A 249,248-nucleotide genomic window follows, 5' to 3' on the forward strand; every position below is an offset into this window, starting at 1 on the left:
CTGAGCTCCACATGGAACCACAGGGAAATCACTCTTGGCCTTTCAGTGCTTGGGCCATGGAAGAGGCATCTACAGCAGAGGACAGGTCTATTCCTGGAAAAAAGAAGGATGCTTTGGGATCTAACAAGGGCACAGTGCAACCAAATTAATCCCACAAACAAAGCTCTGCATCAGTAGCTTCCCCCAAATGCAGAAAGCAGCCCTGGGAAAAGCAGGGGCATGAGCCACAATGTCCCAATATAACCATCAAAAGCCTCATCAGGATGCACATCCCAAACAGCATGGACTGACCTGGGGTGTCCAGCCAGCTCAGCCTCTGAATTCCTATGCAAACATCACTGCAGGTCTCCAGTGGGAATTGCAGCTGGAGATGTAATCCAGCAACAGGCAGCTGGAGGGAAGCAGATTTCCATCGAAAGCACACAAGGTCAGAATTGCAGAGGCAGCAAAAGCTGTGAACAACCTGAAACTCTGCTTAGGCCAAGGATATTTACATCTCATTGGGGATCAGCAGCACGGACAGGCCAGCATGTTCAGACCTCAGGAACACTGACTCAGGAATTTCTGGCATGTTAAAGTATCTCATCTGGAGCAGTTTTTTGTCTGTTTTCTTGCTTTTGAACCATCTTTTCAGGCTCCTCTGTGCAGCTGAATGGACCAGGCATTTTTCTTGCATGAAATTCTGCACATGCACTGCTCCTGCAGACATTCACACAAGTGAGGGCATTAAGAAAAAGCACCAGAGATTGTGGCCAACAGCCCAGATTATCTGTATCTCTGGTGTATTTTTCTGAATTAGTTGCTATGGTAAATTTTTTATTAATTGATTTTGTTACTTTGGTCCCTAAGCTTTCCTTTCCTGAACCAGGATCACCTTGTGCAAGATGCAGTGCAACAAAAATACAGTTTATTGTGCAAAGAGATGGATTTCAACTACAATTTTAAGCTGTTTTTCGAGTTTGCACCAAACTTGAGGGGCTGGAGTGGAGCCAGAGAAGAGCAACGAGGCTGGAGAAGGGAGTGGAGCACAAGTGCTATGGGGAGAGGCTGAGGGAGCTGGGGGTGTTTAGCCTGGAGAAGAGGAGGCTCAGAGGTGACCTCAGCACTGTGTGGAACTCCCTGAAGGGAAGTTCTGGCCAGGTGGGGGTTGGTCTCTTCTCCCAGGCACTCAGCAATAGGACAAGAGGGCACAATGGGCTCAAGCTCTGCCAGGGGAAATTGAAGTTGGAGATGAGAAAAAACTTCTTTGCAGAGAGAGTGCTCAGGCATTGGAATGGGCTGCCCAGAGAGGGGGTGGATTCCCCATCCCTGGAGGGTTTTCAACTGAGCTTGGCCGTGGCACTGAGTGCCATGATCTGGTAAAGGGACTGGAGTTGGACCAAGGGTTGGACTTGATGATCTGGGAGGTCTTTTCCAACCCAATCCATTCTATGATTCTGTGATTCTGTTTCAAACCTTTGACTCTTGGAGAGGCGAGTGATACAGAAGTAGGATCAGCATCCTAAAAGGCACATCTGAAGGATGTTTGGCAACATATCCATGCAAGGCCAGGTTGGAAGAGACTTGAAGCAACTTGGTCTAGTGAAAAGCATCCCTGCCCATGGCAGGAACCAGATGATCCACAAGGTCCCATCCAACCCAAACCATTCTGGAATTCTATGGGCAATCCCCCATCCCTTCTTCCCCCCATTCCTGTATCCCTTTACATCAGTGGGTGAGCAGAGGGGAGGTCTGTAGCTGGGACAGCTGCATCCATCACTGCGGGAAATCCTGTGGAGAGAAGGGACCATGTCTGGGAGAGGAAGGAAGGCAGGGGAAACAGGGCTGTCAGGATTCAAAACAAGTATCTTGTGCCAACCCCATCCCAGGTCCCATGATGCTCATGTTCCCACCAGGATTTGGCTCAGGGCCTGACCCCATTTTGGATGTTGTTTAAAAATATATGTATTTATTCATTTGCTTTAGAGCTCCCTTCTGTGGTTATCCCTTTCCTCTTCCCTTACTCCTGCCACTCTCCCTCCCATCACTGCACTGAGCTTGTGTTCTCTGACTGTGTGGTTTGACTGATGAACCCCAAAAGCCACCCAAGACATGACCCTCCAGAGATGCTTCCTCTGGGAAGTGGTCCCAGCAGCAACCTGCCAGAGTTCAAGTGGTTGGACAACGCTCTCAAGGACATGGTGGGATTTTTGGAGTTGTCCTGTTCAAGACCAGGATCTGGACTCAATGTGGGTCCTTCCAGCTCAGGGTATTGTGTGATTCTACAATCTACACAAGGATGGCAAAGTCACCTCTTTTACCTCCTCATCTCCCACACAAGCCATCCTGGGAGCTCCTCCTGCTCCCATATCCCTCAAAAAAGAGGCAACAAGAGTCTTTTCTGACCTCCCCAGCACTGCACAACCTCCAAACAGCTGCATGTCCAAGCAGTAGATTCAAGTCGAGAACTCCCTGAAGATGGAGCTGAAGTAAGGGGAGAAGGTGCCAAACCCACAACCCTCAAATGGCACAATTTTCCCAAACACTGGATCTCACATTTTACATCTACCACAGCTCCTCCTTCCAGACAATCCCCAGGAATCTATCTGGATGACTGGAGTTAGGGGGTTGCCCCCATCTCCACCCCTCCTTGAAGGGCCACACGAAAGACTTGGGGCCCAGAGAGGAGCTTTAAAGCAGAGTTTTAAATACAGGTTTCCAAAGCCTCAAGGAGTGCACACAGAGCCCTTTTCCAGCAAGAAAACCTGCCCCTGACCTTTGCTGAAGGTAGAGGGAGGGAGAAGGGGAACATCCATGGATATGCTCCCAACCCCATGCTCCAGTCCCCATGGAAAAGCCCATCACGGTGCTTGTGGGTCCAGAGACTTCTCCTCCACATTAGCACTCCTGTGCTTCTGGATACAGCCACTAGAGGATGGCAATGTCCCAGGCCACCCGCCACACGCTGGGAATTATTGAATCCAGTCTTGGAAAACAGCTGTACAAGGCACCCCATCAGCGCCGGGGGCTGCCAAAAATACCCATCCCAAGTCACCCCAGAAGAAATCACAAGCTGGAAATCCTCAGCCCTCAGCTCTGCTTCACATCCCAAGCAAAAGCAGCCCCTTCAGAGACCAGAAATTGGGATTTACAGGGGATCAGCCCCCATGTGTTCCCTGGTCCCCTCAGGACACGGGTGGGTGGGTATTTTGCTGAGTTACCTGGTGCATTTCCAGATGTTACTGCCTTCCCTCCTCCCTTGTTTTTGTGACCACAGGATGGTCAGAGCCACATAATCAGAGAGTCCCTGCCACCTCCATGGTTTTCTGGTGTCCACCATCAATGGTTTAACCAGAGCAAGGACCCTCTGGGCTCTCCATGGGGCCATAATTTCCAGCAGAAAGCGGGAGCCTGATCAGCTGAGGAGATGGAGATAGCCCAGCACCTCCAACCCATCACCCCCTCAGGACACTTCCAGGGAATTTTCAAGGCAAATGACTGGAAATTACAAATGCCAAAGTAAAAGCCCAATTATGCCAAAAATATCCTGTCTGAGCCACAGCTTGAAGGAATATTCTGCCTAATGAGGAAGCATAACAGGCAAGCTGAGCTGCAGAATGAGACGAGCTTTGAAGGAAGGACTATCTGGGGAATAAAACATCATTAGTTCTATCAAAATAAGGTCTCAGTTATGAGTGTGATGAGACCTGGGGCTGTGTGTGCCTTGTCCATGGGTGTGCATCACCCTGCTGAGGACACAGAGTGGGTGATCCTCAGTGATCCACTGGGAACACACATCCTCACTCCCCTGGGATTGAATCCTGCCCAGAGGGGCAAGTGTTCTCTGAGCAGGAAAGAAAATCCTCATTTCCTCATGGGTTTGAGTAAAGCAACCAGGACACCAGGAAGAAATAATTATCTCAATATGCAAATTGATCCCAGTATGCAAATTAATAGAATTTGCTCCTGTTTCTTTACAGGGAATACTGGCAGCAGTGGTGGCATTTTCTCCCAGCTGAGGTCACCTCTGGCTTTCCCCTTCCCTCCTGCCAAGACAGACCCAGCTATGCTGAGGCATCCCAGCCAGCCTGGTGGATCTGCTGGGCTGGTCCCAGTACACCAAGGTCTCTCTTGGACTGAGGAGCCCAAAATGGGACATGGACTCCAGACATGGCCTTGCAGTGATCCCACATCCTGCTCTGCAGATGTGACATCTGCCTCTGCTGAACGTCAGGGGCGTCTTGTTGGCCTCATTCTCCATCCTGCCAAATGGATGCCCTGCTCCCCAGTTTAGTGTTATCCACAAAATGCAAAGACCCACTGTTAGTTCTGGGAATCCCTCCCAAAAATGTTAGAGGCTGCAGGGAGAAAAGGAATAAAGCTCCTTTAAGTGCCCCTTTGTTTTGGCCGTTTGTACCAGCTCTTGGGTGATTTAGGGAGCCAGAGGGGCACAGGGATACCTCACCCTTTCCAGAATGTATCCCAGCCCTGGGGAGGGGGACCCAGTGGCACAGAATCTCCCCAGAGCATCCCTGAAACACTTTTCCACTGCTCATTAAAGGCTTTGATGACAATGCTTTGATGCCAAGCAGTTCTATAACACCTGGGGGTGTCCAGGGCTTCGTGCTGCATGAAGGGCAGGAGTGGAAATAGATCCCCCAAATTCCAGCTCTCTGCTCCCTGCCTCCCTCCCTGCAGCCATGGCAGTGGCCTCCAGCCTGGCACAGGCACAGGATGGAGCTGTTGGCCCTTGGGAAGAGGTGATTCCCCTCCATGGGAAGCAGAAGCACTGCTGGTCTCCCACCCTGTGGTGCCTTTCAGAGGGGTCCCCAGCTTGATGTTCCCTGCCACCCTCACATGGATCATCCAATTGAGCATCCAGACCCCTTTTTTGTCTCCAGTGGGAATTTCCACATGGCAGCTCAGCATTCTCCACCCAAACAGAGTTATAAAAAGATACAGCAAGACCTGAGGCTCATCCAGCAAATTCCTCCAGTGTGAAGGGTAGGTTTTCACCAGGGACTGGGCTGAAGTTTCAGAGCTGCAGCCAAGTCCAGCTGAGTCAAAGCTCCCTACCCATTTGCCAGCTGGATGTGATCTGCCCCAGATTTATGGGGAAGGCATCCAGCCAGAGGCATAGGAAGCACTGCCCAGGTCAAGTGCTCCTCACCCAGGCACAAAACAAGGCATCAGTTACGTGAATGGAGTCAGCAACCTCCTCTGATGGACCAGCTGTCCCCATAGATTGTAAATAATCCCAAGATGCTCAGCTCAAAAATACCTGCCCCATGGAAAAGCCAGTTGTTGGAAGGGCACTGTGAGCTCTCCTGGCTCTGCCTGGGGCTGGTGGGACAGAGAGTGAAGAGCATCTTCTGGGGTCCCCCAAGGAGGGTGGCTCTGCTGCACACCCAGGCCCAGGGTAGGCTTTGGCCTTTTGGTCGCTCAAGCCACTGCCCAACACCAGCCTGAAAAATCTGAGGACACCTCCCAAGATTTTTGGGTCCAGCTGGTGGCACTCACCTCTCCCAAGGCCTCAGGACAACTTTGTGTTGAGCTGCAGGTCTGTCAGCCCTGCTCTGCAGAGGTAATAATCCTCTCCAGCCCAAGACAAAGCTCTGACCTTGAGTCCTCCAATTTTTGAGGAGCTGCAATGTTTTCCAGATCTTCCCACTCTCTTTTCCCCATGTAATGATGTCCCACATATTTCCCATGGGAGCTGCTGATCTTTTCTCCTCTATTCCCAAGGGCAACATGAAAAAACCATCACTTGGTGCTCTGAGAAGGGCAACATCACAAAGGTGGGAGTCCCCAGGGGGAACAGGTCACCCCAGTGGGCTGTGCCTCCGTTTCCCTGGATATCAGAAGAGGATTAGTTCACTTCCAGGATGTCATGAGGCTCAGGAATAAACAATGCTGGGGCAGGAACAAGCATCAAGGAGGCAGCAGCTTATCTGGGCTGTCCCCAGGACTGCCCAGGAAGAGGAGATCTGGTGAGGCATCACCTCCCCAGTTAGCCAGGTGACAGGCAGGGACAGTCACAGGTGTGAACACGTGGTGTGTCGGCTTTCCCTGTGCCCCAAAATTACTCCAGTTGCTGAGTCCTGGTTCTTCCCATCTCCCCATTTATCAGGAGAGTAAACATGGAGAGGGTTTATGGGGAAAGACCCAATGCCACACCTTCCCTTTGAGTCCTGCCACCAGAGTAGGAGAGCAGGTGAAGCTCTTTCTCAGAACATCCATTGTGGAAGGTGCTTCTGACCTGGGATTTTTCCTGATGGAGAGGTGTTTGAGGAGGATTTTGTTGCAGAGCAGGGCAAACACCATCACCATCTGCCCCCATTCCTGTCACTGGAGCCCCGAGCCAACCCAGGAGCAAGAAATCCCCTTCAAGGGTTTTCATCCAAATTTTCTACCTGGGGAAACTGAGGCACAGGGATACAGCTGGGCAAGAGGGCTCCTAAATGTTGTTCCTCTGAGACCACTGGAGGATTTTGGGGTGCAGGATCTTGTACCTTCTCACACTTTCTTGTCCAGCTTGTGTGGGGTGATCTATTTAGTTCCTGGAGAACCACTTTAATTACAGCTCCAGTGGAAGATCCCACCACTTGCTCCTCAGCCACAGCCTCTTCTGCCTAATTCAAGTGTCATAAGGAGTTAACTTTCTGCTGTTAGAGGCTTGGGAGTTCTCCTGGGATCGTTTTCCCCAGGGTGATGAGGTATCTGGGTTACTCTGCCCAGGCTCAGATGGCAAACCCAGGGCTGACACTTCCCACCTGCTCAGCCACGAAAATATCTGAGTCCCTCTGTGACACCCATGCCAACTTCCCAAAAAGACATCTGCTCCCCTCTGTGGTTGCCAGGGCTGGAGAAGCTTTGCAGGAGCACCACAGTTGTTGTCTGCAGGTGCTTTAGGAAGTCCCTTCTCACCCCAGTTTGGTGCAAGGGTGGTAATGGCATAGGGGGCTACAAGCCCTCATTGGTGGGTAAAGACAGACCCAGAAGCTCAGCTTGGATGGTTGGGGTGAGCATCTCATCATCCTGCTGCCAGCACAGCACCGTTTTTTCCACATGTTTGGTGTCTCTGTCCAGTGTTGAGGTTCAGAAAGAGGAAAAAAAACTATTAGACTGAGATTGGCTCAAGTGCTTAGAGCCTGATGCTAATAATGTCAGTGTTGTGGGTTCAGTCTCTGGATGGGCCATTCATTTAAGAGTTGGACTTGATGATCCTTGTGGGACCCTTCCAACTCAGAATAGTCTGTGATTCTGTAAATGAATTCTCTGACTCAGCAAGTTCTTGTAAACCACAAAGCTGTGAGAAAGGCCAAGACCTCGGCCAAAAATCCCTCTGAAGGGAGGATCAGAGAAGAGCCCTTTCGTGTGACTGCTGATGTGCTCAGCACTTCCCTCTCCCTGCTCTCCCAGCCAAGCTCAGCTGCTCCAGGGAAGGCTTGGCTGGCTCCCTGTGTTTACATCCCTGTGGGATGGTATCAGGAGTGCAGGCTCTGCTCGTACTTGCAGGAGGTAAATCCACATTTGGTGCAAAGGGTGGGGACTTTCCTCCCTCCCAACTTAAAGACAACTTCAGAGGAGCTGCCTCAGCTTCTGCAGCTCCTTAGAGCACAAGGAGAGCAGGCATTAGATACCACTTCCATGGATTCTTCAGATGTGGAAGAGGCAAGTGAGGCAACCTCTCTGGCCTGGGGCCAGTGGTCGCCAAGAGAACAGGGCGCAGAGGCTCCATGGGATTTATTTTCCTTGTTTTATTTTGTTGTTGTTTTTTTTTAATTTAGATAGAAATTAAACCAGTAACACACACTTACTACCTAAAGTTGACTCTGTGCACTACCTGAAGCAGAAGAGTGTGTTGGGTCCCAAATTCACCATCCTCAGTTCCAAAAGGGTTAAGTCATTAGAAGAGCTCTGGTCATCCCATCTGCAGGATGTTGCAGTGTTGGCTCTTCACACCCAGAGATCCTTGATGTTGTCCATCACATGAGCTCCCATTTGAAACCTCTGAGATTACAGAATCATGGAATGGTTTGGGTTGGAAGGAACCTTAAAACAAGATCTCTATTTCCACAAAAAAAAAAATCCAAAAAGCAAATTTCATTCAAACCACACAAAATTGGTCCATCCACCCTACAACTAAATCCATGTGTTAGAGGGAAGCAGCTGCTGCTGGTGAGGTGGGACTTGCCTTCCATTCCCAACAAAGCTGCTCAGAAGGGTGTAAAATCCCTGAAACTGCTGAGTCCTGGGGAGATGCCAGCAGCAGATCACAGGAGTTGTGAACTTCACCTCCTTCAAAGTGTGCCCCAAAAATATGCCTGGGATGGATCCCACCTGCAAACTCCAAGCACTTCTGGACAGGCTGTACCTGCAGCAAAAACCCAGCTAAAGGGCTGGCAGAGCTCTGGGGTGAGACAGTGAGTGTGTGTGTGACCGTCTGAGCCTGCAGGGGACAGCTTGGACCCATTCCCAGTTTGGAGCATTCCTGTCTCTTTATGGCTGATGTTCTCCAGATGTTTTGTATTGCAGGCTCATGTGGAAACCCACTGGCCCCAGGGCTGAATCCTGCTCAGCCCTTCATGTTACACCCGGCAGAGAGGAGGAGGAGGGGGATTTTACATCAGTCTATCCAAACCATTTATTATATTTTAAGCATAAAGCAGCCCTGGGATGCACCACAGCTGCCCAAAAGTGCCTATTCCTGTGCCTACAGTTCCTTCTGAACTCTTTTTCCCAAGAAAACACCCACAAGTGATCACCCTGTCTCCACAAGCCCATCAAGGGCTGTTAAACAGAAAGATAGGGATACAACCTCTGGCTCATGAAGTCCCGAGGCAGCAAATTTCCGGAAACTGAGAGAAGATAATGTGAAAAGCATTCCCCTGGCTTGGCCTTCACCTTACATTCCTGCAGAGCAGCTCTCCTCAGTCCCAGCCACTGGCTGGATACCAGCAGAGATGGGCCATGGCTCCAAGCCAGAGGAGCTCTCAGCCCACCATGCATGTGTGTCCCTTGTCCATACTGTCCGTTTTCAGTGGATTTTGTAGAACCCGAGGACCCAGCTGTTTTCACTCCCTGCCTGTGTCTTCCATGGGTGGGATGATGTGTCAGTCCATTCCTAAAGGAATAAGGGGGAATTCGATTTCCCTCCTTCAACTCTTGGCTCTGGTTTGGTCCCTGTAATGACAGTTGTGGTGTCCCATCACCAACAGGGACATGAGTGTGGCAGCACTAATGCAGCAGGACATCACATTCCTGGGCTCCAGCCACAGTGCAGCCAGTGCTTACGATGTCCTGGAAAAACTGGTTTGACCTCCCTTTAGGAAACTTCCTCATTTACTATTAATAGAGCTTTAAATCTTTTCCCAAAGATACCCCTCCTTTGTGCTTCTCCCTCCTCATCCACCCATGGTCCATACATGAGAGAGCAAGAGCAACCTGCTCATCACTGGGGCTGCATCCACCTGAGCCCACATTTCCATTTGCCACCCACCCTCTGCTCTTCCCTGCAGGCCCATCCTTGTGCTCCTGCCAGGACAAAGGCACTCATCCTCAAGGTGGGTCTTTTTCCCAGAGAGGGAGAGTGCAGGCAGAGCCTGTTGGTGTTTAACAGGGTGAGGAAGAGTCTGGCTGACTGACAGGAATTCCCAACTGCTTCCTTGCATCTTGGGAAACCACCTGCATTCACCAGCAAACAGTCCGTGCTCCAGCAGAAGCCACTTGACAAGTTTTCCTCAGCTCTCCATCCTAATAGCACTGAGCCCAGCTCCAGGCTGTTCCAGACACCCCTACCTGCCAAGGGCTGGACATTCCCAGCAGGATCAGTCCCTGCTTGTGGCTCTGAGTCCCACAGCTGTGTCTCCCCCAGCTGAACCTTTCAGCAATGCCCAGTGATGTCCAGGTTGTTCATTTTCCCCTGGGGCATTTTTGGCATGGTCTGGGGCAGGAGCAGGAGGATGAGGATGGACTCACACAGATGCAGGTTGTGCCATCTACAAGCATCTGAAAACTGACTCCAACTCAATTTACTTCCCAGCATGGATACAGTGACTGCCTGAACTTCCTATTTGGGCTGGCAGGATCCTGTGCTGCAGCCAAACACATCCCAGAGAGGAAGAGCCACAGGGTTTTGGTTGCCACCCAGGAGCAGTACCTGCTCTGCTCGCTCAGCAGGGTGTGATGCTCAGAGCAGGATCACGGGGTGGGTGCAAGGACCAGAGAGGGAGGAGTGTCACCCTTGGGCAAGCCCTGCCAAAGCAGTGTTGTTCCTTGACTCACAAAGCCATTAATGAGTCAAAGCTCCTGGATAATCTCTGCTGCTACAAGGAAGAGGAAGAGTCTGTGCTGTGCCACCCATCCCACCCCAGCCTGGGCAGGGGCAGAATCAAAGTGCTGCTGACACTGTGGACGGGTGGAGGAGAGGCCTGAGGAAGCAGCTCTGCAGCCCAAGCGTGGAGCAACACAGGTGCTACCGGCTGAGCAATACCACCACAGCAGGGATGGAGCGAGGGAGGTTCCCCACATCCCGCTTTGGAGGCAGGGGTGGGATGGGCACACTCTGATATTTATAGGATCATAGAATCATTGAAGTTGGAAAAGCCCTCTAAGGTCACTGAGTCCAACCATTAACCCACAAGGGTCATTGGCTGGCCATGCTCCCTCTTGGATTGTCTGGCAAGGCCACTCCAGAGACCTTGAGGAAAAGGAGGGAGAAGGGGAGTCAAGGAATGGGGAGACCAAGCAGTAAGAGTGGATGAAGAAGTTGAAAAAAAGGAAGAGTGAAGTGGATTTTTTCCAGTAAAGGAGCTGGAGGAGGATGCTTGGGTTGTGAAGGTGTCCAGGTCCTGGCAGTGCTATGCCGTGGGCTCTGGGACCAGAGAAAAGGGGATGGTCTGCAGGAGCCCATCTCTTCCTTTGCCCACCAGGTCTCACATCCACAACAACTGCATGATTGGCTTGGTCAGACTGGTGAGGCTGGAGGTTCCCTTGACCACCAGAGGATATGGGGACAGATCAGAGAATCGTGGAGTCATTAAGGCTGGAAAAGCCCTCTGAGAGCATCAGTCCAGCTTTTCCCCCAGCACTGCCGGGCCACCACTGACCCATGTCCCCAAGTGCCACATCCACATGGCTTTGAAATCCCTCCAGGGATGGGGACTCCACCACTGCCCTGGGAAGCTGTGCCAGGGATGAACAACCCTTTCCAGGAAGAAATTTTCCCTAATATCGAAACTAAACCACCTCTGGCACAACTTGAGGCCATTTCCTCTTGTCCTTTCTTGTTCCCTGGAAGCAGAGTCCAACCCCCCTCAGCTCCTCCCTCCTGTCAGGGAGTTGAAGAGAGCGAGAGGGTCCCCCCTGAGCTCCTTTTCTCCAGGCTGAGCCCCCCCAGGTCCCTCAGCTGCTCCTGCTGCTCCAGCCCCTTCCTCAGCTTTGTGTCCCTTCTCTGGACATACTCCAGCTCCTCAATGTCTTTCTCATCATGAGAATTGAACCCACAATTGAACCCAGCCAAGCAACTGATTATCAGCTTCCAGAGGGTATAAAAGTGCAGGTGCCTCCTTGGGTCACCCTGCTTGCTCTTCTGTTGTGACCACGCTGGTTCCATCAGGACCCATGGAGCAGTCCATGGAATTCCTTGCACCGATGGACGTAGTTCTAACTCACCACAGTGAACCCAAAACTCTGCCACCACCTGCAAGCACAGGTGAAATAACACCAGGAAAGAGATCATCTCTGTCCTATAGCCATGATCCACCCAAGACAGCCTCAGAGGAGCAGAAGATCCTGACAGGATGTGGGAAGTAGTGAGTCAGGACTTCTGCCACCACTCCAGCCTCCACTCACTTCCCAGGGACACAGAGGTCCCACCCCTGTGATTGTCACCTCAGCTGACAGCAGACCTGCTGTGGCATTCATCGTCCAGCATCACCACATAGGAATTGAGGGGAGAAAGGAGATGTCTTCCACCATCCCCATGGGACAGACACACCCTCCTTTATCACCCCATTCCGTAAGGTCCAGGCATGCAGCTGGGCTGGATTGAAAATGCCTTCACTCATCCAGTAGGAAAAACTGGATCTTCCCATACATACCATGGAGTGTTATCAGCAGGAACACATGGAGCAGGAAGAAAGCGAGCAGTGTAGTTCTCTCCGTGGGCAGGGTGGGAATCAGGGCTTGCAGACACATCCCCACATCCTCAATGGTCTGGGTTTGTGTGCCCCTGTCCCACATCCTCCCACTGCCAGCCCACAGGCAGGACATGCCCACCCAACCCTCTCCGTTCCACCAAGGGGACTTCCTTGGCCTCATCCCCACACAGGCAGCACTGCTTCCCAAAGGGAAACAGAGGCAGGGAGGGTGGTGCATCACAGGAGCTGTTTTCTGTAGTGGGCAGCAGATCCAGGAGTCCTGTGCCACCACCAAGTCCCGATGAACACCGTGCATTGCCCATGTCCAGAGGCAGAAGGTCCCTACCTATGAGACTGGTTTGGGGTGGGGTACTTTTCTCTCTTCCAGGGAAAAGGTTGATGAGAGGCTGGAAATGAGACAGTGATGTGCACTCACGGCCCAGACCCCTCCCCGCCATGCCCTGGGCTGGTCCCACAGCATGGGCAGAAGGACAGGGGGGATCTGCCCCTCTGTACCCTCAGGTGAGCCCTCAAACCTCCCAGAGCTGCCCCAGCCCTGGGCAACAACAGTCCAAGGTCGTGGAGCTGCTGCAGCGAGTGCAGAAGAGGCCCCGGAGATGCTGCAGGGCTGGAACCCCTCTGGGCTGGAGCCAGGCTGGGAGAGCTGGGGGGGTCACCTGGAGAAGAGAAGGCTCCAGGGACACCTGAGAGCCCCTGGCAGGGCCTGAAGGGGCTCCAGGAGAGCTGGAGAGGGACTGGGGACAAGGCCTGGAGGGACAGGGCAAGGGGAATGGCTTCACACGGATCAGGACAGGGTTGGATTAGATTTTAGGACAAAATTCTTCCCTGTGATGGTGGGGAGACCCTGGCACAGGTTGGGCAGTGAAGCTGTGGCTGCCCCATCCCTGGGAGTGTCCAAGGCCAGGTTGGACGGGACTTGGAGCAACTTGGGATAAGTGGAAGTTGCTCATGGCAGGGAGGTTGGAATGAGATGATCATTTTAAAGGTCCCTTCCCACCCAAACAATTCCATGACTCTATCTGTGCCAAGGACAAGCTGCATGCCAGCCTTCAGCGCTTCCCATCGGCGCCGGGCTCTGTCCGGGTGCCCAAGGCTGCCCAGCGTGGGAGGAACGGCAGAACTTGATCTCCGAGTGCATTTGCTTCCCAAATTCACTTCGTCAGCTGCCGGCAGCGGATCCCCGCGGGGCCCCGCTCCACAGTCCCTTCCCAATCCCAGGACTTCCGGCTACAGGCATGTTCAGGCAAATCCTTCCCATGCGGAGCGGGGATTCCCACAGCGGGAATAAGGCTTCACCCAGAGAAAACATCCAACAAATCGGCTCCCTGCCTCATCGCTCAGGAATCCCGAGGTCAGGGAGGGCCGGCCAGCCCTTCCACGGCGCCGCGTCAGACCGGGACCGCGGGATGCTCATCCCAGTGTCCCTGCTGTCACAGCGAGGGATGCGCATCCCAATGTCCCTGCTGTCACAGCGCGGGTTGCTCATCCCAGTGTCCATGCTGTCACACTGAGGGATGCGCATCCCAGTGTCCATGCTGACACAGCGAGGGATGCGCATCCCAGTGTCCCTGCTGTCACAGCGCGGGATGCTCATCCCAATGTCCCTGCTGTCACAGCCAGGGATGCGCATCCCAATGTCCCTGCTGTCACAGCCAGGGATGCTCATCCCAATGTCCCTGCTGTCACAGTGCCCGGGACCACGGGATGCTCATCCCAGTGTCCCTGCTGTCACAGCGCGGGATGCGCATCCCAATGTCCCTACTGTCCCAGCGCAGGATGCTCATCCCAGTGTCCCTCCTGTCCCAGCGCAGGATGCTCATCCCAATGTCCCTGCAGTCACAGCGCGGCATGCGCATCCCAGTGTCCCTACTGTCCCAGCGCAGGATGCTCATCCCAATGTCCCTGCTGTCACAGCGAGGGATGCTCATCCCAATGTCCCTGCTGTCACAGCGCCCGGGACCGACGCGTCCAGCCCTCCTGAGGCAGAGCCTGGGAAGGGAAGGAGCGGGAAGAAGGAGGGATCAGCTTCCCTTGCACGCTGGGAACATCCTCGGAGCAGCGGGAGCTCGTCCCGACGGGTGACGCTGGCTGGGTCACATCCCAGCTCTAGCGGTGATGTCACTTCTCCCGCAAGTGATGTCGTGTCCATGGGAGGGGGACAGGGATGGGGACAGCCGGCTGAGTGCAGGTGCTGGCAGGGATAAGCAGAGAGGAACAGTGCCCGCACACTCCCCCAGTGCCACCTCCTGTCCCCTCTGCGTCACCCCTCACGCCACCCTGTCCCCACTGCCACCATCCCCCATCATCTGCCTTGTCAGCGCCACCACCCCGCCCCTGCTGCCATGCCCTGCCCCCATCTGCACCCACTGCCACCCCTGTCCTGTCCGCGCTGCCACCTCATGTCCCCAGTGTCATCTCCTGTCCCCACCGCCCTTGTTCCCACGGTCACCCCGTGTCCCCACATCAGCCCCGTCCCCAGTGCCGCCCTGTCCCCAGTGCCACCTCCCGTACCCATAGTCCCCTCCAGTCCCCAAAACATCATCCCCCCGCCACCAGTGCCACCCTCTGTCCAGTGTCACTGCATGTCCCCAGTGCCTTTGTCACCTCTCCCGGCCCCATCCCGTCCCTCTGTCACCCCGTTTCACCCCCTGTCACTTCCCCCTGTTCCCCTGTGTCACCTCCTGCTCTGTCACCTCCCCCTGTTCCCTCCGTCCCCCCGTGTCACCCCCCTCCCCTGCCACCTGTCCGTGTCCCATCCCGTCCCCCTCTGTCACCCGTGACACCCAGTCCTGTCACCCCCCTCTACCATCACCTCCCCCTGTTCCCCGGGTCCCTCCATCACTCTGTCATTCCCGTCCCCTGTCACCTGTCCCATCCCGTCCCCCTGTGTCATCCCCGTCCCCTGCCACCTATTCCTGTGCCATCCTGTCCCCTTGTCCCCTCTGCCATCTCCTACCCTGTCCTCTGCCCCTGTCCCATCCCGTCCCTGTCTCCCCGTGCCATCTCCTACCCTGTCCACCCATGTCACCCCCTCCCTGTCACCTCCCCTTGTCCCCCCCTTGTCTCCCGTGCCCCCCCCCGTCCCTTGGCCCCGCCCCTCCCCGTGCCGTTACCGAGTCCGCGCATGCGCAGCGGCTGCGGCGAGGCCGTGCCCGGCTCCGGGCGGGGCGGGGCGAGGCGGGGCGGGGCGGCTCCATCCGGGTCCTGCCCGGGCCGGGCGGTGCGGGCGGCGCGAGCCCCGGCGGGACAGCGCGGCGGCGGCGGGTGAGTGCGGGGGGAGGGAGCCCCCTGGGGGGCCGGAGGACGGGACCCCGCCGGGCACCGCCGAGGCACCCCTCTGGGGTGGGACCCCTCCCTGTGCCTCGTTCTGTGGGGAAGGGACCCTTCTCCATCCTCCCTGTGAGGTCCCTGTGCCTTGTTCTGGTGGCAAAGGGCACCTCCTTTCTTCCCTTTCTGGGCAGGACCCTCTCCCTGTGCCCCCCTCTGGGGAGCAGCGTCCCTTCTCCATCCCCGCTGTGGGGCGGAACCTCTCCCTGCGCCGTGCTCTGTGCGGGAGGGTCCCTTCTCCATCCTCTCCTTGGGCCAGACCCTTTCCCTGTGCCTTGTTCTGTAGGGAAGGGACCCTCTCCAGCCCCTCCGCGGGACTGGGACCCTTCCAGTGCCGTGTTCTGTAGGGCTGGGCCCCTTCTCCGGCGCCCCTGTGGGTCTGGGGCCTCTCCCTGTGCCTTGTTCTGTGGGGAAGGGCACCTTCTCTGTCCCCGCTTTGGGCACATCCCTCTCTCTGTTCCTCTGTGGGACGGGGCTCCTCCTCCATCTCGCTGTGGCGTGGGACCTCTCCCTGAGCCTTCTTCTGTGGGGCTGGGACCTTTCCCTGAGCTTTGTTCTGTGGGGCTGGGACCCCTCTGGACCCCTATGGGGCTGGATCTCTCCCTGAGCCTTGTTCTGTGGGGCTGGGGCCTCTCCCTGAGCCTTGTTCTGTGGGGCTGGGACCCCTCCCTATACCTTGTTCTGCGGGGAAAGGCCCCTCTTCCATACGCTCTTCGGGCAGGACCCTCTGCCTGTGCCTTGTTCCTTGAGGCTGCGGTGTGTCCCAGTGCCTTGTTCTGTGGCGAGGGACCCTCCTCCGTCCTCTCCATGGGGCTGGGACCCCTCCCTGTGCCCTGTTCTGTGGGTCAGGGCTCCTGCTCCGTTCTCCTGTGGGGCAGGGGCACCCCGTCCTCAGCAAGGGGTCAGGCTGCCCTCCCTCTCTGCCCCACAGTCCCATGGGGCAGGGACCTCCACAGCGCAATGGAGCTGCCTCCCATGTCCCTGCAGATCCCTCAGGGTGTCTGGGCTGTGCCTTTGGAGAGCCATAAGGTCCCCCCTGTGGGGCAGAGGGGACAGCCCAGAGCAGGGGACAGCGGAGGCTGGGCCGTGCCCTGGGAACCTCATCACTGGGGCTGAGGTGACACAAAGGGACAGGGACATCCCTCCCCCCCCCAGTGCCCATCCTGCCTGTACCCCCTGGATGATGGGGAGCTCCTGGGGGTCCGCAGGTCACCTCTGCTCCTGGTACCAGCTGTCTGGGAATCAGACACGTCCCTTTTGCTTTTCCGGGGGCCGACACAGGACGCTGCGGGTTTCTTCAGCTAAAAAAAAAAAAAAAGCCACGCAGAAATGGGAAAAGCTGCTTTTTTGGAGTTACACAGGGGCTGCTGTTCCTGCCGTGCCGGCACGTCCGTGCCCTGCCAGCACCCGCCGCTTTGGCAGGGGACGTGCGTGGGTCGCCGGGGACGGAAAGGCGACGGGTAAAAATGCACCTCCTGCGGTTTTGTGTGATATTTGTTTAGTTCAGCCCGTCTTTGTCTGAGCTCGGGCTCACGGGGGAGGGCACACACGGAGCTGGTCACCCCCACGAGCGGCGCCGGCTCCGTGGGATGTGCCAGCCTGTGTGTCTGGGGGTTGCTTCCCCCCCTCCCCTGCACACCTTTGGCAGGAGGTTTGGATGACATCTTGCTCTGGCACGCTCCTCGCCTTTGATCTCCAGTTTCCTTCCATGGATAACGTGTTCGGCAACACGCGAGCCCGGCTCCGCAGCTGCCGGGGAGGGCGATGCGCTGCCTCCTCGTCCCGGTTTTCCCCAGCTGGCTCCTGCCTACAGCTCCCGGCTTTCCTTTGTCTCGGGTGCCGCCAGGACGGGATCTCACAGCCCCGGGATGCTCTGAACGGAGCAAAGCCGAGCACAACCCCCTCCCAATCCCTTTGTTTCCAGGCGTTTGCGGGCTCAGCTGGTTTTACGAGGCGTTTTGTGTGCAGATAAACCGACTATTCCATGTCTTTTTTTTGTTCTTGTTCTGAGTTATTTTGGGTGATTTAGTTTGCAGGGAACATCTCCCAGCTGCAGGCTGTGCCGGAGGGATGCAGCAGCTTCCTAGAAGGGGGTGAATTCGCTGGAATTGTAACTGGAGCATCTTGGAGTGTCCTCCGGTGCCGTCCTTGGGTGAGCAGAACCATAAGGTCTCAGCAGCACACTAAAATCTGGGATCACCAGCCCTTTTCCTGGAGAACTTTGACCCTGATTTGCATGACTGGGGTTTTGGGGACGGTGAGGACAGAGGAGGGTGAACAAAACCTAGGTCAAGGCTCAGCCCTGATAGCTGAAATCAGGCTTTATTTTTTTATCCTTGACTTGATAGAAAGCAAAATACAAGTTTTATATTATTATTATCATCATCATTATTGTTTAAGTTCCTATTTCTGTTTCATTTCCCTCAGGTGTTGGGTTTGATAGCAAAACCATCACCTGGATTTGAGTGCTTTTTTTTTATGACAGGTGTACACAGAGCACCTTGAGCGTGTCAAACAGTCCCTGAGTAAATCAGGGTGTTTGCTCTATTACTTTATTCATACAGGTTCGATGCTCCAGCTGATGCATCTGAAGTGCTGTGCCATCTGGAGCAAAAATTAAACACTAATTTGGCCTCTGGCCCAGAAAAATAACAACCCTGTGCCCCGCTAATAATGGGCTATGGAAGGATAGAGCCCCTGACTGAACTGCTTGGGGGCAATGTGGAAGGAGCCCAAAATGCACTAATTGAGGTATTTAAAACATATTAAAAAAGGGAAAATAGTGCTTCCAGCTCTGCGTGTGGGAAGCAGGCAGGAGGGATGATGTGATCCTGTTACCAAGTCAGGGGGCTGATGCCCACAGGTGACATCCTGGTCCTGAGTGGGTGGAGGCGCTGCTGGAGGTGAGTGTGGTGGTGCTCTCCTGCATCTCCCTGTCTTGCTGCTGAAGGAAATCCTCTCCACAACCTCCCAGAGCTCTGCTGCACCACCCGCTCAGCTCACTTTGTGAATTTTGTCTCTGTTCCCTGGTAAATGTTTACGCCAAAGCTGTCACATCCTGGGGATGGATTCCTTCTCTTTTCCAGCTGGGTTGAACACTCCAGGTCTGCTGGTTGAGTCACTGGTGTGGTCGTTTGGTCAAAGGCTGTCTCAGATTTGAAGGAACAGGATGTGGAAGAGGGTCAGCTGTGCTGAGGCCTCTGTGTGTGTGGCCCAGGAGTCTCAGATCCACTTGCTCCAGGTGTGACTGGAGATATCTGTGATGGACACCTTGGGGTCAGCATGCTCTGGATGTTCTGGGATCTGTTGGACCTTCAAATGAGGAAGACTGTGCCAAATGGAAATAAGGGGATGACTGCTGGTTGCTGCCACTGTTCTTGGCTGGAGGCTGGTCCTGGCCATGTGCTGGGGGAAAGGCAGGTGATGGGGAAGAGGAAGATGAGAGTTCCAAGGTGAAGAAGCAGCAGAGCTGCTCTAGACTGAGACTGAACTGATTCTACCCAAGAAGGACTGATCTCCAGTGTTCTCCTGGACTAAATGATGTGTGGGATGATAGAACACCTGGCTTTGCTGAGAGGGCTTTTGTGCTTATGGACCATCTCTCCAGTTGTTTCCCCTTGGGTCACCCCTTGCAGCGACCTCCTGTCGCCTCCAGTTTGACTTGTGTGTCAGAAGATGTGAGTGATTCATTCACAGCCATAAAACACCACGTGGATGTGGAAAAGGTGGAAAGAGGCATGGCTGGTGCTCACGTTCTTCACTCCCACCGTCACCACCTGGAACCTTCTGCCTTGGGACGACATTGCTGAGACAGGGTCCTCTCCCACTGGATCAGACTCCCGCTGCACTATAAACCCAAGCAGCCCCATCCCTAGGGCCATGGCAGGGGGTACAGAGCCTTCTGGGGATCCTCAGCCACGCTGGAACATTGCTGGAAGCCTGGAGGGCATTTGAAGCTCCCCTGGTCCCTGCAGTGGTTGGTGTGGCCGAGCTGGGTTTGTTTATTTTTGTTTCCTGCAATCATTGCTCATAAAGCTGAGTGTTGTTGACACAAGATAAGATCAGCCGGCTCAGACGTCCCTCCCCTGTCCCTGTTGCCCTGGAACCGCTCCGACTTCGGCTGGGAGCGGCTGTGCTGCCCATGTCCCCACCCCGACTCGCTGACAGGGCTCTGAAGTGGCATCAGTGATGATGAGACGCGGGGTTTATCTGCAAGTGAGCCCAGTCATCACCTGAGCCCGGTGGGTGCTGCTTGCTTTGCTGAGAAATGCCAGTGACCCCATGGAAAACGTGCTCCAGGAGAGGATCCAAACCCACGTGGTTTCTCCACAGCTGTGGGTGGTGGTTTCCTTCCTGATTTGAGGAAAAGAAAAGCCTCTGCATCTCCATGGGCAGCAAATGGTTCCTCCATCCCGGGATGCAGCAGGGATGGAGCTGCATCACTTTTGGATATGTTGCCCCCCGGAACAATAACACAGGTCATCCAATGTGTTATTTTTCTACCTGTCTGGCATGTTTAAATGCCACCAAAGGGCAAAACCAAACCTAAACAGTTCCAACCACGTGTGGAGGGCTCCCATGTCCTGCTCACAGATGAATGCAGTGCTGGAGGGATGGTGAGGGGAGGCGAGCCCAGTCCGGCCTCGGTGCTCCAAGAGAAGCAAAAAGCCCCAATAGCAACGCATGGATGGGCAGGAGGAGCTCATGGACCAGATTAGCTGCAAACAGCTACCTCAGCATAGCCAAAGGCTGCCAGGTCTTGGTTTGCTGTGATGGTGGAGCTAATGCTGGATCAGCCAGTGGAAAAAGCAGGAGAGATGCTGAGAAGCAGGAAGAGTGAGGGCTGGGCTATGGGAAGCTTGGGCAGGAAAGTTCTGCTTTTTTCTGCTCCAACTCTGGGACTGTAAATGTGAGAAGCAAACAGGAAAGACTTCTCCAGGTTTAGTTTGGCTTTTTTTTCAGTTGTGTGTGGGTTTACATGACACCAAGGCTGCTGGCAGCAGGTGAGATACTCCTGGCTCCAAGACGAGAAGGATCTCTGTGGCAGATAATCCAGTCTGAGGGATGGTGTACCATCCATATCCTTTGGTCTGCCTTGTCCATGGAGGCAGGGGATGGAGATCCGTGTGCAGCACAGACACGAGGGTTATCAATATACTGGAAAACATGGAAGCAACTGAGAATGGTCACATAGGAATTGGGACTTCTCCCTCCCAAAAGATGTTGGAATTGATAACCCAGTTGAAGTGCATCTACACCAATGCCCCCAGCGTGGGCTTTGAAAGGAGGAGCTGGAAGCCACTGTGCATCAGGAAAGCTGTGACACAGTTGCTGTCACAGAGATACATGGGATGACTCATGCAACTGGATTGCTGCACTGGATGGGCATATTTTCCATCATTTACCAGCATCCCTAGCTATCTGGGAAGGTTCCAGTTGATTGGAAGTGAGCAGATGTGACAGCTACAAGAAGGGCTGGAAGGAGGATTTGGGGAACTACAGGGCTGTCAGTCCAGTGACAGGAGCAGATCACCCTGAGCCATCACACAGCACGTACAGGACAAGCACGGAATTAGGCACAGCCAGCCTGGATTTGGGATAGGCAGGTCCTGCCTGACCAACCTGATCTATGACAAGGTGACCTGCTTGGTGGATGAGGGAGAGGCTGTGGGTGTGTCTGCCTGGACTTTGGTAAAGCTTTGACACTTCTTCATGGAGAGGGTTGTCCAGCCCTGGCACAGCTGCCGAGGGCAGTGGTGGAGTCCCATCCCTGGAAGGGATTTAAAAGCCGTGTGGACGTGGCACTTGGGGACATGGGTTAGTTAGTGGCGGCCTTTGCAGTGCTGGGCTAGCAGTTGGATGGCCTTAGAGGGCTTTTCCAACCTGACCGATTCCATAATTCTGTGATTTTATTATCCCTTCGGAGGATTAATCTCGCCGCTAATGCAGCTTTGCACTTACAAAGCGCCTTAGAGGAAACGGCGCCAGGAGAGTGTTTGAAGAGAGAAACTGAAAGTGCTGAGCAGGAGGCAGCTGCCCTCCCGAGCCCAGCCGTCGCACTATCGCTCTCCCTGCCTGTGGAATAGCAGTGGGTTTCGGTTTCCCAGGTTCTTGGCTTATAGGAGTATTTCGGAGGAAATACAAGAGCTCCGTAGCCGTGCAGCTTCTCACACTCGGAAGTAGAGGGTGTGTCAGCTCTCCGGTCGGTCCGTTTGAATCCAGGAGCAGCAGCCCGGCAGGTAAGAAAGTGGGAGAAGCCAAATGATCCATCAGAACTGGGTGGGAGGGAGCGCAGCGTCCCACCTGGCAACTTCCAGCCACAACAAATCCTCCCGACCGTCGTGCCTCTCCCCGCCACCGAGCTCTCGGAATTAAATCGCCGGCGTATCGTAAGGATCGAATTAAACTTCTCTCCACGCAGAGCTTTGTCTCGAGCAGGCAAATATTTCCGCGGCGCTTTAACGACTCTCGTTTTCCCATTGTTCCCTATAAAAACCCGTCGCCAGGCTGGGCTTCCCCCGGGGCGATTTCCTGGCTCTGTTCTAAACGCAGCTGCGAGGTTGGGGTTTTTCTTTCGCTTTTCGGCTCACGCTTTTCACTCTCTTGGCGTGCGAGATAAAAGACGAGGCTTTTGGAGGCTGTGACGGTGGTGGCCGTCCAAAGTGGGATGGGATTGTGCAGCGTTGAGTGGTTTTGTGGCTCAGTAAATCGGGATGGGCTGGCTGGAGCCCGTCTGCTGGAGCTCGTGTGGTTGGATGTCTTGTCAGCTGAGCCTTTCACCCCGCTCTCGGTTGGCGTTCACACCGAAACACCGTCACCATTGTGCTGAGCATTGTTTGGGGGCGGCTCTTTGGGAGTGAAAGTGGGAAAAATGAGTAATTTCCTCGGCTGCTGCTTTGCCTGGGGGGTGCAGAGTTGTGTCCTTCTGACCACCCTCGAGGCTTCCCCCTTGTGTCTTCCTCCTCCTCCCATCTCCTGCAGCGTCTTCGCCGTGCAGCAGGAGAGACGAGTCAGGGAGGTGATGGGAAAGCGCTGGGATGTGTTGCAGCCAGGTGAGAGGGATGGGGCTGGAGACAAGCCCAGTGTCAGGTGGTTTATTCCAGCTTTGGGTGCCAAAGCTGGGAGCTGAGTGTTGCAGGGAGTTCGGAGCTCGGCTTCATGAGGATGGCAAGTGTCTTCCCAAAGCCAAGCGAGTATTTGTCTGTGCCTAAGGACTAAAAGTTATATACTATCCATAAAAATGGGCTGGAGAAAAAGGATTCTGCTGCTGTCCCATCAGGTACCTCCACGAGGAGCGTTTTTAAGACAAGCTGATGGAATTGAGTCCTGGTTTACACTGAGGTTGGAACTTGAATCTCTTCAGGTTTCTTTTTTGATGGAGTTTTAGAGAGGAAAGAAGGAAGCACTTACAGAAGTTTTGTTTCTTTCTTAGAAAACTTCTGTTTTCTAACAAAAGTGGCTTTTCGTCACCAGAATCCCCTGAATCCTTTCTGTCTTCTTTAGGTTTGATTTATCTCAGCTGTTGATATTCTGAGCCAGAACATCCAACTTAGGAGCAACCCAGGTTGCACATTGCCTGCTTCATCTAAACCAATAAATTTATTCTTCAGTATTATGAATTACTTGTTCTGAGGGTAGCAGCAGATCCCAGACGAGTTCCGCAAGGATGCTGTGTTATATTTTCCCACCTTATTAACCCAAGTCCTTGCCACCAAGTGGATGAAGGTTGCTGCCAAGCTGGGCACAACTTGGGTTTTATATGAAATACTCTACTTTCTTCTCAGAAATTTGCCCTCTCTTTTTCTTACTATTAAAGTAATATTTTCCTAAGCCAGTGCAGAACAAGCCAGGGCTCTGGGTTGGATTTCTTTTGAAGCTTGAGCATCATTTCCATAAGAGTTGGACCCCAAAGATGGGTCATGGTGCCCTGGCAGGTTGTTTGCCCAGGATGGGATCCTGCCTTGGGGCTACTGTGGATGGGCTGACAAAGCTTGCCTTGGATACCCACATCACTCCAGACAACCCTCAGAGACACTGTGCTGGAAATTCCCTTTTCCCACCCCAAAACTGGTGCGGATTTCTCCGTGAGGCCTCACTGTGTGGTGGAAGTCTCAGCGAGCTGCTCCCCACTTTGTTTACATCTGGTAGAAAACTTCTTAAATTTCCTGGCCAGGGAGTAATTCTAATCCCTTTCAATGAGATCAACGGATTAGTGTCTCAGATGCTTATAAAATTGTGAGGATTAGCCAAGGCTCCCCCTCTTTTCTTTCTATGCCACATAACATCATCACCACGTTTTAAAAGGGGAATCTCAATGCTGTTACCAAGCCCTGGACTAATTTTTAGGAGCTTTTGTGAATCAAAGTGTTTAAGCCCCAGTGTCTTCATCCTCTGCCTCGCTCCCTCTGGACTTTTGTGCAATATTAGGGTGTTTTTCTGTTTTTTTCCAGCGTCCCTGGCACCGAACCGCGGTAGTCGTTGGGCAGATACGTTGGGTTTGCGTGGCTTGGCTGCGTTACAGCGCCCGTGCGGGTAAGTGGGGAGCTGAGCCCGGAGTTTTCCTTGGTGGAGACTTGCAAAATCACATCTTGAGAGGATCAGATCCCCAAAACAATGTTCTTTCATGAGGTTGCCCCTTATTTCAAAGGATTCAGGCTTTTGTGGTCCATCCCCAGAGGGGAACGGCGCTTCTGGGTTGACGGGATGCTCTCACCCCGGTGTTGGAATGATGGGAGCAGGATGAAACTCCACACACCCACATTCCTGCATCCTCTTAATTGCACCCTGTGCTTTAATTGGGAGTGATCCCTAACCTGCTCAAAAGGAGGGAGGGTTTGGTTCAAACCCTGTTGCTCAGTGCCTTTCCCCTCCAGGTGTTTTTTAAACGCCTTTCCTCCCAGCTCGATGGCTGTGCGGTCGCTTGACCTGTGTGAGCAAAGTGATCCCGAGCTGTCGAGTGGTAGGAGCTCCGAGCCAGGAATTCCTGGCCCCGGCCCAGTATAGTTTCAGAGGCAAGCTTTTAAATATATACAAAGACAAGCTCATAATTTCCACTCTACTAATGAGGCCACGGCACTTTCATTGAAATGTGCCAATAGGCGCCGCGGTGGTATTTTAGCAGCCTTGTACTGTGAATCCAAATGTGATTTAACATGGCAGCCCCCACGGAGCAGAGGAAAACTGGCCTCTCTTGCTGAATTTCAATGATGCTGCTCCCAAAAATCCCCTCAGTGGTGGGACCTTTCCTTGTGTTTCGTCTCAGTGCAGCTTTTCCCCCTCAGACCCCACCATTTCGGTGGAGATGGACAAGGGCAGCAAAGTGTATAATGATATTATAGGAAGGTGAGGTCTTTAAATTAAGACTGGGTTTAAAAGATGTGTGGCAAGGCAGTGATTTAATATCCAGGCTGGCCAGAAATATCATTAAATCATAGTAAAAAACGAAACGTGAGGGCTCCCAGACATCATGTTCGCTCTTGACCTTTAAAAAGCCACTTGAAGCTGCCAGCCTGCTGGTTGCTAAGCCTTCCCTTTAGTGCCACTCATATATTTTCCCTTTTAGAAGGCTGTTCAGCACTCAGGAATTTGTAGAGATCTGACATTAAACTCTTACACGCCTGAGATTCCCACTGGTGTTTTTAGCTTTGTAGCCTTGAAGCTTTTCGATAATATTTATCAGGTTTTGTTCAGTCGGCTGCAAGAAAAATGGAGATTTTGAGTAACTGAAAAGTTGTTTGGTTTGTTTTGGGGTTTTTTTGTTAACCATCAGCAACACAGCTGTAAATTGGGGTTCTGTGTATTGAAGGCTCAACTTAGGAGTACTTGGTGTGGGAGTAGGTGGTGTTGAAAATTCACACCTGGCTGTCCATCACCTCCTGGTTACAATTCCCAGGGTATGGGTATACCTGGAGTTTAGAATCATGGAATGGTTTGAGTTGGAAGGGACCTTAAAGACCATCTTGTTCCACCCCCAGCCATGGGCAGGGACACCTTCCACCAGCCCAGGGTGCTCCAAGCCCTGTCCAACCTGGCCAGGGACACTCCCAGGGATCTTACACAGCTTCTCTGCCCAGCCTGTTCCAGTGCTAAGGTCCCTTGACTTTATGCATCCCACCAAGGTCAGGCCACGGTTTTGGGAGAACAGGGAAGGACAATATCCCATGGCATCACTCTCAGTGATGAGACTGACAGAGAAGCACATGTTGGGTTTGTGAATGTTTCTCTCCAAGCACCTCCCTTGACTATGCAAGTCTGGCAGTGGAAAAGTTCCATTCTCCATTTCCAGCTAAATTTTGGGGTGTTTCCCATCCTTGCCGCCACCTTTCTTATGGAAGTCCTGCAGAAGTGAGGCAGTTTGTGTCTTGTATCCATATAACTCCCAGGAGGTTTTTATTTGGACTCAAACATTGCAAAACTCTCCTGGTCTCTCAGCAATGGAGAAGGAATGGTAAAAAAATACTCTTCTAAGTCCCTGTACTTGGATTGAAACCAGGGAAGGACAGGCTGACTGTACAGCTCATTTTTTGGAAGTATGAGGAAAAGTTGCAAACAGCAGTGACGTGGCATTAGTGTGAATTCCCATCAGGCTGAATTTTGGGATGGTTTGGGTTTTCCCAAAGGCTTTTTTGGGCTTTCAGCATTGTAAAATACAAACTGACTGGATCAGTGTGGGCTCTGGGGAATGGCTGCTCTGTGGGATTTGTTTAGTGGCTTTTTTCCGGTATCCAGTCACCAACTTTGTCACTCTTCTGCATCCAGCTCCTTCTTCTCCTGAATTTTTGCCACAAATATAAATGGGGCAATTAACAGAGTCCACAGAGAACATTCCTGAGGACTGAAATCCAGGATCCAGGAGCAGACAGCAGCAGCATAAAGAGGAATTCTTCCCTCCCTGGCCTCATGCTGTTTTTTCCACCACAAGGCTTTACAGCCATCTGGATGCCCTTTCCGATTATGCCCCCCCTCCCAAAAATCCATAACCTAGCAACCTTATTTAATGTAAACGAGAGCATTTTGCCTTCCTACTTCCCAATTTGTGCTTGGCTCCTGAGACTGCCTCTATGGGGTGGCAGCTGTGATCCCATTGCTGGTGCAGGGTGCCTGTCTCCAGCAGGATTTTGTAGGATTATTGATCCCTGGCTGTTGCACTTACGGTTTTTCCCCTTAAAGGGGCTCAGGAAACATAGGGGAAAAGGGTTTCAGGAAGTTGTTTAGTCCATCTGCTTCTTGATACACAGGAGTGGAAAGGGCAAGTTGCTCTTTGGCTCCGCAAAAAGCAATTGGCTTTGGTTCAGCCGGAAGAGGACTTGATCAAAGTGGGATTTTTGTCTTCCAGATGTGATATTTTGGGAGTCCCCATTGCTTCCCCCAGCTCTGTGTCATCACCCAGGAATTTTCAAATTCCCTGGAGCGTTTTACGCCAGTTTCTCTGCTCTGACCCTTCAGCTGCGTAGGCTGAGTGTTTCTCATGGAGTTTCCAGCTTGTTTCCCCCAAGGAACCTGTTAATTGGGGAAAACTGCAAACGAGGAAAAGCAGCCACAAATGGAGGTGGAAGATTTTTCCCACAAAATTAAGCACTAGGGGCAGGGGAACTGCAAGGTGTGGTCTGACACTGCTCACCCCCATGGTCATGTCTGTGCTCTCATTGCTCTCTTTGAGCTAAAATGCACTTAAATTTAATTATGTGTGTTACTAAACTTTTTAGCAGCTGAGCTGAGTGGTGCAGGGTGATGCTGCTCCATCAGAGGCAGGGATGGGATCCCATTGCCATCAGTCCTTACAGGGAACCAGAGGCTGCTGCCTTCTCCTTTCATCCTGTGAGTACCAGCAGGGCTGGGGGCAGGAGGAGGCAGCGGCACATCGTTTCCCACCACACTTTCAGAGGAAGAGTGAGCTCAGCGGGTCATGATGTTGGAGCTGCATGCCGGGAAAAGGGGGAAAAAAGTAATTACAAATCCCCGGGGCCAAAGGGGAAAAATTCCTCAAGTGTTATTTCATCTCCAAGCAGTGAGTTGAGCCATCCTTGGGCAGCCTGTGTGCGCCTTTCTGAGGAAGGACCTGCTGGCTCCACTTCAGACCCTCCTGAGAAGTGATTTCCAGCTCTCACTCCTGAGGGGAGCCCAAGCAGGGCTGTCCTCCAAACTCTGCTTCCCCCTCCTCCAGACCGGATTAAAAAGCGCTATTGATTTTTACTTTTTTTTTTCTGTTTATTTTTGCCTGTTTTCCTGGAACTTGCAAAATCAATCCTGAGCAAACCTCTGGTTTGCCTTTCCAACAGTGCTGGGAGAAGACTTTACATTGGGTGATGGGAGCTTCAGCTGCCCCATTTCTGCACGTCTCTCTGCCAGTGGCCGTGAAAACATTTTCCCAGTTAAAGGTTCTCTTCAGTCTTAAAGTTCTGGGATTATTTGTGTGTTAAACTGTCCGGAATCAAAAGGATTTGCTGGAAATTACAGTGGTACCAGTTGTGCTGCTGGGTGTTTCTTTCCCTGTTCTTTTCCAGTGGCTGATTGCTTTGAGAGACTGTCACATCTCTCTGTGTCCCCTGCCCAAAGGCAGAGGAGAGGGTTAAGGTTTTGTGTTTGGTGTCGGTCAGCCGGGGAATGCAGCCAGGAAATATCCTGATCCCCGTTCAAAAAAAGCATCAGATCCACTCTTGGGGAGGAGGGATCAAAGGTCCGAAGTGCTTTCTGGCTGGAGGTCAGTTTGGTTTCTTGGTTGTCCAGGCCCACAACAAAACCCCACCAACCATCCCCCAAACCCACTCACAGCCAAAATGGGTGAAACAAGCAGGTTTTGTTCTGTATGACACCTAAAAATTCTTTTTGTTGCTGCTGGTGGTGCAGCATCGCCCTGGCTGAGCTTTGCTGGATCTCCATACAACTCTCCCTGTGGTGTGAGGGACTTGTTGAGATGCTCCCCCTTCCCAGCACGTTAATCCCACTAACTAATGCTGGCAAGCCCTGTGCCATCACTCACGCCCCACCTCCACTCACTGCCAGGATTTTGGAATGAAGGATGTGGGTCAGGTTTGATGCTCAGAGCTGGCACTGGATGCAGCACCAACCCCACAGTGGCATCAGCCCTATAAAATTGCAGCATGCCAAGAGTTTTTGTTTCCCTGCACTCCTAGTCCTGTTGTTCCCTGGTTTGGGACAGCAAAGGCCGTCGCTCCCAGCTGGAGCATTGGCATTCCCCTCCCTCCATCCCAGGCAAAGGCAGCGCAGCCGTGTTGGCACTTCTGGGGCGACAGCGATGCTGGTGTGGGGCTGGCCCTGCAGCTGCCTCTGATTTTCCCAGCGCTGCAGATCCTGGCGCTGGACCAGCTCCAAAGATGGAGCTGAAGGAAATTCCTTCCAGCTGCTTGAGGTCAGGGCTTCACTTTGCTTTTGGGGTTCACGAGGGGGATTTTTTTGCCTGCAAGTTAAACGCAGGCATCTCTGGCTGCTCCTTCTTAACACCTGGAAAAATCCTTTACTCTTAACTATTACCCTGTTAGTCATAGCCATTAAGTAACCTTCCTGTTGTGGAATCATTCCATGGAAGAATACCCCGCTTTGCAGCACAACTTGGGTTGTTTCAGAAAGCTCTTGTCAGCTGCTCCCAGTTTAACTTTCAACCGAGTTAATAACGCTTTTGGTTAAACCTGTCTGAAACACGTTGCGAAACGCCTTTGAAACTCGAGACGCCGTTCACGCCCGCTTGAAATCTGTCCCATCGATAAAGTATTTCAGCTTGGAGTTTGGCCATGGCTTAGCATTCGCTTCTCCCTGAAATTCGTGATTTCCAACCTGCCTGTGTCTGGCTCTCCTGTGTTTTCAAAGCTCAGTGTTTCCTGGAGATGGGTTGGCCCCGCCAGCCTGGCCAGTGGGATGCTGCACGGGCTCAGGCTGCCAGTTTCATCCAGTTTCCCCAGTTAATGGTAGAGGAGATTCAGTTTGAGTTTGCTTTGAATCCCTATGGAGGAAGTTGTTTTTCTTGAAAACAAGTTATGTGCTTCTAAAAATGGGGTTTTATTTACAACTGCAGAGGCAGGAGCCACCCCTTCACTCAGTGCATGGGTGTATTTAGGTATGATAATGCAGAGCACCTCTCTGACCCCTCTGTGCACTGATGTTATAAATAAATAATAATAAAATCTGAAAAAAAAGGGGCAAGCAGCTCCTTTTAATAAGTAAAACCCCGAGAAGGACTGGTCAGTTCAAATCCATGTGGCAAAGCAGCAGGAAAGCCAAAATCCACAGTGTTCAGCCCGTGGCATCACCTAGAATGGCATACCTGGTGTCACCCCTGCTCGGGGCCAGGGCTCTGCCTCGCTCCCCTCCTCCCTGCCTCAGTTTCTCTACCTGTGAGAAGATAATTGTCTCCTTTATTAGTCCCTCTGCGATCCACTGTGGAAAGCTCTGGGTAAGAGGTTGGCCCCACGCATTAAGTGCTCACTGTGGTTCTAATGGGGATTAATTTGGCGACGTGGCTTCTGCAGGTTTGCCTTTAACAGCCCAAGGTGTAATCAAAGGGCTGCGACGCCGCCGAGCTCACGCTGACCTGTAACACTCCCTCCCTGAATGCTCGATAGCCCATTAACCAGAACTTGGCTTTTAATTAAAGCTCTGGTTTGTCCTCATTGAAGAAACTCGGACGTGCTTGTCCCCACGTGGCTGAGTCAGTGAAGGGTGTGAGGAGGGAGACGTGCAGCTCAGGTTGTTCTGTGTTGTGGCATTGCCATCTCTGGCTCTCTGCATCTCAGTACACTTGTTCCTTTGTTCCTTGTTTTGCTCTATATGCTATAGAATCATGGAATCATGGAATGATTTGGGTTGGATGGGGCCATGAAGACCATCTACTTCCAACTACCCTACCATAGGCAGGGACACCTTCCACTGTCCCACATTGCTCCAATCACCATCCACCCTGACCTTGAGCATTTTCAGGGGTGAGGCAGCCACAGCTTCTCTGCCCAACCTGTGCCAGGGACCCCCTTTCCTACATGAAGCTTGTGCCCCCCATTCTGGGGGATGCAGGGACCTGCTGGGGCTGTGGGTGCCCCACAAGCATCATCTCCTCACTCCGAGATGCCTTGGCCATAGAGAGAGCAACAGGGAGGCTTTTGTTCTGCACCAGAAACTTTCATCCTTCTTTATGACTCCTTTTTTATTTCTTTTGGCTGCGCTCTCGCAAATCTGAAGCAGATTAAAATACAGTTCCTCCCCCCCCACTCCCCTTAAAAAAACCCAACTCCAAAGCTTGGCTGCTTGGAATCATCAGATTTCACTGGAGTCTTTTAAATTTAACAGTTTCCTGGATCCTGGGCACGATAACTGATTTTCCCCCTTTAACCTCCGTGATTTTTGTCATAACATTTCTCAGCTGTTGCAGCAGGAGGGAGGGAGGACCAGGGCAGCTGAGAAGGTTATTTCATGTGGGGGGTGGATGAATCTGGTGTGGGACTTGCTGGACTTGAAAGGTTGTTCTGGGAGGCTGAGCCCCCACGGCATGGCTGGCAGGTAGGTCATGGCTGCATTGGTGACATCCTTTTTGGACAAAATACTTGGAAATCTATTGCATTGGAAGAAGAGAGTAGGATGCTGGGGGTGGGTCAGAGCTCCGTTTCTGTCAACCACTTGTTTTCTAAGGGCTATGATGGTTTTGGGGACTGGTGCAAGAACAGCACAGCTCAGGTGCATTCAGCTGTGAGGAATTTTTCTGGATGGTTGGGATTTGCTGCCCTAAATGCTGCCTGGATGCTCCTTACCCACCGTCTCTGCCCTGGAATTTCTTCATGGAATTGCTGAGCTGAAAACTCTGGCTCTGGTCAGAAGAGCATCTCAAGTTAAAGGAGTTGTAAAGGAAAGAAAAATAATAATCCGGTGCTGATTGGTTTTATTGCCTCTTCTCCAAGAGTGTTCTGTCCTTCCTTACAAGAAAACACCCAGAACTTTCCCAGATGGAGGACGTTTCCCTTGGGTGGTTGAGGAGCTGGAGGCAGCCAACCTTGGCCAATGCTGGTGATTATCAGCCCAAGGGCGAGGTGGGGCAGCCGGAGCCTCGTCCTCCAGCCGACACATCCTCGTGCTGTGAGCGTGACCGAGGGGAGTCCCTGAACCGTCTAAAAATCCCTTTGACCCAGCAAATGGTGCGGGGCTGGAAACCAAACCCAGCCTTGCTCTGACGCCGAGCTGCGCATTAACTCTGCCGGAGCCGGGAACAAAGGTTTGGGGGGCTGGTTTGGGCTTTTTTTTAATTTATTTGCAAAGCAAACCAGCTCAGCTGAGCGGAACAGGCGACGGTGGAGGAGCGTGAGCTGCCGGGTGGTTGCTGGGCTATAAAATCCCATCTCCACCGGCGCTGGCAGGGGGATGTGCCGGCTCTCCGAGCTCTTGCAGCGTTTCCATGTTGGCCGGGAGAGGTTTTGAACATGCGTGTTGGTCTCTGGAGGCTTTAATCAAATCCAGGCTTTACCAGAAATTGCCTCAAAACTTCCAGCGAGCTGAGGAGACTGAAAGCAGCCTGAGCAAGGAGGCTCCCGGGCGGGTGCTCAGCTGGTGGGAATGCTGCATTCAGTGAGGGGATAGAGCCAGTGGGGCAGCCGGGATGAAAGGTGAGTCTGCTCCGGGAGTATCCCGTGGGAAGACAGAGGAAAGCTCAAAGTGTTCAGCAAAACACTTAAGAGGAAAAAGAGATTCAGGATTGAGGATGCTGCTTGAAGGGACATTCAGAGGATGATTTTGCTTGATTTTGGAGTGTCGCTCCGTGGCACATTTGGGCTCAGATCCCGAGGTTTCGTCGTTGTCTTCTCATGCCGTTCAGAACGAGGAGCTGTGCAATTACTGCGCCATCGAAAACTCCCTGCTCCAGGGGAGGGTTTTGTTATCCCTCCGTGATTTTATTTGGGAAACAGGCTTCAGACTGCAGGTACTTTCCTTGCTTGTTGTCAAACTTCCTCGCATGCTTCGTCCAGCCCTCTCCCGTGGGCAGGAGGGAAAACAAGGTGTATTTTTTAACTTCCTTTTCTGAGCTGGGGGCGGGGGAACTCTGTGCCTGGCCAGTGACGGTTGTGCTCATCCGAGGGTGAATGGCTCAGAGAGTGATGGAAAGATAAGAAATAATAAATAAGTGCAATTAAAATCCTGGGGCAGGTGATACACCGGAGTCGTTATCCCAGGCAGCTGCTCAGGGTTTAATTGGGGCTCTCCAAGGGGAGGGAAGTTTTGGTCGCACGTCCCAGACGTGGTACGTGACAATCAAAATTGCAGCGTCTTCCTCTTGGCCGTCGGGTACCTTGGGGATTTCCTGGGGGGGTTGTGCTGAGGAATAAAGCTGAAACCTCTGAAAGTGCCCTGAAACCACCAAACCTGGATCTCACATGGGAAAACAAACCAAGCTTGTTTTACAGACTCCACAGTCTCCCTGTGATTTCTCTCAGAGGTGTTGCTGTATGGCCTGGGAAGGTCCTTGTCCTGTCCCTTCTGCTGGCAGTGCACTGGGATGCTGGGCTCTGTGCATGCTCAGTAGTTTGGGAGGAGGGAATTCTATGGAATGAGGTCTTGGAAATCACTGGAAGAGAAGGGAAGGAAAATCTGCCTTGCTCCAGGGCTTTCTGGCTGCTCTCAGTGTTTTTACCTGATTACTGAGGGGTTTGAGGGACACTGGCTGCAGCTGGGGCTGCTTGGATGCAATTCCTGGTGCAGTGTTTAACTTGAAGGGTGTAAGGAAAATAGCTGGAGGAGAAGCTCACAGCAGGAGAAGAAAAATCCCAGCCTCAGCTGATCCAGCCCTGCTTTGTTTTCAGGGTTACCAAGCTGGGGGCAAGGATGGCTTCACCTCGGAGGGGGATGAGTGAGAAGGCATCTCCTTCCCCCTCTGCCTCCCTTTGGAGGGACTGCTGGTCTCCAAAGTGCATTCCAAAAGGGCTTAACGTCCATGTGTTTTCTCCCTGTCTCCACAGCCTACCCATGAGCTCGGACTTCCAGCATTACAGTTTCAGGATGCCGAACATCGGGTTCCAGAACCTTCCTCTCAACATATACATCGTGGTTTTCGGCACAGCCATCTTCGTCTTCATCCTCAGTTTGCTCTTCTGTTGCTACTTGATCAGGTAAGGGAGTGTTTCCCAGGAGCTTTCCTGGTTCTGAGCCTGCCACCGATCCCTCCATCCCAAAAAGAGGGTGGCATCATCTTACCTTCCCATGAACCTGATGTCCCACAGGGCGGTCCCATTATATCCACTTAAAAAATGGGATATACACTTTGCTAAAACAGGCGTGGAATCATGGCTGGCTTCTCAAAAAGCCTGGAAAGGGATGTTTTATGGTACCTGCTTTCTGCTTAATGTTTCAACACGTTTCCCTCTGTAATGAGTAACTCGTGTCCCGTGTGCTTAAGGAATGTTTAATACCTGCTCCGTTGGTTATTGGACACAAATTGCTCCTTCAACAGCACAGTTTGGAGATTAATGATGCAGAGTTGATGTGTTAATCTGAGCGATGGGGAGCGGGACAGGAGGGCCAAAGGTTGTTCCAGTTTGGGGCTTATTTTAATTATTTTATGGGCCATTGGGGAGATTGTTGGGCTGCTAATTGAGAGGAGAAACTCTTCCTGCTGGAGGGAAAACTAGAGGCAAGTGGGGAAAAAGCACAGCACCTGGGAATTGAAGTGGCAATGGGGACGAGTTGTGGGAGCCCTCCAGGGTTGGAGCTCCCTGTGTCTGGGAGCAGAGGGCATCACTCTGCCAGCAGTGGCAGCCAAAATCCTGCATGCCCAGAGCTTTCCTCTCCAGCTTTTCCATCTCCTTTTCCTCCCCTCTGGCTTCTCAGCTGGCCCCAGCTCCCTGCTTGTCATACATCCATCGTATCCCCTCCCTCTGTCCCTGTACACAGATTCCCAGTCTCTCCTTGCACCACAGAGCCTGCCTCTGGCTGCCTAACAGCAGCCAGTCCCACCAGGTTTTCTATCCAGAGAGTGTTAAAAATATTTTGTCCTGCTTTTGTAGACCTGGGAAGTGAGATTTCCATGTCACCTTTGAAATACTTTCTAATTTCCACCCATTTACTTCTCTGTATGAACCAGAACCTCATAAAACATGCAGATCAGCCCAAACCCAGGTTTACCCAGGGGTGATTTGGACTGCCTGCCTGAGTGTCATATCTTCATTTTTCCCCCCAGTTACACAAAAGAAAAGGGTGTCTGAAGGTGCAACACCACTGTCCATTCTGGAAGACAAGGCAGTTGTTCCCAGCCAGGCAGTTTGTGTCACGATGTTCAATGTTAACAAGGTCTGTGCTGGGATTTGCATCTGCATCCAATGTTTGCATTTTAACTGGGACACCAGTGGGAGAGGATGCAAAAAACCAAAATAGACCCGAGGTATTCAGAAGGCTCAAGGATATATTTTGCTCAGATGGAGCTTGAATCTATACAGCTCGCTTGGAAAATGAAATGTTTGGGCTTTGAGGGTGTTTTCCTGGGCACCAGGTCCTGCTGGGTGTGTTCTGCCCCAAAGAAGGAATAACAAGGAGTAATGTCTGGAAGGTCAAGCCAGAAAATCACTAAATTTAGAAGTTGCAGGCGTGTTGTAAGAGAGAGGGTGAGTAACTGGTGAAAGAAGCCAGCAAGGAAGTGGCAAGTCCTCTGTCTCTTCACGTCTTTAAATCAAGACCGAGGACCTTTCTGGACGAGACGTTTTGGCTCCTGTTCCCGAGGTGCTATTTAGCAACCTATGATAGATGGGAGGCTGGATTAGATCAGCCAGTGATCCCTTTATAGGCTGAAACTCTGTAGATGGCTCTTCAAACCTTCTCCCTCAGGTCTTTTCTTGGCAAAACAGACCCAAAACAGGATCCTCCAGCCCTGTTGTGGAGGGTTTTGCCATGCCATGGGTTTTTATCTGTGCCAGTGTCCCAGCAGCATCCACCTCTATGGAAGCTGCTATGGAATCTTGTGTGGGATATAAAAGCCTGAGCTTTGCTGGGGTTTGGGGAGCAGGATGAGGATCACCCACCTGCAAGGGCAGAGAGACTGACCCAGGCAGAGGGCCAGGACGGTCCCCTCAGGAGCTCCAGGGCTCTGCTTGCATCCATAGGGGTTATTTGCAGGTAACAGCACCCCCATAAGTGCAGAGTCAACACAGCCCATCCCTTCCCTCTGCCTCCTTTCCCGTGACTCCACATCTGCAAATATTTGGCAAATACAAAGTGAGGCTCGTGACACCACCCTGGTTCTCATGGCCTGCTCTGGATTAGAGCATCCCATGCACCTCTTCTCTGCATCCATGGAAAAGCCAATATCTGGTATATTCACTCCAAATCCAGCGCTGATGGCATTAAATAAAGGATGTGCCAGGGCAGGAGAGAACATGGGCTGTGCTGCACAGCTGTGTCAATACAGAATATGCTGCCAGCTCCAGAGGGAGAGAAAGTGGCATTTTTAATTGGATTGGCTCAAAACAGAGTTCAGTAGGGATTTCAGCACAAAGCACAGCAGAGATTGTTGTCTGTGCAATGTCCAGGTGAATCTCGAGCTCTTCTGCTGCTGCAGAACACTCAGGTCAAAGCTCAAGTCCCTCATGACTGCTGCCTCTGCTTGGAAAAATTACAGATAAAAAAGGGAAGAACAAGGAAATGAAATTTTGCAGGCAGCTGGTTGTGTCTGATCTCTGCTGAATTAATGAAAGTGATAAACTCGTGTTGCCTGTGGTCCCATAAAACCCAGTCCAGGAGGATGCTGAGCTGAGCAATGCCACGCTCACCCCGAGTGAAGGCTGCAGGATCCTCTCTCCACGCTTTCTGCAGGATCACATGGAGCTCATCCTACCCACCCTAGTGCAGCTCACAGTCTCCAGGAGGCTCAGGAAGTGCAGCCCATAAAAAGCACATTTTTTATAGGGCTGTTTCATTCTGCATTCAGACCTACCAGGATCCAACACTGCTGTTGGGTTTTGTGTTCAGAGAAAGGAGACAGAGCTGAGGAGGGGTCTGGAGCAGCAGGAGCATCTGGGCGGGCTCAGCCTGGAGAAGAGGAGGCTCAGGGGCGACCTTCTGGCTCTGCAATCCCTGCCAGGAGTGGGGAGCCAGGTGGGGTCAGTCTCTGCTCCAGGGAACAGGGACAGGAGGAGAGGGAACGGCCTCAGGCTGGGCCAGGGAAGGTTTAGATTGAGTATAAAGGGTTGTCCAGCCCTGACACAGCTGCCCAGGCCAGTGGTGGAATCCCCATCCCTGGAGGGATTTCAAAGCCACGTGGATGTGGCACTTGGGGACATGGGTTAGTGGTGGCTTTGGCAGTGCTGCAGAATGGTTGGACTGGATGATCTAGGGGGGCTTTTCCAACATTTTAATGATTCCATGATTCCATGGAGAGCTCAAGGAGCCTGGCTGGGCTGGGAGCAGTGACAAAGATGGTGCAAAGAGCCTGTGCCTGGGACCTTTCTGTTACTTCTACTACAGAATGTGAGACAAGCAGATCTTGGAGGTAAATCTGCATTTTATTCCTGGAGTTGTTCACTTGCTGTAGGTGATCAGTCCCCAGAGCAGTGGGGCACTCCCATTCCTGTGGGAAGACATCCCAGAGCCCACAAGAGGCGGATATTAAATTCTGGGCCGGCGCTCACGCAATTCGCAGCCACGAGCTGTGTGGTCCCTTATCTCGGTCAGACATCTGCCAGGAATTCCTCTGGAGTCACAGCGCTTGACACGAGATGGATGGAGCGCTGGGTCTGACAGGGAAGGGATAGTGCCTGCCAGGATCCGGGGTCTGGTTTCGACAGCTGCACCAGGCCTGACCAGGATCCATCTGGCTCTGGATCCTGGCTTGGAAAGGGGAACGTGGAGGAGCAGACAGAGCTCGCAGCTTTGGCCCCAGATGTGCTCGTGCTGCTCCCTGTAACCTCCAGGGAGGGATTTTTTTGGAAAATCTCCCTGTCTAACTCAGCACCAGCTCATGGCATTGTGGTATCCGTGCTCACAGCACAGAGCTGCACAGAAGCAGGGCCAGGTGATCACTTCTTCCCTGTTGCTGGCCCAGATGCTCCGGTGGCTTTGGCTCACAGAGGCCAAACCCTTGGTGTCCATGGATCCATAAGATGGATGCTTCTTCCCATTCCAGGAGTTTTCCCTTGCCTGTGCTCTCCAGCCACACGCCTTGCCTCTCTCCATCTGTGTTTCATAACCGCCTTCCCAGCCACCGGATCCCTGCGGATTGGGCCGGTTTCATCCTGTTTACTCTATTGTTCCTGCATCTTCTGCTCATGTTTCTGCTCAGGGTCAATGGCAGAGGGATGCGACCCCAGCCTCCTCCTAGTCCTCCTCCTCCCCCTTTTTATCCTGCTCTTCCTCCTCCTCCTCCTCCTCCTCCTTTTCCTCCCTGCCTGCTGCAGTGTTTGCCGTGGTTCTACAGACAGGTTCCTGCCAGCAGCACTGTTGGAGCAGGAGGGATGGCTCCCCATGAAATCTGGGACTCAGGAGCCAACTTCCTGCACCTCTCACTGCAGCATTCCAGGTGCATTGTTACCCATTCCTCAACTTTCAAGGCCCACAACATTTTAGGGGGGAAACCAAGCACAAGGATATATTTTTCCATCCTATTTTTATAACTCACCCACTGCAGGATCTGTAAATGTCCAGGAGCTCAGCCAGGGATTTGAGACAGCCCTCAGGACATTTTTGGAGAAATTAAATTCCAGACAAGGGGGTTTCCCATCTGAACTCACACTCAGGACTGGCTGGGGAAAATATTCCTACAGCTCTTCAAGCTCTGCAGCCACACACTGAGTCCTTACTGAAAGTGCCTGGCCCACTCTTTAGCTCGGGTGTCTTCCCTCCTGAGCTTCCAGAGCACTTCACTAAGTGCCATGTCTGGTAATGAGAGGCAATATTAGTTATCTTTTATTTTAAGTTTATTTATTTTAGGATCATAATGGGCTTTTCCAGCCAGTGGGTGCCTGTGGAGCACTCCCCTGAGCTGTGGAAAATGGGCTGTTCTGGGTTCTGACTCTGGAGAGGGAGGGGATGGATCCAGCTCTTTGCTTGGGGCCTCAAATTCCTGCTGCCACCAGCTGGACTTCCTGCTGCCTCAGGTGTCCTTGGAATAGGTTCATCCCATTCATCTCCATCCCTCAATTTGCTCCAGGAGTGGATGTTGTTCGATTGATCTTAGAGTTGAGGATAAAGCTGAGTTTGAGGAACCCAGTGTTGCCTGTGCAGCATGATGGGGGTTTGGTGGGAACCCTCTGGGCAGGGAGGTCTCCTTCCCCATCCTCACTGGAGATGGAGCGGAGCTTTCCTCAGGTCTGAATCCCCATTGCTTGGAAAACGGTGCTGTGTCCAGTCTGGGAATTGTTGGCAGCAGAAATGGCTGGAAACTGGGGGAGATTTGTGGCATCTCATGATTTACCCACTTCTCCTGGTCTTAACAGTGTGGGTAATGTCTGCTTGGAAAATTGGGGAGGTCAGAAGAGGAATAGGGAAGAATTTGTGTGCTTTGGGATGGAGACATTCCCTTCCCAGCAACAGGGCAAGCTGCATGTTGCTTAAACATGTCATTTCATGTGGCCATTCTCACTTCTGAAATGAAAAACTAAATAAATAATAAGTCTGGAAAGGAGGGAAGTGAAATATCTGAGGTATGACAGTAATCCTGGGGTTTTTACCTGTCTTCTCACCTCTCCCTGTCTCCTTGCAGGCTCAGACACCAAGCACACAAAGAGCTTTACGCCTACAAACAGGTGAGATGATCTTCAGGAAGTTTTCTCCTCCTTCCCTTCATGGCTAGTGCCAAATCCATGTTGGAGCAGCCACACCATCAGGTTTCTTTGTGTTGTTCCTCTCATTGGGAGAATTTTGGCCCTGGAAGAGCAGTTGTAACACCCAGGCCAACCTCTGTCCCTGCTGATTTAATTGCTCTCTACCAGCTGGGCTGCCCAGGACCATCAGAAAAAAAATCTTTGCAGAGAGAGTGCTCAGGCATTGGAATGGGCTGCCCAGAGAGGGGGTGGATTCCCCATCCCTGGAGGTTTTTCAACTGAGATTGGCCGTGGCACTGAGTGACATGATCTGGTAAAGGGACTGGAGTTGGACCAAGGGTTGGACTTGATGATCTCGGAGGTCTTTTCCAACCCAATCCATTCTATGATCCCTCACCTGCCCATCCCCAGGTCTCCAGCTTTTCTGCCAAGCAGTGGGAACATCTCCACCTCTGGAGCACCCCAACCTTTCCAGCCCCACTCTGGCAGTGATGCCATCACTTCCCCAGCCACCAAATCATGTTTTGTGAGGTCTCAGTCTGCTCCCAGGGTCGGTCCTGGCTGCTCCCAACCCTCTGCTGCCACAGGGCTTTCCCAGAGAACAGCTCCCTGTCACCTTGGCAATCGTAGCTCTTCCCTGCACACTTCCACCCTCACCAGTTAAAATAAACACTGCCCAGAGGTGGGTGTCAAGTTGCTGCTTCCATGTCCTGTTTTCTCCAGGATTTATGGGATTTTTCTGCCTCTGATCCCTTGCTTAAGCAGGAAACTGGGTGGGGTCGGGCTGATAACAAACTTATCCTGGATTTATGCCCCTCTCCAGGTGTTCAGCCTGGTTGGGAGTGAAAGTGAAGTGGGAGACATCCATGCAGGGGCTTATGGCAGAGTATGGGAGCCCAGGAGAGTTAAATTTGGGAAGAGACCTCCTGGATTTGGTCCTTGTGTTCATGGTTATGTCTGTGCCAGTGCTGCCCTCCTGCTGTTCCTGCTCAGGGGTGAAGGCCCCATGCACTCCTGGGGGGTTTCCAGTTCTACTGGGGGATTTCCAGTTCTACTGGGACACTCAACAGAATCTCTTCATGGAGGTTTTTCCTGGGAATGCTCACAGCAGAAGTTCTGCCCTGAACCCAGCACTTTGTCTTGCAGGTTATACTCAAGGAGAAGGTGAAGGAACTGAACCTCCATGAGGTGAGCACATCCTGGGCAGCAAAGGGTCCCTCACCCTCCTCTTCCTCGCACTGGGGTGGGGCAAATCCTCCAATTTATCTCCCTTGGGAGCAGAGCATGCAGCCAGGTGTGCTTTGGAAAAGGGGAAAGCACCTCTGCAAAGGCCTGAATTAAACCATCTCCCTCCTCTTGGCTCCCCTCGAGCTTTTACTGCACCATTATTATTATTTATTGCCATATTATTACAGCAGTGATAAGGAGCTGTGGATAAGGGGAGGCCAAGGAAAGCTGGCCATGGATAAACAGTGTCCCTGGGTGGGGACATGGCAGCATGAGGATATCCAGCACAGCTCTGGGCAGGGAAAACTGAAACCTGGGATAAACACCCTCCTCCAGCCCCTGGAAGAGGCAGATCCACCTCTCCCCCCCTGCCCTGGTGAGGTCTGAAACACCTTGGTTGTTCTCCGTGAGTTTCCAGGCCTTTTGGGGCTGAGTGTCCCTATTTACAGCCCGCTTTTCCTGCTGAAGTTGAGCAGGAATGTGCTCAAATCCCACATCAAACACAGACTGGATTTATTTATTCCCCTAAAGACAACAAAAATGCCCACCCACATCCCGGGCATGAGGCCACTCATCTGCTCAGTACCAGCTCCAGTTGTTTATAGGTCTCTATGTGTTTTATTTTAATTCCCTGGGCAGAGCCCATCCCAAGTTTTATCCTCGCCCTGCGCTCCCAACAGCCAAGGGGTAAATCCCAAGGGCCCTGAGGTTCTGAGCAGTCCCTGCTGGAGGCCCCTGATTCTGATCCTCTCCCTTGCAGTGGGTTTTTTGTTGGCACATGGACTTCAAAGCACTTCCTGGGGTGAGAAACGGGTTGTAGGAGGGATTTGGGAATGTGCCAGCACCCTGAACGGCAGCGATAGAGCTCCTGTCTGTCCTGCTCCACCTCTGATCCCAACTCTCCACAGCTCTCCTGGCTTTCTGGGAGGACGAGGGGTGTGTGGGGAAGAGGGTAGAACAGCTCAGGCTCTTCCCTCGGGTTTGGGAAAGGCTGGAATGGTTTTGTTCCAAAGTATCCCTTTTTGGGCATTTGGATCTTGGCATTTACAGTAAGTGTTTCTGGAAAGCAGAGGAGGGGGTGGGTGGGAATTTTCCAACATGCCCAGAGGCCTGGGGAGGGGAAAGCGCCTGCCCAGCCCTTCCCTGCCATCGCTGGGTTTGGTTTTCCCCTTTTCCCATCGTTCTGCCTCTCCCAGCCCCTGCAGGAGCTCGGGAGGTGTGTGTTCCCTGGGGAACAGTCCCAGCTGCTGTGCCCAGCCCTTGTTGTGGACTGACAGAAATCCTTGCCCTGGAGTCTGGGAAAACCAGCTGGGAATATCCAAAATCTCCAGGAATATCCAAAATGAGTCAGGAAGAATTGGCAGCCGAGGGGAAGGAAGTTAAGGCTGAGTCTTTTGCCTGGTGGGAAAACAGCCACCAGCTTTCCCAGCCCTGGGATAGACAACACCCTTTGCCTTTTCCTATTCCTAGAGTTATCCCTGTGGATACAGCTCAGGCCCAGGGACAGCAGCAGTGGGGATCCATCCCCCTGCACCCTCAAAGCTCCTGGCACATCAGACACATCGCAGCTTTGGGGTTGTTGCTCTGGGAAGGCTCTGGGGTCCCCTCCACCGTCAAAAGGAGACCTGATCCTCAGCCTGCAATCCCAAAGCCCAGGCAGGGAAATTTGGGAAGGTTTTAGGGAGGATTTCACCCCTCTAATGGTGGTGGGCAGGCCCTGACACAGGTTGGGCAGAGAAGCTCTGGCTGCCCCATCCCTGGAAGTGTCCAAGGCCAGGTTGGATGGGGCTTGGAGCACCTTGGGCTGGTGGGAGGTGTCCCTGCCCATGGCAGGGGGTGGGACTGGATGGGCTTTAAGGTCCCTCCCAACCCCAGCCGTTCTGGAATTTTGTGATTTTGGCCAGCTCAGAGCTGTCTGAATGATTTTTATGTGCAAATGTTGCTTCCTGACCACTGACTGTACCCTCTGCATCCCAAACCTTCCAGATCTGTGCCGTGTGCCTGGAGGAGTTCAAGCCCAAGGACGAGCTGGGCATCTGTCCCTGCAAACATGCCTTCCACAGGAAGTAAGTGTGGGCAGTGGGATTGGGACCAGGCTGTCCCAGCCCCAGGGGCTCCTGGTGCTGCTGCTCCTTCCCAAGGGCTCTTCCCACCGCATTCCAGGGGCAGGAATTGCTGCCCCATATTGAATGAATTAGAGCACGTGGAGCAGCACAGGTCCAGTCAGGAGCTGGCAAAAGGCTTCACATGTATCTGTATCCATAGACATACACTTTATATATTCCAAGCTGTACCTGTCCCTTGTGTGTGTGTATTTACATGCATAAAATTTATATAAATTTATAAAAGAGATCCCCAGAGCCACCATAACAGCTCCCCAGGGGTCTGCAGGGACCACCTGGGCATCGCTCCAAGGGCTGGGAAAATACTTGTCCCATGCTGGGTCAGGAGTTGGCCTTGGTGATCCTCATGGATCCCTTCCAAGCCAGTCTGTAATTCCATGAAAAATGTAAATATTTATAGTTTTTATATGTGTGGTTTATATATGGCAAAACCACTAAAATTTACATTACTATATGTAATAATGTTATGTTCTATATAATCATATTATATAATGTTATATACACTCATAGTATTTAATATCCTATTATATATAGTATGTATAAAATATTTTATGTAATACATTTTTATATTATACATATGGTTTATGTAATATTTTATTATAGATTTTATTACTTATATATTCTGTTTATATATATGATTATATATAATAGAACAAATGTAATAGTGTGATTCTATTATATATAATGATTATTTACATAATTTTATTATTTTATATATACATGACATGTGATTATGTATTATATGATACATTATTTATAGCTTATGTATTTATAATTTGTGTATATTTCTATGTATTTGCAGATATATTTTGTGTATATTTTTTAATTATTTTTTATGCATATATATTTTATATCTATAAACATAAATATATTTATATATATAAATACATATAAATAGATATATAAATATATAAATATATATATACACATATATAACATACCTGCACAAAATCCATGTATTTATACACACACACAAAGGAAAAAAGTCCCACTAAAATATAAAGGCACCCAAATGGTGAATTAATAATTGGGAGCAGCAGCAAAGGTCCAGGGGGAGGGTCAGTGGGGCTTAGGGGAGGGGTATTTTTGCAGCCCCCTGCTAATGCCAGGTGGGTCCCCACTAATACCTGTGTGTCTCCAGTATGGCCATGTGTGTCCCCTCTGATGCCACGTCTGTCCCCACTAACTCCATGTGCGTGTCCCCGATGCCAGATGTGTCCCCACTCTTGCCATGTGTGTGTCCCCACTAATGCCATGTGTGTGTCCCCTGATGCCTGTGTCCCCACTAACTCCACGTGTGTCCCCACTAACTCCATGTGTGTCCCGATGCCAGATGTGTCCCCACTCTTGCCATGTGTGTGTCCCCACTAATGCCATGTGTGTGTCCCCTGATGCCTGTGTCCCCAGTAACTCCAGGTGTGTCCCCACTAATGCCATGTGTGTGTCCCCTGATGCCTGTGTCCCCACTAACTCCAGCTGTGTCCCCACTAACTCCATGTGTGTGTCCCCTGATGCCAGATGTGTCCCCACTCTTGCCATGTGTGTGTCCCCACTAATGCCATGTGTGTGTCCCCTGATGCCTGTGTCCCCCCTAACTTCAGGTGTGTCCCCACTAACTCCACGTGTGTCCCCGCTGTCCCGCAGGTGCCTCATCAAGTGGCTGGAGGTGCGGAAGGTGTGCCCGCTGTGCAACATGCCAGTGCTGCAGCTGGCACAGCTCCACGGGAAGCCGGACCCAGGTCCCCCCCAGGGCCCCCTGCCCGGGGCCCAGAACATGGTATAGTGCCCTGCGGGGCCCTGCCCGGACTGCGCCTGCCCGCGGGACGGGGACACGGCCAAAGCGCCGGGGCCGGGCACGGCGCGGGGCACACACACCCCACGGCCGCAGCGGGGGAGCACCAAACCTCGCCCGGGGAAGGGCCTGACCCTCGAGCCAGGGCTGGTTCCTCTGCCAGGGTGAGGAGGGGACTCGGGATCCTCGGCACAACATCCTTCTTCCAGCGCATCCCTTCTCCAGCACCGCCGGGAAGCAGCATGGCCATGGAGGCACCCAGTGCCCTGCTGGAACGCCTTGACATCCCCCCAGCTCCCGGTGCCTCCTGCCCCCCGGCAGTGCCCCAAATGCAGGGGGGACCCTGGAGCACCACGGGTGGTTCCTGCTCCCTCCTCTTCGCCTTTGGTTCCTTTGCCTTTGCCATTCCCAGCAGGAAATGGGGTCTGTCTGACCCCCGGGTTCGTGCCGTGGTTGGTGTCGGTGCTGGTGTCACCCAGGGGCAGTGGATGGTGGCTGTGTGGGGTCTCCTGGGTTTGCATCCCCCTCCTGCCTTGCCCGGGGGGGATTGTCCCCCTCCTCGGCTACCTCAGGGGTCCCTGGAATGGGCACCATCCTGGGCACCCATCAGTGGTGAGAGCCATAGCAGGGGGGACAGGAAAAAATCCTGGCTTTTGGGATCATCCCATCGCTTCCAGCCTTGCCCTGGGGGTCTGTGGGCAGCGCCCCAAACCCACTGTCAGCACATGGGGGCAGCTAGGCCACCCCTCTCGCCTGGGTGTCCCCCACCAGCCTCACAACTCGTATTCCCTGGATTTTGGGGAGGGGGATGTCAGTATTACAGGGCAGTGGCTTTCCCGGGGGCAGGGCTGGGGGGGCTCCAGGTGCCATCCCCCCTCCCGTAAATTCTGTGCGCCTGCCAGGACTGTTTATGGAGCGTGGAGCCTCATAGACGTGTTTGTACACTACGGATTCTGCAGCAGAATATTTTTTAAAACATTCGCTGTTTTGTTTTGGTTTTTTTTTCCTCTCGTTTGTTTGGTTTTTTTGTAAGCTCTATTTTTGTATATTTAATTGCTATTTGGAAATTCTAATAATGCATCTTTTTTGCTAATCACACTCTTCTTAAGGAAAGAAAAAAAAACAAAGCAAAAAAAAACAACCAAGAGTTTGCATGTGATTTGACTTGAAATGTGAATAAAAGCAGGTTTTGGAAGCGGGGGTGTGTTTGAGGGGGTCTGTCCCCCCACCCCTCGTTCCTCAGCCCTTTGTCACTCCAGGGATGTCGCTAGCAGGGGTGGGACCCTGGGGGGAGCTGAAAGAAGGGCTGGTTTGGGATTGTTGTCCATGTCTCCCTCCCTGTGTCATCCCTGTCCCAGGGCCAAAGGGGACATCACCCTGTGAGGGCAGGTGGGTTGCTGAGCTCCCCAAAATACCTATCCAAGGGGTTTGGCAGGTTCCAGGCACGGCCTGGGCTTCCTTGCTTAGGAAGAGGATATTCCTTCTCCAACCAATCTTCCAAGCCCAAACCCCTAAGGCAAACTTCCCATACGATTTGGGGAGTTCATCCCCAGCCTCAGCACTCTGGGTTGCAGCTCAGAAGTCCCTCTCTTGCTCACCTCCTTCTACTCCTGCTCTTCTGTCGTGTGGAAAAATCCCCTTGGATTGTCCCCACGGGGGTGGCTGAGCTGGAGCCATCCCACAGTGGATGGAGGAGAAAGCAGGACTCGCACGGTGTCGGTCCCGCTGTCCCTGTCCCGCTGTCTGTCCCTGTCCAGCTGTCCCCGGGCCCTGCCCGGCGCGAGCGGCTGCTGCCCTCTAGTGCCGGCTGTCCCGGCACCGCATCCCACCCTGGGATCACAAGATCATGGAATGGTTTGGGTTGGAAGGAACTTGAAAGACCATCCAGTTCCACCTCCTACCATGGGCAAGGACACCTCCCACCAGCCCAGGGTGCTCCAAGCCCCATCCAACCTGGCCTCGGACACTCCCAGGGATGGGGCAGCCACAGCTTCTCTGCCCAACCTGGGCCAGAGCCTGCCCACCTTCCCAGGCAGGAATTCCTTCCCAATATCCCATCTGACCCTGCCCTCTGGCAGTGGGAAGCTATTTCCCCACTGTTCACCTTCTCCAGAAGGATCCACAGGGATTGATGGCCTGAACGCCGTCCCAGTCATTTTGGGATGATGCCCTTGCTGGATGGTAATTCCTGCTGGATCTCACACTAAGCTGCACAAAACAGTTGGGTTTGGTGCTTCCACCCAAGCTCCTGCTCTGGTTTGATGCTGCACCTCCAAAGCAACAATCAGCAAACATTTCATCGAAGCCAAAACCACTACAATTTGCCCCACAATAATGCCCTTTTCTTTTTTTCTTCACCTTTAACATGCTTTAAAATACAAGTGAATCCCAGAGCCTGGAACATGCACGGAGGGGAAAACAAGGATTGCCAACAATTATTTTCAATAAGCTGCTAAAATCCAACTGGTTGATCCCAATTCTTCCAGCACATTCCTGCTCACTCCCACCAACGTCCATCCCACTGCACTGGAGCTCCAAGAACGAGACAAGCAAATAAGGGTTTCAAGCATATAAAAAATAACTGGTATTTTATTACAAGAAAAAGCTAAGCAGTTTACAAAAAGAACAACACACACTATGCCAAGGACTTTGGTGCTGGGATCAGACCACACTGGATCTACTCAGAATCCAGAGGAAAAGGAGTTACATGAACACAGAAGCCATGGGATGCTGTGTCCAGGGCCATCAGTGCCTCAGGGCTGTGGTGGGTCAGGCTGTGGGAACACTCCCAGTCCTGCAGAGGCTTCCCAGCTCTCCACAGGTGGCTGCTGCTAATGAAGATCAGCCTTTTTCCCCTGTGTATCCCCAGGGTTCACACACCCTCCCACACCCACGGGGTCAGCATCACACCCACCCCAGTGCTGTTACACCAAGGGGCCACATAGGTCCCAGGCACAGACATTCCAAAATGCCAGTTTTCCATGAGTTTTGGCCATGGGGGTGGGCAAAGCAGCAGCTGGATACGTGTGTGTCTGTGTCTGTGTCTGACATTCTGTGTGTCTGTGTGTGTGTGTGACATTCTCTGTGTGTGTGTGGCATTCTGTGTGTCTGTGTCTGTCTGTGTGTCTGTCTGACATTCTGTGTGGTACAGGAAGAGCTGAGCCTGCAAAACCCTCACTGAGCAACCTCCTGGAAATGGATGTTTTTAATGCACAGAGTTTGGGCACTTGTGTGGTTTCATGAGAAATCGGGAGTAAATGGGAGACCAAACAACTTGCCCAGAGAAGCTGTGGCTGCCCCACCCCTGGAAGTGACCAAGGCCAGGCTGGAGCACCCTGGGCTGGTTGGGAGGTGTCCCTGCCCATGGCAGGGGGTGGGATGAGATGGTCTCTAAGGTCCCTTCCAACCCAAACCATTCCATGACTCCACATGATCCTGTTCCCAGGCCTCACCTCTGAAGTTCATTGTGGAATGTAGAGCAGGACCAACTGAAACCCGTAGAAAAACACACTTTCTTCCCCAGCCAGCACAGATCACCTTCTAAAGGAGCTCCGTGCTCTTTTACTGCTATTTTACTGTTGTCAGACCCCTGGCTGTGTCCCATATTCCAGCCCACAGGCAGCTGAGGTTTGGGAGATGCTCCACACCGTGTTCACTGCCTGGTCTTACCCAGTAGAGCTGACAGAGGCCCCAAACTGATCTAACCAGCAAAGCAACCACCACCTTGAACTGCAGTTTCTTCCCTTTCCAGAGGGAGGCACCACACAAGGAACCCACCTTGCAAGAACTTGGATCTCAGGATGCAGCAACAGGCAGAGCTGGATGGGATTTACAGGCTCCCAGCCCTTCCACCTGGGCTCAAAACAGGGTGGGGATCAGAGGAGTTGGAAATCAGCTTCTCTGGAAAGAAACCAAGACTTTAAAGGGCATGTTGGAGTCAGGGTGATGGTCATTCCCATATCCTGGGATGGAGCCCCATGAGTGTGACCTGATCTGAAGGATCTGAACAGCTTTTCCCCTGTGTAGGGAAGGACAGCTGCTCCATGGAGCTGCTCCCTGGGAAGCCAGAGCAGCTCCAAAGTGGTGTCTCCATGAGTTCCCATCCCGAGGGAAGGTGCAGATACCTCATTGCTTTGAGAGAGTGTTTATTAATAGTGTGAAGGATCCATCCCAAGCCCCATCCCAAGGGTGCAGCTTCCACAGGGGTTCCATCCTGCTGGCAGGCTGTGTGGCAGCATGCACAGGGAAAACTGGGAGCACAGCATGCATGTGGGAAGGGAAGGATTCTCCAAAAACAACAGGAGTGTAGCCATTAATAAATGTAACATGGAACATTACAGAGATCCAAGTGTGACCGAAGGAAGCGTCTCTTCGGTGGAGTTCTGAACAACCAAGTTTGACAATGGACAGAAAATCCCAAACAACAAATCCCACTATTTCATCCTCAAATTTTGTTTTAGATCTCAAGGTTGGAGGCTGACAGACACCCCTAACACCATCCCAAAGGGGGTGCAGGAGTGCTGGAGGCTGAAATAGGAATCCCCCCGAGGCAGAGATCCATCCTGTGCTGTACCTTCCATGCCCAGAACAGGGATAAGGACGTGTGGAACAGGAACAAAGCCTGACTGACAGCACAAGGTGTCCCACAGGCCACGATGGATCAAGAGCTCCGTGTGGAGTTACACACCAGGGCTGTGCTGATGCTCTTCTCCTTTCCCAGACCATTTCCAAGCACATGGAAAATGTGACACTTCTGACTGTGAACACAGAACTCTGACCTGGGCACTCGGCACTGCAGGGGATCCCAGTGGAAGGAGCAGAGTGCCTGTCCCCTCCTTTGTCACCGTCATTAAACATGGAGCAAACTACCCACAAAGGGCAGTTTCATGTGACTGAAATGCCCCACAGACCTTCCCATACACCCCCATGTCCAGTCAGGGTATTCCATACATCCTTTGGAACAGACCTGCACTGTGATCCAAGATGGATTTCAGCTCTTACAGACAAACACCCAGCGCTGCACTGTCCCCAGGGGCCATCCCAGGGGAAAGGTGGGTCCAGTGTCCTCCAAACCAGTGGCCCAGGGAGTGCCCCAAATCTGTAGAGTCTGCACGGGGTCAGGCTGAGTCCAGGAGTTCCAGGAGAGCACCGACCGCACCGAAGTAACCCTGAGGAGCAACAGGAATATCCACGGGAAACTCAGACATGGGCACACACCTCACACCACAGCCATGGTCACAGAATCACAGATTGGTTTGGGTTGGAAGGGACTTCAAAGATCATCCAGTTCCACCCCTCGCCATGGGCAGGGACACCTTCCCCCAGCCCAGGTTGCTCCAACCTGGCCTTGGACACTTCCAGGGATGGGGCAGCCACAGCTTCTCTGCCCAACCTGTGCCAGGGCCTGCCCACCCTCCCAGCCAGGAATTCCTCCCCAGTGCCCCACCTAACCCTGTGCTCTGGCACTGGGAAGCCATTCCTCCTTGTCATGTCTTTCCAGACCCTTGTCCCAAGTCCCTCTCCAGCTCTCCTTTAGGCACTGGAAGGTGCTGGAAAGTCTCCCCAGAGCCTTCTCTTCTCCAGGCTATGACACATACAGTGTATATATAAAGGATTGTGGAAAGATACAACTCCAGGTAGGTACATTACAAAACAGGAAATAAAATTAAAGATAAAAATCTAACTACAGTGGCTGTCCCAGGAAGCAGAGCTGCACAGACATTTATGTGCCTAAACTGAGAGAACAGTTTTAAAGTTCACAAACAAGATGAACTTGGTGGTAAACAATTCCACTATCAGCTACTGGAACAATATCCCTGCTTTTCCTGACCCTACACTACACTCTGTAGTAGCTGTGGCTGTAGCAGCAAAGCCCTGAGAACCTGCTGTACTATGGGTACCACCAACAGCTTCCCATGGCTGTTTCCAGAGCACTCTGAGAATCTGCTTTTTGCCCCCGGAGAAAAGACATTTCAAAAAGGAATCTCACCTCATGTTCCAAGAAAAGTGCTTTCTGCTGTCCCTTTGACCAGTAGTCCAGGGCATAGGCCAGGAGCCTCATGGAGATGGTGTTGATCCGAAGGAAGTTGCCCACGAACACCACACGGTTGATGTTCTGCAAGTGTTTTGGGAAAAAATGGGATGTTAAATTCCATTTTCTTCTTGTAGTGATGAAAATCTCATGTGGGGAAGGGTCTGGAGTATCAAGAGAGGCTGAGGGAGCTGGGGGGGCTCAGCCTGGAGAAAAGGAGGCTCAGGGGAGACCTTCTGGCTCTGCAATCCCTGCCAGGAAGGGAGAGCTGGGGGGGTGTTGGGCTCTGCCCCAGGGAACAGGAGGAGAGGGAATGGCCTCAGGCTGGGTCAGGGCAGGGGCAGGTGGGATATCAAGGGTTGTCCATCCCTGGCACAGCTGCCCAGGGCAGTGGTGGAGTCCCCATCCCTGCAGGGATTTCAAAGTGGATGTGGCACTTGGGGACATGGGTCAGTGGTGGCTTTGGCAGTGCTGGGGAATGGTTGGACTGGATGGTCTTGGAGGGCTTTTCCAACCTTAATGATTAAATTAAGCTTCTGCTGAAAGACTTCCAGCCTAACTTTTTAATCCCAAAACAGTTCTCCCGAGCAATGGGATGAGGTTTGAAATTCCTTCTTCTCCAAGAAGAAAATAATTCAGTTCGTCCTCTTTCCAAGGAATCAGGAAGTCCTGTCTAATCCTACACTCACATCCTTCTATGGATTTTCCTTCCATTCCCCCATTGATTAAAGCTTTCCCTGAACTATCCAGGATTCTCCTTGCATTCAGCTGTGAGCTCCAGAGCAAGGACTCAGCAGATGTATCATGAGCAAGGCTGTTTAGGACACATTTTGTCAGCAAATGAAGGTGAACAGAGAGCCAGAGGAGTCGGGAGGATGCTGGATGGTGCCTGCTCATCCCATGGGAGCAGGCTCGGGATGCAGTGCAGAGGATGTCTCTGTTCTTTCATAGCCCTGTACAATGCTGCTTGACATGAATGCAACAAGGCAGCACTGTAAAGAAGCTGAAAGCCCAAAGATACCGGAACGGCCGTGGGATTGGTGGGGCTTGGCCAGGAAATCCAGAGCAACTTGTAAAAACAACACAGGAGAGATCCAGCCCCTACATTCTCCATTCCTCCTCTCCAACAATCAGCAGCACAGAGGTGATGTCTGAGTGAGGGAGCAAGGGAAGAGACCCCCCAAAATACCTCATTAAGTGCACACATCCGCGCGATGGAGCCGATGTTGTTGGTGATGGTGATTAAGGTGGCCCTGGCCAGGTCCTCCTTGCTGACAGATTCCCTCTTCTCCTTGCTCATCATGTTTCCAAAGCTGCAAAGACAATTTTAGGTTTAAAGTTCTGGGGCCCTCAGTTGAGGAAACATCTTGAGGGGCTGGAGCGGGGCCAGAGAAGAGCAACGAGGCTGGAGAAGGGACTGGAGGCACAAGTGCTGTGGGGAGAGGCTGAGGGAGCTGGGGGTGTTTAGCCTGGAGAAGAGGAGGCTCAGAGGTGACCTCAGCACTGTCTGGAACTCCCTGAAGGGAAGTTCTGGCCAGGTGGGAGTCGGTCCCTTCTCCCAGGCACTCAGCAACAGGACAAGGGGGCACGATGGGCTCAAGCTCTGCCAGGGGAAATTGAAGTTGGAGAGCAGCAAAAACTTCTTTGCAGAGAGAGTGCTCAGGCATTGGAATGGGCTGCCCAGAGAGGGGGTGGATTCCCCATCCCTGGAGGTTTTTCAGCTGAGCTTGGCTGTGGCACTGAGTGCCATGATCTGGTAAAGGGACTGGAGTTGGACCAAGGGTTGGACTTGATGATCTGGGAGGTCTTTTCCAACCCAATCAATTCTATGATTAGAATTCCAAAAGAAAATAGAAACTGCTAATATAACCAAAGTGATTGAGCTTGAAGGATTGATTTCTACCTTTAAAAAACACTGCTATCTGTAACTTAGACCTCTCAGGAATGGCTGCTCTCCTGAGACACCTAAATCCAGATTTCCACACTTGCAGGATCTCCAGTGGGAAAAAACCCCCAGTGCCAATCAGGGAGGTGTTTACCTGGATGCCACAGCCCAGCCTGGCAACCCGAACCGCTCGTAGTCCCCTCCATAGATGTCCCGCACCAGTTTGTCCACCTTGGTGCTGTCCCCGTGGGATGCCATTTCCAGAGCCTCCTCGAATGTGGAGCATCCTGTCAGAAGGCAGCAGAGGCCAAAAAACGTCCCTCCTCCAAGGCTGCAAGTAAAGCAAAATTAAAATTACTAATTAAAATGGCTCATTTCACTGAAACCTCTGAGCACCCAGCTACACACACCGCTCAGCTCAGGTCACCCCATTCCTGGCTGGTCCTTTCAGGGAGAACAATCTTGGAAGAGACCTTATCACTCTCTGCAACTCCCTGAAAGGAAGTTGTAGCCAGGTGGGGATTGGTCTCTTCTCTCAGGCAACCAACAGTAGGACAACAAGGCATAGGCTCAAGCTCTGCCAGGGGAGGTTTAGCTTGGATGTCAGGAAGAAATTCTTTGCAGAGAGAGTGCTCAGGCATTGGAATGGGCTGCCCAGAGAGGGGGTGGATTCCCCATCCCTGGAGGTTTTTCAACTTAGCTTGGCCGTGGCACTGAGTGCCGTGATCTGGTAAAGGGACGGGAGTTGGACCAAGGGTTGGACTTGATGATCTGGGAGGTCTTTTCCAACCCAACTGATTCTATGATTCTAAGAGCAGCATTTCCCTTGGGATCTGTTCCTCTCACTGAACTTACAGCCTGTGTAAGGAATCTCTTGCTCTCAGAGCCTCCTCTGCACAGGCCATGCTGCTAAATGAGACTTGATTTTCTATTTTACACTATCCACCTTCTTCCCAGCACTCAGAGTTGTTAATCCTAAAATAAATACTAGTTCTGAGGGATAACTGGAGTGTAAGGGCAGAGCCATCCAAGTCCTGAGGGAAAACTTTGTCCTGTTCACTTTATTGTGCACAGCTGCCAATAATGATGTATAACAAGAGTAAGAATTGTACTGAGGAGCTTTAAATTAATATTTATTAATAATATAATATCAATAACCATAATAGTTTACTGTGGTCCTAATTTTATAATAATTGTATTTATAAATTATGAATACATATGAAATATATAGTATGTATTTATGTAGAATATGTTATATTAAATAACATATATTTATAGATATATTATTATAGCTAATAATTATAATGACAATATATATAATTATTACTGTTAATAACAATTACTGTTAATAAAAATAATCCCCACTATTTATTATAATTATTTATTAATTATTCACTATTATTGCTACCTTTCTGGGAATTCAGGAAAGTTTAAAGCCACAGAATCCTTTGGCTTTGCCTGGACACGAGAGCCACATCTTCCAGACGGGCAAGAACTGGTGAATTTCTGCTATGCCATTACCCCTTCCACCAAAAAAAACAGGCAACTTTTGGAAGTCAGGATGGAAATCTTGATTGCTTGGATCAAAGCTAAGAGCTGTTAACATGATTAAAGTATTTGGGATAATCCCAAAGCTGAAAATGTCATTTACATGGCAGGAATGCGTTCCAGACCCCAAAATAAAACTCCCTTTACCCCGCAGTGCTCACCTGGTGCCCGTCACCCGCTTATAGTTTTCTTTGGAGTAGACAGCCAGGATGCTGACCCCTGAGCCAATGTTCACCAGGAGGAGAGGGTATGGGTTCTCCAGGTTGAATGGGAGCTTCTGGCACCTCTCAGCATCCGTTGGGTTCTCAAAATAGTAACACTCAGAGTGCCCATTGAATCCCACGGAATCGATGTACAACACTCCCTTAATAAGGCAATCGAGTTCATCGAGCTTACAAAGCTCAAGGTCACCCATCTGGTGGGAAGAGGAAAGAGGAATACTGAAGGAGTAGCCAGGAGTAGGAAGGGTTTATGCTCAGGGCTGGAAAAATGCATTCACTGCCACCTCAATCCATGCTCCCTGCAGAGCCTGAGGGAGAACAGATCACAGCAGAGCACTGGGACTCCCAACTATCCCAGCCCTCCAGTGTCCAGGTGTGAAACAGGGAAAACAAATATCTGGATCCACAGCTGGACACAGAGAGTATCCCACAAGCCTCATTTAGGCCCTGACACTGACGGGTTCTGGCATTAAAAGCCAGGAAAAATGAGGAGGGACTTCCATTGTTTGACCGAAATATCCAACAAACCCACCCAAGCAAAAATAAAAAAAAAGGTGAAGGAGTTCCAAAATTATTTTCTCCTCATGCCACTGCCTCAACTGCACAAAACTGGGTATTAGAAAAAATTTTTCACCCAAAGGGTTGTGCTGCCCAGGGCAGTGGTGGAGACCCCCCCCCTGGAGGGACTTAAAAGCCATGGGGATGTGGCACTTGGGGACATGGGTTAGTGGTGGCCTTGGCAGTGCTGGGGGAATGGTTGGACTTGATGGTCTTAAAGGCCTTTTCCAACCTCAAAGATTCCATGAAAAGCCCGTTATTTGCATTTTTCCAAGCCCTGATTAAACAAGTATTTATCACACAAGTTTTTTACTTATGAACAAGGATCTGACTCAAAATGAAGTCACATGATGAAGTCAAATTCCAGCTGTGAACTTCCCCACAGTTAAATTTACCCCCAAACACGACTGAACCTCAACCCACTCCCTCACACAGGTGTTAGAAATGAAAACAGGTGAGCAAAGGAAGAAAATAAAGCAGGTTAAAGACAGCAATGAGGAAAAAACATAAGATTGAGATCAGCATGAGCAGAGATTAGAGAGGAAGATTTGTAAGAGAGAACATTAGTGAACACTTGTAGAGTGACAGGATGTTACATGCATGTTCAGGGAAGAAAGTGCTTTATTTGGAGATGCCATCTTGACTCCACACGCCATTTCATGACTGGAGTTAGGAGGACACTGCCAAAATTAAGATTTAGAGAAGTCTGAAGTCTGCAGAGGAAGTTTTCTAGTTCTAAGCCCTTCAGAGAAACATCACTACCAGATCCTAATGGTATAGAAGCCAAAAATGCCTACTGTGAGAAAGTCCTGCTCAAATTTGTATGCTCCACCTCCCGTGGCACATAAGGTAGTATGGAGGCTCGAGAAGTGCTTTTCGCTTCCCATTTGGATAAAAGCAGGCATGTCATGGGTAGGAAAGCGTATAAAGTGCAGATTGCCTTTACGTCCACACAGGGTAAGGTCCCTGAGCTCAAGGTGCACATCCCGAATGCCTGTTGAGCCATAGGCTACGTTGGATGTCAGGTATTTGCGGATGCTTTTGAGGTTTTCCACTTCTTCCTCTTCCTCCTCCGCTGTGATGTCCTTGGGTTCAAAATAAACGAGTTTCACCAAGGTCCCTCCGATGTCCAAGCCAAACCAGGGAAAGACTAGAGAGAGGAGACAGTGAGAAAATGAAACAGGGTGATACTGACATGGAGGAACACTTTTCCAGTGGAGGTGGAACTGTGAGGCCCTGGCACAGGCTGGGCAGAGAAGCTGTGGCTGCCCCATCCCTGGAAGTGTCCAAGGCCAGGCTGGACAGGGCTTGGAGCAACCTGGGCTGGTGGGAGGTGTCCCTGCCCATGGCAGGGGGTGGGACTGGATGGTCTTTAAAGTCCCTTCCAAACCAGTCTGTGAAAATAACTATAAACTGAATTAATTCACAGAATTCTGCAGCGATCTGTGTGGTCTATTTCTTCTCCCAGGCACTCAGCAATAGGACAAGGGGGCACGATGGGCTCAAGCTCTGCCAGGGGAAATTGAAGTTGGAGAGCAGAAAAAACTTCTTTCCAGAGAGTGCTCAGGCATTGGAATGGGCTGCCCAGAGAGGGGGTGGATTCCCCATCCCTGGAGGTTTTTCAACTGAGCTTGGCCGTGGCACTGAGTGCCATGATCTGGTAAAGGGACTGGAGTTGGCCCAAGGGTTGGACTTGATGATCTGGGAGGTCTTTTCCAACCCAATCCATTCTAGGATTCTATTTATTTTCAAGTGGAAAGCAAAAACCGGAATGTTACCAGCCTGGTCTGTCTGTGACCAGTGTGACCACAACTCCTGTTTCATAGAATTTGGACATCCCTGGTGTTCAGGAGCTCCGAATATTTGCTGTACAAAACTCAAAACACTGACACACACCTCCCCCCAGTCTGACAGTATCCATACCCCAAGCAGATCCTGCTGCAGTTTAATCCTCAGGTCCTTTTCCCAAGTTCTGAGCAGAGCCAGAGCCACAGTAACACCAGTGCTTTTACATCAAAGGGATGTACAAATGTTCACTAATTACAACACAGAACTGAGGTAGACAAGTAATCTAAGATGCCCCAGGGAGACAAAAACAAATGTCTAATTGGATTATTTTATTAGTCAAATTCCCCCATGGTACAAAATATGCATCAGTGTCAGGCCCAGCAACATTTACAGCTGTGTTAGATAATGAGCTTCTTGGAAAAGATCAAGGGAAACTCCTGATCTGATGGAATCTGCGATTAGAGCTGGGAACTGGAACAGATTAATATCACTATTAATGAGCTTAAGGAGAGGCTGGAGCTAACGAGATGCACGGGCTCCAGAGCAAGGCGAGAAATGCAGCCACACATTCAAGCTTAGGGCAGCAGGATTGAACCCTTATGGTGTGTTCCAGAAGGAAAAAGAAATGTTTAGAGGATAACCCTGAATCATAAAGTCTGGAAAAGTTCTCAGAGATCATCCAGTCTGACAGTTCCCCCAGCACTGCCAAGGCCACCACTAACCCAGGTCCCCAAGAGCCACATCCACAGGGCTTTTAAATCCCTGCAGGGATGGGGACTCCTCCACTGCCTTGGGCAGCCTGTTCCGACAACTGACAACCCCTTGTACAAAGAAAATTTTCCCTAATATCCAATTTAAACCTCTCCTGGCACAGCCTGAGGCTGTTCCCTCTCCTCCTGTCCCTGTTCCCTGGAGCAGAGCCTGACCCACCCTGGTTCCCCGCTCCTTCCAGGGAATTTTAGGGATCCAGAAGGTCCCCCCTGAGCCTCCTTTTCTCCAGGCTGAGCCCCCCCAGCTCCCTCAGCTGCTCCTGCTGCTCCAGCCCCTTCCCCAGATCCATTCCCTTCCCTGGACATACTCCAGCATTACCAGCATTCCTGCAGAAAGAAGGATCTTGGGTTTCAGTGGAACTCCCACAGGTCAGAGACAGGGATGATAACACCCTGCTGTTATTTGTGCACAGCACTTTGCTTATCTGCAGACAGATAATCGTGGAACACAAAGAAGGCCTCATTTTTCCCGCCCTGTGGGGAGGGAATTCCTTGGGTCAGGCTCTTTGGGAAATGATCTTTGCACAGCCACCAGCCCAGCAGGTTTGAGAATGATGTCTTCTCCTCCCAGCAGATTTACCTGGTGGCAGTAAAGCCCCTTCCAGAGCTTTCCAGCTCCCAGGAGCTGCTGGAGCCGGCAGCTCCCCACGGTATTTTTAACCCACGGAGACATTTTTATGTATTTCCATAGAGGCCACCCCCAACCGTCACCAAAGGAAATCTTGAAAGAAGATGCAGAGCTCTATTTTCGGAGACACGTCCAAATCCCAATCCCTCCCCATTCCTGAGGCATTTACTTCAAACAAGAACAGACATAAAAATAACTTTACATGAATGAAAGGGAAAGCAACCTGAATGGCACCACAACAGAGGGAGAAAGCAGGAGCAATCCAAGGACTTCTACACGTGTAGATAGTGATAGAACAAGGGGTAGTGGCTTTGAGCTGAAAGAGTAGGTTTAGATGGAACATTAGGAAGAAATTGTTCCCTGGGAGGGTGGGCAGGCCCTGGCACAGGTTGGGCAGAGAAGCTGTGGCTGCCCCATCCCTGGGAGTGTCCAAGGCCAGGTTGGACAGGGCTTGGAGCACCCTGGGCTGGTGGGAGGTGTCCCTGCCCATGGCAGGGGTGGAATTGAATGGTCTGTAGGGTCCCTTTCAACCCAAACCATTCCACAATTCTGTCATTTCTGGAATCTATCTGTTCCTGTCAGGACATGCAATTTGACCTCATCCCTGTCTAGAACTACCTGAAGGGAAGTTCTGGCCAGGTGGGGGTTGGTCTCTTCTCCCAGGCACTCAGCAACAGGACAAGGGGGCACGATGGGCTCAAGCTCTGCCAGGGGAAATTGAAGTTGGAGAGCAGAAAAAAACTTCTTTGCAGAGAGAGTGCTCAGGCATTGGAATGGGCTGCCCAGAGAGGGGGTGGATTCCCCATCCCTGGAGGTTTTTCAACTGAGATTGGCCATGGCACTGAGTGCCATGATCTGGTAAAGGGACTGGAGTTGGCCCAAGGGTTGGACTTGATGATCTGGGAGGTCTTTTCCAACCCAATCCATTCTATGATTCTATCATTTCTGCATTATGAGCTGTATATCAGAATTTTTTTAAAGCATCCCCAGTGTTCTACTTTGACAATCTTCCCCCAGACTCACGGGGTGAAAAGAGGGAGAGAACAGAGGACAGGGACTCGGAGATGGCAGCAGAAAAGACAAAGATCCAAAACCCAAGGCACATTGTCCCCATGAATCCACACACCTGGAAACACCACTGAGGCTGCTCCATCACAGGCTAACGGGATCCCACTTCCCTGTACCCAGTTAGTGGCATGTGATGGGTTCAGTAAAACATGTTTGTTTTCAAGTTGGTTGTGAAGTTCACATCCCAAACTCCTCCCCTCAGCGACACAAACCTTCCAGATTTTAGGGCAAGCACCACCTGGTTTAGGAAGTTTCCATCAGTTTAGGAAGTTTCCTAGTCACAAAAGAAAGGGAGCAGCTCCTTGGAAATTTCATCCCATCCTCAATGCCATCAAGACTTTCCATTTTGTTTAATTAGAACATGAAACGTGGGGTTAAACCACGCCAATTATCCACGGTCTGTCCCACCAGAATCATGGAAACAGGAATGACACCTGCAGAGCTGGGAGTAACCGCAGCCAGGGTGGGCTCAGGGCTCAGCACTGGCCCCAAAAACAGGATCCAACCCCTGAGCTGGGACAGAACCCCTGACCAGAGCTGCTCACACATCCCTACAGGATCAGCTGGAAAGGCTCCACACGGAGCAGCTGGTGTTCTCCATCTGCCAGAGCTCAGCTGTACCTTCCCTAAGTCACCAGGGATAAATTCTAAAAGACAGCCTATTAAGGTAATTAACTTACACTAAATGATTGTTAATTACGGATTTCTCATTATATGCATCCCAGCCACAGGTTAAGGATCCAAGGAAGAAGCGTGTGAGCTCACAAGGTACTTCTTTTCCACTCTGCAAAGGATTCCTGTGCAGGAACACCAATCAGAGAACTCAAACAATCCAGGGCAGGGACAAAACTTCCCTATAAACCCGTTCTTGTAGGAAAGGGGAGTGGCACACAAATAAGAAGAGGAAATTATTTCAATGACAGGGAGAACCATGTCATTTTTTTCTTGACTCTTACAGGAAGTCAGACAACAGGAACATGGAGGGCAGAGACAGCTCCTCAACATCTGAGAACTAGAAAAATCCAAGGGAGGAAGGAGGAAGCTCTGCTGGATGAATGCCATCACCATCTGCTACTGAGATTTCTCTTAAAACATTGATTTTTTTTTTCCCAGCAGCTGAAAGCCATCCAGAGATCTCTCCCTTTTAATCCTCTGATGCAATTTTTCCAAGAGAGCTCCCACAGAAGATGGCAGATCTTGAGGAGCAGCAGGAGAACCAGCAGCTTCCAGGACCCTCCGGGCATCCCCGAGGCTGATTCTGCTCAGTCTGAAGGTTCTGCTGGAATAACCAGACACCACTTTAATGGCCAAGGCAGGAAATGCAAATTTTCCTCTCCTCACCCTCTCCCTGCTGCTTCTTGGAGCCCTCCATGCTGGGCAAGGGGCCTTGCAGGTCTCCTTTCCAGCCAGGATGGGAAGGATGGAAAACCTGTGGGCTGGCATGGGAAGAGCATTGTTGGCCAGCACTTCCTGGGAAGTGTTCAGTCATTCCCTGGGTGTTTGGGAATTTACAAGAAAGGCAGGAAATCCTCTGCTCTCAGCTCAAAACCTTCTGCAGTCTTTCTCCTTAAAGAAACTCCCTGTTGCTCTGTCAGCAGGATGAGAGAGATGAATCCTGCTCTCGATCCCAGAAAAGCTGTGGATGTCCCATCCCAGGAGTGTCCAAGGCCAGGCTGGACAGGGCTTGGAGCAACCCCGTCCGTGTGTAAGACAAAAATGAATCCAAGGTATTCAGTGGGAAAACAACAGGGGTACAAGGAAGGTGACTTAAGGGACCAGTAGAGACTGTGGAACCACTGAGCTCATGGAAACACAGGATGGTTTGGGTTGGGAGGGATCATCTGGATCCAGAGGAGAGCAATGAGGCTTGAGAAGGGACTGGAGCACAAGTGCTGTGGGGAGAGGCTGAGGGAGCTGGGGGTGTTTAGCCTGGAGAAGAGGAGGCTCAGAGGTGACCTCAGCACTGTCTGGAACCACCTGAAGGGAAGTTCTGGCCAGGTGGGGGTTGGTCTCTTCTCTCAGGCACTCAGCAATAGGACAAGGGGGCACGATGGGCTCAAGCTCTGCCAGGGGAAATTGAAGTTGGAGAGCAGAAAAAAACTTCTTTGCAGAGAGAGTGCTCAGGCATTGGAATGGGCTGCCCAGAGAGGGGGTGGATTCCCCATCCCTGGAGGTTTTTCAACTGAGCTTGGCCGTGGCACTGAGTGCCATGATCTGGTAAAGGGACTGGAGTTGACCCAAGGGTTGGACTTGATGATCTCGGGGGTCTTTCCCAACCCAATCCATTCTATGATCTCACTCCACACCCTTGTCATGGGCAGGGACACCTTTCACCAGACCACGGTGCTCAAGCACACAGCAATGAGCCTTATTTTCATTTCCTTCCCTAAGGCAACACATTCCAACTGCAGTTATCAACTGTCTTGAAGACATTTCTTTTCCAAGGAAAAAATCCTTCATCCTTCATCCTGACAGTGCAGTGCTTTCCCTGAGCACACACCATTTCAGAAGCAGCTCTGTACATATATTTTCACATACACAGCTCTTTCTCTTAAACGCAAACCTCCTTCTCTGGGGCAGATCTGTGGATACACACCAAGAAAAAAGAGATCAGTCTGCAAAGTTAAGGACTCACAGCTCTGAGTAAACAATAACAGAACAGCTCAAGGAGACTTCACATGCCCACAGCAAGAGCTGCCACCCTCCCTCAAATCCCTTTTGCACTCAGATCTTTGGGCTAAGAAATTGCCTTTATCTGATATGTAAATGACTTTATAAAATTGGACACTGTGTAATTAAAAAAACCCCACTCCACAGACTTATTCTGGAAGCTGCAGAACTGTCGAGATGAAAGGGGTGATATAATTAAAGATGTCCATGGTGGATTTTCTTCACAAAACAAGCAGCTCAAGTTGTATTTCAGAGTGATCTTAAACTTGTGTGCCAATTATATCAGGAGCTAAACAGATTAGTCTGTACAACAGCGAGGGCTGATGATTTAGTTGAGTGTGTGACAGCACCTCGAGGCTTACTCTGAAATATTCAATATTATATTTTAATGGTGTTATACCACACTGGAAGTTTTACAGCTGGGAAAAAATACAATTCATTAGCATTTAATATAAAGTGACACTAAGTCTGCATCTCCTCCCATCCATAAAAATAGTTCTGACAGGAATTTGTATTTCTTACACCATTCCAAAATGGAAAAAGGTATTTGAAAACCCAAACCTGAATTCTGTATGACAAAAAGAGTTGTCAAAGCAGTATTTTATTTATACCTCTGCTTGGATACTGTTTATATTGAGAATTTAAAGCCATGTATCCATTTTGTCTTTCCTTTATTCTGACAGGAGATTCTAAAACTTATTAAAAAAAAAGGGATCAGTTGAAAGGAGTGACTATTTTTCCTCAGAGAACTGATGTCTGTCTGCACTAATAATCCTGTCAGGCTCCTCTTCCCAGTGTGATACTCCAAAGCTGAAATAAATCTCCATAACATTTTCAGGGACACTCCTCATTCCCTTCTGAGAGCAACAGTGTCCTTGACTTCTCCCCCTTCTGCCTGTGGCACATGGAAAATCCTGCAGTAAAGCTCTTCAGTTCCTGAAGTGCACCAAGAAACATTTCACAGAATCACGGAATCCTTTGGGTTGGAAAAGCATTAATCCAACACTGGCATCTCCACCACTAAACCATGTCCCCAACTGCCACATCCACAAGACAGGGAATTTAAATTTCCAGGGAATTTAAAAGCCCAAGGTGTATGAAGGCACAGAGCTGGGACACTGGGACAGATCTGTCCCAAATCCAAGCCCCCCTTGGCCTCGAATGTTCCCTGATCTCCGCAGTGAAACAGCCCTGGCTGCACATCCTGGAACAGAGGGATGGTGAGGAAAGAACATCACGAGCCTCCTGAAATCCTTTCATTCCTGGGGAATTGGGGCTCATCTGCCAGCACAGCCAGGCAAGACAAGCCTCAAGGTCACCGAGCCCGTGTGCCACATGCCAGCAGCAGACAAGTGCGAGCTAAAGCAGCACATTTTTGACCCCATGCCCATTAAGTGCTTTGCTTTCATTTCAGCTCAAGTCTTCCTGAAGGTGGGATCAAGCATTTTAACTCCAAAATGGGATTTATCCTGACATCAGGCATTGTCCCTGCTAAGGGATGCATTTGCTCCAGCACATTTCGTTTCCAATTATCACAAGAATCATTTAGGAAGGACAGGCTACATTGTGATCCCAAATCATGCCACGCTGACCTTCCAGACGGGATCCAAATCCTCTCCTGGAAGCTGCCAGAACACCTGTTTTCCTTAAAGCATCCCACACCACTCTGCATTTAACTTGACCACAACAAACCAGAACCTCAGTGATCAACTTTAAGCAGCATTTCCCAGAGAAGACACAGAAACTGCCTTGAGCAAAGCAGAGGAGAATCATCACCTAACGCAGAGCTCTGAGTCCTCCCTCATTTTCGTACCAGACATCTCCTTCATGTCCCTGCAGCCAATTACCCAGCAGGTCTCTAATTAACAGCCCCACAGATCCCTATTCCTACTTTTCACCCTAAGACAGGGAAAAAGAGAAGCTTTCTTTTTCAACAGCAACCAAAAATGAGCAAGAACACCAATAAAACTTCACACAAATATGGCAAAACAACATCTCGGCACTGCCAGCCACAAGACGAGACGCAGGAGAATCCTGCTCCCTGTTTTCAGCCTGGATTCACTGCTCACATCCTTTTAATAGCTGTGTAGGGAACAGTGAGTGACAACAACAGTGTTTTATTTTCAGGGTATGGCAATTCCCTTCCAGGAGGAAAGACTCCAGGCAAAGTCAAGGAATAATGGCTGGGTTGCTCCTCAAACATGGCTGAAGTCAGGGACAGCCACGGCACCTGCACGGCAGCTCCTGCTGCTCCCAAAATGAAGGCTGCCATCCATTTTGCCGTTTCCAAAAGGACATTCAAAAAATGTGGGTTTGGGGATGTTTTTTTCCCCTCAAAAAGCCTGGTTGGTTTATGCCAAGCCCTTGTCAAACCTGTGAGGTTCTTCCCTCCCCAGACTGACACCGTTCCCTGCGATCTCCATTGCTTTGCTTTTCCAGTTACCAGTCCTGCCCCACACCCTCCCACCCACACCCCTCGGTCTGTCCTTCTGTGCCCTTCTCCTCGTTTTGTGTCACCTCCCCTCCCATCCAATGTCCCCAGTTTGGGCATCTCAGCACCCACCACGACCCCATCCCGTGTCCTGCCCCACCGTGCCAGGCACCGCCTCATCCCAAACCTCCTGAAGCTCAGCTCGTCCCATCCTCTGTCCCAGCGTGCTGAGCCCGTGTCACTGTCCCACCGTGTCCCCACTGTGTCCCCACCCTGGCCATGCTGTGCCCACGCCACCACCCCATGTGCTGTCCCCAAGCTCGCCATGTTCCCACGCCACCACCGCAGCCTGGCCACGCTGAACAAGCCATCCTCCCACGGTGTCCCCACTGTGGTGCCCCAGCACTGCCCAGGCCGTGCCGATGCCACCAGCCCCCCGCGCTGTCCCCGTGTGCCCATCGCGGCCCCGCCCACCCCGTCACCACATCCCACCGCCCCGCCCCAGCCCCGCCCCTCGCCCCCTCCCTCCCGCTCTCCTGTGCCCCCCATCGCCCCTCACTCACGCGGGCGGTTCTTGCGGACCGAGTCCCGCCGCTGCCGGCTCACCGACCCGCCGCGCTCCCGGGGCTGCGGCCCCGCCGCGCCATCCGCGCCGCCGCTGCTTCTCCGCCGCAGCTGAGGGGGCCCTGCGTCCGCGCCACCGCCCCGCCGTCGCGGCGGCGGCTTCCTCTCCTCCTCGGCGCCATCTCCGCAGCTGCGCGGCGGCTCCATGGGCAGCTCGCCCCGGCCCCATGGGCCGCCCGGCCCCGCTCCGGCCCCGCTCCGGCCCCGCCGCCGCCGCAGCCACCGCCCCCGGCGCGCCTGCGCCGCGCGGACCCGCGGGGCGGGACACCCCGTGAGGCGGCCGCCAATGGGAGTTCTCCGCCTCAATGAGTGACAGGCGGTTCCGCCAATGGGAGAAGGAGGCCGAGAGGTGGCTCGTCTGCCGGTAGTGACAAGCGCGGCTGGCCAATCGGAAGCGCGCGGCCGCGGGGGCGGGGGAATATGCGGCAGCGCTGACCTATGGGTTGCCTTTGAGATGGGATTGACAGGTCAGCTGGCCAATAGTGAGGGCGCTGCCTGGCTGGGGCGGGAGAAACGCGGTGATTGACAGGTCGGGTAACTATGGCAACACCGGGGCAGAAGGGAAGATCCGCAGCAGGCCCGGCTGGGCCGAGCCGCGCGCGGGGCTCGTTTGAATGTGATTTGCATATGCAGATGAAGGGCCTAATCCCCACGGCCTGTAAGGGACCTTAAAGGTCATCTCATTCCAGCCCCTGCCATGGGCAGCGACACCTCCCACCAGCCCAGGCTGCTCTAAGCCCTGTCCAGCCTGGCCTTGGACACTCCCAGCGATTCAGGGGCAGCCACCGCTTCTCTGCCCAACCTGTGCCAGGGCCTGCCCACCCTCGCACCGAACGATTTGTCCCCGAAATCTCACAATCCTCGGCGGGCCTTTATATCCCAACATAATTCCAGTGCTGGTGTATCCTGCTCTTTAAGCCCTGACCCCACGTTTGGCAACAACCACAGCAGGAAACGCCCAAGCAGCAGAAAAACCGAGGTGGCCACAGAAGGATATAAAGCAACGACCAGCAAGGATGAAAATTCAAGAGGAAGCGTCTCCCAGACTATGGGATGCTGTAGCAGCTCTGGTTATAACGGGGTAGAGGTTTCAATGTTGTTAATTTGAATTGTTAATTGTTAATTTGAATGTCAGTTCCGGGTGGAATGTTAATTGTTGTCTGACACACCCAGCACAGCCAGGTCTGGAAATGCAGCCCAGTGACTGCCTGTGCTCCTCACCTGCCCCGGGGTAATCCCAGCTCACCGCAATCCTTGGCCATTAACTCGATACCAGAGGGATCAGACACCGACCTCCCACAAAGGTGGGTAATTTCCGTGAGAATTCGCTGGACTCTGGTCACTGGAGTGAAAATGGGACACATCTGGGTTTTGATATCCTGTTGGGTGAGTGGAGGAAGGGAGTGGTGTCGGCAGTGAGAAGATAATGAGCTCTCTGAACACCAACATCCTCCTTTCTTCACAGCAGCGTTGGCTGCATTTGGGTGAAAAAGGAGCTCGCTGAGCTCTGCTGGCCAAAGCTCCGAGTATGTTTAACTCCTGCTGAATGTGTTTCACACACCTGGGCTGCAACAGCAGGAGCTGGGAAAGCTGGGAAAATGAGGGGAGCCCATGGGGTGTTTCAGCTGTCACAGCAGAGCCCTTGGGGGCCTCTTGGGGAAAAGGCAGCGTTGAGAGGAAAGGGCTGTTCTGTCCCAAAAACTTCCTATTTGTCCCCAAAACGGACGCACAGGGTGAGCCAGGGCCAGGCACTGTGGCAGTTTGGGGACGTTGGTGTCAGTTCTGCAGGTCAGAGCTGTCCAGGGGACTCTGGGGAGCAGGACAGCTGAACCCAGTGCTACAAAGGTGGCCCAGCGGGGCAAAGGTGCCCCTTTTTCGTGCAGGATCCCAGGATATGATTCAGCCACAGAATCTGGGAGAACCTGGGTCATGAAGAAGCATAAACAGCATCCAGGCTTGGTGGGTACTATCCAGCTCAACACACATCTCTGTACAGTGTCCACCAGTTGCATCCAGTCTGGAAGGTCCTTCCCACAGCTCCCTGTAGCCATTTCTCCCAAACACCCTTCTGGCTCCCAGCACTTTGCAGCTCAGGTCTCTGCTTGGTGCATTTTTCCTCCCAAAACTTGTCCAGTTCCTCTCTGGCAACACCACCCTGATTTCCACAGCTCAGCTGCCTCGGAACCACCTTTCCTGTCTTCATCCTGGGCATCTTACCACGGACAGGAAGACCTGCCAGGGTGGGTGTCCTGCAGACCAGCAGCTGTGCTTGCTCCAAAACAAGGTCTGGAAGCTGTTCCTGAATCCTGTCCTCTCTTCCTGACACCAATGTCCTGTCTCTCTGTGTCACTGCCAGCAGAGCCCTTCAGAGCATTCCCTCTTGCTCCTAATCTCACAAACTCACAAGAAGTCAAGTGTGAAGCATCAAACCAATTTATTATAGTTAGTAAGGCTTTTTGTCCTGTTAGTAAAAGATGTGCAGGGACACAGCTCCTTCCTGCACCATCTCCTGCCCATCAGGCTTTAAAGTGCTACATAAAAACTGTGAAAATCCTGGTGCTTCACAGCAGAAATCTGAGCATGTGCTTTTTCCCTGGTCTGAGGTGGTGACAGACCAGCTGTTTCACAAGAGAAATTTGACATGAAAAGGCAAAGCTTACAAGCTGTTGCTGAAAAGTATGGAAAAACTTGGGAAGAATTTTGCAAGCAAGTAAAGAGTCAGAGAAGACGGCCTTGGTATGGATACTGCTGGCTTGGGATCTCATGGATGTCCCCTGAAGTGTGGAGAAGGCAGGAGCCCACTCTCTTTAGGGAATGATAACCATGTTATCTTAAACTGGGAGAGCAGCCTCCATATTCCCTCTCCAGGCAGAGACGGTTGGATGTCTTTGATAAGAGTGTTCCTTCCTCTGATGGATACAGTGCTGGGTGCTGAGCAAGGAGCAAACATCTCAAGCTTGCCTGGAGAGCAGCCCCATCACACTGAAATCAACACCTCCCTGCATGTATTTATTGTCCTTAGTGGCTTATGGAGGCACTTCTTGGATTTTTGGTCAGAGGGAAAGTGTTGGGAGGGAGGAGCAGCCATTCTGTTTCAGAGCTGACAAACCCTTCCCACCACAGGCCAAGCTCTGGGCACAAAGGCTGCACTTGGCAGGCAGGCTCCAGGGAGCTGAACTCCCTTTTGCTCCCTGCCAGCAGGAAGATCGGATTTTGGGAAGCTGTACTGACAGCAGGAATTCAGGATGAGTAAGTTACTGGTTTCAGCAGGTTGAGGGATATGATTCTGCCCCTCTGCCCCATTCAGGTGAGCCCCCACACCCTGCAGAGCTGCCCCAGCCCTGGGCAACAACAGCACAAGGCCGTGGAGCTGCTGCAGCGAGTGCAGAGGAGGCCCCGCAGATGCTGCAGGGCTGGAGCCCCTCTGGGCTGGAGCCAGGCTGGGAGAGCTGGGGGGTCACCTGGAGAAGAGAAGGCTCCAGGGACACCTGAGAGCCCCTGGCAGGGCCTGAAAGGGCTCCAGGAGAGCTGGAGAGGGACTGGGGACAAGGGCCTGGAATGACAAGGGGGAATGGCTTCCCACTGCCAGAGGGCAGAGTTAAATGGGATATTGGGAGGTTCCTCCCAGTAAGGCTGGTGAGGCCCTGGCAGAGGTTGGGCAGAGAAGCTGTGGCTGCCCCATCCCTGGAAGTGTCCAAGGCCAGGTTGGACAGGGCTTGGAGCAACCTGGGCTGGGGCAAGGTGTCCCTGCCCATGGCAGGGGAGTGGAACAAGATGGTCTTTAATGTCCCTTCCAACCCAAACCATTCTGTGATTCTGTAACACAGTAAAGCAGGGAAGAAGCAACAGCCTGAATTAGGAATGTTGCTCTAGGTTCCTCCAAGCCCCATCCAACCTGGCCTTGGACACTTCCAGGGATGGGGCAGCCACAGCTTCTCTGCCCAACCTGTGCCAGGACCTTACCACTGTCACAGCCAATTATTTCATCCCATTATCCCGTCTAACCCTGCCCTCTGGCAGTGGGAAGCCATTCCCCCTTGTCCTGTCATTCTGTGCTCTCATCCAAAGTCCCTCTCCAGCTCTCTAGGAGCTTCTTTAGGTACTGGAAGGTGCTGGAGTGTCTCCCTGGAACCCAGAGCATCTCAGACCCTGGTATGGCCTCGCTGTGCAGTTGATCCTGTTTGTGTCCCAGCCTGGGCACAAACTTCCTATATTCCTATATCATAGCAACAAGCATCAGGAAGGGCGAGAACTCCATCCACTCTTCCTGCCGGACTCCAAAAGTCCATCCTAAAGATTAAAGACACCCAACAACCCTGTGTGGGACCAAGTCTGTTAATGTTGGCATTGCCTGAAACATTCCTCTTAAAGTAGAACCCCATTTCCCTGCCTGGAGGGGTGAAATGAGGCAGATCCTCAGGAACACTCGTTAGATGTGGCTCTTTCCTGACCCTCCCATTTATCCCCAGGGTCAGTGCTGCATGGAGCAACCCCAGAAGGAGCTGCTAAGCCCATCACAGATCCCTGGCAGAGCCAGAGACACCAAGTAAGGGAAACTGAACATGAGACGCCTGGTGAAGGCTCCTACACGGATTCTTGGGCACATTTTCAAGCCAAGATGAGCAGAGCCAAGAAAATCAGCTCCACTGTTACAGGATATCTGCAAAACCTCTCCTGGCTGCACTGCCCAAAGGGACCCAGGAGGTCACCCTTTGGATCACCAGTGCATGTTTCCTTGGGACCAAACAAGCAAGACATGGAGAATTGCCATGAGGATTTCTTTTCTGACTCAGGGGATTGTTCTGGAGAGAGACCCTCTCCATGGGTGTAAAAAGAAGGTGGTTGGGAAATTGGAACAGACCCAAACCCAACAGCATCACGTACCAAGGCCTCTGCCAGCAGAACCTTCCAGAAAGAGATTTAACAACACCCCTAGCATCCCCCTGCTGCTCTTCAGGCTTCCAATGCATTGGCCAGAATCCTGTTGCCAGAGGAATAGTCCTGGCTGTGTGACATCCCAACCACTATTTCTGGTGCCGCGCATACACCAGGAATGCCACGGCAGAGATGACGGCGATGCCCACGGCTGGCAGGACGTACGACAGGGATGGGCCGTTGCTGTCCCCTGCAGGGACTCTGGCCTGAGACGAGCTGGTGGCAGCGCCATGGCCACCGCTGGAATCAAAAATCGGAGAGCTTCCAAGGGGGCCGACTCCATCATTGCCAGCCCCGAGCTGGACGCTGAGGTGATGATTCACATGGACCTCATGGGTGCCCACGGAGGTGCTGTCCCAGCTCAGAGCAGGACGGGAGTTTCTGCTTGCTCCAGCTGCCTCCTCTTCCCCAGGGTCTGCTCGAGCTGCTGGAGCCAGGCATCCTGAGGAGACTCTGGGGAATGCTCCTCCTGATCTCGAGGTATCCGTGCTCACCAGGATTGGGTCGCTGCTGAGGCCGAGGCTACTGGAGGCTGTGGAATTGGGGTTGCTGGGCACTTGAGAGTTTGGGTATTTGCTGGCCACCTCCGGGCTCCCTGGAGCCGTAGAGACGAGGACATCTGGCATGCTGAACTCCACATCCTGCTCTGTGTCACTGAACGATGTCCAGACGCTCGTGCCAGAGCTCACCCGGGAGGCCGATCTTCCAGGCGTGCCCTCGGAGCTTCCCACCACACCTGTGCCCAGGAGAGGGTCTGACGAGGCCGGGAACACCTTTGGGAGACAAGGAGAGGGGCTGGCTGCCATGGCAAGCTCCCATTGACCTGGTCTTGGGCATTCCCATCACATGACAAACCCAGTTCAGTGCTCAGCCCCCACATCACCTGCCACAAACAGTGAGGTTGGGTCATACGTAATTCCCAGGGCTGGGAGTGTGTGCAGAGCAGGAAGGGGCTGAGGCTCCAGGGAACCTTTGCAACTCAGGGGAGATACTGAAAGGAAGGGGAGCCAAGCAGTGAGGAGAGGGGTGGAAAGTGGCACCTGGAAGGCAGGAGGCTGCCTGGCAAGTCAAAGAAGGGAAATAAGGAGTCAGTGCCCAACAGAGCTTAGCTCCCTTCTCTTATGCTGCAAAATACAGCATGTGGATGGGAATAGGAACACAAAGGAAGGAAAAAATCCTGGAATAAATGTGCCACCAGCTCAAAATGTGACACTGCAGCAGAAAATCTCCCAACCATCAGAGTTCACAAGGACCTGGAGGAAATGAAAGTGAAAAGAGGAAAGGTCACCTACTTTCTCCTTCATTGGCACAGCCCTACTCCCAACAGGCAGTTTCTCCTCTGGAACAGGAGACTTCACAGAGGTGTCACAGGATGGGCCAGTGCCTCTGGGCACAGGGGTAGCACCCGGGGTGGTTGTTTTCATGGAAGTGTCTGTCAGGGAGAAAACAAAGCACACTGTGTTGACCAGGAGGCCTAAAAGCTGAGCTTTGCTGTTCTTCAAAGGCACTGTTGACAGGACAGACCTTGAGCTGAGGGGGTGACATAGGGGGGAGACCCAGTGCCCTGGCCCTGGCTCTGCCATGGCATCTGAACACTCAGAGCAGCTGCAGGTAACTCTTTTAGGGTGGGCTGCAGAGTTGGAGAGCATCAAGATGGAGGCTTTTTAAGCATCCTGTGGGATCTGAGCTCTCTGTCTCCCCAGACAGGAGGTGCTGACCCCACATAGTGGGGGGTAAAACGCTGGGAGGGATGGATGTCCCAGCCCTCCAAGGAGGGGAGAGAAGAGTTTCATCCTGATTCTATGAAGCCCGTGCAGGCGAGGGATGGAGGAGATGCTAAAATTTCCCCAGACACAGAATACAAACATTTTTGCAAATTAAGGGAGGAGAAGTTTCATACCCCAAAGCAGCCCCTCTGACAAAATATTTAAAATGTAGTTAAGCAAAATGACCATTGTAGATTTCTTCTAAATTAAAAAGTCTGTTTTGTTCTGTTCCAACCCTTAATCCAGCACTGCCAAGGCCACCACAAAACCATATCCCCAAGTGACACATCCACCCAGATTTTAAATCCCTCCAGGGATGGGGACTCCATCACTGCCCTGGGCAGCTTGTTCTGATGCTTGACAATCCCTTCCATAAAGAAATTTTGCCCAATATCCAACCTAAACTTCTCCTAGCACAATATGAAGCCATTTCCTCTTGTCATGTCTCTTGTTCCCTGGGAACAGAGCCCAACCCCCACCTGGCTCCACCCTCCTGACAGGGAATTGTAAGAGAGTGAGAAGGTCCCCTCTGAGCCTCCTTTTCTCCAGGCTGAGCCCCCTCAGCTGCTTCTGCTGCTCCAGACCCTTCCCCATCTCCTTTGCCTTCTCTGGACATGCTCCAGCATCCCAACTTCTTTCTTGCAGTGAGGGGCTTTCAGCAGCACCTCCTGCTCCCTGGTGGAACATGACTCTGCTGGGAAGGAAACCCACCTCCATCTGCTCTGTGCTCTTGCTGCATCCTGTCCTGCTTCTTCTCCACATCAAACTGCTCCTGTATGAGGAGGGGGCTGCGCACATCCACAAAGCTGCTCGGGGGCTCAGAGCTTGGCATAGGCTGCTTTTTTGGCAGCGAGTTTGGGGGCTGCAGCCCCACACCATGAGCCCCCAGCCTTGGGGGAAGCTCCATGGAGACATCCGAATCCTCTTCCGGCTCGTTCCGGGGCTGCTCGGGGCTGTGAGTGACGCTTGGCTCCCTCGACGCAGGAGCCCTGCCCAGAGCCAGGCCCGGCGTGCCGCGGTGCAGGTGGTTGGCATTCCCAAAACACCCGTTGTCCACACACACCGGCCGGCGGCTCAGCCAATCCCGACCCTGCTCCGGGGACACAGCCGATGGCACGGCCACACTGGCCACTTCTGGGGTCCCCACCGACCCCTGCATGGCCTCAGTGGGGTGTGAGAGGTGCCCCTCTCTGCCGTGCCCATTGCTTACTCCACCATCGACCATGCTCCCAGGTGGAGTTGGCTGGGGACTCTCTTGCTCCAGTTTTTTGGGGAGCTGGAAGGGAATGAGCTGTGTTAAATCACTGCAGTGAGGGGGTCTGGGACCACTGGGGTATCCCAAACCCTGAGCAGTGGCCCCTACAAGGCTGGCAATGAAGAGGGTCTGGGCTATCTCCTTGGCATCCACCACAGCCCACATGAGGGTCAGGGGCTGTGGAGAGAAGCCTGGACTAACAGGGTGGACCCTGCACATCCCCATGGAGGGGAGGCGGGAAAGGGAGCCTGGAGGGGAGTCTGGACTAACAGAGTGGACCCTGCACATCCCCATGGAGGGGAGACAGGAAACGGAGCCTGGAGGGGAGCCTGGACTAACAATACAGTCCCTGCACTGCCCCACAGAGAGGAGGCAGGAGAGGGAGCAGTTACAAAGCCACATATAACCTAGAGGTTACCAGACGCAGCAGAGATCAGCAGCAAGAGGCTGCCTGGTGTGGCCCTGAATGAGCTTGGCCTTACTACAGATTACCCCCAAAAGGAACCTTTGTGTCCCCATCCAACGTGTGCTACGCTCACCGATTCCTGCACCGGGCCTCTGGCCTCCAGATCCATGCTCATGGTGGTGGCAGCACCCTGTGAGACAGGTAGGTGGTCATCAAGCGACAGGTCTTGGCGTGGTTGCTCAGCCATCGGGGCTCCTGGAGCAGGACTGGGCTGTGGGGACGGTGTCTGGGCACCAGTGGAGGAGGTGGCAGGACGGGCATTGCTGGGAAGGGAGGAGGTAGTGGTGGGAGCTGATGGACCTGGAGGAGCCAAGCAGATCATGAGCAGGGACATTGAGGGAAAAACTGAGGGAGTAGAGGATGAGCAGTGGGCCGAGGCAGCCCTGCATGTGCCCACATTGGCCAGGACCCCAGAATCCTCTCACTCATTCTTCCATCTCCCCTCCAGGTGAGAACCCCAGACCACCACCAACGCAAGCACCTTCAAACAAGGACCCCATAATCCTCGGACACATCAACATGGTGAAGAATCATCACAGCCACCCCCAGCCACTCGGATGCCGAGGCAGGGACAGTGATGTGGCACCAGGTGCCCAGTGATGTGTTTTGGGTCCCCACCTCCACCAGGTTCCCCGGGGGAGCACCCAGGGAGGACAAGGCCACGTACGGGGTTTCCAGGTGTCATACACCTCCTGCACCTCGTCAGCCAAGTGTCCTGCATTGTTGTGGCGCAGGGCCTGGATGAGATCCATCACCCAGTCCTTCCGGCACCTCAGGAGCTGGTAGAACTTAAAGACGGTGGCCTGGCTGCCCCGCATCTCCTCCCGGGCGTGGAGTTCATCCTAGGAAACACACACAGGGCAACTAAGAGAGGGTCTGCCTTAGCGTTAAGACAGCTCCCTGCATTGGGGACGGAGCCTGGCAGGGCTGAGGAAAATAGGAAATTACTCTGTCGGAATCGACCAGGCAGGTCAGCGAATCAGCCAGTGACGCCACATGGATAGTCCCAAAGCGCCTGAGGTTCCTCATAATGTGGCTGTACACTTTTTCTTCGGCCAAACCCATCTTGGCTCAGCACCTTCAGAGAAAAAGAACGAGACTTAATGAGAGCAGAAGCTGCTGGTGGCGCTCAGGTTGTCTCCAAGAGCTCAGGCTGTCCCAGAGGCACCCATATCCCTGGCACAGACACCCGTACTGCTGGCACGGTCCCTCAGCCTCCCGATAGGGGAAAACCCGGGCGGAAAACGCGCAGAGTCAACGCTCGGGTTAAAGTTCAGCTCCCGGCTTCACTTCCACAAACCTCGCTCCCTTCTGCCATTGCCCGTGTTTATTCCCACTGTGCTTGTTTAGATCCACCCCGCCGGGTTGGGGGCCGGCCTGGGGGACAGGGTCACGACAGGCGACAGGGCCACGACAGCGAGACGGGACATGACTGGGATCCCGCACAGACGGTGGAAAAGCCAAAGGGGAAGCCGTAGGACCCCTTCCCACGGGGAACAGCGGCCCATGGGCCTCGGCGGGGCCCCGAGCGCCCTCCCGGGGGGGGCCCCCCCGCCCTCAGCGCGACCTTCATTCCCCAGAGCGGCCCCGGGAGGTTCCCCGCTCGCAGATCCCCGACACAGTCCCGGGGGTCGCTGCCGGCGCTGTGGCGGCCGCGGGGGTAGGAGCGGCCCCGGTGCCCGCCCCGCTGCCCGCACAGCCCCGCACAGCCCCGCACAGCCCCTCACCTGCGCCCGCAGCCGCCCGGCTCCGCTCCGGCCCCGCCCAACCCGCGGCGCGGCCCCCGCTGATTGGCCGGCGCGCACGCCCGTCACGGTGATTGACAGACGTGATTGACAGCGGGGCGTGGCCAGTGCCGGGTCCTCGGGACAGGCGGGGACATCGGGATGGATCCTGGAGGGATCCAGAGGGAAGGGAGGGAATGGAGGGGAAGCTGTGGGAGATGGGCTTGGTTAGGCAGGAGGAGGGAAAAGGGAAGGGGAACGGGAAGAGAAAGTGAAACAGAAAGGGAAAATGAAACAGAAAGGGAAAGGGAGACGGGAAACGGTAGGGGAAAGAGAAGAGAAAGTATGAAAGGGAAGGGAAATGGGAAGGGAAGTGGGAAGGGAAGTGGGAAGGGAAGGGAAGGGAAGGGAAGGGAAGGGAAGGGAAGGGAAGGGAAGGGAAGGGAAGGGAAGGGAAGGGAAGGGAAGGGAAGGGAAGGGAAGGGGAAAGAGGAAAGGGAAGGGAAGGGAAGGGAAGGGAAGGGAAGGGAAGGGAAGGGAAGGGAAGGGAAGGGAAGGGGAAAGAGGAAAGGGAAGGGAAGGGGAAAGAGGAAAGGGAAGGGAAGGGAAGGGAAGGGAAGGGAAGGGAAGGGAAGGGAAGGGAAGGGAAGGGAAGGGAAGGGAAGGGGAAAGAGGAAAGGGAAGGGAAGGGGAAAGAGGAAAGGGAAGGGAAGGGAAGGGAAGGGAAGGGAAGGGAAGGGAAGGGAAGGGAAGGGAAGGGAAGGGAAGGGAAGGGGAAAGAGGAAAGGGAAGGGAAGGGGAAAGAGGAAAGGGAAGGGAAGGGGAAAGAGGAAAGGGAAGGGAAGGGAAGGGAAGGGAAGGGAAGGGAAGGGAAGGGAAGGGAAGGGAAGGGAAGGGAAGGGAAGGGAAGGGGAAAGAGGAAAGGGAAGGGAAGGGAAGGGAAGGGAAGGGAAGGGAAGGGAAGGGAAGGGAAGGGAAGGGAAGGGAAGGGGAAAGAGGAAAGGGAAAGAGGATAGGGAAAGAGGAAAGGGAAAGGAAGGTGTAGGGGAAAGGGAAAGGAAAGTGTAGGGGAAAGGGAAAATGTGAAAGGGAAGGGAAGTGGGAAGGGAAGGGGAAAGGGAAAGGAAAGAGAACAAGACAAGGCAGGACACTGTGGTCTCTTCCAGCCTGATCCATCCTAGGATTCTGTAAATACTTCCATCCTTTTCAAGCCTTGAAGATGAACAGTCTAAAGGTCAAATATCTCCAATATCTGTGATCCCTGAAGTCCAACTCAACTGTTTTCACAAGCACATGTTCATACTTCATGAATAAATTTGGGAAAATCTGTATGGGCTCCATACAAATACCATTTAGATTTTAAAACATAAATTGTGTAACATAAAGGAGAAATCCTTCCCTGTGAGGGTGGGCAGGCCCTGGCACAGGTTGGGCAGAGAAGCTGTGGCTGCCCCAGCCCTGGGAGTGTCCAAGGCCAGGTTGGACAGGGCTTGGAGCACCCTGGGCTGGTGGGAGGTGTGGAAATTTATGATCTGTGAGGTCCCTTCCAGTCCAAACCATTCCACGATTATAATTAATCAAAGCCACCTTTCCTCGCTCTAAATTGTAAACAAAAGAAATATATTTCTGGGTTATTCCTAAATAAAACCAGACCTTTCCAATTATCAAAATTCTGCTCATGAAAAACAAAGCCATGGAGTTGTACCCAGAAGGCTTTTGTCTATTTATATTTAGTACTATATATGTTGTATGAATATTGTATATGATCTATTATTATCGTATATTGTAAATACTATTACACTATCATTATTATAAAAATATAAATCATATAAATAATAATAGAAATAATGAATGTATTAATACTGTTAATATTTTGTTATGTATGATACAATGTATGATATATATTGTATATTTTAATTGCTGTTATAATTACTAATATTAATAGTAAAAGTAGCATAAAAATATAAAATAATAAATATATTAATGTCATTAATATTTTATATTTTGTATAATGTCATATATGATATATTAATATTGTATACAATATATTAATACTGTATTTTGTGATTACCATTATAATTGCCATTTTTAATACAAAAATATAAATAAGACTATAAAATAATAGCTATATCAATATCAATATTTGATATTATCCATGATGTTATATATGATCTATTAATGCAGTATAGTGAATTGCTATTATAATTACTATTATTAACACAATAATAGAAATAATAGAAATAATAAACTAATATAAAATAATAAACATCTCTATATCATTAATATTTTATATGATGTATCACATATGTGATACATGAATACGCTATAAGATCTAGTAATACTGTACAGTGTAATTACTATCATTAATATAATAATATATATAATATTGGAAATAAATGAGTATTATAATACTACAAATAATAATATACATAGTATAAATAATATAATAAAACGTAATGTAAAAATAAAACACTATAAGAATACAAATAATATAATGCTATAAATAGTATAATAAGAAAATTAACATACTGCTATAAATAACAAAAAATAGCATACTATAAATAATATAATAAAAATAACATAATACTATAAATAACATAATAAACTAATCTAATAGTATAAATAATACAATAATAAAAGAACTTAATGCTATAAATAATATAATAATAAAACTAATATAATACTATAAATATAAGTAACATAATAATATAAACAATAATACAAATAATAAAATACTATAAATAATAAGAAAAATAACATAATACAACAAATAAAATAACAATTAAAAAAGCACAATACCGTAAATAAAATACCAAAAATTTAATGCAAACATAAACAATTCCCGCCGCTGGGATTTTGGGAAGCGGGACCGGGGGACGCAGCACCGCCTCCGCGCCGCCAGGGGGCAGCACCGGCCCGCGAGGGACCCTCCCTGGCCACGCCCCCTTCCCCCTCCCTCCAGTGACGCCTGCTTGACCACGCCCCCTTGGTCACACCCGCCAGTAACGCCCGTTTGGCCACGCGCCGTCACCGCAACTGCCGCCGGTCCCGCTCCCCGGTCTCCGCCCCGGTCCCGCCCCGATCGTGCCCCCCGTTCCTTCCCCGGTCCCGCCTCCGGTCCCGCCCCGCTCCTTGTCCCGCCCCAGTCCCTCCCCCGGTCCCGTTCCCAGTCCCTCCCCTGGTCCCGCCCCGCTACCGTTCCCGGTCCCGCCCTCGGTCCCGCCCCAGTCCCTCCCCTGGTCCTGTTCCCAGTCCCTCCCCCGGTCCCTTCCTCGGTCCCGCCCCGGTCCCTCCCTCGGTCCCGTTCCCGGTCCCTCCCCCGGTCCCGCCCCCTGGCGGAGCCGCGCGATGGCGGCGGCAGCGGGCGGGCGGCGGCGGCGGCGCCGCTGAGCGCCGGGAGAGCCCCGAGGGGCGCCGGGGGCCGCCCGCGCCGCTTCCCCCGCGCTCGCTCCGCGCAGCCCCCGCGCCCGCCCGCCCGCACCGCGCCCTCCATGCCCACGGGCGGCCGCCGCGGCCTCGCAGCGCAGCCGTTCGGGCGGGACCGGAGAGGGAGCAGCGGCCGCAGGTGAGCGGGGCGGGGGCGGCGCAGGTGATGCCGCGCCGTGGTGCGGGCGGTGCGGGAAGGGGCGCGGGGTGGCCGCGGCGGAGCGCGGTGATCCCGGCCCCGTGCGCGCCACCGACACCGATATTTGAATATTTGCGTGTGTATTTCTACGTGTATTTGTATTAACGGGGGATTTTAGAGGTGGTCGCAGATCGGGGCGTGGGGACTCGCTTCGTTGGAGCCGGTCCAGGGGAGGCCACCGAGCTGATCAGAGCAGGATGGAGTAGCTCGGCTGGGAGAAGTGGAATTGTTCAGCCGGGAGGAGGCTTTGGGGTGGTCAGATTGTGACCTTCCAGTACCCAAAGGGACCCACAAGAGAGATGGAGAGAGTATTTATCAGGGTGTGGAGGGAAAGGACATGGGGAATGGCTCCAAACTGAAAGGGAGTAGGTTTAGATTGGATATTAGGAAGAAATTCTTCCCTGTGAGGCTGAGCAGGCCCTGGCACAGGTTGGGCAGAGTAGCTGTGGCTGCCCCATCCCTGGAAGTGTCCAAGGCCAGGTTGGACAGGGCTTGGAGCCACCTGGGCTGGTGAAAGGTGCCCCTGCCCCTGGCAGGGGTGGAATTATACGATCTTTAATGTTCCATCCAACCCCAACCATTCCATGATTCTATGAACTTCTAACCATGGTTCTGCAACGACCCCTTCCCTTGCTGCACACACAGGGATGGACACAGGGGTCTAAGCTGGAGACCCCCCCTCTGACACTCAGAAAACAGGACTCCAGGCCAGGACCGCCATTGCCATGATCTCCTCTCGCCACTCACCCACTTCCCTGCTGTGGGATCACCAGGTTCTGTGGAGACCCCCATGCAGGACACCAGGGCGTCCAGTCAGTGTGGAACCCACAGTCCAACCACAGCTCTCTTGGCACCTCTGGGCTGAGCCCAGGACCCAAAGGCTTCTTTTGGGAGGGATACTCCACCCTGGGGGCTCCTGGCCTGGATCCCTTCTGTGCTGTCCCGCCAGGAGCTGCTCCAAGCTGGAGCATTGGAGGGGACACCCTACTCTCTGTGGGTCCGAGGCCTCTGTCCCCTCCCCGAGGGCTCTGTCCCCTCCTCAAAGGCTGTGTCCCCTCCCTGCCACTGCCTCTGTGCATCCCAAATGGGAATCCCAAATGGGAAAGTCCGGGCTGCCCCACTCCAGGCTCTCCCACGCTCGGGTGGCTGCATCCTCCCTCCTCGGCTTGCTTATTTCTGATCTTGGATGTCATCGAGGGTGGAAAATGTGACAGGAAGGAAGGGAGGCTTTTTTTCCCTCCTGCTAAATATGGACTGACATTAAAAATCCAAATACTGTCGTGAAAGGAATCCCAACCTCTGTTTGTTGGAGGAGGGAAGACAACGATGTTTTCTGGCTTTTCGGCTGTGAGGTTCCAGCTGGGAAGTTTCGCAAGGAGCGGCGGAGTCCTTGCCGGGAGCCTCAGGAATTTACTGAGCTTGTTCACAGGACGCTCTCCACAGCGTCTTATGCTAAAAAAATTAGTCATCCCTTCTCTGCTTGGCTGTGGCTGGGGGGAGCTTGCTGTGAGCATGCAGGATGCTTGGAAATATTTAAGGATTTCTCCTCCTGTACAAGGAGTTCTAGAAACAGGAAATAAAACTGCAGCCCTAACAGGAGTTTTTCATCTTCATTTTAATTCCTGTTGCTGCAGCAGCCAGTGGCAGGGAAGGGAGGGATGTGCACGGGGTGGTGGCAGCCGGGTTTGCAGGGAGGGTTTGTCTCTCTGTCGAGCATCAGATGCAAACTCATGCTGTTATTCCCAGAGAGGCTGGGAAACAGGCTCGGGATGAGGAATGGGCCCACAGGGATGGTCACGGTGCCACCAGCTCCCCTGATGGCTTCTACTGGGGCCAAGGTGAAGAGCCAGGATGTTTTTGGGGAGCAGGGACTGCAGCTTCCCTGGGACCTGGGAATGGTGGGAGAGAGAGACTTGGTGTCTGTGCTGGGCAGAAAGTGGGCACTGCCACCTTCCTGCTCCACATATTCCTCTCCATCCCTGTGGGAGGGATTTCTGGGGGTGTGTCTGTGGGAAGTTCCAGAGTTTTTGCCTGATTTTTATAAAAACAACTGGTTAGTTAAAGTTGTTCAAAGGTGGTAGAGTTGCTATCCCTGGAGGTGTCCAAGGAATGACTGGATGTGGCACTGTTTTGGCCTGGTTGGCAAGGTGGGGATTGGTTGCAGGTTGCACTTGATGACTTTGGAGGTCTTTTCCAACCTGATGGATTCTGTGTTTCTGTGAGAGCTGTGTAGGGATCCTGAGAGGTGCTGGAATAGATGTTTCTCATTTTCAGGGCATTGCTGTCCTGGTGCTGGTGCCACTGGGTTATTCTCAGGCTAAGGAGACACAGCTCTGCCTTTCTGAAATGCCTTTCTCGAGTAACTGAGTCTCTGCTGCTCTGTGATACTGCTCCATGTCCAACATCAACATCCTTGTGGAAGGGTGGTTTCAGTTCCCTCTCTCCCTGTCTCCTCCTGCCGCCAACCTGCATCTGCTCTGTTATGTCTGCAGTGGGATGGTGGATCCTGGTTAAAGGTTGGACTCGATGGTCTCAGGTGTCTTTTCCAGCCTGGATCTGTGATCCTGATCCAGCAGGGAGGGCGCAGGTTGAGTGAGCTCTGCCATGCTTGGCTGAGCCACGCTGGCACTGTCGTGCCCTGTGTGATACCTCAGAGGGCTGGGAAGTGTGGGGTGTGATATTCTGTGTGGAATAGAGTGCCCAGATGCTTCCAGAGAGTCAGGATTGGCACCAGCTGTTGCCTGGTGCTTTCCTCTGGCTGTGGCACGGGCGGGAGGTGGCCCAGCCCTCGCAGCCGCTTTCTGGGCTCATTCACAAATCGCATTTTCCTCTGGAAATCAAACAAATCCCTGGGCTTTCCTGTCGCAGTGGAAGTCATTTAAACACGACCAGGTCCATAAGCATCCCCAAAGCCTGCGGACAGGAAGAAACACTGGAGCAGAGAGGTAGGAAATGTCCGCATTTATAGCAGTGGCTGATTCATGTCCTGCTCTTAACTCCTTCCCTCCTGCTCTCGGTGGGATCCAGCTGCTTTGCTTCCAGGCTTAGAGGCCAAGGAGACTCTGGCTGGCTCACAGGATGCTGTTGGGTTTTGTACATCGTGTTTACATGGTTTGGGGTGGAAAAGGAATGGGCTGTTGGAGGTGTGTGGTTATCCGAGTCGGATAACCGGAACGTCGGCAGTCACATTAGGAGGGATTAATATTTAATATATAGGGTATGAACCTTTGTGCTTAATCACTATCTGAAGGGCTTAGGAAGAGATTTAGCGATAAGCAAGGGATTCCCAAACTGTCCACAGTGATTTCTTGTGTCTTCCTCTGGAGCAGCTGGTCCTGGTTCTCCCTGGAGGCTGGTCTGATCCTGTTCTTCCTGATGTCTCCAGCTTTTGTTAAGTGGGCAGAGTGGCTTTCATCATGAGTGCTTGCTTCTCATTAAACTCACAAATACTCTGGAAACCCTTTTTCTCTGATGCAGCTCACGTGACTGGACTGTGAGGACCTGTCAGCACTTGAAACTTGTGTAGCCAAAGCTTGTGGGAAACATGTCATGGGATCCATGGATGTCGTTACTGTCACATCTGGGATGTCGTTACTGTCCCATCTGCCCAGCCACGACTCCAGAGGCAGCTCGTTTGTACTTTTCTCTGGCCAACCTCTTCAGGAGACCTTAAATGTCACCTGCAGGTCCTAGCATGGTCCTGGGACCCCCTGTGAGAGCAGTGCTGCTCTCCAGGGCTGCTCCAGCTTGTCCCATGTGGGTTTTTTTTCAGCAGAAGGTGTTTTGTTGTACAGCAGGGTGGAGGCTGCCCCTCTGGGATAGGTGTCACTGTGTCTGTGCAGGGAGGAGGTGAAGGTGGGGGAGTGCTGTGTTCAGGTCTGGAGTCCTCAGCACAGGAAAGACATGGATCTGCTGCAGCGAGTCCAGAGGAGGCCCTGGAGATGCTGCAGGGCTGGAGGCCCTCTGGACTGGAGCCAGGCTGGGAAAGCTGGGGGGGTCACCTGGAGAAGAGAAAGCTCCAGGGACACCTGAGAGCCTCTGGCAGGGCATAAAGGGAAGCTTATAAGAGAGAGAGAGCAATTTTTTTTATATGGGCAGATTGTGATAGGACAAGGGGAAAGAGTTTTAAACTAGAAGAGGTAAATTTAGGCTAGATATAAAGAAGAAATTCTTCCCTGTGAGGCTTGGTAGGCCCTGGCACAGGTTGGGCAGAGAAGCTGTGGCTGCCCCATCCTTGGAAGTGTCCAAGGCCAGGTTGGACAGGTCTTGGAGCAACCTGGTCTGGTGGGAGGTGCCCCTGCCCATGGCAGGGGGTAGAATTAAATAGTCTTGGAGGTCCCTTCCAACCAAAACCATCCTATGATTCCATGCCCAGGCTCACAAATGATCCCTCTGCTTTGCCTCCCTGCCCTAAGTCAAAACTCACCTGGCTAGAGCACCAGCTCTGGTTGTCAAACCTGCCATGCTGTGGTTGCTCTTGTGGTACTGCTGTGTTTGTGGTGGTGCTGCAGTTTTGATGGTGAAAGTCAAAACAGCTGAGTGTGGGTTGGGTTTTGGCATATTGGTCATGTAGAAAATCCTGGTGTCCACAGTAACAGGTGTGAAGTTTGGAAATCTTTGTAAAAATGGGACTATTTTTTTCCCCCAAAACTCCTGTGGAAGAATCAGAGAATCACAGAATGGTTTGAGTTAGAAGGGACCGTAAAGATCATCTCATTCCAACCCCCTGTCATGGGCAAGGGCACCTCCCACTAGACCAAGTTGCTCCATCCTCTTCCAACCTGACCTTGAGAGTGCTCCTTTTATTCCATGTGCAAACAGATCACTTGCTCAGGCAGCAGTGACTCTTTATTCCAGAATAATTTGTTGTCCTAATTCCTTCCTGTTGGAGCAACACCATTTTGCATGGAATAATTAGCACTAATTTGGACCTGGGATGGAAAACAAGAGTTGTCTGACTTAGGGGAGTAGACAAGAGCATAACCTCTGCCTTTCCTGCATGAGTCAGATCGTGCCATGCCATCCCTCCTCTGAAACAGAATTAAAACCCCTCTGTGAGACCAAACATCCCAGGGTGGTAGGAGGGAGCAGGAGGTGGAGGTGTCACAGGTTTTAAGCCTTCTGCTCTTTCAGGGAGTTGAGGACATGTGTGGTGAGGGGGAATGGGCCACCACCTCCTTCCCTCTTGGCTGACACAGAGGAAAAAATAAACAAAAATGTTCCCACCGTGCTGATGTGAAAAGCTGCTCCTGAGCCAGCCTGGCCTGGTGGTGGATTCCTGGTGCTCCAGCCAAGTACTTGAGACCTTTTTATTGCCATAACGAGGATTTCCTCATCCTGTCCCACAGCCTGACTCGAGACACAGCTATTTTCTGGTCCTTCCAGGAAGACATCCCTGCTCTGCCTTCCTTTGCATAGGGAAGGGAAGACAGCCAAGTCCCTTCCCTCCCCCAAATCCCTGTGTGTTTGCAGAAGGGGAGGCACAGGAATCTCTCCTGACTTCCCCCAGTGTTTACCTGGGAAGCATGAGATGAGTTCCAGCATGAAGGTGCTGCAGGCAGAGTCGCCCCTGCCTGTCCCTGGTGGGTTCAGTGTTTGCTGGTGGGGCTGTGAGCACTGAGGCCCCTCAGTTCAGGAGAGATCTTGAGGGGCTGGAGCGGAGCCAGAGAAGAGCAACGAGGCTGGAGAAGGGACTGGAGCACAAGTGCTGTGGGGAGAGGCTGAGGGAGCTGGGGGTGTTTAGCCTGGAGAAGAGGAGGCTCAGAGGTGACCTCAGCACTGTGTGGAACTCCCTGAAGGGAAGTTGTGGCCAGGTGGGGGTTGGTCTCTTCTCCCAGGCACTCAGCAATAGGACAAGGGGGCACGATGGGCTCAAGCTCTGCCAGGGGAAACTGAAGTTGGAGATCAGGAAAAAATCCTTTCCAGAGAGAGTGCTCAGGCATTGGAATGGGCTGCCCAGAGAGGGGGTGGATTCCCCATCCCTGGAGGTTTTTCAACTGAGCTTGGCCGTGGCACTGAGTGCCATGATCTGGTAAAGAGACTGGAGTTGGCCCAAGGGTTGGACTTGATGATCTGGGAGGTCTTTTCCAACTCAATCCATTCTGTGATTCTATGATTCTAATATCTCCTCAGGCTGAGTCCTGGAGGCAGTGGAAATGGGGGATGTCTAGCCCTGAAATCCCAGCTGACAAGAGCTGGGATTCCCAGTGTCTGGATACTCAACCACCAGAAGCTTGGGCTGATGGATACTACTTAAACAGAGAGTTTTAAGACTGGATTCATAACTTGGGGGTCCAAAATGCTGCCTGACACCCCAACTCACTGGACAAAAGTGTGTTAGAAGCTGACTGCAGAGGTGCTGCAGCAACACACCTGAGTGGAAAACAGGGTTCAGCATGTTCAAGCTTGTAGGTTTTGTGTATCCAAGTTAGGTAATAGGTGACAGGACACCTTGATCCAGGTATGAGCAGTGAATCAATCAGCACTGGATTGCTCTGGGGTTGAACCAGCCCCCTCCAGGATGACTATCCTCCCATATCATGCCTGATGTTTCGAAATTATCTCTGAGTTAGGATTGTTCTGATGATCTAAAGCCCAGGGGTTTGGCTGGCTCTGGGCTCCACCCCGTCGGAGGTGACCTTGTTCTGGGGCTGCAGAGATTCCTGGTGTCACTGCTGGAGGCAGGATGTCCGCCTGGGTCTGTGCTCAGGTGCTGATCCCAGGGAGCTGGGGATCTTCTGCCCAGAAAGAAGGCAACTTATGGAGGGTCTCTCCAAAAATGGCTCCCAAACATCCTTGCTTGTCTGTTGTGCATCCCGCACGTCATCTTCTGAGAACACTGATAGTAAAATCACAGAATGGTTTAGGATGGAAGAGACTTTAAAGATCATCTTGTTGCAACGCCCTGCCATGGGCAGGGACACCTCCCACCAGCCCAGGTTGCTCCAAGCCCTGGCCAACCTGGCCTTGGACACTTCCAGGGATGGGGCAGCCACAGCTTCTCTGCCCACCCTGTGCCTGGGCCTGCCCACCCTCACAAGGGAGAATTTCTTCCCAATATCTAATCTAAACCTACTCTCTTTCAATTTGAAGCCATTGCTTCTTGTTCTGTCACTCCATGCTCTTGCAAATAGTCTCTCTTCATCTTTTTTGTAGCTCCTTCAGGTACTGGAAGTCCACATTTAGATCACCCCAAAACCTTCTCTTCTCCAGAATAACAATCCAATTCTCTCAGCCTTTCATAGAATCCTAGAATGGATTGGGTTGGAAAAGACCTCCCAGATCATCAAGTCCAACCCTTGGTCCTACTCCAGTCCCTTTACCAGATCATGGCACTCAGTGCCACGGCCAAGCTCAGCTGAAAAACCTCCAGGGATGGGGAATCCACCCCCTCTCTGGGCAGCCCACTCCAATGCCTGAGCACTCTCTCTGCAAAGAAGTTTTTTCTGCTCTCCAAGTTCAATTTCCCCTGGCAGAGCTTGAGCCCATCGTGCCCCCTTGTCCTATTGCTGAGTGCCTCAGAGCAGAGCTGCTCCAGTCCTCTGATCATCTTGGTGGTCTCCTCTGGACTGGCTCCAACGGGCCCCAGTGGTGAACTTGCAAACCAAGCATCAGATCCTCCTGTGATCCCTGGGAATTAATGGGGTCCAAGTCTTGTTTTCAACCCTGTGTTTTTAGAGCTGGTGTCTCAGTTCCTCCTCTGGATATTTCAAACACTTCATTCAGGCACTCAGCAATAGGACAAGGGGGCACGATGGGCTCAAGCTCTGCCAGGGGAAATTGAAGTTGGAGAGCAGAAAAAACTTCTTTGCGGAGAGAGTGCTCAGGCATTGGAATGGGCTGCCCAGAGAGGGAGTGGATTCCCCATCCCTGGAGGTTTTTCAACTGAGGTTGGCCGTGGCACTGAGTGCCATGATCTGGTAAAGGGACTGGAGTTGGACCAAGGGTTGGACTTGATGATCTGGGAGGTCTTTTCCAACCCAACTGATTCTATGATTCACAACCTGTGGCCAGCTCAGGGCTGATAGTACTAATTTGTGTCAGTAAATGACATTGTGGTACTTGTCAGAGATGGTTCTGCAGCCAGGAAATCCCTTCCTGGCCTCAGCGTGGTTGCAACCAGCCCAAAGTCCTGCTTGCTCCCAGCTGGGCATCTCTTACTCCATCCACCAAAACTCTGCTGTGCAGACCCAGCCCTGGACCAGGGCCAGCAGAAGTGGAGCTGGAGGAAGAAGGGACCTGCCAAGACAGTGAAATAGGTGGTAGAAAAGCCAGGAAAGAACTCAGGCCTGGCTGCTGATGTCAAGGTGACCCAAGACACTCAGCCAAGGCAGGGGCAGAAGGGTCAGATCTCACAGTCCTGATGCTGTTAGAGGTTTCTAGAAGGCTGAAAACCTCAAGTAAGTAAATCTCACTGAGTAAGAGGAGAAATATGAAGAACAGGATTTGCTTTTTCTTGCTTTTGTTTGAAAGAAAAAAAGCATTTTAGTGGTTTAAAAAGATTCCAGCAGCGCTCTGGGAAAGCACAGCCCCCAGTTCCAGGCACAGGGATATCCTGGCTCTCAACCTGAAGGTTTTGAGGTACCATAAATTTTTCTGGTGATAGTGTGTGGCAGGACAGCTTGCAAAACTTCCCTGCTGCTCTACAATTTGAGTCATGTTTTTATCATGCCAGCAGATAATCATCTCACTTGTGTTCCAGAAGTGAAGCTCTTATGGGTATGTTTGAGAAGCCTGAAAATAAATATATTCACATGTGTTTGCCAGTGTTCTTGAACATGTGGTGTGTCTCAGAGCCTGTGGATTTCACTCTCCTGCAAACTGGCCACTCTTGAAGGCTCAGAAATACAACTTGAGTCCAAATGCTGGAGCTTCATGCCCCTCCCATAGCAGACAGTAATGCCATCCCAGTCAGGATGAATTAGAGATGAACAGAGATGAGTTAGAAATTAATAATAAATTGGAAAGCATGGATAATCCTCAAGATTTTCTCTGGAGGAGACTCTAAACCTATTTGACTCCAGGCAAATGGATGTTTTTAATCCCAGTTGCTGTGTAGAATTTGCATCCTCATTCCGGGCAGGGTGGGAATACTGGGTGGGATCTTTGGTGGCAGCAGGTTGTCTTTAGATACTCATCTAGCTGGGGGATTGAGACTGGGATTAGAGAGGTTAAATTATTTTCTAAGCTTATCTAGGAGTGTGCTTGACAACCCTTTTGGTGAAGAAATTTTCCCTCATGTCCAATCTAAACCTCCCCTGGCACAACTTGAGGCTGTTCCCTCTCATCCTGTCACTTGTTAACTGGGAGAAGAGCCTGACCCCCACCCCACTACAACCTCCTATCAGGGAATTGTATTCAGCCATCTCATTTATCATCTTTCTATACCTGACTTTGTCTTCTGTGGTTGTGTAGGAGTTGTTTTTTCACTCCAGCAGGTAGCTGGAGGTGAAATCTGTGGCTCAGCCATGGGTTTGTGTTGCAGCAGTGTCTGGACTGGGGCTATGCTTCAGCTCTGGCCTCCCAAAATCCAGCATCCAAATTAATAAAGACTAAAGTAATCAGATAGGCAAGGGCTAATTGAGAGAGAAGGGCAGCTTTGGAAGGGTTAAGTTGAATCTCTGCTGTTCTGGGAGATAAATGAAAGGCACACTCATCCTTTCTCATCCCTCCCATCCCCTCTTTGGCTGAGGCTCTGTAGAGGATGACAAACCTGGTGGCTGCTTGAGCATTTTCCACCTTGGCTCTGTCAGCATGTTCAAATGGTTTGGAGGGTCCCCAAGCGTCTCCATCCCTCTGGCTGGCTGTTGTGAGGGTCCCTGAGGGAATTCATGTCCCTTGGCCAGAGCTGCTCTTGGTGATTCAGCTGTAAAACCAGTGCTGCAGGTGCATATTCACAAAGGTGACAGATCTCTTGATCCACCCAGGAAAGGCACCTGAGCATCTGATACTGCTTCTTGTGTCCAGATCTTTATTGTGGCATAATTGAGGATTTGCTCTTTGCCTCCCCTGAAATTTATTAGACTGAGTTCTGTGCCTGTGCAGAGGTATTTGCCTTTTTTTTCCACAATATTCTGTGGGGGTTGCTCAAGTTTATGTAACTTCCCATATGTTGCCCTCTTCCTGTGGAAACTTGAAGATAAATTGTGAAATGCAGAGAGCTGCTTGAAAAGGATATATCCTCAGCTGGAGCTTGGCCTGTTTGTGGCAAGAAAAGGGGAACCCTGGTGCCTTCTGTCCTTGTTCCTGCTCTGGCACAGCTGAGTGAGCAGTGTGGGATGGAGCACCTGATGCTGCCCTGTGTCCCAACACTGGGATGCTGCTCCAGGAGGATTCCATGGGGAGCTGGCAGGAGGTTCCAGAGCAGGCACGTGGTGGTGGTTTCTCCATGGAGGGGCTGCAGCCCCAGCATTGTTCCCTGCCAGCCCTCTCCCATTTTCCAAAGCTGCTGCATTCCCTTCACCTCTGCCCAGCATTGTTCTCAGTGCAGCTTTAAGTCAGTGTTAATTGAACCACTTGGCTGGACCTGATCTTGCCCAGTGCTGCTTGGGCTGCATTCCCATGGATATCATAGAATCATGGAACTGGTGGAGGGACTGGAGCACAAGTCCTGTAGGGAGAGGCTGAGGGAGCTGGGGTTGTTTAGCCTGGAGAAGAGGAGGCTCAGAGGTGACCTCAGCACTGTCTGGAACTGCCTGAAGGGAAGTTCTGGCCAGGTGGGGGTCGGTCCCTTCTCCCAGGCACTCAGCAATAGGACAAGGGGGCACGATGGGCTCAAGCTCTGCCAGGGGAAATTGAAGTTGGAGATGAGAAAATCTTCTTTGCAGAGAGAGTGCTCAGGCATTGGAATGGGCTGCCCAGAGAGGGGGTGGATTCCCCATCCCTGGAGGTTTTTCAGCTGAGCTTGGCCGTGGCACTGAGTGCCATGATCTGGTAAAGGGACTGGAGTTGGACCAAGGGTTGGACTTGATGATCTGGAAGGTCTTTTCCAACCCAATCCATTCTAGGATTCTAACTGTTTGGGTTGGGAAAGCCCTCTGAGATCACCCAGTCCAACCATTCCCCAGCACTGCCAAGGCCACCACTGACCCACGTCCTCAAGAGCCACATCCCCATGGCTTTGAAATCCCTCCAGGGATGGGGACTCCACCCCTGTCCTGGGCAGCTGTGCCAGGGCTGGACAGCCCTTTCCATGATGAAATTTTCCCAAATATCCAATCTAAACCTTCTCTGGCACAGTTTGAGGCTGTTCCCTTTCCTCCTGTCTCTGTTCCCTGGAGCAGAGCCCGACCCCCCCAGGCCCCCTCCTTCCAAAGAATTTTAGGGATCCAGAAGGTCACCCCTGAGCCTCCTTTTCTCCAGGCAGAGCCCCCCCCAGCTCCCTCAGCTGTTCCTGCATCTCCAGCACCTTCCCAACTCTCTTGCCCATGTTGAGTTGAGCCATCCTGCAGATGGGCTTTCCTGAGCTCCTGTGGGACATGAGCCCACGTGGCAGGAGATTCATGGCTCTTGTTTGCTGCAAACCTGAACAAAGCCCTTCACCCATCACCCAGCTCATTTCTGCTTATCAATTTGAAAGTGGTCCCATCCCAAAAGGGAGAGCAGTTGCAGGCAGGATAATGGCAGAGCTTCCAGCCCCCACTGAGGAATTACACTGTGTGTAATCAGGATCCCCAAAAACATCCATTTCCATTCTATCTCCAAGCCCCCTGGAGCAAAGCCAGGAAGCACAGCCCCTAAACAACCCCCTCCCTTTTGAACTTCAAGGCTGAGAAAACTGAATTTTTACTTGGAAAAAACGGAGCTGATTTGCCTGGTGGACGAAGAACGAGGAAGTCTGTGCTCAAGTGGATGGGAGAGGTGGAAAGTCCTGAGGGGAAAAAGTGCTTCAGGGATGAGCCACACATCAGGTTTGATGATAGTTGGGTGGAAACTGCAGCCAGGGCTCCTGGGCAGCCAGGCAGCCTCCACAGTGCCGGGAAAGCTGAGCTACCTCAGCATCCAAACCCGGGAATTGACCCAGTCCGTGGGTTTTTCTGAAGTTACTGCAAGATCATGACTGGTTTTAGGAAGCCAAGAACTTTGCTGTTGCTCAATTCTCGCTCAGCTGCTTTGATATGTGTCACTTGGAATGGTTTTATTTTTGTAGAGTGGATTTAGGGTTGCCAGCATGGGATCTTTGGAGATTAATGTCTTTGGCTGCTGTGGAAGGAGGTGCTGGTGAGGTGAGACCTGGCTTGGTGGCTGTGGCTTCATCTAAGGTGACAGGACAGCACAGGTGACTTTGGGTAGTACAGCAGACTAGAACACAAAACTTGCAGTTTAATCTGTTTATTAAACTGCCTCTGCTGCCTGAAACAAATTCCTGCCTTTTGCTGCCTGTAATCCGGCGTTCCCAAGTTTCATAGAATCATGGAATGGTTTGGGGTGAAAGGAACCTGAAAGATCATCTCATTCCACCCCCTGCCATGGGCAGGGACACCTTCCACCAGCCCAGGTTGCTCCAAGTCCCCTCTAATCTGATCTTGGACACTTCCAGGGATGTGGCAGCCACAGCTTCTGTTGTGTTTGGAGGGTGCAAATCTCACCCACTGACAATTTGGCTCAGTTTGGGAGAGAATCTTTAAAATTGTGTTTTCATGGAATCATAGAATGGATTGGGTTGGAAAACACCTCCGAGATCAGCAAGTCCAACCCTTGGTCCAACTCCAGTCCCTTTACCAGATCATGGCACTCAGTGCCACGGCCAATCTCAGTTGAAAAACCTCCAGGGATGGGGAATCCACCCCCTCTCTGGGCAGCCCATTCCAATGTCTGAGCACTCTCTCTGCAAAGAATTTGTTTCTGATCTCCAAGTTAAATTTCCCCTTTAAGGATTCATCTCCTCAGAGGACTCATGGTGCTGTGTGTGTGCACAGAGGGATTTAATTTTGGGCTGTTCAGTGTCCTGTGGGCCAAGAGAAGTGCCATGGATTTAAGGGAATTTAAGTTCTCGAAGCCCCATGTGCTGAAATTCTACCCACCTGTGCCAGAGAAGGCATTGCTGCCCAGCTGAGATCACCTCTTTATATTTCATATTGAATTTTCCTCCTCCTGCTGCTTCATTAAGGCACTGGAGTCATAGAAATGTCAGTAATTAACTAATGAAGGACAGGGGTGTTAGCACAGAAGCAGCTTCCATGGGCATGGGGCTGTTTTTCCACGGCTTTCAGTCCAGCATGGAAAGGTCATCTTGGGATACCTTCACCACGCTCATTGTGGTCCCACCCTACATCCAACCCTTCCCATGTCACTTCAGCTGTTTCCAGCCCCCTGGAACGCCATGGCAGTGCCATGTCTCCCCTCCAAAATCGGAGTGCAGGCAGGCTGCCAGCCCTGCCTCCAGCAGATCCCAAGCCAGGGGTGGGAACAGGGCTGCCACTTCCACATTTTTTTCCCCCATTTTGCCTCTCACAGTAATTGCTGCTGATCTTTTCAAGCATTCCTTGGGCTTTGTCTTCCCTTACAGGACTGGGCTGTTGGTGCAGGGGGATTGTTTTGCAGTGGAGGTGACAAATGGCAGCTCAGCACCTTTGGGGTGCTTTGATGTGACTCATTAAGAGGTTCACTTCCTGAGGGAGCATCTGGTCTCCAGAGCTCAGTCCTCCCATGTCCCTCCCTGGCCTTATTAAAGGTGGAAATGCCAGACTTGGCTGTAGGGGTGAAGCAGCTGCAGCAGGAACAGGGACATTTACTGCCCTTGCACTGCCTTCCAAAGGTCCTGCAGGTTCTGCTCTGGGGAGAATCAAAGTTCAGCCACTGAGTTCATTCCTTTTCATGGATTTTTTTGAAGACTTTTGGAGAGCCAGGGCTACATCAAGCCTTGGGAGGCTGCAGCCTTTGACAGCTGCTGTGGCACAAACCCACCCTTGGGCTTGGACTACCAACTTCCATCTTTGGGCCAGCTCTCAGATAACATAGAATCATAGAGTGGATTGGGTTGGAAAAGACCTCCCAGATCATCAAGTCCAACCCTAAGTCCAACTCCAGTCCCTTTACCAGATCATGGCACTCAGTGCCACGGCCAAGCTCAGTTGAAAAACCTCCAGGGATGGGGAATCCACCCCCTCTCTGGGCAGCCCATTCCAATGCCTGAGCACTCTCTCTGCAAAGAATTTCTTTCTGCTCTCCAACTTCAGTTTCCCCTGGCAGAGCTTGAGCCCATCGTGCCCCCTTGTCCTAATGCTGAGTGCCTGGGAGAACAGTGGCTTTTGTCAAAGACAGGAATGTATTTTGTGTCCTTTTTGTAGGCAGCTCTTCCAGTGACCCTCTTGGAGCTCTTTGCTGCTCTTCAGCCAGTTCTGAAGCATCTCTGACCACTCCAATTTGCCTGTGGTCATTTGATGTGAGGTTACAAATGACCCCATCAAACTGTGGTGTTGGATGTTACCTTAGAATCAATTTTTCTCATTGCTGATGGTTTTCCTTGGTATATTTTTGGAAGCTGCGCCCTGATTTTACTTTGAAGCAGTCAAACAGTAAAAAACTCCGTAGCTTTCTCTCTTCAGACATTCTCAGTTGATTCCATCCTGGATCTGATCCCAGATACCTGCTCTGAGCTGTGCCCAGGTCACAGAGGCTCTTGGATCTACATCCAAGAGAAATGACAACATTGGGAATGATGGTTTGGGGGACAGGAACTGAAAATGCACGTGGTGGTTAAATCTGTTCTTTCTAATAAGAGCCACTTGAACTTATTTTTGGGCACAATTTTGGTCCATCCTATTCTGGAGCTTAAATTCATGGCTTGTGTTCTGGATTTGTCTCCTTCTTCCCTCTTGGTCTCCAGCTGCCAAACCCTCTCTTCTCCCCCATGCCCTGCCATGTGGCACTGCAGTGTCCCAAGCTCCAGCACTACAGATGTGCCAGCTGGAGACACTGAGCTCCTACAGGTCTAAATTTTGGAAGCAGCAAAAAATGATTGACTTGAGAAAAACCTCATTTTATCTGAATTTTCTGCCTGCTCAGAGCCCAGCTATGAACAGGCACCTCAGAAGCTTCATGCAGGAGAGCTCCCAAGTTCTGCAGCTGTTCTTAGGGTGGTTTGGGTTAGAAAGAACTTGAAGATCATTTAGTTCTGACCTCCTGCCACGTCCCACTAGACCAGGTTGCTCCAAGCCCTGTGCAGCCTGGCCTTGAATCCAATTCTCCTCACAGACATCCTCTGCTTTTACAAACCCATTCCCTAAATTATCTCGGTTGACAAAATCACACTTACGTCAAGCACTTGCCCACTTAATTCTTCCACTTGTGATTTTTCTTTCCTCTGGGCAGGGTTGTTTGTCAGCAGCTTTGAGTGCAAAGATGCCTATTTGTTAAGTCTTTCCTGGCTGCTGAGTTTCAACTCTTTAGTATTCCTGTCTTCCCTGAGCTCTCTTCCATGAATTTTCCTTCACTGATCCTCCTCCCATTTATCTGCTCACAGATTTGGGGTCCAGGGAGGGACTGGGGTGTTGCTGTTGTGTCACACCAGACTGCCTGCTGTCCCTGGGGAAAAGGAGAGGGATGTGAAATGAAAGGAGGAGTTGGTGCTTCTGTGCTTATTGAGCAATGCTGGCTTTTGAAATGCCCTAAGCCTGAAGTCTCATGTTTGGAGAATAGATCTGATGTGCCTAAGCCACTTCCCACTCGACTTGCCTATTGCCAGGTCCAAAAGGGATTTATTCCCTTGGAAGTAGAACTCATTCAGCTCACTTTAGGTAATGGGCAGCTGAGAAAGCAACACTTTTGCTTTTTCCCGGCAGAAAACATCCTGCAGAGCCTTAATTAGTGGTAAAAAACTGCTAAGCCCTGTCATCTTTGATTGCCAGGCACGTGCTGGGAGCTGAAATCAGTGGTTTAGTCACAGAATCATGGAATGGTTTGGGTTGGAAGGGACCTTAAAGACCATCCAGTGCCACCCCCTGCCATGGGCAGGGACACCTCCCACTAGCCCAGGTTGCTCCAAGCCCTGTCCAGCCTGGCCTTGGACACTCCCAGGGCTGGGGCAGCCACAGCTTCTCTGCCCAACCTGTGCCAGGGCCTGCCCACCCTCATAGTCAATAATTTCTCCCTGATCTCCAATCTAAACCTCCTCTATTTCAGTCCTGTCCTACAACTTCCTTTAACTTTGGTGCCAGCTGTGCTTGTTTCACCATTAGTGTTTGCACTTAATATTCCCACTTCCTGCTTAATAGCAGGGGGTCAAGCCCTGTCTTGTCAAAATTGGGTGTTCTCTGGGGCTCAGGCACAGCTCCTCTGTGAGTCCCTGGCTGAGCAGGTGCCAAAAAGAAAGGAAAGGAGGGTGTGAAGAGCTGATGAGTTGTTTCGTGGCAGAGGTGAGCTGATGTAAGAAGGAGGTGGTGTTGTTTTGGAGAGTTTATTTTTCTTTTCCCTCATTTCTGCACGTGCAGGACCACGTCAGGTGGTGGGGTAAGGCAGCTCAGCTTGCTTTCCTTGGCACAGAGCCACGCTGTGGCACAGCACCCCATCCTGGCTGATCCAGCAGTGTGCCCAGGTGGCCAAGAAGGCCAATGGGATCCTGGCCTGGATCCAAACTAGCGTGGCCAGCAGGCCCAGGGCAGTGACCCTTCCCTGGACTCTGCCTTGGTGAGGCCACACCTTGAGTGTTGTGTTCAGTTCTGGGCCCCTCAGTTGAGGAAAGATCTTGAGGGGCTGGAGCGGGGCCAGAGAAGAGCAACGAGGCTGGAGAAGGGACTGGAGCACAAGTGCTGTGGGGAGAGGCTGAGGGAGCTGGGGGTGTTTAGCCTGGAGAAGAGGAGGCTCAGAGGTGACCTCAGCACTGTGTGGAACTCCCTGAAGAGAAGTTGTGGCCAGGTGGGGGTTGGTCTCTTCTCCCAGGCACTCAGCAATAGGACAAGGGGGCACGATGGGCTCAAGCTCTGCCAGGGGAAATTGAAGTTGGAGATGAGAAAACCTTCTTTACAGAGAGAGTGCTCAGGCATTGGAATGGGCTGCCCAGAGAGGGGGTGGATTCCCCATGCCTGGAGGTTTTTCAGCTGAGCTTGGCCGTGGCACTGAGTGCCATGATCTGGTAAAGGGACTGGAGTTGGACCAAGAGTTGGACTTGATGGTCTGGGAGGTCTTTTCCAACCCAATCCATTCTAGGATTCTGTGATCCCAGTGGGGCTGACACAGAGCCTGGCAGGAGCAGCTCTAGGAGTGCCTGGGCTGGGAGGTGGAGGAAAAAGAAGCTCTCAGCAGGTGGCAGAGACCTCTGTGATCCTCCAGCTTGGAGAACCCCGAGTAACCCACCACAGAACTCCCAACTCCAGCCGGTGCCCCGAGCGCCTGATTCCTGCCTCTTGATAGGCTGAAATGAAAATGTGGAAAACAGATGTGACCTACTGGTGCTATCTTGTTTAACTATCTATATCCAGATGTTTCCAACATGTAGTGCTAATTTCCACTCTCAGTTATCCAAGGGCTAACTCCAAGATGCCTTCTAGGAAAAGGAGTCAAACTAACATTAACAGGTGGTCCATTATTTTGCTTGACTTGATGTCTCCTCCATCCAAATGGGACAAGCCTGACCATCCCCAAACTGTCACTTACATCTAAAAATCTCCTTGTACTGAATATTTTTCTTCATTATCTGGGTAAGAGGATTGAAAAGCAAGAGCAATCAGATTTTTGCCCAGGAAATTTTGTACTTTGCAAGGACATTTCCCATCCATTTTAGAAGACAGTGGGAACAGCTTTCTCCAAGGGATGCTCTTCCCTCGAGACTGCACTTAAATGTCATTGGCATGTGACCATGGAGCATGGAAGGACTTGCAGAAATGTTTCTAACTCCCTTTGAAAGGCAAGCTGTTCTTTCAGCCTCTTGCAGAATCACCCTGACAGGAGATGCTGTAATCAGGCTGCAGAGGTAATTGCATTTGTAATGTGAAAGACAGAGCAGAGTCTACAATTCTTATCCTCAGCTGACTCTGTGGGGACTCAAGGTAGTCAAAAAAACCCCCAAACCAGCAGAACCCACCGTTGCTTTTTGACATTTGTGATTGGTCTGGGCAAAACATTAGGAAGCAACATACTCAAGGGGACAAGATGATCTCATACATTTGCCTTTAAAGCAACTTGCTCCCATGGAAACTTTTTTCTGTGCCTATTCCAGAGCACTGGCTGCTGCCTGGATCTCCCCTGCTTCCCCCTAGACCAGCTCAGCTTAGTCAGCAAGTTCCAGTTCAGCTTCTTTTCTGCCTTTTATTTTGTCCTGTACCTGAGTTAGCTCCATTTCCCACTAACCAGTTCTCTGTCAGAGGAAAGTCTTCCAGGATGCTGCCAGCAGCTCACTGTCCATTTCCTGAGGAGAACTGCTTGCTTTTAAGTAGTTTGCCTGAAATCTTAGCTATTCCAGTGCAGCTAAGGCTTTCCTGTGTTGCTTGACCTTCTTGGGATGAAGTTCCAGCCACTCACATGCACTGTCTGTGTTTAACTTTGAGTCTGGAGAACAAATCTGTGCTGTAGGATTTCGCCATCCCTGCGTTGTTGTTCCTTTGACGCCGCGATGGGCGACGGTTCTCGGTGTAGCAACTGTGATTTACAAGCCCTCTGCTGTTTATTGCTGTTGGGTTCTGAGGGGTGTGGAGGCAGGAGCTGGTCTGGAGTGAGCCATAAGGGTTCGATATCTCAGTGCTGTGGGAAGTCACGGCTGGAGCTCAGTGGTTTGGGCTATGGATGCTTCTACGATGGCAAATCCTCGTTGGTCCTTTCTCAAGCCAGCCTTGAGAGCAGGTCAGACCTTTTTGATTTCCACAGCTCTTCAATATGATGACAGTGAAAGGATCTTGGCATCCTTGGTGGAGCTGAGCTTATTTGCATGCAAGATGCTCAAGGTTTTCCTCTAATCAAGTCTTGGCGTTCCCCAACGCCCTGGCTTGAACTCCAGGCTGATTTCTTTCTTCTCTGTCATCGTAGGTGTGGTGTGGACTTTCCCAACAGGGCATTGCTCAGTCACTCCCATTTTTAAAAAAGAATATGGTGGTTTATGTTTTCAGTGTCTGATTCTTGCTGGCTTTTTGGGGAGCAGGTGCCAACAGCTGGTGTGGCCATGTGTGAAGTGAAACAGAAGCCTGTCAGGATCTGACTGTAGCCTCCTCTCTGCCTCCTTCAAAGCTTTCCATTTTCATTAAATCCACCTGTAGCAATGAAACCTGAAAAACCCATGAACTCCGAGCACCAGCAGACTGGCTGGTGTTGGTGTTTGGGCTTTAACTGGGCAGAATGAGTCAGCCTGTCCTCAGAAAGCACCAGAACTATCAGCACCACTTGACCACCGTTTTCCTGTTGTTGCCTTTTGTTACTCTCTTTTTCCTTTTGTTGAAGCTTCTAAGAGCCAAGGGTGCATGTTGGTGACCGTGTCTGGATGTTTCCCATCGCTGGGAGTCTCCTGTTTATATCTTTTCTGTTTGTTTTTTCCAAAGGAGGACCAGAAAAAGGCAGAGATCAAGACCTTGTCTGAACCTGATCTTGTAATATCATAACTAACTGCTGGCCTTAGGGAGCTGTATCTGATGACTCCACAAATAAATCTTTATAAATCAGCACTTACACTATAGAAATTCACACAAGTTGATTGTGAAGTCACTTAAAGAGCAACAGAATAAAAAATACCAAGTGTTTTGGTGTTAAATCTTTCAAGGTAGGTTAGTATCTATGTAGAGGCCATGGAGGACTGGTGACTATGAAGATACAGCAAACTCCTACCAGACTCTTGTGTTTGGTCCTTGGGTTATGGCCTTGGTGCCTGAGGACCAAACTATGTACTGGGCATTCATATTTTTTTGTTGTTCATCCCTTTTTCCTCAAGAAAAGAACACAGGGATTTACAGTAATGCCATATCATCTTGTCTGCAGAAGGCACATCTTTGGCTTGTCAGCACAGGGGAATATCTGCATGGAAAGTGGTGCCTGTGGAGATGGGAACCATCCTGGCCCAGGTCAGGGCAGATGGGATGCGCAGACTGAACCAGCCTGTCTCGTTTATGCTTTATTAATTAGACATGTTATCAGAGTCATCTGTGTTTTCTTCCCTTTTCTCTTTCCAAACCAGTTCTGCTGCTTCGCTGCCCGCACAGGCTCTGATGAGGAGCCCAGTTTGAATCCTTGAGGCTGGCATGGCAACACTTGTTCATTGTGGTCTGTGTTAAACACTCCAAAAACTTTGGGGTGAAGACTCAGAGAAGCTTTGGGAGCTCTGGGGATCATAATTTTGGAGTTGATGGCACTGTCCTGGTAGCACATCCTGTCTCTGTGTACTGTCAGTGTGTGTAAGCACTTCTACCACATGTTAGTCACAGAGCCACAGGATGGTTTGGGTTGGAAGGGACCTTAAAGACCATCCAGTTTCATCCTCGGGTTGCTCCAAGCCCCATGCAACCTGGCCTTGGACACTTCCAGGGATGGGGCAGCCACAGCTTCTCTCTGGGCAAACTGTGCTGCTGTTTGCTGTAGGATGCTTAAAAGCTTACATGGATCTAAGAGGTGACTGGATGAACTCTTGGAAAGAAAATACAAAGATCCCTGGGCAGAAGCAGTCCCTGCTGGAGACTGGGCAGTGTTCTGGGAGAAAATGCTACGTGCTGGTGCGGGCCTGACCTTGCTTCCTAGACCTGCTGTGTGTTCCTGTTGGAGTTACTGAATTAAATGGATCTTGGATGAGGTCTGTTGTGCTCACTGGGACAGCCTCAGGCTGGCCCTGTCCACATTCAGTTTTAGGATTTTATTGAAGGAGAGGAGAACCTTTTAGAGGTTAAAGTGCTTGTGTGGGAGCTGGGAGTAGGGATTTTCCCCAGATTTTCCTTTGGACCTCTCTTCCCCAGCAGGTTGATATCCACATCCTCAGTGGCAGTGCCCTTATCTGCATGTGAGGGTGAAGTGGATCATAAAACCCTTTGAGTGAATCCCTTATAATCTGAAGCTGTACCATGGAAGGTCCAAGGAGGACATTCTTCATGGAAAGGGTACTTAACATTGGAGTGGGCTGCTCTGGGAGGTGGTGGAGTCCCCATCTCTGGAGGTGTTAAGGAAAGACAGGACGTGGCACTGAGTGCTCTGGTCAGGTTGGCAAGGTGGGGGGATCAGTCACAGGTTGGACTTGATGGTCTCAAAGGTCTCTTCCAACCTAATTGATTCTGTGTTTCTGTGAGTGTGGTGTGTCCACCTCCAACAGGGGAGATGGTGAAACAAGAGTTGGACTCAATGATCCTTTTGAGCTCAGGCTATTCTGTGAAACCCCATAAAGCCAACCTGAGTGTCCACCTTTCAGTCATGTAGTTCTGTTTTATAGGCACTGTTTGGTGAGGTGAAGGGGAGATCTTTGGGTTTGCTTATGTCTGATGCCCTTCCAGGGACAATATTCACTCACTGAATGAGCAGCAGGATCATCCCTGTGCCTGGGAGTGGGGGGAGAAATGAGTTTGGATGATGGGCTTGTCGACTGACTTGGATACTGCCCAGACCCCTTCCCTGACAGCAGGACAAGATGATCACTGTGTCCAGGCTCTTCCTTTGCATGTGTTATCCTTGGAGCCCTTTTCCCATGCATGGCTTTGTGCAGGCACAGCACCTACCCTGCTAATGGGCTGCTGGTGTCTTTTATTAGCACGTTAATTGAGTCCCTCGGTGCTGGGATATTTCCTGCTGCCTCATCCTCTTCCCAACTACGCCTCCACCTCAGGAGCTTCTCTGCTGATGGAGATGGGATGCTGAGCTCTCCTCCTTGCCTGGAGCCAGCAGAGGTTAAGTCACAATGAACCTTTGACGATGCACATGCTGGGAGGCTACTGGACATTTTAATTGCGGCGTGTTTATCGAGCTTGCTGTAAACACAGCAGGAGGTTGGTGCTTCTCCAAAGCCTGGAAGCCAAAGGTGTATCGATCCCAGAGAGCTGTGGGACTCCAGTGGAGATCTCAGCCAGGTTGTTTCCAGCTGAGGATGAAATCTCCCTGTGTCCTGTTCTTCCTCCTGAACTTGTGTCCAGCTGTAATGATCTTATAACACAATTAGTCGGCTGATTTCCCCTCCCTGTTGCTAAGGATGGGGGGAAAAAAAACTCAGGAATACTCATCTCCAGCAATCCAAGACTGCAGATAACATTGAGTCACTGCTGAAAGCCTCAAAGCAAAACAGATGTTCAGTTTCTAGTGACTAAGTATTAAAGGTACCAAATGAGCAAAGTTTTAACTGAAGTATTTCATTTTGTAGTTGGCAGCGGAGACAAAGCATGAGCAAACAAGGTGCAATGCAGAAATGGTCTCTCTCCAGTATTATACAACCTGTATGTTTTCATAAAACCTCTTTTTTTCCAGTTTTTCCCATTTTTTAAGTAGGTCTTTCCGGCTTGACTCATTCTCTCTGTAGTTGTAACCTTTAGTTCTGGGTGGGAAGGAAGGCAGTTGTTTGGTGAGACATGAGACCAGTGGCAGGGTGAGTGGGCTTTTGTTGCTGCCTCTGTCATCTCAGTGATTGACAAGTCACTTCTCTGGGAATGTCTCGTTGTCTGTGAAGTTGGGGATAATTATACCTGTTCTCAGAAATAAGGAAACTGGACTTCATGGCGCATCTGCTCTGCCTGACTTTTGAATTCATGAATGAGTAGAAAACTTGGAATGTGACTGTCATGCAGGTGTTATTCTCTGAGTAAGAGGCAATTTGTGGTGACCTATGTTTTTAAAATGATTAATAAAATTAAATTAAGATCAGAACTGTGATCCCAGGATCCCGGGCTCGTTGGGCAGCCAGCACTGGGAGCTCCTTTAGATGCTGCAGGTGAAGGTGTTGAGTTCCCATTCCTTTGATCCTTGGTGAGAAACCTGCAGCACTGTCTGGGTATGGATGCACAGGTGCTGTGTCCCTCCTTGTCACTCCAACCTGAGCACCTGAGAACATAAAAGGGAAGGAATTGTGTCCTGATCTCTCTTCTTAGAGCTTGTGGGTTCCTCAAGTCCGATGAATATCTTACATTAAACACATGAAAATCCTGAGAAAGAGGACCATGGCCAGAATTCTCACCTAGGTAATTCCATAATCCACTACACTCTGTACTTCTTGGACTTGTGACTTGCATATTTGGCTGTCCAGCACCACATCATCATCAGGGAAGGACAGAACAGACCTTGGTCTGGCTGACCAGGCTGCACTCCCTGGTGAGTGGGAAGTGGATTTGTACTGCTGAGCCCATGTGGGAGTGAAGCTGAGGCTCCACCTCGACAGTCCTGCAGGATTCAGCTTTGTTATTGGCAAGTTCTGGATGGTTTCTATTAAGAAAAAGGCTTTTTGGATGTCTTCTGAGGGTTCCTCCCTTTGGAGGCTTTCTCAGGAGCCTGAGCACTTAATCTTCCACCCTACTTAAGGGAAGAGGGGCAGACACCAAACTCTGTTGGCACCTTTTTTCACTTAATTCTTGTATTTAATTGTTCTTCATTTGGCTTTTAAGGGACACTCTGCCAAAATCAAGAAGCTAAAAATTAAATTATTGTGGTGATGGAAGCAATCTGAGGCCATCAGGCTCCTGGTCTGTGTGCTGTGAGGAAAGGAGCAGGCTGGGGCTGAGCTGGTCTCCAGGGACAGGCTGGGCTCCAAGAGTTAATTTTGCCCCTGGCTTCTCTGTCCATGAGTAATCCATTTGTGCTGGGAGGAAATGGCAAGTTCTTGCAGCGAGGACAGGCTTCACTACTGGAGAAAATTATGCCTATTTATCATATGATGCTCTCTGTCCTTTTTTTATTTGTCCTTCATCTGAACTGAGCTCTTTGGTGATGAGCTTTCCTGTCTGACTGCAGATTTTGTGTGGCCTACAAGTGTTCCTTTTTCTTGCATTTGCTGTTTCCTTGCAACTCCTCACACAGCCCCACGCACCAGTTTGTGCTGGGGGCACCCAGCTGGGAAGGGGCTTGGCAGGAAAGGACTTAGGGGTCCTGGTGGGCATCAGCCTGACCCTGAGCCAGCAACGAGCCCTTGTGACAAAGGACAGTGGTGTCCTGAGCTGTGAGAGACCAAGCTGTGCCAGCAGGTCAGGGAGGGGATCCTGCCCCTCTGCCCAGCACTGGTGGGGGCACACCTGGAGCGCTGGGTCCAGTTCTGACTCCCCAGGACAAGAGAGACATGGACAGAGTGGAGAGAGGCCAGGGAAGGGACTGGAGCATCTCTGCTCTGAGGAAAGGCTGAGGGACCTGGGACTGCTCAGCCTGGAGGAGAGAAGGCTCTGGGAGTCCAGAGAAGAGCAACGAGGCTGGAGAAAGGACTGGAGCACAAGTGCTGTGGGGAGAGGCTGAGGGAGCTGGGGGTGTTTAGTCTGGAGAAGAGGAGGCTCAGAGGTGACCTCAGCACTGTCTGGAACTCCCTGAAGGGAAGTTCTGGCCAGGTGGGGGTTGGTCTCTTCTCCCAGGCACTCAGCAATAGGACAAGGAGGCACGATGGGCTCAAGCTCTGCCAGGGGAAATTGAAGTTGGAGAGCAGAAAAAAATTCTTTGCAGAGAGAGTGCTCAGGCATTGGAATGGGCTGCCCAGAGAGGGGGTGGATTCCCCATCCCTGGAGGTTTTTCAGCTGAGCTTGGCCGTGGCACTGAGTGCCATGATCTGGTAAAGGGACTGGAGTTGGACCAAGGGTTGGACTTGATGATCTGGGAGGTCTTTTCCAACCCAGTCTATTCTATCATTCTGTGATCACGTCCATCAACACCTGCAGGGAGGGAGCAGAGGGAACAGAGCCAGGCTCTTCCCAGTGGTACCCAGGGGCAGGACAGGGGACAATGGGCACACACTGAGACACAGGAGGGTCCCTCTGAATGTCAGGGAATACATTTTGACAGTGAGAGTGACCACGCACTGGCACAGGTTGCTCAGAGAGGTTGCGGAGTCTCCATCCTTGGATACACTCAGAATTCAGCTGGGCACAGTCACAGGCAGCCAGGTCTGTGTGACCCTACTGGGCAGGGGCTTGGACCAGGTGACCTCCAGAGGTTCCTTCCAACCTCAAATGTCCTGCGATTCCGGGATGAGAAGGCTGAGGTCCCCAGGGGATGCTGAGCCCTCTGTGTGTGTGACTGAGCACAAATGCAGCCACGTTTGGCATCGTGCAGCCCTGTCTGGTCACACCTCCCTCCCTGCATGCAGCGCTGCAAAAATGTAAAATGCCTTAATAATCCTTCTCCTGCTGTTTTGGTGTAATTTCTATCTTTTTGCTGTGTGTTTTCTTTGCTTGCTTCCTCCTTTCACCTTCCCAGCTGTCTCCTCAGAGCAAACTTCCGTGACTCTTATTGTTCTGCTTGTTTTCATTCTCCTTCTTGGGTAAATGTATAATTTTTTTTTTAAAGTGTGGTTTCCTAAAGCTCCACAAAACGCTCTTTCCCTGCTTCATTTTGAAGTATTAGTTGAAAAAAAAAAAGGAGAAATGTTCCTAATTCAGGTCCATGTCTTCCTGTGTCTGTTTTTCTTTTTAAAAATGACTAAAGCCACTGATAAATAATGCTAATTTCTGGTACCATCTGTGAATGCAGAACCAGGCTGTTTCAGAGCAGCATTTTTAGTGCTTTATCTGTTCAGAGGGGAAGGAAAAAAAGCTCTTTGCATTAGCAGCACTAACCTGTCTCCCACAAATTGTAGTCTGTGCTCCCATCTACCACTAAACCCCAAAGCAAACAAAGATTCATGCAGAGACTGGAAACCTTTTGGGTGTAATTGCCGGGAGGTCTTTGCTTCCACGATTTTTGGGTTCACACAGACAGGCAGTGCTGCGGTTCGCCGGGGTGGGTTTGTTATGAGCTCTCCCCGGGCTCTAATTTGACTTTTTTGGCAGCTCTGTGGGTTTTAAACACCCTCTGCAAGAGGCTCCTGGCCACGCTGAGTGAAAAAATGTCCCGTGGAGGGAGGGAAGGGGCCGATGAGTGGAGGCACAGCTGAGCTACGCCCTGATGACAGCCCTGCCTCCAGGCTCCTTTATCTTGGCCTCAAGCCTTCCTTTACATAATCCTGCCCTGATCCCTCTCCTTCTGCATGGATTGGAGTTAGAGGACCCTCCAGTTTAACCAGATCGATCTGGGAAGCAGTTCCCTCCCATCATCTGACCCAAGAGGTGGTGGGGTTGGTGGAGTCACTTGGCTTTGCATATATTAGAAGATTTCACCAGTACTAGGACTTGATTTTAAGGCTCCTTTGAAGCCTTAGAATCATAGAATCGATTGGGTTGGAAAAGACCTCCAAGATCATCAAGTCCAACTTTGAATATGGTCTGAAAGCTGTGGAACAGTTTTGTCTGGAGCCTGTGTGTTGAATAGCTGATGGTACCACAGAACCCCATGTGGGTGAGGTGTCACCTGCAAAGTCCTCATGGTGTTTTCTGGTGTGTTTATCTCTGAGTCGTATGAGTTTCCCAAACCAGAATTGGGCTGTGATTTAACACCAGTTTCCCTCACCAGAACTGGACTTATTTTGCATCAGTTTCCCACACCAGAATTGGACTGTGATTTAACACCAGTTTCCCTCACCAGAACTGGACTGATTTTGCATCAGTTTCCCACACCAGAATTGGACTGTGATTTAGCATCAGTTTCCCACACCAGAATTGGACTGTGATTTAGCATCAGTTTCCCAAACCAGAATTGAACTGTGATTATCAGTTTCCCACACCAGAATTGGACTGTGATTTAGAATCAGTTTCCCAAATCAGAACTGGACTGTGATTTAGCACCAGTTTCCCAAACCAGAACTGGACTGTGATGGAGCATCAGTTTCCCACACCAGAATTGGGCTGTGATTTAGCACCAGTTTCCTACACCAGAATTGGGCTGTGATTTAGCATCTGGTCTTTGGGCAAGCTTGTCACGTTGATGTGTAATTGAGTAATAAAACCTTAACTGCTTCTCTTTAGTGTGTCAAATGACTCATTTGCAGTATCATCTGGGAGAGATGAGGCTCTGGTAGATAAGTAAGACCTGCATGGGAAGGGAATATTGAGTAATGGACACGTAGCTATAATTGGAGTGGGAATAGATCTTCCATTTCAGACCTGAGGAAGTTTATCTGCCCAGTCTGTAAGTAAATGATCCTTCTCTCAACTTCCTCCACATACTCTCCACTTCCTATGTGTGATAATCCTGTTATAAATAACTGCTTCATTGAATCCTAGAGGCAGATACTGCCTGCATTTCTCTATTATATAATATGGAAGTTGAGGTCCAACAGGGAAGATCTTGAGGGACTGGAGCGGGGCCAGAGAAGAGCAACAAGGCTGGAGAAGGGACTGGAGCACAAGTGCTGTGGAGAGAGGCTGAGGGAGCTGGGGGTGTTTAGCCTGGAGAAGAGGAGGCTCAGAGGTGACCTCAGCACTGTCTGGAACTGCCTGAAGGGAAGTTCTGGCCAGGTGGGACTTGGTCTCTTCTCCCAGGCACTCAGCAATAGGACAAGGGGGCACAATGGGCTCAAGCTCTGCCAGGGGAAATTGAAGTTGGAGAGCAGAAAAACTTCTTTGCAGAGAGAGTGCTCAGGCATTGGAATGGGCTGCCCAGAGAGGGGGTGGATTCCCCATCCCTGGAGGTTTTTCAGCTGAGCTTGGCCGTGGCACTGAGTGCCATGATCTGGTAAAGGAACTGGAGTTGGCCCAAGGGTTGGACTTGATGATCTCAGAGGTCTTTTCCAACCCAATCCATTCTATGATTCTAGGTTGGTGCATAGTCCTGCCCTTCTGGAAAATTGACATGGAAGCAGGGAAAACATCATGTCCCTATAAGTATTCCCTTTCCCTATAGCTAACCCCCTTTCATATCTGAATATAGAGCGTCCCACAGGAAGCCAGGGAAGTGGCAGACAGACATACAAAGGATTATTATATTTGATCAGGCTTGGAAATGGGCTGGAGATGGTGTTTACTGGACCATTAAACATTTATTATCTCTCCCAGTGTGCTGGTAGCTGTAAATAACAGCTGGGATGAAAGAGTGGGGTCAGCAGTTGCCTTTTGCACCAATGTTTGTAAGTGGAGAAGCAGATCCTGTGATTTTTAAGAACTGTTTGGGGGAAGCCTCTGCCCAGATGCCTTGGAGAGAAGGGTCAGATGAGCTGGCAGCCCAGAGCTCCTCCTTATCACGAGGAAACGCCAAAATCTGAGGAAGTGGGAGAATTTAGACAACAATGAAAAAAAGATTAGGGCCAGAGTCAGGAGTTAATTCATCCCTGCCCTTCCTAACAAAAATACTTAATGCCCTCGGATCAGAACAGCTTTTGGATCTGGGTTTAATTAGGTGGAAGGAGTGTTTGTGCCTCTCCCCCAGCTCAGCTCGATGAGGCATTTCCATCATCCCGCTTTTATTTCCCTTTCCCCCCCTTCCCAAGCTTTGACAGGGAGAGGAGAAGCGTCGCCGCAGGGCTGGGACTCGGGTCCTAGGGGCTGAGCTGCAGCACCTGGTGGGATGATGGGGCTTTTGAAAGGGGGAATATGAAGGGATTACTCTATTGCTGGGAGGCCACAGCCTGGTGATTCCCACCACAGGCAATCCCTCTGAAGTCAATGAGATTGGAGAGCGTGTAAATCAGCATGGGAATTGGCGTTTTCCTGGAAAAGTGGGGGATATTTGTTTTACTTGCATATAAATCACTTCTAATAAGGCTCTACAGACATGACTGATCCTTCTCATCACACCGTTGCTCCTTCCAGTCCCAAAGTGACTGTGGCTGTCCATTCATTTTTAAATAATTTTGCACAAAACAGGCTCCTGCGTGGGAATTCTCTGTGGTTGGTGCTGGGCTGTGGAGTGTTGCTGGGAATGACTCAGGCGGGAATGTGAACGGTGTAAGTGGGGAAAGGGGTCGGGCTGCTTTTCACACTCTCTCATCTGGAGTCCCTGCCATGTTCCTGTTCCACCATTTGGATGTCATCAGGCTGAGGGATAATTAGAGGGAGCTGGTTTTGCTGCAGAGCCGGATTGGGAATCCACATTGCCATGACCAGGATGGGTTATTTGGTGGGGAATGCAAAGTTCAGTGGATGTCCAGGGAGCTTTGCTGCACCACAAGGGAGAGGATGCTCTGCTGCTTAAAATAAATAAATTTGTAGAGTCATGGAATGGCTTGAGTTGGAAGGGACCTTCAAGACCATCTAATTCCCTGCCATGGGCAATGACACCTCCCACCAGACCACATTGCTCCAAGCCCCATCCAACCTGAACACTTCCAGGGATGGGGCAGCCACAGCTTCTCTGCCCAACCTGTGCCAGGGCCTGCCCATCCTCACACGGATCAATTTCTTCCTAATATGTTAGAATTTCTTCCTAACATGTAAGAATTTCTTGCCACTGCCTAAGAACCCTGATACCTAAATTGATCATCTACTTTATCAAATGCAAATTTAAAAGCTGCCATTGCCCTGCTCTGAGCTGGAGAGGGGATGTTGGTTCTTTCACTGGTACTCTACAGCCCAGCTGTCTCCATCAGATACTTCCAGATGTTTGAGGGTATCCTGGAAGCTGCTGTTGGAGCTCTCTGACATCAGTTCTGCTGCCACCTTTGCTGCCTGGGTGCCTGGTGGGTGGTTTGGGTGGTGTGAACTCACTCTGTGTGAGAGGACTTTACTAAAGAATTGGAACAAAGAGCATCACCTTTTCTCTTGCTACATTGAGAACGTTGAATTTTGCCAGATGTTCCAACAGCACAGGTGGTTTCACCTATTTGAGCCTGGCCTTACCTTATAAAAATGCATCTTGCCTGTTTGTTCATCAGGCAGCATATGGAAAATGGGACCAGCTTTGATTGAAAACAAAATCTAAAACTGGAAAAGTCCTACAGAAAAGTGACTGAGGAGCCAAATATACATAACTGAATAACTGAGGAAAGAACCAGGTCCCATGAAGCTGGTTGCCAAGGGAATAATTCCCTCATCCCTCCCCCAGCTTGCTGAAATATTGTTTTCCTCTCCTCTTTGCCAGCATACCCACAGCTCCAGAAGAGCCACCTCTCACTCCTGAAGATGCTCTGACTGGTCCATTTCTAATTCTGAGCAGAGCAGGCACCTTTCCCTGTTCTTGGCCTCCAGAAGGGTTTGTGTGGTTGAAACCTTTGTCCCCTTTTCCCACTGATGCTGTTTGACCTAACAAGTGCCCTGCTCCTGCCCACAAACCTTCCCCTCCCCAGGAAAAATGAAAATAAGGCTGTTTTTAAGACACCAGTCTAGATTTGAATGTAAAATGAAGATCTTTCCATCCTCAGACCAAGTGATGTATGTTCCTTGTCCTCTCAATTTGTGACCAATTTCTTTGTAGTTAATTAGCTTCTGGTGTCTTAGCAGGCTGCATAAACTTGGATTATTCCCCAGATCCCTTGAACTGTGGTCTTCAGTCATCTTCTTGACCACCTCCATTTCTTCTGCAGGCTGGTGTTCCTCCAGCTGTGCTCAGAATACTTGGATAAACTTATTTTATATGGAGATTTCATTAGTGGCTGGGACAATCTCGGTTATATGGAACAGTCAACCACAATGAAACTCAAATAGCTGGGGCAGGAAAAAGTCTGTTTGTTTAATATGAGTGATCTGTGTAGAATAACTCCCCCATCTTGGCACAAGCCATTATTCACTGGATGTTCCTCTCTTTCCAGGGTGCATCGAGAATAATCCTCAGCCTTAATAAGGATTGATTGTTTACTCCTCATCGTTGTCCCGGTTTGATATTAATTGGGAAAAGCTCTGGCCGTCGCCTTGGGGAGGTGCAGAGGTGAATGAACGTCCCTCTTAAGGTACAGTAGAAGCATTGATGAGGTGTTTGGGATATGGAGGTGATGCTGGTGTAGCCTTTGGAAGTTCCAGGGTGTGGAGTTTCCTCATGGATTCACATCCCTCAGTCTTACATGAGGAATCCTGTGCTCCATCATTCCTTTGTTTGATCTTAATGAACCTGGTCTTCTAAAACTGGGAGGTGTTGTGTTGGTTTTGATGCAAACTTGAACAAGTGCAGCGTTTTCTCTTTATTTACTTGGAAGAATCTTTCAGTTTTGAAACTTTTGGGGTTTGTTGTGAGATTTGTAGAGTTTGGGCATCGATATTTCCACTGTTTTGAGAGCTTTTCTTAAGTTTTATTCTTCTCATCTACACAGACCAGTGTTAGACTGAAATACACTGACCTGTACTCTTCCCTTGGCACAGATGGGCACAGAATTCTGGCATGGGTGATTTATTAAGGAAAGAGGGGAAAAAGCCCAGAATCTTTCTGAGGAAAGGAAGGTCATGGAGTAAGAAGGAAGGTCATGGAGTAAGAAGGAGCATTACTTGGGTTGGTGAGTTAAACCCCAACATCCATCAGGGAGTTTGTGGGAAGTTTTTCTGGTCAAAGTTCTTCCCGTGGTCTGACTTGAGGAAAAGATTGAGGAATGCTTTTAAAATTTAAAAATAAAAACCTTACTGTCAGATTTCTTGTGGGGTATTCCAGAGGACTCATTCCAGCCCAAATGGATTCGGTGCTCGGATGGTGCTGCTGGAGGAGCAAATGGAGATGTGTGTGTGAAACCTAAGGATTTGTATAATCCAGGTCTTCTCTTAAAGCATTTCTTGTTGCTGTGGCTTCCACAGATTCACCCTGTCTGGAGGAGAAGTTTGTATTTGTGGTTTGATATTTCCTTCAAGCTTGTACACGGGGTCCTGCCAACACTGCCCTGCTTCACAAACTTGACCAATTTATGGTTTCATATAAAAATTCTTTGAACTCTTTGCAAACCTGCTGTGGTACCTCCGTGCCAGACCGAAACCAATCTGAACGTTTAGGGATGACTAAATCCTTCCCTTTGAATTTGTCTGACACTTAGGGCAGAGTTCCAGTTCTCTGTGTGTGTTTCTCTCTGTACTTCACTGAATTTCATGTTGTGTTTTGCTCTGTGTATTTTTGAGTCTTTTTTTGCTCTCTTTTTGATTTGGGGAAAACTCCTATTGAAGAAAACGACTGAATTAATCCTAGTAATTGGGGCTGTCCTGTGCAGGGCCAGGAGATGGAGTTGGATGATCCTTGTGTGTCCCTTCCAAATCAGGATATTCTGTGATTCGTGATTCTGATTTACTGACAAGGGGCCAGCTGCCCTAGAAGGACATTCTCTTTGGTGCCTGTTTTCTCCATAGCTGGACCCAGAAAAGGATTAAGTTCAACGAGACTAAAGTTTGTGTATGATGCTCAACGTGAACCTTAATAGCCCAAATCCCATTTATTATTCAGGTTTTGCTGGGATTAAAAAAGCCTTTTGGAGCAGCAAGAGCCTGGATGTGCTTGTCGAGGCTTCTGAGCTGTTTGGGGTTGGAAGGTGGCAATTCATTGCCAGCTGGAATCCTCAGTGCCCTGGGATTGGCAGGATGTGCCTGAAACCACGTGGAGAGGAGCAGCCGTGGGCTGATCACTGTGGCCAGTGCTGTGACTGGGCAGGTTAAATGGTCCCAGCAGAGCTGCTGTGTGTGGGTGCTTTGTCTGGCAGAGTGAAGCCCCACATGTGGCTGTGACTCTGTTGGCTGGAGTGAAATAGTCCCACAACACTTTCCTTCTGCAGCAAAATCATAGAATGGACTGGGTTGGAAAAGACCTCCCAGATCATCAAGTCCAACCCTTGGTCCAACTCCAGTCCCTTTACCAGATCATGGCACTCAGTGCCACAGCCAATCTCAGCAGAAAAACCTCCAGGGATGGGGAATCCACCCCCTCTCTGGGCAGCCCATTCCAATGCCTGAGCACTCTCTCTGCAAAGAAGTTTTTTTCTGCTCTCCAACTAAAATTTCCCTTGGCAGAGCTTGAGCCCATCGTGCCCCCTAGTCCTGTTGCTAAATCCTTTTGGAACAGGACAGCAAGGTCCACAGCTGAGATCCTGGGGCTTGCCCAGCTGTCTCAGGTAGAGTGGGCTGCCAGGTAAGACTGAGAGGTGAATTCAGAAGATTCCAGAATGCCAGAGGTGTTTGTTTTACCAGGAGATTCTTGGCTCCTGTGGGCTAAACTTGGTTGCAATAATGCCAAGGTCATGGGTTCAATCCCCTGTGTGGGCCATTAACTTAAGGGTTGGACTTGATGATCCTTGTGGGTCCCTTCCAGCTCAGAATAGTCTGTGAACTCTGTCTGTGAAAAGGTGTTTTGGGCAGAGTGTTTTCTCCCTCTGAAATGGGGCTTATGAATTGGCCACTGTGAGCTGGGAGGGCCTGAGCAGCCTTTTATGCTTGTGTTTCATTATCCATCACTTCCTGATTGGTGTCACAGGGCCAGAGCATTCAGATTGGGATCATGTGGGAGAGAACTAATGCATGAAGTCTATACAAAGCTGTCCACTCAGATGGATCTCTGGATTTCTGGGCTTTGTTTGCACAGGTCACATTCACTTGTCACAAGTTGCTGTCCTCTTTTTGTCAGCCATTTCAGCAGTGTCACACATTTATTCCAGCTCAGATGTGGCACAGGCTGTGGAGCAGTAGGAGTGCTACTCATAGGAGTGCTGGGAGACCAAGGAATTTGTGTTTGCAGAAAGCAGGTGAGAAGACTTGAAAGCTTAGCTCTAAAACCTCCATTACATCCTAAAAAGTTCTGCCTGTGTAATTGGAAACTTTGGGTTGCTGGACATTGTGGTGCTCTCAGGTCTGGTGGCACCTCTGAATGGAGGTCACAGTGGTCTCAAATCAAAACTGGCTGAACTGGAAACACTGGAGAGGGGGAAGGAGGGTAGAAACAGGACTGGAGTTGGACCAAGGGTTGGACTTGATGATCTTGGAGGTCTTTTCCAACCCAATCCATTCTATGATTCTGTGATCTGTCCTAGAGGGTGAGTGCGAATCATAGAATGTTTGGGTTGGAAGGGACCCTTAAAGGTCATGTTGTTCCAACCCCCTGCAGTGAGCAGGGATATAAAATTGTGGAATCACAGAATGGTTTGGGTTGGAGGACACCTAAAAGGTCATCCATTCCACCCCTTGCTGTGGGCAGAGACCTTCCAGAAGACCAAGTTTCTCCCAGACCCATCCAACCTGGCCTTGAATCCTGCCTTTCCTGGCCAGGGATGATTGCACTGGTTCATTACAACCTGGTGTTCCAGGGCTTTGCTGTCTGTCCCACTGGGCAGGACAGTTTCATCTCCCAGGTTTTTCCACCATACTTATTTTCATGATCCCAACGAGTTTACAGGAAGGATAAGGGGGAAGAGTCCTCTGTGACATGCAAGACTTGCAGTAAGAACAAAACCAGGTTCATCTCCTGGTCCTTAGACCACCAGACCCGCCTTAGCCTTGTGGAAATAGTTGTGTTTAGGGAAATCAAGGGCCTTGTTCAAAAACACCAGAATTTCATTGGAAATTCAGCTTTCAAAGTTCACAGAGCAGCCACCTCTGCTCCCAGCAGTGGGTCAGAAGCTGCTTTTTGGGGATTGTTGCCAAGGAACGTTTTTTGGATACTCTTCCATGTGTGGTGCAAAGAGCAGGACGGGAGGTCTCGATTTGAGCTCTCAATGGTAAAACCACAGAGGGTTTGACAGGGAGTGTTTGGATGCCTCGTTCTTGGCCTTTCCTGTTTGGGTGTTTGGGCAAACTCTTGCCTGGGCTGGCTCAGAAACTTCATCTGACTTTGTAGCAAAGCTGAATTTTCTACTGAACAGGAAAGGTTTTGGGGATTGGAACAGCTCTGTTTTTTGGATGGAATTCTCCAACACATTGACTACACCCAGTCTGTATTTCTGAATGAAACTAGTCCTGAACCTTTCCTGCAAGGGCAAGAATATTTATGGAATCATGGAATGCTGTTGGTTGGAAGGGACTTCAAAGCCCATCCAGTCCCACCCCCTGCCATGGGCAGGGACACCTTCCATTGGCCCAGGTTGCTCCAACCTGGCCTTGGACACTCCCAGGGATGGGGCAACCACAGTTTCTCTGGGCAACCTGTGCCAGGGCCTCAGTAGCCTTAAATTTTCCTGACATTTTCCTTAAAGCTCACATTCTTCTTCCATGTTTGCCCTCTCTGTGGTCTTGATGCTCATGTTACCTCTCGGATTGTAAGAGGGAATGGGGTGCAGGTCACCTGACTCACAGCACCCTGGACTGACTGAAAACCACTTTTGAAAAAACTTCAGTGGAAAAAGGAGAAAAATCTCTTTCTTATTGTAAAGGCCAACTCAGCATCTTTTTTTTTAAAATCCCTGTGAGAGCAATTTGTCAGAAGACATTGTGGGAAACAGAGATCTGACCCTGCTGGAGCAAAGCTGAGCTTGGGCACTTCCTTGGTTTGAGCTCCTCTGTATCACCAACAGGAGCAGAAATCTTTTTATCAGTCACTGCACAGGATAGGAAGGATTAATTTCCCAAAGGATGGGGTTTCATTCTCCATGAGAAAAGCAGACACACTGGGAAGTTGGTAGGCCCAGACAAGTAGGTGCATGTACAAGGGTGAATACTCACCTGTAGGTACAGAGAGAGCTTTCCCAAATCACCCAGAACCTGAGAAAATGGAGATAAAATCAAAAGGCAATTGCAGTTAATTATGTTTTCAAGACAGCTGGAGATTGGCTGGAATCCTGTGGGATTTCTGAGGCCTTCCAGTGCAATTTTGGGCTGAGTGTGGGAAGGAAGGTTTGGGTGCTGTGGTTGTGGGTGTCTCAGTTGTGTCTGTCACCTGTTGCTGGTGTTGGATGGGGACAGTTTTGGGGCTGGGGATGGCATAGGTGTCACCACCAACACACACCTTCTCATGGCAAATTCTTCTTACAAGTTTTGGGTTTAGATTAAAAAAAAGCAACAAAAGGAGCATTTTTTGGCATTCCTGAACATCACTGTTCTTTTTCCACCCGTGTACTTTCCCATTTCTTCCCATCCTCACAAAAATCTGGCCTGCATTTTGTGTTCTGGGCAGTGGGAAAAAGCCACATTCCAAGAAGTCTTTGGTTTATAGAGGAATTGGGATATGACCAAACAAATGCCAGATGTTGGATGTTCCAGGGGTTGCAGGTGAGCTGGTGTGAGGTAACAGATGTAGAAATCCATCACAACAGTTAAATGTCTTGTTTTCTATGATGTGATGTTGGGAAACAAAGGAAGAGCCTTACTTTAATTCCAGAAAACTCAAAATCTTAAGGGATTTAATGGTGGGAGATAACGAAATTCACAAAGCTGTACAGGAGAGCATTTCTTGCTGTGCCCTTTTGTTCCTGTGGGAATTGAGGCCAGGAAATGCTCCACTAACTTCAGAATTTTGACCAACCCAACTTTTAGGTCTAAAACCACATTGTAACTGTCCCATCAAATGAAATCCATCAGGGAAATTGCCCTGCGTGATTTTAGGGCTGTTCATTTGAATGTTGTTCAGGGTTGGACTTCACCAGCAGGAGCATGTGATGTTATTAAAAAGTTAACACAGGTTTGTTTTTATTCCCTTAAGATGGCAAATCTTTCTTCAAAGAGTCATGAATTAAACAAGACAGTGCCTCACAGCAGGTATTAAGGAAAAAATAATAATTAAAAAAAAGCCTTTGGAATGGGCTTTCCCTCTGGCACCTTCACTCAGGTTCTGCAATCAGTAATTCAAAGGAGGTTTTGTGGAAAGGGGAGGTGAGATGCAGGAGCTGATATGACTCCCCCAAGGGTGAGAACTTTGAGAGCATTAATCTCTCTAATTCCAGCTCAACACTTCACTGTGAGATCATTATTTTGTGTGATTAATCTGTGCAATGCCTGCAAAGCCTCTAAAGCCATAATGCTACCCATGCACTGAGGAATCCTACTGTGAGCTGGAATATCTGGGAGCCTTTTGCCATCCTGGACACCTTTTTTACTTGAACTTTGAATACAAGGAAGCTTTCCCTAACCTTGGTTGGTCTTACTCTGATCTAACCATCAGGGCTGATACAGTTTTCTTTGTTTTGAATAGGGACAAAGAGCTCTCACTGCAAAAATCAGCTAAAATGCTGATATTTGATGGGTACAGGTACAACAGTAGCCATGACAATGTCATTCATAGTTTTCATACAACTGTCAGTCAAGTGGTGTTGTTCTTTAGCTGAATTTCTCTGCTGGTTTAAAGGTAAACCAGCAAGAGAAACAAACCCAACACAAAAGAGATTATAAGTCGGAGTTACAAGTCAATAACAATATTTCAATAAATGCAATGGCACAAAGAGAAATTGGGTTTAACCCCCAAACCCAGCAGTGTAACCCACCCCCTGGGGCACAAACACAGGGGGGTTTGGTGGCCCCTGTGCTGAGCCCCACGTGGTTCCCCCAAGTCCAAAGGCAAAGGAAGGGACAAACCTGTTGGTGCAGATGATGGCACAGTCTGGGGGAGAGTGGTGGGCTCCTCCTGTCCAGGTTCTGCTCCTCCTCTGGATCCCATGAGTGGTCCCAGAGGCTCCCAAACCCCAAGATTCCATCCCCTCAGGTTTGGGTGGGAGCCCCCAGTGCCTCCCCCAGGGCAGGGAGTTCCACACTGAGGGATCTGACTCTGGGAGTCAGGGGGGATTTTGGAATGGTTGCTGGCCCCTGAGCAGAGCTGAGCCCTCAGGTGGGTGTGGAGGTGCCAAGGACTCCCTGCAGGGCAGTTCTCCCAGCTCCTCTGCCAGGCTTCTTTCCCAGCCAGCTCCCAGCCTGAGGGCTCAGCTGTGCCCTGGGCAGCTGCTGCCAATGGGCCATTGGGAACAGTTGGTGGGCAATGAATGGAGGGTGGAGAATGCCCAGCTTTGGTCACCCCCACACAGGGATAAACTGGTCCCACCTGCTGAACTGGGACGATTTCCTACAGACAGGAGTGCACTAACAGGACACAGTCTGGGTTTATTGGCCCCTCCATCCCAAATAACCTCCTGAGCCTCTGAGCAATTCCAGCCACGTTCAAGAAACCTCAAAACCTCCAAAACTTGCAAATTCTGTGGAAACTGAGTAGCAGGGAGACTGAGTGGAGAGATCATAAGACTTCCCAGACCTGATGCAAAGTCTGCAGTACAAATTTGGCTCTTAGGTAATCCACATTCGATTTCTAGGATGACGCCAACTCCTCAGTCAAGGTCATGGTGTTACCAAAACCTCACATGTGATGCTGGGCAGTCACTTCCCCCTTCTGCTGTGTTAACCCCAGTTTTATGTAGGATGACATCATCTCTCTGCTTTCAGAGGCAGGTGCTGCCTCTTTCCCAGGCTCCAGCAGATTTGCCAGCACCACCACCTCTGGGGAGAGGCTGAGGGAGCTGGGGGTGTTTAGCCTGGAGAAGAGGAGGCTCAGAGGTGACCTCAGCACTGTCTGGAACTGCCTGAAGGGAAGTTCTGGCCAGGTGGGGGTTGGTCTCTTCTCCCAGGCACTCAGCAATAGGACAAGGGGGCACAATGGACTCAAGCTCTGCCAGGGGAAATTGAAGTTGGAGAGCAGAAAAAAATTCTTTGCAGAGAGAGTGCTCAGGCATTGGAATGGGCTGCCCAGAGAGGGGGTGGATTCCCCATCCCTGGAGATTTTTCAGCTGAGCTTGGCCGTGGCACTGAGTGCCATGATCTGGTAAAGGGACTGGAGTTGGCCCAAGGGTTGAACTTGATGATCTGGGAGGTCTTTTCCAACCCAATCCATTCTATGATTCTATGACCTCACCTGTCTGAAATGCCATGCCCCATGCCCAGAGCATCTCACACATCCCACTGCAAACCGTGAAATTGGAGATTCAGCCCCACTTTGATGCTGCCTCAGCTCTGGGAGCAGCAGAACTAATGTGGCTCAGCATACTAATGAGGAAGATGTTTATCCTTCAGTGCCTGGCTGGGGATTGAGCTTCATCCTTGAAAAAATTCCTGGGAGCCTGGTTTTCCTCTCAGAATGAGCCTTGTGGGGTCCTTGGCAAACAACCAGTGTTGCAGCAGCAGAGGAAAACCCCAACTGTCAGAGGAATAGCCCCAAAATTAAATCCTCCAGATAATTTATTAAAAACCTTAAGGAAGGAAGGAGAGAGGAGGGCTTGGTCTCTTCTACCAGGCACTCAGCAATAGGACAAGGGGGCATGATGGGCTCAAGCTCTGCCAGGGGAAATTGAAGGTGGAGAGCAGAAAAAAATTCTTTGCAGAGAGAGTGCTCAGGCATTGGAATGGGCTGCCCAGAGAGGGGGTGGATTCCCCATCCCTGGTGGTTTTTCAGCTGAACTTGGCCATGGCACTGAGTGCCATGATCTGGTAAAGGGACTGGAGTTGGCCCAAGGGTTGGACTTCATGATCTTGGAGGTCTTTTCCAACCCAGTCCATTCTATGATTCCATGACATGGAAATATTTGTTTTTCATGGGGAGAAAGTGAAGAGGAAACTGAGAAGAGGCTTAAGCTGACAAGTCACCACAGGGATAAAATTAAGATGTTCACACTTGGAGCATCTCTTGGGGGCATCAGGAATGTTGGTATTTTCCTTTAGGAAATCCCCTTCTCTGGCACTGTCACATGTTCATTTTAAATGGAAAATACGAATATGGGTGAAAAGTACAGCTTTTAACCTTCTCTGGTCTTGATAGAAAAGCATTTAGAGCTAAAAGCTGGTATTGGTGGTACCTGGAAATACTGACTGGAAAAGTGTTTATTGAGATCAAGCCTCTTTATAAAGACAGGACATCAAACCCCAGCAGGTTTGTTGGGTACCACGTCCTGCAAGGTTTGCTGGAAGGGACGTATCAGTTACACTCCTCAAATGTGTAAACTGGACAGTTCAAATTCTCTAGAAGAGAGAATTGTACTTGCAAGGGTAGGTTCCACCAGGAGGGGAGATGCCATGGACAGAGAGTGTGTGTGACAGGGTGTGGTGTGGTGATTTCTGTGAATTTGGGTGATTTCACACCACTCTGGACACCCTGGAGGTTGGCCAGGCTGGAGATGGCAAACCTTTGAATGATGCGTGATCTAATGGCTCAATTACTGAAAAAATCACAGAAGAAGGTTGGGAAAGACCTTCAAGATCAAATCCAGCCTTTGACCACGTTGTCACCCAGCCCAGAGCACTGAGTGCCACATCCAGTCATTTCTTGGACACCTCAAGGGCTGGGGACTCCAAACCTCCCTGGACAGCCCCTTCCAATGGTAAACAACCCTTTCCATGGAGTAATTGTTCAAAATGAGATGGTCTCCTGCATATCTCTCCTCTTGACTCCACTGAAGGGCCTCCAAGAGCAAAGATGGTTCTGCTTTAGATGCCCTCAGCTGTAAAATGGGCATCAAAAATCCCAAACAGAATCACTTGTCCACTCCACATCCAGCTGGGATTTGTATATCCCTGTTCTGGACTTAATTCCACTGAGAAATTTAAATTCCTGCAGAACCCATAGCAGCACCTTGACACGATGCTGAGTGGGAACCCAAAGAGTTTTAAGGGCCTGACTGGAAATCCCAACAAACAAGAACTGTTGGCAACCAACTTGCAAACCTAAATCCTCCAGGAGCACAATGAGCTACAATTATAGCAGCTTTCCCGGGTCAGGAAACGAAGGCAGCGACTGCCGTATTCCTGTGTGTGATATTTCTGACACACAATGTTATCTTGGGGATTGTTGCCTCGGCTTTTATGTGGTGTACTGAGGGTGGGGCCGAGGTTAATGCTCCTCTTAATGGGTTTTCGTGTTCTTAATTTAGACTCTGAATGCTGTCGTTGGGTACTGAGTGAGCAGCAAAAATTATCTGTGCTGTTGTGGTGTTGTCACATCTGTGGGGTGGGGGGATGGCTCCAGCTACAGCTCAGATCACCCAGGTCTTGGATTTAGAATAATAGAATCAGTTGGGTTGGAAGAGACCTCTGAAATCATCAAGTCCAACCCTTAATCCAACCCCACTTTGATTACCAGATCATGGCACTGAGTGCCACAATTTACCCCCTGAAAGCTGAGTCACTCTGGTTTTGGAGGTTTCTCCTTCTTATGCCATGTTGAAAAGCCCTGAGAACCCAAATGGATGGACTTGCCCTAAAACCAGACCTGTCTGTAGAGGCTCAGAGGTGACCTCAGCACTGTCTGGAACTCCCTGAAGGGAAGTTCTGGCCAGCTGGGGGTTGGTCTCTTCTCCCAGGCACTCAGCAATAGGACAAGGGGGCACGATGGGCTCAAGCTCTGCCAGGGGAAATTGAAGTTGGAGAGCAGAAAAAACTTCTTTGCAGAGAGAGTGCTCAGGCATTGGAATGGGCTGCCCAGAGAGGGGATGGATTCCCCATCCCTGGAGGTTTTTCAGCTGAGCTTGGCCATGGCACTGAGTGCCATGATCTGGTAAAGGGACTGGAGTTGGCCCAAGGGTTGGACTTGATGATCTGGGAGGTCTTTTCCAACCCAATCCATTCTATGATTCTATGATTTAAACCCAGCTGAGCTTCAGCTGAGAAAGTCTTCACTTGCTCAAACTCACCTCTGGCAGAACGTCTTTAATTCACCCAAAATTTCTCTTTCTGGGCATGTGTTCTGGAAATGCAGTGGAAATTAGTGCAGAGTCCCTGGGTTTGTGGTTATAGGGCTTTTTGTCTTCATAGAATCATAGAATTATTTAGGTTGGAAAAGATCATTGAATCCAACCATTCCCCCAGCACTGCCAAGGCCACCACTGACCCATGTTCCCAAGTGCCACATCCCCATGGCTTTGAAATCCCTCCAGGAATGGGGGACTCCACCACTGCCCTGGGGAACCTGTTCCAATGCTGACCACCCTTTTCATGAAGAAATTTTCCCTAATATCCAATCTAAACTTCCCCTGGCATGACTTGATGAGGCAATTTCCTCTTTTCCTCAAAATATAAAAAAAAAGTAAGAAAAATTAAAACCCCAAACCACCACAGCACCCAAACCTCTTCAACTTGCTTTGTTTGGTGACCATTCCTAAAATACTTTTGCTCACCAAAGTTATGGAAATAGGCACCACATGTGTCTGAGTGTTTAGTTCAGGGTTACAGCTAAATCAAAAATGAAGAAATATGGGAGATTGGCTTTTTTAAAAAGAATTCTTCAGTGTCTGGTTAGAGCAGGAGAAGGTGAGGACAAGCACTGCTGTCTCCTGGCTCAGGTCTCGCTGCTGCTGGTGGCTCCCCTGGGACCATTCTGCTCTAGCCTTTTTCAGTGAGTTAAAAGTTAAAATTCTGGGGTGTTCAGCTTCCTAATGGCTCAAAATGCTTATTTTTGCATGAATTTAAAGTCAGAAAGTTCCCCAAAGAAGCTGTGGTTGCCCCATCCCTGGAAGTGTCCAAGGCCAGGTTGGACAGGGCTTGGAGCACCCTGGGCTGGTGGGAGGTGTCTCTGCCCATGGCAGGGGCTGGGACTAGACAGTCTTTAAGATCCTCCCAACCCAAACCATTCTGTGATCCTAAAAAGACATGTAGTGACAGTTTCTGTTTCTAGAAACCAAAATTTCACAGCCATCATGGAGTATTTACAGAAGAAACACACACAACCATTTTGCTGTGGATGGAACTTCCCTTTTATTTAGGATGTGCTCAGCTCACAAATGAAAAGCTTTTTTGCTACAGTGCATTTGCTTTTCTCCAGCCAGCCAGACAAGACTGTGCTCAGGAAGCACCAGTGGGCTGGTTTAATTTTATAACAATTAAAAAAAAACACTTCTGAGAGAGCTCTTCATGTCGTGCTTCCTCCCTTCAGGACTCCAAGTCTTTCACAAAACTGAGCACATCCCATGGGGCCACAGCCATCCCAGGGTGGTGGATTGAATGACTTAAGTATCTTTTTTTGGTCTGATTTGTGACTGTAGCTTTAATTTATTGCCTCCTCTGTAAACCACAGATATGTTTGTTATTTGCAATTACATGGTAAAATAAAAAAAAAGCAGCTTTATTTGGATTTTTCAGTCATTCTTGCTCTTTGCCTTGGCATTTGTTGCAGTGAAATCCTTTTATGAGGTTTGTGGAGGGAGCTGGGTTGAAGTAGCTTCTCAATGGGACACGTGACAGGCAGCAGCCCAAGGAGGGGGATGGATTGGATATTAGGGAAGATTTCTTCACCAAAAGGGCTGTCCAGCCCTGGCACAGCTGCCCAGGGCAGTGGTGGATCCCCATCCCTGGAGGGATTTCAAAGTCATGTGGATGTGGCACTTGGGGACATGGACCAGTGGTGGCCTTGACAGTGCTGGGGGATGGTTGGACTCAGTGATCTCAGAGGGTTTTCCCAACCTTAAATGTTCTGTGATTCTGAGGATAACAATGAAGGTTTTATCCCTTCATGGAGAGTGGTTAGTGCAGCCTTCACCCAGGTCAGTTTTGCACATTAAATAATTAAAATTTTTCCCTTTTCCTTTTTTGCCCCAGAAACTCACAACTGAAATTTAAACACACACAAGAGCTGTACTTCAGTTTCCTTTAAAAAAAGTTGTCCTCATTATGGGCACCTCATGGTCTGATGATGGTCACCATATGCACATACCTTGAGTCAACAGCAAACTTTGTTGTCATTTAACACAACTTTAAAAAGTTTACACTGAAATTTTCCTGCACTTGCAATATTTTCTCTGTTTTGCTTAACTGAATCTGATGGATTTTCATTTTTAGGGTGGTGGGAAACTTGTGGTCCAGATCCAGGGATTAATGAAAAAGTACTTTGGGAAAAAAGTATCAAATGGGTTTTTGTGTTGATTCTGAATCCATCAATCTCTTGTTAAAGCAGAAAGAGGGGTTGGGCAGAGAAGCTGTGGCTGCCCCATCCCTGGAAGTGTCCAAGGCCAGGTTGGACACGGCTTGGAGCACCCCGGGCTGGTGGTAGGTGTCCCTGCCCATGGCAAGGGTGGAACTGGATGATCTTTGAAGTCCCTTCCAACTCAAACCATTCTGTGATTCTCACAGAACTCACAGGACACAGTTACCAACTTCACCCTTCAAGTGGTACTGATTTTGGGAAGGTCTGCTCCCTGGATTTCAGCCTGTGGTGAGAAGGCATCTCATCCCCAATGTGCTGGAGTTGTAGGCTCAGTGCATTTAGCAGCCAGACATGAAAATAATTAGATTGTTCATAAATATCTTACTAAATTTAAAAAATCTAGCCCAGTCTGCTTTCCTATCATTACTTTCTGCATGCACCAAAATAACATATGCCAACATGAACCCTGGTGGCAATGGGGAAGGATTGAGTGGGAGAAAATGAGGTTATCTCTTGATCAGAATTGTAGCAGCTCAATGATAATATTTTGATTAGGAAAAGTATTGCAGTGTGCCCTAAAGAGGCACAGGCTCCTGGTGGTTTCTGTGTCACTGGAGTTGTTTGAGGAGGGTTCAATCCCACATGGCTTAAAAATACCAAACCACTAAGACCAGAGGATCATCTTTTAACAACTCTGTCATCTGCTTTAAACTCTTTTTACTTGTCCAGCCTGAGTGCTTGGAAGGAAGCTGGGGCTCTCCACGAAGTGCAATTGCTGTCTCTGCCTTGCTCCAGCCACCTTTCATGCAGGAGAGAACAACTTGTGAAAATGCCCTGGAGTGAAAGGATTATCAGCACAGGAGGTCAGGGTAGTCTCAGGGCTGCAGCCATGGCTGCTCCTGTTTCCATTTGTCCTGGGCATGGAGATGAGGTGGCTCCAGTTACAGAATGTCTTGGATGGGAAGGGACCTTAAATATGATCCAGTCCCACACCCTGCCATGAGCAGGGACACCTCCCACCAGCCCAGGGTGCTCCAAGCCCTGTCCAACCTGGCCTTGGACACTTCCAGAGATGGGGCAGCCACAGCTTCTCTGCCCAACCCATGCCAGGGCCTGCGCACCCTTCCAGCCACCAATTCCTTCCCAATATCCCATCCATCCCTGCCCTCTGGCAGTGGGAAGCCATTCCCTGTGTCCTGTCCCTCCAGGCCTTGTCCCCAGTCCCTCTCCAGCTCTCCTGGAGCCCCTTCAGGCCCTGCCAGGGGCTCTCAGGTGTCCCTGGAGCCTTCTCTTCTCCAGGTGATCCCCCCAGCTCTCCCAGCCTGACTCCAGCCCAGAGGGGCTCCAGCCCTGCAGCATCTCCGGGGCCTCCTCTAGTCCCTCTCTAACTGTTCCATGTTTTTCTTCTGCTGGGGACTCCAGCAAATGCCATTGTTTCAATGTTTTGGCATGACTCTACAATCCTTGGTGTTGGATCTGAGTGGAATTCCTGAGCCTATCCCAAGCTGCCTTCCCCCCACACCGCTGGAAAATGAGGAATAACCCAAGCACATCAAAGGAGCTGCACAGGTGCAGAAGGTGGTACATGAGATCTGCAGGGTACATGTCTCTTGTTCCTCCCTGACCTGCCCTGGGCACACTCCACACACTCCCTGCCTGCCACGGTGAGCACCTTTCTGGTGTTGAAAGGCTCTCCATCTTTCCATCACGTGGCTCAGGAAGCAGTGGCAGCTGATGGATATCATAGAATCATAGAATGGATTGGGTTGGAAAAGACCTCCCAGATCATCAAGTCCAACCCTTGGGCCAACTCCAGTCCCTTTACCAGATCATGGCACTCAGTGCCACAGCCAATTTCAGCTGAAAAACCTCCAGGGATGGGGAATCCACCCCCTCTCTGGGCAGCCCATTCCAATGCCTGAGCACTCTCTCTGCAAAGAAGTTTTTTCTGCTCTCCACCTTCAATTTCCCCTGGCAGAGCTTGAGCCCATCGTGCCCCCTTGTCCTATATGGCATGGCAGATCATGGCACTGTGCCACCAGCCTCAGCAAAGTCTCTCTTGCTGCTCCTGCTGTTTAAAATCGAGGATAAAAGGCAGGATCTTCTAAAAAGGAAGGTCTGAAGGTGATGCCTGCACGCAGCTCTCTCTGTTGTAGTTGTCTGTACTTCTGATGTCCTTCTCATCCTCCCAAATCCAAAGGCTTTGGGGCAGCGTTTAGCAAAGGACTGCAGTGCACAGATCATGTGGCAGTTTATCACCAGGCTGCATCCAAAGGAAAAGAGAAACCCTTTCCTCATGAAAGGGAGAAAAAGGGATCAGGCTTTGCAGGAACCAAGAGCTCTTTGAAGCATCACGGTGCCATCGCTGGGAAAATTCATGGGGAACTCAAAGTAAGGGCAAGAGGAGCGCTGAGCACCACGGGGTTGGTGTTAAAGCCCCCAGTTTGCCCTTTCTTTGGATGCTGGAGCAAATGGTGTGGGCAGGAGAAGTGGCAGAGCCTCTGCCTTGGGATCAGGAAAGCTGCTGATTGACTTCACCAACTATTTTCCTGGTGAATTGAGATGGTGACAGAGATAAATGATAAGAGCTCTCCAAAATGCCTGGAGGTTCTTTGGGAAGGGTGGCAACTGGATTTCTGGGCTCTGAGGGAGCAGCCATGGGGGAGTTTATCAGGAAGATAAATCCAGGATTAGTGCTTGGATGTCTGCTGGTATAAACTCACCGCTGGGATGTGCAACAGCAGCTGGACAAACGGTGAACTGGATACAGTGAAAATACCCTTGAATTAGTTAAAATAAAACTAAACCCTCAGTGCCTAAACTAGTTCTGCAGGGAGAAGAGGTGGAGATGGGAAAACTGGGAGAAGCTTTGACACCCAGCGATGAAAAGCCGTTTCCTGAGTGGGAGGCTGGAAGGAGGATCCTGGAGGCTGGAGTAACATGGGAACGCTGCCTTTCCTATTGCCCCCCACCTTCCCTCCTCCCTGGGTGATATTTATTATTTCACTTGGGTTATAACTTCCTCGTTGGCTCATGGGGGCCGTGGGAAGGGGAAAGAAATGACACTTGCTGTCTTTGCAGGACGTTGGGAAGAGCTGCAGGTTTCAGGTTGGCTTCGAGGTCTTGGTGTCGCCAGAGCTGTAGAAATTAAGGTGCTTCCCAGTGAACTCCTGCAGGTTCCTCGGGTGAAGTAACCTGAAACCTGCCATTTGGGGTGTGGCAGAGCAAGATTGCAACCCGTCCAGTTTTGCTTTGTAACGTGCAAAAAGGCCTGTTGGGGTTTTTTAGCACTTTTTTTGGTCTTCTAGGTTTGGAGTGGCTGGATGGGTTTGGGTGCTCCCAAAGCTCAGGGGACTGAGGGTGGCTGTGCTTTGGTCACCTCCAGAGCCCAGTTTCCCTTCACACAGTTACAGGCAGGCAGGAAATGGTTTTCTTGTGCAGCCAGCCTGGTTTTCTCAACAGCAAAAGCTCCCTGGGTCCTGCTGGGAATCCTTCCAGCTCCGTCACCCCCGCGCCGCTCCGTGAAATTCCTCCGGAGCAACTTCCAGCCAAAGCTTGAGGTCACTTGGCCTCACCTGGCTCTGCACGATGCTCCTTGGACTTGAAAACCCCCCAAACCCCAAGCAGCTTTTCCTGCACCTTCTCATATCACTGTGCAAAATGTGGCTGTCACACCCTCCAGCTTCCTTTTAGGTTTACCCAGTGCTGGGCTCTGAGTGCCTTGAATAAAGGGATTTATGCTGGGCTGTGGCACCAGCAGCCTTTCCTCCTGGCATGACCAGACTCTCAATGTGATATTCAGAGCTGTAAAACACTCCCTGACAATAGCTGGTGTTGTTCAAAGAGTGGCATAAATAATCGAGGGCTTTTTTTTTCCTCCTTTTTTTTTTTATTAAAGAAAAATAACATCTCACAGGCTGGCCAAGGAGGTGAAGGGCTGTTTGCAGGAACAGTGTTGGAACATGGAGAGGGAGGAAGGGATGATATGGAAAAGGGGGACTTGAGGTTGTTTTCTAGAAGGGTTTGGACATCATGGCACTGGGTGGTCTCCCAGACAAGGCGCTGGGACTCAGAGAATCTGCATTTATACAGAATAAAATAATTCTGGTTTTATACAGAATAAAATAATTCTGTGATCCAGGTTTTTGTAGTGTGATAGGGCTGGAGCTGCCTCAGCAGTTCAGCCTTTTGCTCCAAGCAGGATCAGTTCTGGGACCCTCAGACAAGAGAGACACTGAGGGGCTGGAGCTTGTGCAGGGCAGGGAACGGAGCTGGGAAGGGGCTGGAGCAGCAGGAGGGGCTGACGGAGCTGGGGGGGCTCAGCCTGGAGAAAAGGAGGCCCAGGGGGGACCTGCCAGGAGAGGGGAGAGCCAGGGGAATGCCAGGGAACAGGAACAGGAGGAGAGGGAACTGCTTCAAGCTGTTCCAGGAGAGGTTTAGGTTGGATTCTGGGAAAATTTCTTCCTGGAAAGGGTTGTCCAGCCCTGGCACAGCTTCCCAGCGCAGGGGTGGAGTCCCCATTCCTGGAGAGATTTAAAAACTGTGTGGATGTGGCACTTGGGGACATGTGTCAGTGGTGGCCTTGGCAGTGCTGGGGGAATGGCTGGACTGCATGATCTTAGAGGGCTTTTCCAACCTTAATGACTCTGTGATGGTGCTGAGGGCTTTTATCTAGCTGGGTCTTGAAAACCTCCAGGATGGAGATTTCCCAACTTCTCTGGGCTACCAGCTCGACTGACCTCACGGTGGAAAAGCCTCTTCCTCCTCTTCAACCATCTTGTTTCATTTTCTGCCCATCATCTCATATCTTCCTGCCCTGTGATCCTGTGAGAACTGGGCTCTCCCTTCTCCCTGCCCTCCCTGGACATGCTGGAAAGCTGCTGAACCCCTTTTCTCACCTGATTCTGGTGGCTGAGTGTGCCCAGAGAGAAAAAGAGAAAAATATCTATTTGTGCACGTAGCTCAATTTTTCCCTTGTCTTTCCATGTGTTCCTGGGTCCATCCAACCCCTGGTGTGTTCACAGATCAAACCCAGGGTGTAATACTTTTCTGGCTTCATTTAATGTTTCTCAACTGATAATCAGCTAAATTAAAAAAATTAAAATTTGTTGAAGAAGTCTGGGTTAGGAATTTGGTGATATTTCTTCCCAGGTCATTAGCCTACGTCTCTAGGTGACTTTGGTCCTTCTGAAACTTCAGTGGAAAACATGTATTTTTTTTAATTTTGCTTCAGTCTTTGCATTCCTTGTTGTCAGTACCTAATAGGTGACGTGATCTCAGCATTATTTGGTCAATTAGGAGTGTTTTTGGTGCTGTGACCTGAATACAGGGCAGAGCAATTGCTGATTTAACCCTTTTCAACATGATTTTTCGGTTCTTTCTCATAATTCTTTTTAAAAAACTAAAGATTTCATCACTAAAGCAGCTTCTTCCTCGCTGATTTCTCCAATACTGTGCGAAAAAAAAAGCACTGAAACAAACGTGTTTTGTACAGTGAATGTGCAGAGGGAGAGGCTTTTGTGCATCCTTTCCACTGAAGCTGACCCCAACTTCTTTTATTAAAGTGGTGTATTTGTAAAAAACTGATTTAAATATGGATGTGGGGTTTTTTTAAATGTTTTAAAACTAATCTTAAACTGAGGGAAAAAACCCCTCTGCAGTAGTTGTGGCCATGCCCAGAGTCTGCCCGGCACGTGCCGTGGGTATGAATGAGCGCCGGCAGTTTTGTCTCCGGGCTGGATTAGGCACAGTTGCTACTGGAAACTGCACAGCCTGGCTCAGGGAGGCTGTTCCTCACCAAGAGACAGTCCCTGCCCATGGCAGGGGGTTGGAGCTGGGTGAATTTTAAGGTCCTTTCCAACCCAAACTAGTCTGTAATTGTATAAAAGGGTGATGAGGATGTGCCCTGAGACCATCCCAGCCCACGCCCATCCAGCATCCCTAAATGTCCCTCACTGCCTTTTGACCTCCAACATCATCCGGGGGGGGCTTTTTCTTTGAGCTGAAACGTTTTTACCTGTATTTCTTTAGGAAAAATCCCTTTTCAGGGTCAAACCCCACCAAGTCAAGTTTTTGGCCAGGATGGGTTTGGGTTTTGACTCCGCCGCCCGCACGGGAGAGTGTCGGTCCTGGAGCAGCGATGGTGGGTTGGTTTGGAGATGTAAAACAAAAGCTTTTGTGCACCCTGGTTGGTGTGTGCTGCTTTCTGCTGTTGGGAGGGGAGCACCAGCCTTGTTCTCAGCCCTTTCCTGCCCTGGCCTTCCTGTGAGCCCATTGAAGTGGCTCCTGTCAATCAATGGTGCTTTCAGAACGAAGCCGTGGGATAAAGCTCCAAACTCTCTCTGTGTCAGCTCAGCAGTGGGGACTGCACAGCCCAGCATTATTCTGAGAAAATCCAAGATGAAATCACTAAAACTAGTTCTATTGGACTGCTGGACCTTAGTTTGTCTGCAGTCACTTCTCTAGATGTCACACACCTTCCCAAGAAAAGGGATTTTTGTATCTTCAGAAGTCTTCAGATTTTTGTATCTTCAGATTCTCTGATGGCTGAAAGAAATAGAGATGGACTCATTGGCAGTTTTGAAATAAGGATTTTGAATTTATACATGATTATAAGAGCAGGATCCTCAAGAGTAGATGTGGTTTATGCTCTTTTAGAGATGGGTCCTGTGACTAAATGATTTATATTTTTCTGCCAAATCTCAGCACCCAGTGGGTTTCCGTCCTTTCCTCTTTCCATGGACCTCCAACTAACTGGAGAACTTTGCCTCCACAAGTGTAGCTTTCCCCTGTCCTTACAGACCATTTGCTACCAACGATATGGAGATCTAGAGAATCACAGAATTACAGAATATGCTGAGTTGGAAGACACCCCTCAGGAGCATCAAGTGCCTGTACAAGAGTCACACCATGTGGCTGAGAGTGTTGTCCAAACACTCCCTGAGCTCTGTCAGGTTTGGGTGTGCAGAGCTGCCCATGGACAGGCAGTTTTGCAGAGTCATTTTTGCCTGTCAGAGGAGTTGGACTTGATGGTCCTTTTGGGTCATTTCCAACTCAGGATATTCTGTGACTCAATTCCATGATTCTCTGACCTGCAGCAGAGCTCAGGTTATTTTCCTTAGGAAAATAATGTGAATTTGGGAGCTCTGGGGTCCTATTCACACTTTCTGGACTAAGTCTACTAAAGCCAGGTTTAAACTGCAGCCTTGCTCTGTGGAGAAGGGACACGATGAGTGTGTTGTCCCCTCCAGTGGTAATTACTGGGAGCTCCTGTGTGTGGTGTCTGCAGAGAGGATGTGGCATTTCAGTGCCCAGAAGGGCTTATAAAAAAGGGGAAGAGTGACTTTTTAAGCAGGCAGATTGTGAAAGGACAAGGGGGATGGTTTTAAACTAAAAGAGCAGAGATTTAGGTTGGCTATTAGAAGGAATTTTTTCCCTGTAAAGGTGGGGAGGTCCTGGCATGGATTGGGCAGAGAAGCTGTGGCTGCCCCATCCCTGGGAGTGTCCAAGGCCAGGCTGGACAGGGCTTGGAGCAACCTGGGCTGGTGGGAGGTGTCCTTGCCCATGGCAGGGGTGGGACTGGATGACCTTTAATGTCTCTTCCAACCCAAACCATTCCTTGCTTCTCTGATGCCTTTTGCTGTGGGGAGGTCTCCCCTCTGGTGCTGTCACAGGCAAAGCAAAACACATTCAGGTTTTATTTCATCCTGGAAGGATATTTTAAGGTAAGACTGGCAGAGCAGTGGAGTTGAGATCAGAAAAGGTGTGGAATCAGTGGTGAACACTGGAGGTGGGAGATGCAAGGCTTTAGGCAGCCGTGTATTTCAGAGAAGGCTCAGTGAACTGAGAACACCCTTATGAAAACCAGGCCTTAGGAAGAAGCCCTTGAAGGTGAACTGACCTCCTCATCATGGGCTTGGTGGACAGAAACCACATGGACAAGTTCTCATCTCCAAGTTGCCTCCTCAGCTAAGTCTGCCCTCCCAGCCCAGAAGTGCTTCCTGGGAGAGGAGGGCAAAGTACCCAGTAAGTGAATCCTGGGTTGGGTTGCTTGGCCCACAGAAGGTGTTTGCTTTTAGTGTTTTTCTCAGATATTTGCTCATGTTTTTTGTCATCGAGTGTGGTGCTTGAGCAAACCCCTCATGATTTCACCTCAGGAGGTGCTGCCACTGTCAGTAGCTCTCCAGGCAGCTTTTCCACCAGGACCAGCTTGTCCTTTTCTCTGTTGCCAGAGAAATCCTCAGCCCTTCCAGAGCAATGACCTCCAGTATGTACCTATATCCCTGGAATTCTCCCTTGAGCCCCATTGTGCAATAGGGACCATGATTCCACGTGTCTTATGATTTTGGGTGTTGTGTTGGAGAATCAAAGCCCTGGTTGAGGGAACCTGTGGTCTGACTATCCAGTTGGACAAGCTCAGCTTTCCCTGCAATTCAAATAGGCTCTGCCAGAATGTTAATCATGCCAGGCCCCATAACTGCCTTTTTAACTCCTTAGGAACACGCAGGGTTTCCAAGACACCATCACTCTCCTCTTTTAATGGAAAACAAGAGCTTGGAGTTTGTGTGTCCATCACCTACTTATTCCCTTGGGAAGCTTTTATGGCTGTAGTGTGACCTTTGGGATAATCCAGAACATTTCTGCACAGCTCAGGAAGGTCCTTTCCTCCCCACCTGCCTTCTCATAGCTTCCCCCTCCTTTCCCACCTCCCTCTGAGCAGTTTTTGCCTTTATTCAGCCCAGAAGCTCCTCTGCATATTTGAAGTCGACAATTTGATATCTGTAATCCCTTGGCACTTGAATTGTGTTTTCTTGTTCTCAGTTTGTGGCACTTTCCTAACTAAATTCAACCAGCATAAAAGCATCTAGAGAGAGCAAATCCAGTTTATTGTGAGTATCAACAATATTGGAGAAACAGCTGTTCAGAGCAGGGAAAAACTCCCTGAAAATCATTATCTCATTTATTAGAAGGAAAATAAGGGCTTCAGGTGTCAGAGAGAGAGAAGGAATTGTCTCAAATTTGGTTTGTTGTGGTATTGTGGGAATGTAAGTGCACTTAGTCCCAGCTGGAGTTGTGGCAAAACCTGTCCCCTGGAAATTCTGGAAGCTTTGTTGTTGATTTATCCGGATGCAGAGTCCAACCCTGTGTGCTCCCAGAGTACCATTTCACCATCTGTAAAAGTTTCTGCAGCAAAACCTCCCTTTGAATAGGGAAGGTTTAGGATACTAAGGAAAATAGGCATAAATTAGGGTAAAACCATTTGGGTTTGTTCACGCTGCAGGGCAATAGTGGGAATAGAAAAGGAAAATTAATCTCCCTTTTCCCAGGAGACGACCATACCTGGAGCATTTACTTTCCCTAAGAGGTGGCAGATGGATTTCTTTGTTTTTTCTTAAGCTTGTGAGGCATCCAGGATTTTGGAGGAGCAGCTGTGTATCTCAAGAGTTAGATTTAAATCTTTGATTGTAGCCTGACATATCCCAACTGCTGCTCCTGGTGGACCAAACCCATCACCTGCAGGATCTTCTGACCCCATCCTGGATAATTTCAGTGCACAAGGGTCTCCATCAGGTGTGGTGGTGAGACTGTGCCTTGGCTAATCTCAGGCTTAGAGGCAAAGCCAGGCTCCTGCTCTTAGCCCAGAGTGTCCTGCTGCTGGGCCTGGAAGATTATTGACCCCTTGGAATGAGAGGAGGCCACTAATTTGATCCCAGGGCTGGTGCATCTCTGTGATGAGGTGCTGGGAGGGTGAGAGAGCTGGAGGTGCTCACCTGGAGAAGAAAAGGCTGTAGGGAGACCTTAATGCCTCTTTCAGCCTAAAGGGGCAATGAGAGAGATGGAGAGGGACTTTGGAAAAGGGTCTGGAGGGACAGGACAAGGGGAAATATTTTAAACTGAAATTGGGTTGATTTAGATAGAATTTACTGAGAGGCTGGTGAGACATTGGCACAGGTTGCTGAGAGAAGCTGTGGCTGCCCAATCCCTGGAATTGTCCCAGGCCAGGTTGGACAGGGCTTGGAGCACCCTGGGCTGGTGGAAGGTGTCCCTGCTCATGGCAGGGGGTGGGGCTGGATGGTCTTTAAGGTCCCTTCCAACCCAAACCATTCTGTGACTCTATGATTTTACAGTTTTATGTTGTTGGGGGTCTGAGTTCTCAGCACCTTCACTGCTAATTTATTTTTTAAAGCTTAGGTAATCAATCACATCAAACAAATCCTGGTAGCTAAGGTAGGAACAGGGTATCTCTGTGGGGAGGCAGTTCTGGTTGGACACGCACTTTAGCTTGGGAGAAGGACCTGAGTGAATTTGATCTTAAAATGTGCAGGTTTAAGTGAAAAAAAAAGAAAAACTAAACCACTTAGAGCAGCATTCTGTATTTTAAACAAAGAATAGAGAGGTATGGAGTTGACTTCTAGACAATCAAACAACTTCTTTTGCTGCTGGGGCAGGGTCTTTATTAGTGAGACAAACCAGAAACCCCTGGAGGGAACTGAGACCTCTTCATTTGTCTGACGACCACAGGAGATCACCGTGATGGATTAAAGCAAAGCTCCACAGCTGCACAGAACATCTGGCACCACAGCTCAGGCAGAGATTTTCCATCCAGAGGAGGTCTCGTCAGTGACTTTTGGCTCCACTTTCCATCTCCAGTCTGTCCAAAGGTTACAGAATTCCCATGGAAGGACTCCTTGTGTGGAGTTGGAGGGATCCTGCTACCAGTAGGATGAGCCCCACAGGTTTATCCCTCCTGCAGGAGCTTCAAAACTCTGCCAGGATAAAAAATCAGCTCCTGGATCTTTCACTGTTCAGTGGAATTTGTGTGGAATGGACCAGGAGTTGGCTCCTCCAGGGCTGCACCTCCCGAAATTTGCCCCTTTGTTTTCTAATAACACACTTAGTGCTTCCAGACCTGAGGCACAAAAGGGTTTGTGCCACAGTTCTCCTGGTCCTTGGCTCTGCTGAGTCCCCACAGTTCTCCTGGTCCTTGTGTTTGCTGAGTCCCCACAGTTCTCCTGGTCCTTGGCTCTGCTGAGTCCCCACAGTTCTCCTGGTCCTTGTGTTTGCTGAGTCCCCACAGTTCTCCTGGTCCTTGGCTCTGCTGAGTCCCCACAGTTCTCCTGGTCCTTGTGTTTGCTGAGTCCCCACAGTTCTCCTGGTCCTTGGCTCTGCTGAGTCCCCACAGTTCTCCTGGTCCTTGGGTTTGCTGAGTCCCCACAGTTCTCCTGGTCCTTGGCTCTGCTGAGTCCCCACAGTTCTCCTGGTCCTTGGCTCTGCTGAGTCCCCACAGCTCTCCTGATCCTTGGCTCAGCTGAGTTCCCACAGTTCTCCTGGTCCTTGGCTCTGCTGAGTCCCCACAGTTCTCCTGGTCCTTGGCTCTGCTGAGTCCCCACAGGCTTCCGTGGCGTTTGGGGTTGTCAAAACTCTGGGTTTAATGCAGCCTAAAAGCTACAGCAGGGCAGACATGATTGTTTGATGCAAAGTGCTCAAATCCACCACAGAGCACAGCCTGGTTCTGCAGCATCCAAAGGGTCAGTCCCTTCTCTTTTTGGAGTTACTGCAGGGCAATCCCTGCTGTGCGTGGGGGGTGTTGTGTTAAGCCATTTATAAATAAATATAAGCAAAGGAGTTGCTCATTTGTTTCTTGTTCTATGTAAGAACTTGTGTCTGGAGCACAAGTCAGTTGAGGAGCTGCTGAGGGAACTGGGGGGCCCAGCCTGTAGAAAAGGAGGCTCAGGGGGGACCTTCTGGCTCTGCAATCCCTGCCAGGAGTGGGGAGCTGGACGGGGGTGGTGTCGGGCTCTGCTCCAGGGAACAGGGACGGGAGGAGAGGAAACAGCCTCAGGCTGGGTCAGGGGAGGTTTAGGTTGGATATTGAGAATTTTTCTTCATGGAAAGGCTTGTCCATCCCTGGCACAGCTGCCCAGGGCAGTGGTGGCATCCCCATCCCTGGAGGGCTTTCAAAGCCATGTGGATGTGGCAGTTGGGGACATGGGTTAGTGGTGGCCTTGACGGTGCTGGGAAGATGGTTGGACTGGATGATCTCAGAGACTTTTTCCAAACTTTACAATTCTATTATTCTAAAGAATTGAGTGGATTTATTCACAAACTTTACTTTGACAATTAATTTAGAGCCTGATGGTCGAGCCTGGAGGTCAAACTCTTCCTGGAATGCACTGAAGTGGTGCAGCGCCAGTGCCACAAGTGAAACCCATTTTTCCTTTGTTCTCTGCTGCTCTGGCCTAATTTTCCCACCCCATGTTTTGTTAAAAACCTTACTCTGCACTACCATCATCTGCTGAGGGTCTGTTTGACCTTCAGCTGGAGCAGGAAGGGGTTGAGGTGCCACAAAAGTGTGTCATGGGGTGTCCTGATCAACACTGATAACAGACCTTGACGTGCAGAGCCTGGCCCTCAAAAAAAGACCTGCAAAAAAGGTCTTGAGGGATCCAGGTGTTACTGAGAGGCAGAAAGGAGCTGTTGTTCTTTGAGCAGCAGGACCTGCTCTAGTTCCAATCCCCATGACCCAGAGGAGGAAGGCACAGCATCCCAATGTGTTTATCTCCAGAGCTCAGAAATCCATCTGGGGGAGGAATGAAGAACATCCTGTCGCTGTCCAGTGCTATAACTGCCTGGAGCTTGTTCCTGGGGTTGCTTCCTGCAGGGTCACTCCATGTCCCTGTCTGGTCTTCTGCACAGAAATCCTGACTGAAACCACTGCTTGACTCCATCACACACACTGAGTCATGTGGACCTGCTTTAAAACCAGATCCTGGTTGCCTTCAAGTGGGTGAATCTCTGCCTGGGGGCTTGGCAGTCTGTGGGTTGGGGTTTGGTGGAATGATGGGCAGGAAAACCCAACGAAACTGAAACCTCTCCCGGCAGGAACAGGGAGGTTTCCATCACAGTGGTTTGCACTGGTGGGCAGAGCAGGGAGTGGCACTGTGGAGGGAGTGTGTCTTGGGGGTAGCCCACATATCTCCTTGATCAGACATAGAAATCCTTGAACTTGAGATCTGGCAAGCCAACAGCATGATGGGATGTGGGATTTCTTTCCCAAAACCTTTGGGGAAGCACAAATGATAGAATGGTTTGGGTTGGAAGGGACCTTAAAGACCATCCAGTCCCACCCCCTGCTATGGGCAGGGACACCTTCCACCAGGCCAGGTTGCTCCAAGCCCTGTCCAGCCTGGCCTTGGATACTTCCAGGGATGGATACAAACCAGCTGTGTGTCCTGCCAGGCCCTGCCTATGGAGTGGGCTGGATTAACATGCCTTACTGAAAGTGAAACCAGCCTTTAGCCACTGGCAGAAACTGCACTAGTAGCACCATGTGAGGTTCTGCCCCACCACCTGCCCGTGCCAGCTCATGTACCCACTGCACTGCTAAAAGTCTGGTGTCCATTTCCCCTTCCAAGCTGCTCCAGCAAACCTGGGCTGAGCAGAGGACGACTGGTTGTGTGAGTGGGTTTTTCCCCCCCTCTTTGTAAGTTTGTTTATTCATTAAGGAAGTCAAAAGAGGAAGAGGAATAGAAAGGTTGCAAATCTTTTGCTTAGAAATGAGACCTCAGTGACTGGGCTGCACGTTGCCCTGTGTACAATGCGCTGGGCATCTCCAGGGTCCCTGCTGGCAGCTCGGGAAGACCTCCGTGCCCTCCCAAGGTGTGTTCAGGTAGGGGCACAGCTTGTTTGTCTGTCTCCTTATATCCATATGGCACATTGTGTCCTATGGAGCCAGTCTGGGAGAGCTGGGGGGGTTCAGCTGGAGAAGAGAAGGCTCCAGGGAGACCTTTGAGTGCCTTCCAGTGCCTAAAGGGGCTCCAGGAGAGCTGGAGAGGGACTTGGGACAACGGATAGAGGGACAGGACAAGAGGGAATGGCTTTAAACTGCAAAGGTTAGGTGGGATATTGGGAGGAATTGTTGGCTGAGAGGGTGGGGAGGTCCTGGCACAGGTTGGGCAGAGAAGCTGTGGCTGCCCCATCCCTGGGAGTGTCCAAGGCCAGGTTGGACAGGGCTTGGAGCAACCTGGGCTGGGGGAAGGTGTCCCTGCCCATGGCAGGGAGGTGGGACTGGATCATCTTTAAGATCCCTTCAAACCCAAACCATTCTAGGATTCTATATGCCTATGTTTGGCTATCAAATCATCACTAATGAACACCTCTCACATACAGTTGTACATCCACTGGCTTCCCAGAACGTTTCTCTTGGGATCCTTGGCCCACCTCTGCATCCTTGGATTTATTTTATTCCCAACTATCTCGCTTCAACTTGTAAAGGATTCCTCTTTCCAAACTGCTTTTCCCTGTCTCTTTGCACATTGCAGTTTAAGAAACAGTAAGACCTAAATTTTGCAAGCACCGGGAGAAGCCTGTGAGGTGCTCCTGGACATGCAGCTCCTCCGGGATCGGGCACTAGCCCTTCATCCCATCCAGGGAGCAGAGCCAGAGAGCAGCTCGGAAAATGCCAGGGCACGGCTCCTACGTGCGCACACAGACAGGGCGAGGAGAGGAAGGCGCAGAGCTTTGCCAAGGGAAATGGTCTCCCTGAGCACAGCTTGTTTTCTTTAGGGATTTGCTTCCCACCCCTCGCTGGGGATGCGGAATTGGGCCCTGAAGATTTGAACCCTGCTGGTTTTATCTCGGGGTGTGTCGTCGCTCCAGGCTCTTATCAGGTGTGTCGTGGGGAGCGAAACCATTCCAACAAAAGCCTTTCAGCTGTGCTTGTGCTCTGAGTTCCTGCACTTGGCCACGGATTGGGCTGCAATTATATGATTCTATAAATTTAAGTTGGATATCAGAAAAAAATTCTTTCCAGAGAGAGTGCTCAGACATTGGAATGGGCTGCCCAGAGAGGGGGTGGATTCCCCATCCCTGGAGGTTTTTCAGCTGAGCTTGGCCGTGGCACTGAGTGCCATGATCTGGTAAAGGGACTGGAGTTGGACCAAGGGTTGGACTTGATGATCTGGGAGGTCTTTTCCAACCCAATCGATTCTGTGATTCTATGATTCAATTAATGCAGCTGCAGGAAAACCTGTGGGTTCTTTGGGTCTTCAGCTCATTATTTTGAGGGGTGGATATCCCAGAGCGGGTTGGTACAGAGGAACGAGGTCAGAAGCACCAGTGAGGCTGTTTGGAAGCACCGAAATTAAGGTGACTGCATGTTAGAATTATCAAATCATTTAGGTTGGTGAAGACCTTGGAGACTGTCGAGCTCAGCTGTAGAATGAGTTGCTGTGGTTGGAAGCGTAGGAAAGCTTTTCCTCCTGGAAACTTGTTCAGCTGTCAGGGAAGCAGCCGGATGCTTTCCTTGCTCTCAGTTGCTCCTTTAGCTCTGACAGGCTGTTTGCTGGAATGAAAGGAGAGACATCAACAGGCAAAACTGCGAGAGCTGCTGGCGTGTGTTGCTGTCACACCTGCGAGGTGGTGCTGCCAGCACAGCAAACAGGCAGGTACAGTAAATACACTGCATTTTTTTTTTAGGTTTTTTTCTAAGAAGCAAGGAGATAACGATTGGATGCTGTCCCATTTTCAGCCCAGGAATTGTTTGCCAGACTTGAATTACAGGAATTGCTGTAGCGAGGCAGAGCAGCTCCGTGTGCCATTAACTGGGAGCTGGCAGGGGCCGGGGTGGCCCCACGTTGTGCTCCCGTCAGAGCCGATTAAAGGAGCTGCTTGTGATGGAAACAAAACCAAATTGGGCTGATGCTTTAAGGGGAAATAAAACAGGGAAGAAGAACTTCATTGAGCTTGTTTATTAAATCTTGCTGTGCTCCTTTCAGAGCAGCAGAAACTGTTGGAACTGGCTGGCACAGCCAGCTCGTATTTTGTGTTTTGTTTTTTTGAGCTGATTTGGTCTTTGGACAAAACCTTTTCACATCCCTTTGGCTTAGTTGAAATCCAAAACTGATCTGCTGGTGACAGCCTTAAACTAATTATCACCAAAGGGTGCAGAGAAGAGGTTTAGAAGCTGTTGTTGTGATAAGATACTGGGTGTTCTGAAGTGCCTGGGAATTACTGGGTGTTAAGGCGCTGATGCTGCCCCGTGCCAGAATCCATATTAATTCCTGGGGAGGGAGAGATGAGTTTGCTTTCACTGCTAAACTGCTTAGAGGGGTTCTGCTTAAAGATGAGGGGGGAAAACCCCCACCCAGGCACTCGTGCTCAAGGGGAGCTGCAGAAGAGCAGAGGGAAGCTGGCTGTGGGTTTTTATCCTTCAGGCCTTGCTAATTCCTTTGGTCCTGCAGCTGGAGCATCTCAATTTACTCCCTGCTCTTGCTGCTTGTGGAGCATCCCCTGAGTCCCATGTGACCCTCCACTTCTGGTGTTTTCATCCTTCATTTAACACCATCCAGTCCCACCCCCTGCCATGGGCAGGGACACCTTCCCCCAGCCCAGGTTGCTTCAAGCCCTGTCCAACCTGGCCTTGGACACTTCCAGGGATGGGACAGCCACAGCTTCTCTGCCCAACCTCTGCCAGGTTGTCCCTGTGCTGCAGCTGGGCTGCTCTGGGTGCTGCTGTACAATCCACCTCTTGATATTTAGAAGGTCAAAGCAGCAAAGAAATGCAGAAATGACATTAAAAATCCTTCACCTGGGTGTGTGTTCCTGGGCTGGTTTGGTATTTTGCACCCTTATTCTCTAAAAGTTGATGATTTTTTTGGTGCTGTACAGAGCGTATTGTGTTTGCTCTCACCTGTGGCTCAGTGAATGTTCCCAGATGGTTTACTCCAAGTTGATTTTTTTTAACACTTCTGGTAGTAGTTTAGTGCTTGCTGCTCTTCTGCTGTATGTTTTTTAGCCAGGCAAAGTGCCAGCACGTCTGTCAGAGGGAAGACTCCTGGCTGGATCCTGGAGAACAGACCGAGCTCGAATTCCCTCTGAATGAAGAGAACTCAAGTCCCACAGTGAGGATTTTTCATCTTAATGGTCCCATTTGGCAGGTCATTTAGTGACCAGTTTTGGAAGGAAAATGGAATTACTTTGGGAGCATCCCCTGGTGCCCATAAAGAGGAGGGAGATGTGGTGCAGCCCCAGCCCCTGGAGCTGGAGCTGAACATCCCCAGCAACAGCACAACCATCCTCTCCACAGGGACATCCTGCAGGTGTTGGGGGCTCAGGCTGCTGGAGAACTCTGGGATAGCCAAAAAATCCATATTTTGATAAGAGACCCTGGAGGTGTTAATAAAAACCCTTGATAATTACCTGCTCCAGGGAGACCTATCCATATATAGCTGTTTAACTGAGTCTCTGATGTGATTCTTGGGGTATTCCTTGCAGGGCCATCAGTTGGACTCCATGATCCTTGTGGGTCCCTTCCAGCTCAGGAGAGTCTATGATTCCAAAAGGAGAAGCTGTCACTTTGCAATGTGTTCCTTCATTATCCTTCCTCATTCAACTGGAAAGATTTAAGGTTGTTTCTTTCTTTTAGGACAAGGATCATCAGGATATTCTTATGACACATCCCTGATCCCAATCTCTGCTGCAATTCAGGTGGGATTGGAAAGGGTACAGTGCAGTGGCCCTGGTTTTTGTGAGGGTGATTTGTTCCTTCACATAAGTTTGATAAACAAAGTGCAGGGATTTGAGTCCCCTGCCCTTTATTTGTTTCATGTACACCTTGAGGGGTTTATTTTTCTGGCAGCCTCTCTCTGCACCCATCAACCTGTTTCATGCATCAGGGATGTGATATGTAGGAAGCAGAGTTATTTTTGGAGGGTGGCATCATCAGAAGAGACATCAGATCACATCAGGTCTCTTTGTCCCTTCTCCTCAGTTATTTAGGCTTGGTTTGGGTCTCTGTGGGGCTGTGCCTGTCACAGCAGGATCCCAGTGGAGCTCCAGCCTTTCCAGAGGCAGCATCTCCCTCACAGTGTTGTCCCTGAGGACTGTGGCAGATTGCAAACACACTCAGCACAAGCATCCCATCCCAATTAGCATAATGATGCTGCCTAATTTATGCACAAATTGCCCTAATTTATGTGTGTTGATACATGTGATTAAACTAAGTACAGGTGGAACAGGGTTTGGTCTCACCCAACCAAGGAAGCACAAAACTGTGTCCACCCCACAATGTGTGAAAGGCCTGAAATTTCTTCTCCCTGTTACTAAAATACAGAGCTTTGTGTTGTTTTGCTCTGGCAGCACAAAGGGGTGCAGGGCAGGACTAAACTCGTGGCAGGAGGTAAGAGAATAAAAGATTCCTGGGCTGAGATTTGCATGGATTAAAGGCAGCTTTAATTTGCCTTGATACACTTGGCTTTCAGGTGGATTAACAGGCAGTGGATTTGGGGCTGTCTGGCCAACTAATACCTGCCTTACTTTTATTTTAATTATTTTAATAAGGAATGGAGGAGTCCTAGAACTGTGGGCCACCTTTGCCAGCTGCTGATCTTGAACATTTTTGTGTGTAGGGTTTTATACCATTAATGTTCTCAGTTAACAAAACTGCTGCCATCGTCTGAATTCCCAAAGCACTTTCTCAGTGGGGTTCTTCCAAAAGAGACTTCTTAGATTGTGTCCTTGTAGGCCTTGTTTTTATATAAGAAATGGTGGACTGTAAAATCATTTCAGAGAATGAGAGAACACAGAATGGTTTGGGTTGGAAGGAATCTTAAAGGTCATGCAGTCCCACCCCTGCCATGGGCAGGGACATCTTCCACCAGCCCAGGCTGCTCCAAACTCTGTCCAGCCTGGTCTTGGACACAAGCAGGTTGATCCAGCAGCCTAAGAATCATAGAATTGTTTGAAGTTGGAAAAGCCTTCTGAGATCATGAAATCCAACTGTTCCCCCCAGCACTGCCAAGGCCACCACTGACCCATGTCCCCAAGTGCCACATCCACATGGCTTTTAAGTCCCTGCAGGGATGGGAATCCACCCCTGCCCTGAAAACAGCACTTCCTTCTTTGCTGCACGTGGATCTCTGTCCTCTACTTTCAGGAACCAGCAGACCAAAGGACCTCACTGACACACCATCCCTCAAACAATGATGTGCTGTTCCAGGCAGGACACCCCTAAATTAGCAGAACCTCCTCACCCCCACGCACATAACTCCCATCCTTAGAGTTTTCCTGCTTGTTGATGAGAAGCCATCAGTGGAACTGCAGTTTTGAGACTCCTAAGCTCTGTGGGATAAGCTGCCTCTGTTATTTGTTGAGGGTGGTTGATCTCTCTCCAAGCATTAACTTGAACTCTACAAGTCAATGGAGCATCCCTTGGACCTGTCCATCTCCAGGGCTTGGAGCCTGCAGGTGAGCTGCAAAGCCCTTGACAACTGCTCAGCAACAACTAGAACATCAGTGTGTTATTAACATTATTCTCATCCTAAATCCAAAACACTGTACCAGTTACTGGGAAGAAAATTAACTCTAGTCCAGGCAAAACTAGGACTGCCTGGTCACAGCACTGAGACTATCTGAGTTCAAGAAGTGTTTGGACAACACTCCCAGGCACACGATGTGTTTGTTGGGGTGTCTGTGCAGGGCCAGGGGTTGGACTGGATGGTCCTGGTGGGTCCCTTCCAACTCGACATATTCTGTGATTCCATGATTGTAACAGTACTGGAAGACACTTGGCACTGAGGCCAATGGTCACTTTCCTAACTGAAAAGCTCTTTCTGAAGCTACTTCATGGAACAACATTGTCCAGAAATTCCTGGATCAAGTCAGTGTTGCGTTTCCCGCTGCTGCTGGGCTTGGGAAGCTCCTTTTTGGCTGTAGAGAGTAAAACTCCTTCTTATATCCTTCCTTACCCTTGGTGTGCTGGGACAGCACATGTGCTCACAGGATGAGTTGCTTTCATCCAAAAATACACAACTAAGGTGTCATAATTCCAAATTATTACAGTGTTCCTGAGGCAGGTGGGTTGTGGGAATGGATTGCCACAGTCAGCTGACTGCACTGCATCCTCAGGATGTTTTGGGGGGATTATTTGGTGAGAGGATTACACTGCTGGCACTCTGGTGCACAGTGGGGTGAGGGTGAGGCAGAGGAGGGCAAAGGCTTGTGTGGGGCTGGGGCTGAAGGAGCCCAGTGTGGGACACACCACACCCCTCAGGGCTGTGTTTGCTCTTTGGCAGTTGGGTTTCCTGTCGTGACTAATTTCTAAGAACAGATGTGGATGTGAGATACTCCTGTAAGATCCTCCTGTAAGGATGTAGAGCATGATGTCTGTGCCCTGCCACACTCCAGTGCCCTCCTGTGCCGCTCCTCACCCATCACAGGGAATGAAGGTTACGAGTCACGCACCACAAATTCCTCTCCTCTCCTGGCTCTGATCTGTTTTCACGGCCATCTGAGCACACAGCCTGCTCTACAACCCCGTTCAGATGTGTGCCACTGACATTTATAAGCTCTTCTTGTTTTCCTTCTGTCTTTGCATTTGCTGGTTTTTGTGATCTCCCAGTGTAGCTTTCCTTTCAGCAGGATGTTGTCCTTGTCTTGCGAGGAGCGTGTCTTGCTCCAGGCTCTGGGAAAACTCGGCTTCATTGCTGATGCCCTTTGAAGTCTCAGATGATGCTGGTAACAGCAAGGGAGCTGGAGAAGAGGAGGCTTTGGGGAGGCCTTCCAGCACCTTCCAGTGCCTAAAGGGGCTCCAAGAGAGCTGGAGAGGGACTTGGGAAAGGACATGGAGTGGCAGGACAAGGAGGAATGGCTTTAAACTGCCAGAGGGCGGGGATAGATGGGATATTGGGAAGGAATTGCTGGCTGGGAGGGTGGGGAGGCCCTGGCACAGGTTGGGCAGAGAAGCTGTGGCTGCCCCATCCCTGGGAGTGTCCAAGGCCAGGTTGGACAGGGCTTGGGGCACCCTGGGCTGGTGGGAGGTGTCCATGCCCATGGCAGGGGGTGCAATGAGATGCTCTTTAAGATCCCTTCCAACCCAAACCATTCCATGATTCTGTGAAGGGAAGCTCTTCCTTCCATCAAGCCTTCCTGAAGCTGGAGGTGAATGCAAACTCTTCCAGCTACTCTTGACCATCCAAGGCTGCATTTGGAATCTGGCAGCTTTGTGAATGAAGGACTAAACAGACCATGAAAATATAATCAGCACAGTTGTTTACACCAATTTCCCAATTTGGTCCCTTAAAATTGACCTTTTTGTTTAAGTGCTTGGAGCTGACCAAATGATGGAGGGGCCTCACCACCACGGCACTGGGAGGAGAGGACAAGCTGAAGGCTGGGCTGCATTCCTGCAGCCCTCAGAACCCTCTGCCCTGGGACAGCAGCATTTCTGGGAGATGCTGGATCATAAGGAAGAAAATGCAGGTGGTACAGGGAGTTCAGAACATCTGGGGGTCAGTCACCAGAGACAAGAGAAAGCAGATGCCTCGGCTGTTCCCCAGTGCCTTTAAAAAAGAAATATTGGGAGAGCAGCCCAGCTTTCCTCCTCCCTGCCAGATCCAATGGCTTTTAATCCACTCTATCTCTCAACTTCTCTTACAAAGGGAGTTGCTGGTGGTCTGCAGGGGTCAAGCAGTGATTCTGGCAGCCTTCAGAGCAGCCACAATCCCCAGGGCCCATTGCTTTGAAGCCCCTGGTTCCCTCACCCTCGACTAAATCAGATTTTTTCCTCTCTGTGAAGGTAGAAAATCAGCCCTGTGTGCCCATCTGATTGAAGTGCTGAGGCTTGTCTAATTGAACAAGTGCTCGAGTCAACACTTGAGCAGGATGTAAAACAACAAGGAGATCACCCAGGGATTATGTCTGATCTGAGCAGATGGCTGGGCCCCATCCTGCCCAAGGCTGGGCAGAAGAGATGGCGAGAGGAAAAAAATATTAATTTGGTTAAATATATTCAACTTTCATCCCAGAAGTGCCTCAGGTCTCTCATTTTGTGCTTTGCAGCAGCAGCCCAGAAGGTGGGATTAGTTGGGGGTTGGCTCTGCAGACTCCTGCAAGGAGCCTGCTGTGCCTCAAAGCTGGTGTGGGGAAGAAGTATTTTGGGATGGGGAACAGAGGTGCAGGGAGTGGGAATGCCTTGGCTGGTCCTGTAAAAATGGGGAACAACCAGGAGCAGTCTGGACATCACGAGTGATTGGTGAGCACCTGCTGGAGCCAGGAGAGCTGGTGGGGAGGGAGGTGTTTTGTGCACAGGTGTGAGAATCACAGAATCCTAGAATGGATTGGGTTGGAAAAGACCTCCAAGATCATCAAGTCCAACCCTTGGTCCAACTCCAGTCCCTTTACCAGATCATGGCACTCAGTGCCACGGCCAAGCTCAGCTGAAAAACCTCCAGGGATGGGGAATCCACCCCCTCTCTGGGCAGCCCATTCCAATGCCTGAGCACTCTCTCTGTAAAGGTTTTTCTGCTCTCCAACTTCAATTTCCCCTGGCAGAGCTTGAGCCCATCGTGCCCCCTTCTCCTATTGCTGAGTGCCTGGGAGAAGAGACCAACCCCCAACCTGGCCAGAACTTCCCTTCATGGAGTTCCAGACAGTGCTGAGGTCACCTCTGAGCCTCCTCTTCTCCAGGCTAAACACCCCCAGCTCCCAAAGCCTCTCCTCATAGGAACGTCACAAACATCCCTGCAGGTCTTCTGAACTGCTGGGACAAGTTTCAGCCTCTGCCCTTTAGGATCTCACTTGATCCTTCAGCCAAAGTCTGTATGCAGAGGGGTTTGGGCTTGGGGAATCACTGGGATCTGCCTCATGGGGAGGTGGCCATCAGAAGTCCTGGTGACTTCAGAAGTCCACTTTTTTGTCCCCTTCCCTTGGGGTGGGGATCAATGAACACACATGGAACTGCTTTTCCCAATGCCCAAACTTCTTGTGCCTGGGGAAATACACCCAAGGTGACTGTGGTGCCTTGACTGTGACAGAAATTATCTGTTTCCTCTGGCTGTGGACTCTCATAAACTTTATTTTCCTCACCCCAAACTGCAGAGCACGTATCAGGCCAAGCTGGGAACATCAGGGAACATCCACATCCATAACTGCTGCTGCCACCCTGGAATTCCCTTCTGCCACCTCTGCCCAAAAGCACTTTTAACCCTGAAAACTCTCACTATTTTTCTTTCTTTTAAAAGTAATTTTTTTTGAGTGTGTCTCCAGCTTGAGCAATAATGAGAAGCTGCATTTTGCATGTGGTAAAACGAAACAGAATCACCGTGCTGGCAGCAGGAAAAATCCTGGTTTTCCAAGATGATGCTAAATTTTAACTCTTTAGTTTTAAAAGCTTTATTTGTTGTCTGTTTGTTTTCAGGGGGCACCACTGGAAGAACCTTTATGGGCTCCTGATGACATGCAGGTGGACGATTGACTTATGATATTTAAGGTAGGAAGAAGTGCTGTTAATTTTGGCATCCTCTTGTTTGTCCTGTCCTTGAAATAAAATCACACTGACCGGTGGCTCGATGGTCATCGCTCTATTTTAGGGTTCAGTACACAGTGATGGCACTGTGGCCAGGCATGAACTTGTGCTAAAGTGTCCCTTTAAACACAGAGGGAAGGGAAATCTTATTTAAGAACTACCTGGGAATGTAACTAAGTGGAAAAAATCTGACTTCCTCCCCCAAAGGATAATAAGGTCTCTGTTGGTGCAGAGTTGGAAGGGACATGACTCTTATTTGAGAGCACTCAGCACAGGGATTTTTTTGTTCTGCTGAAACCCAGTGGTTGAGTTGGAATTCAGGTTCTAACTTGCCATCTCAATTAAAAAAAAAAGCAAACTAAAAATATATGTTATTCGTTTATTTTCATCATCTTGAGCTTCTGTGGAAAGCTGGTCTATCTCCAAACGTTGCAAGAGGGTGCACAATTCTTGATTGATGAAACAGAGGAAAATCCCTGATGTTAAAAGCACTAAACTATTGAGCAAACTTGGAAAAGGAAATACAAATGTGTGCAGAGTTAAATGGATTTATAAGTAGTTTTTATGCTGCTTTAATATCTGGATTCTTGCCTTGCTGGCTCATTTCTGCTGTGGTTGTGCTGGAGGCTTCATCAGGGCGATGTGATGGTCACTGCTGGTCTCTGCCTCTTCTTGCAGTAACAAAGAGGGTCTTCACCTCCTCAGGGGTCACCACAGAGACTCCCAAATGTGACCCAGGCTTTGTTTCCTCTCACAATTGTGGTTCTCATTTTTGATTAACGGGTACAATTAATGGCTGGTTGGTGTTTGGTGTCGGCAGAGAGTTGTTGGAAGGAGAGGGGGAAATTCAAGCTGTAACAAGAGCAAATTCTTTTAATACAGGTTCACAGTTCTCCAGTGTATTCCTGCTTTTTGTTTGGCTTGTGATAAGATGCACTGCTGTGGAATTTGCTTGGAGCAGGGATTTGTTTCTTCCCAAATGCACATCTGTGCAAGGCTTCCCCCCATGCTCCACAGGACCCAGGCAGCCCTTTGCAGGAGGATTTGTGTGCCTGGGTGCAGTGGGCAGCAAGAGCCAAGGGCTTGGGGGAGGGAAAGATGGAGTGATGGAAACAAAGCTGCTGAAATCCAGGGAATGGGTTTATTCCATGCACTGATTTCTTTTCTCATCCTGGTGTGATTTTTTAAAAGCAACACCCTCCTGTTGGGAAAAACTTGGGATAATTGTGCTTGGCCACTTGCAGAGCTCACTTTTATATTTAGGAATTGTAATGCCATTGATGGCAGCTGCTGATTGATGTAGTGTGGCCCAAAATGATGTACAAAGTTGGTGTAAACAGCCATTGTGGATGGTCTCTTGATTCTGCACTGAAGGCTTTTCATTTGAAGGGTTTCCCCTTCTCCTATAGAGAGCTTTCTGTAAATCTCTAATTAAGCAAATGAGCTACAATGTCATCAGTCTGTCTGCACAAAGCAGGAGCTGATGGTTTGGAGAAACTTTCAAGCTGCAGACTGAAATTATCCAATATTTAAAATTATGGTGTCTCAGGATTACGAAGAGCAAGGAAAGAAAAACTTGAAGTTTGGGTGACTTCAAACCAGGGTTCAGGTACACAGTCAAGCTTTTTATTTCACACTAAATTCTGCATTGACTCTAAACTTGACACCCTCACCTAAAATTTGACTAAACCTGATGGTATTAAATAATTTGCTTGTCATTCTTTATTACAGTAGAGAGGGCAAAGGTAAACATGTTGGGATGTTCATCTAGAATACTTCGTATGATATATTGATTTTCTCAAAAATTGGCTTTGATGGGGAAAACCGTGAGAGTATTTTTGTTTACTGGGATAAATCCCCCTGGCACGGAGTGTCAGGGACAGGTGTGAGTGATGGGGCAGGGGCAGCATCTGTGGTGCCACCGTTCCTGGGAGTGGTCCTGGCTCAGAAACAGCAATGGGAGCAAAGTGCACAGTGTGATGGAGACATGGCATTGTATGGATCTGTCTGTGAGTGTGAGAGGGACTGCCAGAGCTGCTCAGAAAGGGAGAAACCCTCAAGGTGTGGAGGGGACAGTCACTGATCCTGTGCAGTGCTGAGTGCAAGGTTTTTGAGACAGTCAGCACTAAACCCACATATCTTAGAACTGACTGGGTTGGAAAAGACCTCCCAGATTATCAAGTCCAACCCTTGGTCCAACTCCAGTCCCTTTACCAGATCATGGTACTCAGTGCCACGGCCAAGCTCAGTTGCAAAACCTCCAGGGATGGGGAATCCACCCCCTCTCTGGGCAGCCCATTCCAATGCCTGAGCACTCTCTCTGCAAAGAAGTTTTTTCTCATCTCCAACTTCAATTTCCCCTGGCAGAGGCTGAGCCCATCGTGCCCCCTTGTCCTCTTGCTGAGTGCCTGGGAGAAGAGACCAACCCCCACCTGGCCAGAACTTCCCTTCAGGGAGTTCTAGACAGTGCTGAGGTCACCTCTGAGCCTCCTCTTCTCCAGGCTAAACACCCCCAGCTCCCTCAGCCTCTCCCCACAGCACTTGTGCTCCAGTCCCTTCTCCAGCCTCGTTGCTCTTCTCTGGCCCTGCTCCAGCCCCTCAAGATCTTTCCTCAACTGAGGGGCCCAGAACTGAACACAACACTCAAGGTGTGGCCTCCCCAAGGCAGAGTCCAGGGGAAGGGTCACTGCCCTGGGCCTGCTGGCCACGCTAGTTTGGATCCAGGACAGGATCCCATTGGCCTTCTTGGCCACCTGGGCACACTGTTGGCTTCTGTTGAGCTTCCTGTCCCTCAGTCCCCCCAGGTCCCTTTCTGCCTGGCTGCTCTCCAGCCACTCTGTGCCCAGCCTGGAGCGCTGCAGGGGGTTGGGGTGGCCAAAGGGCAGGACCTGCACTTGGCCTTGTTGAACTTCATCCCACTGGAATCAGCCCATCTCTCCAGTCTATCCAGATCCCTCTGCAGAGCCCTCCTGCCTTCCAGCAGGTCGACACTCCCTCCCAGCTTGGTGTCATCAGCAAATATGCTGATGATGTTCTTATTTCAACAAAGCCCATCCAAAGCCGTTCACCAGCTTTGCACCATCCATATCCTTCCCTGTGCCTGCTGCAGCTGAGTTGCCTCTCTGGGGAGGTGGCAGCCAGGCTGACATGCCCTGTGGATGTGCAGAAGAGCTCAACACGTGTGGTTTCCCTCACCGGTTCCAGCAGCGCCGTCACTGAGCTGTTGTTTTCGGTGCTACCCACAATAACTGAAATATCTTTGCTGCGAGATAAGTCAGTAATTGTGGTTGGCTCCTTCCTCTGGTATGTGTTCCTGTAGTAACTTGAAGTTTAATTTGTCATCAGGGTGCTGCTGCTTTGCAGCTCCATCCCCTCCAGCTGTGCCCTCCACTGGGGAGGCACTGACTACCAGCAGTTGGATCCTGTGCCCATATCCCTTAAAATTTCCTCTTCAAAAAGTGCCACAGCTTGGTCTTCTCCCTGAGCAAACTGCAGCAGAGGAGGGAGGTGATGGATTCACCCTGGTTGTTTTTGCTTTGGATGGTGGCCAAGCCAAAAAGTATTGTCTTCCCCCACTCAGCAGGTTTGTTCCGGTAGTTTTGGTCAAAGCCACCAACATCTGCAGCACTTCTCAAGCCTTTAAAATTGCTCTCACATTTTGGGACTTGTTGATGTGCAGGCTGACCCTTGGAGTGTGTTTTGGAAACACAGAGGTTGCCCTGACACCAGAAATCACAAATTTACCACCAGCACTTCTCCCCACCTCTTCCCTTTGAACCTTCAAACCTCTACATGGAATTTGACATCACTGAGGTGAGCTGACCTGGCCTGCTGCATCCTAAAAATACCCTGCGATTTGTAGGAGGTGTCACACACAGTACCATCAGTACCCAGCACGCAACCTCCAGCTGACTGTGGAATGGGAATAGGAAGGAGAAAAAGCTCACAGAAACCACAGCAGGCAGCGTGTTGGGACCTGCAGCCCCTACTTGGAGCTGCTGGGTATAAATAAACACATCCACCCTCCATCTTGTCCCTGATAACTACCTCCCCGAAGTGTAATTTATTTTTTTTTCCCAGTAGCTTGTTCTGAGAGCAGGTTTCCTCTTGCAGGTGATTAGGAAAACCTCATTTTTATGTTAATTAGAGCATAACCAGCAGTGCACAGACACCAACAGCTCTCACATCCTTTTAAGATGTGTTGTTTTTATTGAAATTCAGTCCTGAAAAACCGATACCAGCAACTGATGTACCTGTTGCCTGAATCAGATGGGAAACAGCACCAGGTTGGTGGTTGCCTCAAAACCACGTTGTCAGGGCGTAGCAACCACAGCTTCAGCTTTCAGGAGGGTTGCAGCTGCTCTCTGCAGCCTGGGCTCAGCTTTGGAGCCAATGTTTGGTTGCTAAGCTTAAGGGCTTCCTCTGCATCTTGTCTCCACTGAGATCCCAGCTGTGCTAATTTAGCTAATTACAGCTAAACACAGTTACTGCTGGTACTGGTGGGCCTGAATCTGTAGAGACTGTTCTTTTTCATGTGGATGCCTTCCAACACATCCTTGCTTCTTGGTCCTGTGAGAGGGTTGTGGCAGGTGACAAAGGAGGCCCCGGAGATGCTGCAGGGCTGGAGCCCCTCTGGGCTGGAGCCAGGCTGGGAGAGCTGGGGGGGTCACCTGGAGAAGAGAAGGCTCCAGGGACACCTGAGAGCCCCTGGCAGGGCCTGAAGGGGCTCCAGGAGAGCTGGAGAGGGACTGGGGACAAGGCCTGGAGGGACAGGACACAGGGAATGGCTTCCCACTGCCAGAGGGCAGGGATAGATGAAATATTGGGAAGGAATTGCTGGCTGGGAGGGTGGGCAGGCCCTGGCATGGGTTGGGCAGAGAAGCTGTGGCTGCTCCTGGATGCCTGGAAGTGTCCAAGGCCAGGGTGGCTGAGGCTTGGAGCACCCTGGGCCAGGGAGCTGCCACGTGAATGGGGAATGAGTTTGGTGGGGAGATACCACTGGAGGGGTGTAAATCCAACAAATATGGAGGCCTTTCAGTGCTTGAAGTGGGCTTGTGAAAAAGAGGAAGAGCAGTTCTTTACACAGGCACATAATGATAGGACATGGGGGAAGGTTTTTAAACTAAAAAAATGGGTTTAGATTGGCTGTTTGAAAGAAATTCTTCCCTGGGAGGGTGGGCAGGTCCTGGCACAGGTTGGGCTGTGGCTGCCCCATCCCTGGGAGTGTCCAAGGCCAGGTTGGACAGGCCTTGAAGCACCCTGGGATAGTGGGAGTTCTCCTTGCCCATGGCAGGGGGTGGGACTGGGTGGTCTTTAATGTCCTTTCTAAAAGACAAGGGGAGGAATTTAAATCAGACCTGCTTAGGGTTTGTTGGTCAAGCACGACTGCAACTGCTTCAGTGACATCTTTTTATGGTCCCAAACACAGAGTTCACTGAAGCTTGAGGGGCCAGAGGAGAACATCTGGTCCCAGCTGGTATAAACCAGAAGCCATGAAGTTAAGGAATTGTACCCAATAGATTTCTTGCCCCAAGACCTTGTTGTGTGCTGTAAACCACATCCAGGTTCAGGAAATGATTGTCAGTCAGCTCTGGGTCAGCAATGGGATTAGCCAAGTCAGTGGTTACTAACACGATTGACTTCTCATATCTCCTTCTCCAGAACTCAGTTCTCATGATGTTATTTAAGGATTTTGTAATCTAAATCCTTGAGGTTCCTTGCTGAAAGCTAAAACAAATATATCCATCTTATCAGGTCTTTCCAAGAGCCCAGCGTGGAAATCCCCCGTCAGGCTGGCACCGTCACCAGTGTTTTCTTCTCTCTCCACCAGTGCCTTTTGCTTTAACATTCCTCTCTAAATCTTCCATGGATTATGCAATGGTTGAAAACAAAGAATGAAAAATCACATTTGGAATTTGGCAAGTGGCACATGGACCTGAGATCAGCTCAGTTGGTTAAAAATTGGTTGCAATAATGCCAAGGTCATGGGTTCCATCCCTATGTGGGCCATTGACTTAAGAGTTGGACTCGATGATCCTTGTGGGTCCCTTCCAACTTAGAATAGTCCGTGTGTGGTTCTGTGTGTGACCTCTCACAGCTCTGCTTGGTGGTTGGATGGATCTGTCTTACTGATATTACATACATGGATGGTCTTCTTATGGTGCAGAACCTCTGGTGCCTGGCCAGGGACATGTTCCCTTTTCACACAGAGTCACTCTGAGGGCAAGCAGATATTTGGGTTGTGGAGGTTTTTGTATGTGGATGTACAAGGAATGATTCTCTGAGCATTTCCAGGTGCTGTGATCCTTTCCCCATGGTGGGTGTGTTTTTTGGGAGGTGAGATCTGGTGACAGGTGAACGGCTGCACTTGGGGAGAAACAGGCAAGCTTTTGATGCGTAAATCCTCCAGTTCTGAAACAAAATGGGTTACCACTCTTACAAACTCCACCAGTTGCTCTGAGCTTTATGAAAATATAATAACTCCTGGGGTGAGACAGAGGACAGACGGTACCTGTGGAGCTGAGGGATGCGCTCGCTGGGGAAGGAGGTAAATTGCTTCTTGGGGATCATAGAAGGGTCCTCTGGGGACCAAGGAGGAGGGCAATTTTAGAAACTAGATATTGGTTGACTATTGCTCGGGGGCAGGGAATTTAATTCCCAATCTTGTTTTTTGAGTAGGTTTTGTAGATACCCATCAAGCCCGATGTGCTTTGGAAGGTGTTTCCTTTTCATAGCATCATAGAATGAGTTGGGTTGCAAGAGACCTCTGAGATCATCAAGTCCAACCCTTAATCCAACCCCGCTTTGATTACCAGATCATGGCACTCAGTGCCACATCCAGTCTCACCTTAAAAACCTCCAGAGCTGGAGAATCCAGCACCTCCCTGGGCAGGCCATTCCAATGCTTGAGCACGCTCTCTGCAAAGAACTTGTTCCTGATATCCAACCTAAACCTCCCCTGGCAGAGCTTGAGCCCGTGCCCTGTTGTCCTACTGTTGGTTGCCTGAGAGAAGAGACCAATCCCCACCTGGCTAGAACCTCCTTTCAGGGAGTTCTAGAGAGTGATAAGGTCTCCTTTGAGCCTCCTCTTCTCTCCCATCCTCTCTGCCACTCAGGTGCTTTGCCCCTTGTATGGCTTGGCTCTGGTGTAGTGCAGGAAGAGGGTGATGCTCCAGGTGAAATGCCAATATTTGGGGACAGAAATGCTGTAATCCTCATGGGTTTGCTGCTGCAGAGAGTGTTTGTAGGATGGGGGCTGTGTGAGAGCAAACACTGCAGCTTGGCTGGGTTCTGCTCCCATCTGATGTGGCTGATGTGCCTCGGTGAGCAATTCAGCGAGGCCGAGGAAGGGAAAAGAAAGCTCTTTAAAGTGAAATACTTCAAATGTGGATGGAGTTTGTACTGCAGTAAAGCTGTGTCTGACCTCTGCATGGCTCTTCCCTGCTGCAAGGTGAGCTGGTGCAGCGAGGTGCCTTGGCTGCTCCTCGTTCAGCAGATGTTCTTGGCAACCTCAGGTCTTACCCTGGGCTGAGATTTGAGGAAAGTTAAGGTCAAACTGCTGTCGTTCTAGAGGAAGTTTGTAGGTTGGTGTGCTGGTTTAAAGGTAAACCTTCAGGAGAAATGAACCCAACACCAAAGAGATTATAAATCAGAGTTACAATTTAATAACAATATTACAAGAAATGCAATGGCACAAAGAGAAATTGGGTTTAACCCCCAAACCCAGCAGTGTAACCCACCCCCTGGGGCACAAACACAGGGGGGTTTGGTGGCCCCTGTGCTGAGCCCCACGTGGTTCCCCCGAGTCCAAAGGCAAAGGAAGGGACAAACCTGTTGGTGCAGATGATGGCACAGTCTGGGGGAGAGTGGTGGGCTCCTCCTGTCCAGGTTCTGCTCCTCCTCTGGATCCCATGAGTGGTCCCAGAGGTCCCCAAACCCCAAGATTCCATCCCCTCAGGTTTGGGTGGGAGCCCCCAGTGCCTCCCCCAGGGCAGGGAGTTCCACACTGCGGGATCTGACTCTGGGAGTCAGGGGGGATTTTGGAATGGTTGCTGGCCCCTGAGCAGAGCTGAGCCCTCAGGTGGGTGTGGAGGTGCCAAGGACTCCCTGCAGGGCAGTTCTCCCAGCTCCTCTGCCAGGCTTCTTTCCCAGCCAGCTCCCAGCCTGAGGGCTCAGGTGTGCCCTGGGCAGCTGCTGCCAATGGTCCATTGGGAACAGTTGGTGGGCAATGAATGGAGGGTGGAGAATGCACAGCTTTGGTCACCCCCACACAGGGATAAACTGGTCCCACCTGCTGAACTGGGACAACTGGGCCTTCATAAAAGAAATTACAACGAAACAAAAAAAGATCAGCTTGGACTGCTTCCAGTCTTGTACAAGGGGTTGGAGAAGTCACAGAATCACAGGATCACAGAATAGTTTGGTTTGGAAGGGACCTTAAACACCATCTAGTCCAACCTCCTGCCATGGGCAGGGACGTCTTCCACTAGACCAGGTTGTTGAGTCAACAAGATCTTGTGTACAAAACCATGGTTTAGTTTTTGCAAAAAACTTTGGATTTGAGACAGACTAGTTTTGAGGATTAAATGTTGCCATTTCTCCCCCAAAATGAGTGGGTATTATTGTGTCTAAAGTGCCACCTGAGCTTCTCAGGTACAGGTGTGACTGAGCAGGAAGGTCTCTGCAGGTGCATCACATTTGGGTTTAATTATTGTATGTTCCTGTGCAGGGTGTTGCTCCTTATGGAGAGGATGGAGAGCTCTGAAGGAGAGAGGAAAATTACCCAAGGAATTAAGCAGCAGAAAGATGGTGAAACAACTGGGGGAACTGGGTTGGATTTTTCAGGAAAGAAGTTGGTTGGGATGCACATTGTGCTGGGGTGTTTGAATCCATGCAAGGAGGCTCAGAGGGATATGTGGGAAGGAAAAGTAATGGGAGTTGGGCAGGCACTTGCTGGGATGCTCAGTGGCTCCCTATCTTTATCCCAAAGATGAACTCAAAGTTATAGATGTGGCAAAGGCAGATGGTGGGACACCATCACCAAGAACAATGTGAAGAGTCTGGAGGGAAAAAGTTAAACCTGAGCAAAAATCAAATGATCTGGAAGGGCTGGAGCTCTGCCTTTCAGTGCTCCCCAAACTGGAACACACAAGGAACCCCAGGAATGGCTCCTGCACCAGGGGGTCCACATGAAGGGCTACATCAGGAAGGAGGGTGTTGGCTGGATTTTTAATTCCCAGTCTGTCTTGGAATGAACACTCAGCAAAGGGGACGAGAGTGCTGCTTGCACACTCTCCTGCTGCCAGAGCAGGTGTGCCCTGAAAAACACCAGTTACAGGCAAAAAAACATCTGAAACTCCAGTTGTTTCCCCAATAATGGGTCACAGGAAATGAACTTTTTGCTCTCCAGCTGCCACTGTGCCTGACTTGGCTTGGAAGCCACAAACAGCACTGAAACCACCCTCAAATGTTGCACTGGAGATGATGCACAAAAGGCACAAAACCAAACTGGGGAGCCCAGTATGGCACTGGTTTCGAGCCAGTTGCTGAGTGCAAAGTCAGCTTTGTCAGAGGATCTTCCCCAGTTACTGTTTTGCTCCAGTGGTGAATCTGTTAAAAATCTTTCTAAAGCATCAGCCAGAGGCTCAATCAAAACCTATTTATCTATTTCTTTATTTCTATGTGCTTTGAAGAGGGCCTGAAATGTACCATTTGGGAAGATGTTTTAGTGAAATGTTGGCTGGCAACCCACTTTCTCCTCTGCATTAACTGCTTTAAACCATCCCCCCTGCTTCAATTAAAAAGAAAATTAAAAGAAAATATCTGCTGGACACAAGTTTCTTCACCCCTCAGGCAGGTGTTTAGGAGTTCTCATTGTTTTTAAAGTCGCTGTTTCTGTGCTTTTGGAGGGGTTTGCTGAAGATGATGATGGTTCATCTGTAGCAGGTTCTTAATTGGAAATGCTGATTGGAGTCATGGGGAGATGCAGGTGATCCCTGGGATTCTCAGCCTCACCTTTGATCCTTCAGCATCCCTGCTTTGTAATCCAACAAGGGCAGCTCTAGATTTTGTGCCTCAGCAGGGGAAGAAGCTCTTCCTCCGTGCTTCATTTTCTTGTAATGAAATTACTTTATTTTCTTATGCAGAAAATGTAATTTTAATAAATTTTCGCAGTCACAGAATGGAAGAAATGTCATGAACTGATTTGCTGTTTCTCTTCACTGTGAGCCAGATTTTTGCTTTAAAAAGGAAAAGTAACTTTAAAAACCTTTGCTCTGTCTTCCAGCTTGAATGATTTCATCCCTACATTGATTTTTATTAACAGAGGCTCACAGTAAGACAACTATCAGCCCCTTGCAGCTGGTGATTTACCCTGGGCTTTTTTATTGGGAGCAAAAATATGGAAAAATTTTCTGTTTTATAATCTTTCAAGAGGTATTTGGAGACTTTCATACCACAAGATGTTCTGGGCTTTTTTCCCCAATGATACTTCCACAACTGAGTTTAGTAAAATTTGCTGCTTTTTAAGAGTTTTTATTGGTGACTTTTACCATGTGCTTGAGCCACATTTGATGTGAATTGTCCAACTTCTGTTTTGGGGGAGGAACAAAGTTATTTTCTTCTGACCAGACTCCGTGGCATTTAATCCATCTGGAGGAGCCCTGAGGAGAAGGACTTGGGGGTGTTGGTGGGGGAGAGGCTGGAGATGCCCCATCCCAGAACCCCCCGTGCCCTGGCTGGTCCCACAGCATGGGCAGCAGGGCAGGACAGGGGGGATTGTGCCCCTGTGCCCCTCAGGGGAGCCCCCAAACCCTGCAGAGCTGCCCCAGCCCTGGGCAACAACAGCCCAAGGCCGTGGATCTGCTGCAGCGAGTGCAGAGGAGGCCCCGGAGATGCTGCAGGGCTGGAGCCCCTCTGGGCTGGAGCCAGGCTGGGAGAGCTGGGGGGTCACCTGGAGAAGAGAAGGCTCCAGGGACACCTGAGAGCCCCTGGCAGGGCCTGAAGGGGCTCCAGGAGAGCTGGAGAGGGACTGGGGACAAGGCCTGGAGGGACAGGACACAGGGAATGGCTTCCCACTGCCAGAGGGCAGGGATAGGTGGGATATTGGGAAGGAATTGCTGGCTGGGAGGGTGGGGAGGCCCTGGCACAGGTTGGGCAGAGAAATTGTGGCTGTCCCAGCCCTGGGAGTGTCCAAGGCCAGGTTGGACAGGGCTTGGAGCAACCCGGGATGGCGGAAGGTGTCCCTGCCCATGGCAGGAGCTTGAAATGAGATGATCTTTAATGTCCCTTCGAACCCAAAGCATTCTAGGACTGTATGATGGTATTTTTATTCAGTTTAAATAGTCTGGGTTTCAATGAGGACCCACCTTAGGAGGGGCAGAATTATTAATTAACCCACTAGAGATGTCAGGATGTGCAGGGGGTGTCAGGAAACACCTGATGTGACTCGGAAAGCACCAAACAGTCATTCCCTCCGGGAACACGGAATGCACATGGGAACAGGAAGACCAGGGCTCTCCAGGACACATCCAGGGATGTGCTCTTGAACCTCAGTGGTGAGGAAGTAAAGGGTTTCTCCCCTAAAATCTGATGCAGTTGGATGGAGGATGTGTGCAAGGACTGAAGAAACTCCTGTACAGTTCCTTTTCCATTATTATTGTTGCCTTGGATCAATGTGAATGGAGGGGGCAGGACAGAACACTGGAGGAGGGGTTGGGTGTCCCCACCAGCAGATGATCCTGCTCCTCTCATCTCAGCATCACACACTCTGTCCTTACCAGCATTTCCAGAGGGATTTGCAAAGCCTCTGAAGTGATTGAAGTGCTCACAAGTATTTGAATACCCCAGTAAGTATTTATCTGCAATTAAGGTCTTGGAAAAACATTGTGAAACATGAGCCATCATCCGAGTCCCGCTTCCCTTTCTGTCAGATGGCCAAACACCGGCTTTGATCGTCCCTTATCCCTGGGGATTCGAGCCATCTCCTTTCTTCTTTGCACAGAGGACCCCCAGAAGCATCTGGGACTGTGCACGGGGTGTCACAGCCCTGAACAAGCAGCAACAAGACTCATCTCTCTCCAATTTCCAGGCTCGCCAGCGCCTTTTGTGAGATGGTACCAGCTTTGGTACTTCAAAGAAAGGTGTCAGAAATGGAAAAACGAGCAATTAAGGATTAATCCGCTCGTGGGGATGGGTATCTGCCTCCCCCTCCTGATTGCACTGTAAATTAGTGGTTGACTTGAGCCCTGTAGTGGAGCTATTTATACCTCGAAGGTTTGAATTCTGGCTGGGTAGATTATATCATCCCTTTGTTTAATCCTTTTTCCTTTCTTCTCTCGTGCTTTTGACCTCAGTGATTTTCAAAGCAGTCAGATTCGCGTCCTACGGTTTGCTTGGGATGGTATTTGTATCCAGGAAAGGGGAGGAGAACTGAGGTGGCTTTTTCTGTCCCACTTTATTTTCTCTTGCTCTCCCTTACTCATTTCCTCACTCAACAGCCCAGTCCTCTTTTTTTTTTAACCTTTTCAGGGGGTTTCCATCTCACAACCTTTGTTACCTTTCTAGGGCTGTGTATTTTCAAAACACCGTGTGCAGAGGTAAGAGACAAGCCTGGGTGAATATTCCACCTTATAGGCTTGAACTCTTCCCAGAAAGCTCTGGAATGAAGAGCTCCTGCCATGCACCTGCCTGTTTGTCAGACCTAAACCCCTCCCTCGTTTCCCCCCACCAAGGACCAAGGGATTCAGGGGAGGGTGTTGTTGCTGTTGGATTTATTGGCTGTGATTTTGCAAATAAATGCTGGATAATCACTTCCTTGCTGCTCCTGGCAGCCAAGAAAGGGAGGGATGTGCAGCAGCTCCGGCTTTCCCTTCGGATGTGCATTTCCTATTTCCAGCACTGCTTTTTCTTAGACCTCTGAGAAGTGTTAGAGCATTTAGAATACACATATTTAGTCTCACAGCTCTCTGTGAGTTGCATTTTGAACAAGACACCCAGAGCTGGCCCTGGGTCAGTGATTATTGCAGTGGTTCCTGGCTCTTTGCTCAGAGCAGTTTGGATTTTCCCATGCTTCCCATCCAGGAGAAACCATCAGGAAAATAAAGGGCACAGGAGATGTGGAAATCAACTGAATATTTTTTAAAGATTAGAACATGTTGTACAAGGGTGGGAAATAACCTTTGCTGCTGATGCAAGCAGGTAGTTCCTCTGCAGTGTGAGCTCCCTCCCTCCCATCCCTCTTGGTGGGTATTCCTACCTGGAGCAGCCTTCCCATCCAAAATGTTCTCTTTGGCTTTGTAGCAAGGACTTACACACATGGTTGAGTATCTTGGACAAGAGGGAATGAAGATACCTGGCCAGCAAAACTCCTGATATGGGTGTAGACCTTTAAAAGTGAAGCTGAGCTGGGCTGGGCAACCAGCTGTGGTGGTGGAGGCAGCAGAAACTGTCATGGAATGGGAACAGCCTTGTAATTCTCCATCCCTGTACTTTTCCATCCTGGAAGTGTCCAAGGCCAGGTTGGACAGGGCTTGGAGCACCCTGGGCTGGTGGGAGGTGTCCCTGCCATGGCAGGGGGGATTGAGATGGCCTTTAAGGTCCCTTCCAACCAAACCCATTCCGTGATTCTGGAGTCCCTCTGGGCTGGAGCCAGGCTGGGAGATCTGGGGGGGTCACCTGGAGAAGAGAAGGCTCCAAGGACACCTGAGAGCCCCTGGCAGGGCCTGAAGGGGCTCCAGGAGAGCTGGAGAGGGACTGGGGACAAGGCCTGGAGGGACAGGACACAGGGAATGGCTTCCCACTGCCAGAGGGCAGGGATGGATGGGATATTGGGAAGGAATTGCTGGCTGGGAGGGTGGGGAGGCCCTGGCACAGGTTGGGCAGAGAAATTGTGGCTGTCCCATCCCTGGGAGTGTCCAAGGCCAGGTTGGACAGGGCTTGGAGCACCCTGGGCTGGTGGGAGGTGTCCCTGCCCATGGCAGGGATGGCACTGGATGGGCTTTAATGTCCCTTCCAACCCAAACCATTCCATGATTCCATGTAACATGGCTGGACTGAAAGCACAGCCTCTAAAAGAGGGGGCATTGCCCTTTTAACATCCAAGTGTTGCACATCCAACCACATCAAGTAATGTGGGAAAAACCAAGAGGACAATCCCCATTTGCTGTCTTCTTTCCCCGTAACTTCTTTTATTTATATGTTCCCCAGACTTCCCTGGAAAGAGAGAACCCACATTTAAGTTGAAGCTGATAATGAAGAGAAGCCTTAAAAAAGAAAGCACTGAGTATTAATTGTCATTTACTTCCCTTTCATGTTGGTTGAACAGGGCCCTGAAGGAGCAGGAGGCTCTTTTAGACCCAATGGGTCATTCTTTGTTGAAGTGTGAGAATTTCCATTATGCTTAAGCCCCAAAATAACCATATTTTTTAATAAATTAGAATAGCTGTTACTATCAGATCTGGTAACTGGTAGATTGAAGTTGAGTTTTCCAATTTAGTCTTTTTTTAGGGCGTTTTCAGTTGAATCCATCACATTTTTGACTCCCTTTATCAGTATGAGTTGTAACCTCCAGCCTGGTGGATATTTGGGGGTTGATTGATCTCTTGCAGCTCTTCCAATTTTTGTGAACAAAATAATACTTTTTTTGAGCAGCATTTTCGCCCTTCTTTTTCCCAAGCCGCTGCCCATGATTTGGCCAGAACTCATCATTTCTCTTCCTTGGTATTTGTGTGAGGTGGAAGCTGTTTCCTGCTGTAGGAAAACCAATAATTGGATAAACCCAAATCCTGCATCTGGAATGAAATTGGGAATATTCATCAGGCAGCACTGGTATTATAACCTTCATTTTCATACACTTGGGGAGGGTTGCAAGCAATTAGACTGGTTGGATGGGATGGGTCCCTCTCCTCTCTCCCCTCATCCCACCCTTTCTTACTCTTTCTTTGCCTTCCTTCCCTCCTCCCTAAAAAAAGGAGGGGGGAAAGAAAAGCAAAGTAACTTGTATGTATAGAGGGAGGTGTAATTATGAGCAGTGGGACCAATTTAAAAAGGAAGATTTCAGAGAGACTCAGACTTTCTTTGACATGTTGAGGCTTTTTGGTGGAGGATAAAAGGAAAATAAACTAATTTATTCCTAAATTGTAATTCCTTTTTGGTGTTAATCTGTTTCATTAGTGTAGTTCATAAATGCACTCAGGCAGGGGAGAGGAGGGGGGGCTGCAAATGGAAGTGAAGAAATTTTCAAAAGGAAAGCCTTGATAGAAAAGGCTTCCTGCAGGGAGAAGTCATATCCCAGGAGAAGAAGTGAAAACTCCATTGCTTTGGGCTTTTATAAGTGAGAGAGGATGGAGTGATTTGGGAAATTTCTTTTAGGGAACAGTATTTGCTGTGTGGTGGGTAGGACCAGATGATCTGATCATTCTCTTCCCTGTCCAGTCCATCTGGTTTTCATTTCCTCCTCCTGAGAGGTGGGGAAGGGATTCTGGTGGCCTTTGGGATCAGTTACTGGTTACAGGGTTAACGTTTTTCTGGGCTGGGATTCTGCTACTCCAAAGTATTTTCAATTAAAAAGGACTTTTTAGCCCCTGCTGTGACTCCTTCTAGACTTTAGGAGGGTGTAACCATCTTAGCAAGGACTGCTTTTCAGCTTCCCTTTTCAGCTGAGGCATCTCCCAAAACTGCCTTGTGTTTCACTGAGATTTGAGCAGCTTTTTCTTTGATTTCTCTCACCTAAAAATCCTGTTTCCTATTTGCTCCATGGGCAGGAAATTGGGGCAGAATGTGTGTCCTGATAGAGCTCCAGAATGGTTTGGATTGGAAGGGACCTTAAACCCATCCAGTTCTAGTTGTGGCGATGAGAAAACCTTGTGTAGGGTTCGTGTGTTGGGGCTGAATCATGGCTTGAAGGTCACAAGTGATCCACCAACCAGTTTTTTTCTGCCAAGGTGGTTGCTGGGTCCGATGGGAAGAGAAACAAGGATATCTGACTTGCTGTGGATTTCCAAGGAGGAATGGAGAGAGAGAGAGATCAGAAAAAAATTCTTTGCAGAGAGAGTGCTCAGGCATTGGAATGGGCTGCCCAGAGAGGGGGTGGATTCCCCATCCCTGGAGGTTTTTCAGCTGAGATTGGCCGTGGCACTGAGTGCCATGATCTGGTAAAGGGACTGGAGTTGGACCAAGGGTTGGACTTGATGATCTGGGAGGTCTTTTCCAACCCAATCCATTCTATGAATCTGTGACCTGAGAATCATTTCCTGCAGTTTGCACATGTCTGGTTTTGAGTCCATGGGAACCACAATGTCTGTCTTTATTTGGTTCTGTGCCTTTGGGCTCATATTTTATTTTATGTGCAAGGAATTGAGCCACAGCTTGTGGGCATGTTCCACTCTGGTGTCCTCCTTAGGAAAAGCCTGTGGAGATCTCCCCAGGATCTCCACTCAGGGCACATTCACCCCCTTAGACAAATGCAAGGTCAGGTTTTTCCCTTGGAAGAGGCTTTTTAAAAGGAAAAGTCTGTTCTCCTTGACAGTGACTTTATCCCCTTGACAACTCTCATTCCATCTGAATTCTCCCAGTGGTGAGGGACAGCAGAAGTTGGATGCTGAATAATCTCCGCTCCCCTGCCAGTTTTCTATCCCTCCTCTCAGCAGTGATTTGTAAATATTATTTCCCCCCAGCATTTTAAAGGACATTTTCATCTGCCCTGGCAGAAGGAGGATTTTTCTGGCACTACCATTGTATCAAATTTTGCTCCTTGTTTAAAAATTATATGAAAAATAATAATAACACCAAAGCAAATGCAACTTTGGTGTTTTCCTCTTAATTTACCCATTCATTTACAGTCCAGGAACTGCAGCTTTGCTACCACTTGAGACCCAAAGTGCAAAAATAACTGAAGATCACATGGAAATCAACCCATCCATTTTCTGTGTGAGGAGTGAAGGTGCATAAAGGGAAAACCATTGGCAGATATACTGGAATTTAAACCATGGCAGAAAATAGGGAAGAACTGTGGGCTGCTCTCACGTTCATCCTTTGGGCAAGGCAGTGGGATTTTGGCGTGTTGCTTCCATTTAGCTAATTTTAAACAGCATAATGGCAATTTTAGGCAAGTTATTTCGGTTAGCAGCAAAACTGCAACACAATAAAGACAGATTTGCCCCCCTGATAACAGTTTTGATCAAGGTTTCCTTTTATCCTGAAGTTTTTAAATAACTGGCCTGTTCGCTCTTGGCTTTTGTTGTATTCAGGGTATTATAAACTCAGGATTGTTTTGTAAACTGCTAATTTTAGACACATCTTGGTGCTTATTGTTCCCTTCATTGCAGTTGTTTTAATGCCATGGCAGAACCTCTGCAGGGAAGAGGAAATCATCTGTGGCCTGAGACTTTCAGGTCTGGACTGGACGAAGGGCACCAAAACACAACGGGAGCAATCCCTGCCTTTGCCTTCCTGATCCAAACCCCGCAAGTAATTCCCTTTGCCGTGACATTGAACAGGGGAAAGAGGACAAAAAACTCATAAATGCAGCTGTGCTGAATGAGTGTGAAATCAGGAGCAGCTTTCCAAGCCAGTAGCTGGATATAAAAGCCAACGCAGGCACCACGGACACAATTGAGTTGCTAAGGCAGAGTTTTCCAATCCTGCCTCGTGTGGCCCCCGTATCGTCTCATTATTCCGCTTCAGTGTAAGCTGACAATGAGGAGGAGATAAAAGCTTGGCAACCCCTTTGCTTAGAGGGGTCAATTTATCCCAGCTCTTTGTAGGGAGGTGTAATTTTAGGCTTTTACACGGCACAGAAACCCTTGCGGTGGCACTTCCATAAATGGGTCAGGAGGGGACGTGCAGTGGGGAGAGCAGGGCTGGGATTGTACTTCACTTAATGAGAATTGTGTTTCCTCAAGGAAAATAAGGTGGTTTGTCCTTGTTCACCCAGTTTGGTAAACTAAACCGAGTCAGTTGGACAGCAGCTCGTTCCAGTGAGCCGCAGTTGGGATGGGAAGTTCATGGAGCCTGGGATTAACCCTGTGGAAGCAGCAAGGAGTGTTGTTGTTGTTTTTGGGGTTTTTTCCCAACAGGAACTTTGGAAATAATCCACAGCACGTGTTTCACCTTTCTGAACATTATTCCAATATACTGGGCTTGTTTGGCACGGATTATAAACTAATCATGGGGGGTTTTATCAGCTCCAGCAGTTTGGGGTGACCTTGGATCTCATCTATGGAAGCAGCTTAATCCCTGTAACATCCAAAAAGAACAATGTCAGGGGGTTTATTGATAACTTGTCTATTTTGCAATGCTGTGACAAACTCCATCTGTTGGGTATGACCAAGGGTTTGGCCAGAGTGGCAAAAGACACAGGAATAATGGGGTGAAGTTCTTCATTCCTTCTCTCCCCACTGACAAGCTACTAATTAATCACTCAAGGAGGAAGTAGGAGGACTCTGGAAGGCAGAGCGTTGGCAATCAGGTGCCAAGGTAAATACAACCTGGCCTTGCCTTTAACCAGCTTGAGGCCATCAGGATCACACGAGGAGTCCTGCTGGAGAAGGGCTGGGATGAAACAGCCTGGGGTGAACAGACAGCTTTGAACATCCAGGATGCAGATCCCTGGGAAGCTTCTTCTCTCTCTTGGTACAGGAGAAGGACTGGAATCTGTCCTCCTGGAGCTGTTAAGAGCACTTAAGATCAAGCACTGCAAAGGATCCATAAAAGAAAAATTTAAAATCCACTTCCATCTGCCTTAACGTGGATTTTGCTCCCAAACCCACACAGGAGATAGATGGACGTGTGGAGAGAGTGAGAAGTTGAACTGGAAACCTTTAGTTCTTCTTCCACCCAAGCCACAGATGTTGCTGGTGGGCATGGGATAGCCAGATGCCAGAGATGCTTTTCATTTTGGAGTCTTGCTGGGGAAAAGGAAGGAGAAAGGCCACTTCTGTTAGTCCATTTTGTGGGAATGCCAGGGCTTGGCTCAGCGGGGACTTAACTCCTCGTTGTGGTTGCTTCACTTCCCCAGTAGAACTTCTGTCATCTAATGCAACCAAAGGACTTCCAGAGTAAGACTTTAAATCAAATTTTATTTTCCCAGTAAAACCTGAGGGTCATTTGAGGATGAGCCAGTGCAGTGACACTCAGGAGAAGCTGGAGGAGCTCACCTTTCCATTTAGTCACCCAGTTCTTTCAGCATCCCAAACACAGGTCTTTTCTCTCTCTCCTCTGCCTCTCTGGCTCTCAGGTTACATGGCCAGAGGGTCTAGCACAAAGGAACAACCCCCCAGTTTGCTCAGCCCCCGTCCCCTCATTGTCACCTTACCAGTTACTGCCCTCACCACTCCCAGCCAGGAGCCTCCTTTGATCCTGGCGCTAATTTCCTCTGTAAAATGGGTGGGAAGAGACTGAGAGGAAACTCCCTTGGGCTGGGAGAGGGAAGGTGGGTGTGCAGCAAGACACACCAGGAGAGTGGTGCTGTTATTCTTTCAGGCTGAAACAATAGCTGGGTCCCTGAGGCTGAGGCTGGTAGGAAGGATGTAGGTGATGGCGAAGACCAAAGGATGGGACACCTCAATGTCCTTGGCTGCTCAGCTTGTCACCTGCCTCCAGACTGGCTCCCTGGCTCATGGCAAGTGGGCAGAACCTTGTGTGATTTGGGGAATACTTTGCTCCAGGGACCCACTTGGTGTGAACAAGAGGCGCCAGATTCCCCTTCTCCTGTCCCACCAAGGTCTCTGGTTCCTGCAGGGCTTGTGCAATTCGATGTCCTTGGTTGCTTCTGTGCTTTGTGACTCATGGTTTCACCTGCCAAGCTGTTAAACTCCCAATTTTGGTGTGTCACATCCCAGCTCTTGTAATATCTCAGGTCTTTTGAAGTGGAAAGGAAGCAAATACCCAACATGAAGATGCTGTTTGGCCATGAGGACCTTGTGGGACCCAGGGACAAGCTTGGGGTGGTGTTGTGCAACAGAGACAGGATTAGATGGATATTAGGAAGAAATGCTTCCTTGAGAGGGTGGAGAGGCCCTGGCACAGGCTGGGCAGAGAAGCTGTGACTGCCCCATCCCTGGGAGTGTCCAAGGCCAGGTTGGATGGGGCTTGGAACACCCTGGGCTAGTGGAAGGTGTCCCTGTTCATGGCAGAAGGTGGAACAAGATGGGTTTTAAGGTCCCTTCCAACTCAAAATTAGTTCCTTTAGAGTCACTGGAAAGACAACAACACATCCTCAGCATGACCCAAGCCAAGTTTTCCCAACAAAATCTCAGAATGGTTCAGGTGGGAAGGGGTACACCTGGTCCTGCTCAAGCAGGATTGCCCAGCACCATGTCCAGATGTCTTTTGGAGGTCTCCAAGGATGGAAACTGGTTCCATGGCTTCTGTCGATATTACGGCATCCTCACCACCACAGTGAGATGCTAAGTGAAAAGAAGGTAGAGCAGAGATGATGAGGCACATGGGATGACCCTGACTGTGGGACACTGGAGGTGTCCCTTTGGTAGGGGATCAGACCAGAAGCACAGACCACGATCCCTGCAGTTGCACTGATCATCTGAGATATGTTAGACCCTGCTGAAGTATTTAACTCAACTCTTTTCTTCAAGTGAGGGTGGGGACAAGTGTCAACAGGGGACAAAAGGCTGCTCCACATCTGGGAAGATGAAGAAAGGGCTGATGTGGAGCTCATGGAGGTGGAACCCCAGAAACCAACCTGGAGGGATCTTGTCACCTCTTAAAAGTGAGTGCCCTGTAGGAGCAGGAATGGAGGTGTCTGAGTGCACATACCTACAACATAGAATGGATTGGGTTGGAAAAGACCTCCGAGATCAGCAAGTCCAACCCTTGGTCCAACTCCAGTCCCTTTACCAGATCATGGCACTCAGTGCCACGGCCAAGCTCAGTTGAAAAACCTCCAGGGATGGGGAATCCACCCCCTCTCTGGGCAGCCCATTCCAAGGCCTGAGCACTCTCTCTGCAAAGAAGTTTTTTTCTGATACCCAGCTTAAATTTCCCCTGGCAGAGCTTGAGCCCATCGTGCCCCCTTGTCCTATTGCTGAGTGCCTGGGAGAAGAGACCAAGCCCCACCTGGACAGAACTTCCCTTCAGGGAGTTCCACACAGTGCTGAGGTCACCTCTGAGCCTCCTCTTCTCCAGACTAAACACCCCCAGCTCCCTCAGCCTCTCCCCACAGCACTTGTGCTCCAGTCCCTTCTCCAGCCTCGTTGCTCTTCTCTGGCCCCGCTCCAGCCCCTCAAGATCTTTCCTGAACTGAGGGGCCCAGAATTGAACCCTCACAAGGTAAACCAGCACCCTTTCCCAGTTCCTACTGGGACACCTGCCTGGCCCTCAAAGCCCAGATCCCATTTTCCTGCAGCAGGAGAGGCAGGACGGGAAGATGCCAACTGCACACCTTGGCAGCTCCTCTCTGACCTCACATGGAAACACTGACCACAGAAAATGTACAATATTGTTTTTCCCTGCATTTTCCTGAAAGCTGTTGAACTGCTTTGCCTGTGGAGGGAGAAAAGGAAGGATGATATGGGCGGTGGGGAGGAAGAAATAATGGTGGATCTGTTCAAACTCCCCTAATAGACGGTTTGTGTTGTTATTTTCCCCCTTCAAACATACAGATCTGATCTGAAAATCCATGGTTTAAAAGCACAGATATTTAGTCTTGGCATCTTTCCAGCAAATGAAACAGCTGGAAAATTCCTGGTGAGTTCCCAGGAGCTAATCTGGGATGAGAGAGAGGAGTTAAAGCTGCTCAGCAATAGCTGAATCCTTGAACCCAGTCACCTGAAACTTCCCTTCCCTCCCCTCCAGGTCCTGCCCTTTGTACTAAAGCAGAGATGTTGCAGCTTCTTCTGTCCCTCCAGTTGTCCTCTGAGGAAGGGGGAGAAGTGTTGGTGGGGATATAAACCAGCCCATGGCAGTGGCACCACGTTGGGTGCTGTGAGATGGTTTTTGTGGGTCTTATCTCCCCAAATAGGTCAGGGGGAAGATGATGTTGGATTAATTGTCTATACATTAATCTCACAGCCAGGGATGTGTTGGGGTGTGAGTTAGGATGGGTGGCCATTCATTTCAAACTCATGAATTTTAATCCCAGTCCACACCAGTAAGGATTAAAAGTCACCCCATTGCTGCTGTTCCTTCCTTGCCTCTTAATAACCATCTCAGCATCTGCCATGAATAACTGGTTCCTCCAGCTGGTTTAAGAGCATCCCACACCTGTAATGCGCTTCTGCAACCAGGAAAGGCCACCTGGAGAGAGCTCTTCCTACTGTTCCCTGTCCCCTCGTTTTCCAGAGTGTGTCTTTTCAAATGGTGCCAAATCTGCTTCAGAGGCTGAGCTGTGCCCATCATCTTCACTGCCCTGGAGCTGGGAGAGGGTCAAAATTCCACTCAGGAGTCCTTTGTCTTCACTGTCATCCTCTGCAAAGTGGTGGTGGAGATGTGGGGGTTTCCTTCAGCAAAACAGCCAGTGGGCACTGCAAAGCTAAACCCTTTCTTGTGCTGCTCTTGGGGTGATTCATTAATTGAGAATGAAGATGCCAGCACCTTTTCCAAAGCCTCCAAGTCTGTCTTTCCTATAGCTCATACTTCCAGGGATTGAGCTGGGGAGGAGTCAGCATCCAAATATGTAACTGTACAACCATTTACACATTGGGACACCAGGATATACAGAGGAGATAAAGAGATCCCATAACATCTGGAGAACTTGGCTTTTAAAGCCAGGCAAACACAACCCAGCACCTGTAGGATGGGGAAGATGAGGAGAGGAAAGTACTCCTTAGAGGAGCAGAGGCCAGCTGGTTCACATTTACATTAAGACACCTCTGGAAATCACATCTAGATCTCTGAAATTATTTGGACATGACTCCTTTGAGAGCAGTGCCCTAAAGTGAAGGTATTATTGAGGTAGAAATAGAATCATAGAATTATTTAGGTTGAAAAAGACCTCTAAGATCGAGTCCAACCAGCACAGCTGTGTCCAAAAATAACCCTGGAATCAACTGACTGCCCATAACCTCCCTCTTGCTTTGTGTATGTATCAGATGTTGCCCCTTTTCCATCTAGAGGATTTTGGTTTCAACCCTTGTGCACCTCCAAAAATGAGATTTTCTCCCTTTCTCCCTCCTCTTTGGTACATTTGGTTCTGGCAGCATTGAAGGGGGTCTTCAGGCACTCAGCAATAGGAGAAGGGGGCACAGGCTCAAGCTCTGCCAGGGGAAACTGAAGTTGGAGAGCACAAAAAACTTCTTTGCAGAGAGAGTGCTCAGGCATTGGAATGGGCTGCCCAGAGAGGGGGTGGATTCTCCATCCCTGGAGGTTTTTCAGCTGAGCTTGGCTGTGGCACTGAGTGCCATGATCTGGTAAAGGGACTGGAGTTGGACCAAGGGTTGGACTTGATGATCTCAGAGGTCTTTTCCAACCCAATCCATTCTAGGATTCTATGATTCAACTGACCATTTGTCTCCCTCACTGCTGTGGGAGCACAGGTTGGCTTAGGGTGCAACATCATCCACTTGGGGCAAACCAACCCCACAGGTGATCACCTGGAAATGCATCTGCTTTGGGCAGGGCACAGCTCAGAGAGGGATGTGTGTCACTGAAGGGCTGGACAGCATTTGGTTTGGGCTAAGGGGAACGAGGAGAATCTGAGCCAGGATGGCCTCTGGCTGCACGTTGTGGAGTCAAAACTGATGGCTCCAAGCTGAGGGGTGCAGGTGATTCTCTTGATGAGATGCCATCCTGAGGGACGTTGGCAAGCTGGAGAAGTGGAACCTTGTGATCCTCATGAGGTTAAACAAGGCCAAGCACAAGGTCCTGCACCTGGCTTGGGGCAATCTCAGTATCAGAACAGACTGAGGGAGGAATGGACTGAGAGCAGCCCTGCTGAGAAGGACTTGGGGGAACTGGTGGATGGAATATGAGCTGTCAACATGTCCTCAGAGCCCAGAAAGACAATCATACCCTGGGATGTGTCCAAAAAAAGGAGGCCAGCAGGTCAAGGGAGGTGATTCTGATGCTCTGCTCAGCTCAGGTGAGCCCCCAAACTCTGCAGAGCTGCCCCAGCACTGGGCAACAATCAGCCCAAGGCTGTGGAGCTGCTGCAGCAAGTGCAGAGGAGGGCCCAGAGATGCTGCAGGGCTGGAGCCCCTCTGGGCTGGAGCCAGGCTGGGAGAGCTGGGGGGGTCACCTGGAGAAGAGAAGGCTCCAGGGACACCTGAGAGCCCCTGGCAGGGCCTGAAGGGGCTCCAGGAGAGCTGGAGAGGGACTGGGGACAAGGCCTGGAGGGACAGGACACAGGGAATGGCTTCCCATTGCCAGAGGGCAGGGCTGGATGGGATATTGGGAAGGAATTGCTGGCTGGGAGGGTGGGCAGGCCCTGGCACAGGTTGGGCAGAGAAGCTGTGGCTGCCCCATCCCTGGGAGTGTCCGAGGCCAGGTTGGACAGGGCTTGGAGCACCCTGGGCTGGTGGGAGGTGTCCCTGCCCATGGCAGGGGGTGGGACTGGATGGGCTTTCATGTCCCTTCCACACCATGTAGGTCCAGAGAAGAGCAACGAGGCTGGAGAAGGGACTGGAGTACAAGTCCTATGAGGAGAGGCTGAGGGAGCTGGGAGTGTTTATCCTGGAGAAGAGGAGGCTCAGAGGTGACCTCAGCACTGTGTGGAACTCCCTGAAGGGAAGTTCTGTCCAGGTGGGGGTTGGTCTCTTCTCCCAGGCACTCAGCAATAGGACAAGGGGGCACGATGGGCTCAAGCTCTGCCAGGGGAAATTGAATTTGGAGAGCAGAAAAAACTTCTTTGCAGAGAGAGTGCTCAGGCCTTGGAATGGGCTGCCCAGAGAGGGGGTGGATTCCCCATCCCTGGAGGTTTTTCAACTGAGCTTGGCCGTGGCACTGAGTGCCATGATCTGGTAAAGGGACTGGAGTTGGACCAAGGGTTGGACTTGATGATCTGGGAGGTCTTTTCCAACCCAATCCATTCTAGGATTCTGTGTTGCACTACAAAAACAAGATGAGTTTGTCAGGCTGGACCCCCACACCACCAAATAAAGCCTTGATGTTGAGCAACAGAGTTTGTGTTGTGTTTGTGCAGTGAGAGCAGCCACAGAAAGCCCTCTCTGTTGTGTGTGAGCTCCTGTACCATTGCACGCCCGGGCTGGGGGGTCTCGCCTTGGACGGCGACACTGAGGAGCCTTGTGTGTGTTCTGCTCTGCTCTAGGGCGTGATGGAAATGGGTGTTTTTGTAGGAAAGCTGCTTTTCAAAGCCTTTTGAAAGGAACAGCAAAGACTTTCAAGGATGGGGATGTCTCGGTCTATCCTCTGTGTTGCTATTGAAGGTATTTAGTGGAGGGCTCTGTTGTTCCAGATGGGATTGATATTAATTTAATTCAGTGTAATTTTGATCTAGGTGCCTAATACAGGGGGATTTGAGCTCTGTCATAGCCTCCTGATGTTTATTTCCATATCAGTAAAATCTAACTGACACACAGTGATGTTTAAATGGATGCACAGGGAAATCTTGTTTATTGGAAGAAAAGCAAAATGGGTCATAAAAACTGAATTCCAGCGTTACATTGACCGTGTTTGCTCTTTCATGTGTGTCCAGGTTCTGCTCTCATCAAGGAAACTTGAAATTCCCTCTTTGTGTTTTGTTTTGCACATTAAATGGCCAAGATTCATCACTTCATGTCTGCCCAGGTGCATCCAAACATATTTATGATCCCAGTTTAAATAAAATCTCCAAACACTTCAGAGAAGTCCTTCCTTCTGGCAGCTGCTGCTGCTGTGGTGCCCCTGATCACAGCAGCTCTTCCAGCCTTTTGAGGAGGTTTTGGGCACAAAATTGCCCCTCCAAAGGAGGAGAATATTATTTGAAGAACTCAGTACTTTGTGATTTACCATGATGGGTGTTTTACTGATATGTTGCAGGAAGGAATAATTAAACTGATGATTTACTGGTTTTTATTATATGGCCTTGGCAAACTTGTCCTCTTTTCTAGCACCAAGCTGCAGGTGACAGGAGGAGGGGCTTTGCACTGCCAGAGGGCAGGGATAGGTGGGATATTGGGAAGGAATTGCTGGCTGGGAGGGTGGGCAGGCCCTGGCACGGGTTGGGCAGAGAAGCTGTGGCTGCCCCATCCCTGGGAGTGTCCAGGGCCAGGTTGGACAGGGCTTGGAGCACCCTGGGCTGGTGGGAGGTGTCCCTGCCCATGGCAGGGGTTGAACAAGATGGTCTCTAAGTTCCCTTCCAACCCAAACTATTCTGTCATTCTATGATTCTATTCTTGGAGGTGATGGGATGTGTCCACCTTCACTCTGAGGAGGGACCTCACTTCTCCTGGAGCTCCATCTAGAGGGGAGGAGGATGGGCTGGCCATGGAGGCTGGTGGCCTTTTTGGACCACAATGGCTCTGCTGTTCCCTTACCCAACCTTCTGTCCCACAGCACCTCTCCAGGGCTGTCAGTCGTGGCTTTCCTGTCCTTGGGTCACTCCTGACTCTGGAGCCACTTTGCTGCTGGAAACCCTCGTGCTCACTGGGGAGAACACCACGGCCAAACCCATCTCCTTCCCAACCACCACTGGGGAAGAACATTTCTCTACTAAACCCCAAAAGCAGAAGCAGGTGGTGCTCCCTTGGCTAAGGATGTAGAAACCACACACTGCTGCTCTGTGGTTGCCTTTGGGGTGGGTTTCATCAGAGAAATCGTTGTGGTTTGGGTTGGGGCTTTCCTTGAGAGGAGGTCCCAGCTGGACGTTCCCAACATCTGTGGCTGTGTGGGAGACTTGGCCATCATCTCCATGGACCCCTGGGTTTGCTCCTCCAAATTCAACTCTCCTCTCAGCATGGGCCAGACTCTTGTCTTTGGTTTAAAGCCCACTGAAGTGAAACTCTAAATGCCATCCTGGAGGGAGGGAAAACCAGAATGGTGCTGATTGTCGGGTCATTTTCCCCTCTCCAAGTCCTATTTCTCTCTCATTTTTTTATATTGGTGGCACTGGGATTCCCAACTACCCAGCTGTGCCCCAAAAAAGGCTGGTTTAAACCTTAGCAACAGGGTATTTTTGTCCAGCTTGTGTTTGTTCTCCTGTGAGAGCCATTGTTCTGCCCCAAGCCTTGACTGCTTCGAAGGCTGGTGATAAAAGTCCTGGCTGACAATAATACAGTTGAGTTCAGCCTTTTGTTGGGGAGATGAAAATAGAGGATGAATTGTGAATAACATGGGAGGGTTAAAAGTCAGTCGGCCCAGGCTGTTGGTTAATCACTTCAAAGATAAGAAACTGCATTTTAATTATATATTTTTCAGAACTACTGAACATGAGGTTTTGTTTTGGTATCAGCAGGGGTTTGTACCCACCCCGGTGTTTAGGTCTAGTTTTTATAATCTTGTGTCAGCAGGAAATATGTTCACAGCAGTGATATTAAGTTTATGGTAGGTTTATAGCAATGTATATATAATTTGTAATAGCTTTATTATATTAGGTTTATAATAGGTTTATAGCAATATAAATGGCAGATTCATAGAATCACAGAGTGGTTTGGGTTGGAAGGGACATCAAAGATCATCTCATTCCAACCCTCTGCCATGGGCAGGGAAACCTTTCACCAGCCCAGGGTGCTGTCCAACCAGGCCTTGGACACTTCCAGAGATGGGTCACCCACAGCTTCTCTGCCCAACCTGTGGCAGGGCCTCCCCACCCTCCCAGCCACCAATTCCTTCCCAATATCCCACCTATCCCTGCCCTCTGGCAGTGGGAAGCCATTCCCTGTGTCCTGTCCCTCCATCCCTTGTCCCCAGTCCCTCTCCAGCTCTCCTGGAGCCCCTTCAGGCCCTGCCAGGGGCTCTCAGGTGTCCCTGGAACCTTCTCTTCTCCAGGTGACCCCTCCAGCTCTCCCAGCCTGGCTCCAGCCCAGAGGGGCTCCAGCCCTGCAGCATCTCCGGGGCCTCCTCTGCTCTCGCTGCAGCAGCTCCACGGCCTTGGGCTGTTGCTGCCCAGGGCTGGGGCAGCTCTGCAGGGTTTGGGGGCTCACCTGAGGGGGTACAGGGCACAACCCCCCCCTGCCCTGCTTGTCACACATATAAATATATATAATGGGTCTATAGCATGATAGAAGATGCCTGGCTTGTTGGTGGGGCTCGTAAGACCTGTGCCCACAGATTGCTTTGCTTTAAACAAGGTAACCCCTCTTGGGCATGGAAGGTGGAATGGAAAATAGATGAAGAAAAGACAGATGGGAAGATACATGGAAAATAGATGAGTGGGAAAAAAAAGGTAGGAAGTGGAATAAAGCCACTGGAGATAAACAGAATTTGGTCCTTTTTTCAACATAAGCTGATGAGAAGAAATGTTTGGGAGGCTGATCTGCTCCAAATGCCAACTGTGAGTGATAACAAGGATCACCCTAAAACTCCACTGGCCCTGAAAGCCTTTCCTTGCTGGGGCTATTTTGGCTGCAGTCTGGGCAGCAGCTCTTTTTTGCCAAGATATTTATGCTCCCAGTGAACTTCCTGCTCACATCAGCACCTTGCAAAGCTCCTCATGCCTCCTGGCAGATCCTCCCTGCCCAGCTGCCCTCACCTGCCATGCCCATAATTGGCAATAATTGCCCTAAATGCTCCCAAAAGCAGGTGTTGTCTTTGGGGTCACATCAAATGGGCTCACCCCACACAGGACACATGAGCAGACAGCATTAGAGGACTAATTCCTCTAAATAAGCCTATTAAAAGGTTGGAAATAATGCCTCCAACTAAACCATCAATGGCAGCTGAATCCCACTGGTTGTGTTAATTTGTTATCTGTAACATGGCAATCTGTCTGCTCAGGACTGGGATGTCCTCGTGCTTGGCCAGTTCTCATACAATGTTGTTGGTGGGTGTCTTAGATCAGCCCTTTGCAGTGTTTCCAGCTAGTAAATCACATTTATTGGTAATTAACTCTGCACTTAATTATTCTCAGCATTAGTGGTGAATGGGAGAATTCACTGGTTCATGTAGTCATGAGCAGGGCACTGTGCTTTCAAGGCTTTAGGTGATGCTGCTAGAGAAAAAAAATCATCTCTAATTATTTTACTGCTTTCAAAGTGGGGAAAGAAGGTGGTTGCCCAGTTCTTCTCCAAGTGCTAGACAGAAGGAAGAAGTTTTTTACAGTGAGAGTAGTAAAACACTGACACAGGTTGTGCAGAGAAGCTGTGGCTGCCCCATCCCTGGAAGTGTCCAAGGCCAGGTTGGACAGGGCTTGGAGCAACCTGGGATAGTGGAAAGTGTCCCTGCTCATGGCAGGGGTGGCACTGGATGGTCTTTAAGGTTTCTTTCCACTTGGCTCCTGCCCTTCCCCAGGACAAATCTGAGCTCAGGAAAGTGGCTTTCCCCAGCAATTAATTTCTCAGCCCCTTCACCCCCTTTGGAGGTGGCAGCTTCTGGTCCTCATCAGTGGAGCTGACTGAAGTCAAGCAGATGGTCTGTGTATCATCCAACAGCCCTGGATGGTGGAGAAATGCAGAATCTGACAATGTATTAATTCATATTTTCATGGAATCATGGAATGGTTTGGGTAGGAAGGGACCTTAAAGACCATCTCATTCCCCATGGGACACCTTCCCCCAGCCCAGATTGCTTCAAGCCCCATCCAACCTGGCCTTGGATACTTCCAGGGTAAGAAGCTCTCATGAGCTCTATACAAGCCATTAATTCAGTTTTCCTCAGCCCCACCTGTTCAGCACCATCTCATCCACTCAACAAATTCATCATTCAATAGGAATGGCAAAAATTCAGGCTTTCTGATGAGCTGACTTTTTAAAGCATCACCACTCAGGGCTTTGCAGCTCCAGAAATACCTGTCAGGCAATTTTCCTTTTACCTGGAAATACTCTCTGATAGCCTATTTGTGGATTGTGTTGAACAACAGTCGTGTCTGGCAGCACAAGTGCTCCCAGTCAGACTTTGCAGCAGAAGACGTACCTCGGATTGCTTTTAGCACTGGGGTAACTCAGAGAGGAAAACGCTACAAAACCCAGTTCCTTCTCTTTGCAAACCCCGTTTACAAACCCTCGCAGCCACCGCCAAAGTCACGGGTTTGGCTTCCCTCTCTCTGGAAAACTGGGAGAGCCACAGTGGGATGCAGGGGACGCATCCCTGGCCCCGCTCCGGCTGTCACCATTTGCACCTCGTCCTAACCCCTTTCTTCTTCCAAGTCTGATACATGCAAATATATGTAAAGAGTAAAGACTGTTCCACTGAGTCTTGCACGTTTGTTCAACGACAAGGGAAACGAGCCGAATTTTACAGGGATTTTTGCAGACTCAATTTCAAGACCTGGGTGTAGAAAGCCCCAAAAAGCAGCTGCTGGCTGTGGGTGCTGACCCAGGCAATGCTTTCTGCCATCTGTTTTCCTCTGCGCCCGCAATTCTAATGTCATTAATACGGAGCTTTTGGAGAACTGGAGTAGATCCTAATTAGCAGCCTCTGATTTTTTTTTTATTTTTTTATTTTTTTCCCCCCGAGTTTCATAATCAGTGATCTCGGCTAAACCACAAGTGTTACTGTGGCAACAGGGCTGAACTGAGCAGCGGTACAGAAGCTCCGCAGGTAAAGGGGGTGATTTTTCCGGCTCCGCGGCACTTTGGTAGCCCGGGGGCTGCTCCGTGGGACGGGCTGGCTGCTCTCCCCGCACCTACAGGTGGCCCGGGTGGATTCCAGGGTAAGCACAACCAGCGATTAAGCTGCATGACCGGACGCACGCGTTTGAATGGGAGCTCAGCCTCTGTAAACGAGATTTTAAGGCTGCCAGCGAGTGATCCCCTCCGACACCTTTGTTTTAAGTAGGATGCTCTGACCACTCGCTGCCTGAACGATCCAGCTCCGCGGCTCAGTCTTGGGACTTCATCTCAGGGCTTTATTTTTTTGTGTGTGGGTTTCTTTTCTTTCTTTTTTTTTTTCTTCTCCTCTCTCCGAAAGGCATCTCGCTAGGTAGGGATGTTGTCATGCTAAATAATGGCCATCCCTCACCCTGACTCCTCCATCAAAAGCAGCCGGTCCTTTTCATAGCTGGGATCTGAACTGCGCTCGTGTTTGCTTTGTACACGTGTGGGACAAAGGAGGGGACACCCTAAAATGAAATACTTACGGGAATATATCCCTGTGTGCCTCGACTTTTTTTTTTTATTTAATTATTAATTTGTGATTTGGAATAATGAGTTGAACCAGCATCTCCTGTGCCTTCTCTGCTTCCCAGTGCTGTGGTGCAGCTGCAGTGCTGATCCCATGGGGAAAGCACATCAGGAGACCATGGATTTCTACAGCCAGGGGTTTTTGCAAGCTCTAAGAGTGTTGCTTTGGCAGATCTGTTTAATCACTCCAGAGGTGGTCTCAGTTCCCTCCCCCCTTCGCATCACCTCTGCTGCCACCCCACCCATCCCTCACCTGCAGCAAAACCCTCCCTGCCCAGCACCTTCCTCCTGGTCAGGGCTCAAAGTTGGTCCTTCAGCTTCCTCCTCCCTGCCCAGCACCTTCCTCCTGGTCAGGGCTCAAAGTTGGTCCTTCAGCTTCCTCCTCCCTGCCCAGCACCTTCCTCCTGGTCGGGGCTCAAAGTTGGTCCTTCAGCTTCCTCCTCCCTGCCCTGACAGCTCCCTCGGGCTCAGCTCACTGCTCTCCTTAGAACTTCCAGTTCTCTTGGCTCTTACCCATCCCACCTTGATGCTCCTTAGTGCTCTGTCGTTTAGGAAACCCTCTCTAGCTCATCATTCTTCATTGCTACAGGTCCAAGAAGCTCTTCATTCCCTCTGTCTCTTCCATAATTTATTCCCCCTCCCATCCCAGTTTATTCTGGAAGAGCAACTGGCACATACTCCCACAGTCAGGCAGCAATAGCACTGGAAGAGAAGAGTGGCTGAGGGCAAATTTAAACTTTCATAATTAGGAGAGTTATTAGGGTAATTATTATCAGGAAAATAATTTGCATTTCTTCCCCTAGGAGTGTCTGTCCATGCAGCTCCATGGGCAGCTGGAGATCATCGGGCACCTTGGTCTTAGAGGTGCCACTAATCTGCTCCTGGCATATCCAGGGATTGAGCCAACACCTCCTGGCTCTTAATTCTGTATTTTTAGTGTGAGACCATCAAGTTTCTGAGCTCTTTGCTAGTTTTTATGTTTTAAAACATAAGGGACAGATTTCTTTCCTAAAAGCAAGATATTAGAGAAAACTAAGGTCTGACATGCCACAGTTACAGAGCACTAACTGGGGGGATTGGGATGGTCTCTAAGGCCCTTCCAACACAAACTATTCCGTGATTCTATGCCTGGTACCCACTGTCAACATTTCTTTGTCTCTTTAGCAGCCTGATCTATTTCATGTCCCAATTCCTTAAGCATCCACATTCCTTGGTGTTTGTCTCTGTAATTTTTTCTTAAAACCTCATCAGTTTATTTTTCTATTCAAGAAAGCATTTGGGCAACACTCTCAGGTACATGGTGGGATTTTTGGGATGTCCTGTGCAAGGCCAGGGATTGGACTCTGTGATCTTTGTGAGTCCCTTCCAACTTGGGATATTCTCTGAGTTTTCTGTCTGCTAACTGGGATAATAATTGCTGGGTCTTGAGGCTTTTTGGTCTTGCAGTGCTCCAGGATCCTTTGGAGGATCATTTGGTGGAATCCCGAGTTACAACCTGCACAGTGTAGGGATCTCCTGCTCAGTGCTGGATTTGACCTTACTTGACTCTGAGCTTCAATCCCAGCAGGTTTGCTTTCTGAGGAGTTTGCAGAACAGTCAGTTACAGGATCCCAGAGTGATTGATTTTGGAAGGAACCTCTGGAAGTCATCTGATCCAACTTCCATGCTCCAGCAGAGTCACCAGAGCTGACTGGCCTGGACTGTGTCCAGACAAATCTTGAGTATCTCCAAGGATGGAGACTCCACAACCTCCCTGGGCAACCTGTGCCAGTGCTTGGTCACTCTCACTGTCAAAATGTATTCCCTGACATTCAGAGGGACCCTCCTGTGACTCGGTGTGTGCCCATTGTCCCCTGTCCTGTCCCTGGGTGCCACTGGGAAGAGCCTGGCTCTGTCCCCTCTGCTCCCTCCCTGCAGGTGTTGATGGACATGATGAGACCCCCAGAGCCTTCTCTCCTCCAGGCTGAGCAGTCCCAGCTCCCTCAGCCTTTCCTCAGAGCAGAGATGCTCCAGTCCCTTCCCTGGCCTCTCTCCACTCTGTCTATGTCTCTCTTGTCCTGGGGAGCCAGAACTGGACCCAGCGCTCCAGGTGTGGCTCCACCAGTGCTGGGCAGAGGGGCAGGATCTCCTCCTTTGACCTGCCTGGTGAACCTCCTTCCAGGATCAGACTGGTGGACACTTGATCTTCTCTACATCCACACATGGTGGTTTCACACACGTTGCTGCTGCAGGTGTGCTTTGAGACCCTGTGGGACCCATGTGGGTCAGTGTGACATCTCTCTGAAGTCCATATCCACAGGAGAGGCTGATCCTGGCTCAGACCAGCCCTTTTAACGTCATCCTAACAGTGCCAGATCTTTCTGGATGCCCAGAAAGCCAGGTGGAAATAAGATCAGGTTCCCTCCATGCAGGGATGATGATGATGATGTTCCTTGGAAGAGAAGTGTGTTCTCCTGTTGAACTGAAGGCCATGGAAATTTTCCAGGGCTGAAGCTTCTCTCCTCTGGAGCCAGGCTGGGAGAGCTGGGGGGGTCACCTGGAGAAGAGAAGGCTCCAGGGACACCTGAGAGCCCCTGGCAGGGCCTGAAGGGGCTCCAGGAGAGCTGGAGAGGGACCAGGGACAAGACCTGGAGGGACAGGACAAGGGGAATGGCTTGCCATTGCCAGAGGGCAGGGTTAGATGTGATATTGGGAAGTTCTTCCCAGTAAGGGTGGGCAGGCCCTGGCACAAGTTGGGCAGAGAAGCTGTGGTTGCCCCTGGATCCCTGGGAGTGTCCAAGGCCAGGTTGGATGGGACTTGGAGTAGCCTGGGCTGGTGGGAGGTGTCCCTGCCCATGGCAGGAGGTGGAACAAGATGGGCTTTAAGGTCTGTTCCAACCCAAACTACACCATGAGCAAATCCTGAGGTGTGGGAGAGCAGGGATTTGTGGAAGGCTGGGCAGATGGAGAAAGCAAAGCTCCAGGCCCTTCCCACAGGCTCATCCTCCTCCTGGTGCTCTGTTCCCTGCAGCGTCTGCCGCTCGCGTGGAAACTGCCTGTTTATTTAAAAGCCAAAAAAAAAAAGAAGACTGTGAAGTGGATTTTCAGAAGGGGTGAATGGCTGCTGTGATTCATCTTTTCTGTTCAAGAGTGGAAAAGCAGAGGATGGGGTGGGGGAATAATGTTCAGTGACACATCAAAGACCTCGTTTGAGCTTCGAGGACACATGTCAGGAATTAGTCACTGCGATTTGGTGCAACAAAACCCGTTCTCCTCCCTAAACTGAGCAGCTTCTCTCACTGTGATGGCCAACTTGCCGCAGCCCTTGGCCATTCCATGTGTGTTTTTACATCCTTTGCATCCCATCCAGCACAAGAGGTTTGGGATGACGGTGCTGGTGAAACCCTTCTGCCATCGGATGAGCTCTCCTTGCCGTGGATCGCAGCTCCAGTGAGGAGCTGGCAGTCCACAAACAGCATTTAAAAGGAGCAGGGAGGGGGAGAGGGACTGGCAGGTTTGTTTTCCAGGGTGGCTGAGCCATGCTGATGGCTCACTGCCATCAAAAAGAATAAAAAAAATTACCTTTTTCCCCTTTCTACTTGTGTTCATTCTCAGCGTACTGTGAGCTGCTTCAAAAAGCCAACCTTGCTCCCAGTTCTGCCAAAAAAAAGCAGGAAACTGAACATTATTGCCATTTTTCACTGCAGTTGGGGCCAGCACGAAGCTGTTGGGTGGTCATGGCTGAGCCACAACACTTGAGCATCCTACTGATGGCAACAGGGATTTCTGGGGTCGCAGAAAGCCAGATGGAATTTGGGCTGTCTCCTCACTGCACACAGAAAAAGATTACTTCATTTTCCAGGAATTAGGAATATGTCAGAGGTGGGGGAAAGTCCTGCCTCTGATTGTGGACGGCTGTATCCGGGTTGAATCTGCGCAGTTTCTGCAGCAATAAATATTAATTCTTTGCATTCTGGAAGCACAACAAGGTGATCCTGCAGCCTGACCTCTCCTGGAGCTCCAGCACACACATTTTGAAGCCACTTACTACTTTGTGAAGAGATTATTTCCTTTATTTTTACCCCCTCCAGCATCAATCATCCTGACAAGATCTGCTTATTTTAAAACACGCATCCTGCAGCCTAAAATCCATCCTTTTCTATAGGAACATCACAAGCCATTTATGGAAGAGCATAGTCCACATGTATTAATATATATATAGAGAGAGATAAATCTATAAATATATATAGAAATAAATCTATCTATATAGAGATAAATATATCTATATATATATCTATATATGTCTATATATATAGATATATACACACATATACATACATATACATACATATACATATATATACATAGATATACATATATACATACACACACATATATATGTATATGTGTATATATATATACATATATATACACATACACACACATATATATATATATATACACACACATATATATACACACACACTCATATATATATATGATATTCCTGGGCACACCAGCAGCAAATTATTGAGGTTTCTAACGCTGATTTTTGGGAAAAGTGGTAAGAGGTGAAGCCACAGTGCTGAGCATCCTGACCCTCCGGAGCAGCAGTGCCAAAAGCAGCTCCTTTCCCCTCGGCAGAGCCGGCGCCGTGACGTCAGGCTGTTTTTCTGCAGAGCTCGCAGGATGTTGCAGCCAGCCAAGAGCTGTGTTTATGTTGATAACATTACAAGTATTTCCTCTCCGTTTCCGAAACCAGCAGGGAGGGAGCCGAGGGGGAAGGGAGACTCGGGTTTCTCTGGCTTTGGGGTAGGACTCTGGAGGCCTTTCATGTTAAGGAGTGGGTAACGACGAAGCGCTGGCATTTATGGATGCTGCGTTTGGGAATAGGGAGTGTGGAGCGGCAGGAGGTGGGAGCAGGGCTGGCACAGCCCTCCCCTTGCACTGCTCTCTGCTCCAGGTCCCGTTCTGAGGTGATGAAGCAGCTCTGGATTGCCGGTCAGAGGAGCAGCTCCCGGGGTTTTTGGGTGATGCTCCCAGTGTCCTGTTTCTTTTGGCATTCGCAGGAATAAAGCCTTGAAAACTCAGGAGCTGCATGGACTGCCTGCATCCAGCTTTCTTCAGGAAATCTTGGGGAAATCCAGCATTATCTCCCCTTGCCAACCCTTCCTCCCCCTGTAATCCACCCATGGATCGATGAACTTATTAAATGTAGTATCTAGGGGGATTTAAAGGCAGGAGCTGCCTGCCCGTGGATGTGATCCCAGGGCATCGGAGGCTGCTGACTCAGCAAAGGAGGGACCCTCTTTGATGGTTGGACTGGATAAGCTTAAGGGTCTTTTCCAACCCGAATGATTCTGTGATCATCCCACCATCCCAAGGGGGTTTTGCATCTCCTGTAGCTTCATCCATGTGGCAATCATGGTCATGGAAATAAGCCCAAGTTCTTTTATCTTGTGTGGGTTACTTCCCTGTAACAGAGGGGAGAAAGAAGAGGGAAATCACCACTTTTCCTGCTTTTCTCCCACTCTCTGTGTCCTGCTTTGATACCAAGGGAAACTGTGAGGATGTGGAGAAGCTCTGGCACAGGTTGCCCAGAACTGGAATGGAAATGGGATGAATGGGATCCCAAATGAATGAGGATCACAAGTGAATTGGGATCCTAAATTAATGGAATGCCAAATGAATGGGTTTCCAAATGAATGGGATTCCAAATGAACAGGATCGTAATGAAGGGAAATGCCAAATGACTGGGGATCCAAAGTGAGTGGGAGCCCAAATGAACAGGAACACAAATGAATGGGAATGCCAAATGAATAAGAATCGCAAATGATTGGGGATACCAAGTGAATGGGATCCCAAAGGAACAGGTATACAAAATCACTGAAAATCCCAAATGAAGGGGAACTCTTGCTTTGAAAAACAAGCTAGAGGAGGAGAAAGGAGCTACATCCACCTGCACAAATTGCATTTCTGCACAAATACTCCTCAAACCACAGTAAATGGTCAGTTTCTTCCCCAGTAGTTCTTGCACAAGAGCCAAGTCTTACCCTTTCCCTTGCCGTTGTTTTCCTACTGTGGCAGGGTTGTGTTCCCAGTGAGGGAAGTGGTTGGGATGATGAGACCTTGGTGCTTTCACCAGCCCTTCTGAGGTTTTCAGAGCATCTCAGAGCCATCATCTACATTCTCTGGAGATCCAGTGTGGCCTTAACTTCCTCCTGCCTTGGCGCACTCAGAATCATGGAATGGTTTGAGTTGGAGGGAACCTTAAATCTCATCTCATTCAAACCCCACTGCCATGGGCAGGGACATCTTCCACCAGCCCAGGGTGCTCCAAGCCCTATCCAACCTGGCCTTGGACACTCCCAGGGATGGGGCAGTCACAGCTTCTCTGCCCAACCTGTGTCAGGGCCTGCCCACCCTCACAGGAAAGAATTTCTTCCTTAAAAATGTCAGGTTTTCTCTCCAAAGCCAAATCAGTTTAGACACAGCACATCTCAGACTCTGGCAGGTGGTTGACCAAGCTGAGTGGAGTGTGTTAATCATCAGGAGTGGATCATGCCATCAAACCATCAAACTTGTGGGTTTTCCCAACATCCCATACCTCGGGGAGGCATTGCAGGACCAGTCCCATTCTCACCATTGACAGGAGGACTGAATCAGTTGGAATTCATGCAGACAGAGATTTTAACTGGTGATGAAACCCTCCGGAAAGCCAATTGCTTGCACCAGAGGGACCCTTGGAGAAAGCCCTGCCCTGCTTGCAGCAGCAGGGCTGGCCATGGAGGGAGCCCGAGGAAAGCTCTTATCTCCGGAGCTCGGTTTCCTTCTGGTTCAGGGTTTGTCTGACCTTTTGGACACTGAGTAAGGTCGATTTTTGCCAGGTTTTCTTTTGGAACAGGGAGGAAAAACATGTAAGTGGGTGGTGCTGGTGGGAGGATCCTCCAGGGTGGGGTGGGAGGATCTTGTGTTCCTGATACGGTTTCCAGCGCTTGGATGACTTCAGCGTTGTCCTCTTGCCCAGAGTTTGGGATGGGTCTGGATGAAGCAGATTTAAATATATAGGACAAGCACAAACAACACAAGATGCATTGGCGGGGGAGGGTTAGACCGTGCATTGGGAATAAAACCCTTCCTTGGCAGCCTGTCAGGGTGACTTGGCAGTGAGATCTCACAGGCTTCTCCCAGGAGATCCTGGAGATGCAACTGGACACATGACAAGAGCCTGAAGGACAGCAGAGTCGTGCAGCAGCTGCTGGCCCATGGCACGTACCAGAGCTGTCTCCAAGTCCTCTGCAGGCTCAGAGCAAAGGCAAGATGTTGGCCCATCCTTGGGAGGCCCCAGGGCCATGTGCTGGTCTGGGGCTTGGCAGCTGTGGGCTCTGCTCTGGCCAGCACGATGACGTCTCACATCTCACTGCTGAGCCTCTGGATCTGTAGGTGTTTGGGAGGAGAAGACCATACCCATTTCTCGGGAGCTTTCTGAGGTGTCCAGAGGAAAGAAATCACCATAAAAGCCTTTATTTCAAAGGGCTTTACTGATGTCATAGTCCTGTAATTCTGCTGGACGTTTCCTGGGGAGGATGTACAGTACAAGTGTGCAGCTCATTATCCTGCATTATTTAGGGGTGTTTTTCTCATCCACCTGCTCAGGGAATCCTGCAGGGTTCGAATGGAGCTGAGAGTGGCCTCGTGCAGGTGCTGTGCCCCTGCCCAGTAGCACTGAGGGTGTCAGTGACCTGGGGAAATCAAGAGGCACTGCCTGCAGGAGGGACTGGCCTCTCCTCCATCCCTGCCTTTGGTTCTGGGGCATTTGGGATCCAAGCTCTTTGCCACAGTCTTCACATGTATTGTGTTTGATTTTGCTCAAAGTACAGCCATTTGCAGGCCATTATATGAACAATTTATTTCCTTTAAAACCTTTAATGCTCAGCTTGTTTCTCTCTTGCTCTCCCACAGTTCTTCCATTCCCTGCTTCATGCCTGGTCACCTTTGCTGCTCCACCAGACTGGGATCTCTCCCCTGGGGTACATCTCAACATACCCACAAAACCTTCCCACCCACATCCTGCAGAGCCTCCAGCCACATGTTCACTCCTCCCTTCCAGCTCTACAAGATGCACAGCAGCATCTCCAGAGTGAATTATTTTGGGATGATGTTTCCTGAGGGTTTAAGTAACTGTTCTCTCCTTTCTCCCCCAGGTCAACATGGGTTTGTGGTTCTTTCTCCTTCTGCTTGGAAGTGGCCTCCTAAGTGCAGGTGCTAACAACGTCACAACAGGTAAATTATGCTCCTGTCTCCCCCTTTTTATCCCATCTTTATGATCAGAGGAGTAAGAGCTCATGAGCTCAGTGTCTTACCCCTCCTGCCCTCCACACAATTGCAATATGAAGTGTTGGGAAGAGGGTGATGGGTTGCAGGTGCTCCTGAATGGGATCCACAGGTTTTACCTCTGGCAAATGTTGATCCTCACCCCCAGGGGCTCTCATGTTTGTGCCTTCTTGATGTCATGATGTTTGTTCAGGTTACCTGCTTTTTATAATGTTTGCATGTGCTGTGCAGGGCATTCCCTGTCCAGCACTCGGGGTTTGTGAGTTGTTTTATCCCTATAGAATCATAGAATGGATTGGGTTGGAAAAGACCTCCAAGATCTTCAAGTCCAACCCTTGGTCCAACTCCAGTCCCTTTACCAGATCATGACACTCAGTGCCACGGCCAAGCTCAGTTGAAAAACCTCCAGGGATGGGGAATCCACCCCCTCTCTGGGCAGCCCATTCCAATGCCTGAGCACTCTCTCTGCAAAGAAGTTTTTTCTGCTCTCCAACTTCAATTTCCCCTGGCAGAGCTTGAGCCCATCGTGCCCCCTTGTCCTCTTGCTGAGTGCCTGGGAGAAGAGACCAACCCCCAGCTGGCCAGAACTTCCCTTCAGGCAGTTCCAGACAGTGCTGAGGTCACCTCTGAGCCTCCTCTTCTCCAGGCTAAACACCCCCAGCTCCCTCAGCCTCTCCCCACAGCACTTGTGCTCCAGACCCTTCTCCAGCCTTGTTGCTCCATTCACAAGAATCTTCATCATCTAAACCCTCCAGCATCTCAGAAAAGAATCTCATGGAGATTCCCTTGTGCTTTTCTTCTCTCAGGGCCACCCACAACGGTGCCCACCTCCCCCAGGAGCCCCACCAAAGCTCCTACAGCAAGTCCTGAGGATGGGACTACGACGAGCTCAAAGAGGCTCAACGTGAGCACTCCAGGGACTGTTTCTACCATGGCCTCAAAGCCACTCCCAACCACAGCAGCCAGGACCTTCCCCAATGCCACCACTGGCAGCCTCAACACCTCCTCCACCCTGGGGACAACCGTGCCTGTGCCTCCAGCCACCTCCCTGCTCCCCAGCGTGGCTCCCTCTGCTCCACACACTGCCCTCCCCAGCACGGAAGCGGAGACGACGGAGAGGAATTTCAGTATGGTGATGACAACACAAGAGACCTCTTCTGCTTCCCACAACGGTAGGCAGTCCCCTTCACGTCTGCTTCTTCTCCAGCCCACCCTCCCTCTGGGTTTGAGTCTTTGCTCTTTTGTTTTGCTGGACAAAACAGAGCGAGAAAGCACTTTGGGGCAAATTCAGTGGTGATACAAAATAATGTAATTTCCTGAACTGCCCAGAACAGAAGAGATTTATCCCACCAAAGGTTTGGGCCAAGATCATCTTGAGAAAGAATTCCCTGCCTGTGGCAGGGGGCTTGCAGTAGATGATCTTTGCTTCCAGCTCAAACTGTTCTGTGATTATATCCTCACATTATTATTTTTCCCCATTATTTGGCCTACTGTAATCTTGAAAAGGTCTAGGTGTGCAAGAGTTGTGTCTGTTGCCATCCTGCTCTCATTTCCCTCTTGGCACATCAGAAAAGTGGCCCCATAGAATGTAGTTTGGCTGCTCAGTGTAGGTTAAGAGCAAAAAATCAGGCAAAAAGAGGCTGAGGTGACCAGAACTCTTTGCTCAGCTGTGACTCTTCAGCCCTGGTTTGCTCATTGCTGCCTTTGAGAGCCAGGTTTGATACTGCAGCCTCTGAGCTGCACCAGTAAGATGGCAGTGCCTGCCAGACCCTGTAGGAAAAGCCTTGGCAGTGTGGGATTTAGTGGAAAAACGGGATTGGTAACTTGGTGGTGTGGTAGAAAAAACTGAAAGAAGATACTGGTGGAGTTAATGCGGGGAGCTGTCAGATGTACATTCCTTAAGAACAGACACCTCAAGGGATGTTGGGAATCTCAGAACCTCAGTGAGATGTGTTTCCTCTTCCTCTGGGAATCTTTGGGAAGATTTCACAGCCCGTGAAGCTGCAGTGAAGTTGTCTTTGCTGCTGACACAGGAAGGGATGTGGCTGAAGGATGTTCAAAACCCAGCTTGCCCGGTGTTCTGCCACCCCTGAGCTCATCCAGCTTCCTTCCAAACACAAACCCTTCTTTGCAGAGCAAAGGGGTCCACATAGCCTTAGATACACACTTGGGGCAAGTTCAGAATAAATGTAGCCTTCAAGTGGAGAGATGGAGGCAAAAGCCTCCAGTACTGCTAATAATCTGGATTTTGTAATACAATGTTTGCTAGTGGGGGACTAAATTTATCTTTTTTGTGTCTTTACTCCATTTTTTGTGGCTTGGGTTGCTGGTTTTGCTGAACTCCCTTGCTGTGTGCCATGACACATTGGCCACTGAGCCATCAAGGCCAGAAGTGGCTTCTCACTTGTGGTCAGTTTGGTCAGAAAGACCAAACCTGATTCTTTCTTTATTCCAAGTAATTTGTCAAGGAGCAAAATGAGTTTTAGGGCTGCCCTTTGCCATTAGTCTTACAAGGAATGTGGGTATTAGTCATGGAAGAATTAAGTGGTGCTCAAGAGAGGGACTGGGACAGAAGATGACACATAAACCACACGCTGCACAGGCAGTTCCTGCTCCTCCAAACCCCCCAGGATTGTCCTCTACCCTTTGCTGCAGCTCCTCATGTGCAGATCAGAGGCCCAGGAGAGCAGCAGCCCCTGGCAAGGGTTTGTTCTGGTGTCCTCTGGATGAGACATCCCAGCAGGTAGAGGCTTTCCGTGGAAGCTCCTCACCCCCATCCCTCAGCCCAGCTGCTCTTAATTGAGCTCTTGGCTCAGCCACTCTCTTAAAATTATGAACAAGTGTTACCTCTTAATGTTTAAGTGCTAATGAATTACACCAGTGACTTGCTGGCCATGGGCTTAAACAGTCCATGGTATCGATTAAGAGCAGGAATTTTGTTTATGGATGTTAAAGCTCAGTTTCAACTCCCTGCTCTGCTGATAAAAACTTGGGATTTGTTCCTTTTTCCTTACTCAGAACTTCATTTTAACACCCAGCTGGTGTTTTAAAGGAAAGATTTACAAGCAGATGATGAGAGTTACTAAATTTGTTCCTGTCTTGGTCTTTGATCCTTCCTGACTTATTAAAATGTCTTATTTCTTTGTTGCTAAGAGACTCCTGTTTTCTTTTTCTGCAGGTAACTCTGACAGAAGAGGTAAGAATTTTATATTTCATTGCTCTTTAGTCAGTAACAACATTTCCAGAATTGTTCTGCTATTAGAGAGCTCTCCTTAGGCCTTCCAAATGTTCTTTTACAAAGTCCCTTGAGCTCCTTAGAAGAGCTGGTGACACACTAATATCCTAATTTCTTCTGGGCTTTTCTTTTTAGAGATAAACAATCCCATTCCAATTTGTACATGTCCTGTTAGACACAAATTGTTCCTGCTGAATGCCCTGAAAATGTCATCACATCCCTGGAGTTGGATGACCAAAGCCTTAAAAGCCATTCAGGAAATTTGCTTTTGGTTTTTTTTGCTTCTGAATTGTCATTATTGACTGTGACTTACCCTGTTTGATCCAAACCCCTTCTGCAGATGATGGGAATCATTATTATTCTCCTTCATTCTGTTGGCAAGCAGGAGCACAAACCCATTTCTTGTACCAGAGCAGCACTTAGGGACGTTTTTCCATCTCTGAGCTCTGAGAACTGGCATTTCTACCAGAATATTTGCAATTACTCGTGTTTCTGCTCTCCAGCTTCAATTTCCTCTGGCAGAGCTTGAGCCCATCGTGCCCCCTTGTCCTATTGCTGAGTGCCTGGGAGAAGAGACCAACCCCCAGCTGGCCAGAACTTCCCTTCAGGGAGTTCCAGACAGTGCTGAGGTCACCTCTGAGCCTCCTCTTCTCCAGGCTAAACACCCCCAGCTCCCTCAGCCTCTCCCCACAGCACTTGTGCTCCAATCCCTTCTCCAGCCTCTTTGCTCTTCTCTGGCCCCGTTCCAGCCCCTTAAGATCTTTCCTTAAGCACCGTGATGCCTTCCAGGCTCTGAACCACAGTGGGTGCTCCAGCACTGCAGGTCTGTGGAAGCAGAGGGTTGAGTCCTTGTCCCTTTTCCAAGAGAAATGCCAATGTGAAACCCTCAGGGCTGAGGCTGGAGCAGGACAGGAGCTGTGGGAGGGTTGGCACTGCTCCCCAGGGCTGGCTGGGGCAGGAGGGAGCAGCTGGGGACCCTCCAGGTTGTTTCCTGCCTGGGCTGGGCTGTGCTGGGTGGGCCTGGCAGCTCTCCGGCCGTTGGTGGCCGCGGTGGGAAAGCTCCAACTCTTCCCACCAGATGTGTCGAAAGAACGGCTGCAAAAAACCCCTCCAACCCTCCAGACTGCCCATAAATCACATCTCCTGCCAACCACCACAGCCCCAGCCCGGCTTAGCACCGGTTAGGCTGGGCTTAACTCCAGCCAAGGCAGGAAGAATCATCCAATGGTGCATAGAGAGGGTGTAACAGCACAGGATTTGGGAAGGCAGCTCTCCTTCTGCTCCTGCAGCCACCATGGAGAGGATGGTTATGGTCGGAAGTCTCGACAAAAAGCTTGTTAGGGACGAGGTCTGGGCTGGCTGTGGTTGGGCCAAGACCCTTCATGGTTGCTTTGCCTTCCTGTAAAGCTTCAAGGTGGGGAATGCCAAGGCTCAAGCACCTATGGAGTGTGCAGGAGGCAGAATTCCTGGTAAATTCCTTGGCTTTTTGCTGCTGGGCTGGGGGAGATGCCATGGCACTGTGACACTGGATGGAAAGGACAAAAACATGCAAACCCAGGATAACTTAATTTTATTTGCCACACCAGGCCCTTGCCTTCAAATCATTACAGGAAAATCAAATCTTTTAGTGGGAAGAACATTCTCAGACCTCACAGCACAGAGGGACAAAATGCAGAAATACAACCAGAGTTCCCCTCAGAGATGGACAAAATAAATCCCACCTAAGAAACTCTGAAATGGCTGAGAAACGTGGAGCAGGAATCTGTCCTGGCAGGGAAATGGATGCACAGAAGGTGGAAAGGGAGGTCATGCCCTGCAGCCTCAGGGGGCTGAGGTGTTGTAGACATGGAGCAGTGGCCAATGCAGGTTGAGGGAGCTCATGGAAAAGGAAAACAACCCCAGCTGGCATCACTGGCATCCACATTTATCTGAAAAAAACACCCTTCAGGGCCCTTCTCCTCTCTGGTTGGCACCGCTTGGCTTCTGATCCATCTGGGTGATTTGCTCTGCTGTTCCACTGACCTCCAGCACAAGTTACAAATGGATTATTTAAAAGAAAGAAGTCTGTTGTGGGTCCTGAAGGATGGGAACGTTCCAGCTGTGGCTGCTCTAAGTGGGTGTGTGCAGGGGAATTGTGTGGAGCCTCCTCTTGAGGAGCTTCTGCACAGCAGCCAAACTGAACCACACCTGGTGGCCTCACAGTGCAGAGCACAAGGGGGTGTCTGACATCCCCTGCTCTCTAAATTCATTGTTCCCAGGAAGGAAGGAGTAGGAGGTTGGACTAGATGGTTTTTTTGAGGTCCCTTCCAACCCAGATTATTCTGTGATCATAGAATCATGGAATGGTTTGGCTTGGAAGGGATCTTAAAGCCCACCCAGTCCCACCCCTGCCATGGGCAGGGACACCTCCCACCAGCCCAGGGTGCTCCAAGCCCTGTCCAGCATGGCCTTGGACACTTCCAGGGATGGGGTAACCTGGTCTAGAGCAAACCTCAGCCTGAAGGGTTTCAGATCCCAGGTCCCACTGCCCTCTTGTCCTGTTTGACAAGGAACTGGAAGCAAAATCATGGTGGTGTTCCAAATGCAGGATCTGTGGGGTCTTACAAGGCCACACCTTCACCTATTTTAATACAAAGTTCCTCATGAACCTGTTAAGACCTTCTGTGCATCCTTAAGTCTCAGGCAGGAAACTTTGTGGATTCCCAGGTGCCAGAGCAAACTTCTACCAGTGGCTGCTGGTCCACCATGTGCACATTAAATTGTGCAAAAGAAACCCCAAAATACCCCAGTCCCAACTTTCTCAATCACTGTTTTCATCTGCAAGGTCACAATTCCACAGTGACCAACTCTTGGAGAAAATTGAGGTGCCTTGGGTGGTGGTTACAGGTTTTAATCTGACCTGAGAGTGCTCACTCAGGTCCTGTTTCTGTCTTTACTCTCAGCCTAGAGAAATGTAATGTCACTTAATACTATTTATTATTATTTGTATTATAAATATCATCATCATAATTATTTTTCAAGCACAAACTGTGCTCAGCCCTGACAAATGATGGCTCTGGGTGTTTTTCAATGTCCATAACCACACCTTTATTTCCTCTTGCAGATGAGACTCCAATTATAGCTGTGATGGTGGCCCTGTCTTCCCTTCTAGTCATAGTATTTATTATTATTGTGCTGTACATGTTGAGGTAAGAGCTGCTTTAATGCTGAATCCCCCTTTTCTGACAGAAATAATTCCTGAATGAACAGGAATGAGCCTTTTGTGCTGTTCCCCAAGCTAAAGGTTGACACAGCTGGTGCTTTGAAAAGAAACCTGTGAGGACAATGAACGAAAATGGGTTTTGGGGTTATCTAGGGAATGATGCTTATTCCTTTTTCCATAAAGCTGCTCCTCGTGTGGGGAATTCTTGTTCTGCTACTCAAAATGTCATATTTAGGGTACATTCAAAGTCCTGTCAGGTAAAAGCAGGTAATGTTTCCTTGTGAGGCAAAGGGTGATGGTTGAGTAATCCAAGGAGGCTGAACACAGCATTTGAGCCAGAAAGTTCTTTGTGTGTATTATTCCTTGATTCACATCTTGATATCAAACAGGATCCAGAGCCAAGCTCTGCCCTGGGTACCAAACCTGCAGGTTGTGTCTGTGCATCTTCCACTGCGAGGTGGTGCATGACTGGAGCTTATGAGGAGTGTTTGGAGATGCTGTAGTTGGAATTACAGCATAAAAAAAAAGCCTTCTTAGGTCCATTTTTAAAAATCCAAGCATCTGGCCTGCTCAAAATGCAGCATTCCCAGCTCCTGGGAGCATGTCTGCTCAGCTAGAAGAGGGTGTTTATTCACCTCCAGCAAACATTTTAACTTGGTGATTAAATAAGTCTAAAAGAAAAAATTATTTCCTCAGCAGTGGAAAACTTCCCTTCATCTCCTGGCTTTGGGCCTGCCCTCACAGCAGTGAAGCTGAGGGGGGTTTTGCCTCAGGAGTTCAGCAGCAGAGTTTGAGTCCTTCCCACCTGGCTTGCAGCCCTCAAGAAAAGGGTTTCTGTTCGCTGCTGCCTGCCCAATGATTCAGCAAAACTCCCATTTCCAGGCAGAGGCAGAGTAAGCAGCTGCTCCAAGTTAAAAGCCCATGGAGAAGGGCTTTGCTGCAGAGTGGATCAGCCTGGGCTTTCTGTGCTTTGCTACAGGGTGGATCAGCCTGGGGAGCAGGAACTCCTTGGGGTGTCCTCGTAAGGAACAGTCTTAAAGCTGCTCTCCCTGGTTTTCACTTTGCTCTGGGCTCCTGCAGCTGTTCCAGATGTGCCCAGGGAAAAGTTTTGCCCATAGGCAGGATTTTAGAAGTTCTGTAGCTCTTGGACCCACCAGCTCGTTCATGAAGCCATGAGAAGGTGTGGGACACTCTCCATGGCTGCATCCCTCCTCCAGGAGGTGTCCGGGGCTTTGAATAATGTTTTCCCTCTCTTCTCTCTGGAAGGTTCAAGAAATACAAGCAAGCAGGGAGCCACTCCAACTCCTTTCGGTTGTCCAACGGCCGAACAGACGACACAGGTGAGGCCCATGTTGGGGAGCAAAAATGCATCTCACAGAGGGATCAACTTTGTTCATAGAACCATTAAATCATTTAGGTTGGGCAGGACCACTCAGAACCTCGACTCCAACCATCCCCCAGCACTGCCAAGGCCACCACTGACCCATGTCCCCAAGTGCCACATCCACACGACTTTGAAATCCCTCAGGGATGGGATCCACCACTGCCCTGGGCAGCTGTGCCAGGGCTGGACAACCCTTTCCATGAAGGAATTTTCATAGAATCATGGAATCAGTTGGATTGGAAGAGACATTCAAGGTCATCAAGTCCAGCCCTTGGTCAACTCCAGTCCCTTTACCAGATCATGGCACTCAGTGCCACAGCCAATCTCACCTTAAAATCCTCCAGGGATGGGGAATCCACTCCCTTCCTGGGCAGGCCATTCCAATGCCTGATTATTCTCCCTGTGAAGAACTTCTTCCTGATATCCAACCTAAACCTCTCCTGGCAGAGCTTAAGCCCGTGTCCTGTTGTCCTACTGTTGGTTGCCTGAGAGAAGAGACCAACCCCCACCTGGCTACAACATCCTGTCAGGGAGTTGTAGAGAGTGATAAGGTCTCCCCTGAGCCTCCTCTTCTCCAGGCTAAACAACCCCAGGTCCTTCAGCCTTTCCTCCATAGCACTTGTGCTCGAGTCCTTTCACCAGCCTTAATATCCAACCTGACCCTCCCCTGGCCCAGCCTGAGACTTTTCCCTCTCCTCCTGTCCCTGTTCCCTGGAGCAGAGCCCAAACCCCCCTGGCTCCCACCTCCTGGCAGGGATTGCAGAGCCAGAAGGTCCCCCCCTGAGCCTCCTTTTCTCCAGGCTGAGCCCCCCCAGCTCCCTCACCCACTCCTGCTGCTCCAGAATCCCCTACCCACTGTAGCAACAACATTTGGAGACCTGGGGGACTTTGTCCTCCCCCTTCATATTTTTTGTAAGCAAGTATTTTTTCATTTGCATTTTCCTTTATTTCTTGGTCTGATTTTTTGGTGTTTTCCATGATTTTGGCAAATTTTCATAGGACAGAGATTTATTTCCCAACTTTCATTCCAGCGACACAACGTTTGCCCTCACGTGGTTGATGTTAAAATGAGTGATTGTTTCCAACACTGAACTACTCACAGTTCTCTTGAGTTTTCACTGGATCTCTTTGACTCAAATAAGAAGCTTTTTTGAAACAACACATCTTTGGAGAATAATTAAACATCCTTCTACCCTTTCAAATTAGGATGATGTCTGATTAAAACTCGGATTTTCACACTAACTGTAGACACCAAATTAACATTTCCAGGAGTAAGCAGGAAATGCACAGTTTTTACATTAAAAACTGTTTTTGTACCTCTTAAAGATGCACAAATGCAATTTTAAAGCCTTGTGCAGACGTACTGTAATGTCGAAATTCATCTGCCTCTGAGCTTTGAGCCAGAGCTGCCCACTGAGGGTCTGAAGTTGGGCATCTCCATTCACATGGAAGCACCAAAGTAAGAGCTGAGGAGGATCCACCTCCTCTTATATTCAGTTCAGATGCTTTTCTGAACTCCTTTCACATCAACCAAACACCTGAGAAGCACTAATTGAATTTCAGCACCTTTTTTTTCCTGTTGGCTGCTAAGACCTTCACTGCTCCTTTTACATCACTGTAAACCGAGGTGTGAACTTCATAAACCCTCAGCTGTGTTGGTGTAACCCTCCCGTGGCCTTTCCTGGCTTTGCTGAGGAACACAAGCAGCAGCTGCCTTTGCTGTGTCCTCCTGGGAATTGTGTCACTGTGGTGGTGCCAGACTTTCCATGTGAGAGAGGGGGAAGTTCATATTCAAAGGGAGGTGGTCTCCATCCCCCAGCACCGATGGCTTGGTCCTCATTGCCCTGTCCTGCCTCTGGGAGTGTGTGAAGCTCTATCCCAGGATGTTCATGGGATCACAGGATCATTTAGCTTGGAAAAGCCCTCTGAGATCATCCAGTGCAACCCTTAACCCAGCACTGCCAAGGTCACCACTAACCCATGTCCCCAAGTGCCATATCCACACAGCTTTGAAATTCCTCCAGGGATGGGGACTCCACCCCTGTCCTGGCCAGCCTATTCCAATGCCTGACCACCCCTTCCAGGAAGAAATTTCCCCAATATCCAACCTGACCCTCCCCTGGCCCAGCCTGAGGCTGTTCCCTCTCCTCCTGTCCCTGTTCCCTGAGCACAGCCCGACCCTCCCCGCCCCCCTCTCCTGGCAGGGATTGCAGAGCCAGAAGGTCCCCCCTGAGCTTCCTTTTCTCCAGGCTGGGCTCCCCCAGCTCCCTCAGCTGCTCCTGCTGCTCCAGCCCCTTCCCAGCTCCATTCCCTGCCCTGCACATGCTCCAGCCCCTCAGTGTCTCCTGTCTGAAGGTCCCAGAACTGCCCCCAGCACTGGAGGTACCCCAGCAGTGCCAGCTCAGGTACAGGCACTGCCCTGGGGTGTGACACACCAGTGGCTGGCACAGCCCAGGTGCTATTGGCCTTTTTGCCCACCTGGGCGCCCCTGGGCTCATTTTCAGCCACTGTGAACCAGCACCCACAGGTCTTTTTCCTCCAAACAACTTTCCAGCCACTCTGCCCCGGCCTAGAGCTGCAGGGGGTTGTCAGACTGTGTGCCCTGTACATGGGAAGAGCAAAAGGCCTGGGAGTGTCCAAGGCCAGGTTGGACAGGGCTTGGAGCAACCTGGGCTTAGTGGGAGGTGTCCCTGCCCATGGCCCAGGGTTGGAATGAGATGATCTTTAAGGTCCCTCCTAACCCAAACCATGCTGTGGTTCTATGAAAACATGGGGTAGGGAGGGCACGAGGCAGCCCTAAAAGCGGACGGGCCAAGGTGTGTGGGGTCACTGTGCCCACCTGGGTGTGGGTGATGAGTTCTGGGCACGGGGGGCAGCTGGGAGGGCCCCCCTGACTCGTGGTGTCATTGTAGAGCCTCAGAGTATGCCCCTGCTCGCCCGCTCCCCCAGCACCAACCGCAAGTACCCCCCGCTGCCCGTGGACAAGCTGGAGGAGGAGATCAACCGCCGCATGGCAGACGACAACAAGCTCTTTCGAGAGGAGTTCAACGTGAGTGCCTTTGCTTCTTGCCCTTCAGTCCCACAGGATTCGGGATTAGCATGTGGATGGTTATCCTGGTCCTCAGGGGTTTGTGTTCAAAGCCAGGTTGGAGCAGCCTGGGATAGTGGAAGGTGTCCCTGCCCATGGCAGGGGGTGGAGTGAGATGGACCCCTTCCAGCCCAAACCATTCTGTAATTCTAAGTAGCTCTTCTATCTGTGAGCAGAGACAGCACCCAGGGGAGGGCTGGAGCTGTGCCAGGGCAGGCTCAGGTGGGATCTCAGGGTAAAGCTCTTCCCCCAGAGGGTGGTGGGCACTGACCAGGCTCCCCAGGGCAGTAGGCACAGCCCCAAGGCTGCCAGAGCTCCCGGGGTGTTTTGACAATTCTCTCAGGGACAGGGTGGGATTGTTGGGGTGTCTGTGCAGAGTCAGAAGTTGGACTGGATGGTCCTTGTGGGTCCCTTCCAACCCTGTGAGGTGGAAGGACCAATTCTGTCCATGAATCTGCAGTGAGAGTGAACAAACCGCTCCCTCTCATGTTTACTACAGAAAGCAGAGGTTTTCTAGCAGCCAACACTACAGGTTACCTTTGTCTGGGTTCTGAAATGGTCCTGGATGTCTTGGGGTCCTCCAGAGCTTACCTGCCTGCTGCTTTCCTCCCGACTCTACCTCACTCCTCCCAGTCCTCAGGGCTTAAATCCACAAACAGCCAAAACAAGAGCTCTGACAGAGAAACAGGAATGACCCCATCTCATTCCAATGGGCTGTTAACCCTGAAACAGAGTGATGACAGGGTATAGGACAAAGCTTGGCCTTCAGCTGCGAGTAGTAATTCAGGTATTGTGTTTATCCCACAATCCCAGAGCGCCTCTCAGAGATGGTTCCAACCTCTTCTTGAGGTTTCTGAGCTCTGCAGCTTCTTGTGCTGATAAACCTGTTTCAACTTGGCACAAATAGAATAGAATAGAGTAAAATAGAAGTCATTTAGGTTGGAAAACAAGCACTCTGTGATCATCAAATCCAACCATTTCCCAGCACTACCACGGCCACCACTGACCAATGTCCCCAAGTCATCCACCTGGCTTTGAAATCCCTTCAGAGGTGGGGGCTCCACCACTACCCTGAACAGCAACCTACTCCAGAGCTGGACCACCCTTTTGGTGAAGAAATTTCCCCAGTATCCAACCTGACCTTCCCCTGGCACAACTTAAGGCTCTTCCCTCTCCTCCTGTCCCTGTTCCCTGGAGCAGAGCCCGACACCCCCTGGCTCCTCCCTCCTGGCAGGGATTGCAGAAAGCCAGAAGGTCCCCCCTGAGCCTCCTTTTCTCCAAGCTGAGCCCCCCCAGCTCCCTCAGCCCTTCCTGCTGCTCCAGACCCAGGTCCATGATATGGCACTATGAGGATGAGAAGGTCAAATAAAAAGCCACTGGATTATGTCCAGCTGCTGTACAACTTGATCCCCTTCCTGGCCGTGCTTTGATGAAACTAAATAGGTGCAATGAGTGCCCAGAGAGGGAGATTTTTTGATTTATAAATACCTGATTGCCCTGAAGATTTCCGTTGCCTGCTCTCAGCTGGAGGAAGGGATGGTGAAAGCCTCCAGAATGTTCTCTCCTCTTTGCTCTTCAAAGAGGGTGTGGAATAACAGCGCTGGGGAAGCACCTCCTGTGCTGGAGGGTGAAACCCTGGGACAGTGTCACCTGTCACCCCTGCACCCCTCAACCAAAGGTCCCTGGTTGCTGCTGGATGAAGAATAACCCTCTGTATGGGTGTTCCTTCCCATCACTGGGTGGACTCAGGCAATGGGAGCTTAATCAGGTCACAATTAGCAGCACTGTTAATGAGGAAATCTCAGCAGGAGTCGCCGCTGGCAGAAATGAGCTCTTCGATGTGGGTTTGGAGCTGGAGGCTTTGCTGCCACCTCGTGTTCATGGGTCCAGATGTCTCGTTTCCAAAGGGGTTTGATTTCTCTGGTCCAGCCCAGCTGTTGAAATGGTCACTTTGAGCTCGGTGGGGAGGAGAAGCTGGTGCTGGAGCAGAGGTAAGGGGTGTGGGTGGTTGGGATGTATCCAGAGGGACAGGATGCTTGGATATGGCATGTTCCAGCACATTGTGGGTCCTGCTGTGCTATGAGAACATCATGGAAAACCCTGTTTTTCTGCCATTTCAGGCTCTCCCAGCGTGTCCCATACAGGCCACGTGTGAAGCTGCTTCCAAGGAGGAGAACAAGGAGAAGAACAGATATGTGAACATTTTGCCCTGTAGGTATCAGAGCTGGTTGGATGGGGGAGAAATACATCCAGTGCTCCTGCCAGGACTCCCCATTCCTCGTTTTTGGGTGGGCAAGGGCACGGTTGAGGCCAGTTCACCTCCCAGGTGGGTGGCTGTGTCTGCTTTAGCTTTAGATACCTGGGAGGAGAAGCTCCATGGAGAGGGAAACAGATGGGAAATGCCCAAAGGGACAGCTCCTGCCTCGTGGCTTTGGGCAGTGGGCTGGCTCAGGGTGTCCTCAAATGTGCCCTGCAGAGGAAGAACTTCCTTTAGGCAAGGTCTAGCACCTCTCTGGCCTTGAGGAAGAAGAATTTAGGGGCATAAGGGTGGTTTTGCTCTGCTCCTCTGCAACACGTGGCTTACTCACCACACCAGGTACCAGCTGCATGGAGTGGGTTGTTTTAATGCTGAGCTTTAATTTTCCTCCAGATGATCATTCCAGGGTTCACCTGACTCCTGTTGAAGGGGTTCCTGATTCCGACTACATCAACGCCTCCTTCATTAATGTGAGTTTTGGGATTTGGGACAGGAGCTCCCCACTGGCTGCGCCTGGTCCATCCAGGAGCAAAGCCCAGCTGGCTGGTTTGGAAAGGATTTGGGAACCACTCCTGCAGAAGCTGGGGATGTCTTATTGGCAGCTGATGAATCATAGAATGTTTTAGGCTGGAAAAGCCCTCTAAGATCATCACATCCAGCCATTTCCCCAGCACTGCCAAGGCCACCACTGACCACGTCCCCAAGTGCCACATTCACATGGCTTTGAAATCCCTGAACAGTGTGGCCTGTTAATCAGTGGTACTTCCCAGCTTGCAGGGCTGGATGTGGGAAGGGGATGAAAAAGAAATCAAGGAATCCAGCTAAAAGGGAAGCAACATTGCCCTGCTCTGCTCCTGGAGGGAGTTGGGTCCTGTGTGATTATCAACGCATGGCTCAAATCAGTTGGAAGGGTCATGTGAGAGAGGGGGGCACATGAAGCAAAGCAAGACTCAAAAGAGTCTTTTTCTTTCCTCCCCAATAAATAAAATACACAAAACCAACCTCCAGGAGCTCAACAGCCTCTTCTCCCAAACATTAATGCTGATTTTCATGTGATGCTCTGGATGCAGAGGCTGATCCCAGCAAAAGGGCTGTCAGGTACCACTTCATTAGTGCTTTGTGCCAACAAGTGGAGTAATTCCTGCATTATGTGAGTGTGGGTAGTGTTCCTTGGGAAAACAGCCCATTGCACAGGGATTTTCATTATTTCTGCCCTGCTGTTGGTGCTGTTTCTCCTCACAAAGGCTGCAGCCCCTTCTCTGCCCAGGGGATGAAGTAGCAGAGCAGGTGCTGGCTGTTTGTTACTCATGTAGATGCATTTCATGATTCTCTTGTTAGACAAATATTAATTTCTCTTCATTTTTTCTCCTTTGCTCTGCAGGGGTACCAAGAGAAAAACAAGTTCATTGCTGCACAAGGTAAATTCTTGGTTATTCCCATCGCTCTGTGGAGTGGCAGCTGGGCTGGGATCCCTCTGCTCACTGAAGCTGTGCCACTCTAACCACAGCACAGTGTCTTGAGGAGCTCTCCTGGTCCAAAGGAGGCTTGGCTGGTTCCACAGCTGGTTTTGAAAATGGTTTTTCCAGTCAAAAACCAGTGCTGGGAGAGGAAGAGAAGTTCTACCTGTGCTGTACCCATTGCTGGATGGTATCAAAGCGTACCCTGAGCCCTGAGCCTTGGCCTTCTACCCCAGCCCATGGTGCAGGTGGTGTGACCTCTGGAAATACTGCCTGAGAACTCCTTGATTCAATTCCCCAAATCACAGAATCATGGAATGGTTTGTTGGAAGGGGTCTTAAAGACCATCTCATTCCACCCCTCTGCCATGGGCAGGACAACTTCCTCTGAACCAAGTTGCTCCAAGGCTGGCCTTGAACACTACCAGGGATGGGGCAGAGTGAAATATCTCTGTGGTCTTCAGAAGTCCAAACACATTCCTAGAGCCAAGATTCCCACTTACAGAGGGGTTCATGTCAGCAGCAGGGTGTTACCTGCCCATGGGAGAGTTTTTATTTCCACTCTTGGCTTGCCAGTGGGTCAGGGCATCACTGCCAGTTTCCCTGGCTCTTGCTGGAGAGGGAAGGCTGGATCAGATCTGTCAGCACTTCCAGGCTCAGGTTTAAGCTTTGGCTCTGCTGCTCCCTTGGCTCGCCCTAAGCCTCAGGCTTGGCAAGGGAGTCCATGCTGAGTTAGCTCCATGTCTGGCAGGCAGCAGGGAACTGTCCCTGTGCCACACTGAAATGGGATCCCATGGTTAAAGCCCAAGATCCCAGGGTAGGACTTCTGCGGACTCTTGAGGCGGCCACAATTCCTCTGTGTGACCTTGAGCGAGTTGTTTCCATGTTCTGTTTGTCTAATTTCCCCTTCTTGGGCTATAAGTGGAATTCCTGCACATAAAACTTATCCAGAAATCCCAGCTATTGTGTGATGGGATTATTCCTTGGGTCAGACATGCCCAGACACCAAAGCACCTCCTGTGCTGGCATCTACTGGCAAAAAATGTGATGGATCATCCACAATGTGTGACCTCACACAGTGGGGTTTGGTCCCACATCTTGAGGAGTTGATCCCAAAGACAACATTTCGTTTTGCCTTCCCCTTAGGACCAAAGGAAGAAACAGTGAACGATTTTTGGAGGATGATTTGGGAGCAAAACACAGCGACAATTGTCATGGTGACCAACCTGAAAGAGAGGAAAGAGGTGAGTGCCAGAGGGATTCATGTGCTGGGATCTGACCCAGCTGGGGCTGAGTCCAGCACATCTCCTGCCCAGGGACATGTCCTGCAGCCATTCCCAGGCTTGTGAGGGTCCAGAGCTCACCTGCACCTCTTTCCTCTCCCCACAGTGTAAGTGTGCTCAGTACTGGCCGGATCAGGGCTGCTGGACATACGGGAACATCCGAGTGTCCGTGGAGGACGTGACCGTCCTGGTGGATTACACCGTGCGGAAGTTCTGCATCCAGCAGGTGCCAGGGCTCATCTCCCATCCCATCCCTCCCCTCCCCTCTCCACACTGGGCATCCCAAAGGTGCTGCCATTATTCTCCAAGGTGCTGTGAGATTAGAGTTGGGATGAAATGATGCCCAGCATATATTTTTAACCAGAGTATTAAGAATTTATTCCTCTTAAACACTTGGGAGCCCATTCCCAGTGTGGCTGGTACTGAGAGCAGGGAAGTTGATGGATGCCAAGGCTGAAATCCATCCTGTAATACAAGTGTTGGTTCCTGCTCTCACCCACAGACACTTAATGCCTGCAAATAATCAGATTTATCCCATGAGCCAAGGCAAAATCCAATGCTGTATGCATTGGGTTTGATTGCTTTCCCATCTGTCACCACATTTCCTTGTCCTCCAAGGAGACCCGGGGTGTTGAGTCGCTCTCTTTGTTTTCCTGCTGCTCTCAGAGGCAGGCAAGGAAGAGCTGGTGCCTGAAAGCCTGTCCAGAGCCTGAGTGTGATTCTCCTGAGCCTCATCCTTCACTCCAGTGGACTGGACATGGGTGGTTTCCTCCTCTGCCTTAAATACAAGGATCCTGTCGGCAAAGGAGTGGGAAAGGATGGAACAACAGCTTCTGTTTGAGCTTATTGGGAATGAAATATGGCAGCTGCTGCCAGGTTGGAGCCACAGCCAGGGCCAGGCTGGCATCTTGCTCCCCTTGGATGTGGGATGTGGTGTTGGGTGATTAAAATGTCATGTTTTCAGAGACTAATCAGTCCCAGAGCCTGGATCTGTGCCCTTTCAGCTGTGGATGCTGCTTCTTAAGCCAGACAGCTCCATCTCAGGGCTTTCACTCCCTGTCTGCCCTTGACTTGGGGGGAAGAAAGGAAACCTGAGGGTTCACCCTTAAGCTGGATTCCCGTTTCCCCTCCAGGTCGGTGACGTCACGAACAAGAAGCCCCAGCGCCTGGTGACTCAGTTCCACTTCACCAGCTGGCCCGACTTTGGCGTCCCCTTCACCCCCATTGGGATGCTGAAATTCCTGAAGAAGGTGAAGACATGCAATCCCCAATATGCAGGAGCTATAGTCGTGCACTGCAGGTGAGTCCTGCTCACAGCTGACCTCTGCCTGTCCTTGGTCACCTGGAAAGCATCTCCTATTTAAAAGCAATTTTTTTTTCAGTCAGGGCATTTTTAACGTCATTATCTAAGTTTCCTCTGTTAAACGGGGATGTTCCACATGGGAACCTTCCAAAAAATGCAAGTGAATGGAAGGAACTTCTCGTAATCAATGATGTGATGGTGTTACAATTCATCTTGAGGGGTCATTTGGGTCAACTGGATGCCAAGTGAGCTGAGCTGGGCGCCACTGTGGGCACTGGTGGCATCTCCCTTGGCTCTCTGCTGCACTGGGTGCAGCATCCCAGACTGGGAGAAGGCTGTACTCAGCTGACAGCATGCCTGGAACAAGGACCATGGTGTTAGGCCTCATGTGGAGTGGTTTCACAGATGCTTCCATCTTTCGATATGGGGAAACCTCACGGCTAAAGGCAGAGATGGTCACACTTACAACCTCCCAAGTCTTTCATTCTTTCTTGGGAGGCAGCTGGCACAAGGGCTTTCCATAGTGTCTGCTGGCCTCATACTTCTTAATGGAGAAGTTCCCAGCACAGACAAAAGGCTTCCCCATGGGCTCACCTTCAAGCGGTGAAGGTTGACTGGACAAAACATCAGGCAGCTGGTAGGAACAGGCAACCTACTGGGACTCTGGACCTTGGAGACCACCCAGTGCCACCTCCTGCCATGGACAGGGACACCTTCCACCAGCCCAAGTTGCTCCAAGCCCCATCCAGCCTGGCCTTGGACACTTCCAGGGATGGGGCAGCCACAGCTTCACCACCCTCAAAGCTAAGAATTTCTTCCTAATATCCAATCTTATCCTGCCCTCTGTCAGTTTGAAGCCATTCCCCCTTGTCCTGCCAGTCCAGGCCCTTGTCTAAAGTCCTCCTCCAGCTCTCCTGGAGCCCCTTTAGGCACTGGAAGGGGCTCTCAGGTCTCCCTGGAACCTTCTCTTCTCCAGCTGAACACCCACAGCAATCCCAGCCTGTGAGTCATGGCAGTCACTGGAGGTGCTGCAAACCCCAGAGTAGAGGGAGGACCAGGACCTCTCTCATCTCCCAAAGAGATGTTAATCTTTGGGCTGGGAAGTGTCTGGCTCACTCCTGGCTGCCCAGTGCTGCTGCCCTGACCGTTGTCCCTCCCGTTGCAGCGCCGGGGTGGGTCGCACGGGCACTTTCATCGTCATCGATGCCATGCTGGACATGATGCATGCGGAGAGGAAGGTGGATGTTTACGGCTTCGTGAGCCGGATCCGGGCTCAGCGCTGCCAGATGGTACAGACAGATGTAAGTGTGGTGCTGCCACCCCTTCTGGGCTCTGCTCTGGGGTCAGATTTCCCTTATGTGGTCACAGCCTGGGTGAGGGCAGAGCATCAATTTGGGTGGGAGCTGCATCAGATGAGACCTTCACTGGGTCCTCTTCTTTTTGATTCCCTTCATAGGATCATAAAATCATTTAGGTTGGAAAGATCCTTAACATAATCCAGTCCAACCATTGCCCCAGCACTGCCAAGGCCACCACTAACCCATGTCCCCATATGCTACATCCACATTGCTTTTAAATCCCTCCAGGGATGGAGACTCTCACCACTGCCCTGGGCAGCTGTGCCAGGGCTGGACAACCTTTTCCATGAAGAAATTTTCCTTAATATCCAACCTGACCCTCCCCTGGCACAACTTGAGGCCATTCCCTCTCCTCCTGTTCCCTGGAGCAGAGCCCAACTCACCCTGGCTCCTTCCTCCTGACAGGGAGTTGAAGAGAGCCAGAAGGTCCCCCTTGAGCCTCCTTTTCTCCACACTTGGAAAACATTCTGTGTCACATCAGCTGCTCCTGGTGCAGCAAATAAGGTCCCAGTCCCCAGTCCCCATTTAGTGGCAGGAAGGTTGTCACTGACCTTTCTGGAGTCTCAGAGGGGTACCAGGTGCCCAACAAGCACAGGGGGTCCAGGGGGGCAGTGGGTTTGCATCCAGCATGGGCACCAGGATGGTGGGCATGGAACAGGCACCAATGGCTTCTCCCTGCAACCCTTTCAGATGCAGTATGTGTTTATATACCAAGCACTTCTGGAGCACTATCTCTACGGAGACACAGAGCTGGAGGTGACCTCCTTAGAGATCCACCTCCAGAAGATCTACAACAAAGTGCCAGGGACCAGCAGCAATGGGCTGGAAGAGGAGTTCAAGGTGAGCGTGTCTGCTGTCCTGGTGGGGTGATGCTGGGCCACGGGGACCAGCATGTGTTTGCCTGGCTCTGGGTGGCTCTAAACCTGTCTCTGCTGTGCTCCTTACCCTGCAGAAACTCACTTCAATCAAAATCCAGAATGACAAGATGAGAACGGGCAACTTGCCAGCAAACATGAAGAAGAACAGGGTCCTTCAGATAATTCCATGTAAGGCTTGTTGGTCTGTGTGTCTGGTGGGTGTGGGGACAGGAATCAGGCTGGAAAAATGGACCAAAAGGGACCTCATGATGTTCATCAAGGAAAAGTGGGAAGTCCTGCCCCCAGGGAGGGATAACCCCAGGCACCAGTTTGTGCTGGGGGCACCCAGCTGGGAAGGGGCTTGGCAGGAAAGGACTTGGGGGTCCTGGTGGACATCAGCCTGACCCTGAGCCAGCAGCGAGCCCTTGTGACAAAGGACAGTGGTGTCCTGAGCTGTGAGAGACAAAGCAGTGCCAGTAGGTCAGGGAGGGGATCCTGCCCCTCTGCCCAGCACTGGTGGGGGCACACCTGGAGCATCTCTGCTCTGAGGAAAGGCTGAGGGACCTGGGACTGCTCAGCCTGGAGAAGAGAAGGCTCTGGGGGTTTCATCATGTCTATCAACACCTGCAGGGAGGGAGCAGAGGGGACAGAGCCAGGCTCTTCCCAGTGGCACCCAGGGACAGGACAGGGGACAATGGGCACACACCAAGTCACAGGAGGGTCCCTCTGAATGTCAGGGAATACATTTTGACAGTGAGAGTGACCAAGCACTGGCACAGGTTGCCCAGGGAGGTTGTGGAGTCTCCATCCTTGGAGATACTCAAGATTTGTCTGGACAGATGGGCAGCCAGCTCTGTGTGACCCTGACAGCTGGTTTCTGCTGCCAAGGCTTTCTGCCTCGAGAGGGAGTCCCAGTGCTGAGCAGGTCCTTCTCCTGGAGTGCTCAGCATTCCCTTCTCCTTCCCCAAACCAGGGCATGGCAGAGTGGAGCCGACTGTCCTTTCCCACTCAGGTGCTGTAAGAACAGGGCTCCCCTTCCCTTATCTCTGGCTCCCACTTAGAATTTGGTGACCCAGCTAGGGGCCGTGCATGGTTTGCCAGGACTCGTGCTGTGAAGGTGTTCCCTAAGTCTCAGGTCATCTTGTTCTATTTCAGATGAGTTCAACCGAGTAATCATTCCAGTGAAGAGGGGTGAGGAGAACACGGACTACGTGAACGCTTCCTTCATTGATGTGAGTCTTCTTTACTCTTCTTCCCATCATCTCCCAACTGAAACTTTACCTCACACTGCTTCCTGGGGCAAAGATTTGTCCCAAACACCCTTTCTCTGGGTTTCATAAGGCTCCTTCCACTTGACTTTGCTTTTGTGTCACTGGATGGTGCTGGTTTCATTCTCCAACAAACCCCTCAGTATTTCCAGCTCCCACAACTGGTGGGAGAGGAGAGCTGGAAGCTGAGCAGAGCCTCCAAGTCTTGGGCTCACCTCTCCACCTCTGGGCTCTGCTGATGGAGAAGTGTATCCATGGAAATGATGCAACACTGGTCATTTGGTCAGAAATCATCCACTAGATTAGATAATGGAGCAATACACGATCCCAAAACCCTTGAGGAAAACCAGGTCAATCCCATTATACCTGTCTGGGAGATGGGAGGAGGTGAGGCAGAGAGGTTAAGTGCTTTCCTCACATCCTTTTCTCCTGTAGACTCCAGGGAGGCAGATGAGTATTTATCTCATGCAGTGCTGGCCAAGTGACAGACCCTGCTCTTTTCCTCTTTTTCAGCCCTGTTTCTACTTTCATCTCTTAATGGCAGGGGGGATTTTTCTCCCAAAAGGCCATCACTGCCATGGGTTGATCCACTAAAACCAGTTTATTCCCAGTTCTACCACCCCCAATTAATTGCTCCCTGCAATCTCCTTTGCTGGGTCCCTGCGGGTGGCTCTGGCTGCAGGAGCAGCTGCCTTGTTGTGCATCCAGATCAGAAAGCTTCCAATGGCACGTAAGCAATTTTGGCTGAGGATTCAATTTCCTGCCTCTGCTGAACTTTGCTTAAATGACAGACTCCAAATGACGAAGCATCTTTAGTCACAGTCTGGCTTTAGTCCCTGTGAGGGCACAGAGGGGCAAACATTGGAGGGGTTTGGAAACAGAAACACTTTGTGGTTGTGGAAGAGCCAGAGTCACCCAGACTTCCTGCTGGTTTTTATAGATGACAGCATGGTTTGGGTTGGAAGGGACCTTAAAGATTCTCTAGTTCCATTTAGTTTTGCTTCCTTCTTCTAAAAATCCCCAGGAAAAGTCATACCTGAAGTACTTGGAGCTTAGGCACGGCTCTGCTCCAGCACTCAGAGTTTGCAATATTGCTTCGGTGTGCTGGAAACCCAGACCATTCTTCCCTGAATGGGCAGAGCAGGGCATGTGTAGGAGGCATGACCCTCCCAAAACTGAACTGAGCTTGGTAACCCAACCATCCCCGAGACTGTTCTTGCCACTGCTCCCAGTTCATCACTAACCCTGTTCCCGAATTTCAGGGTTATCGCCAGAAGGATTCCTACATCGCCAGCCAAGGGCCGCTGCAGCACACGATAGAGGACTTCTGGAGGATGATCTGGGAGTGGAAATCCTGCTCCATAGTGATGCTAACGGAGCTGGAGGAGAGAGGGCAGGTAAGCTCCCAGGAACAGCTGCGTTAAACACCAGCAAAGAAATGGCAGGGGGTTGGAATGAGGGGATCTTTAGGGTCCCTTCCAACCCAAACCAGTCTGTGATTCTGGGATTCTGTGAAGCCCATGAGATCCAGCCTGGGTTTGGGCCTCTTCCGGCCCCAGAAGGCACCTCTATCCAAGCCCATGAGAAAAACATGTGATCCTCAACCCTGTCTCCTCCCCGGTGCTTCCTCAGGAAAAGTGTGCCCAGTACTGGCCATCTGATGGCTCTGTGTCCTATGGAGACATCACTGTGGAGCTGAAAAAAGAGGAGGAGTGTGAGAGCTACACAGTGCGGGACCTGCTGGTGACAAACACCAGGGTAAGATTCTGGCTTGTCCCCTAAACCTCTGGTGCTCCTGGTTTGACTGCCATGAACCCTTGCTGGTGTTCTTCTGCTCCATCATCTCCCCATCCCAAAGGGATTGTGTCTCTGCCTCCCACCCATGGGAGTTCCTGTCCTGCTACTTGTTTCTCACCCAGCCCCTCTGCCCTGCAGCCACCCAGCAGCCCTCACCCTCCTCCACCTTATCCCTGTGCCCACCATGCAGCCTCCCTGCTGCTCCCCTTTCTCCACACCCTGCTCCATGCCACGGGAATGCCACCCCTCCACAAGCAGCTTTCCTACATGGATGGTTTTCCCAAAGCCCAGAGCTGGTGGGTTCCTTGGCACAGATGGCCCACCAACCACCTGACCTGGAGCTGTGCTCTTCCACCAGGAAAACAAGAGCCGGCAGATCCGGCAGTTCCATTTCCACGGCTGGCCAGAAGTTGGGATCCCTGGGGATGGGAAGGGGATGATCAACATCATTGCAGCGGTGCAGAAGCAGCAGCAGCAGTCTGGCAACCACCCCATCACTGTGCACTGCAGGTAAAGCCTGGCTGGAGCAGGTTGGACACCCCTCCAAAAGCACCAGGAGCTTGGGAGATGGTCAGAGCCCCAAAGCATGTCCTGCATAAACTGGGAGAGGTTGGGGCAAGACTCTTGGCTCCTCCACTTGGCTGGAGGACTCCTGGCTCTTGACTCTTGGCTCCAGCAGTTCTCTGGTGCTTCCCCTAAGGATTGGCTCCTGAGAAAAGCCAATAGGGTCAAGGCCAGGCATTTTCCTCCACTCTCTGGTTTCTCTTTCCCAGTGCTGGAGCAGGAAGAACGGGCACCTTCTGTGCACTGAGCACTGTCCTGGAGAGGGTGAAGGCAGAGGCGATCCTGGACGTCTTTCAGACAGTGAAGAGTTTAAGACTACAGAGGCCACACATGGTGCAGACACTGGTAAGTCCCTCCCACCACATCAAAACCTCGGCAAGGACGGGCTGGGGGCTCAGTGTTGAGTAGAAATATCTTTAGTGCAAGGCTTTTTCTTGCTCAAGGATGGTTTCCCCATCCCTGGAATTGTCCAAGGCCAGGTTGGACAGGGCTTGGAGCAACCTAGGCCTGGTGGGAGGTGTCCCTGCCCATGGCAGGGGTGGCACTGGATGGGCTTTAAGGTCCCTTCTGACCCAAATCATCCTAAGACTCCATGATTCTACGGAAATGGGCCAAGAAGTATCTCCCCTTCCTCTTGTTAAAGCATCTGGAAGAGGTGCTGAAGGCATCAAGCACCTTTTGAGCACTGACAGAAGCTGTAGGAGCCTCCTCAGAGACATCCTCAGCCACAGCTCCCATATTTATGGGCTCCAGGAACTGGAAAACTGTCCTGGAGTGGCTGTGGCACAGGCTTGGGCCCACAGGGAGGGTTGGAGCAGGCAGGGCTGCATGAGGTCTTGCAAGAAAGGTTTGCAAGGATCACCAGGGATGTAGGAAAAAAACTCTTTGGGGGTCAAAATAGGACTTCAGAGAGGAAGCAGAAAGTTTGTTCTGCTGTTGGTACCCCAGCAAGGAGGGTGGGCTTGAGGTCACAGAGGTGGTGGGACCTCACGGGTGGGAATCCAGCTGGTCCCAGCTTGCCACAGAACATCAAAGGATGTTTCAGGTGTGGATTTTCCTGCTCTTAACACTGTCCTCTCCCCAAATCCCACAGGAACAGTACGAATTCTGCTACAAGGTGGTGCAGGAATACATCGACGCCTTCTCAGACTACGCCAACTTCAAGTGAAGAGAAACAGGAACAAAAATCCACACAACACCCCGAAACAAATGACAGAAGAGTTGCCTTCTTTAATATTTTGTAATATTCTGTTTGTTAATATACCCCCCCCTCAAAAAAAAACTATGTGTATATATCTTAACTGTTTTAGAGGTTGGTACCATAAGCTTCATATTAGCTGGAGATTTTATATGTAGCAAAGTGTTAGTGCAGATACTGTTGGCTCCTTTTTTTTCCAATGTTTTATTGGGGAATTAAATAGCGTGATGTTTGGATTAATATTGTCATACCATCTCTCTTCTGGAGAGCTGATACAGGCTGTTATTTTGTTTGTAAATCTTTTTTTTTTTTTCTTGAGGGAGTAAAGCCTTTTTTAAAAAAAAAAAAAGAAGAAGAAAAAGATATTCTGGATCTCATCTGAAAACAAAACCCAAACCCCACAACCACACCAGCACAAAGCTTTTCCAAAACAACTGCAGGGAAATGGTTTCACATTTTTCTGCTGGTCAGCAATTTAAAAAAAAGAACAAGGAGAAAAAAAAGCTCATTCTGTGTGTGTGTATATATATAAATATACTCATTTTTATATGGAAAGCCAAAAGGTTTCCTCCTTCAGGGTCAGGCCACCATGTTTTGCTGGTTTGGAAACTGTAATGATCACAGCAGTGCCCAGATGTTGGGATTTCAACCCAAACAACCCCAAAAAACAGAAAAACAAAAGGATTTTTGCTCCCTGAAGGAAAGGTCTGTGAGTTTGGAGACAGATTTTAGGGCAGGGATTGGAGTTGGAGTGGGACCCCTGAGGTGAGGATGGACAAAGTGAGATCCATTCCCAGGTGCTGGAGGTGCTGTCAGATTATTTCTGGCATCCCAAGAGATCTTAGAATCATGGAATGGTTTGGCTTGGAAGGGAGATCATCCAACCCCACCTCTGCCATGGGCAGGGACACTCCCACCAGCCCAGGGTGCTCCAAGCCCTGTCCAACCTGGCCTTGGACACTCCCATGGATGGGGCAGCCACAGCTTCTCTGCCCAACCTGTGCCAGGGCCTCACAGTCAAAAATTTTCCTAATTCCAATGTTAACCTACCCTCTTTCCAGGAAAGTCCAAACAGGCAAGAAATGTCCTGAGGACTAGGGGGTGCAGCTCTTCTGTATTAAAAAACAAGTTAATTTGGGGGGTTATTTTTGTTATAAAGGGGTGTCTGAGAGAACCCCTCCCTTTTCCTCCTGCAGTCAGGGACACCATGCCCAGGTTAACTGGGGGAGCTCCATCCTCTCTGCAGACACTGGAAGAACTGGTTTGGAGTGGAAGTTTTCTCCCAAGGATTTGGATGGACACCCCACACAGTGATGGGGAGCACAGGATCCAGGAGTGGTGGCAGCCCTGCCCCAGGATGCCCCAGGACTCAGGGGATATGGGGTGGAAATGTAGGGAAACATTGGAAGAAACAGCCCATGAGTCAGAGTGTCCAAGTTTTCCAGCTTTTTCATCCAGGCAGGATTCACAGGGAAGGTGGGTGGAGGCACACAGGCCAGGGGACACCCCCAGCAACCCAGAGCACCCCTCCAAAAGTTGTGCTGCTGCTGCCATCACCCCCATTCTGTCACCTGGCACCTCCTCATGAACCCCAACATCGTCCTGTCACTAATAAGCTGCAACTCCTGAATTTGGGGGTGTGGGGCCAAAGGTGTCAGTGACACTCAGAAATCAGCGTGGTGACCACAAAAGAAATGGGGAGCCTCCTGGGACAGGGGGGCTGCACTTGTTCCCCCAGATGCTCCACCCAGGGACATGGACCACCCCACCAAACCCTTCCATCCCATTGCCCAAGGGGTGCTGGCTGTTCCCTGGTGCCAGTAGTGAGTTTTCCCCCCTTTTTTTCCTTCCTTTCCAAGATCTCTGGGGGAATGAGGGAATTTTGGAGTCTGGAGGAGGTGTCTTGACCTTTCACCACAGCATCTGCCCTGGCTGCATCCTTCATCCAACTGCAAATAGCAGAGACATGAGCAGCTGCCAGAGATAATCCAGGGCCAGATCACATCTCATCCTTGGAGCTTTGGGCATGGCCATTGCCAACATCCAGCCTGGATTTGGGGGTGATGAGCCTGAAATGGAGGGAGAACCAGGGAAACTGGGGCTGAGGTGGGAAAACAGGCACCTCTCCCTTCAAGAGCATCCCAGAGGCTGCAAAGGAACCATCCAAGCTGGATCCATCCCTTTACCAGCTGACAGGATCTGTGTCAGGAAATGAGCCCATTCTGGGAGGAACACCAGCTTGGGTAGGGAGCCACACTGGGGTCAGTGCTCAGACCTCCCCAAAGAAGGAGTGTCAGGGTGCCAAGGGGTTTTGGGAAGGAGGAGACATTGGACAGTGGCACAGGGAGGCCGATGCCATCAGCGAGGTAATGGTCCCCCTGTGGGAGCCGTGGCCAGGACGACGTCACTGTCACTGAGCCCTTCAAATAGTGCTGCCTGCCTGGCTGGCCACTGCTCTGGCCACAGCTCCAGCCACAGCTCCAGCCACAGCTCCAGCCACCAGTCACTGCTCCAGCCACCAGCCACTGCTCCAGCCACCAGTCACTGCTCCAGCCACCGGCACCTGCCCGGCCAGGTGAGGCTGTCCTGGCCCCAGGAGGGGGGTAGATCCCGGGTTGGGTGGTCCTGCTCACCCCAAATCTGACCCGTAGCACCCATGGGGCTGGGTGTCCATCCTGGACCCAAATCCCAGCAGCACCACAGGGTGGCTGAGCCCCTCCGGCTTCTCCAGCCCCAAAGAGCAACCATGGGGGCTCATCCTTTCTGCATCTCCATCCCCAAACCCACCCCAGGCAGCACCCATGGGTGCTCATTCCCTCTGCATCTCTGTCCCAAACCCATTCCAAAAAGATGCTGGATCATGCACTCTGGATCTCCATCCCAGACCCACCCCAAAATGCATCCAGGAGTGCTCACCCATTCTGCATTTCTATCCCCAAACCCACCCCAAAGAGCAGCACCCATGGGTGTTCACACCTTTTGGATCTCCATCCCAAACCCACCCCAAAGAGATGCTAGGCCATACTTTCCACATCTCCATCCCAAACCCACCCATGGGTGCTCATCCTTTCCTCCTCCATCCTCCCATTCAATTCCTGGGGGGTTCCCATTTTTGCTGGACCCAAACCACCCCAGACAGCACCCACGGGTGCTCACCCCCCACCCTGCAGCCCCCCGGGGTGGGTGCTGGTGGGACAGGACCCTCTGTGCCCCCACAGCCCCCCAGCCATGGCTCCCCGTGGGTCGCTGGTGCTGCTGGTGCTGCTGGTGCTGAGCTGTGCCCTGCCCTGTGTGCCCGGCCAGCACTGGTCCCACGGCTGGTACCCAGGGGGCAAGCGGGACCTCAGGATGCCCCCGAACCTCCAGGTAGGGTGTGTCCCCTCCACCTCACCCCCCTTCAGGTCATTCCCGATGTCCCTGGGGTCATTTCCTCCCTCTAAGCATGATGCCCACCCCTTCCGTGTGGCCCTGCCCTGGACTCATCACCACCCTGTCCCAGGGTTTGTAGCACCCTTCAAGGTGTGCCCCACTCCTCCCCAACCCCGGGTAAAAGCCCCGTGTTCCTGGGGTTATATTTACCCAGGATTATCCTCCCTGGATTATGCCCCATTCAGGTTATCCATCCCCATATCCTGCGTGGATTGTACCCCTCTGCAAATCTGGCCCCCTCCCGCTGTTATCCCCTCTCTGAGTTCTTGGATTTATTACCCCCCCGCCCCCGCCCCTTAAATTTATCCCCCCCTGCAGTCACCTCTCCCACCGAATTACCCCCTCTCGGGTTTACACCCCCCTCGAATTTACACCCTTTCCCTCAAGGATTTATCCCACTCCCATATTATCCCCACCTGCGTTACACTTGCCGAAATATCCCCCCTGGATTATTCCCCACCTCGAATTATCCCCACCTGGTTTACACTTCCCCAAATCGCCCTTCCTGGATTATTCCCCCCACCCTTGGATTATCCTACATGGGTTACACTTGCCCAAATATCCTCCCTGGATTTTTTCTCCTCCTCGAATATCCTCCCTGGGTTACACTTCTCGAAATCATCCTCCCTGGATTATTCCCCTTCTCGGATTATCCTCCCTGGATTATTCACCCCTTCCTGGATTATCGCCACCTCCCTCCCCCATTATCTCCTCCCCACGAGTTACCCTCCCATGTTACCCCCCGCCCCAGCAGATTATCCACCCTGGAATCCCCCACCCCGGGATTAACCCACGGGTGTCCCCCCATCACGGGGTCCCCTCTCACGGCCGCTGTCCCGCAGGTCCCGGCCCCCCTAGGGCGCTGCCGCCCACCCCCGTGTCCCCGCCGTGGGGCGGAGCCGCTGCTGGTGAGCGGGGTCGGGGCTGGGGGCGTTCAGGGGGGACAGGGGGTGGTCCCAAAACCGGGACTGACCGCCCCCCTCCCCCGGCCCCTCTCCCGCAGGGCCCCGCGCTGCGCCCCTGACCGGACCCACCGACCCACGCGAGAGCGACCCGGGACCCCCACTCGGGGAATAAAGGGGCTGGGGGGCACCTGTGCCGAGTGATGGTGCTGAGGGGGCTCCGCGTGGGGGTGTGATGGGGGCAGGTGTCCATGGGGGGCTGTCTCGGGGAAGGGGTGGGTTGTGTCCCGTGGGGATGCCGTGTCCCATGGGGAATAGTGTCCCCCGAGGGGTTTTATCCCGTGCGAGGGTCTCACAAGAGAGGTTTGTCTCTCGTGGGAGGTCTATGTCCCGTGGGGATAATGAGTGTCCCGTGGGAGGTGTCGTGTGCTGTGGGGATGCTCCGTCACGGAAAGTGCCGTATCCCCACGCGGGGAATTCGTGTCCCGTGGAGGGCCGTGTCTGGTTTTGAGAAGGGGGTCCAGTGAGAGGGGGCTGAGTGTCCTGGGGGGGCTGTGCCCTCTGGGGGTGCCGTGCCCCGCGGGTGTCGGTGTCCCACGTGGGGGATCCGTGTCCCATGGGGTTGTGCGTCCCACGGAGAGTGCCCGTGTCCCGTGGGGTGTTGTGTCCCACGGATGTCAGTGTTCCTCTGGGGGTGCATGTCCCGCAGGGCTGTCCTTGTCGCTCGGGTGTCCCTGTCCCGTGGGTGGTTGTCCGTGTCCCCCGCGTATGTGTCGCACGGAGGTGTCAATGGCCCGTGGGGGTGTCTCTGCCCCACGGGTATCCCTATGCCGTGGGTGTCCCTGTCCCTCCGGTGTCTGTGTCCTGCGGGTGTGTCCCTACACCACGGGTGTCCCTATCCCGTATGGGGGTGTCCGTGTCCCCCAGGTATGTGTCTCACGGGGGTGTCGGTGTCCCCTGGGGGTGTCCCTGTCCCACGGGTGTCCCTGTCCCTCGGGTGTCCCTGTCCCTCGGGTGCCATGTCCCATGGGGATGTCCCTGTCCCTCGAGCGTCCCTGTCCCTCGGGTGCCATGTCCTGCGGGGGTGTCCCTGCCCCGTGGGTGTCCCTGTCCCTCGGATGCCATATCCCTTCCCCACGCGTGTTCCTGTCCTGTGGGTGTCCCTGCCCCATGCATGTCCCTGTCCCTTGGGTGTCATGTCCCATGGGGATGTCCCTGTCCCTCGAGTGTCCCTGCCCCACGGATGTCCCTGTCTCTCGGGTGCCATGTCCTGCAGGGATGTCCCTGTCCCTCGGGTGCCATGTCTCTCAGCTGTCATGTCCCATGGTGATGTCCCTGACCCTCGGTGTCGTTTCCCGCGGGGGTGTTCCTGCCCCACGGATCTCCCCGTCCCTCGGGTGCCATGTCTTGCGGGGGTGTCCCTGCCCCATGGGTGTCCCTTTCCCTCGGGTGCCATGTCCCGTGGAGGTGTCCCTGCTCTACGGATATCCCTGTCCCTCGGGTGTCCCTGTCCCTCGGGTGCCATGTCCCGCGGGGGTGTCCCTGTCCCTCCGGTGCCCTGTCCTGCGCGTCCCTCCCTCCCCGCACTCCATTTCCCGCCAGCCCGCGCTCCTTTTCCTGCCCTCCCTCCCCTCCTCCTGCCGTGGCGTCACTCCCGGTGCGTCCCCGCCATGCTGCGGGCGCTGTGCCGCTGCCGCCACGTCCTGGCGGGGGGACCAGCCCCGGGACACGGGCACGGCCCCGGCCCCAGTCCCACGCTGTGCCCGGGGTGGTCCCCGCGGGTGGTCCCGGCGCGGGGCCGCAAGAGCCGCGATGATCCCCCCGCCAAGTCCAAGGCGGACCGGCTGAAGATGCCGCCCCCCGTGGACCCCGAGGAGCTGCTGGTGGTGCTGGAGCGGTACCGGCAGCACCGGCTGGTGCTCGGAGCGCTCCGGTACCCGCCGTGGGGATGGGGGGCAAGGGGTGGTGGGGTAGGTCAGGGTTGGGGGGCTGGATATAGGGCAGGAGGGTTGATGTAGGGCTGGGAAAGGTTTGGGGGCTGGATATGGGGCAGGGGGGCTGATGTGGGGCTCAGAAAGGTTATGGGGCTGGGTATGGAATTGGGGGGCTGATGTGGGGCTGGGGATGGTCTGGGGGCTGGTGATGGGATTGGGGGGCTGATGTGGGGCTGGGGAAGGTTTGGGGGGCTGGCTGTGGGGCAGGGTATGGGATTGGGGGGCTGATGTGGGGCTGGGGAAGGTTATGGGGCTGGTTATGGGGCAGGGTATGGGTTTGGGGGGCTGACGTGGGGATGAGGAAGATTTGGGGGCTGGCTGTGGGGCTGAGTACGGGATTGGGGGGCTGATGTGGAGCTGGGGAAGGTTATGGGGCAGGGGGCTGGTTGTGGGATTGGGGGGCTGATGTGGGACTGGGAAAGGTTTGGTGGCTGGCTGTGGGGCTGGGTCTGGGATTTTGGGGCTGGTGTGGAGCTGGGGAAGGTTTGGGGGCTGGGTATGGGTCAGGGGGCTGGGGGCTATTGATGGGGCTGCTATGGGGTAAGAGAGGGTTTGGGGGCTGGATGCGGCTCTTGGTATGGGATTGGGGGGCTGATGTGAGGCTGGGGACAGTTTGGGAGTCTGATTATGGGTCAGGGGTCTGGGTATAGGGCAAAGGGCTGAGTGTGGGGCTGTCCCAGTGTGGGACAGGGTGATGGGGCTTGGACTGCTGTAGGACAGGGTGGTGGGGCTGGGATTGCTGTGGGACAGGGTGGCGGGGCTGGGACCAGTATAGGACAGGGCAGTGGAGCTGGGACCAGTGTGGGCCAGGGTGGTGGGGTTGGGACTGCTGTGGGACAGGGCGGTGGGGCTGGGAGCAGTGTGGGACAGGGTGGTGGTTCTAGGGCTGCTGTGGGACAGGGCGGTGGGGCTGGGACTGCTGTCGGACAGGATGGTGGGGCTGGGACCAGTGTGGGACGGGGTGGTGGGGCTGGGACTGCTGTGGGACAGGGTGATGGGGCTGGGACCACTGTGGGCTGCGGTGATGGGTTTGGCACTGCCATGGGACAGGGTGGTGGGGCTGGGACTGCTGTGGGACGGGGTGGTGGGGCTGAGGCTGCTGTGGGACAGGGTGATAGGGCTGGCTGTGCTCTGGGGCAGGTTTGGGAGAACCCCCTGTGCTCCCAGCCCAGGCAGGAGCTCAGTGGCCTCCCCTGCTCCTGGCAGGGCTGAGTTCAGGGCCGAGGTGCTGCAGAAGAAGCGGGAGGAGCGCCTGAGCGGGGAGAACTCTGTGGAGCTGCTGGAGGAGCACCGGCGCCTGATGGCCTGGAATGACGAGGAGAACGCCCGACAGAGGGCACGCAGGTCAGCAGGACCCACGGCCCCTCGTGGCTTTGGCTTCTGCTTGTGCAGATCTAAACTGAGATGAGCTCAGCTGGTTAAAACTTGGTTGTAATAACGCCAAGGTCATGGGTTCAATCCCCTGTGTGGGCCATTGACTGAAGAGTTGGACTCGATGATCCTTGTGTGTCCCTTCCAACCCAGAATAGTTTGGGATTCTGTGATTCTGTGAAATTCACTTAGAGCCAGGTTTAATTTTTACAAAAACCCCAGACCTGAATCATGACCTTTTTTGATAACTCTGCCTATGAAGTGGTTCCTGCGCCTCTCGCTGCTGAGGGGCCAGAACTGTGCCCTGCTCTCCTCAGGATGGGAGTGTCACCTCATCCATCAGGTTTTATTTCCCTTTCTACCTGGCAGAGAGGAGAGACTCAGGAAAGAAGCAGAAGAAGAAAGGAGGAGGAAGTTAGAGGCTCAGGAGCAGCAGGCCAGGAAAATGGAGGCTTTCCTGAAGGAGAAGGAGAAGGAGGTTCTCCAGCTGCAGGTAAGAGCAGCTGGTGGCTCCTGGGGGCCAGGCTGCCAGCAGGCCCTGCGAGGGATTTGCTGGCAGCCCATGGGAGCCATGTGGGAGCCGTGGGCTTGTTTCCCAGAGATCTTTGTTGGTATCTGGGAACACAAGTGTTGGTGCCTTCCAGGGGGTGTTGACAGCATGTGGATGGGAGAGAGTCTGAGCGAGAGCTCTGAGACCAGGGTGGGATAATGCTGAGGGCATAATTCTGAGGGGATAATCCTTGTCCTTGGTCCAGGAGGAAGCCAAGAGCTTCATCACCCTGGAGAACCTGGACGCCCGGATCGAGGAGTGCCTGGACAACCCACGCAACTACAACTTCGCCATCGACAAGAACGGGCGGGTCGTCAAGCGAACGATGCTGTCGTAGCCACCCTGGCGTGGGGCTCCTGGCCTGCTCCGTGCCCAGAGGCTGCCCAGACAAACCTGGATTCTTCTTTTTAATGTATAAATTGACCACTGAAGTGGTGGAGAAAGGCTGTGGGGTCTGGCTGTGCTGCTTCCCAAGGGTTAACGCCTGTGGGAAGGAGGGTGAGAGGGAAACTTGGGCTTGCTGGAGGCTCCATCAGCCTGGCTCAGCCTGTGTGGCTGCTGATGTGCCTGTGATTCCACCTCCCACGGGTTTGGATCCCTCCTGCGTTCACACACAGCATGTGGGGAGAGAAGCAGGAGCGGTCCCGAGGCAGATCCTGGCTCTGAGCTCCTTGCTGTCATCCTCTCTGGATGCTTCCAGAGGCAAACAAGGGCAGAATGGATTTTTAGGAAACACTGGGCCTCCCCTTTTTTGTTGTTGGGTGAAGGAGTTAATTGTTGCTCCTGATTTTTGCTGGGCTGGAAGGACCTGTCACCCCTGGTCACACTTTAAACCCTCCTTTGCACATCCCTTGCTGTGGCTGAATGAGAAAATGTGGCTGAATGATCCAGGATTTTTGGTATCTCCTTATTCCCCTCTTCAGCCTTCTTTTATTCATGACCTGGGGTAGAAATGTAGATAAAACTGGAATGACTCCTGATGTTCTGGGTTGCTGGGATCTTTCAGACTCTCAGCTTTGCCCTAAAACTGCTGGGTTTAGGTTCAGCCAGAGCCCAGGCTGATACTGACCACAGGTCCCTTCAGAGCCCAGGCTGATTGACCACAGGTCCCTCCACTCTTCTTCCATCAAATAATTGACCTGAAATCCTCACTTTTTACCTCCACGTTTTCCTAAAAATGTCTTTTTCTCTCCTCCTAAGCCTGCATCTATACCAGGCAAGCACACAAACCCCACAGACTTCTCTTTGGGTTGTTTTTCTGTACAAGTTTTATTTCTAATTAAGCTCATCACTTCAGGCTGAGTCACAGCTCTCAGCTTGCCTGTTCCCAGCCTGAGGCAGGGCTGGGACAGTGGGATGGATACAGGATCCTGCAGGTTCTCTGCCAGGTGGGCTACACAAACAGCATCTCTTGGTCGCAGGTTGAGTCAGTCCCACAGCCCTCTGTGAGGGGAGAGAGGGGGGAGTGTGGTGTGAAACCAGACCCCCCAAAACAGCTCCCAGAGACCCCTGGAGCAGCCCTCAGGGACCCCTAAACCCTCAGAGAGACCCCAAACTGGACCCCAGTTATCCTGAAACAGCCCCCAGAGACCCCAAACCAACCCCCAGAGATCCCTGAACAGCTCCCAGGGACCCCCCAAACCAGTGCCCAGAGATCCCTGAAACACCTCCCAAGGATCCTCTGAGCTTGCCCCTATAGAGACCCTCAAACTGGCCCCCAGGGACCCCCTAAACCAGTGCCCAGAGATCCCTGAAACAGCTCCCAGGGACCCCCCAAAACAGTGCCCAGAGATCCCTGAAATAGCTCCCAGGGAACTCCTGAACTGGCCCCCAGAGACCCCCCAAACCAGCCCCCAGAGCCCACCCTGGTTCTTGGGTTTAATGAGCCTGACATTTCCTGGGATTAGAGGTGGGATCTCTGGTAGTTTCTTTTAGGGAGGAGGTTGGGATTTTTTTGGCAAACAAGCAGGAGGGGGCATAGGTCGCTGTACCCCATAGCAGTTCTGCCATGCCCCACAGGAATCCTGCACTTGCTGAGCTCCCAAAACTTGGTTGTTGGCTGCTTCCCTCCTGCCCTGATATCCCTTCCCTGGGGTTGGGATAAGTCTGCCCAGAGCAGGGTGGCCCTGGCTTTTAGGGGCAATTAATTGGCACATGGATGGGACAAAGGCGATCTCTTGGGCATCATCCCCCTTCCCACTGTCCCATATAACCCTGAATTCCATCCCATGAGGGCTCTGTGACAGGACTCCCAGGACAGGAATCTCAGGACAGGAATCCCAGGAACCTGTGACAGGAATCCCAGGTCAAGAATCCCAGGAACCTATGACAGGGATCCCAGGACAGGAATCCCAGGACCCCAGGACAGGACTCTCAGGACCCTGGGACAGGAATCCCAGGACTCCAGGAGAGGACTCCCAGGACACTGACAGGAATCCCAGGAACCTGTGACAAGAATCCCAGGACCCCAGGACAGGAATCCCAGGACAGGACTCCCAGGACCCCAGGACCGGAATCCTGGGACCTTGTGACAGGAATCCCAGGACAGGACTGCCAGGACCCCAAGACAGGACTCCAGGCCCCTGTGACAGGAATCTCAGGCCCCTGTGACAGGAATCCCAGGATCCCGTGACAAGAATCCCAGGGCAGGAATCGCAGGACTGGACTCCCAGGACCCTGTGACAGGACCCCAGGACAGGACTGCCAGGACCAGGACAGGAATCCCAGGACAGGACTCCCAGGACCGGACTCCAGGACCCCGGGCCGAGGCTCCCAGGACCTCAGGACAGGAATGCCAGGTCAGGACTTTCAGGATCCCAGGACCCTGTGACAGGACTCCCAGGACCCCAGGACAGGACTCCAGGACCCTGGGCCAAGGCTCCCAGGACTCACCGCTGCTGCAGCAGATGCCGGGGGCGGCACAGCTTCCGCCGGAGCCGCAGGGTTTGTGTCCCGACTCGCAGGGAGTGGGCAGGAAGTTTTCCTCCTGGCACCGCAGGGTCTCGGAGGTGCCGATGTAGCAGCCCAGCTCCTCCCCACAGCAGATGTTGGGCCCGAAGCAGTGGCCCTTGTTCCGGGGGCCGCAGGGCAGGCACTGCTCAGGGAACAGGAGGGAGAAGGTTGGGATAGGGGAAGGATGGGGTTAGGGATGCTCCAGTCCCGCCAGGACGTACCTTCCTGATGTCCATGTCCATGACGGCACGTTTGCCCCCGATGGGGCAGTTCTGGATGTAGCAAGCGGAGGAGAGAGCCAGGAGCCCCAGGAGGCAGAGTGCCAGAGCCTTGCAGGACATGGTGGTGGGACGGGGAGGATTTTTTGGCTGCTCATCCCAACCACTGCCCATGTATTTATAGTCCCGGCTCCTACTTAGGGATTCTGGCCCCGGCGTCACCCGTGGTCCTTAAAAACCACAAGGCATTGCTTCCCACACCAGAGGGCTTGGTTAATAGCTGGAGGTCGAGGACGTGAGGGCAAGGCCAAGGTGTTGGTTTTCTCCTCCGTGATGACTCCAACTTGCAGGGGGAACGCGTGGAGTCTGCGGATGGAGTCTGGGGCTCGGGGCCCTTCTCCACCGGCCACTTAGGGCTGCTGAGCTGTGGCGAGTCCCTCTGTGTCCCGTTGGGAACCCCTCCGGCATGGGGGGGGTAGGGATGAAGGAAGGTGGCTGTGGGTGGGATGCATCCACCCAGGAGCAGGGGGAGAGGGGCATGTGCTTACCTTTGCTTCAAATTCCTTCAGGTGGGTGGAAAGTGGACACAACCTTCTCTGGGATCATCCACAAGATGTGGGTTGGGAAATGCCTTTGCTGGCCTGTCCACCCACCCCTGCCTGGCCTTTGGGGGATGCTCAGCACTGACTTGTCCTGCCCTGGGATGATGGTGACACCCAGCCCATCCCCACCCACATTCATCCAGCAGCACCACAACCCCTTGAAAACCTCCTGGTCAAAGGCCTTAAATCCCAAATTTCCCTGTTGTTTCTCCTTGAAGTGGCACACAGGGATTGAACGTGCTGCCCTGAGCCACGTCATCAGCAGGCAAAGCCCCCCCCACCCCAAGAAGCAGCACTGAGGATGAGGCCGAAGGCTGATGATGTGATCGCCCAGGTCCTGCTCACCCCAGCCCTTCACCTTCGTTATCCCAATTAGGAGCTTCCCAGCTTGAATAAATTGCCCTGCTGCAGACAAAACATAATGTCCATTGGGATCATTACCCTGCACTGGCTTAATTAGGAATTAGGCAGCCTGGAGCCCGACAGCTGTGACCTTTTCCTGTCCCTCTGGCTTTGCTTTGAAATCCGCCACTTAGCATGTCTGGTGCGAGGGCATCAGGGTCTGTGTCACCCAGCCGGGGTCAGCCCCACTCCCTGGGGATGAGCCAGGCTCTGGGATCCATGGAAATGCATTGGAAATGGGGCTCAGCACCTGCCATGTGTTGTCCCAGCAGCTCAGCCCTGGCTGCAGCACAGGGTGGACATGGGGAGTCACCATTTGGAGCCCCTACAGCTGCTCCGGGGGTGCTCAGACCCCCCCAGGATGTGTCTTGGGAGGACAAGTGGGTAAACCCCCCCCAGTTATCAGCCCCCAATGTTTTGGGGGATTCAACACCCTGATTTTAAGGCTTCCATCAGCTGGAGAATCATCCCAGTTCAGCCACATGTCCCCGGTGCTGGTGGAATGTTGGGTTCACATCTTACATCTCGGAACAGTCTGAGTTCCAGGACTGAGCTGAACAGCCCAATTCCTTCATCCCAGCTTGGAGCCCCCCATCCATGCTGATGTTGCCACATTTCCCAAGGATTTTGGGGTGATTTGGGGTTGCCCACCTCCCCAGGGCTGGGATAGGATGGCAGGGAGCAGGTGCTGGATCAGTCCTGTACCCCCTGAACGGTGCTGGGAGCTGGCAGGATGGATCCCACCTGTGCCAGGGAGCTCCGCCTCTCTGGAGGTGCCACCTCCCCCAGGGACACTATAAAGGAGCAGCTGTCCCCTGTGCTGTGGCCAGTCCCACCCTGGAGAGAGCTCGGAGCAGGACCCTGCAGGGTAAGAGACCGGGAAAGGGTGGGGAAAGGGTTGGGGTAACACTAACCTAAATTTGGGTGGGGTGACAGTGGGTTAACCACTGCTCCTGTCTGTGTCCAGAGGGAACCAATTTGATGAACGATTGTAGGGAAAGACGAGACCAGCCCAAGGGGGGTGCTTGGAGCTGGGAGCTCAAACCTGTCTGCTCATGGGGGGTTTTGGGTGCTTTTCCTTACTTTTTATCATTTTTAGTAGATGATGTGCTGGTTCCTGAAGGCAACGAGGCTCCGAATCTGCCCTTAAGAGGGACTTGGCCAGGAGGTAACATGATGGTGGCACGTCCCAGCTGTCCCCAGTCTCTCTGGGCTGGGGGGGGTGCTGGGAGGATGAGCACCCCTGGGTGCTGCTGGGGGTGCTGGGAGGGACTCAACGGCCAAAGTCCAGCTCTGCCTGAACTCCTTCCCCTGGACGCTGCAAGGATGAGGTCAAATCCTGCACCCAGCCCCATGAAAGAGCCAAATCCCCACTCCCAGAGGGAATCTGGGGAAAGGGAATGAAACCCCATCCCCAGTCCCCAGACAGGAGCCCCATGACCCATCCCCAGTGCCCAGGATGAAGCCAACACAGTGCACGAGGACTTTTATTGGGTCTCGTATGTACAGTGCCAGGGTGGGGGGGGTCGGTGAGGGTGAGTATGCCCCATGCCCTGGCTCAGAGGAGGGGATGCTTGCCCTGCTGCTGCTGCTGCTGCTGCCGGTTCGCCAAGTGCATGAGCTTGAGAAGCAGATCTCCAGCCGAGCCGTCCAACACCGTCAGGTTCTTCTCCGCCGCTTCCTGAGCCCCGTCCCCGCCCTCGTCCAGGCAATCGGCGTCCATCGCGCACGTTTCTTCGTCAGGAAGAAAGGCGTGGGGATGGAACAGGTTACTGAAGACCCTGAGTGGTTTCTTTTCAGGTGGCGAAGGGGTTGGTGGCAGCCAGGGGGCCCTGCACGGCTTGTGCTACGGTTTTGTGCCTCCCGATAACCAGGAGTGGGGTTGGATGGGTTTTCCTGGCACATGGGGGAGGCTGAGTGTGCCTGGCTGGGAAAAAGCTTATGATGGTGGGTTGGGAAGGAGCTCCGAGCCCAGTCCTTTAGAATCAGGCAATGGTTTGTGTTGGAAGGGACCTTAAAGATCATCTTGTTCTGACCCCCTGCCATGAGCAGGGACACCTTCCACTAGCCCAGGGTTGCTCCAAGCCCCATCCAACCAGGCCTTGGACACTCCCAGGGATGGGGCAGCCACGGCTTCTCTGCCCAACCTGTGCCAGGGCCTCACCACCTTCACAGGGGAGAATTTCTTCCTAACATCTTCCCTGAATCCAACTATCCCAATACATCTCAAAACGGAGCCAACACCACCTCCCCTCCGTGCCTCAGTTTCCCCTTTGTAAACCCCGACAGCAGAGGAGGTTTAACCGGAGTTCTGCCCCATGCCCTTGTGACCCTGCCATGGTCCCCAGACTGCCCGGACTCTCCCTGCCATCACCCCAGCGACCCCAGCAGCCCCGGTACCGGCGGTGCAGCAGATCCCGGGCGCGGCGCAGCGGCCCCCGGAGCCGCAGGGCTGCCCGCCGGCCTGGCAGGGTGAAGGCAGGTAGTCTTCCTCGGCGCAGCGCCGCGTCTCCGCCGTGCCCAGGTAACAGCCCAGCTCGGCGCCGCAGCAAATCCCGGGGCCGAAGCAGTTCCCTCTGTTCCCGGGGCCGCAGGGCATGCACTGCGGGAAGGAGCTGCTTGAGTCCCCCGCACCCCGAAAAAGGAGGAGGACCTTCCCTAAACACTCTCGTATTAGAAAGCGGCTCCCCAGGATCCCGTTTTCCAGCCCTTGGAGGTGCCACGCTGGCGCAGGATGAGCTATCTTGTCCCTGCCACCTCGTGCTGCGGCGCTGGCCCCACTTTGGAAGGTCCCTCTGCCCCTCACGTCCTGTCCCCTCTCCATATGAGTGTCCTGTCCCCCTGTTCGATGTTCTGCTGTGGCCAAGCTCGAGCTTCTGGAGGTGCCAACAGCATTCCGGGTGCTCGTTCCTCCGCCACGGCCCCACCGTGTGCCCTTGGGCATGTCCCCCACCCTTCCCAAAACACTGCGCTGCTCCGAGGAGTGTGGCACGGCCAATGGTGCCAATAGGTGCCAGGGAGGCTCTGCACCCCACAGAGCCACTCTGCCCGCTCAAGAGCCCCATCCCGTGCCCCAGGCTCCCATCCCGTGCCGTACCTGTCGAAAGGCTGTGTCGGTCAGTGCCCTCTTCCCGCCCCGGGGGCAGTTCTGGATGTAGCAGGCAGAGGACAAGGCGAGGAGGCAGAGGAAGGAGAGGGGCAGCGAAGGCTCTGCCATGGTGGAGGGTGCCCGAGGCTGTGCCACGCGTGCCAGGGGGAGCTGCTCACGCTGTGCTGGCCTTGTGCTGAGACAGCTCCTATTTATGCTGCCGTTGCCCCTTCCCAAGGGAAGGAGGAGGAGGAAGAAGAGGGATGGGTTGGTTTTTTGTTGTTGTTGTGTTTTAATTTTTTTTTCCTTGTCTTTTTTTTCCTCCCAAATCGCATCCAAGCAAATCTGTAATTTAGATGATTCAGTGCAGCAACACTTGGGGCTGGTGAATCCCACCCGTGGCTGCTCCGAGGGGCACGGGCCAGCCTTGGCATGGCCAGGGCTTGGGAAGGGGACCTGGATGAGGGGGTGCAGGTTTTGGGAGGGCTGCTTCTTCAGAAAATGCTGCTTTGGGGAGGGATGCGGGTTTGGAATGTGTTGCCTGGAGAGGGATGTTGGTTTGGGAACAGATGTTCATTCAGGAGGTGTGGGTTTGGGAAGGATGTGGATTTTAGAAAGAGTGCTGGTTTGGAGGGATGCAGATTTGGGGAGGGATGGTGGTTTCAGAGGGAAGTGGGATTGGGAGTGACACTGGTTTGAAGGGATGCAGATTTTGGGAGGGATGGTGGTTTCAGTGGGATGATGGGCCCAAGAGTGATGCTGGTTTGGGGAGGGATGAGAATCTAGAAGGTCGTGGTTTAGAAGGGGTTGTTAGTTTGGAGGATGATGGTCTGGGAGTGATGCTGGTTTGGAGGGATGCAGATTTTGGGAAGAATGCTGGTTTCAGAGGGATTCTGGTCTGGGAGAGATGCTGGTTTGGGAAGGGATGCTGCTCTGAAGGGATAATGGTTTGGGTGTTTTGTTTGAAGGTTACTGGTGTAGGGAGGGATTCGGCTTTGGAGGATACTGCTCTGGGACAGATGCTGCTTTGGGGGATAGTGGATTGGGGAGGGATGCTGTTTTGGGAGGGCTGCTGGTTAGGAGGATGCTGGTTTGGGAGGGATGCTGGGTTGGAGGATCCTGGTTTGGGAGGAAAGCTGGTTTGGATTATACTCCTTTGGGGTGGGATGCTGCTTTGGAAGCTGCTGGTTTGACTGGTGCTGCTCTGGGAGGGGATGCTGGAGGGGAGTGATGGGGTTGGGGCTGGGGGAGAACCTCGGAGTGCACAAATACACCCCAAACCCCAGGGGCTGGGCTGCAGCACTGGGGTGCAGGGCAGAACCCCCCAGGGCCTGGGCCAAAGGGACCCATCAGTGCCACCCATGGCTCGCCCACCACTTCCACCTCTTCTCCAAGAGACAAGGAGGCAGAAAAACCAGGGAAACATCAGTATAAAGAAAACAGCAGCAAAACCCTCTCTCCCTGCACCATCCATCCATGAATATTCCTGCCGGCCCCAGATCCCTTCTCCAGCCACATAGCAAAGTGAAATGAATATGCAGAGGGGAATTGGACACCTACGAGCACCCACCCCATCATTCCTTCCCAAAAAATGCTGGGCGTGGCTCATGAGGAGGAGGAGGGGCTTGTTTGGGCGTGCTGGCAGGGAGAGTGGGCAGTGGGGGGTGCTGCCAGCTGTGGTCCAGCTCTGGGGTGGTTTTCTACCCTGACTCGTCTTTGTCAAAGGTAGGGAACTGAGGCAGAGAAGGATAAAAATCAGCCTGGATGTCCCTTGGGTTTACCCCCCTTCTCATTGGTGTCCCTCATTTTCTCCCCCTCATTGACATTCCTTTTCTGCTGGATCAATGCCCTGGAACAGCTCAGCCCTGACTGGAGCAAGGGGGAACTGGGGTGCCCTGGGTGGGAAAGGGGCTGCTCTGCTCCAGCATCCCCAAGGAAACCGTGACCCGGCTTGTAACCCACCCTGGGAAACCAAAACACTTTAAAAAGCTCTGTAGAAACCAGGGATGCTGGAGAGGCTGAACCCCAGAGCATCCCTTTGGCCCTAAGGGAAACTGAGGCACACAGAGAGGGGGAAGCACAGGGAGGGGGAACCTGGGGGTCCCAGCCTGCTCCCAGCTCCTGCCCAGTGATTTTGGAGCACGGATCAACCTGGGGGGGTGACAGTCCTGGTTTTGGGGGGATTTTGGTGGCTAACATGAGGGTGATTTCCCCACTCCAGAGGTGTGGAGATAATGCACCCCCTGACTCAGTTCTTCCCAAGATCAAAGGAGCAGCAAGTTCCCAAATTCGCCCTGTGACGCTGAACCACCCACGTGGGGCAGCCATGGGGGATTTAGTGACCAATATTATGAGCACCAGCCACGTTTCCCCATCCCAATCCATCCCTTCACAGCAGGAGCCAAAACCCACTTACGTTGCAGGGCCAAGGAGGATGCAAAAGCCCCCGGCTGGGAAAACTTTTCTTTAGAAGAACCCCAAATGTCAGCTCTAAATTGGGTGTTCCGTGCTCCTGCTCTGTCTCTTCATTACTGTATCGTAAAATTACATTAAGTCGGGAATGATCTGCATTCAAATGACTCTGTGTCTGGAATGATAACGCAGGGATATGAGATTAAAATGTAATTATGCTCTTTAAAGTCAAGGAAGGTTAATAAAATGTTTTTCCAAGTTGCAGAGGCTCCGCAGCCACCACGCGGAATCACTTACAGGAATCAAGGGGAGGGTGAGGCGGGAACAAAGAGGGAAAAGTGGGCAGGAAACATGAAAATAGGGGTTTGGAGGGGGGAAATATTGGGGTCACTTGAGGTGAGTCATGGAACAAGTGATCTCGGGGTGAGGGGTTTCACAGGGGTGGGCAGAGCCAGCTGGGAACATCCTTGCTGCGCTCTGGTGTCCTCTGGTACCTGGGATGATGCGGGGCCCCCATCCTACATCCCTACACAAAGTCATGTCCCAAGTCCCCCCAGAGCAGCCCCAGGGTCCCTTCTCCACGTCTCCAGCACCGGATTTGCTCTGCCATGTTCCTGCTCTTCCTGGGGCCCCAGAGGATGCCCCTTCGTTAGCGCTGATCTCCTAACGACATGCATCGTGGTGATCATTGGCACAGCCAGCGCATGCCATCCGGATCCTAGATCCTCTCGAGAGTGAGGGAAGCCCTAAAGGTCTGCCCTGGGCTGGGGAGGGAGCAGCACCCTCAAACCCACCCCCTGCTCAGCCAAAATACAGCTCTTTTAACACCAGCAAAGGGCAAAGGGGCTGGGGCTGCCTGAGAGGCTCAACCACAGAGCTCATGGAATCACTCAGGCTGGAAAAGCTCTCTGAGATGATGGAATCCAACTGTTACCCCAGCACTGCCAAGGCCACCATGAAACCGTGTCTCCAAGTGCCACATCCACATGGCTTTGAAATCTCTCCAGGGATGGGGACTCCACCCCTGCCCTGGGCAGCTGTGCCAGGGCTGGACAACCCTTTCCATGAAGGAATTTTCCTGAATATCCAATTTAAACCTCTCCCATCCATCATTAATGGAATCATTAAGGCGTCATTAGCTCTGAAGCCTCCCACAAAGTCTGTGAGAGCCCCTCCAGAGGCAGGAGAAGGGATGGAGGTCACTGTGCTCAGCTGCAGCACACGGAGCACCAAGTGCCAAAGTTTAACCAGGATAAATTAGAATGACCACATTTAACCAGAATAAATTAGAGGATGTTGGAAAACAGTATGGATTTCACCAGTTTGTGCATTTTCCTGCCTTTACCTTGGCTGGAGAGGGGATGAAACACAGGAGAAACTTCTTAAGGTATCACTGATGGCCTGGAGACACAGAGCAAGTGAGACTGCCAAGGGAGAGCTCCCTGCTCCTGCCTGGGAGGACAATGCTCCTCAAATGGGTCTGCCACAAACATGTCACTGTCACCCCATGGCTCAGGGGGGTTTAACAGCTGCTGGGGGCTGGTGGAGAGGGGGGTCCTGCACCCCCTGCCTGAGCAGGCACCTCCCTTTTCCATGTCATGGCTAAAGATGCTCCTCTGCTCCTGTGAGAGCTGGAAAACAGCTTGATGCTCCTTTAGAGGAAATCAGGCTTGGTTGGGATGCTGCCTTAATGGCCTCTCTGTCCAAATCCATCCCACTGGGGTGTGGACGTCATGTTGGGAGGTCACTGACCAACAAGGGATGGATTTATCTGAAAAATGCTCAGAAAGCATTAGAGGAAATTGCTCAGGCCTCAATCAAAGGCCTTTCCACACCTCCTGCAGAGAAGACAGGCTTGGGGGCTGGGAATAAATTTGCTGGTGGTGTCTGGGAGCTGAGGAGGGATTCCTGTGGGGTCTGGCAGAGGAAGCCATGGGAATTCCTGGCTTTGTGCCATCCACCACCCAGGCCTTGGGGTCCAGAGAGTCTCCCTGCTGCCCACATGGGTTTCAGTGCCCGGGATCAGGGACACTCATCCCTAGATGGGACACAAGGTCCTTCCCTGAGCTCCAAGATATGAGTGCAGAGGAAAACTCATCCCAGGATCCCCAGCAAGAAGGGACACAGCAGGTGAAATGTGCTGCCAAAGGGTCCCAGAGGGTTAAAGAGGAGGAGAAACTGGGGGAGGAAGGCTCTGAGAAAGTGGATACAAGGTGGAGACGAGCCCTGCTCTGAGCAGAGGAGGGACCTGATGTTCAAATACCACCACATCCCTTCCAACTGGTGCTCAGTCATTGTAGAGCAAAGGGAACTGAGAGGTAACTCAGGAGATGGCTCCCACCTGGATCACTGCCCAGCAGGATAGCACAAGCAGCTTCTGGGCACTGGAGATACTTGTCTGAACCAGCAGCTTTGGGTTTTGTTGGGAGCCCAGGCTCTGTTAGCACCGGAGAAGGCGACAGCTGTGTGGACTGGGAGCTCCTGCAGAGCCCACCCTCCTCCCATTCCTGGAGATTCTGCTGGAGGAGGTGTGAGAGCTGAATCACCCCAGGATGGCTCACTGCAAACACCACACCACCACTGCATTAAGTGGATTTTGCTGCCTCTGAATCGTGGGATTTTTAGGAAGTTTTGGCCTCTTTTTTAAGCATTTTTTACTTAAAGATGTGGGATTTTCTATTTTGGCTCTGAATGGAAACACAGGCCATCAACTCCTGCTGATGCTGAGCAGGATCAGTTTGATGCCAGGACAAAGCTTTGTTCCAGTGGGTGAGCAGCTCCTTCCCAAGTCAGGAAGGCAACAGGTAGTTCAGGTGCCTCTTGAGAGTGAATAAAGGTGAGACAAAGATAAGTTGAGTCAGCTGGAGGCTCGTTATGGCCCAGAACATCAGTCAGGTCAGAGACAGTACCAATTAAGTGCCAACAGCAGGGAGTTAGAGAGGTGACAAACTCTCTGCTGTCACTTTACCACTGGAACATATCCCAATGACTTTCCCCCTGGCTTTTCCCTGAGCGGCTCTTTGAAGCCCAGACCCACAAATGAAGTGTCTGAGTCTCAACTCTGTGATCCCTGAGGCTGCTGCCACAACCCCTCTCAACGCCCTGGGTCTGCAGCTCCTGTGTGTTGGTTTGGCTTTTCCCAGCCCATTTATTCCTGCTCTGCACAGAGATTCACTCCACGACATCGTTAAGCCACACAATGAGACCAATTAGGAGCCAGGAGACACCTGACTTTAAACATTTTATTAAGGCTTAAATGTCTATCAGCCAGCAGGGAGCTGGTCTGGTCACACGACATAAACCAAGAGGGACGTCGGGTGGGATGGGATGGCTTTTCTACAAGAGTTGGTATGAGCAGGGTGAGATCACTGCCAGCTCCTCACACCTGAACCATGGCCTCTCACCACTAGATTCCAGGAGGAAGGAGGATTCCAGAAGGATGTGCTCTGGGGAGGAGGAGGTGAGGTGGGGAAGGGAGGAGAAGTCAGGGAGCTTCCGTGTTGTCACTCACAAGGACTTTTCCTGCTCCACAACCGAAGGGCTGCTGGTCAGAGGTGTGGTCTGAGCTCCCGGGGAAGCTGCACTCGCGGTCCGAAAGGCACCTAAAGCTAAACCACTGAGCCACGGGGAGGTGGTGGGAGGGCGGGTGGAGATCAGTCCTGTATAAATACATGTTCCTCGCTAAAGAAGCTATGGCTTTTGTTACCCTCAGCTCGCCCGGGCCCGGCGCGGTGCTGTAACCCCCGCCCCGACTGCTCCGCAAGCACCACGCCGAGTCCTCTCCGATCTCCGGCTCCTCCTACGGGTCGCTGATACTCCGGCGGGTCCAGGGGGAACAGCAGCAGCTCCTTGTCCTCGTCCTGCCGGCAGCGGCGGGGTCAGAAGTGAACCCTCCTGACGTCGTGGGTGGCTGCCGACCTCTTGCAGCTGCCGCACTGGAGGGGGGACGGCGCCTTCTGCCGCTCGGCCAGGCAGGGCCGGCACACGAGGTGCCCGCAGGGCAGCTGGTAAATGGGCTCCGTTTTGAAGTAGGACGAGAAGGTTTTGCCGCAGCAAGCGCATCCCTGGGTCTGGCTGCTCCTGCCGTGCTCTGCAAATCACAGAATCACAGAATCTTTTGGCTTGGGAGAGAGCTCGGAGGTCATCAAGCGCAGCCTGTGCCTGAATGACCCTGAGATCAGCTCAGCTGGTTAAAACTTGGTTGTAATAATGCCAAGGTCATGGGTTCAATCCCCTGTGTGGGCCACTGACTGAAGAGTTGGACTCGATGATCCTTGTGGGTCCCTTCCAACCCAGAATAGTTTGGGATTCTGTGATCACCACCATGTCACCCTGGCCAGGGCACAGAGAGCCACGTCCAGGCTTCCCTTAAACACCTCCAGGGGTGGGGACTCCATCACCCCCTTGGGCAGCCCCTTCCAATGCTCTGACCCTGAGATCAGCTCAGTTGGTTAAAACTTGGTTATAATAATCATGGGTTCAATCCCCTGTGTGGGCCATTCACTTAAGAGTTGGACTCAATGATCCTTGTGGGTCCCTTCCAACTCAGAATAGTCTGTGATTCTGAATGGCTATCAGTGGCAACAGTATAAATGCTCAGCTGAGCAGAAGCTTTCACAACTCTTTCCATGAAGAAATTACTCCTGATGGCCAACCTGAACCTCCCCTGGCACAGCTTAAGACTATAAAAAAAAGGAGACAGGAGAAGTGGAATGGTCAGGCAAGGTGACAAGTCCAGGCTGGGCCACCCCTTCTGTGCCCAGTCCTGCCCAGGAACCAAAGGCCCCAGTTCCTGCAGACACAGGGCACTCATGGCTCAGGACTGTGCCCATTTCCTCTGTCACTGCCATAAGGAAAGGGAATGGTCCAGCCTTCAGGGCAGGTTGTGCTCAGGGAAGGCTGGATCACATCAGCACTTGCACCATCAGGCTTTTAATTGAGGACAGATGACTAAGAAAGGGCTTTTCACTTTTACTGAGACTTAACTCATCCTCCCTCCCACTTTTCCAACGTGGATTAAAGGCAGCAGATTCCCAAGTGGAATGCTTTAGGTATCACTTTGCATTCCTGTCACACACGACCCATCAAGGGCTACTCAGTCAGCTCTTAACCAGCAGCAGTTTTAGAGGGGACACGAAAATGCTTAATAGCTGAATGTCACTGTGAAACAGCAAAAGCTGTTTGGGGAGGAAGAGAGAGACAAGCAGAGACAGACAGACAGTTCTGCCTCTTCCATGGGGCCACCTGGTCCTTCTGAACCCATTTCTTAGCCACGACCAGGCAGAGCCTCACCCAGAGGAGGGAAGCCAGCATTGGGCATTAGCCTGGGGAGGGACACCTGAAGGTTCAATGCTTTCCTGAGTCCCAAAGAAACAATTTTGGGAATGCACACACAACAGGATGAGAGTGTTGAGGCAGCAGGTGGGATGAAGCCAGTAAGGACTTGGCAGCCTGGTTTGTATGCATTCAATCCTGATGGGATTCTGGGCACACACGTGGCCGGTTGGCCTGTGGTGTTGCTGCTGTGACCTGTTCCTGTTGAGGGTCAGGATGTCATGTGTCATTTCAAAGAATCATGGAATGATTTGGGTTGGAAGGGACATTAAACATCATCCAGTGTCACCCCCTGCCATGGGCAGGGACATCTTCCACTATCCCAGGTTTCTCCAACCTGGCCTTGGGCACTTCCAGGGATGGGGCAGCCACAGCTTCTCTGCCCAACCTATGCCAGGGCCTGCCCACCCTCACAGGAAACAATTTCTTCCTAAGCGCCAATCTAAACCCACTTTTTTAGTTTAAAACATCCCTTCTTGTTCCATCATTACCTGCCTGTGTGAAGAACTGCCCTTCCTCTTTTTTACAGGCCCACTTCAAGCATTGAAATGCCTCCAATATTTGCTGATTTACAGCTCTCCAGTGGCATCTCCCCACCAAACTCACTCCCCATTCATGTGGCAGCTCCCTGGTTTGCTCCACGCAGCTCACAGGCAACACTCAGCCCAAAATGCAGAGCTCTGGGAACAGTGAACTAACCTGGAGCAAGCTGGGCTGAGCACTGTGTCCCAGCACAACACATCCCAGATCACCCCTGCAAAGGTTTCCCAAACCTGCAAGGGTTTTTGGGTTATCCCATTGTCACAAAACTCACATCCAACCCACTCCGACAATGGGAATGGACAACATCCCACACTTCCTGGGGGTCAAAAAGGTCTAACCTGCCTCAGTGGGAGAATAAACCACTACACTGCTGAGATATAATTAAAGATTGTGAACTAAAGCTTGCTGGAAGACAATGCATTATTTTTACATTGAACAGATAATATTCTGGGGTGTGAAGAGGCACAGCAAGATGCTGGGCAGCAGCACAACCCTCCCAGTTAAGCCAGCCCCAATTATCCTCATCCCCCGCGTTTCCAAAGGTGTCCAGAGGTGCCTGTTCCTTACCAAGGACTGTGCCCACGTTCCAGGAGCTGCTGCAGCCTCCCTCACTCAGAGTCTGCTGCTGGCTCTTCATAAGCTTGGCGGTGAAGGAGGGCATGGAGCTGAGTGCCGAGGTCAGGGCAGTGTCCAGGCTCTCTGACAGCTTCTGCTCGTGGGACACCAGGTCTGCAAAAGGGGAGCACAGGGAGAGCAGGTCTGCAAAAGGGGAGCACAGGGAGAGCAGGTCTGCAAAAGGGGAGCACAGGGAGAGCAGGTCTGCAAAAGGGGAGCACAGGGAGAGCAGGTCTGCAAAAGGGGAGCACAGGGAGAGCAGGTCTGCAAAAGGGGAGCACAGGGAGAGCAGGTCTGCAAAAGGGGAGCACAGGGAGAGCAGGTCTGCAAAAGGGGAGCACAGGGAGAGCAGGTCTGCAAAAGGGGAGCACAGGGAGAGCAGGTCTGCAAAAGGGGAGCACAGGGAGAGCAGGTCTGCAAAAGGGGAGCACAGAGAGCAGGTCTGGAAAAGGATGAACAAGATCAAGAAGCAGACGGGGGAAAAAAGGTGCCACAGAAATGCTGCTCTGGCTCCGAGCCTTGGGGACAACACTCAGGATTTTAGGAGCCCTGCTACTTGTTTTCTTGGGAGGTGTCTTTTCCCCTTCAAGGTGCCTGGATAGGGATGGACTGTCTCATCTCCACTGGGTCCTAAAAGTGAAACCCCTATGGATTACAACCAGAAATTCCTGTCATGTTTCAGTGCCAGCTTACATAGAATCATAAAATCATTTAGGTTGGAAAAACCCTCTGAGATCATCCAGTCCAGCCAACTGAGCACTGCCAAGGCCACCACTAACCCATGTCCCCAAGTGCCACATCCACATGGCTTTGAAATCCCTCCAGGGATGGGGGTTCCACTACTGCCTTGGGCAGCTGTGCCAGGGCTGGACAGACCTTTTCATGGAGAAACTGTGTCAATATCCAATCTAAACCTCCCCTGGTGCAACTTGAGGCCCTTTCCTCTTGTCCTGTCCCTTGTTCCCTGGAAGCAGAGCCCAACCCCACCCTGGCTCCCCACTGTTGTAGGCACCTGCAGGTCTCAAAAAGGCCAAAACCCAAAAGAACCCAGAAACTTGTTTTTCCCTGAAGCCCCAGGCACTCTCTCAGCTCTTTCCCTGTGGATTCCAGCCCAGCACTGCCAACCCTGCTCCTTGCAGCACATGGGTAACATTTAAACCACAAATAAAATCTGTGGGGCTTGTTTTTGCCCCTCTGTCCCAGTTCTGAGACCAAGCCCCAGGGCTGGACCCTTCCAGCAGAGCCTGCCGAGTCCTGTGCGATTCCGACAGCGTTAATTAAGACTCAGCATTAAAAGAATGTTGTCTGCATCACTAATTCTGTTAAATCCATCACCCAGAGGAAGCTCTGGGAATTAATGCTGCACATTTGCCCCAGCAATCAAGGCTGATGACATTTGAAGCACAGTTCCCTGGGCTGAGTGCTGTGCCTTTAATGATGTACTGTCACAGCTCCCCTGGGAGCTCCAGGAACCCCAAGGCAGCCTCTGCTCCTGTGGGGCTTGGGCACATCCCAGCAGGAGCTGTTACACACCTCTGCAACCAAAACAACCCATGATTCCTCCTAAACCAGGGAATGCGCTCTAGACTGAGGGATCAGAGCAGAAATCTCCAGTCTGACTTCTCCCTGCTCTTTCCAGCACCACTAAACAACAGGTATTTTCAAAGAATTTGTTTAAAATCAAACCACCACCTGAACTTTTTCTTCAAAACATTTTTTGGCACTTTGGGAGAAAGGTGAAGGCAGTGACAGGTCTCAGCAGTCAGCAGCTCTGGGCCACTTCTTGAGATGTTTTAGACCACTAGGTTAGAGAAGACAAGAAAACTGGACTTACCTGCCTCAAGATCCAGCCCTTGTGTGACCAGGAGATACCCACACACCTGTATTTTCAGCCTCCTGCTCAGCCCAGAGCCTCAGGGGCACGGCTGCTCCCTTCAGCCTCATCTATATAGGATCTCCTATACCCATCTCTTTCCCACTTCCCAGCTTAAGATCCCTTTCTTCCTCCAGTGGGATCGTTACCTCAACCAGGAACTTGGTTTAATGATCTCTCCATCAAGTGAGCCCTTTACTGGGTCCTGCTCTTTTTAATCCCCTTCACAGAATCATAAAATCATTTAGGTTGGAAATATCCTTAAGATCATCCAGTCCAACCATCCCCCAGCACTGCCAAGGCCGCCACTGACCCATGTCCCCTAGTGCCACATCCACAGGGCTTTGAAAGCCCTCCAGGGATGGGGACTCCACCACTGCCCTGGGCAGCTGTGCCAGGGCTGGACAACCCTTTCCATGAAGGAATTTTCCTGAATATCCAACCTAAACCTCCCCTTGAGGCCGTTCCCTCTTCTCCTGTCCCTGTTTCCTGGAGCAAAGCCCAACCCCTCCTGGCTTCCCCCTCCTGGCAGGGAGTTGTGGGGACTCAGAACGTCCTTCCTGAGCCTCCTTTTCTTCAGAATGGGAGAAAGTTTTGTATTCCCAGCAGTGCTACTACCAGATCACTGAGAAAACTATGGATAAAAGGAAACCAGTGCCCACTTCCTTCTGCTGTAGCCAACAAGTTACATCCCTTGTCTAATGCAGTTTCTACCTGGTTTTCTGCTTTAACCACCTTGTGCAAGTCTCTCCCAGCCTGGGCTGTCCCTCCTCCCTGCTCTGGAGGCAGCACTGCCTGCAATTCCCTTGCTGTGGTTGGTTCCAAGCATGTCCCATTCTTGCTTTTCTGCCCATCTCCCTCCTCCTGGTAAGATCCACCCAGCCAGGACTCCCTGTGCCATCCCCACTGCACCACCAGACACTTCTTTTTCTGTTTTTGCAGGACATACTAAATCCCCCTGGATAAAGAACCTTCAAACCAGCACAGTGAGAGAAACGTGGTCTCCACATGGACAGGGAGGAGAGAGAGGAAATCTAAACTAAAAGGGAAACAGGGTGACCTGAGCAAACAAGGAGGCTGGACAGGCAACACCAGAGGTGAATGAAACAACCTGGCTCCACCACACCCATCCACAGCCAAATACAGCCTGGGAGCTTCCTAGAGGTGGGATGGGAATCTGTGCTGGAGCCTCTGCATTTGAAAACCCAGCCTCAGGCTGTCCCAACCCTGAAGAAGCAGAGGTGAGCAAGGGAGCCACGATACCTGTGGAACAGTCCATTTGGATCAGATGGGAGTCACTGTCAGTTCTCAGTTTTTTAGCACTGCTCTCTGAGGTAGATGAGACAAGTAAGTTTGTAGCAGAAAAATAGGGTGGCTGCACAGAGCCCTGGTCCAGGCAGTCCATTTTCCTTTTCAGAGAGGACATGGTTATGGAAGAGGGGACGAGGGTCTCCGAGGCATGAGCCCTGCCCAGCAGGTTGGTGCCAGGGATGCTGTGCTGCAGGAGGAAGTGGTCTATCCTGTTCTTGAGGGTGGGGTGAGGTAGGGGCTGCGAGTGCTGGCTGAAGGCCACCCCAGTGAAGGGGTCGCTGGGAACCCTCCCCCAGGACGCCTCGCTCCGGTTGCACTTCTCCAAGGTGGTCTGGTCGATGACCTTCCCAGAGGGCAGGAGCATGGGCAAAGTCATGATCTCCAGGGTGATGGGGTCCAGGAATTCCTCAGGGATGTCTTGGACGACATCCACCAGCTTGCGGAGGGTGTGCTGCTCGCTGTCGTTGGCGCTGAAGGGAACGCAGTCACTCTCCATCGGCGTCCACAGCTCCGGCTTCAGGGTACTGGTGTCCTGGGCCAGGAACTGGGAGGCCACCTGGAAGACGCCCTCAATCACCTCCTGTGGGCACGACTTGGCAGGCTGTGCCCACACCTCCAGCCTCCTGATGCTTGGCAAACCGCCCCCGGCCACGTGCGTGATGCAGATCCTCAGGTGCGACACGTTGCTGAGCGAGGAGGGGCCTTTGTTCCAGAGGTCCTGGGACACAGAGCCGGGGTAGGAGAGGACATTTTCCATCTGATGGAAGGGAGGCCTCGGCTTGAAGCCTCTGTGGCCAAAAGTCACTTTGCTTTGATTTTTCAGGACAGCTTTGCCCACCAGTGTGAAGGTGTCTTTGTCCGACACAGGCTGCCCGGCCAGACCTGAGAACTGCCCCTCAGGGCTCTGCCAAGAGGTTTTGTGGCTTGAGGTAGAGGTGTAAACTTCCAGCCCGGAGAAGGTTTGGTATCCCCCCGAGGAGATGTCGATGTTAATCCTGCAGATCTCGATGTTGAAGGGAAAAGAGATGGTGACGTGGACCGGGGGTTTGATGAAGTACTCGCTGCGGAAGCCGCGGTTTCTCCGGGCGAGGTCTTCGGAGATCAGGTTCTCCACTTCGTAGCCATCAGCAGAGATCTGTGTTCCAGGAGAGAACTAGATTGAGTTTGGAGCAAGAAAATCAAAGGAAAACTAATTTCACAAGCACTATAGGTAGATTCTCAAGAATCAAACAAGAGCCAAGGCTGTAGTTTATGTGCAGCTCTGAGGCAGAGCAGACCCACTTCCACCATCCTCCAGCCATTCCCTCTTCCTGCAGCCTCTGTCACCTGCTCAGCCACGGGCAGAGCTGATGTAACTGCTGGAAGAGTGGAAAATTAGGGATGGTTTGTGGTTTTGTCTGGGTCAGTGAAATAAGTAAGTGGGAGAGCGTGGCTGTGAGCAGAGGATGTGCAGGGGGAGATGGGAGTCTCCTCTTTCAGTCTCTTTTTCCTTAGGTCGGCTTATCCTGCTGTGTGGAAAGGCACTCAGAATCAGCACAGGATCCCAGAGAAACCTCTGGAGGTCAGCCAGTCTCTGGGACCAACCCTGCCCATCCCAAACCAGATCCCCTGTCTCCCAGGACATCCAATCCCACCCTCTGGTCTGCTCCTGGCAAGGCTGGCTCTACCCATTCCCTTGCCTGGAAGCTTCGGGGCCTAAGAAATCTGCAGCACTTGATAAATGAACAAATAAAAGCAAGGAATATCTATTTATTGCACCTGTTTTATAAGGTCTTGCTCATGACAATCGCACTCCATGGCAAGGCTGGGTGTCCCCACACAGCACCTGCAGGGGTGGTCACACCTGCACTGCTGCTTTTACAGCACAAGATTTACAAATCCAAGGCTGTCCTGGAATTTGGGGTGAGTTGGTGTGGAAACTGACAATGAAAAAATAGCTCTGAACTAAAACTGAGTTTCTTAAGAAATTCTGATGTGCTGAGTGAAAACAGAATTATTTGGAAAGTAACTTCAGCAAACAGTCAAGAGCTATGTGTTCCTCCAGACAAGGGAAAGCTGGAATACTGCAGGGGAAAAGGGATCTCAGGTCAAAGAATATACACCTGAGAGCACATTACACTGTCTAGTTATGAGATCCTGCAAAATTTAGGCTTTCCCCTCCTACATTCAGTGTGTGCCCCATCAGAGCAGTGATGTTAATTATCCCAGAGGAGCAGAGAACCCTCCCCAGCCAGCCCAGCCTGTCATTCCATCCTTCCTGCTCCCTAAAACCCCCCCACCATTCCTTTACCTTGTTGCAGTGAATTCTTGGCTTGAACTGTGGGAGACAGACGTTTATTACCATCTTGGCAGCTGGAGAGAGGTCACTTTCTGAGCATCAGATTCAGCTTGTAAAAAAAAATTAAAAATAAAGGCAGTGAATATCCATGAACAGTGAAAAGATCTCATGTTTTGGAGGCTGGATGAGTTAAAGGGTTAGAAATTCCTACAATGCAGCTCAGATTTGAGTCCAGGAGGTGAAACAAAATATAAACCCAAAGATTGTGGTGGAGAGAGGGGACTGACAGGAAAAAATCACATTAATCAGTGAAGCCCTGGAGAAACATCAGAGAGAAAATCACTATTTTAACTAAAAAAAATGGATAGACCAGCAATTAGATCTGAAAGTCTTATCAAAGATGCAGGAGGTTTTGTAAAGATCCAGCACAGCACGTGAAGCTGCCACAGGAGTTGGAGGGAGCCAAGATCAACCACACATAAATAACCAGTGTTAAGTAACTCCAAGAGGCAGAACTCTGAATAGCTCTGAGGGAGGTATCTGAGTTCTGAACACCAACAGCTGATTCTTCTGCCAATGCTCACTGAAGAAACTCAAGTGAACACAACTTATTTTTCATTCTAAAAAATGTGGTTGGAATTGGCTCTATCAGATCCCTTTTAAGAATGAAATTATGTGTGAGGTGAGAGCTTTAACCTCACATTAACCCCAGTTTTAACATGTCACTGCCTTGGGCAGCCTTGCAAATCAGCAACTCGCTGCCTCCTTGAAAAACAAGCAGCTCATTAATGACTTTCAGCTGAAGTTGTTAGTTCAGCCCAAATGAAATTGGCCTTCTGGGAGCAGCCAGGGAAAGGCAGAGTTAATAAGCTGCATCTGAGAGGAGAGAGGTGGTAGCCCAGGCAGAAATCCCGTAAGTAAAACTCAGCACAATATGGAATCCAAACCTTTTGGCATCCACATCCTGTAGGAGAAAACAGGGTTTAACTAAAAGTTCTGCCTTAAAACTGCTCCTTTGAGTTTGTTTTGAAACAAACTGAATTTATTAAGAGGTAAATCCACTTGGCTCTCAGCACTGGTGGTGTGAAAAGTGGCAACTTAACTCTCTTTGCTCGCTTCCTGGGGGAGACTCAAGATTCTCCCTCTGTTGCCTCTCTCCTCACATCTCTTTCCTGTGCTTGTCCTCTCCTGTGGCTCTGTATGGACATTCAGGGATATTTTAGAGGATTTTCTCCTGTTTGTGACTCTGACAGACTTAAACACCTCCTGCTATTTTTCCAGGTTCAATATCTTAGGAAGGAAATGGATTATTTTCAGTGTCTGAGTCACTGGTCTCCCTTCTTCTGGAAAGTTCTGCTACAAACTTCATGGCAAAAGTTGGTCACTGAGGTCCTTTTACCCAGGGCTATGATTTTTGTTTCTCTGAGTGTGTGTCTTCCCTAAGGTGAACAAAGATCTTTCACTGAGACAGTGAAATGCAGACCTGAAGGGCTGTGCTTTCTCCTTTTCTATGCCAGCAAAATCCTCTGAGATCTTGGATAAGGCATCTCAAACCAAGCTGTCTACAGCCCATGACCATGTGGCTTCCTGGTGTCCCACACACAACGATGGAGCTGCTGCAGTAAGGAATGTGCATGGTGGATGTGAAATTTAAGCCCCTGGGAGATGAAATTGATGTCTCAGGCTCAGAACACCCCAACCCTCAGCCCCAGCTTCCATCTCACACTCAGCATCCAAGGTCAGTCCTGCTAAAGGAGAAACCCAGCTCGATGGAAACAGTGAGGAAATGAGTGTGTGTGTGTGTGCTCCTGGTACCCAGCCCAGCTTCATCACCAAACATCCTCTCCCAAATATCAGTCCCTGCTCTCATAGAGCCACCAGACCCATCCACTTTGATTTAGGGCAGAAAAGAAGTAATCACAGAGGAAAATGATTTGTTAGTAGGTTTTATTTGTTGGGGGAGCATTTGAGGATCCAGGTACAGGAGAACACGGGATACAGGAGTGTCAGCAGAACAGAGCTGGCCACACAGCAAGGCCCAGAGCACCTGCCAAAGACTGACCCATCACTCAGAGCCCAGTTTAACCAGTAACCAGCAGCAGGGATCCCCTGGGAGGGCTCTGAGCCAGCCCCATGTCCCCCTAACCAGCCTTGGGGAGCAGCGCTGGGTCGAACACCTTGTAGTAGAGGTAGCTGAGCTTCTCGGAGCGCGTGCGCCGCAGCAGAGGGAACCACTCCCAGAAGGGCAGCTCCACCACCACATAGCCCAGGCGCCGCAGCTGCCGCCGCTTCAGGCAGTGCAGCCCCAGCAGCCGCTTGGAGCCGTAGCAGTAGTGGTTCCTGTTGGACACCTGCAGGGCCAGCCTCACCTCCCGGGGCTGAGAGAGGGATGGGAGGGCTCCAGGACTGCACCCTGATTTAGGCTCAGCTTGTGATTTGGTATCTGCAGGAATTGCTCCATCTGAGCGCAGTGTTGCTGCTTCGTCCCCTCTCTCCTGTCTGGGAGTCCTGCCTTCATTTTCCACTTCCACGGGAGACTGAGCTCTCCCCTTTATAAGCTGAGCCATTAACTCATCTGTTAGGCTGACTCCGATGTGTTTGAGCTTCTTGACTGCCACAGGAGCGCTGAAGTTGAAGGGGATGGGATGTCCATCCATGGCCAAGCGCACCTCCAGGTCGCTCGACCTCGTGTGTGGTAGGATCATGTGGTTCTTCACGTACTCGGGGCCTCCCAACATGCTCTCCAGGAGGGTTGTGGCTTCCACAATTTCGGGCCTGATGTAGATTTCCTGCTCTGCAAAGCTCAAGACCATCTCAGTGAACTCCTGGCAGAGCTGAGGCGAGAGGCGGCTGCCTCGGTAGGTCGGGCACTCAATTTCAACGCTCTTCCCAAGGGTGAACAGGTCCTTGCTGAGCTCGTATTTACTGCCCCTTGTTTTCTGGACAAACTCCTCTCTCAAGGCATAGTCTATCAGCTCCTCTGGGAAGCGTTTAACAAACGCCAGGCCAAGCAGAGCAGTAAGGAGATGCTCTGGAAACTTCCTAAATTCATGGAGTTTTCTGTGTATCTGCTTTATCAGGCTGGAGTAGAACTCCTCCTCGTTGGGAGGTTCATAGTCCAGGCACCCAAACGACCACAGGAACTTGGCAGCGTCTTTGCTCCGGCAATAAGACACCTTGGAAGGCAACGACGTGGCCACAGCAGCCAAAACAGCCTCGTCAAAGTAGTGCAGGGATGAATAGGTAAGAGTGATGTGCATGATGCCCTGGATGTTCACGGTAGGAATCCGCTCGGGAATCACCTTCCCAAGCTCCCTCAGGAGGGGTAGGTGGTCCATGCGGGTGTAGCGGAGCATCTTGAGCACGTTCACCAGGGCGTAGGAGCTCATGTCTTCCATTTGCAGGGAGACCCTGTCTGCAATTCTCCTCATGACGTGGTCAGAGATGCCACTGAGGGACTTGAAGAGGCCCAGGCAGATGGCACCCAGCTCCTCCAGGGTGAAGGACTCCAAGTGCTTCAGGATCGTGCTCTCCACCTTCTGTGCCAAGTCCGCGGGCGACCGCCGGCCTTCCCCGATGATGTAAACGAGCTGCACAAACTGGGGCAAGGTGAGGTCTTTCCAGTGCAGGTTGGCAAAGCTGAAGAGGATGCTGAGGTAGGAGGGCACGCTGCGCTCCAGGCAGCGCCAGCAATCCGCCACCAGCAGCAGCTGCTCCAGCTGCATGTCCCACGCCCGCCGGCAGAACTCGGCCTCGCACGCGTCCAGCAGGGGATGGGTGGGTGGGACGGGCAGGCGGACACAGGCCTTGAGAAGGTGGATGAGATCTGGGGTGCTGAAGAGCCCCATGGCTGTGACAGCACCGCAACACAGCGCGTCAAAGCCGGGCTCGGCCGCCAGCGCCGCGCGTCGTTCCGCCGGCAAACGGCTCAGCCTGCGGAAACAATCCGTGAGCACCACCGGGCTGTCCTCGCCCGCGGCCACACTGCCCAGAATGGAGTCCCCTTCCTCTGCAGGGAGGGGCTGTGCGGGCTCGGAGCTGTCACAGCTCAGAGAGCTGTACTCGGGCCTCTCCTTCTGAAACATGCGCGGGTCCTCCTTGGAGTCGTGCATCTCCCACCTGTCCTTCTCTTTCTCCTTGGAGAGTGTCGCCAGGATGGTCTGCTGGAGGAGCGTGTTGGACTTGGGAGGGGCGCTCCTGATGGGTGGCAAAGTTTGGGAAGAGGCAGCAGGGAATGTCTGGGCAGTGCCGGTGACTGTGTCACCAAGGGCCTGGCCGCTGTCCCTATCCATGTGCTGCGGGGAGCCAACCCTGTCCTTGGCATAGGCAGCTGGATTGTACAACACTCTGTAGTCCACTGGGCTCAGCAGGTGGATTGTAGCCGTAGATTCGGCCCTGGCGTTGGCTGTCCCTGGGTTATCCTCCTTTTCCCGCTCGCTTTTGCTGCTCCCACGCTCGGCCTCGTGCTTGGCTGTGGTCGAAAACGCTGCCACCCTGCTCAGCCTTGGGAATCTTCGGCACATTAGCACCGTAGCCATGTGGATCACAACTTTACTGGGCTCTGAACTGCTTCCAGGTACTGAAAAAAGGGCAGACGAAGAGTGAGTGGCTTCCACCTCACAGGCAGCACGTTTTAATTTATCCTTCATGCTACTGACAGTGAGGAGATGTTGGAGTGTCCCCTGGACAGGGAGCTGGTTCCCTGCAAAGCCACTATGGAACATCACCCAGGCAAGGGCACATCAGGACAAGCACCCAGGTGACCAGAAGTCGGAGTACAAGGCACTTAGGTATCACCTGAGACTCAGCAGACACGACCAACCTGGCACAGACTACAAGAGTTAAGAAAAAAAATCATCATTTTTTTCATTTTTAAGAGACCCAAACTGCTTTTGTTTCGCTCTAAACAATGAAAATGTGTTTTTGCAGTAGAGCTGCAGCTTCAAGAAACTTTGTGTGTTCAAACAGAGCTTTGGCCATCGTGGTCTGAAACACCAACCACCACCTGAGGAGTTGTCCAAGTATCCAGGAAGCCGTGCTGCTCTTTGCACCTGGAGATGGGATGAGGAACAACCAGGGCATGGAGTGAAAACTGGCCCAGAACCTGCAGATGGAGACTGGAGGAAAGAAGAAATGTGGCCCCAAAGCAAAGTGGGAGAAAAGCACAGGAGAGGTAACATGATGAAATGAGAACAGAGCTTCACACTTCAGAGTTGGGATCATTTCTCCTATTTTTAGGGTACAGGAGGCTTAAGAATGGCTGGTGCCTTCCTAAGTCCTGCCTGAAGCAGCTCCAGCAGGGAGGGTGAGGATGAGGAGCTGCCAGGAGTCCAGCTGGGCACTGCCAGCCTGCACTGGCTGCCAACTGAGCTCCATTCGTGATGATTCAGATGCTGATGGCAATAATAAAGCCCCAGGTCAGTGTGGGGCAGCACTTCCTTATCCCACCCAAAGATCCACCAGCAAGGCCTTTTCCATGTCTTTCAAGTCCTTGGTCCTCCCTCAGTGTCACAGGGCACCCAGGAAAGCCAAGGCCTGGCACAGATGCCACAACTGCAACACACTTTGTGCTTCCCATATTGGGAAACAAATCCCTACGGACACCCTTCTCAGAGCTCTGCTTGTATCCAACAGCTTCCCTGTTAGGAAAGATGTGGGATCAGTGCAGGCAAACTCAGCTTTGCAGGAGCAAAATGGGAATTTTGGGGGTGGAAGAGGTGGGGAGAACACTGTGGGTTTGGGGGGTGTGAGTTGGAGAGCCCTTCCACTGTCCCAGGGTGCTCCAAGCCCCGTCCAGCCTGGCCTGGGACACTCCCAACGATGGGGCAGCCACAGCTGTTCTGCCCAACCTGTGCCAGGGCAGCAGACAAGGATGTCTCCCACCTTCTGCTCCAGGGACAGAGAAGTGAAAAAACCAGCTGGGGTGGAGGACCAGGAGGCTCTGGAGGGGAAAAAAAAGGCGGCAGGCAACCCAAAATGTAGATTTGTGGCGAGAGCTGCACAAGGAGAGGGCACAAGAGAGAGGCTCATGTGATTTTAAGATGATCAGTAAATACTGTGAGCTGCTCAACAGCCACTAAGCTGTCTGGGCACCTCATTTTTACCCCAGAGCAGCCCCTGGTGCAGACCAGGCTCTGCCCCACAGGCCCTGACTGTGCCCTCCCAGCAGGAGAAGCCACATCGTGCCAGGCAGGAGAATCTCTGCCCCTTCCTGCCTGTTTGAGGAGCAGAAAAAGGAAAAGCCCCCGAGGTTGGACAGGAAAACCTGAGCCAAGAGCTGGACCTCAAAGAAATGACTGGAAAAAGGATCATTTCTGGCTCTCCTGGCTGTGATGCCTGGCCTGGAGTGGGCACAGGTGATGGATGTTGGAGACAGGGAAAGGAGAACCCATTCCATGCCCTCCAACCTTCTCCTCCAGTATGGAATATCCTGAGTTGGAGGGACCCAGCACCTCAGAGAGCACCTGGAAGACTCTTAGAGGGGTTGGATCAAGCTCCAAAAATCATCTTGAGCCAGAGGACATTTATCCAGCCAAGGGTTTCCCAGGGACTCCCTTTCCTGTCTCACCTTTGTGCATCTTCCTCTATTTTTCCATCAGGTTATTCACACACAACCATTTCCACTGTGGAAGGTGATGTTTCCCAGGAAAGCTGCTGTTCCCAGGAACATCCCCCTCCCAGCAGCAACAGCCCCACTTCAAAGACAGGGAATCAAAGTGCCAGCCAAGGCTCTGAGGTGCTGCCAAGAATATTCTGCACGGATTCCACGTGGGGCTGTGACACACTTGGGAAACGAGTCAGGAAAGGGGATGTTTCTCCCCTCCTTTGCTCCAAATCCAGCAGAAAAAGAGAAGACCCCTCACAGGGGGAGGACAAGACAGTTCCAAGCATTCTCAAAGGAAAGGGGCTGGTCCAAGTGATTTTTCCAGGATTTCACCCACCCCCAGCCCAGATCTTTGTGGTATTTCCACCTTCCACACCCTTTCTCTTCCAGCTCATCCCACACCCTCCCTGGTTTGCCTCTCTTCACCCTGAGCAACCAACCAGCCTTCCTTCCTCCTCCCACTCCACATCCCAGCACAGCCAACCCCCCTTCCCACTCCAGGGCAAGTCTCTCTGGAATTTTCACTTCCAAAAAGCCAGGGAATTTTGGAGCTGGGCCCTGCAGGGCTGGGGATGCACTTTGAGGAGCTGCTCAGGGATGGGGACATCTCTAAGGGTCACACTCACAGCTGAACGCCTGGAAAACAACATTCCCAGAAGGATTCTGCCCATCCCGGGGTGTCAGCTCCGTGAAAGGGGAGAGAGGAACATCCCCAAATGCTCTCAGGGGTTTTGGTCCCTTTGGAACACTCAGAAGGGCTTTTGGCAGCAAAGGAACCTCCCCACAAACCACCCTGTGCTTCCACCCATAGATGGAATTTCCTTGGGATGTGTGAGGAGTGAAGTGGAATGAGATGCTGGGGGTAAAACAGCCCCTTTTGGCAAACACCCCCAAGAGAACCCAGGCCTGGGCTGGAGGAAAGGGAATTTTTTTTCACCCCAACAGCTCATGATGTCAGAGAATAAAACTATCACTTTGTTGTTTGTTTGTCCTTTTCCCCTCGTTTTTTAAGATCACAGAATCCCAGAATGGTTTGGTTGGAAGTGACATCAAAGATCATCTTATTTCAACCCCCTGCCATGGGTAGGGACACCTCCCCCCAGCCCAGGGTGCTCCAAGCCCTGTCATGGAATCATAGAATGGATTGGGTTGGAAAAGACCTCTGAGATCATCAAGTCCAACCCTTGGGCCAACTCCAGTCCCTTTACCAGATCATGGCACTCAGTGCCACGGCCAAGCTCAGCTGAAAAACCTCCAGGGATGGGGAATCCACCTCCTCTCTGGGCAGCCCATTCCAATGCCTGAGCACTCTCTCTGCAAAGAAGTTTTTTCTGATACCCAACTTTTTCTGATGTCCAACCTGGCCTTGGACACTCCCAGGGATGGGGCAGCCACAGCTTCTCTGCCCAACCTGTGCCAGGGCCTGCCTACCCTCCCACCCACCAATTCCTTCCCAGTATCCCACCTATCCCTGCCCCCTGGCAGTGGGAAGCCATTCCCTGTGTCCTGTCCCTCCAGGCCTTGTACCCAGTCCCTCTCCAGCTCTCCTGGAGCCCCTTCAGGCCCTGCCAGGGGTTCTCAGGTGTCCCTGGAGCCTTCTCTTCTTTAGGTGACCCCCCCAGCTCTCCCAGCCTGGCTCCAGCCCAGAGGGGCTCCAGCCCTGCAGCATCTCCGGGGCCATTCCCTTCCCCCGGGGAAGCGCCGGGGGTGGCAGCGCTGGAAGGCGCATCGCGGCCACTCGGGCTACACACACACAATCCCCAGCACACACACACACACACCCCATAACGAGGGCAGCGCAGGGCCCAGCCCGGACTCACCGGGGTCGCTCCGCCGCCGCCGCCTTCCCCCTGCGCCTCCGCCTCCTCCTCCTCTTCCCGACGCTTCCGGTCGCGCGGCGCTGACGCCACTTCCGACGTGCCACACCCCCAAAGTCCTCCACGTGATAAGCGGGTCATGTGACGCATCGGCGCGGAAGTCACGTGATCGCGCTGGGGAGAGTGGGAGGGAACGAGAATCGGGATCGGGATCGGGATCGGGATCGGGATCGAAGTCTGGGCCTGGACACCTGTGCCAGGTATCCCAGAGGAGCTGTGGCTGCCCCAGCCCTGGGCAACAGCAGCCCAAGGTCGTGGAGCTGCTGCAGCGAGAGCAGAGGAGGCCCCGGAGATGCTGCAGGGCTGGAGCCCCTCTGGGCTGGAGCCAGGCTGGGAGAGCTGGGGGGGCCACCTGGAGAAGAGAAGGCTCCAGGGACACCTGAGAGCCCCTGGCAGGGCCTGAAGGGGCTCCAGGAGAGCTGGAGAGGGACTGGGGACAAGGCCTGGAGGGACAGGACAAGGAGAGGTGCCCTCAAATCCAAAGAGCATTGATGTAGATCTGAGGAAGGTTTTTGACTGGGAGGGTGGGCAGGCCCTGGCACAGGTTGGGCAGAGAAGCTGTGGCTGCTCCTGGATCCCTGGGAGTGTCCAAGGCCAGGTTGGACAGGGCTTGGAGCACCCTGGGCTGGTGGGAGGTGTCCCTGCCCATGGCAGGGGGATGGTACTGGGTGATCTTTATGGTGCTTTCTTAGAAAAACCATTCCATGACTGTGATTCTGTTGTTAAATCACCCTTCTGGCTGCAGATGCCCTCAGGGTTACCTGCACACCCAGGGATGTCCATGCTGTGTCCCCAGAGAGCCACCAGCCTGTCGGGGGTGCCCCTCACGCTGTGGGGTCGTGCGTGGGGCATGTGGGGCCATATGTGGGCTGTGCCTGTCACTGCAGCCCTGCCAGCAGCACACGGTGGGTCGAGGTGACAATGGACCTGTGGAGCTGGTCTGGTCCAACCCCCTGCTCAGGCAGGGCCAAGCACAGCTCTTTGGCCAAAGCTGTGTCCAGATCTTTGAGTATTTCCAACAATCCCGGCTCCACCGTGCCCAGAAATGTCTCTCCTGTCCCCTGGGGGCTCTCAGTGTTGGCAAATAGCAATTAAATACAGCCTGGAGCTTTACTGAGCACTTGGATCCCTTCCTTAGCACTTGGATCCCTTCCTGACCCCTCTGCCAGGTGAGTTTCTTGTTCACCTCTTCCTCTGATCGCCCTTTTGTCCCCTGACAACGGAGGAAATCCCATTTCCAGGAGTGCAGGAGCTGGAGAGCCTCACTGGCTGATGGCACCTCGTGTCTTAAACCTGAGGGAACTCCTGGAATCCCTGACTCACTTTGCCCTGGGAGACACCAGAGAGCAGGAGATCTCTCTAATAAAGCTGCATTTGGGAAAAGTGCTGGAATTTGGGGGTTTTAAAGAAAAATAATGTTTATCTCTTGCTTTGATGTGACTCTGAACCAGCAGCTGGGTGGGACCCACTGGAGTAAAAACCTGCAGGAGGGTTTGGATGTGATGTCACCTCCCTGGTGGTGAGGGAAGGAAGGTGGAATGGACTTTGTCCTGGGGCCTGCATCCAAATCCTGGCAACATCCTACCCTTCCCCTCAAACATTCAGGATCCAGCAGGAATTTGATGTATTTTGACTGTTTTCCAGCCTCTCCAGCCAATGGTGGGGAAAACTGGGGAACCCCCAGAGCTGCTGCAGGGGGGGATGTGGATGCTCCAAGTGAGGTCTTTGCACAGGAGGGAAGGGGAATTGCCTTCCCACCACTACACCTGGCTCCAAGGCTTCCCCACCTGGATATTGCCTTCCCCAGCTTGTCCTCACCTGGAGATCACAGAATGGATTGGGTTGGAAAAGACCTCTGAGATCATCAAGTCCAACCCTTGGGCCAACTCCAGTCCCTTTACCAGATCATGGCACTCAGTGCCATGGCCAAGCTCAGCTGAAAAA

At 51.3% G+C, this 249,248-nt stretch overlaps 9 protein-coding genes across 23 annotated transcripts; 3 read left to right on the top strand and 6 right to left on the bottom strand.

Moving 5' to 3' along the window:
- Positions 1-15,329: 15,329 nt before the first annotated feature.
- On the top strand, positions 15,330-45,544 carry RNF24 (ring finger protein 24). Of its 8 annotated transcripts, XM_071557046.1 has the most exons (8): positions 15,330-15,407; positions 17,500-17,622; positions 23,921-24,002; positions 33,416-33,565; positions 39,142-39,184; positions 40,349-40,390; positions 42,416-42,495; positions 44,197-45,544. In XM_071557046.1, exons 4-8 carry the CDS (start codon positions 33,423-33,425, stop codon positions 44,333-44,335), a joined length of 447 nt encoding a protein of 148 aa, XP_071413147.1. In that variant the 5' UTR covers positions 15,330-15,407; positions 17,500-17,622; positions 23,921-24,002; positions 33,416-33,422; the 3' UTR covers positions 44,336-45,544. The 8 variants fall into 8 exon arrangements, with proteins under 8 accessions (XP_071413147.1, XP_071413148.1, XP_071413153.1 ...); XM_071557047.1 differs by lacking the exon at positions 23,921-24,002; XM_071557052.1 differs by lacking the exon at positions 17,500-17,622 and having other exon boundaries at positions 15,341-15,407.
- Positions 45,545-46,915: 1,371 nt separating this feature from the next.
- On the bottom strand, positions 46,916-64,815 carry PANK2 (pantothenate kinase 2). Of its 3 annotated transcripts, none has more exons than XM_071557053.1 (7): positions 64,506-64,815; positions 55,385-55,737; positions 53,970-54,223; positions 52,415-52,591; positions 51,565-51,688; positions 50,334-50,459; positions 46,916-49,512 (listed from the first exon to the last, which is right to left on the bottom strand). In XM_071557053.1, exons 1-7 carry the CDS (start codon positions 64,711-64,713, stop codon positions 49,462-49,464), a joined length of 1,293 nt encoding a protein of 430 aa, XP_071413154.1. In that variant the 5' UTR covers positions 64,714-64,815; the 3' UTR covers positions 46,916-49,461. The 3 variants fall into 3 exon arrangements, with proteins under 3 accessions (XP_071413154.1, XP_071413157.1, XP_071413155.1); XM_071557056.1 differs by lacking the exon at positions 64,506-64,815 and adding an exon at positions 59,798-60,150; XM_071557054.1 differs by lacking the exon at positions 64,506-64,815 and having other exon boundaries at positions 55,528-55,618.
- Positions 64,816-66,983: 2,168 nt separating this feature from the next.
- Positions 66,984-74,767, bottom strand: MAVS (mitochondrial antiviral signaling protein). Of its 3 annotated transcripts, none has more exons than XM_071557057.1 (7): positions 74,716-74,767; positions 73,937-74,066; positions 73,656-73,830; positions 73,062-73,288; positions 71,979-72,543; positions 70,794-70,933; positions 66,984-70,274 (listed from the first exon to the last, which is right to left on the bottom strand). In XM_071557057.1, exons 2-7 carry the CDS (start codon positions 74,051-74,053, stop codon positions 69,591-69,593), a joined length of 1,908 nt encoding a protein of 635 aa, XP_071413158.1. In that variant the 5' UTR covers positions 74,054-74,066; positions 74,716-74,767; the 3' UTR covers positions 66,984-69,590. The 3 variants fall into 3 exon arrangements, with proteins under 3 accessions (XP_071413158.1, XP_071413159.1, XP_071413160.1); XM_071557058.1 differs by lacking the exon at positions 74,716-74,767 and adding an exon at positions 74,289-74,431; XM_071557059.1 differs by lacking the exon at positions 74,716-74,767 and having other exon boundaries at positions 73,656-73,852; positions 73,937-73,979.
- A 3,266-nt stretch (positions 74,768-78,033) lies between these two features.
- On the top strand, positions 78,034-209,185 carry PTPRA (protein tyrosine phosphatase receptor type A). 4 transcript variants are annotated; one of them, XM_071557060.1, is made up of 24 exons: positions 78,034-78,277; positions 108,963-109,100; positions 145,113-145,184; positions 184,570-184,648; positions 185,506-185,871; positions 187,878-187,895; positions 191,038-191,122; positions 192,403-192,476; positions 195,433-195,569; positions 197,729-197,819; positions 198,259-198,335; positions 199,247-199,283; positions 200,468-200,565; positions 200,711-200,830; positions 201,738-201,904; positions 203,073-203,208; positions 203,956-204,105; positions 204,218-204,311; positions 205,278-205,354; positions 206,653-206,787; positions 207,023-207,148; positions 207,546-207,697; positions 207,961-208,096; positions 208,845-209,185. In XM_071557060.1, exons 3-24 carry the CDS (start codon positions 145,173-145,175, stop codon positions 208,917-208,919), a joined length of 2,442 nt encoding a protein of 813 aa, XP_071413161.1. In that variant the 5' UTR covers positions 78,034-78,277; positions 108,963-109,100; positions 145,113-145,172; the 3' UTR covers positions 208,920-209,185. The 4 variants fall into 4 exon arrangements, with proteins under 4 accessions (XP_071413161.1, XP_071413162.1, XP_071413163.1 ...); XM_071557061.1 differs by lacking the exon at positions 108,963-109,100; XM_071557062.1 differs by lacking the exons at positions 78,034-78,277; positions 108,963-109,100 and adding an exon at positions 135,498-135,587.
- A 5,745-nt stretch (positions 209,186-214,930) lies between these two features.
- On the top strand, positions 214,931-217,641 carry MRPS26 (mitochondrial ribosomal protein S26). The gene is made up of 4 exons (XM_071555268.1): positions 214,931-215,213; positions 216,481-216,618; positions 217,015-217,138; positions 217,401-217,641. The coding sequence occupies exons 1-4, from the start codon at positions 214,951-214,953 to the stop codon at positions 217,530-217,532; spliced, it is 657 nt and encodes a 218-aa protein (XP_071411369.1). The 5' UTR covers positions 214,931-214,950; the 3' UTR covers positions 217,533-217,641.
- A 947-nt stretch (positions 217,642-218,588) lies between these two features.
- Positions 218,589-220,488, bottom strand: LOC139671967 (neurophysin 1-like). Its single transcript, XM_071555269.1, has 3 exons — positions 220,369-220,488; positions 220,088-220,289; positions 218,589-218,638 (listed from the first exon to the last, which is right to left on the bottom strand). The coding sequence occupies exons 1-3, from the start codon at positions 220,486-220,488 to the stop codon at positions 218,589-218,591; spliced, it is 372 nt and encodes a 123-aa protein (XP_071411370.1).
- Positions 220,489-222,904: 2,416 nt separating this feature from the next.
- Positions 222,905-224,816, bottom strand: LOC139671968 (vasotocin-neurophysin VT). Its single transcript, XM_071555270.1, has 3 exons — positions 224,467-224,816; positions 223,770-223,971; positions 222,905-223,103 (listed from the first exon to the last, which is right to left on the bottom strand). The coding sequence occupies exons 1-3, from the start codon at positions 224,584-224,586 to the stop codon at positions 222,928-222,930; spliced, it is 498 nt and encodes a 165-aa protein (XP_071411371.1). The 5' UTR covers positions 224,587-224,816; the 3' UTR covers positions 222,905-222,927.
- A 5,847-nt stretch (positions 224,817-230,663) lies between these two features.
- On the bottom strand, positions 230,664-247,321 carry UBOX5 (U-box domain containing 5). The gene is made up of 5 exons (XM_071557066.1): positions 247,248-247,321; positions 238,836-238,932; positions 236,498-237,680; positions 233,314-233,475; positions 230,664-230,959 (listed from the first exon to the last, which is right to left on the bottom strand). Exons 2-5 carry the CDS (start codon positions 238,887-238,889, stop codon positions 230,748-230,750), a joined length of 1,611 nt encoding a protein of 536 aa, XP_071413167.1. The 5' UTR covers positions 238,890-238,932; positions 247,248-247,321; the 3' UTR covers positions 230,664-230,747.
- FASTKD5 (FAST kinase domains 5) lies at positions 240,731-247,311 on the bottom strand. Its single transcript, XM_071557065.1, has 2 exons — positions 247,248-247,311; positions 240,731-243,402 (listed from the first exon to the last, which is right to left on the bottom strand). Exon 2 carries the CDS (start codon positions 243,359-243,361, stop codon positions 240,965-240,967), a length of 2,397 nt encoding a protein of 798 aa, XP_071413166.1. The 5' UTR covers positions 243,362-243,402; positions 247,248-247,311; the 3' UTR covers positions 240,731-240,964.
- Positions 247,322-249,248: the final 1,927 nt, after the last annotated feature.

Source organism: Pithys albifrons, chromosome 5, assembly GCF_047495875.1.
Source record: "Pithys albifrons albifrons isolate INPA30051 chromosome 5, PitAlb_v1, whole genome shotgun sequence".
Classification (NCBI taxonomy): domain Eukaryota; kingdom Metazoa; phylum Chordata; class Aves; order Passeriformes; family Thamnophilidae; genus Pithys; species Pithys albifrons.

What these genes read in the sequence shown, in the direction of transcription:
- MAVS (XM_071557057.1), bottom strand. Translation starts at nt 74,053, where the DNA reads ATGGGTTTGGCCGAAGAAAAAGTGTACAGCCACATTATGAGGAACCTC. An exon ending in AGAGCACAGAGCAGATGGAG is followed by an intron (nt 70,934 to 71,978) that starts GTGGGTTTCCTT and finishes TCTCCCTGACAG; the next exon opens with ACACTTCCATGAAAACAACC. An exon ending in CTGTGCCAATGAAGGAGAAA is followed by an intron (nt 70,275 to 70,793) that starts GTAGGTGACCTT and finishes TGTCTCCCAAAG; the next exon opens with GTGTTCCCGGCCTCGTCAGA.
- LOC139671967 (XM_071555269.1), bottom strand. Translation starts at nt 220,488, where the DNA reads ATGTCCTGCAAGGCTCTGGCACTCTGCCTCCTGGGGCTCCTGGCTCTC. An exon ending in TGGACATGGACATCAGGAAG is followed by an intron (nt 220,290 to 220,368) that starts GTACGTCCTGGC and finishes TTCCCTGAGCAG; the next exon opens with TGCCTGCCCTGCGGCCCCCG. An exon ending in CGGCATCTGCTGCAGCAGCG is followed by an intron (nt 218,639 to 220,087) that starts GTGAGTCCTGGG and finishes CTCCCCTCACAG; the next exon opens with AGGGCTGTGGGACTGACTCA.
- MRPS26 (XM_071555268.1), top strand. Translation starts at nt 214,951, where the DNA reads ATGCTGCGGGCGCTGTGCCGCTGCCGCCACGTCCTGGCGGGGGGACCA. An exon ending in GCCCGACAGAGGGCACGCAG is followed by an intron (nt 216,619 to 217,014) that starts GTCAGCAGGACC and finishes TCTACCTGGCAG; the next exon opens with AGAGGAGAGACTCAGGAAAG. An exon ending in AGGAGGTTCTCCAGCTGCAG is followed by an intron (nt 217,139 to 217,400) that starts GTAAGAGCAGCT and finishes TCCTTGGTCCAG; the next exon opens with GAGGAAGCCAAGAGCTTCAT.
- FASTKD5 (XM_071557065.1), bottom strand. Translation starts at nt 243,361, where the DNA reads ATGGCTACGGTGCTAATGTGCCGAAGATTCCCAAGGCTGAGCAGGGTG.
- RNF24 (XM_071557046.1), top strand. Translation starts at nt 33,423, where the DNA reads ATGAGCTCGGACTTCCAGCATTACAGTTTCAGGATGCCGAACATCGGG. An exon ending in TTCTGTTGCTACTTGATCAG is followed by an intron (nt 33,566 to 39,141) that starts GTAAGGGAGTGT and finishes GTCTCCTTGCAG; the next exon opens with GCTCAGACACCAAGCACACA. An exon ending in AGCTTTACGCCTACAAACAG is followed by an intron (nt 39,185 to 40,348) that starts GTGAGATGATCT and finishes TTTGTCTTGCAG; the next exon opens with GTTATACTCAAGGAGAAGGT.
- LOC139671968 (XM_071555270.1), bottom strand. Translation starts at nt 224,586, where the DNA reads ATGGCAGAGCCTTCGCTGCCCCTCTCCTTCCTCTGCCTCCTCGCCTTG. An exon ending in CCGACACAGCCTTTCGACAG is followed by an intron (nt 223,972 to 224,466) that starts GTACGGCACGGG and finishes TCCTTCCCGCAG; the next exon opens with TGCATGCCCTGCGGCCCCGG. An exon ending in CGGGATCTGCTGCACCGCCG is followed by an intron (nt 223,104 to 223,769) that starts GTACCGGGGCTG and finishes TTCCTGACGAAG; the next exon opens with AAACGTGCGCGATGGACGCC.
- PTPRA (XM_071557060.1), top strand. An exon ending in TCTTTCGAGAGGAGTTCAAC is followed by an intron (nt 195,570 to 197,728) that starts GTGAGTGCCTTT and finishes CTGCCATTTCAG; the next exon opens with GCTCTCCCAGCGTGTCCCAT. An exon ending in GGCTGGAAGAGGAGTTCAAG is followed by an intron (nt 204,106 to 204,217) that starts GTGAGCGTGTCT and finishes CTTACCCTGCAG; the next exon opens with AAACTCACTTCAATCAAAAT.
- PANK2 (XM_071557053.1), bottom strand. Translation starts at nt 64,713, where the DNA reads ATGGAGCCGCCGCGCAGCTGCGGAGATGGCGCCGAGGAGGAGAGGAAG. An exon ending in GGATGTGTGCACTTAATGAG is followed by an intron (nt 50,460 to 51,564) that starts GTATTTTGGGGG and finishes AAACACTTGCAG; the next exon opens with AACATCAACCGTGTGGTGTT. An exon ending in CACTTTTCTTGGAACATGAG is followed by an intron (nt 49,513 to 50,333) that starts GTGAGATTCCTT and finishes GTTGCTCCTCAG; the next exon opens with GGTTACTTCGGTGCGGTCGG.
- UBOX5 (XM_071557066.1), bottom strand. Translation starts at nt 238,889, where the DNA reads ATGGTAATAAACGTCTGTCTCCCACAGTTCAAGCCAAGAATTCACTGC. An exon ending in CAAGAATTCACTGCAACAAG is followed by an intron (nt 237,681 to 238,835) that starts GTAAAGGAATGG and finishes CCTGGAACACAG; the next exon opens with ATCTCTGCTGATGGCTACGA. An exon ending in CCAAATGGACTGTTCCACAG is followed by an intron (nt 233,476 to 236,497) that starts GTATCGTGGCTC and finishes CCCCTTTTGCAG; the next exon opens with ACCTGGTGTCCCACGAGCAG.